This window comes from Mytilus galloprovincialis, chromosome 9 (assembly GCF_965363235.1).
Source record: "Mytilus galloprovincialis chromosome 9, xbMytGall1.hap1.1, whole genome shotgun sequence".
NCBI lineage: Eukaryota > Metazoa > Mollusca > Bivalvia > Mytilida > Mytilidae > Mytilus > Mytilus galloprovincialis.
Window position 1 is genome coordinate 91680646 of NC_134846.1, and position 288358 is coordinate 91969003.

The following is a 288358-nucleotide window of genomic DNA, read 5'->3' on the forward strand; positions in this document are numbered from 1 at the left end:
GAGCTGGTGATATTCTTTAGGACTTAAGAGTACAGATGTATCGATCCTGTGATAGTAATTATATGAAGCAGCGCATTCTCAATTTATGAGGCCATGCATAAAGTATTTAATTACTGCATCTTATTAAATATCCCGACCCATACCATGATGATATTTTTCCAAAGAAAGATCATCTGAATATAAATTCTGGCATTCAATATTGTAATATCCAACAAATTCAATTATATGTTGTTATCTATCTTACCAGTCAAATAATTTTAAATTCATATGAGGTTTACCTCTCTTGGTATTATGATATATTATCACAAAATATATTTAAGATACTACATATACAACAAGAATTCGAAATATAAAAGTGGCACCGATTTTTATTTCACTTTAATATAAAAGACTAACACCCTTAAATTACATTATGTGCAAGTAGCATGAATATGTAGATGGTCAAATGCATATTACGTACTATATATTACAAATATTAGTCCCGGATATCCGGTTTTTTAGGCCGGAAATACACATATCTTGTTAACATGGAAACAATACAAGGCATCATTTTCATTTTATCAGTGAACTCTTCGTCCTTACAAGATTCAAATTCATAAGCAACAATCCTATTGACTTGAGTAAGCATGTGAACTAGTTCCATTTTAGTCCCGTAATTTTCTATGACGATGCACAGTGCTTGTATAAACCATGAACCGTCTTGATTATTTCTCCAAGAATAGTGGCCTGAAAACAAAGAGAGAATCATATTTATGTTTTAATTTCTACCTCAAAATTCTTACTTTTACTTCATTATGAACCAACTTTTTGTCAGTGGTTTATATGTTAACTCGTCAAATGTATTTTAATTGGAGAAATCATCCATTGTTTCTGTTTAAATTATTCATTGATACGTAGTATGGTATATTTTAAAATATGAAGTATACACCTTTCAATTGTTAAAGCCTGTTCTTTTGGTATTTACAAATGTATGTCGTTGAATTATTTTTTCTTTGACGTATATCACACATGTCGTTATATTTTATTCATATCTCTTGTCAATAGGTGTTTTCGAATAAAACTGATAAGATTCAAGGTCACGTTTTATTACTTTCTAGTATAAAATCGATTTGGAAGGAAGGCGCTCGATTTTTGATTATTAGAAAGTATGATTAATATGTCAGCATACTTTGAACGTGGTCGTATGCAGTCCTTTGATAATGTATTGTTATCGATTCGTTTGATGTGTTTTGGCTTTTGAATTTGCCATTTCACTTCGAACTTTCTGTTTTGAATTTTCCTCTGAGTTCGTTATTTGTGTTATTTTACTTTTTAAACATAAAATATTTTTAAATGTACTGTTTTTTTGTCTTTTGTTATATCGATATTATAGAGTATTTTTTCCTAGACTAAATTCATTGTATTGTTTTGTTTGTCTTCAACTTTTGCTTTTACTTTGATTGATTTTTCGTTTGTTTTAGTTGTAGACACCTTGTTAGTTAAGTGTGAACAAAACGAATGTCCGGCGTACATAATCATACACTCGGTATCTTAACTCCGTTGCTTAGATTGTGTTTGAGATATGTTCGACCGAGATGAAATAGAAAGGCAGGATATAGACTGTCACTGGAAAGTGATGGTATGTTGTTTTAGAGCATACATTCTGTCTTGTAAATAGGGCACATAATAATACATCAGAGAGTCGTTGCATTTGTATTTCAATGTGCAGAGTGATACATATGCGACCCACACTAACAAAACTGCCATCGCAATATTTTGCATACATATACTGCATAAAATAATAATTTGAATTTCTAAAATTGCTAAAACAACCCTCTCCCCTTAAATGATGTTCAGAGACTCTTGTGCTGTATAATTTAAATCCTAATTTGCCACTATAACTTTTCTAGTTAAAAGCTTTATTTGAACAGTTGATATTTGCCTCTGAAACATTTTTCTATATACAGTGGAATATTGGACAATGAAACTGACCTTTTCCTAGAACAGTTGAATATTATTCATTATTATACTTCCTGTAAGAACATCCTTCTATAGAAAAATTGCTCTATTTTTGCATAGTTTTTTAAAGAAATATATAGCGTTAACTGCACTATGCGAAAATAGTATGCCTTGCTGTTGCAACGTTAACAGACTATTGATTTTCATTGTCAATTTCACGTGCAAAGGCGGAGCTTAGTTGCTTTGACAGACAAGTAGGTTGGATTTATAAGCATGGCAAATAATAAACTATTACAATTGAACAATCAGGGGGAAATAGAAGATATATTCATTTAAATTTCTCTGACATTTTAAGAGACTTTAAATTACTGTAGTTTCTGTTAGAACGTTTTTGTTCTTTGTTTACTTCTGCTTATTGCCGTTGAAGCCAAAATTGTTTGAATACTTTTAGAAGTCATTTGTTTTATGATTATTGTTTTTATACTGCAACTTAAATTAATAAAATCATAGCTTTTTTAATCGTAAAAAAACCCTTTTGTATCCCTTAATGGACCTCTGATTGTGGAGAAAGTGTTCCATGATGAAATTGACATTATACAAAATATAGCTATGTTTCTATATTTAGGAAATAAACACAACTAGTTGCAGTATAAATACTTAATGAAGGCTATTATTTATTTTGAATTTATTGAACCATAAAATTAATTTTTGACTCTTCACATTGAATAATCAAAGAAATTTAAATGAATATATCTTCTATTTCCCCCTGATTGTTCAATTGTAATAGTTTATTATTTGCCATGCTTATAAATCCAACCTACTTGTCTGTCAAAGCAACTAAGCTCCGCCTTTGCACGTGAAATTGACAATGATTGACATGAAAATCAATAGTCTGTTGCAACAGCAAGGCATACTATTTTCGCATAGTGCAGTTAACGCTATATATTTCTTTAAAAAACTATGCAAAAATAGAGCAATTTTTCTATAGAAGGACATTCTTACAGGAAGTATAATAATATATAAATGGAACCTCTTACATGCATATAATAGTGGAAATTTGACAATGACACATATAATCAAGAATAGTGGAATAGTACACAATGAAAACTCCTACCTATAATCTAGAAGAGTCGAAATTTGACAATGACACATATAATCTAGAATAGTGGAATATTACACAATGAAAACTCCTACCTATAATCTAGAAAAGTCGAAATTTGACAATGACACATTTAATCTAGAATAGTGGAATATTACACAATGAAAACTTCTACCTAGAACAGTTCAATATTTGATAATGAAAACTCCTACCTGGAACAGTTGAATATGCAAACAGGAAATCAGCTTCTACTGGCACTTTCCGTATGGACGATAGGGCTGGTTCGTACTCTTCAGAGAGCCCACTCTTGTCAGACATACTGTCAAAGGAATGATTCATAGGTGCTGTGCGACAGGCCTGAAATAACAACCGAGGTAAATATAAATCTAGATCTGTATGATCATTAACATTCCGAAAGAAGACAAATTATTTGCAAACAAAATGATAAAGCCATGCAATATATAAACTGTGGAACTGTAAAAATTAAAAGGCTTCAACATTAAAAAGAAAATATAATAACAAATGAAATTAAAAGGGAATGTTAACAAATCAAAGCTAGTGGACAAAAAAAGTACCAGACTAGTATACTTCCCGGTGGATTATCTTTAGAACGACATCCCAAAGCCAAAATTGAAGCAGTCGAATGGTATTCAACACATGGAGCTGTACACAACACCAGGGCTTACATGCAATATATATATAAATGCAATCATACTCTGTGTAACAACGACAATATGATAACACTATATTGACCACCAAGCTATAGGACAAGTGTTTGCAGAGGTCTTTTGAATGATAATCTATGTAACAACGAGAATATGATAACACTATATTGACCACCAAGCTATAGGACAAGTGTTTGCAGAGGTCTTTTGAATGATAATCTATGTAACAACGAGAATATGATAACACTATATTGACCACCAAGCTATAGGACAAGTGTTTGCAGAGGTCTTTTAATGATACTCTATGTAACAACGAGAATATGATAACACTATATTGACCACCTAGCTATAGGACAAGTGTTTGCAGAGTTCTTTTAATGATACTCTATGTAACAACGAGAATATGATAACACTATATTGACCACCTAGCTATAGGACAAGTGTTTGCAGAGTTCTTTTAATGATACTCTATGTAACAACGAGAATATGATAACACTTTATTGACCACCAAGCTATAGGACAATTGTTTGCAGAGGTCTTTTGGATGATAATCCATGTAACAACGAGAATATGATAACATGATATTGACCACCTAGCTATAGGACAAGTGTTTGCAGAGTTCTTTTAATGATACTCTATGTAACAACGAGAATATGATAACACTATATTGACCACCTAGCTATGGGACAAGTGTTTGCAGAGGCCTTTTGAATGATATTTGTTTTTAACTTTACGCTATATGATTAAATCTCATAACAGTAATATTGTAAGTATCAGTCAGGGAGAGGGAAGTCTATCGGTCTATTTTTAAGACGTAGGTACAGCATAACTAAATTACAAAATTATAACCCCCCTCCCAATATGATATGTTTTATACTTTTATCTTATAAGTGGCGTTAGAAGGATTATATTACCACACAGAATGAGATACTTATAAAGCCAACAGTAGTATAATTATACCCCTGTTCAAAATTCATAAATCGATAGAGAAAAAACAAATCCGGGTAACAAACTAAAACTGAAGGAAAAGTATCAAATATAAGAGAACAACGACACAATACCGAAACGTAACACATACAGAAACGAACTATAATCTAACAATGGCCATTTTCCTGATTTGGTACAGGGCATTTTATGAAAAAATGATTGGTTGAATCTGGTGTTGTGGCATGCCAAACCTCCCGCTTTAATGGCACTGTTAATTATAACATTAAAATGACAACATTACACGACAGGGTTACAATAAATAAATAGATAAATGGGAGAAAATATAAGACAGAGAAACAAACGAACAATGGCCATCAAAAGGTAATAGGTTAAAAAATATTTTTTATACGACAGACGCGCGCTACGTCCACACAAAACTATGCTCAGGTGTAAAAAGTTTGAAAGCCATAACAACTACAAAGTTGAAGATTGCCGAGGAACAAAAGTTCCAAAAAAGTTGTGAGGCCAGGGTTATTCAGATATAAACTTATATCTGGATATAAGTTTATTTGTAAGATAGCGTGTTTTTTTTTATAAATTCAATACAATAAACGCAATGCGTCATGTATATGCATTAGCCGAATCGCGCATGTTTTGCTAAAAATTTCTATTGTTTAACTTTTAATTACATTGGGAATACTAGATTTTAATTCGGTTTTGATGTCGACTTTGGCATCTTTGATATCAGGTGAGTTAACTGACCAAGGTGATTATCAGTATTGGAATGTCATTAGTAAATTAACCTGTAGAAATCATTGACTTTTACTGTACTAATGAATTTCCTGTCGGACTTTGACCGGCCAGATTATTGCCGGTAACAATGATAATGCCGTGATTAACTATAATCCTCAGTCTCACTACAGATTTAACATTGTATTTTTTGCTGCAGGACAATAATTTATGACACTGTAAGTTGTGATATTAATCTCGATAAATGATGGTGATATTACATTCCTGGTGTATGGAAATTTTGTCAAACAAAGATAACAACAAAAATTGATATTTTAAATGAACAGTTTGATATCAATTGTTATCTCTAACTCATTTATTTATTAATTTAAAAATTGTATGTGCCATTTTAATAAATATCAGTGCTTCAAGCATACAAGAAAAACAGTAATTGTTGGCTTGTATTTAGGAGATAACTGTATTGTATTTTAAGCTTCGACGGCATCAAATCCCCAATTGATGCCGTCGGAGCTTAAAATACAATACTGGTATCTCCATTCTAATGAAACTGACAGAAAACAACGTTAAAACATGTAATTAAAATCTGCAATATGTCGTCTGCGCTTGCGCGTACGACCCATAACATCAATTGTCAATTGATGCCATGTAAATAAGTGACTTTATCCAATCAAAATGAACGTTACAAACGTTGTTGCATTAGAATATGTGTTTTTCAAGACGAGTATAACACCGGATAAGTCGTATTCGGTGTTGTCACACTAAACTACTTTAGATTAAGATGAAACCCACTAATTGCAAAACTAATCGTTTGGTGTCTATGCAAGTCGCATCTTTTCGTTTACACTGCACGTAAAAATATCTCAAACATACTATTCTGTTGTACAAAATACATGTATAATTAGTTTTTATGTCGGAAAATATTTTGAGTAAAAAAAGCAGTCTTCTTTTAGTAATTGGAATGATCAAGCTTATGTCACTTCATATAATCTTTTTCTATCCAACTGTTTTTGTTTTTCTTACTATGATTAATAAATACATACTTGAACGAAGAATAATTTAGGTTTTCCCACTAAAGAGGAGCACCTATCTCCTCTAAATGGACCAGTAAGTACATCTAATGATAGCATCCCATCTGTTGCATATATCCGCCCTTCAATTCCATGACTTAAAATAGCACAACCAAAACAATCACATTCTGAGTGGTCATAATTCGCTGCTGAAACATACAATAACAAGGTCAAAAAGAAATATTGTTTTGGAAGAATTTTTTAATTTTTCACATTTTTGCAGTTTTCATGGTAACGGCAGCCATTTTCAAAAAATTCAGAAGTCCAACTGTTGCTATATATGATTTTACACATGATACTCTTCTTTCATATATCATTTTATTCATTAGAATACGTTTACAACTGATGTTCTAGAATAATCCATAATTTACGATCCTAAGTAATGCAAAGGAGACCCATGCACTACTGGCTGAAATGAAAAGTGTAGAACATGCATGATGATTGTTAAGGGGACAACCATTTGATTATATTCATATTCACCTTCTGATATGGATGTTTATTTCTACTTTTTGAATTTTTTGTTGCAGAATATTTATTTCATTCTGTTTTTGCGTTGAGGTTTAAACTTATTCGGATGTGTTGCATTTTGTCGGGTTATGTAATGTTTTTCGGTTGTTTCCTATAATTAGCTAATACTTCAGTTTTATCATGTACATCTTTTGTATAGTCATTTTATAAAATTTACTGTTTGCAAAAGTATAAATTATTCTAAATAATAGAGATGTGCTGGTACCTAACAGAAAACCCTGGCCGTTTTTGGCACAACTTTTTTGAACTTTTGGTCCTCGATGCTGTTTAACTTTGTACTTGTTTTGGCTTTCAAACTTTTGTATCTGAGCGTCACTAGTAAGTCTTGTGTGGACAAAATGCACGTCTGGCGTAATAAAAATGTTAAATGTGTTGCCTTTTGTTAGCTATTATGTGTGTGTTTCTTTGTCAATTGTGTTCTCCTATTTATTTATATTGTAGTCCTGTAATGTTGTGTTGTCATTTTAATGTTATAATTCACATGGCCATAAAAGAGGGCGGTTTGGCATGTAACAAAACCAGGTTCAACCCACCATTTGTTTCTTTAAAAATGTCCTGTACCAAGTCAGGAATATGGCCATTGTTATATTAAAGTTCGTTTCTGTGTGTGTTACATTTTAACGTTGTGTTTCCGTTGTGTCGTTTGTTTTCTCTTATTTTTGAGTGAATTCACATTACTATAAGACGTGTTACGGTACTTATCTATCCCAAATTCATGTATTTTGTTTTGATGTTATATTTGTTATTCTTATAGGATTTTGTCTAAATGCTTAGTCCGTTTCAGTGTGTGTGTGTGTGTGTGTGTGTGTGTGTGTGTGTGTGTGTGTGTGTGTGTGTGTGTGTGTGTGTGTGTGTTACATTTTAATGTTGTGTCGTTGTTCTCCTCTTATATTTAATGCAACCTGTAATACAAAGTTGAAATCTCACATACATAGCATGAATAAAAATAAGCAACACATTTTCGAATGAAGTAAAAAAAAACATTTTGAGAAACCCAACGTGATTAATGATTTCCATCACTTTAAGTAACACGAGATTCACGATACTTCTCCGTGATGTTTTATATTTGTAATTTCCTCCTTACTTTATAGATGTACAACATTTGTAATAACAGACATCAAATAGTTTAATTTCATTTTGCATTTTATCTTATAAAAGCTATATAGTTTGATAAATGATATGTGTTATCTTTAGAAATATAAAGCCATGTAGGTACGTATAAAGTTTATCCCACCATTATATGATGTATGATCTGTCACATACAAATATAAAATGTAAATGGAATAAATTGGTAGCTTTATATAATCATGTCAAACTGACAGAACCAATCACAAAAGATGGCCATGTGTCTCGTTATAATCTTTCTGAAAGCCGGAGCTTTAATTGCATAATTTTAACTCGTTTGACAGTGTAAATCGATACAATTCAATTAAGGTCTTTCCTTTTTCTATAAGGAAGGACCTTACTGTATTTCTTCTGATTATTATTATTATTATTATTTCCGCCAAACTATAACGACATTTCCCAAAAAAGTACGCGACATGTTAAAATGATATTAGGTATCTAGTATCGGTTGACCAAAAGCTATCTTGTTGTGAGGGCAGGACCCCATAACATTTCAATTATAGGGGTTATCTCCCCTAACACCGAAAACCTTGCTATCATTTAAATCCGTAACCATAATAGGTAAAAAAAAAATGGTAGATTTGTTCAGGAACAGACCCTGGTTCTTTGTTATATATGGATCGAAAAGATTCAACGACTCATTGGTAGGGTTATGCCCTTCGAAAATTAACTCGGTTGGCCACTAAAACTCAGAAACCGTAAGTTGTAGCAACCTAGGATCTTCACTAATGATCAGCAATTTACGTGACTATAAAGTAAATTGACCTAAGGTCAAAGGTCAAGGTCATGACCTAGATTTTGACCATAGCTTGTTATCGGATTTACTCAATAACCGTTCAGCATAATAAGATCTATAAAATTAGATCAAGGTCAGAGGTCAAAGTTCATAGCAACGACATAAAACACCTTAGCAACCATATATTTTTGAACTTAGAAGGCTATGAACAATATAAATATGAAGTTTTTGATACTGGAAATGACATTTTTGTCCCTAGCAACGACATATAAGTCCTTAGCAATCACTTTGTTTTTAACTTGAAAGACTATGAAGAGTACATATAACATTTTTAATACTGGAAGTAACATTTTTATCCTTAGGAATGATTTTTGTCCATAACAGCCATTTGTTATGTACATAAAAGTCCTTAGCAACTATATAGTTTTGAACTAAGAAGGCTATCAATAAAAGGAAAGACCTTTCAATTGTTCATTAACAATTGACTTTTTAATTCTGTCTAGTTTTGTTGATATGGGTAGAATATATTTAAAATATATCTTTAAATTATAGAGCTTGCATGCACGTTTTATAATATTTATTCATATATAACTGATAACAAGAAACAATCGACAACCACATGTTGCAGAAAAATAGACAAAACATCACAAAACAGCCAAAACTTAAGTAAGGAATCCCACGGAAATTCTGGGATCAAAAACGGGTGTTTGGTAAACAGTTCCTACTCTACTAAGGCATCCGGTGTTAATGACCATTGACAATAATGTGATTGCACTGTTCCAACTGTCGTTACGGTAGTAGTCACAACTTCGAGTGCGTGCCATATCAGTTGTCGTCAATTACACGTCAATATATGAAAATGATATAACTATTTTTATCATACATTTAGTAGTAAATACAGTAGTTTTGAATATTCGATAAATAGCCTGCTGTTTAATCCATATCGCGCAACTTTATCATACCCTTTATCACACCCTTTATCACACATCTACTAATTTATTTATTATTTTATTTTTTTTAAATTAACTCCGTTTTAGTTTATGCAAGCTTCTTCAGACCCCCCCCCCCTTCCCCCCTCAAAATGGGTTCTTAAGGGCATACGATATAGTTACAGGGAAGGTAATGTCGTTACTAACGTAAAATGTTATTTTCGCGACGTCAAACTGTGACATATCGGGATAAGATGCATTTTTCGACTGATTTTTATCATTCAAACTGATTTAATCTGAAAACGAGTGCATGGACCCCTATTTTTTAAAACGAAATTTTGTTTCATTTTATTGGGAGATTATGTGGACTAAATTTTATAAGACTGTAAATAGTTTTTTTTAATTTTGATAAATCTACAGCAAAAAATGACGTTTTTTCTCAATTCATGACCATTTGATAAATATGAGTTATTTCTGAATAAAAAATGCATAAATTTTTAGTATACTTATAAAATACAGAAATTACAAATTATTTTACAAAAAAACAATTTGTGTTTATCTTTTAAAACAAAAAAGTTATGTCTTTCTTTCGAAAGGGAAAATACGGCCACAAATCCGAATTTTGAGCAAATATACAAAATTTCGACTTCATTTAACTCAATAAGTAGCACATGAAGGTATATTTTTTTTATTACACATTTGATTCAATCAGACAAAAAATAGCCTATATGGAAATTTTCATCAAACTGTAAATATGGGATCAAAACTGTATCGTATGCCCTTAAACAGTCTTCATAAAACTTTGGTGACTTTTTTATGTCTAATGACGTTAGCTGCCTTTTGGATTGTATACATTTTTAGATTATACGTATCTGTGTTCTTGCATTTTATTTGTCAGGGAGCTTTTATAAGTCACTGGGTTTGAAAACCTATGTTCTTATATACATAGTTATTATATACAAGTTCATATACATATATATACTTTCCTTAAATTACATTGTTCGATATAGAGACACATCTATTCTCTATCACTAACTAAATTTAACTCTTCCAAATCTTAACATTCACAAACTTTTATCATTGTTAAGTCCGTCACTACTTTCATGACTTTCTCACGCATTATATCGTCATTCACTTCCAGATCACACAACTTTAGGAACAAAATATAAACAAACAGAAACATAAATTTTTGGAATGTGATGTCACAAACGTCGAATTTTTATATTTCTGACACACGAAATGCAACTATAAAAAGAACTCAATGAAATACTAGTACCATACAAAACACACAAAAAATACAATTAACAAAATATTTTTTAAACAACAACTCGCAAATTGTAAGGTAACCCAGGTGCTTCAGATGAGTAATTGAGCAGGTCTTTTAAAGCTTTTAAAACAAAACAAAAGTAAAACGGAAGTTAACCCAGGTGCTAGGGATCAGAAAGCAGTTCATATGTACTCTCCTGTTGAAATATATGATAAAGCGTATAAAACATGGCAAAATCCGTATCACATGCCGTATCACACTCGACCAATATCATCCCTCGGGCCTAAAGGCCCTCTGGCTGATATTAGTATCTCGGGATGATACGGCATATGATACGGATTTCTCCATGTATTATTCTCTATCTATATTACGTTCTACGGGATAATGCGCCATCACTGTCAACAAAATAAATATTACGTGTTCAGTAACAGAACAAAAAAATATAGCGGAACGCGAAGTTATTTAACAATGACAGCTTCTTTTCATACTACTAGTACTTGAAAAGCTCCTATATGAAGTCTACCTCATACGAAAACAACATCGGCAACAAAGGGGAGCAAAGCTGGTTCCCATAGTTTTAAATCTAACATATTGTTATTGTATTTACTTATTTACCTTCAACCATAATTTTTGTCATACTTGATGCAGTGGCGTCATCGTAACGTCTGACTTCGAATCCTAAATCTTGAAATCTTTCTTCTAGTCTCTCCGCATCTGCACCGGTACCCTCCCGACATCGCTGTCCAGTAGACGGATGGAAGTTTTTATTGTTAATTATAATGAACAAGCCTCGTTTAGGGTAATTGTAGTTGTAAGCATTAGGTTCTGAAGGCGCCCCTGGACGTAAAGATCTGCGTTCTCCACTAAAAAATAAAACAAGAGAGATAAATTTTTAAAAAATAACTGTATTAAATCTCTTACTATCATGTTGGTAGTTCTCTCACAAAGTTATACAAAGTCCACGTTATTGCTTAATGTGGCTTCCTTTACCTAATTGCTTCTTTAGTTCAAATTATTGTATTTTTTCTACACTTCCAAAGAGCTTATGTCAGTTTCACTCGACGTTGACAACAACATATGCTCACGCAAACTTTGGTAGTTCCATTTCCAAGTTGACGTAAAGATTTACTAAAACTACAGCGTAATAAATTATAAACCTGGTACCTTTTAAAAGCTATTATTTGTGTGTTTCTCTGTCCTATATCTTCTCCCATTCATTTGTATTGTAGTCTGTCATTTAATGTTGTTATTTTAATTTTATATTTAACATTGCCATAAAAGCGGGAGGTTTGGAAAAATGGCCATTGTTATATTATAGTTCGATTTTAGTGTTGTGTTTCTGTGTGTCGTAGTAATCCTCTTATATTTGATGTGTTTCCCTCAGTTTGTAACCCGGATTTGTTTTTTTTTCTCAATTAATTTATAAATTTCGAACAGCGTTATATTACTGTTGCCTTTATTTATATGTCTGCGTAACCCCGTCCAAAATTCTTATAGTAACTTTGATTAGACGATATGATGTATGTTTATCTAGAAAATGCCCGACTTTCATGTATTTATAGTTACCCGTTATCTAATATATGTTATACTAGGAAAGAAATAGTTATTCTGGTGTATAACGGTATGCGTAAAAATGAAATAAAGAGGATAAAAGGAATCACCAATAAAAATACTGCGGTTGGGTTTGACCAGTTTAAGATACAAATGTATCTTACTACCCTTAGCCTATTTTACCCTGTTTAGTTGACCAGTTTAAGATACAAATGAATCTTACTATCCTTAGCCTGTTTTACCCTGTTTAGTTGACCAGTTTAAGATACAAATGAATCTTACTATCCTTAGCCTATTTTACCCTGTTTAGTTGAAGTCGAATGCACTTACCACGTGCGGGATTTGAACTCTCAACCTCGTTGTTGATAAGCCATTGGTACGGTAGATGAATCGGCCACCAAAAGACCGAAATAGCGTGCTGAACAGATTTTCAAGTTGTTTGCGAACATAAATCTTTTAAAAGGTATCAGCTACTGAACATAATGTGAATTGGTTTTTTGGCACGTTTGCTGTGCCTTCTCGCCAAAACAATTCTGACTATATTTTACGATATCAATGTGCAATTGGATAACCTATAGATATTAACGTTACAATATGGACTTTTAAATCATGGCTTTCGTTATAGTAATCAATCGTCCTCTTTATTGTATTTTCGACTGATAAATCCAGACAATGATAATAATTCCGACTGAATATCGAATACATAGATATGCATATGTTAGGTTTGTTGGTGAAAAAATAATAAATAACATTTTTTTTTTGTCTTCCCAATGAACAGGAAGTACTCCAATACACGATCACATGACAGATATCCATTCGCCTCTTCGCGTTTCTTTCTTGTCTTGCGTCATTTCCCGAAGGAACGGAAATGCATTAACGGAAAATATTTGAAAATGATACGACTAACCAATTGTTCATGATTACTCCGTTATTCATCCAGGTTCTTAAACCAATTTGAAATATATATGCATAAATCATTCTTAAGCATACAGTTTAAAATTAATGAATCAAATACAAGGAACTCAGTCCAATTTAAAAACAAATATTGGGATTACACAACACACATGATATATGATATTTACAATAGATACTTTGCTTTTAAATGATTAGCCTACAGCAATCCACTTAAAGACAAACTACGGTAAACCCCAAAAGAAGCCGTGTGCAATATTAGCGTCGATATAGTACTAAACAATTAAATTCTATTGACAATATATCTTCATAGACGATGTGTGTCTTCTACATATATATATGCTCCAGAAGTAACGCAGTAGTTCCACCACTTTGACTAGAATTACACAGAAAAATATTATTGGCAAACAACCCTTCTGTTGGCAAGATATCTTGCTTTCTGTCAATAATAAAAACAATTATTTCATATCGGTTGAGAATAAGATTCTCTTATTGGATAACAAGGCGTCACATGACATTCATTATTCTTCAGTAATAAATTCCATCGGTCATTAACAGTTCAAAACGGACCAGGAAACCGGTCGTTAACGAACTTTTACATGATAATGACCGGTGGGGCGTGGTTTCCGTCTGATAATGACCGTTAGGGCGTGGTTTCCGTCTGATAATGACCGTTGGGTCGTGGTTTCTCTGTTAATGACCGGTGGGCGTGGTTTCTCTGTTTAGAGAGATGTACCTTTTATAAAACATGTTCCTATTTTTAATATTATATTTAAGTTATTGAATTGTTTATTATATGTTTTTGTTAATTATAAGATTAAAGAGAACTTGATTAAGTATTTAGATACTGAAAAATTGCACTAAAATGAATGGCAGTATTACTACCACTGGTCTTCACTCTTTGCCATAGAAATCGAACAACTACTCGAGTTCGCTTTAGGCATTTTGAATTTATGAGAATTTTCCAAAACATGGTTTCTCAATGAAATAAACATAATAGTTCTTGAAAAACTGGTCTTTATCGTGATACATGGACTGCCCGTAGGACAGTGGTATTGGCTGTGACAGCGATAATGACCTCGCCTTCGGCTCAGTCATTATCACTATCTTAGTCAATACCACTGTCCTGTGGGCAGTCCATATATCACGATAATGACCAGTTTTTCAAGAACTATTATATAAGTATTAATTTCACCAATCCTACAAGAGGCTAGTTTAGAGTCAGTCGTCAACACAAAATCAGTCAGAAGCCAACCTACAACCAGTTGGGGGAAGTTGTTGAACTATAAGACTTAGAACTAATTTTACTTCAAAAGTAAGTCTCGGTTATTGTATAGAAAAGTATATACTATGAAAATTAGAGCGAGGGGCTTTGCCCCAAGCTCTTATTTTCATAGTATATACCTTTCTATACAATATCCAATTTAGCACATATTTACAACTTGAGTAATCCTGTAATTAGTCTATTGATATGTTTTGGCTGACTGGATGTAGCTCATTTACGTAGTTTTGTAAATCTACTCACTATAATATCATTGTAAAAATGGGATTTCAAAGGCCCTTGACTTTAGAATGTAAAGAAGGTAGCTGCTGGTGTAAGTATGTTTATTGATATGAACGAAGCGTTGTTTTACTATACATGTACTTATTTACATGGTAAGATGACAAAATGAATTGACCAAGAGCAGACAATTCTTAAATTGCAGTGAAAGCTTTACATTCTTGAAAACATTTTTTTAATTTCACATAAAACCTAAAACTATCTTAATACAAACAGTTGGATCCCCCTCCCACATCTTTGGTTGAAACACCTTTTAGAAATGGCTGAATCTGCCCCTGGTATGTACCCATAGGTAGTCTAGTGGATAGTTTATATTCATGAAATATTTGTCACTGGACATTAGGCAACCAATTATCGACCAATTTATGACTAAATATATCAAATTGCTTTATTAATAATTTCCCTTCAAAAGATTCATGGTTGACTCTTTTTGTGTACAAAGTAATTGCATGGAAGATAAAGGATTACACATTTTAGATTGAGTTGTACTTTAATCAAGGTATAAAGCACCATTATTATTACTCTTTATTTAAATGAAAGAAACTTTTTTAATTGTCAAAACAAAATTTAGATCAAAAGATTGATTATTAGGATGTTAAAAATCTTTTTGAAAACTAATTACAAACTATTTAGTTAAATTTGGAACACATCATTTATTTCAAAATAGCCAGTAGCAATTTTTGTTCTAATATCTTGATTACAATACAATGAAATCTTACCCTTGTGGTCATTCATGCGTAGTTACTTAGTACACGGAAAAAGTATGTACTATGAAAATTAGAAGGCAAATTCAAGCAATTTGATTGGACGAGAAGTTGTAAGTATGTGCTAAACTAACATATAACATCTTTGGGCAAATTTTAGAACATACTCACCCCTTCTCGTCCAATGAAAAGTCAGTTTTTTGCCCTCTAATTTTCATAGTACATGGTTTTCCATGCACTATGAAATGCTATACATGAATAACTTTTCATTGTCAGTTAATTATGAAAGTGAACTCTTAATATCTGAACTAACGAAGTTTACAATCACCTAAGGCATTTTCCTTGGGAAAATAGCCTACTGATTATAGATGAAAGAGCAAAGATTAAAATAAAAACATTTAGAATTTTGCAAAATTTATATACCTTACAATTGAGGGATGTATTTTCTTTTTGTAGGATTTAATAATGTCCCCAATGAAAAAATGTCCACTGGACACATTTTCATAGTAAAAACTGTCCATGGACAATATTTACTTATTCAAATGTGTCCTGGACATAATTTCCTATGAAAATATGTCCTCGGGTATGAAAAAGTGTCCATGAACATGGACATGATTCACTACCATTATATTGTCCAAAGGGGGGGGGCATTTTTTCACAGGACATTGTCTCCGTTAGGGCATTTTTTTATATGATTAAAGTATTAAATGATGTCCATTGCCTTGTTAATACTGGCCGCAATTTAACTTTTAATTGTGAACTTTTAACTAATTGTTGCTTTGACATAGAGTTGTCTCATTGGCACTCATACCATCCTTATCTTCATATTTATATCTTTAAATATAATTATAAACATGTATTTATAATTCAAACTCAAATAAGTAACAGAAGCTGTACAGTATTATTTTCCTTGAAGGACACAATTTAATAACATTCACTACAAAAATTTGTTCTGTAGATGGACCATATTTCATCACTGTTGTTGTAAAATGCTGTCAACTTAGGAGACAATATTTCATGGCAATGGACATTATTTATTTGCAATTGCCTTCTTCTCTGACATAATAAATGTAGTAATTAAAGTCCTTCAGATTTAATTTTACACTTCCTTCTTATTGTTATCTTTAATTGTCATTACCATTTGCTGGAAATTTCTTAGAACTTAAATTCACTATATTTATTTCCATCCATTATTTGTTTGTTTACATTCGTATATCAATCAATTTCACATCAATCCTTCATAAAATTCAAGTATAATAAAACTTTTTAATGACCTTTGTATTACTTCCCTTGGAGGACACAATTTAATAGCAACTACAATGAGAATTTGTCCTGTGGGTGAACACTATTTCATATCTTTTGCAGTAAAAATCTGTTTATTTGAGGGACACTATTCCATGGCAATGGAAATTATTAAATACCAAAATTCTATGAAAAACTGTCCTCATGGACACTTTTTCACAGGACACTATTATGACTTACAATATAAGTATTAAAGTTTACCTGAAGCAGAAGAAAAACAATTTATCCTTCACAAACTATGTCAGTGCTATTTCATTTCATCCATTGAAATGGTCATTACCTATGTTTTATATTTAGTTCATAGTAAAAAGTTGACTTTTATTTAGGTTTGAATATAACAATGGGAAAGGATAGTTTTGTAAGGTCACTCGAAAGTGTGAATATGTTCTTAATTGGTCAGACAATTATACTTCATGTTTAATGAAGATTTAAGCCCTCGGCGTCGCCTTGGGCTTTAATCTTCATAAAACATGACCAAGTATTGTCTCACCAATAAATAAAGCATTTACCAAATTGAATCATAAATTATGTTGACTTCAGTTGCACATTAATTGTGTTATTGGCTTAAGTTTAAACACAATTTATTGTTCAAAATGACAGATGGGTCAGACACAAGTTTTACAACTTAGTAACGTGTCTCCAAGGTTATTGGGTTAAAGTCTGTCTCTGATAAATATTTCAATGTTCTTGTCTGACATTGATGACTTGGTTTGTCTTACCAAATATAAAACAACATATATGACAATATATCAACCTCAGGGAGAGACAAATGTATCGATACACATTAAATGTGTCTACAGATTTGTTATCTCAGTGGAATTCCAGAGGGATATTGTCCTCGCGTTACAGGATTAATAGAATGAATTATCTTATTGTTTTTACACGAACTATAGTAATGACTTTCTGAAACCAGAAGTGACAATTACACCTCTATATCTGAGTTATGGTCAGATAGAAAGTAACATTTCAGTAACATGCTCACCAGTAATTTTGTTGAGTTCTGATATCATTTTTATGTATCAAGTATAAACATCCTATGGCTAAAATTTGTAAAATTCTGGCTTAGAATTCGTATGATCAACGTACAAATACCATATTTAAAGGATTCTTCTTTTAAATTAAAGACCCGTATGCTCAATGTTCTATACTTATCATAATGATTTTACTTTAAGATCAACTACTAACCCGTATGCTTAATGTACTAATACTTTACTTAAGGCTTCTACATTAGGCTTAAAGACCCGTATGCTCAATGTACTATACTTAACATAATGATTTTACTTTAAGATCAACTACTAACCGTATGCTTAATGTACTAATACTTTACTTAAGGCTTCTACATTAGGCTTAAAGACCCGTAATGTTCAATGTACAAATACCTTAAATATGTCTTCTACATTAGTTAGGCTTAAAGATCTGCATGCTCAATGTACCAATACCTTATGCGAGGATTCTACATAAGACTTAAAAGATGTTCAATGCACAAATACCTAATGTATATAAGGATACTACGTTAGGCCTAATGATCCATATATTGTCAACGTATACCTATCATACACAGATATGCGTCAGGTAAGTTGCACTGTATCTACCAATCAAATGTAGCTACATGTAGGTTACGAAATGTCAGAACTCAGCAGTAAATATCTGATTAAAACTAATGACATGGTAACAAGAATGTCAAAACTGAAGTACATGAAGGAAAATCTATCCGAATAATCAGAATATGAGCAGTGCAAAAAGGGTGACTCAGACTAGATAATGATATAAACGTATAGTAAATTAACCGATCGTTAAATGAGCTGAATTGTACACTTTGGAAATTAATGCTTTGGATTGGTAATATTGAAAATAAATATTCTGCCTAACAAAAGGCACAGAACTGAACAAAACTGAAATATGTTTTCGCGAATAATTAGGCCCGTAACAGATACAGTGGACCGAAGAAAAGAATATCCCATTCGCTCCCATCCCCTCTTGCATCTGAAAATCAAATGACCGTGCTCTTGGTTGATTTGTATTTCGGATTCATTATAAAATATAAACATAAAATAACTACGGTTTGCTTCAAATTGTTTCCCTTTTTTGGTGGTTTGTGGGAGTATACTGTTTCGACAATCGAGGGTGTGATGGCGTAATTACAAATATAAAGTATAATAGTATATACATAGTACTGTTTTGGACGCTTTTATGCAAAACTATTTTGTTTCTCCATCAAAGTTGTATGTCCCAAACACCCCCTATATCTACTAACCGATTTACAATAAGCAACATCAGCATTAGTATAATTTTGGACAAGGAATATCCTGATTATAACAAAACCGTTGAATTTTGGACAATGAATATCCTGATTATAACAAACCGTTGAATGCAATCTCTTATAAATTCTTGTAACGTTTTCCACCACGTTGGATTTCCACATGTTTTTTCAAATAACGCCGTGATTATATTGGTACCAAGTCCTCTCTTACAACAAGAGATTATTAAGAAAGTTAAAGTGGCTTTTCTTGTGAAACGTGTCAATTAGGAGCTGTTTGCACTGTAATATCCGTAACGAGTTTATTATTAAATTTATGAACAGTGGAACGACCTGGTAAATTAACCCTGATCATTTTTTTTCTTCTCACAGAATTTTTAAATGTTTTCTTGACATAAATCGTAATTATGCTTACGCACACAGATTTATTGGTTGATTACTGTTTCTTACCGCCCAGATGCAGATATTGAAGTTTGTTTGGAACGATAAAGATTGGATGCATTAAAATGATGATTTTTTTCAAGTTATGATTTGAGATAAAAAATATTGTTTCTTTATAATAACTCAATATTTGGTTCGACAACTTATATGTTGTCATCACTGATATTACTTTAATAGAAAAACAGGAATAATCAAATGATGTGTTTATTTATTAGATAGATCTTATAACAGAAGAGCGATTTCGAAAATTCCCAAACCATTTTTTTCTTTTAATTTATGAAAACATTATGTATCATTACATGCCATAAAAGATAATCTAATAACACATTGTATCTTATCATAAACAAATATCGCATCATGTATTTCTCAAAACATCAAAAAGTTCCGAATGACAAATTGAACAAGCATTCTGTAAGTATTGCATGGTAATACATAGTCCCCCTACCGGTTAAAAGTTCATTGTTATGGAACGAAATTCTAACATGATCTATTACTTGTCATGGTGGTTTTTTTTACTACATAAAATAACAAACATACCAGGAAATTCTTCTGGAAAAGAAAAGGAAAAAAAATCCAAAATGTCATTTATCTAAATACAATGTCTTTTACAAATCTTTAAAAAGAAAAATTATTTCCCTTTGAACGGAAATCAAGTAATTAATAAGTATTTCATCAAAAAATTCAATTCTAGGGAAAGGGCTTGGACTGAACAAGGAGAAAAGCTAAAATCATGAAAATCGAACTTGACCTGTAACTTGTCATGATAAAACAATACACAAAATACCTAAACAAATATCTTCAAGCATGAAGAACACAAGTCTGGAAAACTGATTTGACGGACTGACGGATGGACAGACAGACAGACTGCAAACCTACAGTCCCCTTCGACTTCGTCGGTAGGGGACTAAAAAAACAAAAAGATCTAGAGTTTAGCATAGTGTTAAAAAAATATCATTTGTAACATTTCTTTTTCAAAATTTTGAAGATTTTTTCAATATATTTACACGCAAACCGTGCATATTTTTTTTTACAGAAACAAACGATAGTCTATACATCTATAGTATTTTATACTTTTAATTATGATCTTATTTTACATGATTTAAAAAAAAACAACAGTAAATACAGGTGAGCGACAAAAGCTCACCTCCTGAGAGCCTCTAATTTTGTTGTTGGTGTATCATAAAATAAAATCGGATGATATAAGGTCATTGCAATGTCTTAATTACAATATAAATTCCTAATTTCCATTATTGATTTTCAATTTTTCAAAGCAGCTAATGTCATTATGTTTAATAAGATTTCCTTATTTTTTTTTTCAAAAGTTCGACAAAAGTGAATTATACATGCATCTAATTTAAATCTGTGAACCGGTGAAATTATACCAGTGAAATTTTACTAGTAACGAATTATTGAGAAATAAAGAAATAGTTGGTATGATAATTCGATTTTGGCTTTACGGGAGTCTCAGTTAAATCAATTATTCAAAGGTGAAAACAATAGATGAACTGGCACGACGTTATACAAATCAGTGCTTAGATGGTTTCATGGCATGGAAACAATATATAAGTCAATTTGTAAACAATCCGTACTTTCGTTTCTGTTTTGTTCAGATCTCAAATTAGTTATTGAATAAGAAGAGAGCTAATTGTGAGAAATGTCTAACAGTACACAAGACATCAGACTGATAAATTACATCATGTTTGTCGTATCAATAGGTGTAATTCAGTATCACTGGAGTTTTGTTTAAAAAAATAAACTGTGGAAAAATTGATTATTGCAGGTGATTATCTGTAATACACATTGGTTTTTCAATCAGTTTGGTTTTTTCTCCGTTTTTTTTCGTCTTTTTCGCTTTTTTAAGTGTTATCTCATGCAGCCAAACCAATAAATAGTGGGCATGTCATCTAACAAGATCACATTAGTCCGATTCCGGGGAGATCACTCTTTCTATTTATTTCTAAATACTACGTATTTAGCGGAAACACAACAACCACCAATTTTCAAGTATATGGTTTGACTCGGCAGGGAATCGAACCATCGACATCGTGCACACGATGCGAGCACGTACGGTACCATGAGAGCACCGAAGACGTTATTGATAAAATAGTTATCAAAAGTACCAGGATAATAATTTAGTAGGCCAGACGCGCTTTCGTCTACATAAGACTCATCAGTGACGCTCAAATCGAAATATTTATAAAGCCAAACAAGTACAAAGTTGAAGAGCATTGAGGATCCAAAATTCTAAAAAGTTGTGCTAAATACGGCAAAGGTATGCCTGGAATAAGAAAATCCTTAGTTTTTTGAAAAATTCAAAGTTTTGTAAAACAGTGATGGTTTACACATTATAGACATATACATGTCCATTACAACCACTTAGAGGGATGTAAGTATGCAGTACATGTTTTGATATTCATTTACCTACATTTTTTGTAATTTCATGAATTAAAAGCCGATGGTATAAAATCACCCACAGAATGTGAAATAAACATTGTCGACCCCTTCGCTCGGATATGTCGGTTCCGATGAAGCGAACACACTTTAAGAGCGGAAGATCGTTGGTTCAATGCAATACTGGGCCAGTGGTACCTTGTAAGCTAGTACATTTATTATCCAATTCAGCGTTTCTGTATGTACAAGTATTAGCTTTAGTCATCTCATATCTGAGCGGCGTCAGCGACGAATATATGAGAGTAAATAAATAAATATTTTTCTCTTGTTCAAAAAAGCAATTGGTTTGATTAAACAAGAAAAGTGTCATTATCTCAAATTTTACAGATGCAGTAACACTTTCAAAAGATGTTTAAGAATATGGATTTGTAATAAAATCCTTGTTGCGTCTTTTTTTTTCTGTCATTAAATTCATTCCTTATCACTGCTTTGAATGGCAGATGCAATATGAATTGCAATATATAGATACCATACTGTCTTGTCTTTTTCTAGATTTATTGCCAATACGTTAAAACTCTTTGCTGATAGATGATACCACAACTATGTAAAGCAGGGTATGTTTATATAACTTGAGAATGTTTTCTTTTTGAACATGTATGTAATAAAGCTGCTGACGGTTAATCACCCATTAATCAATAAGGCATAAAACAAAAAGGTATGAGTTTGTGACAGTTATTGCTGAAATATTGCCAACTGTCCTATAATTAAATCTGTAGACAAATATAGAAATGTTCGATCTTCGAGAACAATCACCATACACTAAAAAAAACATTTTATATTAGTTAGTCATGAAAGGTGTGACTGATTGGATTTTAGTACAAATTCAGTGATTCACAATATAAATGACTAGTTGTTATCTCAGCAGCTTTCGAGTTTTATTGGAATTGTAGCGTGTATTTAATAAAGATAAATCAAAAATGTTTGCAGATTGAGAAACACTTAATTTAAAATCGAAGGTTAAAATCGCTTAGCAAAAAAAAAAAATAAAAATAGAAAAGCAACAATTGTCCAATGTCTGAGAGTACTGTGAAATTCTTGTTTAATAATTGTTTAATTCAGATCGTCTATGGCAGTCAAACAATAAAAGTGTACTAATGTTTCCTTGGATTAAGAACTATCAAAGAAGTAGAGCTTTAACTCCCCCTTCTTGACATATGATTAATCATTTCGTTATACAAAATATAACTTGCGAGTAAATAAATCAATTGCACCCATATTCGAAGTTTAGAAAGTTGTGTATACAACTATCAACAATGCCAAGTCGTTTAACTATTTTCAAACAAGAATATGTCCACAGTACACGGATGCCCCATCCGCACTATCACTTTCTTTGTTCAGTGGACCGTGAAATTAGGATCAAAACTGTAATTTAGCATTAAAACTAGAAAGATAATATCATAAGGAACATGTATACTAAGTTTCAAGTTGATTGGACTTACTTCATCAAACTAGAGGCTCTAAAGAACCTGTGTCGCTCACCTTGGTCTATGTGAATATTAAACAAAGGAAGCAGACGGATTCATGACAAAATTGTGTTTCGGTGATGGTGATGTGTTTGTACATCTTACTTTACTGTGCATTCTTGCTGTTTACAATTATCTCTATTTATAATGAACTTGGCCCAGTAGTTTCAGTGGAAAATGTTAGTAAAAATTTACAAATTTTATGAAAATTGTTAAAAATTGACTATAAAGGACAATAACTCCTTAGGGGGTCAATTGACCATTTCGGTCATGTTGACTTATTTGTAAATCTTACTTTGCTGAACATTATTGCTGTTTACAGTTTATCTCTATCTATAATAATATTCAAGATAATAACCAAAAACAGCAAAATTACCTTAAAATTACCAATTCAGGGGCAGCAACCCAACAACGGGTTGTCTGATTCATCTGAAAATTTCAGGGCAGATAGATTTTGACCTGATAAACAATTCTAACCCGTCAGATTTGCTCTTAATACTTTGGTTTTTGAGTTATAAGCCAAAAACTGCATTTTACCCCTATGTTCTTTTTTAAGCCATAGCGGCCATCTTGGTTGGATGGCCGGGTCACCGGACACATTTTTTAAACTAGATACCCTAATAATGATTGTGGCCAAGTTTTGATTAATTTGGCCCAGTAGTTTCAGAGGAGAAGATTTTTGTAAAGGATTACTTAGATTTACGAAAAATGGTTAAAAATTGACTATAAAGGGCAATAACTCCTAAAGGGGTCAACTGACTATTTCGGTCATGTTGACTTATTTGTAAATCTTACTTTGCTGAACATTATTGCTGTTTACAGTTTATCTCTATCTATAATAATATTCAAGATAATAACCAAAAACAGCAGAATTTCCTTAAAATAACCAATTCAGGTACAGCAACCCAACAACAGGTTGTCCGATTCATCTGAAAATTTCAGGGCTGATAGATCTTGACCTGATAAACAATTTTACTCTCTCAGATTTGCTCTAAATGCTTTGTTTTTTGAGTTATAAGCCAAAAACTGCATTTTACCCTAGGTTCTATTTTTAGCCGTGGCGGCCATCTTGGTTGGATGGCAGGGTCACGCCACACATTTTTAAAACTAGATATCCCAAAGATGATTGTGGCCAAGTTTGGATTAATTTGGCTTAGTAGTTTTAGAGGAGAAGATTTTTGTAAAGGATTACTAAGATTTACAAAAAATGGTTAAAAATTGGGCCAGGTGAGCTAAAAACTACCTCGACCAAAAAGTGTAACCTGAAGCGGAACGACACACAGGCCAGAAAACATAATGCCCATAAATGGGGCACAACAATATTTTTGGATACTTTGTTTTAATTCAAAAGGAAATTATTTGTCTACATAATGCAAATAAATACATGAAAATACCACTTAATGTCATAGTTATTATATATTTTCAAATAGTCTCGGGAAGTCACTATCCCCGGTGGAGTTGTTTTCACTGGTATACGTAATTCAAGGAATGGTGAACAAATGACTAACATTCCATTTACACCAAATTATGCGTCGCTACTTTAATATCCATTTCTTTTCCTGGATGGAACAGAACTTGTGCATTGGTTATTAGGTGAGAGAAAAGGCAAACCCAGTCGTTTAATTTCAGTTTCCATTGTGTCTAGTTTGGCCGTGCATCAGTTTTGTCAATCAGTTTCCATAGTTTTTTGTTTGGCCGTGCATCAGTTTTGTCCATCAGTTTCCACTGTGTCTAGTTTGGCCGTGCATAAGTTTTGACCGTCAGATTGCAGTTTTGTTGTTAACGATTTACACCATTCGTTCAATTTCCTCTTTGACTATTTTCTACTCGTGCCACATGTAATTATAACGTAAATTTTGTATAAAATTCCGAGACAATTACAAATCCAGTCTAGAAGACAATTCATGGAAATCACATACTATAGAATATCAATAGAGTTGAAATCAGACATTGATAACATCGTCTGCAATTTTAAATTCTTATCTAAATTCACTTTCTTTACAAAACAGAAATCAACGAGGCAACTTTTTGTTAAGAAACATGTAAAACTTCTAATTGGAAAAAAGCAAAAGTTAGAAAACTATTCAATAAGGAAAAGCAAATGCTATTCGCTGTTGTAAAATGATATATTATTGGATTTCAAAGTACACGTAGGATTCAACTTTTTCTTTTACGCTTTTCAGAATATTTTAACCTTTTCATTAAATTTATAACATATATTGATGGCATATTTTAAATCAAATAAGGTGGTAACACACTCTCAGAACACACTGGTATCATTGGGTTTTATATTTTGATAACTATCACTTACAACAAGGCAAGAAGAACAAAAACACGAGCTCCCTAGAATTTCTGAACACCTTTTTTGTTAAAGATTTTATTAATTAATGTGTCTGATATAGTAATAAGTTCCCATTTAGTACATATATAGACAGGTATTGGTATACCATATATCCTCAGAGAGCTCAAACTTTGGGGTTGTTTTAGTTGGTTTTTTTTTACTGTTTTATGGACTATTGTTTGTCTTTTCGTTTGGTTCCCTTAGAAAGCTCTATTGTCTGGTTTTAACTTTTTAACTAGAATGTTGTCTGCTTTCTTAAGACTTTAATCAAATGTGAATTCGAAATTCAACATCCGAAAATGCAAATCAAAATAAGACATATTTCAGCAATAGAGACGAAATATAAAACATTTAAACAGTTAATATAGTAGTAAATACTGATATAATAGTATTCAAAATTTGTAATTCCCGCATTATCCACCTGAAACGACCTTGTGTTATTCTAGTGAGCTAGCATAATTTTATTATAGTCGTTGCATATATTCTCAAAACTATATCTACTGCCATTTACAATAATTAATTTAGATGTTCAGAAGGGGCTTAAAGTAGTTAACTTTAAGTGCCGACCTTAAAGTATTGAAGGTTTTATCTTCCATAATAATTCAAGTTTGTAAATCAGATTTTACAGTCATTTTCATATATCGAACCTGTCTAATACAACTACTTTAGAACGATATTGTTGTTTAACCTTTCTAATACAAACACTTAAGAACAATATCGTTTTAAGATTTCAAACTATATATTTATATTAATAAAAACCACGAGAAAATCGATGAATTTCTCTCGATAATGATATAGATAAACATAGTGCTAACTTGTTCCTACTGCAGATGTTATAGAATCTGTGACCATGCTAGACTTAAATGCTCTTCCCAACACAATTAGTATCGGATAGCCACTCACCAGTATAAATCTCGACTTGCTTGTTGATGGTATAATTGACAAAGAGAGTTTTGATAAAGCAATGACCAGAAAGATTGATTTTGTGTTACAAACGCTCTATAACTACCATGTATTGATTATAATGTGCAGTTTCCTCTTGTCACTGCATTCAAGACAATTTATTCATGATTCATTCGATTACTTTATAACACGAAGAACTGGCGCCGATATATTAATGTAGTTATTATATGTTATTAAAACATGGTTATATTAAAATATCAGACAAGAAGGGATATTGTTTAATTAATAAGTCAAAAATATTTTTAAACGAGTTTTTTTTTCTGGTTTTGGCTACTCAACATGTCTGAACTTAAACGATAGGTAGACAGGAAGAAAACTAACAGACTAATTGCTTAATTGCGACAAAACGCGTAGACACAATGGGGACAAAGCTTGAAAGATTTATTAAACTATTACTCCAATAATGATCTAGATGTTTGGTTTTTTAGTTGTCTTTTCAACAAAATTGACGATGGGAACGGGTAATGTGTGAACGCAACACCAACGTTACCAGTCCACAGAGCTGAACACAGCCGCTAATTTTTGTTGGAACGAGATTTAAACCGTTTTTTTCTGACAGTTATAGGCACAAAAGCATACATGTTGTGGAACTATATAGAGAAAGTACGACAATAGTATACTGCTTGTAGTTGGCTTTTGTCTGTCATAACTGTTTCTCATTAAACTGTTTAAGCTTTCTTCAGGTCGCTGGTATTTTCGTGTGGTTATGTTTTCTCATTTCGAAGGACCTCATATAAGTTATTGGTTTATTCATTGAAAATTGCCGGGTAATCCGCTCTTAATCTTGTTAACGGATCAGTCATCAAAAACTCTAAAGACCATTCCAACAGACTAAATCAAATGGAAAGACAATGGTCGAGATGTTCCATGAAATAAGCCACTTAAAATATCCATAGATCGATATGCAAAGGATCGGTGGGTAAAAATTGGAATCTATGATGGGGAAATATTAGATTAAAATATGTTAATGACTTGCGGTTACTTCATGACGATAATTCTGTTCATGTACTTTAAAATTTACATACTAAATGTTTCTTTCAATATTGGCTAGAATGCCGTGATGGTGGCAAACATGAACTTGAACTTACTAAATATCTTGATTTATTTGTAGTTTGTGGTTGCGGTCTCATTGATTTACATGTATATATATACCACATCTCCAATACCAGCTTTCTGTTAAGTCCTTTTCAACTGATTTTTATAGTTTGTTCTGCTGTTGTTCTGTAACAACAATTCCCTATAGGTAAGGGGAGGGCTGATGCGCCTTCAAACTATGTACACCACCACCTTTGAACTGTTTAACATTTGTCTTTTCGGGGCCTTGTGTACTAGTAGCTGATTATGCAGTATAGAATTAACTCATTGATACAGATCACATACAGTTACCTATAGTTGTTGATGTCTGTGTTATTAGGTATCAAGTGGAAATATGTCTGATTGGCTGCATACCACATCTTCTTATTCTTATATTCATGTATAAATGAAGGCACCCTTTGCACTATTCTGATTCCTTGTCTGGGTTGGGTATTTTCTTTCGGTCTTCGGCTTATGAGCTCTCTAATGTTTGTATTTTGGTTTCGAGCATTGCTAACATTTATTGTCTAATGCGCATTTGGTGCAGTAAAATTGACACAGTAATTGTTACCATTTCATTTATAAAAAGGGGGAAATACCATCAATCTAATTGAAATTAAATCTTCGCACTCGCTCATTTTTTTATGCTTGGTCGTTGATTAGAAACGGCATTTTCAATACAAATATTTCTTTTACAAAGTTTCTATGTTTGATTTACCCATACATATAAAAACATTAGTCTAGACAAAAAAGGAAAGGTCAGGTGGATTTAACTTAATATTATAAAACATTTATATCGGTATATATATATTGATAACTTAAATCAGACGAATCAAATAAATCGTTCTTACCTTGCTTTGCGTAGAAGATACGGGGATTCTGGTTTGTCTACGGATGTAGGACTTAGCCGAGACAAGATGGACTCTGTCGATTGACAAAGCGTAACCATGATTAGACTGTTCTATCCAATAAGTATTAGTGTTCTTCTTTCCATCACGCAATTAAATGAAATTTATGTTTGTCATATTCCATTAAATGCTTCCAATGATGTACATTGATGACATACTTGTGTCGTTACAGAAAACACTGAGATGAATGTTATTGTTCACAGCAGCAGACGATATATTTGTCACGTGCTTTTAAAGGCTAATGAGCAAAATGTCTTTGAAGTTTCAGGTATAGCTATTGATTGCTTAGTGTATCTTTGTTGGAAATCTTCATGTGATCTTATTAACCTACTAAATCTAGCAGCTAATTAATTGGAATTAGATCGAATTATAATTTAATTTATTTTATTTTAGTATAGAAAAAATATAAGTCATTATTTTATTTTTCCAATCATGGGCCCTTGTCAGGCAAGATACAAAAACATCATAATACAATGATTATATAAACATTAGTGAAATACACAATAAGTAATACACAAATAATAAATTGATAATATGAGTAATGTAGGATATAATTATAGTAAGAGACATTGAGTGCAATGAGGCCGATTTAATATTAAAAGGATATGATATTAAGTTTATTTTAAAATACGGAAACTAAAAAATAGCAAAAAAAGAACCGGGAATATAGTATCTCAATCTGCAGTAGTTCTCCTCATAAGTAGAGTCAGGGTCAAGGATTTATACATTAAAATAGCCATTTGTTTTAAATTGATCTTATTATAGCCATAAAAGCTAAAATCATGAGCAATTAATTTTTTCTATTTTTTTTTCTAGGAAACATGAAAAATACTGCGTCCTTGAATGTTGAATCAACAAAAAACCAAAGGGTAATTTATTTTAAATGTGTTGACCTTCTCATAATCTTACGTCGCTTACACTAGAACAATAAATAAAGAAATGCTAAACCCCTTTGTCATGGAACATGTTAAAACTTCACAGGATTGTCTCCTTTGTCCACGACGGGTGCCACATATGGAGCAGAATCTGCTTACCCTTCCCCAGAGCACCTGAGATCACCCCTAGTTTTTGGTAGGGTTCGTGTTGCTTATTCTTTTGTTTTCTATGTTGTTTCATGTGTCTGTTTGTCTTTTTCATTTTTAGCCATGGCGTTGTCAGTTTATTTTCGATTTAGGAGTTTGACTGTCCCTTGAACATCTTTCTTCCCTCTTTTATAAAACAGTCACTAGAACTGAGCGCAGAAGTCGTATACTTTGTCCATGTGTTCATTTCTTTTATTTCTTTTAGAGGGCGAAATGGACGCCACACTAAACCTCGAGACAAACAAATGAACCAAAGTTTTAAAAACACAAAAATAACATAGGATGGATGTGCCTGTCTTGGGACAGGTATGGAATTGTCAATATATACAATTATAATTTAACCCCCCCCCTTTTCCTTTCTAAGTGTTTTAAATTGTTTCAGATATTACATCTTGTAAACGATTGTAACATTTAAGATTTTCCTCGCAATATTTGGAAAAGTATAACGTCTAGTTGAACTGTTTAGATGAATTGATTGATGACACACTGCCATAGATCTTCCACAGTATACAAACTGCAAGTATACTATTAAACATGTTTTAATTAATTGTATTGACTTTGCTGATATTCGTAAGAAGCATTTCAATGTCAATAATATGTATGATTTATTTTATAATGTTCCATTTACAAATATTGTTGCATTTTTAAAAGAAATTGGAATTTATTATAGAATATAAAAATGTTATTATATTTAAGTCGTTTTTAATTTTTATCACGTTATTTTACTGTTGATTTTTATTTGTTAATAATCAATTTGCTTTAGTCTAGAATTTTAGTATATTGAAAGACTTTTTGTCTTATTTTAAAAATATGCTTTAAATTGTTAAAATATTCGAATTAGTTCTCGCCGCGATATAGCCTTTTTGTGCTCATGCGGCGTAAAGCAACAAACAATCAATCAATCCATAGTATACCTGTATATCTTTTATCGTTTTTTTATATAGATTAGACCATTGGTTTTCCCGTTTGAAAGGTTTTACACTAGTAATTTTGGCGCCCTTTATAGCTTGTTCAGTGTTCGGTGTGAGTCAAGGCTCCGTGTTGAAGGTCGTACATTGACCTATAATGGTTTACTTTTTTAAATTGTTATTTGGATGGAGAGTTGTCTCATTGGCAACCACACCACATCTTCCTATATCTATATCAAGCATATTGAGACTATGGATTGTAATGGAAGTAATCATTTCCCTCCTCGTCCCTTTTCCCAACTCATTCCCTTTAAAGGTATTGCAGACATGATTTCACAATGTGAGAAAATTCCATTGTTTTTCTGTCTCTTTCATTGCCGGACAACTACTTATAGCTGACTTTTCATTTTTAAGCCCGAATCAATACTGATTTTTTCCGGGATTCTTGGAGATCGTCTTGGCAGGATTAAGTAGATTGTTAAGATGATACCACTCTACAAATTCTATTAAAAAGTGACATTTCAAATAAAGTCCTGATCGATTTTACTCTCTTTTGTAACATTTTTTCAATGCATTAGAAACTTCCTTTATTTATAGTTTCATGTGCTTTCTTAATCCATGTCAGTATAGAATTATACAGGTTAAAGAGTATTTCTGAAGTTAGAAACGGTTAAAGACAACTAATAGATTTTATTATGAATTTGTACATGAATGTATCCATTATAGTCATTGTTATTCATTCGTATAATATCACAGTCAAGTTACAAATGAAGAAGAGAAAGTAAATACGGCTTTGAAAGTATGGAGAAACAAGAGAAAATATACATCTAGGAGCAGCATTTAGTGCATGATACTAGAATGTATCATTACACGAATTAAAAACATCAGTTTTCACAATACATGTATAATTATAACGAATGATCTCTGATGAAAGAAAATGCATAGGTTTTGTAATAGATTGTTATAATGTGTACAATTGTACAATTTCTAAATTGTACATGCTCTAAATTGTACATGCAGTTTTAATTTTGTACAAGTTTTCAATTAATTGACATCAACCTTCGTTCACCGGGTAATATACATCTTCGGTAGTTTGAAACCAGCGTTATGTTTTATTTAGAAGCTTGTCTACTCCAATCTTACATTTGGAACTGTCCTCTTGGGGACAAAACTGAAGAAGGAGTACGCCAAATTGAGTTTTGTTCTAACAATATTTGTATAAGCAATAGTGAAAAGGCACTAGATTCAGAATTACGGATTTAAAAGTAACTTTTTAAACTTATTCAATTTATAAATAAATATTAAGTGTAAACGTGACATTCAGACATTATTAAAACAGAAAATTAAAAAAAATCTATTTTTTTAGACCGAACTCGGACGCTTGCTGATAAAGAAATAATATCATGTTACAATACTTGACAATAGCGAATTTCACGTCTTTTCCAACAAATTCCTTTGAATTACAGAGATCGGTGGTTTATTATAATGATACACTGTGTTGAGAAAAAAGCCTGTTTGCCTTGCTGACTGAATGTATTGTATCAAGTAAATCTTACAGTAAGTTCAAATAGCTTATATCTATGGGCTTAAACAAATAACAGAGATGTAAAGTTACAAAGTGACTGAATATTGGGCCGAGGAAAATCAATGATGGTTTATCGTTTATATGCCTTTATTGTCAAAGTGTCTGGATTCCGTTTATTTTTTTCATCCTTCAAAATACCGATATCATCTCACCTTCAATCACCAATCAGAGACTTCTCGTAATTAGGAAATATTGATTTCTATTGAAGTTTGACCTCAGAATATCATTTCTCATTCTTATTCTCTTAGCTATTTTGTCATATTACCAGTTTTGTCCTGTTTTAGTTTATTACTGCTAACGAGAGAAATCTTAAGGGAATAACCAATTTGACGTGGTTCAAATGAGTTTAATCTCCTAATACATGCATCAAAAATTCTTCTGTCGTTCACAGTATATAAATGGCAACGGTATTACATATTTGTCGACTCCTGTCCATTTATCTGCTTGTCTCTATGACTTTGCCACCTCTAGAATGACCTCTCGTCCTCCGTCTCCCGTCCTCATCATTTCCTTCATAACTTCCGCATAATGGTTTATCCACTCGAAAAAAAACTAACAAACCTCGGAAAACATTTAATGGAGCACAAAATAGTTGATTAGTGAGTTGACTTCAAATTACATGAAATCATCTTACGAAAATTGGGAATTTCTCTGGGTTTGTTATATTAGGGAGCTACCATTTGATTTGTAGGGGGGGGGGGGGGCTAGGATGAAATTTGAAAAAAAAATAGGCAGGACAGGAGTTTTGAGTAAAAAAAAAGGCAGGATGAGACAGTTACAAAAAAAAAAAGTCAGGACGACAATTTAGGTAAAAAAAAAGTCAGGATAAACTAAAAAAAAAAAAGGCGGGACCGAACAGAGTGAAAAATAAAAAGGCAGGACAGAGATTACAGCTAAAAAAAAATGCAGGACAAAATTTTTCATCCTAGCCACCCCATAAAAATCAAATGGTAGCTCCCTTAGGTTGGAAGTATTTATAGTTTCGGAGTAGTTTGATTCAAAATGCTTGTTAAAATTATTGCGTTTACAACTCTGTCACATTTTTCGCAATAATAAAAACCTCTTAATAATTTCTGAATTTACAGTACTCAACATTGACGCATGGATTGGAACTGCAGAAAATACATAAAAACTAACTATCGAATGATGCTCTTTCTATCGGTGTAAGAGGAAAGAGAATAATAAGGTGTTTGAATATATAGAAAAGGAATAATCTTATTTAAAAATAAAGAATTAATTTAAAAATACTGATTAAAGAAAGATACTATTCATGCACACTTGTTCCCTTTTGGCACGTCCGGAAAAAAAAACAGAGAAACATCATTTTTTTACATTTAAAGATATATTGAAGCTGAAAAATTAAAATATATAAGTCTAACATTCAAAATTGCTAGAAAGTTGCTGCAATTTATTTCAATGCGCAATACACTTTTTACAAGAAATATATATATATATAGGCTTCTCATATATCAACAGCCACAAAGATAACAGACGAATACATCTGATTACATAGAAGTAATAAATAAACAATATATCTTTTCTCTTATTCTGAAACGAGCACCTTGTAGAGTTTTGATCAAACAGGGAAAGTACCTATATATATCTCAGATTTTCTAGATGTAGTAACACTTTCAAATGATGTTCTGGTGTGATAGATTTGAATTTAAATCTGAAATGCTACTTTTTTTCTGTCACCAAATTGATACTTAATCACTGTTGTTATATGACAGCGTAAATCGTTACATACTATCTTGCCAAAATCTGAACTTTTTGCTGATAAATTATAATACTTGTATGTAAATATTCATATACTCTCGGTCTAGTGTGTACTGAGTGCTAATAACACCGAGTAATTGTAGTATATCCAAACACGATATGATGCGTTAAAGCATGTTTTAGATTGATATTGGAATAAAGTGGACAGATTTACCAAATATCCTTGCAGATCGAAACATTCGTTAATAATTCCATGTCGTTAATTTTTTTCCTTATTCAATGTACCAGACAGATATTAACAAGGAAAAAGACAAAAACCAGATACAATGTTTATGGAAATCACGAACAGAAAACGTTTATTGGTATTCTAATCACAGACAATATAGCAATCTAAAATATGTGTTCGTTAACCTCATCTGATTTCGCTGACAATATATGTCAACGTTACTCGTCAGGAGAAAATGGAAATTTCTTCCTTATAATGACTTTTGATTCGTGTTTCTTATTACAGAATGTTGGTAGTTCATACAGACTTGTATCTGTTATTAAAACTAAGACTTCCTACTGCGTAAAGTAAAAAAAACATATTTATCTTGTACATCTTTCAAAATCTGAAAGTTGATACTGCATGTTTCGCAAAACTTCATCAGCAATAGATATCTAATCCTTGTTTGGGATTTCTATTGTTAACGAACCAATTGTAGTTGTTATACATTCGCATGACAGAACGGTTCATTATTATAAGAAATCAATGAGCATTCTTTATCAGTGGCGGATCCAGAAATTTTCATAAGTGGGGGCCCACTGACCGACCTAAGAGGGGGCCCGCTTTAGTCATGCTTCAATGATTCCCTATATAAGCAACCAAATTTTTTCCCAAAAAGGGGAGGCCCGGGCCCCCTGGCCCCCCTCTAAATCCGCCTCTGTTTATGTTGTTATTCTGGCACTGTATTACTTTTTACATTTTATATTATCTGTCTATGTTCTTTATGACCAATTTTTAAAATTGATGTCGCAACTGATGGTCTGGACGGAGTTTTACAGAGTAAACAAAAACAATGGGCAAACCAAGTAAAGGATACACCCAGGTGGGCGCTAGCAAACCAAGTAAAGGATACACCCAAGTGGGCGCTAGCAAACCAAGTAAAGGATACACCCAAGTGGGCGCTAGCAAACCAAGTAAAGGACACACCCAAGTGGGCGCTAGCAGTTTTGCTTCTTTGATAAATCCAGGACATCATTAAAAGAAATTTGTGTGTTATTGAAGAATTACGACAATAAAAAAAAGAAGCGACAAGGATTGAGTCAAGAATACAGAATAATGGTGATAAAAACTGAAAAAAAAAACAGAAAAATGCCTAGAATAAAACTTTGCATATTAATCCAGATTCTATTGTTGAGAGATGTCTCCTTGGCAATCATACCAAATTTTTTTTTATATATCTTAACTTTATTATATGGTTAATATTCATTTGCATTACATTAAGGAGATAATAAACCTTCAATTAAATACCAATCTGATCAATTTAGAGCATGTAAAAGCGAAAAAATTTCACAGTCTTCTAATAAGTTTATAAGTTGATAGAAATAACAATTAAATTCTTTAAATGATATTCAACATGTCTCTTTGACATATTCCCCATTTCCATTCTCAAATGTGTTTCAAATGTAATACAGCTAACTGAAGTGTATCCTCCTCGTGGCCTTCTATTTATCATCTTCGTGATTTCTATACAATTGTTAAATGATCAAAATACCAACACAAAAGAAAACATTATTGAATTTTGTATGTAGGACTAAGCAGACAAATTCCTTTGAATAAAATAACGCCTTTTTAGGATAAATATCCCATGATAGGATAACTTTAATTTGAATATTTTTTTACCTGCACTGATTTAAACAAAATATTCACAACATTGCATCGTATTTAAAAGATTCATTTGTTGCCCCTACCCCATTTTGAACAAAAAATCACGCAGGAAAAAAATATCATGCATACTTTACATTCTTAGATAGTATAGTATTTGACTCTAACACCGGACTCTAACGTTCTATTTTATATGCTTGCCTTAGATCTACCTCGGATTACGACCCCAAATACAATAAATATAATATTCTTGGATATTTGTACATTTGTACCATCTTATCAAAAGTCAATATAACTAAATAATTAATAGTTTGTTTAATGTGTGTCAGTATTTCTGAACATAAAGTTGTATTACATGAGTTTCTGCGGTTTTCACAAAACCTATTTTACTGTTAATTTCCTATTTTTGCCGATAATTTATATGGTAACCAATAAATCCTGGACTGTCTGCTCTTATAACAGGTTAACCAATTGATTTTTCAATGCGATATTACAACATTCGTATGGTTTATTAAAGCACTCATAAATAGATTACATTGATAACTTATCCAAATGGATAAAATGCACTAAATTGAAAAATTGATTTGATTCCGAAACATAATCAGAATGTGTTCATCTATAAGTTATAAAAATTTTAATTACATAACTAAACTCTCGAAAGAGCATACGTAACATTGTAAAGGAGATTTTATTCTTGTCAATAAATGGTTCCAATCTTTTGATTAAAATTGAAAAGCAACTATTGCAATTTTGTCTGACAATAACAATGTAGGACTTTCTTTGAGATACTATTGTGTCTGGAAGACACAATTGATGTCCCCACAGATACAAAGTGTTAATCTAAAATATCTTATAACATTTAAACGCTTATTCCCCAAAAATGACAAAGTTCAACTATCTCACAAAAGAGCAAATATTAATAAAAAGCATGCACACCTTCAATATATGTACAAACTGATGTAGCAAAGTGAAACTTACTTGGATTCAAACTGCAGTCCTGAGGAGTTTGCGGAATAACTATATACTAGTACCCATAATAGAACAGACAAACAGAAGGACGGATGGACGGAAATACGGAAGGACATGGGTAAACATGGGTATAAAACAATTACCCCCCTACTTTTAGTTGCGGGGGCATAAAAACAATTAGGTAGATGTGGTATGCTTGCAAATGAGGCAACTATCCACCAGAGTTCAAAGGTCGACGATAAAAGCATTAATTTTCCAGATATCGGCATATACAATTTATGAAAAATAGTTCTTGGAGTAGATTCCATAACAACACATGTAGCTTCTATAGCTGTTCAAGCAGAACTCATTTGCACTAAAAAAAAATCAGCTATACATTGTGTACTCTCATGACTCTATAGTCTAGTATAACATTTATAGAAATTAATCCTAGATCAAAATAAAACATCGACGGCCTAAGTCATGTAAAACAAAAACGATAAACTTATATGATATACAGCAAGAAACGACAGCATTTTATTAAAAATGCTCGTGCCTTGGGACAAACACATACATACTGTAGGGTGTCATGTAAAACCAAACCGATAAACTAAATTAAATATGATATACAGCAAGATAAAATGTTCTTGGCTTGGGACAAACACATACATACTGGATAGTGGTGAAACAACACAACATAGAAAAAACTTCAAAAGCTGGAAATGGAATCTACTCGTCAGATAAATACTGATAAAAAAGAAACTAATATAAAGACACAAATCGCTGATCTGAGAGTTCTTGTATAGTTACTGAAAACAAGGTAAATGACAAAAAAAATCATGTATTCAGTCTGTCTATACTTTGTCTGACTGAGACAAATATGAAACGTTTTTCATTTTTATTTAAGTAATTCAGTAATATTACTGTCCGTAAATCAATCCATTTTCGTTTATCAAATTGTAAAATTTAATATTTGATGTTTGTGTTGACATAGACCGATATAAAAGGCCCATAAGTTACAAATGTAAAAACAAAATCAAAAGAGAAAACTATGTTTGTATTCCAATCAATTAAACGTATTCATCTTCTTCCAGCTTTTTCATTATTTATCTTTTACATCTGTGATTCTTCATTTTAAAGCAATTCAATTTAACATATAAACTTTTAATTAAAATGTATCTAAATGTTTCTTTATAAAAATAATAACATTGTTGTCTACTTCAATGGCCTGACAAAAACTTCAGGTAATAGAAGGATATAAGTTATTACTAAAAAAATCAAACAATTACACAATAAATCGCTTTTTATGTAGCTGATAATTGAAGTCGCTCGTGTTGTCTTTCAAAAGAAAACAAAATGCCTTCATTCACTTCAATGAACTGACAAAAACTTCAGGTACATGTAAATTAATTGAATATAAGTTATAACTTTAAAAAATCCAACAATTACACAATAAATCGTTTTTACTGTATAAAATGTCCTACCTGAATCTTCGTAAAAGGTATGGTGATGTTGATTCTGCCGAGGATGGACTGAGTCTTGGTGAAGACATTCGTCAGCTGTCATCATTGATTACATGTCATTGTAGATTGCACATTCACCACTTGTTTTTTGTTGGTATGAATTTATAATTCGATTGATAGGTTTGTTTGAGAGCGTATATATTAAAGGAATTGTCTCCGTGAGAGCTGTTACATATGGATCGTACATTGTCCTGATTGATGATAAGGGAAACATGGCCAATACATAAATCATGATTGATTGAGAATGTTTGAATATGTCCACACACGAAAGAAAACAAAACAAAATGGTTGAATGTTTGAAAATGTCCTCGTACAAAGAAAAAAACTTTATAGTTCTTCATAACAACTGCAGCATTTTGCGAAGGATCTTAATATTCAACGATTGAACATATAGTTTTTATTTATATAGAAATACTTTGTTAAAGTTAGGGATCTATGAAATAAGAATACATTAATCTGGTCAATATATGAATTTTATCAGTGCGTCAAACACTTCATTAATACATGTACTCGAAATTCATTTAAAAAAAAACAACACTTTTCTCATATACCATTTTCATAGCCTGTTTATATTGTCGTCGACGAATCATAAAAAAATTAATTTCACATTAATGTATTACTCAGTTCTATATTTCAGATAGAGTTTTGTTTCCATTAGAATCATGAAAATACTAAATTTCAATCCTGGTAACTATGATCAGTTTATTTACAATTTTTTTTAACTAAACTGATTAAAGATACCAGGATCTAATTTGGTATTTGCACCAGACGCTCGTTTCGACTACAAAAGACTCGTTAGTGACAGTTGTTGAAGTTATTTGAAGTTTTCCGCTGGGGCAGGTTTCTATGGTAGCTTTTGGCTTAACTTCCAATAATAAAAGTGAGAATGGAAATTGGGAATGTGTGAAAGAAGAAAACAACCCGACCAAAGAGCAGACCGAGGCCACCAATGGGTTTTCATCACAGCGACAAAATCCCACACCCAGAGGTGGGCTTCAGCTTATGTACTAGTTTAGTGAAAATAGCCGTCACACTAAACGCTGAAACATATAAATGCATTAAAATTAAATAAAAAAACCAACACAAGCAAATAAGGCCAAAGGCTCCTGCACGCGACTTGGGACAGGCGCAAAACATGCGGCGTAGTTTAACATGTTTTTTTTTATATCTCAACTCTTCCCCTATACCTCTAGCCAATGTATAATAAACATGCAAACACACAGAATACGAAAGTAAAACTCAGTTTAAGAGAAGTCCGAGTCCGATGTCAGGATCATAGGTAATCGTAAAAAAGCAAAATGACAGTTTATACATGAATTAACAAAGGACTACTAGCAGTTACTGACATGCCAGCTCCAGACCTCAATTAAACTGATTAAAAGATTATTCTTCATCATATGAAAATCAACCACAAACCCTCCCGTTAGGTGTTTAGTATCATATCATCATACACATATTTGATCTACTATCTGTTATTCTAGGAATGAGACTTGTCATTAATATGATAGAAAACATAGAAAAAAAGGAAGAAAAAAAAAATAGACCACAATTGTTATTCCTACTAATGAATGTCTGATCACGACACATTTGTCTCGATTCAAAAGGCATCTTTAGAGAAAATCAGTCTCCGAACAGCTCATTAAAATCTAAATTTATAAAAAAATATCTAAACTACAAAGACATTGTATAGTATTAACAATATCGTCAAAAAACGTTGTCCTATCGTCTTGATAGATGTTGCATTCATATATATATAAAATGAAACTCATCTTCAATTTTGTTTTCAATACAATGTTTACTTAATCTTTGACCCAAAGATGTATCATTACAGAGTCTGCGTTTTTCTACAGTATAGTAAGTCCTAATTCGTCTTACTATACAAATCCTTGCTTTTTCGTGGTGTAAATTATGGTTAGAAATTCATAATTTACGTAACTGTCTAATATATGTTTTCTAGATCTTCACTTTGTATAAGTCTCAGGTTTATATTCCGTTTTTAGGTTATAAAGTGTACGTAATTTGTTTTGGTCTTTACCTCAGCGACAAACATGCGAAACTGAATGTTTTCATATCTTTCTTCTTATCTTTTTTCACTGAAGATATGAGTTTTCCTTCTGACTGTTCTTTTATTATACCAGACATGGTCAAAACTGAAAAATGTGTTTGTTAAAGGTACATGATGGGAAGGCCAGTATGATTTTTGGTTGACTTATAGATGCTAATTTCGAAAATTTCACATATTGACGACCAAGTTTTGTCATACTAACCGCGCGGCAATACTAGAGGCACATTTGGTGGCACCAGAGACATATACAATATTATATTATATGGCTCTGGTCGCACCATAGACACATATACAATACTGAATTTTGACCTTTTCATGCACTGCAAAATAAAAAAGTCTTTTCTTTTAAATGACTGCATTGAAAGGGAAATTTGCTTTCGTCACATATTAGTTAAATAAACTCATCATAGATTCCAGGATTAAATTTTGTAATTACGCCAGACGCGCGTTCCGTCTACAAAAGACTCATCAGTGACGCTCGAATCCAAAAATTTAAGAAAAAGACCAAATAAAGTACGACGTGGAAGAGCATTGAGGACCAAAATTCCTAAGAGTTTTGCAAAATACAGCTAAGGTAATCTATTCCTGAGGTGGATGACACTTCGAATAGTTGGTTTATGTATGGCAACGAAATTACTTGACCAATATATATATATGATCTTATATCCATTTTTACATTTATTGAACATATGCCATCGCCAACTGTATGGAAGAACATGGTAAAACAGAAAATAAATGGCCACTGGAAGAAAAAAGTGGAACAGATGCAGCAAATAAATCAAGTTTGGTATATCTAAACCGCACTGCAACGCACGGTACTCGTCACACCATTTGGATATCTGCAGGTCCGTCTAGAAACCCAGTTTCGATCACGATGGCATGTGTCAGAACTAGAATTGCTACCGGAGTATATATACTACAGAAGAATAGGTCCAAATTCTATGGAAACAGAGAGAAACCAATTTGTCTGTTGTGTAATGATGGTGAAGAACTGAGATATATTAAACATTTTATATTAAAAGTGTAATTCATTAGAAAATACTACTTAACATTTTATAAATAGCTTTGAAAAGTTTGAAAAGTTTGTGAAGCAATTTTAGCATTACATATAGTGGCAGCTGAGGGTGAAACATTTTTTTTCTTCTCAGGATCAAAAACAAATTATATTTTTCTCCAAAAACTGGAAACAAACTTTTCCCCCCCAAAAAATCCATAATTGGATCATACGTCATATAAAGTGTAGAAGACTATTTTTACAGATGATATACATATGGTGCGCATGCCAAGAAATCCTAGCTAAAATTCCGGTGGACCTCCTACGGCATCCATTAGTAGATACAGATTTAATTTCATTCAACAAATTAATTTATGACCTTTATGTACGTCTCGCTAAGAACACGACCATATACCAAATGGTCAATATTAATCATCCATGTAATTTGCTCTATGAGATATTTGCAGAATTTCAACGGAGGCAATTCAGTCTTGGCATGAGACTGGGGTTAATCCAAGGGCTACTGACTACTAGCGCACCTCACTGAGGTGCTCTAGTAGTCGATTTACCTTTCAGTCCTTTTATCTTTTTAGTAGCCAGTTACAACTTTTTATTAAGATTAATTGGATTAAGCAGAGACATATAATACAATTATATGTCTCTGGATTCAGTAAAGAAATCCTGTGGCATTAAATTATTTTATAGAGTTTATACCATATCTTAAACCTTCGTTTTAACTGCATGACTAGATGAGTTTTAAGATAAAGATAATGTCGATCATATTGTTTGGATGATAAATAGACAGAAGCAGAGGTAATTTTATAGTGGAAGCTAACGAGACAGCTGTTATAGTCTTTCAGAGAGCAGATAGTAGTCAGTGGATGTTTCAATTCTGAATTTCACCAAAGATGTATAATTATGTGTACAATGACATCTATGTTTAATCATAATATTACTTTAAAGCTTTCTTACTAAGAGAGAAACTTCAAAGCAATGGGACCCTTAATGTGTGATGTAATTTAAAAACAGACTTCTTTAAAATTTCATAATTTGGCGCGAATATAAAACGAAAGTGAAAGTAGCACTTCAAGGGGGAGTAAGTCATGTAATTAAAACGAGGCAGCGCGCGAGATGTTATTTTGAAGTCAAAAGTTGATGATGCAGATTTAACAGAACTCATGTGAATTATTTATTTTATAATCTAATTAAGGGTTATGTCGTCCAGGTAAATAACAAGAAATGTTTGAAATATTCAATACTACAGCCAGAAAAAGAAAATGAAAATGACAGGTCACTCAAAACGACAAAAGTTTCAAGACAGTTTCGTAACTGTTACTGACGTAAGGTTGTCTGCGTTGTCACACTTCTGCACTTTGATGATGAAAGCCCTTCTATGTATGATTTGCTAAATGTCAACAAAGTGTGTCTGAGTAAAAGAGCAGGGTTCTAAGGGATCCGGGGAACAGTATCTTTAGCAAAACTATACCATTTAAAGTGTACACCCAAACCTTGCATATTGTGAGGGGGATCCCCAAAGGATCAATCCCGAAACCCCGAGCTTAAAAACACCTGATCCTGACTTCCCGAAAAAGGTCCTGCCCCTCTTCTATGGAAGACAGATCTGAAGGCTCCTACTGAATTTAGAACAGAAGAACTCCTGGTTGGGGATAACACCTTCTGAAAGCTCACACGATATTGTTCCAGGAATTCCGAAAAATAGGACACCAACTTGGACTGGGAGGAGATATAGCTGTCACCAATCCACAAAGACTAATTAAACACGAATCCGGGTCCATCTGCCCTGATTCTGGTTAGCCCTAGTTTCTGTTTGCCCTAATACCTGTTCGCCCTGATTTTATTTTTTAGTATAGTGTTGCGTTTTGTGTATATAATTGAATGTGTTGAAGTCAGTCTACAATTTGGCCGAATAATTACGATGTATGATGTTGTTTATAGCTAGCTGCTACTAGGTTACAAGTTTCTGTACATTTCAGGACTACAAGATATTGTGACTTCAAGGTATTTTAAATGTAAAACAACTGAAGACTAAATTATTTGTATGTAATTGAATATATGTTGGTTTAAATTCACCGAATATTTATTTATGATGTATATAAGTTTCTCGGAATTTCAGCACTACATTGTATTTTTAAATGTAAAACAACTGAAGACTAAGTTGTTGTCTTGCTGCTATGAGGATAAGTTTCTCGGAATTCAAAGACTACAAAGTATTTGACATAAAACAAGTCTATATTTAACTTCATTGAACTTTATTCATTTGTTATTGATACATTTTAACAATTTGAAAATATTCAGTAACAGTTATAACAAGATCAATTCTGAACAGTACTTCGCACACATTTATTTCCTAATCGAATATTAGCGTAAAGATTGAATGAGTCATCCAAATAATAACTTTGTTATAAGTATCTGTAAATACAAAATTGTAAACCAATCTCCAATAAACATGAACAATTTACATGCATCGCGATATCGGAGCTATAATCTGACATTTACTGCATGAGGCATCTTGTTCAAAGTCCCTATTGTAACCGAAATTGACAGGCTGAAGAAAGCAATTTTACTTATTTCTACTATCACATATTAGGATAGTGGTAACTGCAGTTACCAGGATTGAATTTAAGACCAGTGAAAGTGTAAGCCATAAAACATTGTAAAAGTGTCCAGAAAAAAAAAAAAGAAAAGCATATTTAGATTAGTCGAGATTACTCTTAAGTCCAACAGCTGTTTTGCCAGACAAGCTCGTCCCATATCAAAAAGTAGACAATTGACCGTCCAAAGTGGATGTGCTCCTTCGATGTTTGTGAGGCCGACGGCCTTGGATTAATATAATTCAAGCATCGAACTGTTAATTTTTAAAGGCAGTGCTTTAAGGCCTGACTTTCAAGTCATGAGGTTAATCTTTTCATACGCAATCTATGCAGGGGGTCTTTTGGCCAGAAAAAGATCCGGAAATGTTCGAATTTCTCCTCTTCTTTTTATGGTATGATATGGTTTTTGTTTCTTTCATTTACATTGGGGACTAAAGAAACGATCAGTGTGTATTGTTCGTTTTATAGAACTTGTTATTAATGTGTATTTTGCATTATAAGCAGTCAACCTGACTACAAACTATCATTATTTGTATTCCGTGTGGAAAGAGGTCGGGTCAATTTCGAGTGTTATCTGAGATCTAAAGATTTTTTAATTAGTTCAGACGTTGATATAGCAATGAAAAGTCGACTGAACATGATTAATATTGCATCTTCTATAATTCAAAGCGGAATTCAGTTTATAAACGAGAAACCGTAAAGCGTTTTCAATTTCGGTATTAGTTATGTATGTTGTCTACGTATTATCCTGGTTCCCGGTACTACGTTCCGGGTATTAGCTATTTGATATATCTGATGTGTAACATTACGATCAGGTACCAGCCAATCTACGTGTGTATGTGTACATGATTTCCCGCCAAAATGACCGACTTACAGCTATGGAAAAATAGTCCATAAACGTTCCGTATAATGATATGCAAATTCATAATTAATCGTAACTTTTTTTATCTTTATATAATAAATATAACAAAATGGATTCCACAAAATTGAAAATAGCATTATTTTACGAGGATTTCTAATATTTTTTTCACTTCCGGGCGCAGTAATACGTATGTTTTGAAGGAGCTCGAAGAAATTGACAAAGTGAATTGAGAAGGAAACGGATAGATATACGTCCTTGCTATCAGGTAAAACAATTTAAATGTACAGAAAAACACATTTACTTCACACAAATAGTAAGCATTTTATTGTCTTATACACGACTGTAGTCTAGTGTTGAAACGACGGCGGTGACCTACAAGGTACGGGTCATACTGGGTCAAGTCTAAATATGTAAACATATCCACGTGCTATTAGGTAGAAAGCATCGTAATGCAATATCTGCATTTTTTTCCTCCTTTATACATCGTTTAACCAGATATATTTCTCTTTCAAATACACTTAAACACGGGTTGTATGTACTTATCTTTTCTAGTGTTTTCTTGTCCTTTAATATTAATATTAAAGTTCATTTGTTGATGTTTAAATATTTTTGAACGACTGAACACAGGAGTGAATGAATGCAACAATGATATATACTGAAGACTTGGGCTGTACAATGATAGTGTATGTATATCATACTGATAATTATTCTAGCAGTAATTATGTTAATTTAGGATGTAATGACAGGAATTCATGAGCTATGCCTCAGGCTTTCTGAAAAAATATCAATGACAATGTAAACAGGAACAAAACATTGACACGAATGATGCTCTCTTCTATGTTATAGTTATTTAGGTATGTGTGTTGCACAAGTTTCAAAAAAACTTAAGTTATAAAACTTTTTTTTCAGGGCACAAACCCACTTTAAAGAGACTTGTCTACTGCCATACCAATCCTATTTTCATGCACCATTTGCAAGCAAGAGACTGAATGGTTTGCAAAATTAAAAATCAGGACGGTGTCCAATTAAACCAAAAGAACTAAACTGGATGAATATCTAGAGGAAAGTTTTGATTTGTGAAATTGGTTTTCCTGAAAAGTCATTCATCCTAGCCTGCAGAAAGGAACTATAACTGTCCACCACCAACTGACGAGCTAATGTTGAGCTTCACATATGGAATTACTCAAATACCATCAATGTCTATGTTTTCAGCACAGATTTCACAAGTTATGACACAGCTGTGCTTTTTTTTATACCTGTTAAAGAGTTGTATACTAAATTTTATTTTTTTAATCAATAAATATATCTTGTGTCATTTAAGAACTTGTATTTTGCCAAAAGATGCATACATGTACTAGTGAATGAAAGTGGTGCAGTTCATTTTGCTTTGGTATATAGAATTGAATTACAATTGTTCATGTTATTGGAATGCATATAAAAATAAGGAGATGTGGTACAATGTATATACATGATATTTAGTGAGTTTATCAAGCAAAAGTGAATAAGAAATAGGTATAAGCAGTTACAGGTACTACTGTACAATCTCAAACAATGAGAAAAACTCATACCGTAAAGAGAATTTCATATTTACAAGTAAGTTTTGTTTTTGCGTTGAATAATTTTCTTCTATTGTTTTAATTGCAAATATGGGAAGTGGTTAAAATGCTAATGAGACAGCTGTTATGGCCACAGAGCCTTAATTGAAAACTTCTTTTTCATTCATACCGGTAGATTTTGCCTGGAGTTAGAAACATATCTGCCAACTTTTCAAAATGCACAAAACCTTCAAGGGGGCCTTCAAATGGAAGCAGGACAAGTCGCCCCACTGGCTAATCGCCCACTTTTAAAAAAACCGCCACAAACTGATTTATCAAATCGCCCCACATGTGAAATTGGTTAAATCATGTTAAATATTACTCCTGCCAACCCGCCCTACTTATAAAAAAACGGTAATATTTAGATTAATATATATATATATAATTAAAAATAAAAACTCGCACCACTTTAATGAAAACTAATCTACACAGAATACAAACAAACCGAAAATTTATTTAATTACTATTATTGATATACTGAAATTATAATTCTAAAAAAAAAATATATTGTTGAAGAATAACTAAGTTTTGAAGCTTAGTTATTTGCATAACAATTGAAAAGAAACCTGTTAATTGTATCATAATGCAATATAAGGAATTTAACTTATATTCAACGGGAAAACATCTTTTTCCATAAGTGGGGAGAGTGGCAAGACCTTTTCAGCTTTTGGTCTTTGGTGCTGTGCGGCTTTGTGCCTTTTTCACTTTCGATCTTTTATATCTGGGCGTTATGTATTCAGGTTTAGTTTTCTGTAATTAGTTAATACTTCAGTTTCTTTATGTATATCTCTTTCATATTCATTTGATAAAATTTACTGTTTGCAATAGCATGAATTGTTCTATATAATAAGAATGTTCTTATCCCGGGCATAAAAACAATGCCGTATTTGGCGAAACCTTTTCAACTTTTTATCTCCAGTGCTGTACAACTTTGTACTTTTTTCTCTTTCGATCTTTTATATCTGGGCGTCACTTGTAAGTCCTGTGTGGACAAGGCACGTTTTTGGCGTATTGAATTTTAAACCTGATGCTTTTTGTTATCTATTAATCATGTTTTTCTTTGTCTAATATGTTCTCCTATTTATTTGTATTGTAGTCCTGTAATATGTTGTCATTTCAATGTTATATTTAACTTTGCCATTAAAGTGCGAGGTTTGGCATGCCACAAAACCAGGTTCAACCCACCACTTTTATTCCCTTTAAAAGTGTCCTGTACCAAGTCAGGAAGATGGCCATTGTTATATTATTGTTCGTTTCTGTGTGTGTTGCATTTTAACGTTGAGTCGTTTGTGTTTTCTCTTATTTTTGAGATATTGAGATCAGACGTGGCACGGTACTTGTCTATCCCTAATTCATGTATTTGGTTTTCATGTTATATTTGTTATTCTCGTGGTGTTTTGTCTGATGCTTGGTCCGTTTCTGTGTGTGTTACGTTTCGGTGTTATGTCATTGTTCTCTTATATTTAATGCGTTTCCCTCGGTTTTAGTTTGTTACCCCGATTTTGTTTTTTGTCCCTGGATTTATGAGTTTTGAACAGCGGTATACTACTGTTGCCTTTATTTGGCATTACTAAATTCATCCTGGTTAATAATATATTTATCTAGATTTCACTGATTTCCATTAGGTGGGACCAGTTGGCAGGAGTAATATTAACAGAATTTAACTTATATACAACGGGATAACATCTTTTTACATGAGTGGGGCGAGTTGGCATTAGTAAATTCTTCCTGGTTAATAATATATTTATCTAGATATTATCGTTTTCTATAAGTTGGGGCAAGTTGGCAGGAGTAATATTAAGGGATATAACACATTTCACAAGTGGGGCGATTTGGTTATCCAGGTTGGGGCAGTTTTTTTTAAAAGTGGGGCGAGTTAGTGAAAAAGTGGGGCTATTTGCTAATGGGGCGATTTGTCATGGATTCCCTTCAAATATATTCTAATGTGGTTTTTGGCTTCTTCGTGCATAAACAAGCTCATTGCCATTGTTGAATTAATTGTTTTCTTTAAAATAGTCGACAAAATTGCTCTTACAAAATTTCCATTTGGGAGCCTCGAGCTCGATGGGGGAAATACTCTGCAAATACTGACAGTTGGCAGGTATGGTCATCAAAAAAGTTGATGTGTTACTATGTACATTTACCATTACATAGATGCCAACCATTACGATTTTTCCGTAGTTTTTCCGATTTTGCGATAAAAACTACGCTATTACGGTCAAAGTCGAATAGTTACGGATTCCCAATCATCGACGTTCAATTTTGTAAAACGCGGATTTTTATCATTACTTTTCCGTCCTGGTCCAGTATTTAGGAAACGCCAATGTAATGCTTCCGTTTTCGGGAGTTATCAACCTATTGTTGGGTAACTAACTGACTTCCGAAGAGGCAAACTTGCATTTTATTAAGTAGCTTTTCCCCTTTCTCTACTTCTCCTTGACAAAACAAAAATGTTTGAGTCGAGAACATCTGAACAATCAATGAATGGAATACATACTACAGACAACATGTTAAATGACAAATTTTAGTGTACATCACTTTGCAACCACTCGTCAGTAATTTTTATTGGTAAATGCACGTTTATGAATGATTACTGAAAACTTTTCAAAAATACGGAAAATTTGATAGTTTGTTACTGATTGTGTCAAAAGGGGGTTGGCATCTATGCCATTATGTTACTTGATGTTCTTGCTATACACACAGTACAGAGTCTAGTCAATCTTTGTGAACTTCTTTTTATGGGAGTCATAGAATATGCGTATACAATCAATAATTAAAAATAGTCTATTTATATTGAAAAGGAAAAGTTCTTATATGTCTAAAGAAGAGGGACGAAAGACACATAAGGGACAGTCAAACTCATAAATTTAAAGCAAACTGACAAGGCCATGGCTAAAAATGCATTTCATGGCGAGGCACAGAAAATATACTGTAAACAGTAGACTATAGATATAGGTGAACTAGGTACAAAAGAACTCTAAATCTTAAATTCTACAAACCACCTCTGTTCTATGGAAGATAATGATATAACTGGACTAGAAATACACACAACCTGTAATTAACTGCCTTTACAGCGCTTTCGCGCTTTGATTCATTTATCTCTTCATTTATGTAAGTTTCATCTACCTGCCACCCTTTATTTTCTCATATTGACAGTTTTCATAGTGAACCAAAGATTCAGACATTTTTACTTTTATTTTCATATGGACGTCAAGTTACGAGAGACTTCACGGCCTCAAGACTGAAGTATGCAAATATGCATGCTAATTTCCGTATTCTGTATATTTCTTCACCTCCTTTATAGGAGATCAGTATTGAACATTTAGTAGCAAACAATGATAACAATGGATGTCCATAATCATGATAATAAAACATTAAAAATAATAGAAATATTAATTAAAATGTTGCTATTTATGTTATTGTCAATGTGACAATATTATCATGATTATGATATATATATGATCTACAAAATTCTAAAAAAAATAAATGATGAAACAAATAGAATATATATAAATGGACTGAAGATTTTGATAAAAAGAAAAGTATGGTTAATAAAATAACAATAATAGCCTTCGTATGAGGCCAGTACAGGATATAACCACCCAAAGACATGAAAGAAGTATATCGACCTCAGACTTTGTCCTCCATCAATATACTTCTTACCCTACAGGTCCATATAATCGACCTCATACAAACTTACAAAGGCCATATTTGTATAATATGGTCTGACTTTGTGTATATCCTTGATGTAGGTTTTGCTAAGGGCACAGGTGAGGTAGGTGTAAAGTATTGTTACAGTTATACAGGTATACCTACCTGATATTAATGAATACCTGCAGAACGGCCATACAATACACTACGCACCATCAATGCAATACCCAAACCAGTTATGATAACCAATACATAACCTTCATGTAGATTTCATATATTTTAAATGCAGAAATTATGCTTCTATAAAAGATATGCAGATTTATAAAGGTTTATTGTTATTGTTTGTGTTTTGGCTCTATCATAAAAGAAATTTTCTCTCAATTATTTTATACAACATGTACATGTTTCTTCTTTTAGGATGGGTGATATGGAAAAATCTGTCTTGGAAATGTTAGTTCCAATCTTCCCAAACTTGACACAGGAAATATTACAAGCAAGTGTACAACATCCTAGTAACCATGGAGATCCACTGACATCAGATACACTCCTACAGAGATGTATTGATGACTTGTTAGAATTAAGAACATTCACTGAAAAGACATTGGTTGCTTCTCCATACAGACAGCCAACCGAGATAGATTCTGATGGTAAGTCTCAATAAACATGATAAATAGATAAATAAATTTAACGGCTGTGGCATGCATACCTGCCAACCCTCCCGTTTAAGCAGGAGACTCCCGCTCAAATGGCGAATATCGGGAAATCTCCCGCTTGCCGGTACCCTCCCGCTTTTGGATATTTTAACCTTGAATGACAAGTCAACATTAATTACATTTTTGTGTCACTGATGAGGGTTGTTGTTACCTGTAAATCACAGACCATATGTGAAAGTTAATGGCTTCACTTGACAGCTTGTTTGTCAAACATAGTACTAATTTACAATCATTAATGACTTTTGCTTCAAGCTTAGTTTGTAATCAATTCAAAAATAATTTGGGTTACTTCCCCTGATTAATCCTGTTTTAAGTTATCCTTTTGAAAATAATGTGAATTGACAACATAAACTAAATACAAATTGAACAGGCGCACTACGTTTGCGCGCATTTGGGGATTAAAGTGTTTTATGTTTGCACGCAACTTTTGATGACATTTGCAAATGATTTGCGTGCATTCATTTTACAGGTAAACTCAAGTAAAAATATAAAAAAATATTAAATCAAATTGTAATTGACTATATATTTGTTTATTTCCATAGTAAATATGACTATCAATTTTTAATTTTGAAAATATTTCTTAATTCAAATTATATATGGTTCATATTGAATTCTAAAACCAATTATAAAGTGATCATAATAAACTCTGTTGCATAAAGGCATACATGTAACTTCATTGTGAATATTTCAGGATGAAAAGTGTTTCAACTAAAAGTGTTCATTTTTAAAATTAATAAATAATTTAAGTTAGTTTGTAAAGTTATACCAAGGTACAAACATGGAGTTTCGGCACGTACTGACATGTAAAGTAATGAATTTATCAATATTTTAACCTTTGTTAAAGATTAGCTATGTTTTAAAATTTCAACATTTTCATCTGTATATATATTTCTAGGATTTAGTGCTTGTGCATAATAAAATGGACTTGTCTTGCTCGAAATCCCACTTCCACCTCATCGTTGGTGAGCAGCTGGGGACTAAGACTAAGGGAATGAGTGCTTACACTTGTAAATAATTGAACAAATTATAAATAAATAAGTATTATTACCTGTATTTACCTGAATTTACATGTAAAAAAAAATGCGCGCAATTGTAATCAAAAGCTGCCCGCAAACGTAATGATTTTTGCGTGCAAATGTAATGGTAATGCATGCAAACGTAATGCACTAAATTCAACAAAGTATCATAAAAGGGTGGCAAAATGACTTTGTATGCCTTAAGACAAAAAAAAAAAAAATTATTGAATTCAACTACAATTAGACCTAGGATACATTGAGCGCATGGTTCAACAAATTCAGTATGAAGCAAATATTTAATTTTATAGAAGAAAACAGAGTATTTTTTTTGTGGGCGCATCTGCTATATGCTCCCCGTCAGACCTAACGCCAAATCTTTTTATTTTTATGATTTTTCATTGAATTTATTTCATGTATATATTTATTAAGTTTGTTGTAAAGAAAGATTAGTGCTTATTGTGTGAAGTCATACAAAGTATATCATTTGTATATGCTGATATGTAATTTTTTCAAACAAAAATATTTATTTCCTATCTACATGTAGACTTAAATAAAGCTATGATCATAATGATATATTGTGATGGAGGCCATTAATCCTTATTTGAAAATTTAAAGCTAAGCTAGAATTTAGAAAAAAGTAATAGAAGACTTTTATTTTTTACCTTACAGATTCTACAGACAGTGAAAGAGATACATCTAAAGACAAGACTGTAAATGATATCAGACAGGCTAAAAGTAATATAATAAGTCCATCAAATATAAGTCTATCTGATGCAACTATCACAGGTCATAACAATGACAATGATGTCCAAATAACTGGACACACCCCATCCAAAGATTGTCTCATTGTATCAGAAAAAACAGGGAGAAAGCAGGGAAAGAAAGACAAACCGATCTTAAAAGATAACAAATTTAAAGTAGCTTGTACCAGTGTGAAAGATTTGAGTGGAGCTGAGAAAAGGACATTGGCTTTAGAGACAAAGAAAGTCAAATCAACAAGTGATGATATGTATAGAGAAATAGAGTTTAGTTCAGATTCTAATTCTAGTGATTTAATACATCAAATATTTGACCAAACTGACAGTGAAGATGACTTACCAATGTTAAACAGTCCAATTAAAAACTCACCTCTAAAACCTTCTCAATTCCATGGTAAACTGGACAAGGTAATGAGTAGTCCAGACTTCTGGAACTGGAGGGACAAGGCAAACAAGTCATCATCTCCTAGTTCTGTTGTAGCAAGTGATAAAACTATAATACAAGGTCGTAATGACTTACTAGTAAGGTCAAATACAGTACCAAATATACTAACTACCACTCCGTCCAGTGTGATAGGTACTAAGAACAGCCTCCTTACCACTCCCTCGGTTAGTCCAAGTAGAGGTGTAACAGCCACTGTAAACGTTAGTCATGCATCTGATATGAACGTTAATATAACAGTTAATGTTAGTGCTCAGTCTTTAGGCAGGAATAATACAACACAAAAACAGCATGTGAAACCTAGCGCTGTTAGCAATAATAACATCACTCAAAAACAACATGTGAAACCTTGTGCTCAGTCTGCAATCAATATTATTAATAACATCACACAAAATCAACAATTGAAATCTCAGTCTGTAAGTCAGAAGCCTGCAACACACATTCCACAAGCTGGTCCATCTAGACAGGAAAAGACAATAGGACTAGACATATTACCTCCTGGTCTAGGTGCTGGTCACATGATTCAGCAAACACCATTAGGAAATCTGCCACAATTAATGACATCTGCAAATGTACCAGTACCAATGACCAATCAAACGTTAGCAGTGTCTTATCCTAATCCATCTAACCCTCTGAACATGAGGATAGGAAACCAGTCTACTATAACAGCTAATTCATCAAACATTAGTATGAACAGACCACAGTTAAATAGTAATGTTTCAAACAACGTATTAAATACAGCTGATAGTCAGTCAAATAAAGGGCTACTGCCCAAACCTTCGTTTAATCCATCGTTTAATCCAAACACTGGAATACAGAGGCCTCCATCAACTGTACACCAAATGCCTTATATGAACAGACCTCCATTTAATCCATTTTTAAACCAAAACGCTGGTGTACCAATGCCTCCATCAACTATACACCAAATGACAAACATGAATAGACCACATTTTAATCAAATGTTCAATCCAACTGCAGGCGTTCAGAGGCCTCCATCAAATGTACACCAAATGACAAACATGAATAGACCTCCATTTAATCCACTGCTCATGGGGGTTCAAAGGCCATCAAGTACCATTACTGGGCCACAAACTGCTGGACTTGCTACTGTGACGTCAACAACTCAGAATATACCTGGTCAAACAACAGTTAACCTGAAGAGACCAGCAGGAAGTCAATTCCCTACCATGAATAATCCAACCAGACATGTAGCTGGTCAGGTTCCAACAATGGACATTCCATTCAGGCCTGCAGTTAGTCAAAATCCAGCAGCAGTAAATCCTAACAGACCTGTTCCTAGTCAAGTTCCAAATGGAGGATTTCTGATTAGACCTGGTAATGCATCAGCAAACCTAAATAGACCTGCAGGTGCTACATCAGAACCAAATACTGTGCAGCCTCAACATGTTCCTCCAGTGAACAGTGTAAGGCAACCCGGCTTGGTTCCAGGACACACTAATAATGGAAATCAGTTTATTGTGCCTGTACTTGCCAAGCCTAACTTAGTTCCATCCAATAACCAACCTACCAATAAATCTGTTGCCATCAATAAAGAGGAAATTCAAGATCCTCCCATTGTCCAAAATCAAAAGTAAGTAATGATGAAAATTGAAATAGAATAACAATTTTTTTGTTAAAGAGATTTCTGTAAAAAGGTCACCAAGTTCAAGAAATAAAAGTGGACCTCACTGACAAATTAAACATCTTGAATGAAAGTTGTAAAATTTTATTTAATTTTGAAATGGAGTTCATCTGTCATGTCTTTGAATGCCAATTGTTGTAAGTCTGCAATCTTTTCAAATAAATGATCTGATGAAATATTTTTATGCGCGCTACATGAAAGCCAAAAAAAGCCATTTAAACACTAATTAAAACTGGTGAAGCTCAATGGCCAAATATGCCATTTAAACACTAATTAAAACAATGATGAAGCTCAATGGCCAAATATGCCATTTAAACACTAATTAAAACAATGGTGAAGCTCAATGGCCAAATATGCCATTTAAACACTAATTAAAACAATGGTGAAGCTCAATGGCCAAATATGCCATTTAAACACTAATTAAAACAATGGTGAAGCTCAATGGCCAAATATGCCATTTAAACACTAATTAAAACAATGGTGAAGCTCAATGGCTAAATATGCCATTTAAACACTAATTAAAACAATGGTGAAGCTCAATGGCCAAATATGCCATTTAAACACTAATTAAAACAATGGTGAAGCTCAATGGCCAAATATGCCATTTAAACACTAATTAAAACAATGGTGAAGCTCAATGGCCAAATATGCCATTTAAACACTAATTAAAACAATAGTGAAGCTCAATGGCCAAATATGCCATTTAAACACTAATTAAAACAATGGTGAAGCTCAATGGCCAAATATGCCATTTAAACATTAATTAAAACAATAGTGAAGCTCAATGGCCAAATATGCATCAATGTCTGTTAAAATGTAGTAGTCAGTTTATAACAGACAGAAACATAAATTACAATTATATTAAAGATTATTCTGAAGTCATTAGAAATAAGAAGATGTGGCATGAGTGCCAATGAGACAACTCTTCATGCAAGTTACAATGTGTAAAAGTAACATGTGTGTCTAGTATAAAAATAAAAGGTTCTTTCTGGCTACACAAAACCCATCAATTATACATCATTTTATAGATACCAGGAACTTATGTAGCTTTGTAATAAAAAGTCCTAACTTCTTGTAAGAATTTGATGATTGGACATTTATAACCGTGGCATGGTAGCATTAATTGGTTTATGGTTCCAGATTATACTCAGATTGAGTCCATACATACATTGTTATAAAAAAGGTAAACATGTATATGTGACCTTGATTCTTTTTATTTCAGTCCTCCAGTTGTCATTCCTGACGAAGAATCCACACCAGAAAGGAAGAAAGCAGAAGCAAAAAAGAAGTTAAGGCAGGAAATGGTAAGATTAGAAAGTAAAAGCTGCACTTAGTAAACATCTACATTGTATCTAGTTTGAACATATGTACATGATGTACATTGTGTAAGGCACATGCATAACAAATAATTAAAGAAAATAATATATATACCCAAAAAAAAATGATATAACTGTTCTCAAAACAGAATGAGGGCAGTTAAATTAAAACATACATGGCACCCATGCAAGAGAAGGCACTTTTAAAATGGTGTAAACAACTTACGGAGACAAAGTCAGAATTTCACTTACATTATTGCTTCTTTTGAGTGAGTTGACACCCATAGATATGAAAATATCATTTGAAAACACTTTAAAAAAACCATAGACAAACATCCTATAAACATGTAAAATAGAAGTACAAGCATGACAAAATAACATGTGAGTTTTTTAAAAAAGGAATAATTAGTTCATTTCTATGTTCTTGAAATATTTGCCACTGGACCTAAAGAAGATAACAATGAATTAAGTATGTAAACAAACATTATAGATATTATGACTGACATTTTAGTCCATATTATAAAACAAACTTTTTTTGTAGACCAACATGTTTCCAGATATTGACCCAACTTATGTTGACCAGTTGTATGACCGATTACAAGATCATAACTGGCAGATGATTATCAACAATGCCTGTATGCTAATACTGGAAAATCCACAATATCCTAAAAAGTCTGAAAATAAGCCTCAACCTCAAGTACCAAAGGTAATTTTTAGAAAATCTCCCAGTGTCCTAAAAAGTCTAAGGTAGCGCTCCACATTTAGGTGTGTAGTTTCTCATTTTTGCGCCTGTGGATTTTTCTAATATAAAAGCTAGTGAGCAATACATTTCTCTTTGGGGTGGCTGAAGATTAATTTAAAGCCTTCATAGTATTAGAAAGCCAGGAATAGAAGATGATTTGACGTTTTGATGTCTAATTTAATTTAATTTTCTAAATGGAGTGCTACCTGGAAAAAAAACCTCAACCTCAGGTACCAAAGGTAAGTTCTAGAAAATCAAAAATGTCTTTAAAAAAATTTAGGAAAAAACCTCAACCTACAGACACTAAAGAAGATTCTGGAAAAACCACAAGTACAGTTTAAAAAAATAAATATCATCCTGTGATCACAATGATAGATTCTTGAAAATCATCATTTTCCAAGAAATGAATCTCAGTCTCATCAATGTATTCTATAAATGCTCTAAAAATTTTAAAACACCAGTCTTGTGTAGCAAAATTTTTATTAATTCATTATGTTCCTTAAAAAGTGCCATTGTCGAACTGTATACAGTAAAAATAAATTGTTTCCACATTAAAGGCATGTGATTTTACTTGCAGACATTACCTAAGATTGATTATTACAAAGAATACAGTGGCCATGTTACTGGTCCCTACAGAAACCAGTGTGAGATGCTACTACAGTCAGAATTCAAATGGGTAGGTGTTTAAAAAAAATTTAAAAGATAGATTGAAAGAAGAACTATAAGGGAGATAACTGAGGAATTATTTTTACTGAATAATACTGACTTAATGTTGTAGTACCAGTGCCAAATGCAGGAATCTTGTATTGTTTTAACTAGTTATGTTTTCTATTTTTCACACAAATTTATGTGATATGATTTATAATCTATGGTGAACCATGTCTGCGGTCTCATGGTAGAGTGCTGGTCTCAATAAAATAAGTTTGATGCTTGCACAGTTCAAACCAAAGACTTGATCATTTGTATGTATTACTTCTTCATTGAACAAAGGGGTAAATTAGTGGGGTTTTTTCTGGTCAAAAACAAACTTAACCTAATCTTCATTGAACAAAGGGGTAAATTAGTGGTTGTCTTCTGGTCAAAAACAAACTTAACCTAATCTTAACTTTGTCAGAAAATTTTATTTATGTATATTGATTAAAAGACAAGTTAATATAGGATGGAACTTGCCTGTTTGGCCAGTTAGGCAATACATCTTATATCATGTATATTGTTTCCTGTTAGCACATTGTATTAACAAGAAAGACTCATCTGCCTGGTTGGTATGGAGGGGGCATATGGTTGTAGACATTCCAGTCTGTCCAATACAAAATTCAAAGTTTAGTTTACCATGAAGTTGTGGTACTTTAGTCCATATGTTCATTATGATGTTATTTTTTTTTATACATTATGTCAAGTTATGGTTTCAGCCTTTTATCACCATCACTGTTGATCCGATGGATAAAATCTGTCGTAGAGTTGTCACTGGTTCATACGTACTTATATATACCGGTATAGAGCCTAGGTGGTCGACTGTTGATCTGATGGATACAATCTGTCGTAGAGTTGTCACTGGTTCATACGTACTTATATATATAGAGCCTAGGTGGTCGACTGTTGATCCGATGGATAAAATCTGTAGTAGAGTTGTCACTGGTTCATACGTACTTATATATATAGAGCCTAGGTGGTCGACTGTTGATCCGATGGATAAAATCTGTCGTAGAGTTGTCACTGGTTCATACATACTTATATATATAGAGCCTAGGTGGTCGACTGTTGATCCGATGGATAAAATCTGTAGTAGAGTTGTCACTGGTTCATACGTACTTATATATATAGAGCCTAGGTGGTCGACTGTTGATCCGATGGATAAAATCTGTCGTAGAGTTGTCACTGGTTCATACGTACTTATATATATAGAGCCTAGGTGGTTGACTGTTGATCTGATGGATACAATCTGTCGTAGAGTTGTCACTGGTTCAGACGTACTTATATATATAGAGCCTAGGTGGTCGACTGTTGATCTGATGGATATAATCTGTCGTAGAGTTGTCACTGGTTCAGACGTACTTATATATATAGAGCCTAGGTGGTCGACTGTTGATCTGATGGATATAATCTGTCGTAGAGTTGTCACTGGTTCAGACGTACTTATATTTATATAGAGCCTAGGTGGTCGACTGTTGATCTGATGGATACAATCTGTGGTAGAGTTGTCACTGCTTCAGACGTACTTATAAATATAGAGCCTAGGTGGTCGAGTGGTCTTGTGTGTTGGGCATAGTTCAAGGTGATTGGGTGCCACGATATCTCAGTAGCATGGGTGATCTAATTAATAGATCTAATTTTGTTTGGCTGATATTTAGAAGAGATATATATTTATCGCTATTTTGTGCATTTTTCCTTTGATCTTTTTTTTGTGATAATTTTCATATCATGCTTCTCGCTTGAGATGGAAAATTATTGCTAGAAACTAAACAGGCACGTGGCGTTGCTAACAAAATTGTCATGAAATTGACAACGTTGTCATAGGTAAAATAGCGATAAACATATTATCATTGATCATCTCAACTCGATTGCCTTTCTCGCTTTCGCCGTCCCGGCTCAAGTGAGAATATCAATCTCGTTGAGATGATCAACGATAAACTATAAATATATTTATGAATTTCATTACCAAAAGTGATGTTACATTTCCAGCCAAATTTGAGTTGAAACAGTGCCATCTGATGTGATGTGCTTAGCAGGTTGTTCTGAACCATTGATGAATTATTCTGCAAGAGGTTATTGGGGCTTAGCAATTTATAATATCGTTCCATTAGCCTTTAGTTATGCAGGATTCTTGGAGAATATCAGATGTAAAGTGCAGTGGACATGCCATTTTCAGGTTTCCCATGTATAAACTAACAATTTTAAATAGTACTATTTCAACTTTGGTAGTGTGCAATTTAACATCATACAATTAATGTTAAATTACACAACAAGAACTAATCTTCAGTATCCTGAAATGTTGTTGTACAACTGAAGAAATATCTGACTATTTATATTAGAAATGCAATATTTTGTCTTTTCAGATCTCTCTTAAAGATATAAGAAACATTATGAAATGTTTTAATGGTCACTATGCTCCTTCTCATAAAGTAATGATAGCAATCATGAATAACAGGGCTCAGGAGTTCACCAAGATGAAAGGTGAGTTATTGGAAACACAAAACAAAAGGGCATAGGAATTTTTATGCTCCATTTATGGGCGTTATGTTTTCTGGTGTGTGCATCTGTTCATTCATTCGTCCGTCTGTCCCGTTTCAGTTTAAAGTTGTTGGTCGAGGTTGTTTTTGATCAACTTGAATATGTTGAAGTCCAATCAACTTGAAACTTAATACACATGTTCCTTATGATATAAATTTCTATTTTTAATGCCAAATTAGAGATTTTACACCATTTTCACAGTCCACTGAACAAAAATAATAGTGCGGATGGGGCATCCTTGTACTATGGACACATTCTTGTTTTTAGATAAATGTTGTTTTATTGAAAAAACAAAAACAGGGCTAATGGATTTGAAAAGATAAAAGGAGAGTTATAAGAATAAGATTTTGGAAAAAGTATTGTCCTTATCATCAACTTATATTAGTGGCATGATCATCTGTTACCGAGGATGAAAATATAAAACTTTCAAAATATGAAAAGTTATATCTGTGACTATTGAAACATTTATTTCAACAAGTTTTCAGTCAATTTAGCAAAGTACATGAAAAAGAATCCTTTTTTATTCTATTTAAAAAGATCCGTGTTTGTTCCTTATTACCATGATTACAAATAGCCCAAATTTTAAGGGCATGCTTTCATCATTGTTATATTTTTACAGAAAATTATTTATGGATTACGTGTAAGAGTTCCCATCTAAATGAGCTTTTATTGAAACTTCAGAAAATAATTTACAGTTCTGAAACATATTATTTCAACTGAAAAGCTTCTGAACCATACTAGTACTGAATAGACAAGTGAACAGAACTGGAAGACTGAAAGACTGAATATGACTCAATATGACTGAATATGACTCAATAATTTATTGTTCAAGCTTTTTAGGTGATGTAAAAATCAAAATGACTGTTTAAAAACTAGACTTATTGCAGTTGTGAGCCTTTTTCACTCATTGAAACCTTCCTAAATAAAAACAGTCTGTAATGGAAGAGGGGGAGGTTTTTCATATTAGTTCTGTGTCGGGCCTGGGGTTTGTAAGCTTGCTCACTCAATGTTTTTTTTTCATTTATCAGGGAAAACTGATTTTAAAAGATGAATCTAAGTTTAAACACCATTAGTTATTAAACAATAATATAATCTTTCTGATGACTATGTTTGTATATTTTCAGAAAGTAACCCATTAATGCATCCTTATTCTCAAGCCAAGGCAGAAATTAAAGTGGAGGGAGGTAAGTGTAATATATAGATTTTCTTGATAGATCTTGGAGTACATATAAAGATGAATAGTTGAGGCTTTATATAGATCTAAGAAGATATGGTATGAGTACCATTGGGGCAACTGTCTACCCAAGTCATAATGTGTAAATAAAAACCATTGTAGGTCAAAGAACGGTCTTCAACTCCAAGATTTGGCTGACACTGAACAGTTGGCCAAAAAATTGTCTAGTGTAGAACCATTTAAACATGAAAATCAAGAGTCTTATCTCTTAAAAAACAACAACAATCAAGAAACACTTCTGAACCACATCAACAAGCAACAACCACTGGTCAATAGGTTCCTGACTTAGGACAGGTGTAAACAAATGTGGCAGGAGAACAGATGTAAACAAATGTGGCAGGAGGACAGGTGTAAACAAATGTGGCAGGTTTAAACAATTTTAAAGACGCCAACCTCCACCCTAGCCTGACATAAAAGTGTAACATAACAACATATATAGAAAGACACTATCAAATATCAATTGAAATAGCTTAACTCAATCAAAAGACATATTAACAAAAAAAACTAGTTAACATACACTGAACGAATAAATTTGGCATGTTTTATCTAGCGTTGGTAATGTAATTATTTATATTTCAACATTTGAATGATACAAGAGAAATTACACACATACAAGACATATATATTTGTCAACAATTAATCTGTGGTGATATTTTCTGTCTATTTGATGTATTTTCCTTTACCTGAAATCTTTAATATTTTTTTTAATGCAACATTAAGTTGATGTTTTTTTCACCTAAGGCGTGTTTGATAAATTGGTTTGATACCATTTAAAGTATAATTTATGTTCAGTTTATGGTGAAAGAATTATCAGCCTGCAGTTTCTAAAGTGTGGTCGACCTCTGAGAAGTGAAGTTCCTGTCTGTCCAGAACTAGTTCATGAGAAAGAATTTATTAGAATTAAAACAGAGGAAGAAACAAAGGTATTGTCAAATGGAACATTGACCAATATTAACATAAGCAAACGGAAGTTTTTAGAAATATTTGTTACTATCAGGCATGTTGTTGTGTAGAACATTTTCATTTTGCACCACATGTACCTGGGCATTATTGTTATGGTGAGTCCAAGAATTATCAACCTCTTGATGCATACCAAAATTAAAGTAAGTGATAATTTTTTTACAGGTAACAATCTTACCAATGAATCACCCTGTCTAACATACTGTGGATTCATTATTATTTGATGGATACACATTTTTGTGGATTTCCTGGGTACAGTTGTACCACAAAATTAAATGTTCAACAAATTACAAATCTTCTGTAGAATTATACATACCTGTCAACCTGTGACAATGAAAATGCAGGTCATGACCTGCATTGAAGAATGAAATCTCAGGTCATAAAATGTACGAACTTTTTCGAGCTGAATTTCAGCAATTAGGGGACATTTTTCTTATAATTTAAATCAAAGTTTCCAAAACATGTTTACTTGGTTAAGTAATTTAACATTTTATCAATTATTATACCATTGCACTTTTAAAAGATATTCCTACAATGTACTTCATCTGATATGTTTCAGCCTCAGTTATCAATATTAAGATAAATTGTCTTCATTACACGAAAAGTATTTAAAATTCATGTCTGGTTATACAGCCTTTAAATTTTATTGTTGATTGTAATTAGACTATAGGAAAATAAAGATAAACAGTTAAAGAAAGTACAGATGAAAAATATATTTTCAACTTTTCTTTTATAATTAAATTAAGGTATAAAAATAATGAAAAGTTATATTTCAATATGTATATAAAGTCTATTTGTTTTAGATCTTTTTTACCCCAAAAAACGTAAATATAAGGAACAATTTTGAATGGTGACAAAAAAGGGGAAGTAACTCAAGTTGAAAAATGTTTGTAAAACAACAGTGATATTTATTTACAACCTAAAGCTTTTAAGGTAATTGGTGTTAATTTTAAAACAGTGTGTTTGACACTAAAGCTGTCAAGTGAAGCCATGCACTTAATTGGTCACATAATTTGATAGTTTACACAGCTAGCTAAACTTCCTGTTCATGGAAAAATTACAAATTTGCCGGTTTTTCAAAGGAAAATCACTTATGAAATCAACAAGGCTACGAAATCCAGGTAAAAATGGGTCATTTTCGTAATTCCTGAGTTATTCAATGACCCGACGGGTGTCTCAGGTGACCCCTCAGAATTGTGAAAATCTGGGTTCACACCCGTCAGTTGACAGGTATGCTTGTATGCATATTTAGACGAAACAATGAATTTAATATCTAGAACATGCAGGTTTTCGTTACTCCTTGATAATTGGTACCTACGAAAATAAATTAATCCACTATATATACAGTAACTCCCCCAAATGAAGTGTTGTTTGTCAAACAGCTATATACAAAAAGTTCAACCTATGGGCTACCTTAAAAAGTTGATTTACAACAATTTAATATCAAACGTCTTACAATTTTAATTAAAAGATTAGACACAACATTTTAATCTACATACTGCTTTTGTTTATATATTGAAATATTATTAGAAATTTTATAAAATAAACATTTCTGAGATCAAAAGTCTACTTCATAAATACATGTCCATGTATTAAAGATGTTAATGTTACTTTATAGGAACAGGATCATATTATGGCAGTCAGTGTTAACGAACATGAGTATGAGGAAAGTGGTCAGTTAATAGAGTGTGGTTGTTGCTATGGTGAAGTGGCATTTGAGATGATGATTCAGTGTTATGAAGGGCACCTGTTTTGCCAGGAGTGTCTTGAAAGATATGCCAAGGAGTCTGTATTTGGACATGGGAAGGTATGTAACCTTTGACTTGAAAGGTGTACATGTTTGTCTGACAGGGTTTATTTGAACTTGACCTCAATTAAGTGTATCATTGATAATGTTAATTTTATGCCCCACTTAAAGGCATTATGTTTTTCGGTCTCTGCTTCCATTTTTCGTCTGTCTGTTACGCATCAGATTAAAGTGTTAGGTAAAGTTAGTTTTTGATAGTCCAATCAACTTGAAACTTAGTACACATGTTCCCTATAATACAATCTTTCTAATTTTAATGCCAAGAGACTTGTTCCCAGATTCAGGGTCCACTGAACTTAGAAAATGGTAGTATGGGTATTTTTTTCCATGTATTTTTATTTTGACACATTCTTGTTTTATATATGTGGTACTTGTATAACCATTTTCTTTTAAAAAATTATACTTTCAACATCCATTTAATCATGATGTAGAGTACAATAGAGACATTGTGTCTTAATCTTGTTTTGAATTTTAAATTGCTGATTTTTTTTTCAATGATATATATATATAAGAAATATTACCATATACAAGAACTGACAAATATATTTCTTCTTTTGAATAGGCAGTCTCAAGTTAATAACCTTTCTGCAATAAGATTTTTTGACTTAATGAAAAAAAAGAACCTGAACTAATTAGTTGTGATACAAGGTGAAATAAAAAAAAATCCCAGATTACCTTTTAAAAAATTGACATTGTTATGCCCCTACCGTAGCGAAAAGGGCATTACATTTTACCCTTGTCTGTACATCTGTAAGTCCTAAAATTAGTTTCCATTGATAACTTCAGTTTGCCTCATCCAATAAAATCAACGGTACCAATTTTGTTGCACCAGATGCACATTTCGACAATACATGTCTCTTCAGTGATGCTCGTGGCCAAAATATTTGAAATCCAAAGCTTATATAAAAGATGAAGAGCTATAATCCAAAAGGTCCAAAAAGTATAGCCAAATTCATGAAAGGAATCAGAGCTTTGCACGAGGGAGATACATTCCTTAATTTATAATAATTTTTAATATTTTGTAACAGCAAATTTTAATAACACAAATAATCCGTATTTTCATGCCAGTACCGAAGTACTGGCTACTGGGCTGGTGATACCCTTGGGGACTAATAGTCCACCAGCAGAGGCATCGACCCAGTGGTAGTAATAACATCAACGGTATCAATTTTGTTGCACCAGATGCGCATTTCGACAATACATGTCTCTTCAGTGATGCTGGTGGCCAAAATATTTGAAATCCAAAGCTTATATAAAAGATGAAGAGCTATAATCCAAAAGGTCCAAAAAGTATAGCCAAATGTCATGAAACTTATTCACAATGCTTATTACCACAAAACACAGGTCAAGTATGAAATTTGTTGGAATCACTTTTACCATTCTAGAGTTATGCCCCTTTACAAATGAAATCATTGCTGAATTTTTAGCTCACCTGGCCCGAAGGGCCAAGTGAGCTTTTCTCATCACTTGGCGTCGTCCGTCGTCTGTCGTCGTTAACTTTTACAAAAATCTTCTCCTCTGAAACTGCTGGGCCAAAATAATCCAAACTTGGCCATAATCATCATTGGGGTATCTAGTTTTAAAAATTGTGTGGCGTGACCCCACCAACCAACCAAGATGGCCGCCACGGCTAAAAATAGAACATAGGGGTAAAATGCAGTTTTTGGCTTATAACTCAAAAACCAAAGCATTTAGAGCAAATCTGACATGGGGTAAAATTGTTCATCAGGTCAAGATTTATCTGCCCTGAAATTTTCAGATGAATCGGACAACCTGTTGTTGGGTTGCTGCCCCTGAATTGGTAATTTTAGGGAAATTTTGCTGTTTTGGTTATTATCTTGAATATTATTATAGATAGAGATAAACTGTTAACAACAATAATGTTCAGCAAAGTAAGATCTACAAATAAGTCAGCATGATCAAAGTGGTCATTTGACCCCTTTAGGAGTTATTGCCCTTTATAGTCAATTTTTAACCATTTTTCGTAAATCTTAGTAATCTTTTACAAAAATCTTCTCTGAAACTACCAGGCCAAATTTAAACAAACTTGGCCGCAATCATCATTGGGGTATCTAGTTTTAAAAATGTGTGGCGTGACCTGGCCAACCAACCAAGATGGCCGCCATGGCTAAAAATAGAACATAGGGGTAAAATGCAGTTTTTGGCTTATAACTCAAAACCCAAAGCATTTAGAGCAAATCTAATAGGGAGTAAAATTGTTTATCTGGTCAAGATCTATCTGCCATGAAATTTTCAGATGGATCGGACAAACCGCTGTTTGGTTGATGCCCCTGAATTAGTCATTTTAAGGAAATTTCGCCGTTTTTTGTTATTATCTTGAATATTGTTATAGATAGAGATAAACTGTAAAGAGCAACAATGTACAGCAAAGTAAGACTTAAAAATAAGTCAACATGACCTAAATGGTCAATTGACCTCATAAGGAGTTATTGCCCTTTAAAGTCAATTTTTAACAATTTTCATAAAATTTGTAAATTTTAACTAACATTTTCGACTGAAACTCTTAGGCCAAGTTCAATATAGATAGAATGTTTGTAAGCAGCAAGAATGTTCAGTAATGTAAGATGTACAAACACATCATCATCACCAAAACACAATTTTGTCATGAATTCAAATGCGTCCTTTGTTTAATATTCACATAGACCAAGGTGAGCGACACAGGCTCTTTGGAGCCTCTAGTTTAATTATACCCCCGCTTTTGAAAAGGGGGGTATACTGTTTTACCTCTGTCTGTCCTTCTGTCAGTCAGTCTGTCCGTCCCATGAATATTTTTCGTCGCATTTTTCTCAGGAACTACATACAAGGATTTCTGAAATTTGGTTTCAGGGTTTATCTAAGTCAGCTATACCATGTGATGCGTTTTCAGATTGATCACTTGACAACTTCCTGTTTACCGAACACTTGAATGATTTTACACATGATAGCCAAGTTGAAAATTTTCGTCACATTTGTCTCAGGAACTACAATACAAGGATTTCTGAAATTTGGTTTCAGGATTTATATAAGTCAGCTATACTGTGTGATGCGTTTTCAGATTCATCACTCGACAACTTCTTGATTACTGAACACTTGCATATTTTTACACTATTAATATTATCCACTTGTGGCGGGGGTATCATCAGTGAGCAGTAGCTCGCAGTTTCGCTTGTTTTCTTTCTCTAACTTAAGTTTGCCTCAACTAAATGTATTGAAATGTTTATTACCACAAAACTTGGATCAAGTTCAAATTTGGGTAGCATCACTTTTGCAGTTCTTGAGTTATGACCCTTCATTACATGACATGCTAGTCATGCTAGTGGGTGCATCATCTGTGTCGTATGGACACATTCCCTATGTCCTGCCTTGACAAAATCTGGGAAGTGAGTCATGCTGGTTCCACACTCCACAGCATCAACTATTGAGTTTGTAATATGTCAGTTAAAGAGGAACCACTGATAGTAGGTCAGTTATCTTTAGATAAGGATTAGTTTTATCATTGACACCTACTTGAATTGCCATGCATGGAGATATTTTTGCCTTGATCCCTCAATTTTACATAGTCCATGAAATATTAGAATTGACATTTCAATTTCAACATTTCGTGATACTGTTCAAAATATATCCCTGTGTCGACAGTTAATGAATGTGTGTTTTAGATTAACATAATTTGTATTTACAGGCTGATTTACTGTGCGTGACAGATGGTTGTGATGCTTCCTACCCCATGAGTAAGTTTACATTAATTATCACAATATTATATTTAATATATAACTCAATAATAGCTAGTTTACATTTGTCTGCGACTTTTTTGGAATCGTCACTAGCAAATCTTTCTCTTTTTTTTCGTATTTCTCATAGCTCATAAACCTTTATTGCATGAAAACTGTTAGAGGTGTGAAAATATAGTACTGAAGCTATGAATTTTAAACACCTGTGGGAAGACGTAATTATATGGTACATTATATATATACTAATGTCATGTTATTAATGTTCTTCCATCCATCTTTTCGTCGTGTATGTTTGTTTAACCAATTTTCATGTCTAACACAACATCAATAGATGATCAAGGATTGGCAGTATTGGTTATTGTTGGGATTTATTTTCGTGGGTACCAATTTTTGTGGATTGAGGAAAACTTTCTTGTTCATGGATATTTGATTTCGTGGTTTTGCCGATGTCTGCATACAAGCCATAAGACAACTGTTCCCTTGATAACCACGGAAATTGGTATCCAACTATTAATAATGAATCCACAGTAGACCTTCTGTTTTAATGATAATTCTACCATAGAAAAAATATATTATGTCAAATTGCAGGTAAATATTGAACCAATGAATATATTTCTCTACTTCTTATTCGATTTATTCCTTTCATGACCTTTTTTTATATATGTAGGTCAATTACAGAAAGCTCTGTCCAGTAATATTTTGTCCAAGTATGAAGATAGAGTCCAGGAAGAAAATATCAACTTGGCAGATTTAGCAGATCTAGTCAGGTAATATAGAAAATATCAAGTGTAGTTTGATAACATACAAAATTCTTGATTCTGATTGCTCCACAATTTTTATTTCTTTTCTGAATCTACAAATTTTTTTTTAAGGTGTTTAGGATTGATGATTTTGAAAAGAATAACTAATTTTGTCCTTAGCTGGGTGGCTACAGTCACGACAGTGGCAGATCAGTTTCTGTTCTTCTACTACATTTTCTAGCAGATAATGGCCACAATCAACAAATTAAATAATTTGCCAGTTTGATGTGCATACGGACAACTCCCCATACCCCATATTGTTAGAATTTAGTTCAGCTTTGTCACCAATGCTTTAAAAGCCTTGACTGACAGTGCTGATATTACCCCAGGAGGAAGAGTGTTCCAATCTTTGATGGTTCATGGAAAGGGGGCATATTTCTGATAATCACTAAAATGCAGCTAATTTGGAAGTTTCTGTCATGAATATTACTTGACAGTCATTTAGGTGGCATCAGACTACTTCCTCTGTCACTGCAACTTTCTTATTTTAAAACAATTTTGAAAAGCATGATAAGTCTTGCATCTTTTTGCCTTTGTTCCAGAGATCTCCATTCTAAGTGTTTTAGCATTTTACTTGCACTCAATTCTACAAGAAACCTATTTTTCTATTACAGATGTCCAAGTTGTGATTTTGCTGCCCTTATGGACCCTGAAGATAAAGTATTTAAATGTCATAACCATACATGTTTAAAGGTCAGTTTATAATGTCAGTTTAATTCATGCCTTAAAGTCTGTAATGTGATACCAATACATGCATCAAGGTCTTTTATAATGTCATACCAAAGCATGCTTCAAGGTCATTATACCCCGCTATTAAAAAGGGGGGAGGGGGGGGTAAACTGTTTTACCTTTGTCTGTCAGTCTGTCTGTCAATCCATCCCATGAAAATGTTTTCGTTGTAACTTTCTCAGGAACCACATCATAAGGTTTCTGAAATTTGGTTTCAGGATTTAAGGATTTATATAAGTTGGCTATCATCACTCAGCAGTTTCCTGATTACCTAACACTTATATATGTTTACACTATTAAAATTATCCAGTTGCAGCGGGGATATCATCAGTGAACAGTAGCTCACAGTTTCACTTGTTTATAATGTCATAACATTTTATACTATCAGGTTATTTATAGTGTTGTAACATTGTCGTACAAATTTTCCTTTTCAAAGTCACTTAAAAAGTCGTAACAATTGTGTGAAATTTACAATTTAGAAAGGATAGGAGCTTGATTCAGCCATATCTTTTCATACAAAGACCGTTTGGTTTTAACATTTCTACTGTCATACCCTCCCCTTAATAGGTAAGCTAAATGTCAAGGTCAAATTACCATTTTCAGAAAACAAGACAAGGGGATTCCTCCTTCACTATAAACTGCCATTTCAGAAAGCTAATAAAAGATGTTCCTCAAGACCAGATCGGATTCAAATTATCTGTTGTCCAAGGTCTGTGACCTTCCACTATTGCAATCCCAACTTGTTTTGGTTCCTAGCTAGGCCGTACAGACCTTTGATTTGAAAGAAGAAAAAAAAAGCCAACCTTTTTCACCATAAGTATGATCATTTCAAGGCCATATATTACTATTGACATTGTCTACCAGTACACCTCCCCACATTTTTTCAAGTATTCCACAGAGTCCAATATTCAGACCTATTTCAAATGGGACTGACGAAACTACAATGGATGCCATAAATCAGAAATTAAGACAATTACAATACATGATTAGAATACGGGGTCAGATAAGGGTTATTCAGGTTTTGCAGATCAAATACAATTAAAAAAAAAATGATTATTCCAGGCAGGTGACAAAATACATCTGTGATGATAAAATAAAAACCCTAGCATTGAAAACCAAAAGATATCAGAAAAAAAAATCAGGAAATATTTATAAGAGACTTAAAATTACTTGTAGTTCACAAATTTTCATGTCAAATTGAAAGAAGAAACTGGTAATAAACTCATAAAAAACATGTGTATCTTGAAATTTGTTTTTATTTTGAAATCAGAGGTTTTTATGTCTGATTTAAAATTGATTACAAATTTAATATCTGTACAATTGTTATACTAGTTCCTATGATAGTTAAACATTAATTAGACAGTAACCCAACAGAACAATTAAAACATGCTTTACACTTTCTTATATTTTCATTTTTAGTTAAACTTCACACAGATCAGCATCACCACTTATCAATTAAATGATTTGTGATTTGGACATTGATTAGACAGGAACCAAAGAACATACATTTTGACACTTGTCCCCATTTCCTATCACATTCAAACTTCACACCAAATATCATTACTTAGAAATATAAGTTACATAACCCAACAGCACAATAAAAACAAAGAACATACATTTATACACTTAATCCCGTTACCTCTCACATTCAAACTTCACACCAAATATCATTACTTAGAAATATAAGATTCATAACCCAACTACACAATAAAAACAAAGAACATACATTTATACACTTAATCCCATTACTTTTCACATTCAAACTTCACACCAAATATCATTACTTAGGAATATAAGATTCATAACCCAACTACACAATAAAAATTAAAGAACATACATTTATATACTTAATCCCGTTACTTTTCACATTCAAACTTCACACCAAATATCATTACTTAGAAATATAAGATTCATAACCCAACTACACAATAAAAACAAAGAACATACATTTATACACTTAATCCCGTTACTTTTCACATTCAAACTTCACACCAAATATCATTACTTAGGAATATAAGATTCATAACCCAACTACACAATAAAAACAAAGAACATACATTTATATACTTAATCCCGTTACTTTTCACATTCAAACTTCACACCAAATATCATTACTTAGGAATATAAGATTCATAACCCAACAACACAATAAAAACAAAGAACATAAAGTTGAGAATGAAAATGAGGAATGTGTCAAAGAAACAACAACCCGACCATAGATAAAAACAACAGCAGAAGGTCACCAACTGGTCTTCAATGTAGCGAGAAATTCCCACACCCGGAGGCGTCTTTCAGCTGGCCCCTAAAATATATATACTAGTTCAGTGATAATGAATGCCATACTAATTTCCAAATTGTACACAAGAAACTAAAATTAAAATGATACAAGACTAACAAAGGCCAGAGGCTCCTGACTTGGGACAGGCGCAAAAATACCTCTAGCCAATGTAGAAAAATAAACGCATAACAATACGTACATTAAAATTCAGTTCAAGAGAAGTCTGAGTCTGTTGTCGGAAGATGTAACCAAAGAAAATAAACAAAATGACAATAATACATAAATAACAACAGACTACTAGCAGTTAACTGACATGCCAGCTCCAGACTTCAATTAAACTGACTGAAAGATTATGATTTCATCATATGAACATCAGGCACAATCCTTCCCATTAAGGGTTTAGAATCATGCCATCATAACATATATGAGAAGAACATAACCCGTGTCATGCCAACAACTGGTTTTTGAATAAACGTACATTTATACACTTAATCCTGTAACCTCTCACATTCAAACTTCACACCAAATACCACAACTTAAGGATGTACACCTCTGACAAGCCAAAGATTTCTAGAATTAAAACTTTCTTAGTCTGATTTTTGTCGAGCCTTCGACTTTAGTCGAAAAAGCGAGACTAAGCGATCCTACATTCCGTCGTCGTCGGCGGCGTCAACAAATATTCACTCTGTGGTTAAAGTTTTTGAAATTTTAATAACTTTCTTAAAATATACTGGATTTCTACCAAACTTTGACAGAAGCTTGTTTATGATCATAAGATAGTAAGTATCCAGAGGTAAATTTTGTAAAAATAAAATTTTATTTTTTCCGTATTTTACTATAAATGGACTTAGTTTTTTTCTGCGGGGAAACAAAACATTCACTCTGTGGTTAAAGTTTTTAGAATTAATAACTTTCTCCAACTATCCTGGGTTTGATTATAACATTATTTAAATTCATTGATATTTAATCACATAATTTGGAAATAATTCCAGAACGAGATTTCAATGAGACTGAAATGTCAGAAGAAATTTGTCCTTATTAAAATGTAATATTATAAATCAAAACTAAAATATGTATAAGATTATAAGGATATCTGAAGTGAACATTAACAAGACAGTAAATCAAAAGCACAATACAAACAATAAAATTTACAAAAACATCTATTCACTTGTCTACATTGCCTCCCACATTCAAACCAAATATTACTAGTTATAGGAATATATGTGTAAGGTGGTGTAGACGTTAATTAGACGGTAACCCAACAACAACATAACACTTTAACATTTGCCTGTCTTTCTGATATTCAAACTTCATACCTAATGTCACAACTTGCATTATGTATATTTGTATATCACTTTCATATTTTCAAAAGGAGGTAAATATCATAAGATTTCTTTGTGTATATTTTATCTATAGGTTAAGTTAAATTTGGTCAAGTATTGACTGTTGTTATCACAAATAAAACCTGAAGACTCATTATGATTAAAACAAATATTCTTAAGATTTTTCAGTCCATACTCTTTACTAATCAGCTGTACTTTACTATTCTGTCCATCTTTTGATATTACTATTATTCTATCAGAGTAATAGTTTACTACAATAATGTTACCATAAGTATCTGTACAAAGTCCTTGTGGTCCCTCTAAATCCTGTGTGTATTGCCAGATCTGTTTACCTGATTCATCATAACAGTATACTGCTTTACCTACCGAGTCACTATAGATTACTCTGTCATTACAGTAAACAAGGTAATACAGGTATGATGCACATGGAACTTGTATTGACTTCAGTTGTTTTCCTTCCAAGTCTATAATACGGATTTCATGTCTATTCAAACCTACAGCCAGAGAATTATTGGAGAATGATAAACCCAAGCATGCTTTGTCTAATGTGATGACTTTGGTAACTTTTTCATTCTCCATATTGAAGATCTTAATGGCTTCCTCCTGAGGATAAGTTATGGCTATAGTGTTCTGATTGATCTGTGTAACACTCCAGGCTTGACCAGGTATAGGTAATTGTTTCTGTAGTTTGCCATCAGAAGTAAGTAGGTTAACTTTACCAAACCCTTCCACTACTATAACTCTTCCATCCATCAGACAGATTATGTCACTTATTGACTTCTTCATGTTGTTCTCTATCTTTGTCTCAATATTCATTGTCATGTTGTTTATGTTGGATTGTTCTTGTAATTCTACTTGTGCTTCCTTCTTCACACTAGTGTCTATATTGATGGCTACTTCTGTATTTATAATAGTAACTTCTCCTAGGGATTCTAATGATTCTAACTTGCTCAGTATCTTTTCTATTTCATCATTTTGCTTCATTTTAATGTCAACTTCTTTGGTCCTCTCATCATTTTCCAGATCTTCAACATATCTTTGACATTGATGTACTTGTTGATCAATCTGATGTACACCAAGAAATGATTGTAGTTTAGAATTATGTGTTGTGACAGTTTGTAAATGTTCTTTCATTTCCTTCAAGTTTTTCTTTTTCGCTTCAATTTCAGAAATGAAATCAGTTGCAGTTGATTTTTCCTGATCCCAAATGGTATCTGTTTCTTGGCATAACTTCTTATCCAGGTGATCTAAATGTTTATTTATTTCCTGTCTAATTCTTTTAATTGACTTTTTTATGCTAACAATCTGATTTTCTCCAGTTTTGATGTTTTTGGATTTGTTGTTGATTATTGTTTCCAACACATTTAATATAGAATGTATGTCTGTCTCTACAGTTTCCTTTGATTTTTCGATCTTTGTTTTATCCACGACACCTGCTAAACTTTTTATTCCGGTACATTTTGAATGAACGGTGGAAATACATTCATCACAGCAAGGCATTAAATGACGAGGGCAGTACAAGTTAAGCTGTTGACCGTGTTTGTCACATTCGGTTTTAATGGCTTGGATGGATGGTTTATAACTTTTGATATCAATGGTCTTATGATCACATGTTGCTCTGAATCTTTTGTGATGACTTAAACAGGTTGAGCATAATCCTTCATCACAGTTGTAACACCAGATGTCAGCTTTAGTGGTTACTTCCCCTTTGTGGCAAGGTCCACATAGTATAGGTTTACTGGACGCCATTACCTGAACATAAACAAATAAAAAAATACATAAGCTTGCTTTTCAAATTACTTATAGTTTATTCGTTACCTGTTAAAAATTGTTAAAAAATCGAAAAGTCTAAAGAAAAGTATGACCAAATTCAGACAACGAATCAGAGCTATTGCGGACTTACGGTTATGCACTACAGTTAATTTTGAGGTTATGAAGTTGCAAACATAAAATTTTATTATTTGTAATATCAAACTGCTATTTAACAGATATATAATTTTATGGAGGGTATTGGTGAAAAATACCAATCACGGGACTGTGAAATATCCCGAGCCATTAGGCAAGGTAAACTTGGTCCACAGACTGGTATTTTTCATAATACTCCTCCATAACATGATAAATCTGTCTAACATCACAGAAAAGATTTGATTATAACTCTCTGTAAGGAAATGCTTTAAACTAGTAAGTTGTAATCCATAAATATATTAATGCATAGATTGGAGGATAAGTAGAGACCATCAAAGCATTGTAGGAATATAACAAGAACTTGTATGTGTTAGCGCTGTCTTTATGTAACGCCATGTCTGAATAGTTTTGGCAGGAAACCGGAAAAAACTTGCGGGGCTAAAAAGGGAATATCCAAAATAGCAAATAACATGATGTGGAGCGGAATTTGAGGCATATTCACTGGCAGTGGTTAAAAAAACCCAGACAAATTGGTTGGAAACAAGGAAAAATATTAGAATATGCCAAAAAATACACTGGTTTCCAACCAATCAAAATCTGGTATTCTCATATAAGGTGTAATTATGGAGAAAAAAAATCATTTTTTTTACCTTATGTTTGAAAACAAGTGCATGGACACTACTTTCTAAAATATGACATTTGGCTTGATTATGTATGACATCTTTTTGTACCAATAAACAAATCACAGCTGAATTAATTTCACAGAAATAAATGCCTTTTTATGCCCCACCTACGATTGTATAGGGGCATTATGTTTTTCATGCCCCACCTACAATAGTAGAGGGGCATTATATTTTCTGGTCTGTGCGTCTGTTCGTCCGTCTGTTCAATCGTTCGTCCGTCCGTCAGTCCGTCCGTCAGTCCGTCAGTCCTGTTTCTTGTCATCGCAACTCCTCTCAAACCACACAACAGAATTTCACGAAACCTTTTCAGATAATAAGGACAAACCATGTAGTTGTGCATATCGACGGGAAATTGCATTTCAATTTTTTTTCTAGGAGTTACGCCCCTTTGAACTTATTTACTTTAATGTACTAATGCAACAGTTTGTCATCGCAACTCCTCTCAAACCACACAACAGAATTTCACGAAACCTTTTCAGATAATAAGGACAAACTATGTAGTTGTGCATATCGATGGGAAATTGCGATTCAATTTTTTTTCTAGGAGTTACGCCCCTTTGAACTTATTTACTTTAATGTACTACTGCAACAGTTTGTCATCGCAACTCCTCTCAAACCACACAACAGAATTTCACGAAACCTTTTCAGATAATAAGGACATACTATGTAGTTGTGCATATCAACGGGAAATTGCGATTCAATTTTTTTTCTAGGAGTTACACCCCTTTGAACTTATTTACTTTAATGTACTACTGCAACAGTTTGTCATCGCAACTCCTCTGAAAACACACAACAGAATTTCATGAAATTTTATAGATAATAAGGACATACTATGTATATTGACAGGAAATTATTATTCAATTTTTTTTTTAAATACAATTTTTTTTTCTTATACTTATTTAATGACAATGTGGGGACGTGGGGTATGTGAGCGTGCTCACTAAGGTTCTTTAATTATAAACTGAGATTTATCTTTGTTGTAAAAGTTTTTTTAAATGCTTTTTTCTAACATTTTTAACGTATATTTTTAGATTATTTTGGGTTTTAATCTAACTTGACCAACGTTCAAAAACTTGTCTTCTTGTAATCAGCATGGCTTAAGGGCATACGATACAGTTACAGGGGAGGTAATGACGTTGCTAACGTAAATGTTATTTTCGCGACGTCAAACTATGACATATCGGGAAAAGATGCATTTTTCGACTGATTTTTATCATTCAAACTGATTTAATTTGAAAACAAGTGCATGGACCCCTATTTTTTAAAACGGCAATTTGTTTCGTTTTGCAAGGAGATTATGTGACCCAAATTTTATAAAACTGTCATAGAGGAATTTTTTTAATTTGATAAACATGCAGCAAAAAATGACGTTTGTTCCTCTATTCATGAACATTTGATAAATATGAGTTATTTCTGAATAAAAATTGCATATTTTTTAATGATACTTATAAAATGCAGAAATTACCGATTATTTAACAAAAAACCTTTTGTGTTTATCTTTTAAAACAAAAAAGTTATGTCTTTCTTTCGAAAAAGAAAATACGGACACAAATCTGAATTTTGAGCAAATATACAAAATTTCGACCTCATTTTACTCAAAAAGTAGCACATGAAGGTATATTTTTTATTACATATTTGATTTAATCAGGTAAAAAATAGCCTATATGCAAATTTTCATCAACTTGTAAATACAAGTTCAAAACTGTATCGTATGCCCTTAATACCGGTAATTACCGGGGTATTGTAAACATGACATATTCCGGTATTCTAATGGTCGACTTCCTGACAGGCTTGTTTAATTTAATACACAATGAACAAGGTCAATGAATCACGTGCGTGATCGCGAGTGAACCAGGTGTGCTCAGGTAAAACTTGTAAAATATACCATACCAATATAAAACTGTCCGTGATATATAGCCTGTGTACAAAATCTAACAAAATTTAAGAGTGGTTATAAGAATAGGTATAGACCAAATCTCCATGTTATCTAAATTAAATTTTACTTTTATTTATATTTCAGCACCTATTCTTCCGTTTAGTATATAATTGTTGGTCCCGTTATTTTAAATCAGTTCGTACTGTTTATACCCTCACATATGTGACTTTATTTTCACTCTAGAAAACAGTGCTATATTTCAAAATGAATGCCGATTTTTATAATTGTTCATTCATCTTACAAGTGAAACAAAAATATCAATAAGGAAACTTCGGACTATACAAATGCAGAATATACTGTGCCGGTTTGCATTCGTTTAACAAGATAAGAGAAATGAAAAAAAAACTGTCATGTAAAAACAAGCATGCTCAAATCAAAATATAAAAAAATATGTGAGTAAAAATTAACTGGATCAGAAAAATTAACAACCTTTGATCTCGAGTGTATTGGTAATAAATTTATTTGTTTTTATAGTATAGCTTCTTCCGTTATCCAAATGATATCAGATAATCTATATTATTTCATAAGATTAACCCTTCCGACCTCACTAGAACCTGAGACTATGTGTTTTAGTGGTATCAGCTAAAATCTAATGCCAATTATATCGCTAGAAGTAAAAATGTAATACAGGTACACCTTTCATTTGGTCATGGCTTTCAAATGTCTAAATTTAAGTGTTCCCGTACATTTTTTGCCTAATAAAAATGCTTGTGTAAAACTAGTTTTATTTTCCCTTTTAAAAAAATATAGATAAATGATAAGAGCGTATATCATTACATTCCGACAACTAAATTTAATTTCCAGACTTTAACCGGTTCATTTCTTAGTTTAGTAAACCTCTTTGAATTCAAATAAAATAATAGCACCAAATATAATTAAATAATTCCACGGCGATTCACTTATATTTGTCAACACCTTGAAAATGTGTTTTAAATTTGTGTATTAAACTTGACCTCCTGTCGTACAACCCACTGATCCGAATAGACAGTCCCACCTGGCACGGTGTGCCCTAGAGGCCAAGCTAATTACCGATCTGCAAATAACATTTCACCTTTATACAGGTCTTTCACGAGTATTGTCGGAGAATAATACAAACATCGCATAAATAAAGTCAAAGCATAGATAGTAAAAGGTCAATAAGCGTAAACCTAATTTATTATCTTAACAGTTTAAGTTATATACTTTAATTTATTCACTTAATCAGTCTAAAAAAAAAGTATAAATTTAAGCTAAAAAAGAAATAATTATAATAATTTCGTGTGCTGTCTACAAAAATAAATCGAAATATATACGGTAAATATAGAAGTTTTTCTCATGAATGTGTACAACTGCATGACGTGCGTTTTATTTTCTTATTATCGGATGGTTATTAGATATAGCATTAGTCATCGGAACGCTTACAATAACAGTAAAATATGATTAAAGATCAAGACTTTTAATGATTGTATTTTAAATCCTGGCATGCAAAAACCAGGAGAAAACGTCCTACAGGAAGTAGTTAATATTTTTTCATTAATTATTGAATTTCTCCTTTATTACTGCACATATAGCGATAAAACTTTGTAAATATATTTATTATGTCATAATCAACATATTTAAACCATGAGTAAAAAATCACGAATTTTCCCTTTAATAAACTCTGTGGCCTGCGTGGATAGTAAAAGTTGAAAATAATAGCAGTTAGCTAATACACTTTATTCATAGTCTTTGTATGTTCAAAGTACAGAAAAACGCAAACTGGAAGTCTAGTCTGACTTTAAATTTTGACCAATGACGGAAAAATATCCGGACAGATTCTTTTTCGTTTTTCTCCCAAAATAACCCAAACTGAATAATCCTAAGAATGGATGACAAATGCGACTATACATGGTACCTATTGGACACAGAGGTATGATGATTAATTTATTGTGGAAGGAAGAAAAGCGACACACAAAATGAGGTCTTCTCGTTTAATAGTATAGATGTTCCCTATGATATGATCTTTCTAATTTTAATGCCAAATTAGAGTTTTTACTCCAATTTCACGGTCCACTGAACATAGAAAATGAAAGTGCGAGTGGGGCATTCGTGTACTGGGGACACATTCTTGTTTTTTTCTAAAGTAAGGATAATTGATATAAGATGAATTAATGTCCAAGGATTGTTTAAAACACACATTAAGAGTGTACTTATGTAAAGAAATATTTTTGATTCAAGAAACTCACTTAAATTCAACTATTGAATCAGATCATTATTGTTATCGTAGCCATGGAACAACTTCAAGCAGAAGAGTAGCTGTATTGATTTATAAAACTATGAATAAATAAATGTGCATAAAGATTCAGAAGGTAAAACAATTTCAATGAGGGGACATGAATGATGCCCTTACAAATTTAGATAGAAAAAAAATCCATTAAACCCCCCAAAAGAAACAATATACATGGAGATGTAAAAATCCAGTTCAGTCTAAAATCAAGTCCATTATAGTCGAATTGACATGTTCTTTCTAAAAAAATAATATTTTTAAACGTTCACTTGTGACATTAATCCCAATTTTATTAAAAACACCCACAATCAAGAAGTTTGCATACAATTACAATCTCTTTCAACTGAAACTAGAGGCCCCAGCTGGATATTGGAATGTTAATAACGGTATTTTCTTCATGAGCAAGAGTATGCATGCAATAAAAGCAAAATAATACAAAAACATTGTAAAAAAATTTTTTTCAGACTCTCTCAAATTAAAGATAAAGGAATATTGTATTAAGTATAGTAAAATTGGGGGGGGGGGGGGGGAGAAAAAACATGCAACACATGATTTAGAACCAAAACTGAAAACGTAATATGAAAATCTATTATTTATAAAAGAAAAATACCTACATTAGAAAAAAAATTAATAAGCCTAAAAAGCTAAAGGTCAGCACACATCAGATGAAAACAAAATTTTGTAGAAAAATAGGTAAAAAACAATGCATACTTTCCAGGTATTCAGAAAATCTTAGCAAACAGTACAAGACATGACTCAAATTGAAAAATGATAACGATGAAAGTATAACAGATGAAAATAAATATTAAAACTTGAATGAGATTTATGCTAATTTATTTGACACTAAACGAAATCCTTGTATGATAAATGTTAAAAATTTCATTAACAGTACAAAAACTCAACTTAATCAATATTTATTAGAAGGATAAAAGTAAATGTCACTTTATCGCACCCAGGGTAAATTATCATTAGTGATTGGTTAAATGCCTTAACGTGGTGACCTGTAGGGGGTTAGTAAATTTCTAAGGGGGTTCATGATGTCACGTCTACTGTTAATGGTTACATCATCTATTGCTGTTGTTGCATTTCATTGCTTATTTTTATACAAAATGCAGCAAAAAAATTACTGCCTGCCACATTAATTCGCTATACAGTTTACTACTGATCTCCAACGATCCATTGAGGTTGAATAAAATCCATAGGGGATTTAGCCTACGGCCTCACCCCTATGGATTTTACTATCCCTCTTTTGATCCGTGTAGGGTCAGTAGCGAGCGAACCATATAACATATATAAGAGGAATTAACTCTCATGACATGATGACTATTGCTCAAATAATTTGAAACAAAAGTCCAGGAATGGATGGGATGAGCATTATTTTTTTAATCTTAACTTTGAAAAGAAACAACCAAAAATTTCCAGATGACAAATGTACTTAATCTTATTCACAAGAAAATGATCCTTTTAAACTGGCAAATTACCAACAGATATCATTATGAACTAGTGGTTATAAAATACTTTCATACATTTTAACATTAAGAATAAAAACAAATTCTAAATCTAATCATTAATGCTAATAAAACAGGATACATCAAAAACAGATACATGTGATTTAATCTTATTTTTCTATGGCAAATATAAAATGTAATAGATAATGCAGATAACATAAATGGGGAGGAGGCCTTGGTGGCCGAGTTGTCTTAGTAGTTACTATACAGTAGTCACTAGCCATTCTGGCCAAAACGTAACAGAACAAAGGGAAGCATGCAGAAGAAGGAAACTCTTTTATGATAATCTAGAAGTGAAAACATATGCCTGTTGTGTTCCCCTCTAGATATTATTTGAAAATTGTGTTTCTGGTTTGTGGTCTCCTTGAGATTTACCAAACATATATTTGCTTTTATTCAATTTAAAAAAAAAAACTAAAAAGTAATAAAATACATGACAAGAAATACAAGCCTTTGTTAATAAATGAACATTAACTTTGTCAAAATAAAATAATATAGCCTTATTAACAATGATATATACCTTGTCAAAATAAAATAATATAGCCTTATCAACAATGATATATACCTTGTCAAAATAAAATAATATAGCCTTATCAACAATGATATATACCTCTTGTCTAAATAAAATAATATAGCCTTATTAACAATGATATATACCTCTTGTCTAAATAAAATAATATAGCCTTATCAACAATGATATATACCTCTTGTCTAAATAAAATAATATAGCCTTATCAACAATGATATATACCTCTTGTCTAAATAAAATAATATAGCCTTATTAACAATGATATATACCTCTTGTCTAAATAAAATAATATAGCCTTATCAACAATGATATATACCTCTTGTCTAAATAAAATAATATAGCCTTATCAACAATGATATATACCTTGTCAAAATAAAATAATATAGCCTTATCAACAATGATATATACCTCTTAATTACGGAATTTGTCATATCATATGTATGAAGGTCTCTATGTGTTCGTTTACTAAAATGTCGGTAACAAGGAAGTAAATAGGACATGTTTATACATGATCCATGTAATCAGTAAATATTTAAATGACATCTATAAATAGATAAAACCGGTTCTATTATACTAGTAACATTTAAAAGACACAATTGTGAATATAATATAATGATAATTATTGTATCTCTAAAGTTAAATTTTAAAACCTTTGGTCCTTGTTTAATCATAGTTTATAAGATTTAAATGTTTGCTAATAAATTTTAGATAAAGAATTTTGTTACAAATGTTCATGCCTAATCTGGTTCATTCTTTTTTAAAACCATTTAAAATTATTGTCTAACCTATGTTAATTTTGAAACAAAAAAAATATGTAGGGTATGATTTCAATTAGACAGCAACCCAGCAACAAATATATCTAGAGGTCAAGGTACAGTCTTCTGCAATACACAGACATCTATCTGATATGCCAGCTATAATAAACAATTTAACAGAGACAGATCTAATACAGATCTAATATTGACACTAACATGATTAAAGCCCATTGATGAGAACAAAACAATTGATGGTGCTATTACTATTTTTAGTGTGTATTTTAAACTTGTTACCATGGAATTTTTTTTTACCCTCCCCTCAGTTATGGTTTATTGACTTTGAAATTTTGCTTAGTTTGCATGTATTAGTTTGTGTTTCGGTTTGTTAAAATAGAACTACTTATAATAAGTCAATGGTATTTGGTATGCAGTTGTATAAGCATTGGCACATCTCATTTCCATGGAGATTATTATTCGACATATGCATTATCGAAATTACAAAAAAGCGAGACATATCACTGTAATAACAGTTTATTTATGCAAAGTAATTTTTAATGTAGGAAATGAAACAGTCATGTTTAATTCAGTTTAATGTAGGAAATGAAACGATCATGTTTAATTCAGTTTCATGTAGGAAATGAAACGATCATGTTTAATTCAGTTTCATGTAGGAAATGAAACGGTCATGTTTAATTCAGTTTAATGTAGGAAATGTAACGGTCATGTTTAATTCAGTTTAATGTAGGAAATGTAACGGTCATGTTTAATTCAGTTTAATGTAGGAAATGTACCAGTCATGTTTAATTCAGTTTCATGTAGGAAATGTAACAGTCATGTTTAATTCAGTTTCATGTAGGAAATGTAACAGTCATGTTTAATTCAGTTTCATGTAGGAAATGTAACGGTCATGTTTAATTCAGTTTCATGTAGGAAATGTAACAGTCATGTTTAATTCAGTTTAATGTAGGAAATGTAACAGTCATGTTTAATTCAGTTTATTAACTTTAATGTAGGAAATGTAACAGTCATGTTTAATTCAGTTTAATGTAGGAAATGTAACGGTCATGTTTAATTCAGTTTAATGTAGGAAATGTAACAGTCATGTTTAATTCAGTTTAATGGAGGAAATGTAACAGTCATGTTTAATACAGTTTAATGGAGGAAATGTAACAGTCATGATTAATTCAGTTTCATGTAGGAAATGTAACAGTCATGTTTAATTCAGTTTCATGTAGGAAATGTAACAGTCATGTTTAATTCAGTTTCATGTAGGAAATGTAACAGTCATGTTTAATTAGGGCCCCGTCTTTAGGGGGGTATCCTATAGTGATCAGTCTGTCCATCCGTCCGTCCGTAACTCCGTAACACTTTTGTGTCCGCTCCATATCTAGAGAACCATTATGATTTCATACTTTACATGTTTATTAACCACCACCAGAGGGTGTGTCATGATGTATGTGCAACTTCCTAGGTCAAAGGTCAAGGTCAAAAACTTTGGTTTCAGTTGACAACCCTGTGTCCTGTGGTGAAGATCGTGTCCGCTCTATATCTTGAGAACCGTTATGATTTCAAAGTTTATACTTGACATGTATATGAACCAACACCAGAGGGTGTGTCATAATTTATGAACGACTGCCTAGGGCAAAGTTCAAGGTCAAAAACTTTGGTTTCAGTTGACAACCCCATGTCCTATGGTAAAGATTGTGTCCGCTCTATATCTTGAGAACCGTTATCATTTTGAAGTTTATACCTGAAATGTATATAAACCAATATCAGAGGGTATGTCATAATTTTTGTACAACTTCTTAGGTCAAAGGTCAAGGTCAAAAACTTTGGTTTCAGTTGACAACCCCATGTGCTATGGTAAAGATCGTGTCCGCTCTATATCTTAAGAACGGTTATCATTTCAAAGTTTATATTTGACATGTATATAAACCAACACCAAAGGTACCGGTGTGTCATAATTTATGTGCAACTTCCTAGGTCAAAAGTCAAGGTCAAAAACTTTGGTTTCAGTTGACAACCCCATGTCCTATGGTAAAGATCGTGTCTGCTCTATATCTTGAGAACCGTTATCATTTCAAAGTTTATACTTGACATGTATATAAACCAACACCAAAGGGTGTGTCATAATTTATGTGCAACTTCCTAGGTCAAAGGTCAAGGTCAAAAACTTTGGTTTCAGTTGACAACCCCATGTCCTATGGTAAAGATCGTGTCCGCTCTATATCTTGAGAAATGTTATCATTTCAAAGTTTATACTTGACATGTTTATAAACCAACACCAAAGGGTGTGTCATAATTTATTTACAACTTCCTAGGTCAAAGGTCAAGGTCAAAAACTTTGATTTCAGTTGACAAACCCATGTCCTATGGTAAAGATACAATTTTTTAATGCACATTATTCACAGCGGGGCCCACAGAGATGGCTCCCATCTCAATGATATCTAGTTCAGTTTAATGTAGAAAATGTAACGGTCATGTTTAATTCAGTTTCATGTAGGAAATGTAACAGTCATGTTTAATTCAGTTTCATGTAGGAAATGTAACAGTCATGTTTAATTCAGTTAAATGTAGGAAATGTAACAGTCATGTTTAATTCAGTTTCATGTAGGAAATGTAATGGTCATGTTTAATTCAGTTTCATGTAGGAAATGTAACAGTCATGTTTAATTCAGTTTCATATAGGAAATGTAACGGTCATGTTTAATTCAGTTTTATGTAGGAAATGTAACGGTCATGTTTAATTCAGTTTCATGTAGGAAATGTAACGGTCATGTTTAATTCAGTTTCATGTAGGAAATGTAACGGTCATGTTTAATTCAGTTTCATGTAGGAAATGTAACGGTCATGTTTAATTCAGTTTCATGTAGGAAATGTAACAGTCATGTTTAATTCAGTTTCATGTAGGAAATGTAACAGTCATGTTTAATTTAGTTTTATGTAGGAAATGTAACGGTCATGTTTAATTCAGTTTCATGTAGGAAATGTAACAGTCATGTTTAATTCAGTTTCATGTAGGAAATGTAACAGTCTTGTTTAATTCAGTTTAATGTAGGACATGTAACAGTCATGTTTAATTCAGTTTAATGTAGGAAATGTAACAGTCATGTTTAATGTAGGAAATGTAACAGTCATGTTTAATTCAGTTTAATGTAGGAAATGTAACGGTCATGTTTAATTCAGTTTAATGTAGGAAATGTAACGGTCATGTTTAATTCAGTTTAATGTAGGAAATGTACCAGTCATGTTTAATTCAGTTTCATGTAGGAAATGTAACAGTCATGTTTAATTCAGTTTCATGTAGGAAATGTAACAGTCATGTTTAATTCAGTTTCATGTAGGAAATGTAACAGTCATGTTTAATTCAGTTAAATGTAGGAAATGTAACAGTCATGTTTAATTCAGTTTCATGTAGGAAATGTAACGGTCATGTTTAATTCAGTTTCATGTAGGAAATGTAACAGTCATGTTTAATTCAGTTTCATGTAGGAAATGTAACGGTCATGTTTAATTCAGTTTTATGTAGGAAATGTAACGGTCATGTTTAATTCAGTTTCATGTAGGAAATGTAACGGTCATGTTTAATTCAGTTTCATGTAGGAAATGTAATGGTCATGTTTAATTCAGTTTCATGTAGGAAATGTAACGGTCATGTTTAATTCAGTTTCATGTAGGAAATGTAACAGTCATGTTTAATTCAGTTTCATGTAGGAAATGTAACAGTCATGTTTAATTTAGTTTTATGTAGGAAATGTAACGGTCATGTTTAATTCAGTTTCATGTAGGAAATGTAACAGTCATGTTTAATTCAGTTTCATGTAGGAAATGTAACAGTCTTGTTTAATTCAGTTTAATGTAGGACATGTAACAGTCATGTTTAATTCAGTTTAATGTAGGAAATGTAACAGTCATGTTTAATGTAGGAAATGTAACAGTCATGTTTAATTCAGTTTAATGTAGGAAATGTAACGGTCATGTTTAATTCAGTTTAATGTAGGAAATGTAACGGTCATGTTTAATTCAGTTTAATGTAGGAAATGTACCAGTCATGTTTAATTCAGTTTCATGTAGGAAATGTAACAGTCATGTTTAATTCAGTTTCATGTAGGAAATGTAACAGTCATGTTTAATTCAGTTTCATGTAGGAAATGTAACGGTCATGTTTAATTCAGTTTCATGTAGGAAATGTAACAGTCATGTTTAATTCAGTTTAATGTAGGAAATGTAACAGTCATGTTTAATTCAGTTTATTAACTTTAATGTAGGAAATGTAACAGTCATGTTTAATTCAGTTTAATGTAGGAAATGTAACGGTCATGTTTAATTCAGTTTAATGTAGGAAATGTAACAGTCATGTTTAATTCAGTTTAATGGAGGAAATGTAACAGTCATGTTTAATACAGTTTAATGGAGGAAATGTAACAGTCATGATTAATTCAGTTTCATGTAGGAAATGTAACAGTCATGTTTAATTCAGTTTCATGTAGGAAATGTAACAGTCATGTTTAATTCAGTTTCATGTAGGAAATGTAACAGTCATGTTTAATTAGGGCCCCGTCTTTAGGGGGGTATCCTATAGTGATCAGTCTGTCCATCCGTCCGTCCGTAACTCCGTAACACTTTTGTGTCCGCTCCATATCTAGAGAACCATTATGATTTCATACTTTACATGTTTATTAACCACCACCAGAGGGTGTGTCATGATGTATGTGCAACTTCCTAGGTCAAAGGTCAAGGTCAAAAACTTTGGTTTCAGTTGACAACCCTGTGTCCTGTGGTGAAGATCGTGTCCGCTCTATATCTTGAGAACCGTTATGATTTCAAAGTTTATACTTGACATGTATATGAACCAACACCAGAGGGTGTGTCATAATTTATGAACGACTGCCTAGGGCAAAGTTCAAGGTCAAAAACTTTGGTTTCAGTTGACAACCCCATGTGCTATGGTAAAGATCGTGTCCGCTCTATATCTTGAGAACGGTTATCATTTCAAAGTTTATATTTGACATGTATATAAACCAACACCAAAGGGTGTGTCATAATTTATGTGCAACTTCCTAGGTCAAAAGTCAAGGTCAAAAACTTTGGTTTCAGTTGACAACCCCATGTCCTATGGTAAAGATCGTGTCTGCTCTATATCTTGAGAACCGTTATCATTTCAAAGTTTATACTTGACATGTATATAAACCAACACCAAAGGGTGTGTCACAATTTATGTGCAACTTCCTAGGTCAAAGGTCAAGGTCAAAAACTTTGGTTTCAGTTGACAACCCCATGTCCTATGGTAAAGATTGTGTCCGCCTTATATCTTGAGAAATGTTATCATTTCAAAGTTTATACTTGACATGTTTATAAACCAACACCAAAGGGTGTGTCATAATTTATTTACAACTTCCTAGGTCAAAGGTCAAGGTCAAAAACTTTGATTTCAGTTGACAAACCCATGTCCTATGGTAAAGATACAATTTTTTAATGCACATTATTCACAGCGGGGCCCACAGAGATGGCTCCCATCTCAATGATATCTAGTTCAGTTTAATGTAGAAAATGTAACGGTCATGATTAATTCTGTTTCATGTAGGAAATGAAACAGTCATGTTTAATTCAGTTTCATGTAGGAAATGTAACAGTCATGTTTAATTCAGTTTAATGTAGGAAATGTAACAGTCATGTTTAATTCAGTTTCATGTAGGAAATGTAACGGTCATGTTTAATTCAGTTTCATGTAGGAAATGTAACAGTCATGTTTAATTCAGTTTCATGTAGGAAATGTAACAGTCATGTTTAATTCAGTTTTATGTAGGAAATGTAACGGTCATGTTTAATTCAGTTTCATGTAGGAAATGTAACAGTCATGTTTAATTCAGTTTCATGTAGGAAATGTAACGGTCATGTTTAATTCAGTTTCATGTAGGAAATGTAACGGTCATGTTTAATTCAGTTTCATGTAGGAAATGTAACAGTCATGTTTAATTCAGTTTCATGTAGGAAATGTAACAGTCATGTTTAATTTAGTTTTATGTAGGAAATGTAACGGTCATGTTTAATTCAGTTTCATGTAGGAAATGTAACAGTCATGTTTAATTCAGTTTAATGTAGGAAATGTAACAGTCATGTTTATTAATTCAGTTTCATGTAGGAAATGTAATGGTCATGTTTAATTCAGTTTCATGTAGGAAATGTAACAGTCATGTTTAATTCAGTTTCATGTAGGAAATGTAACGGTCATGTTTAATTCAGTTTCATGTAGGAAATGTAACAGTCATGTTTAATTCAGTTTCATGTAGGAAATGTAACAGTCATGTTTAATTCAGTTTCATGTAGGAAATGTAACAGTCATGCTTAATTCAGTTTTGTGTTATTGATTGAATTTTTAGTTCAGGGAAGGACAAAAAATTTGCTTTCCCCAAATTTTCAGATGTAACATTGTTGTGCTGATAATTAATAATTTAAAACGATATCATATAAGTAAAGGAAGGTAGATCTAACGTGCTTACGTTTTGTTTAATTTGGATGAAAGACCTTATAAAGTGTGCTTTCCCTTTTAACTTTTTGGATTCGAGCGTCACTGATGAGTCTTTTGTAGGCGAAATGTGCCTCTGGCGTATATACAAAATTTAGTCCTGGTACCATGATGAGTTTATTCTTTAAGTCTTTTATATTTTTTCAATTCATTAATTTTATAGAACAGAAACACAGTAAATGTAGCAAATGTTTTTACAACTGTCGTATTCTAAATGATCACTCATATCTTGCATTCTTATGGTTGGATCTCATACATGTTGTCTGCATTTAGACTCTTCCACTAATTATACTTACAAATTGACAACTGTAATTGTTTGTTGTTAATGTTGTCTTCTCAAATTATAAATCTTAATATACATAAAATAATAATTCTCAAATATATTTTGGGGGGATTTTTCTATGCATGGGGGTATTATTTTGCAAATGTGTTGGAGTTTCTGTACTCTATAAATATTTCGTCTGGATATTAGTTTTGTTTCTATCTGTTACAGGAAACCTGTCGTTATTGTAAAGAAGATTGGACAGAACATTTTGGTAAAAGATGTGAGGAAATAGAGAAGAAAGATGAAGTTAAACTCAGGCTGCAATTGTTAGTTAAAAGTTATTTTTATGCCCCACCTACTACAGTACTAGTAGAGGGGCATTATGTTTTCTAGTCTGTGCCTCCGTTCCTTCGTTCGTCCAGTGTTCGTTCGTCCGTTCGTCCCGCTTCAGGTTAAAGTTTTTGGTCAAGGTAGTTTTTAATGAAGTTGGAGTCCAATCAACTTGAAACTTAGTACACATGTTCCTCATGATATGATTCTTCTAATTGTATTGCCAAATTGAAGTTTTTACCCTAATTTCCTGGTCCACTGAACATAGAAAATGATAGTGCGAAGTTCAGGTTAAAGTTTTGGATAAAGTGTTTGGTCAAGGTAGTTTTTGATGAAGTTGAAGTCACATCAACTTGAAACTTAGTACACATGTTCCCTATGATATGATCTTTCTATTTTTAATTCCAAATTAAAGGTTTGACCCCAATTTCACCGTCCACTGAACATGGAAAATTATAGTGCGAGTAGGGTATACGTGTACTATGGACACATTCTTGTTCATAAATGCACAAGTTGTTGACCATTGTCAAATCTTATGAAAGTTTGTATATACACGATGGAGTTCTGTTTGCATAACTCATTTAAAAATTTCATTCTAATACGTTTTTTTCTTTTCTTTTTTTGTTAATATTTGTACTTTTTCCACAGTTCTGCAAAAATTATTTGAATGTAAGTTTTTCAAAACATAACAATGTACTTATACCAATAATAACGTTGTTTGTTAAATTTATTGTCATGCTCACTCTGTAATAGGACTAAATTGTGTATGTAAACTAATGGTATTAACTCCCAATCTTCAATATTGACCAAGTAAAAAGTCCTATATTTAGATTTTTCTGTTATCTTTTTTTGCCCAAAGGTTTCATAAATGTTTATAAGCATAAGGCTTTTCTTGATTTGTAAAATTTTTTCTGTGTTTTGTAGTGAAGAGAAGATGACTGAAGCTAAGATAAGAACATGTCATAAATGTAAAGCAAAGTTCACTAAATCAGATGGCTGCAATAAAATGACATGTCGATGTGGAGCAAAAATGTGTTACATTTGTAGGAAGCCAAATGTAAGTTTACAGTACACAGCTACTTTTCCATAGGTACTATTTCTGTACTAAAAAATGCAGTACTAGAAATTCACTTTTAATAATGTATTTAGTACTATTTCTTTACTTTAAAACTATTGTAATATTTAGGTACTTGTAATTTACAGTACTTGATTTGTACTAAATTTTTATGCCCCACCTACGATAGTAGAGGGGCATTATGTTTTCTGGTCTGTGCGTCCGTTCGTTCGTCCGTCCGTCCGTCCGTCTGTCCCGCCTCAGGTTAAAGTTTTTGGTCAAGGTAGTTTTTGATGAAGTTGAAGTCCAATCGACTTCAAACTTGGTACACATGTTCCCTGTGATATGATCTTTCTAATTGTAATGCCAAATTAGAGATTTTACTCCAATTTCACGGTCCAATGAACATAGAAAATGATAGTGCGAGTGGGGCATTCGTGTACTGAGGACACATTCTTTTTTGGTACAGAAATAATACAATATTTCATGTTTGAAAATAATAACTTTTAAGAGATTTGAAATAGAAAAACTTTCAAAATGCTGAAAATGTAAGGGTAGCAACCAAAAATCTGTAGTACCTAAATTTCAAGTACAAATAAAGTACTGTAAAATACAGGTACCTAAATATTACAATAATTTTAGAGTAACAAAATAGTACTGAATTTTAAAAGTAGATTTTCAGTACTACAAATTTTTAGTACAGAAATAGTACCTATGCAAAAGTAGCTGCGTACTTGTTTTGTTAAGTCCTATCTTCATAAGTTACAGGAGTTTATTCTGATGAAGCAATATTACGCATGCTACTGCCCTTGGAAAATTGCTTGAAAACATAAGAGGTCTAAGAGAGATAAAATACATTGATTCTAAGACGTTTACCAGAGAGAAAACATTGTTTCTTCGGCATGTTCAGGGGAAGGTTTGGCGCTCAATCATAAAAATATTCTCATATTTAAGTAAATCAAAAGTTAAACATTAGATTTCCAAATCTTTGTGCATCATCTCTTTCCTTGCTCAAAATCAAATGTTTTTTATGTAATTAATTATGACATCATGCTTTGATAAAACTTTAAATGCATGTAATTGCAGCACAGTAACATAGAATAAGTTGTTGAAACAAACATTAGGAATAGCGCCTATGGAGTCATATTGTGAAGTACCATATAATATAAAAGTATAAAAGAGATGTGGTATAATTTTCAATATGACAACTATCTACCAAAGTTTAAATGAATTGCATATTTAAGAAATAATTCATGGGGGCTTGAATATGTCGTGATTTTACCACGGGTTGTCCCTTTATGACAAATATTTTACCCTGAGCGATAGCTAGATATCTAGATATATTTAAGCCCCCATGAATTATTTCAATTCTAATAGGACAAAACGGCAATTCTTTTGGATCGAAGCGCTCTAGGTGGAGGCAAATATTTGCCGTTCCCATAAATTAATTCACTTTTAGATTGGCGTAAAAGAACGGAGCAAACAGAATTAGTGACAAGCTCAAACTATTTACAATAATGTATTTAGATAGATTTGGATGAATTTTAATGATAATTTACTTGTATGTCTTCTATGTATAAAAAATGAGCTTATACCACCATTTTAGCATCGTTTGTTTACGTTTCCTTGTTGTGATCATTTTCCATATCAGAAGCGTGTATTTTCCCGTAAAAATGCTTAAATTATCACATCATCATTCTATGACGTCGGATACTTCATTCGTAAAAAAACATATGACGTGGGAGTACGATCGGAACAGCCAATGCAATATATATTCATATTTTACCAAGGGTGTGTACTCAAAGGGTTTGAAGGACGTCATGTTAGAATAGCAATTGTAGACCACTTTATATTCTATATATAGGATCATGTGAACATTAAAGTATGACAATGTTCCTAATCAAAGACAACAATATTTGTATTATCCAATTATGGTTTGACATTCACAAAATGCTCCTGCACAACTTATGATCAATTAAAAGATGATGTACTACATTTAATATCAGATATCATGATTAAATTTAAAAATTGTTCTTCGCTTTCCCTTTTCTTTTGGCAATCTGCATGTTAGGTGATTGAACAATGTCCTTCACTCTTAACATCACTGATTTTACCTGTGTATTCATTTATTTTTCGTGGGCTTCAATTATTGTGGATCGAGGAACACTTTAATTTTCGTGGATATTTAATTTTGTGGTTTTGGCAAAATCTGCATATATTCCTTTAGAAATTTGTAATTGTGTTCAGAATTGAAATTTGCGCTTCTCCTGTACCCACGAAATACACGATAATTGGTATACATGTACAACGAATATTAATGAATCCACAGTAGTCTTTCCAGGTTATAAAATATATTCACCATTTTAATAGACTTTTGTTATATATCTATATATTTGATTATTGATTTTTTCTTTCAGATTGATTATGACCATTTCTGTCGCCACTTTAGAGATCCAAACAAAGGCAAAAATTGTACTGAATGTACATCATGTTCTTTGTGGTCAAATCCTGAAGTAAGTAAATGTACATCATGTTCTTGTGGTCAAATCCTGAGGTAAGTTAATGTACATCATGTTCTTTGTGGTTAAATCCTGAAGTAAGTAAGTGTACATCATGTTCTTTGTGGTCAAATCCTGAAGTAAGTAAATGTACATCATGTTCTTTGTGGTCAAATCCTGAAGTAAGTAAATGTACATCATGTTCCTTGTGGTCAAATCCTGAGGTAAGTAAATATACATTATGTTCTTTGTGGTCAAATCCTGAAGTAAGTAAATGTACATCATGTTCTTTGTGGTCAAATCCTGAGGTATGTAAATGTACATCATGTTCCTTGTGGTCAAATCCTGAGGTAAGTAAATATACATCACGTTCTTTGTGGTCAAATCCTGAAGTAAGTAAATGTACATCATGTTCTTGCGGTCAAATCCTGAGGTAAGTTAATGTACATCATGTTCTTTGTGGTTAAATCCTGAAGTAAGTAAATGTATATCATGCTCTTTGTGGTCGAATCCTGAGGTAAGTAAATGTACATCATGCTCTTTGTGGTCAAATCCTGAAGTAAGTAAATGTACATCATGTTCTTTGTGGTCAAATCCCGAAGTAAGTTTAATGTACATCATGTTCTTTGTGGTAAAATCCTGAGGTAAGTTAATGTACATCATGTTCTTTGTGGTCAAATCCTGAGGTAAGTTAATGTACATCATGTTCTTTGTGGTTAAATCCTGAAGTAAGTAAATGTACATCATGCTCTTTGTGGTCGAATCCTGAGGTAAGTAAATGTACATCATGTTCTTTGTGGTCAAATCCTGGGGTAAGTAAATATACATCATGCTCTTTGTGGTCAAATCCTGAAGTAAGTAAATGTACATCATGTTCTTTGTGGTCAAATCCTGGGGTAAGTAAATATACATCATGCTCTATGTGGTCAAATCCTGAGGTAAGTAAATGTACATCATGTTCTTTGTTGTCAAATCCTGAGGTAAGTAAATGTACATCACGTTCTTTGTGGTCAAATCCTGAAGTAAGTAAATATACATCATGCTCTTTGTGGTCAAATCCTGAGGTAAGTAAATGTACATCATGTTCTTTGTGGTCAAATCCTGAGGTAAGTAAATGTACATCTTGTTCTTTGTGGTCAAATCCTGAAGTAAGTAAATGTACATCATGCTCTTTGTGGTCAAATCCTGAGGTAAGTAAATGTACATCATGCTCTTTGTGGTCAAATCCTGAAGTAAGTAAATGTACATCATGTTCTTTGTGGTCAAATCCTGAAGTAAGTAAATGTACATCATGTTCTTTGTGGTCAAATCCTGAAGTAAGTAAATATACATCATGCTCTTTGTGGTCAAATCCTGAAGTAAGTAAATGTACATCATGCTCTTTGTGGTCAAATCCTGAAGTAAGTAAATGTACATCATGCTCTTTGTGGTCAAATCCCGAAGTAAGTAAATGTACATCATGTTCTTTGTGGTCAAATCCTGAGGTAAGTAAATGTACATCATGTTCTATGTGGTTAAATCCTGAAGTAAGTAAATGTACATCATGCTCTTTGTGGTCGAATCCTGAGGTAAGTAAATGTACATCATGTTCTTTGTGGTCAAATCCTGAGGTAAGTCAATGTACGTCATGTTCTTTGTGGTCAAATCCTGAGGTAAGTAACCGAAGTAAGTAAATGTACATCATGTTCTTTGTGGTCAAATCCTGAGGTAAGTAAATGTACATCATGTTCTATGTGGTTAAATCCTGAAGTAAGTAAATGTACATCATGCTCTTTGTGGTCGAATCCTGAGGTAAGTAAATGTACATCATGTTCTTTGTGGTCAAATCCTGAGGTAAGTCAATGTACGTCATGTTCTTTGTGGTCAAATCCTGAGGTAAGTAAATGTACATCATGTTCTTTGTGGTCAAATCCTGAGGTAAGTCAATGTACATCATGTTCTTTGTGGTCAAATCCTGAGGTAAGTCAATGTACAACATGTTCTCTGTGGTCAAATCCTGAGGTAGGTAAATATACATCATGTTCTTTGTGGTCAAATCCTGAGGTAAGTAAATGTACATCATGTTCTTTGTGGTCAAATCCTGAAGTAAGTAAATGTACATCATGTTCTTTGTGGTCAAATCCTGAAGTAAGTAAATATACATCATGTTCTTTGTGGTCAAATCCTGAGGTAAGTCAATATACATCATGCTCTTTGTGGTCAAATCCCGAAGTAAGTAAATGTACATCATGTTCTTTGTGGTCAAATCCTGAGGTAAGTAAATATACATCATGTTCTTTGTGGTCAAATCCTGAAGTAAGTAAATGTACATCATGTTCTTGTGGTCAAATCCTGAAGTAAGTAAATATACATCACGTTCTTTGTGGTCAAATCCTGAGGTAAGTAAATGTACATCATGGTCTTTGTGGTCAAATCCTGAGGTAAGTAAATGTACATCATGTTCTTTGTGGTCGAATCCTGAGGTAAGTAAATGTACATCATGTTCTTTGTGGTCGAATCCTGAGGTAAGTAAATGTACATCATGTTCTTTGTGGTCAAATCCTGAAGTAAGTAAATGTACATCATGTTCTTGTGGTCAAATCCTGAGGTAAGTAAATGTTCATCATGTTGTTTGTGGTCAAATCCTGAGGTAAGTTAATGTACATCATGTTCTTTGTGGTTAAATCCTGAGGTAAGTAAATGTACATCATGGTCTTTGTGGTCAAATCCTGAGGTAAGTTAATGTACATCATGTTCTTGTGGTCAAATCCTGAGGTAAGTAAATATACATCATGTTCTTTGTGGTCAAATCCCGAAGTAAGTAAATGTACATCATGTTCTTTGTGGTCAAATCCCGAAGTAAGTAAATCTACATCATGTTCTTTGTGGTCAAATCCTGAGGTAAGTAAATGTACATCATGTTCTTTGTGGTCAAATCCTGAGGTAAGTAAATGTACATCATGTTCTTTGTGGTCAAATCCTGAGGTAAGTAAATGTACATCATGTTCTTTGTGGTCAAATCCCGAAGTAAGTAAATGTACATCATCTTCTTTGTGGTCAAATCCCCAAGTAAGTAAATGTACATCATGTTCTATGTGGTCAAATCCTGAGGTAAGTAAATATACATCATGCTCTTTGTGGTCGAATCCTGAGGTAAGTAAATGTACATCATGTTCTCTGTGGTCAAATCCTAAGGTAAGTAAATGTACATCATGTTCTTTGTGGTCAAATCCTGAGGTAAGTAAATATACATCACGTTCTTTGTGGTCAAATCCTGAAGTAAGTAAATGTACATCATGTTCTTTGTGGTCAAATCCTGAGGTAAGTAAATATACATCATGTTCTTTTGGTCAAATCCTGAGGTAAGTAAATGTACATCATGTTCTTTGTGGTCAAATCCTGGGGTAAGTTAATGTACATCATGTTCTTTGTGGTCAAATCCCGAATTAAGTAAATGTACATCATGCTCTTTGTGGTCAAATCCTGAGGTAAGTAAATGTACATCATGTTCTTTGTGGTCAAATCCTGAGGTAAGTAAATATACATCATGTTCTTTGTGGTCAAATCCTGAGGTAAGTAAATGTACATCATGTTCTTTGGGGTCAAATCCTGAGGTAAGTAAATGTACATCATGCTCTTTGTGGTCAAATCCTGAAGTAAGTAAATGTACATCATGTTCTTTGTGGTCAAATCCTGAGGTAAGTAAATGTACATCATGTTCTTGGGGTCAAATCCCGAAGTAAGTAAATGTACATCATGCTCTTTGTGGTCAAATCCTGAGGTAAGTAAATGTACATCATGTTCTTTGTGGTCAAATCCTGAGGTAAGTAAATATACATCATGCTCTTTGTGGTCAAATCCCGAAGTAAGTAAATGTACATCATGTTCTTTGGGGTCAAATCCTGAGGTAAGTAAATGTACATCATGCTCTTTGTGGTCAAATCCTGAAGTAAGTAAATGTACATCATGTTCTTTGTGGTCAAATCCTGAGGTAAGTAAATGTACATCATGTTCTTTGTGGTCAAATCCCGAAGTAAGTAAATGTACATCATGCTCTTTGTGGTCAAATCCTGAGGTAAGTAAATGTACATCATGTTCTTTGTGGTCAAATCCTGAGGTAAGTAAATGTACATCATGCTCTTTGTGGTCAAATCCTGAAGTAAGTAAATGTACATCATGTTCTTTGTGGTCAAATCCTGAGGTAAGTAAATGTACATCATGTTCTTTGTGGTCAAATCCTGAGGTAAGTAAATATACATCATGCTCTTTGTGGTCAAATCCCGAAGTAAGTAAATGTACATCATGTTCCTTGTGGTCAAATCCTGAGGTAAGTAAATATACATCATGCTCTTTGTGGTCAAATCCTGAAGTAAGTAAATGTACATCATGTTCTTTGTGGTCAAATCCTGAGGTAAGTAAATGTACATTATGTTCTTTGTGGTCAAATCCTGAGGTAAGTAAATGTACATCATGTTCTTTGTGGTCAAATCCTGAGGTAAGTAAATGTACATCATGTTCTTTGTGGTCAAATCCTGAGGTAAGTAAATATACATCATGCTCTTTGTGGTCAAATCCCGAAGTAAGTAAATGTACATCATGTTCCTTGTGGTCAAATCCTGAGGTAAGTAAATATACATTATGCTCTTTGTGGTCAAATCCTGAGGTAAGTAAATATACATCATGTTCTTTGTGGTCAAATCCCGAAGTAAGTAAATGTACATCATGTTCCTTGTGGTCAAATCCTGAGGTAAGTAAATGTACATCATGTTCCTTGTGGTCAAATCCTGAGGTAAGTTAATGTACATCATGTTCTATGTGGTTAAATCCTGAAGTAAGTAAATGTACATCATGTTCCTTGTGGTCAAATCCTGAGTTAAGTAAATGTACATCATGCTCTTTCTGGTCGATCCTGAGGTAAGTAAATGTACATCATGTTCTTTGTGGTCAAATCCTGAGGTATGTAAATGTACATCACGTTCTTTGTGGTCAAATCCTGAGGTAAGTAAATGTACATCATGCTCCTTGTGGTCAAATCCTGAGGTAAGTAAATGTACATCATGCTCTTTGTGGTCAAATCCTGAGGTAAGTAAATGTACATCATGTTCTTTGTGGTCAAATCCCGAAGTAAGTAAATATACATCATGCTCTTTGTGGTCAAATCCCGAAGTAAGTAAATGTACATCATGTTCCTTGTGGTCAAATCCTGAGGTAAGTAAATATACATCACGTTCTTTGTGGTCAAATCCTGAGGTAAGTAAATGTACATCATGTTCCTTGTGGTCAAATCCTGAGGTAAGTTAATGTACATCATGTTCTATGTGGTTAAATCCTGAAGTAAGTAAATGTACATCATGGTCTTTGTGGTCAAATCCTGAAGTAAGTAAATGTACATCATGTTCTTTGTGGTCAAATCCTGAGGTAAGTAAATGTACATCATGCTCTTTGTGGTAAAATCCTGAAGTAAGTAAATGTACATCACGTTCTTTGTGGTCGAATCCTGAGGTAAGTAAATGTACATCATGTTCTTTGTGGTCAAATCCTGAAGTAAGTCAATGTACATCAAGTTCTTTGTGGTCAAATCCTGAGGTAAGTAAATATACATCACGTTCTTTGTGGTCAAATCCTGAAGTAAGTAAATGTACATCATGTTCCTTGTGGTCAAATCCTGAAGTAAGTAAATGTACATCATGTTCTTTGTGGTCAAATCCTGAGGTAAGTAAATGTACATCATGTTCTTTGTGGTCGAATCCTGAGGTAAGTAAATGTACATCATGCTCTTTGTGGTCAAATCCTGAAGTAAGTAAGTGTACATCATGTTCTTTGTGGTAAAATCCTGAAGTAAGTAAGTGTACATCATGTTCTTTGTGGTAAAATCCTGAAGTAAGTAAGTGTACATCATGTTCTTTGTGGTAAAATCCTGAAGTAAGTAAATGTACATCATGTTCTTTGTGGTCAAATCCTGAGGTAAGTAAATGTACATCATGTTCTTTGTGGTCAAATCCTGAGGTAAGTAAATATACATCATGTTCTTTGTGGTCAAATCCCGAAGTAAGTAAATGTACATCATGCTCTTTGTGGTCAAATCCTGAGGTAAGTAAATGTACATCATGCTCTTTGTGGTCAAATCCTGAGGTAAGTAAATGTACATCATGCTCTTTGTGGTCAAATCCTGAGGTAAGTAAATGTATATCATGTTCTTTGTGGTCGAATCCTGAGGTAAGTAAATGTACATCATGCTCTTTGTGGTCAAATCCTGAGGTAAGTAAATGTACATCATGCTCTTTGTGGTCAAATCCTGAGGTAAGTAAATGTATATCATGTTCTTTGTGGTCGAATCCTGAGGTAAGTTAATGTACATCATGTTCTTTGTGGTCAAATCCTGAAGTAAGTAAATATACATCATGCTCTTTGTGGTCAAATCCTGAGGTAAGTAAATATACATCATGCTCTTTGTGGTCAAATCCTGAGGTAAGTCAATGTTATTTGTGGTCAAATCCAGAGGTAAGTACATTGTTCTTTGTAATCAAATCCTGAAGTAAGTCATTGTACATCATGTTCTGCATGATCAAATCCTTAATTTGGTGTTAAGTTAAACTAGTAGGTTCAGAAGTTATAATGCACACGAATACTTCGTTCTTTTCATATAGTGGAACCTGTACTCAAAGACCACCGGTATATATTTATAGACCACTTTTGCCTTCTCATTTGAGTGGTGTCTTAACACAGGTTTGACTGTAATTGTCATTATCTCAGTATTAGGTATTTGTATATTGGAATGCAGGAAATGTATTAAAGTCAGATATTTATTTTTGCTGTTATTGAGATGAATGTGCTTTTTATGCCCCACCCACAATAGTAGAGGGGCATTATGTTTCCTGGTTTGTGCGTCTGTTCGTTCGTTCGTCTGTCTGTCCCGGTCAGGTTTAAAAATTCTTCATCTTTGGTAGTCGAATGAAAATTTTACAGTAAGACTATGGAAATGAAGATAACAAAATGATACCATAATTGAAAGAACAAATTTATGGTCAGAAAAATGCCAGACCCTAACTCATATAAGAGGGACAAAAGATACCAAAGGGACAGTCAAACTCATAAATCGAAAATAAACTGACAACGCCATGGCTAAAAATGAAAAAGACAAACAGACAAACAGTAGTACACATGACACAACATAGAAAACTATATTCACTATATATTACCATTGTCAATCTCTTATTTTGTGTTTTGCTTGGTCATTTAATTCCATTTGTACTGTGAAAGTAGTGAGATGTATTATTTTGAAATGTCTTGCAGTTCTTCTCTCAGTGGATGATTGTTTTTTTTTTTGTTTTTTTTTTTAGCAAGATGACGAAAGAGCTGTATCGGAAATAAGAAAAGAAGCTGAAGAAGTCAGGAAAACTATGGGTAAGTTGTTACTTAAATGATCCAACCTCTGTTCAATGCTTCCTCTGATTTTCTATAAACTTAAATGGAAACTTTTGTTGGAAGAAAAATCATTATTTTCCATGGACACATTTCTGTGAAAGTGTAGTGAATTAACTAATATGTTGAGTTTTTTGTCATTTTAGCGTTTCTCAATGAAAATATTTGTTTGAAGTCTCAATAATGTGTGGAATATTCTGAAAATCTCTAGATTATTTTGTGAAATAATTTTATTTTGATATTAATTAGTGCAGGAGAGAATTATTGCCGAATTCCATGTGAGTTTTTGTCATCACTTGGCGTCCGTCTTCGTCTGTAAACTTACACAAATCTTCTCTTCTGAACTACTGAAACAAATTTAACCAAAATTGGCCATAATCATCATTAGGGTATGTAGTTGTAAAAATGTGTCTGATGACCTCACCTGCCAACCAACATGGACGACATGGCCAACAATCAAACAATTGGGTGAAATACAAGTGTTGTCTATTGTCTTGGCAAAATTAAACCAAACTTTGTCTCAATCAATATTGGGTTATCTTATACTATTTATTATTATTTAAACCTTATTTTACATAATTTCAAACCACAGTAGATACAGTTGAGCGACACAGGCTCTTGAGAGCCTCTAGTTTTCTTTAAAAAAAAATTCTTTCATTTTAAATAAGAATATTGCCTGAAAATTCACTGTTCATTTAAATGCAACCATCTATATCATTAAACTTTATAAGTAACACAGCCAAGATTTACTTCCCAATATAAGGTCTAAGCTACAAAAATAACCATAGATAAGATATTTCACATAAGAAGTTAGTTTTGTCACTGCATCCAATGCTATAAAGTACAATATATTAATTCTGTAAGATATACTTATACCTGTTTTTCTATTTTGTAGGATATAATGATGACAAGTTGATCGGTGCTCCAGATGAACCTCCAAGTAAAAAACCCAGAATGGTGCCTCCTGGAAACCCTCATGCTCAAGTTGTGTAATCTTGGATATAAACCCAGAATAATGCCTCCTGGCCACCCTTGAGCTCAAGTTGTGCAATATTGAATAAAGACATAGAAAAGTGCCACATGGGCACCCTTGGGCTCTAGTGGTGTAATATTGGATAAAATCCCAGAATAGTGCCTCCTGGGCACCTTTGTGCTCAAGTTGTGTTATATTGGATAAGAAAACAAAATCCAGAGTTCTTGGCACCCTTCAGGCTCGTATTGTGTAATATTGGATGTTCCATTCTACCAATTATCAGGACAAGTTATGCAAAGCGCCTTATTGTTTATGATCAATTCAATGAGTGATTGTTTTAAAGGAAAGAAGAGTTGGAAAAGAAATTGGAAACAAAGAGGATTGTTGCTGTTTCTTGGATAAAACATTTTTTAAAGTTATGATACATGTATCAGTGAAAACCTTGTTTGACTTGTGTGACATTTTATAGTGTAAAATTTATCCCAAGCTGCTTGCAATTGTGGCAGGCAAACAACATCTTTTCTCGTAAGGCAATATTAATATAGGGATGGGATATGAAGATGTTTTATTTCCAATAGTGCTCTATTTTTACTGTTTATTATATTATGTATAGCTATGGTTTAATATGGTGACTGATAAAAATTAACCATAAAAACTGAAAAAGATAAACAAAAGTTAATATTATATATGACATGTATGAATTCATTCTTTTTGATTTCAAAAATATTTTCAGATTAGAATTAAACACTTTTGTGCGAATTAGTTGGTATTAGTAAATGATAAGGAAAATTTGGAACTTATGTTAAAGTGCAAGATTAACTTTTTAACAGGGACTATTTTATATATGATTTGATCACAGGTTACTATAGTAGAATACTGAGTGAGACATCTTTTAGGAGAGAACTCTTTTTAAATAATATATTAATCAGTTTCTATATTAAAATCTGCATGTATACCATGTTATTTGTAATGATTTTATAACTGTATTTTGTTTGATTTGAAACACAAGACACAGCAAAATTGAGATCATATTTTAGTGCTTAAACAAAACAGAAAGCTATTTAGTGCTAATAGTCATGATAGTTGTACACAAGTCATGTTTGTTGTGTGTTATTTTATTGATTAAATGCTAAAAAACAATGAAGTTATGAAACAGTTTTTGAAAGTATTGCAAATTTAAAGAACTATGTTCATATGTTGTTATGTTGCATATAGTGGTATAGACTTATTCTTAGAATGGAATGTTTTATTGTTAATCTAGGTACATTCAGAATTATTTCTCTTTTTTATTTGGTTTCTAATTAGCCTATAATGTAAAAATAATAGCAAAATTGAAATGAGTTAAGACCAGATTTTTAATTAAATGTTGTGTTATCATAAAGTCAGATGTATCAACTTCAACACAAATTTATACAATTCATTCAATGTAAAATGAATCAACATAAAATAATAATAAAATTCACATACAATGATATCTTAAAATTAAATTAGTCAATAACCAGCAAGAATTTAAAGAGACGTTATTTTTAAGTAATACACCTTATTTTCAACTGAGAAGGGATAGTTCTGTAAATGTAACAGTGAATTGTGTGGTAGTTAAATTTGTCTGCCACACTTTTTCAGTAGGTAATCAAGTACTGTGAAAGTACTTTTATTCGTGGGGTACCAATTTTCGTGGTTTTCGTGGATGACTTTATCCACGAATTTAAGTGTCCAACGAGATAAAACAACCATTGTCCAAATCAAGACAGGGAAAGATCCCCATCGGTAGGTTTGACCACTAATATGATCTAGAGAATATATTGAATAACGCCAAATCTGAGAATACTTTAATAGCAGTCACAGAACTACAACAGCATGCAGGATTATACCCATTTAATCTTTAATCACCTAAACTGTACAACTTTTGATCCTTTAATTCTCATAAAAAATATTTTATATCGATGAAAGTCAGATTTCCGGTATTGATATGCTAGTATGATAAAGTGTTCATTTTATATCCTCATAATTCTCGTACATATGAAAAATAATAAATTTGATAAGAATTATTTGACAATTCAAGATACGTTTATAGCATTTGTTTATGTTACTATTTTCTATAGGTGACATATTTATGGCCTAATTAACACCTTTGATGGTCTTTAATCTGTTGATCACTTTATTATGGGTTAATAAGTGTTATCACTACGATTTGCACCGTGACGGGTCAATTTTTACTTTGCATTTTCCTTCAATCCAGACTATTTGTAACCTTCGTTTCTAAAGGCTTTATTTTTTTTTAGAAAACTAAAATCCACGAATTTAAAAACCCACGAACATGTAAATATTGCTCAATCCACGAAAATTGATACCCACGAATTAAAGTACTTTCACAGTATGTGACTTTAGATTTATTAGGAATGTAAGTCCCTGGATTATTTTTCCTAGGAAATAAGTCCATAGCTAGAAAAGTTTGTCAGGCACTTATTTTCCAAAGAAAAGTCTTATATTTATAAAGTTATACATCCATATTGTAATTGTTTTCTATGAAAAAGGCCTCTTTAAATGTTATTTCCCAAGGCATTCTTAAAATTTAATTTATACTAAAAGTATCATTTGTAATTATGTGCATCATTTAAGTCCATAATATCAAAAAAATAGTTTGTTTTAAAATTAAAAAACCCAGCCCTTTTGTAATAACAAATATAGTGAAATATGAATGCACAAATGTTTAACATTGTAAAAATATATAATAATTAAAAGTTCTGTTGTTCACAAGTTAAGGGTTTCCTTCATTACAATATTTCCTATAAGAAAAAGGACATGGACTTTTTTACCTAGGAATATTAATGCCCTTGACATTAATGTCAAAGTAAATAAGTCGTGGCTAGTTTTAACGAAAGATTGATGCACAAACCATATCACAACCATGACAACAAGATTTGAATGATTTCTTTTATTACACATTTTCCTAGACAAATGTAAAGGACATTGATGTCATATAGGAATCTTAATGAACTGTAGATGAATTCCTGGGAAAATGTAACCAGGCATATAAATTTAAATAAAAAGGGATGAACAACTGTTAAACAACATTATGACAAAAGAATTAAATGTCCATTGTTTTCATGTAATTATTTTTAGCGTAATTTTTTTTAGCGAACATTTACTGGTCAAATAAAGGTTATGTACATTTTTACCTAGGAATATTGATAACATGGACATACATTCCTAGGAAAATTATTCAGTGGGACATAAATTACTGTCATCAGGCTTAATAACTAGTAAATTCTGCAACCATGGACTTCTTATACTACATGTAGTTATATAGTCCGCTGGACAATTCTTACCAGGACTCATTTATCTATTACATAAGCAGGATCAAATGTTTGTGCCAAATTATTGATTTGTTGAGGGAATACTTGTGAAATATTTTATGTTGAAATTAAAAACCAATATTATTTGCATACCTTTTGTTTTAATATAACTAATGAACCGGAAACATATTTTATTTGCAGATGAATCAAAAAGATTCATGTGTCTGTCTCAAAACAGGATCATCATTGATTTTTGTTTAATTATACTGTACACTGGAAAAAATAATGCACATCATCCTGTCATGAAATGTTGTAAATTTAGTGTTATTAACCGGATTTTTGTGACAAAAATGTCGGTTATTGATTTGGGGATGTACGGCGGGCGGGCGGGCGGGCGGGTGGGCGGGCGGCAATCAAATGTTGTCCGTGCCTTAACTCATGAACCGTTCAACCAAAGCTTTTAAAATTTTAATATGTTATTACTGACAACTATACGAAGGTCAAGTTCAATAATGGCGATTTTGACTTTTACCGTTCAGGAGTTATGGTTCTTGAAAGATTGAAAAATGGAGTTGTCCGTGCATTTACGCATGAACTGTTCTACCAAAGCTTCCCAAATTTTAATATGTTGTTACTAATGAAAGAATGGAGGTCAAGTTCAATAATGACGAATTTGACTTTTACCGTTCAGGAGTTATGGTTCTTGAAAGATTGAAAAATGGAGTTTCCAGTCGTGTCCGTGCATTTATGCATGAACTGTTCTACCAAAGCTTCCGAAATTTTAATATGCTGTTACTGATGACAAAATGGAGGTCAAGTTCAATAATGACGATTTTGACTTTTACCGTTCAGGAGTTATGGTTCTTGAAAGATTGAAAAATGGTTTTTCCCGTCGTGTCCGTGCATTTTCTCATGAACCATTCAACCAAAGCTTTTGAAATTTTAATATGTTGTTACTGATGACAAAATAGAGGTCAAGTTCAATAATGACGATTTTGACTTTTACCGTTCAGGAGTTATGGTTCTTGAAAGATTGTAAAATGGCGTTTCCATTCAGGTTGTTGCATTTACTCATGAACCATTCAATCTAAGCTTTTCAAATTTTAATATGTTGATACTGATGACAAAATGGAGGTCAAATTTGATATTGACGATTTTCACTTTCACCATTCATCAGTAATGGTTCTTGTGATATTGCCAGGACACAAATAAATGTTAATAAATCCGGTTTGCTGTCGTTGTGACAGCCTCTTGTATTTAACATTGCAAGAAAAGCTTGAGGTTTGGCTAGCCGCAAAACCAGGTTCAACCCACCATTTTTGATTAAAATTTCCTGTACCAAGTCAATGGCAGTTGTTATATTATAGTTTTTGTCAAGCCTGCAACTTTTGTTGCAGAAAGCTCGACATAGGGATAGTGATACAGCGGCGGCGGCGTTAGCTAACTTTTTAAAAGCTTTATATTTTAGAAGGTAGAAGACCTGGATGCTTCATACTTTGTATATAGATGCCTCATGATACGAAGTTACCATCAGTCACATGTCAAATGTCCTTGACCTCATTTTCATGGTTCAGTGAGCACTTGAAAAAAAAGTTCAGATTTTTTGTAATGTTGAATTCTCTCTTATTATAAGTAATAGGATAATTATATTTGGTATGTGCGTACCTTGCAAGGTCCTCATGCCCGTCAGACAGTTTTCACTTGACCTCGACCTCATTTCATGGATCAGTGAACAAGGTTAAGTTTTGGTGGTCAAGTCCATATCTCAGATACTATAAGCAATAGGTCTAGTATATTCGTGTATGGAAGGACTGTAAGGTGTACATGTCCAACTGGCAGGTGTCATCTGACCTTGACCTCATTTTCATGGTTCAGTGGTTATAGCTAAGTTTTTGTGTTTTGGTCTGTTTTTTCTCATACTTTATGCAATAGATCTACTATATTTGTTGTATGGAATGATTGTAAGGTGTACATGTCTAGCGGGCAGATGTCATCTGACCGTGACCTCATTTTCATGGTTGAAGGGTCAAAGTTAAGTTTTTGAATTTTTGGTCTTTTTATCTAATACTATATGCCATAGGTCAACTATATTTGGTGTATGGAAATATTTTATGATCTATATGTCAGTCGCGCAGGTTTTATTTGACCTCGACCTCATTTTCACGGTTCATTGCTCAGTGTTAATTTTTTGTGTTTTGGTCTATTTATCTTAAACTATAAGAAATAGGTCAACTATATTTGTTGTATGGAAGCATTGTTAGCTGTACATGTCTGCCTGGCATGGTTCATCTGACCTTGACCTCATTTTCATGGTTCATTGGTCTTTTTTTAGTTATCTTGGTTAATGTTAAGTTTATGTGACAATTTTTAATAAAGCTTTATACTTAGGACTATCAACATAATATCAATGATTAGTAAAGAAGGCGAGACATTTCAGTGTGTGCACTCTTGTTTTCTATTTGTGTTGTATTGTTGTTTGTTTTTGGAAAGTTTGCTATAGCTTGCTATTGCTACTTTCCATAGCCATCGGCCTCAAACTTATGGTGACAGATTATCGCCATTTATTCTGATCCGAGATAATTTAGTACTAGTACTAGTGTTTGAATTCTGATTCTTGGAAGGTTCTTTTAAAATTTTGAGTAACTTCTCATTCGTGACAGCTTTAATAAAAAAGAATGTTCACCGACGATTCAGATGAATTTAACTTCATTTTGAAAATGAGTATCTCAAACACTACATCGCGGATCTGCCATACGCTGAAGAGAAAATCACAAGAAATCTACGCCAGATTACGTCAGTTTCATTCATGAAAATTTCATGAATGAACATTTTCCGCTCTACTTTTACCTGTTTACTATGTAGGTACGTAAACGTGGTAAAAGCCCGAGAGTATCGAAAAAATCGGGAATGAGGTGCAAGCCGTCGGATAATTGACAAGTGATAATGGTTTGACTTGTTATAACAAAACACAGGTGATAGAATATAAAATACTCGATAATTATATGTCTAATGTCTAATGTCTCAGTAATGGACGAGTACAGGTAAATACGGTACCGGCTTTCATAAAAAAGAATAATTTTAAAATGCATTGTTTTTGTCTAAACATCGATCGAAATGTTTTGATGCCAAAAATCATTTGAAAACTTTTAATTCTGTTATTTAAATACATTCCAATGTGGATATAAGGGCCTTCACTCGTTCAGCATGCTCAAGTGGATCAAACTGACAGCAGAAAAACATTGGCCCAACGTCAATTCTTCTTCAGTCTTCTTCCAATAATTTACATCGTACCACCTCTGGTGTATTATCGCAAATTCGTATAATATAGCATCCATATTAAAAGCAACCAGCCTACGGTCAGCATCTACTTCTTGAATAACATAGCTCAGGGTATGAAGACAAGTGCTGTAGAAATGATTAAGGTTCATGAAATTATGATGATGTGTACCCTTTGGCTAATTAAATGGCTGCATTTCACCTCAAAATTTATATAGATTACAGACAAACATGTGCATAGCATGCCCTATTTAAATAGAAATCCAATTGCTTTGTCATACAAACATAGAGGCAATGATTACCATAATATATCAAACGAATGGCTTACAACAACAAAATTATGAATCTAACGTATATAAACCTTTTATTCATGTGGTCATACTGCTGTTATTATGCTCCCACCGTATTGAGTTTTATCCTTGTTCTTCTGTAAGTATGTACATTCTTCCCTTACTTATAAGTACCTCCGTATGTGCTCCGTATATATCCCAAAATTCGTTTCTGTCCTCTTACTTTAGTTTGCCTGAACCAAATTGTATGAAACTGATATGCAATGCTTATAACCACAATTCACAAGTCAAGTTTGATTTTTTGTTGCGTAACTTGTACCATTCTAGCGTTTAATGCTACTTAACAAAAAGAAAAGTTGCTGGAAATTTAAGTTTAGTTTGGCTTAACCAAATGTTATGAAACTTATACACAATTCTCATTACCACAAACACTGATCAAGTTTGAATTTGTGGATTTATTTTTACTGCTCTAGGGTTGTGCTTTGTTACAAATGAAACCAGATGCTCTGCAGGGCACAGCTTTATACGACCGCAGAAGTCGAACCCTGAACAGTTGGGACAAGTATGGACACAACATTCAAGCTTGATACAGCTCTGAATTTGGATTGCGATCAAATTGTTGACATAACATATTGGTTTCTGACACAAAACAAATGTCAAGATCTTACAATTCTATTGCACAATACTGTATAATTAGAATGAATACACAATGTTTATTAACCCACAATTCAGATCAAGTAAAAATTTTGGTAGTGTCACATTTACAGTTCATGAGTTTATAACGTTAATGCTAGCGAGGGCATCATTTGAGTCCCATGGACATGTTCCCTATTTTTGATAAAAGCCTTTAATATAAATTCACTTTCTTTACAGTTGTATTGATTTAAGTTACTCTAACTGTCTTATTTATAAGTAAGGATGCAGTATTTTTTGCAAAGAACTAATGCTATCCAAAAGAGTTCAAAGAATGAAAATGTATTAATAACTATAGGCCACAATGAAGGTCGTCAATAATGAGAAATGTTTGTACCATATACATGTAGAAAGCTTTAACAGGCCCCGACAGAAACATGTGGAACAATTTAAACAAACAAAAACTTACGTGTTAACTTAATTTACTTTAAACAAATATGAAGGCCCTTGAAGTTGACATGGCATGGGTACTTAAAGAAATTAACAGAGCTTTCTGCATGTATATTTCATTATTTTAGATCTACAGTCATGACAGTTTAAGGTTGCAATCATGAGAAAAATATCAAAACTTTTTATGACAAACATAAAAAAGTGATTTTTTTATGATTACTGAGGAGACAATGGTTTAGTTTAGAACATCAAAGCTGTGATGAAATATATATTTAAAATAATACACGTCTATAACCTTTTTGAAATAATACACAGCTAAAGTTGCAAACTTTCCAGAGGTGCTATCCAGCACTTTGATTTTGTTACACCTCAGTGTTTCTGTTGTTTCGTTGTCTACCTCAGTTTTAGTTTGTAACTCAGATTTGTTTTTTGTCAATGAATTTATGAATTTCGAACAGCGGTAAATAACAGTTGCTATTATTTAAAGTGGCATATTTATGATAGTTTGTGGTGATTTAAAATCTTAATTTTTAAAAGTCTCAACAAACATGAGCATAACAATTGTCACATGGCTGATAACCTCTGCTCTAATACAGTAAAAAAAACTCAGTAAGATGATATAAGCCAAAGAAAAACAAAAAAGTCTTGACAGAGATAAATAACAAAAAAGGCAAAAGCAGGAAGTATGTCCAGAAGTAAAGTAATTACATTTGAAAAAAGACTGAAGAAAAGGTCACCGAAAACATAAAGTTAACTTTAAATATATAAAAAAAATGCCTACATGCCAAAAAATGCAGCACTTTCTATGAATGGATATAAGAAATGCCTTGACATCATATTTAACATCAAGAACACATATGATCAATCACATAATATCATCTTATGTGGGCATCTAAATGGGTCATTAATACCAACAAGAAACCAGAAGCATGAAATTAGTCTCAAACGATGTATTTCTGAAAGCCAACACAAGATATCCAATCCAAACCTACATATTTTCCTACAGATGGACAAGCTACTTCTCAAATTGACTATATCCTGTCCAACATCGACGTTTTACCATCATCCAATATATACAGTCAAGATCACACCTCAAGCCATGTACCAGTAAAATGGGGCCGGATCGACTTGGGGCCGGATCGACGTGGGACGGATCGACTTGGGCCGGATCGACTTGGGGCCGGATTGACTTGGGGCCGGATCGGTTTGGGGCCGGAACGACCGGATACCATCTAGAAATAAAGAAGACCAGTAAATCGAAAACAAATTCAGTAGTATATAAATTAATAAAGGAAGAAATATATAAAGATATATATGTAAGTAAGATTAATAAACATTTTCAATACCGTCCATTCCATGAAACTTTCGCTGACGACGGTTTTTGGTGGAAGAAGACTTCAAGTCTTCTGAAGGCCAATGGTGCCGACTTTAAAATCATTAAAATTCTCCGTATGCCGCATTCGTTTCTGTGTATTACAATTTCATAATAACTTCTGATTCCTGACACCGATTTTTACACATTTTTAAGCATCTGAATCATTTTACAATTTAATAAATTGTAAATAAGGATTGAAAAACAATCACTATCGTACATATATACCCTTTTATTTATGTAAATTATTAGATTTCATCTCATCTACATGAACGTTATTTGTTTACTTGTAACCGGATGTTTTTACTGTAGATATTTGAAGTACGCATGCGTGAATTTGGTATCGGGACGACTCGCCCTGTTTACATGTTCGCCCTTGAAGTCACGAATTTGCAGACAAGAAGATTTTGTTTTTAATTAATAGATAGGATCTTTTTCTTATTAAATTGTTGTATTTATTCATTGTTTTCCTTTGTCATGTGAATTAGATGCCCTTCTACTTCAAATGGTTTGAATCTATTTATAAAATTATTCAAGACTCAGTTGACAAGAGCAGTACCTTGCTGTTGGGAGAATTTTGATTACACTCTAAATGCTCATAGAATAAGAAATATAATCTAAACTGAATGTACCTCCTTCTGAATAATTTATTGCAATATAAATATAAATCCTTTTTGACAAGAGAAATCTGACTTTTGTCAGAAATATTTGTTTCACATGTGCAAAGGTAATTACGTGTGGCGGCCATATTGGTTTGTTTACAAATATGTGAAGAAGCCTCTAGAACCATGACCTAAACATAAATAGTTTTCTGAAAACGTAAACTTTATGCAATACTATTTTATCAATCATGATTATTTTCATAAATTTATATTTAATTATTTAAAGAAATAAAATTATAACAATTTCGATTTTAGATTAGAGATTCTACACAGACATGCTTTGATCTAGTTATAGCCAAATTAGTTTACCTGTGTGAAAATGTAAACAATGGTCTAAATGGATATTAATTTGTTTACTAACAAGTAAAGACAAACTATGGATGGAAGATGATAATTCATATAAATATTTCAGGACATTTGCTTTATTTTAATAAATATAGGATTTAAAAACTGCAAGTGCAAACAAATTTCTTCTTCTTCTTCTTTTTCTTCTTTGCTTAAAACTTTACACACTCAGTGGCGTATCCAGAACTTTGCCTAAGGGGGGGGGGGGGGGGGGCGCTGACTGACCTAAAGAGGGGGGGCGCTCCAATCATGCTTCAGTGATTCCCTATATAATCAACCAAATTTTTCCCACGAAAGGGGGAGCCCGGGCCCCCCAGGCCCCCCTGGATCCTCCTATGACACTTCTTTGTTATATTAATCTAAACATCTGTATACTTTTTGGTGATGATTCAAAATTTATTTTTCAGTTATTTAGTATTTTGTAAAAAAGGGGGAGTGTTTTTTACATGTCGTGCCGTATCTCAAAAACAATTTATGAGTATCGCTTAAAACTTTACACACTTCTTTGTTATATTCATCTAAAGATCTGTATACTTTTTGCTTTTGATTCAAAATTTTATTTTAGTGATATTTAGTTTTTTTTTTTTTTTTAAAGAGGGGGATGGTTCATATGTCCCTCCGTATCTCAAAAACAATAAATTGAACAAAGCAGCCTGGGTTATTCACCTTCTTCCACCTCAGAGCTATCAGCTCTTTGATTAATGGAGTTCTTGTTGTTTCTTATTTATTATTTCAAACTGTTGATGTAAATGTCCCTTGGTTTTTTGGGTCTTTGTTTTCTCCTTGTTTTGATTGTTATTATCTGAAACCTGTTATGGACAAAGCTACCAACTAGCAGTACCTTAAAGAATTATAAAAAAGAAAATCTTTTCCTGATGTTTAAAACAACTGATTGGAATTAACAAAAACAAACAACGGATTGTTCAAGTTCGTTCTTATGTTGTACTGTTACACCACTAACTAGGTAAGGGGAGGGGTGTCATCCCGGTTTATCCCTGCCACATTCTCTATGTATGAGCCTGTCCTAGTTCAGGCGCCAGTAATTCAGTGGTTTTTGATTGTTTATATGTTTCATATTTGTTTTTCGTTCATTTTTTGTACATAAATGAGACTTAATTTTCTCGTTTAAATTGTTTTACATTGTCATTTCAGGACCTTTTATAACTGACTATTCGATATGGGCTTTGCTCATTGTTGAAGGCCGTACGGTGACCTAAAGTTGTTGATTTCTGTGTCATTTTGGTCTCTTGTGGAGATTTGTCTCATTGGCAATCACACAGGCACTTGTCTCAGAAAAAAATTCCTATATACCTTTATATAACACAAGGTACTTAACTTGCATTTTCGAAAAATGTCAGACGGTGACGAAATTCCGTTGTATGCCACTTTCTAGGCTGTCAACCCCACTAAAACTTGTTATAACGTAAATCTAAATTGATTTATCTTTACAATGGTGTATAACATGCCTACATTTGTTGTCGGAATCATCCGTAGCAATCCTACCCAAGTATGTCAATCGTAATAATTTTGCCAACTGAACCGCTGATGATTTGGCAATAAACGCGTCACGTCTACTTTTATATCTCGGTTTCCGATTGGTCAATTTTATGGGGAAGTCGAAATGATTCTCGGAGTTATCTAATCTTGTTTCATTTTTATATGTAAAGTCAAGAGAGAGTCTGAATGACATTGGCGTCATGGGAAAATTTGAATCTAAAAAAGGAAACTCGTAACTTATTAGACATACCACAAATAAGACTTGTTTTTTTCACGGTATCTTATACAATTTTACTAACTGGGTGATAAGTTCTATTCAGAATTAAAATAACAGATTTTTCTGATACAGTTTTTATAATTAATCATTTACTGCGAGACGTTTTTTGCCAAATTTTCAGCGTTTGGACAAATTATTACGATTGACATTCTTGGGTAGGATTGCTACGGATGATTCCGACAACAAATGTTGGCCTGTTATACACCATTGTAAAGATAAATCAATTTAAATTTACGATATTAAAATTTTTGGTGGGGTTGACAGCCTAGAAAGCGGCATATAACGGAATGTCGTCACCGCCTGACATTTTTCGAAAATGCAAGTTAATTACCTTGTGTTATATTAAGGTATATAGGAAAAAAAATTCTGAGACAAGTGCCTGTGAGCAATCATACCCCATCTTGTTTTTATATAGACTCTGGAATCATGCAGGATGACCACCCTCTTTTTAAGGAAGCTTAAAGAAATCTCAGAAAACAGCAGAGAAAAGAAACTGCAAAATAAAAATGGAAAGGAAGAAGCTATATATTAAAAAAAATAACAATGTGAACTACCAGCGACATACTGTGAAGGTTTGGCCAAACCAAAAGCCAACGTTAATTTCAACAACGAAAAACTTCTGAACTGTGAAAAAAGTTTCTAAATCATTAAAAAAAATTGCAGACTCCATCCAACTCAGAACAAGGGAAGACATCTGGAAAGCTATAAACCAACTTAAAGCTACCTTTCTTTCTTGAATTATTTGAAAAGAAGTATTCAAAAAAAGAATGGAAAAGAATGACAAAATCCGCAATAAACGAACCTTGGACTTACAAACTACGCTGAGAATGTAAAGAAAATTAAACTCTACAAAATTTAACAGTTTCAAACTCAGAAATAGGTGTCACACATTCTATAAGAGCTAGTTTCATCAGTCTGTAAAGTAATTAAAAAGGCCGCATGTAAACGGGAACTTATCTATTACAAGCTCAAAGACATAGATTTAACAAGGCAGAAGTTGTCCCGATATGTCCAAGTTGTAGAACCCAAACGTAAGAGCTATATCATGTGCTAACAACTTTTCCACTGTATTTGAACATCAGGATAGCATTATATACTCCCACCAAACACTTTATGTTGAGTATTATATCGGAAACAAAATAGACAACTCACTTCAGTAACCGTGATGTAGTATGTACACTTATAATAGACTGTCAGAACTTTGCAAATCTTGGCATTATATCGAACAACCCAGAAATACTTGGAAAGATTGAAAACCTGTCCAGGATACTGTTATGAAATTCACAAAAAAGAGATAATCCACCGGGATATAACACTTCCCTGGTCTCACAGCTACCTATTAAGACACCAATGATAATATTTACCACCATGTGTCTATGTGATAAATATATTATCAATAGTAGAACATTTGTAGTACATTTAGTAGCCGTTTTTGGAAAATGACGCAGTCATTGTTCCATAACTGCCGACCTGATTTCTCTGCCTACCGCGCTTGGTTTCGTATTTACTAATTTCAATACAAACTGGAATGTGCTTGTGTTCCTTATCATTATGCATGAGCATTGTGTAGTAATCAGCCAGGAACCAGTTTACAAACTAACTGGTTTCTGTTTGTATTCCACTACAGTCGAACAAAGTGTTGTAGTTTGACAGGAACCAGTCCAGAATTTTGTAAACTACAAAACGTAATCGGTTATTATCATTCCGTTTTGGTGTTTCATACCGACTTATATGGTTTGAATAAGCTTAAGACCCTTCAAACATTAATGTGATAGGTATATTAAAGACTGTTTTACAAAAGGATGAAACTGTTTTGCTTTAAAAGTCGTACTATAGTGATATATGTTATGTACGGATTTCCACTCTCACCGGTTAATTTCTTCTTTTACACGTGCTTTTGAAACTTCCTGTTTAAACAGAATACAGAATTAAACATCGCAAGTTTTAAAATTGTTTTTTGAGTGAATTAAACTTATTTTAACAATCACGAAGCGTTCGGGAATCATTTCAAGCAGTTTCTTCTTCTCTTTGATGATGGAAAATAGGTTTTCTCAAGAAAATACCGCAAACGATCGCAGAGGAATTGAAACGTACAAGTCAAGTCGGCACCTGGTTAAATTGGCATCTAGTCAAATCGGCACCTATTTGACGTCAATTCGGCTTCCAATAATATTTATTATAATATTTTCTATTCAATTAATTAATAACTGTTACCAAGTACATAGTGAATATTAGTTAAACAACGAAACCAAAGTGAATATGTTGTTGTGTATAAAAGTAAACAACGAAGCTATTGTTTTAACCATTAGACAATTATTAAAATTAAATGGAAAACTATGAGTCCCTTTCAATAAATCAAACTTTCATGCCAAATAATTAGCAAATTTAAGGTGGTTTTTTTTTTCAGTAATGTTTAAACAGCATTAAACAAACAATCCTGTAAAAGACTCAACTGGTTAAATAATGCATAAAAATATCCAATATCTCATGTATTAGTCCAAATAATAATGACGTCTGACAAGGCTATTTTATTTTTTTCTGGGACGCCTTCCTAAGACGTTCGTAGGAAGGCTTCCTAAGAAGGCGTCCCAGAAAAAAATTAACATAGCCTTGTGGTCATAGGAAGGTGTCCCAGAATAAAATTTAAAAAGCCTTGCCAGACGTAATAATTATTTTGACTACTCATATATATCATTAAAAATACACCAAAAAATTCATGTAGTTGAGAAAAATAAATACATACAAAATGTACATGAACATCCAAAAAAGTGAAAGTTAGTATTAACTCTTTTTGCTTTAAAAATTTACAACTGCATTTAAGTATTGAATGCTTTTTTTTTGTAAATTCATTGAGGTGTAAAAGCGTTGACCGAAGTACTTTTTGTATGAAGCGCGTAAGCGTAAGCGCTTCATTCTAAAAATGTGCAAACGGTCAATGCTTTTGCAACCCTATGAGGTTACAAAAAGAAACATTCAATACTTATAATTACTTTTTTTAGCTAGGATCATGAAAACACGAATTTTATAACTTTTTTATTCAATTCATCTGTGCACTTTATTGTGGGACCACGTGTTATCATGAATGAAAAGTTTTATTGAGTGATGCAATTGCTTGAGGAATAACATGTAATGTGCAGTTAGCCAATCAGAATAAAGTATTATAATGAAACATATTAAATGTAATTATAACAAAATACATTACGTTGTAAGAGTTATCTCCCCAAACACTGTTTTTCTTGTGGCCACCTCTCCTTCGTAACCGTAAAAGATTTTATTTTACCAAATTGCTCGTTACATATTAAGGATAAGAATATTTGTTTGAACCATAGCTCTATGGGGACTCCATATGAGAGTTATTCCCCCTTTTTCATTTGATTCAAGCGATATGCATTTTCAACTGGTAAACCATAACTGATAGAGACCTAGGGTCTTCATGAGGTCATTGGTACTTAAAATGAAAATGAGGTCAATGTCAAAGGTCAAGGTCATATTATAAATTTTGATTTTGGCTTATTTTCACTTCTTTTCAAATACCGTATTTTGACAAATAATTTTACATGTCCTTACTTGTATATTTTGGTTGAAAGGCTGCGCATACAATAAAAGGGAGTTTTTGTCCATCTTACATTTAAAATTACGCGTCAAGTGGTAGTACTCATTAACCAAACATATTAAAGACCTAGGATATTTTGATTCAAGGTCCATGGTTTGTGACCTTGAAATTGAGGTCAAGGTCATAGGTTAATAGGACGTCTTAAAGCCATAAGAAACTAACATTTTAAACTGATTTTTCATATTTCAATATAAAAATAGATCTTTTCTAGTGGAAAGACTTCAATTGTTCTCTGAACAATTTGTTTTTAATTTACTTCATATTTTGTGGGAGAAGGGAGTTCAGACTATGTGGTATCAGGTCTGTTTGCGCCCAATACACTTTCGCACCTCGCACGTTCACACCCAAGGTCCGTTCGCACTCTACTCATTCGCGCCCAATTTTAATTCAAATTCAAGTTGAATAATTGGAAAATCATGATTGTTGTTTTAAATTGCTTTGGTGTAAATACTGAATGTATTTATAGCTTGGTATGAGTAAAACATTGAAGATTTTAAAGGAAAACACAAAAGATAATTGTTTTTAAGCCCTTTGATCTGAAACAATAAAATATAGGAACCAAAATATAGCAATCCACTATTATAACCAAAACATGATAAAATTAAACACACAGAAAAAAAATTAGTCAGAATCTCACTTCATTATGAAAGAGGTCAATGAAACAAAGTATAGCAATACACTGACCAAAACATGATTAAGAGTTATTCAACGCTAAATAAAACATTGACAAAATACCACTTTATTTAGAAAGGATTATTATTATCTTTAACAATACGCTATCCAAAACATGATTAAGATTTATTCAACACAAAAAAAAAATGCTGTCTCACTTTATTTTGAGACAATGACAACAATTATACTTATAAGAAAACACTTGCTTACAGAGTTATTAAACACAAAACCAATTAAGATTAGTTACGAACATGTAGGGTGTGAAAGTGAAAGGGGGCGAACATGAGTTGGCGCAAACGTGAATGGGCGCGAACGGACCCGGATTCAGCCTATGTACCAGTGAGAAATATAGAAGCCTTTCTACGGTATTTATTTGTACAACTCAGGTAGTCTTGACCTATTCATTTGTCTTAAAAAAAACCCAGCCAGTTGGCACCTTCACTTCACACACACACATATACGAATATCAATTATATGCTTACGAGACATGTTGCATTGTTAAACTAATTACGGTATGTGAAAATCAAGACTTGCATAAAAACTATCCCAATATTAGAGACAGTGGCGTCATTTTTCTTCAGAGCTTTCAGCTCTTTGATTGAATTTTAGTGTGAACTAAAAGCTTAACTATCTGAGCATTAATATCTGCTTGCTTAACAACAGATATAAGCCTGAATGTGCAAATAACTAGACTTTTTGACAGAGAGGTCAACATGAGCTAGACAATATCCATCTTTGACATCTCCGGAATGCAGATTCTTTGGACTTACTCTACTGGGCTTTAATTTGAAAGATGTCTTTTAACACACAAACTCTATCCAGTTTCTTCAATAGCCAAACTAGTGCCGATCGTTCATAGATAATCCATTAAGCTAGTCATTTACTTTTATGATCGAATCTACAGCCAGGCAAGCGTATGAGTTCTTCGTGTACATAATATGTACATTTCTTTAAATAAATTTTGTGCATGTGCAACGTTCCAGTGGAGGATTTCTTTTCAAAATTTTAAATTTGAAATAACTTTATGTGAATACGTTAAAATTTTTTAAAACTAATCCGTTAGGAGAATACAGCTAGTTATGTCTGCTCCATCGCTGATCGAAATAAAAAAGAAGTGGAAAGGCAAAAGTAATGTACTGCTGTTCAAAAGTCACAAATCGATTTAAGTGAAAGAAATCCGGGTCACAAACTAAAACCGACAGGGAAATCAACTATATAAACCTGAAAAAATGTGGGAGTGGGTCTGGGTAGATAAACAATGGAAACTATTAGTTGTTCAGGGTAGAAGAAAAAAGTAAAAACTGAGAATGGGTTAATGTAAATTAACAGGTAAATATATAAATTGTTCAGGGTAAAAAATAAACAGTAAAAACTGAGAATGGGTTAATGTAAATTAACAGGTAAATATATAAATAGTTCAGGGTAAAAAATAAAGCAGTAAAAACTGAGAATGGGTTAATGTAGATTAACATGGAAAACCATAAAGGTTCAGGGTAAAAGGAAACAAGAAAAACTGAGCATGAGGTAACGAAGATATAACATGGAAATATATTAATAGTTCAGAATTAAAAAGTAGCGGTATATCAACATGAAAAGAATGCGAGTGGATAAAGAGAAGATAAACATGTGAAAAGGTGTTAATGAGTCATGGTAGATAAACACACAAAACGAAGAAGGATGAATCAGGCTTGAAAAAACATGTAAAACATTGAGAATGAGTCAGTGTAGATAAACATACAAAACGAAGGAGGATGAGTCAGGCTTAAACACACATGTAAAACATTGAGAATGAGTCAGTGTAGATAAACATACAAAAACTAGGGAGGATGAGTCAGGCTTAATAGATATGGAAAAGTGAGTGTCAATCACAATTTATAAATTTGAAAAAATCGGTGAAGCAATGTTGATAAACCTTGGAAAACTTCAGTGGGTCTGTGTACAATAACATGGGAAAATGCGAGAGAGCCTAGGTGTATACATATACAAAACAATAGTCCATGTAGATCAGGGAAGAGCAACATCGAAAAAGTTGAGGCAGGTATACAAACAAGTAATAGTTTTTAACGATATAACGGGTTAAATATGTTCAGAATAACACGATTTGCTTCTTGTCATTTTTAAAAATGTTTGTCGATTTTGTTTCAGCTTTTTCACATTTGTATGTTATTTTTCAATTTGTAAAATAAAGAAATTTTTCAGTACCATACTACAGAAGTTATTACTTTCAATGACATTTTTAACGAATAGTTTGAGTCGTTGTCTACTATCTTGAAAACTATGAGATTTTTTTAATCTATCTTTGCATTTTTGGCAAATGATATTTGAACGCATCTATCTATCACTTCAAATTGAAGATAACAACATATAGTAAAGTATGCCTCATATCTTGACCTAACTCGAGAAATTTTCAATGAGGGTCGGTTGAAAACAAAACGAACTGTAAACATCAAATTCAATTGGATTAATTTTATAAATCGGTACGAAACACAAATATTTCCAACTTCTCTACAGATCAATATACATAAAACACCAATAGATTTCATTTCAGATTAAAATTTCATACCATAAGCATGTAATAGCATACTGTTCATCACTGGGTATGCTATCCATGCGATAGATTAAATTTGGCCAAGTATCTACCATTGTCATCACAAATAAAACCTGAATATTCATTATGATTAAAACAAATACACTTAGGATCCGTCAGTCTATCCTCTTCACTCATCAGCACTTTACTATTCTGTCCATCTTTTGATATTACTATTATTCTAGTAGACTCAAAGTCTGCTACAATAATGTTACCAGAAGTATCCGTACGAAGTCCCCAAGGTCCTGATAAATCCTGTTTATATTGCCAGATCTGTTTACCAGATCCATCATAACAACATACTGCTTTACCCATATAGTCACTATATATTACTCTGTCATTACAGTAAACAAGATTATACACGTTTGATTTACTCTCAACTTGTATTGACTTCAGTTGTTTTCCTTCCAAGTCTATAATACGGATTTCATCTTTATACAGTCCAACAGCAAGATAATTATCAGAGAATGATAAACCGTAGCATAGTTTGAGTATTGAGATAGTTTTAGTAACTTTTTCTTTCTCCAGATTGAATATCTTAATGGCTTTCTCATGAGGATACGTTATGGCAATAGTGTTCATGTTAATCTGTGTGACACACCAGGCAACACCATGTTTTGATAGACGTTTCTGCAGTTTACCATCAGAAGTAAGTAGGTTAACGTTACCTTGTAGTTCCACTACTATAACTCTTCCATCCATCAGACAAATCATGTCACTGATACTCTTTTCCATGTTGATTTCTATCTTTGTCTTAATATTCATTATCATATTAATGTTGGTTTGTTTTCGTGATTCTACTTGTGCTTCCCTGATCATCCTTGTTTCTCTATTCGTGACTTCTATCGTAACAACCATTACTTCACCCAAGGAATTGAGCGATCTTAAATTGCAAATTACCTTTTCTATTTCATAATTTTTCTTAATTTTGATGTAAACTTCTTTGGCTCTCGTGTCATGTTCCATATCCTCAATATATTGCTGACATTGATGTACATTTTGTTCAATTTGATGTACAAATAGAAATGATTGAAGTTTTGTTGGAATAATACATTCTGTAACTGATTGTAAATCTTCCTTCATTTTGTTTAAGAGTTCAATTGTCCCTTCAATTTCAGAAATGAAATCAGTTGCTTTTGATTTTTCCTGATTCCATGTTTTATCTGTTTCTATGCAAAACTGCTCCTCCAGATGGTCTAAATGTTTATTTATTCCACTTCGAATTTCGTTTATAGCTTCCTTGATGCTTACACACTGGTTTTCACCAGTCTTAATGTTATTTATTTTGTTGGTGACTAGTTTTTCCGATAAAGTTAAAATTGATTTTATATCTGTCTCTATAGATTCTTTTGATTTTTCAATCTTGGTTTTATCCACGACTATAGCCAAACTTGTTACTCCAGTACAATTTGAGTGACTAGTGACGATACATTCATCACAACAAGGCATTAAATGACTAAGACAATACAAGTTGAGTTGTTGACCATGTTTGTCACATTCTGTTTTAATAGTTCTGGTAGTATTTTTATAACGTTTAATATCAATGGTGTTATGATCATATGATCTTTTGTGATAATTTAAACATGTTGAGCATAGTCCTGCGTCACAGTTATAACACCAGATGTCAGCTTCGGTGTTTATCTTTTCTGTGTAACATGGTTCACATTGTATAGGTTTACTGGATGCCATGACCTGAACATACAGAAACAAAACAAATAAGATTGGTTCAAAATTTCTTATAGTTTAGTCATGACCTAAACATGTACAAAAAAGTGCATTTCATGATAAACCAAATAGGACCAAAAGTGACATCAAATTTCAAACAGAATATGTGCATCACTGGTACTGGTACCCTCAAGAATCAGTTCATCAGTTGATGTATCCACCAAGTAGTAGTAATAACACACATTGTACGAATGTTACTTCACAGAATACAGAATGCACATGCTATGTTTTTATAAGCAATTAATGCTGGATTCCAAAATATTTAAAATTCTAAAATGTAAAAAACTAGAAAAATTCAAAACGAAAAGTCCCTTATTAAATGGCACAATAAAAAGATGAAACACATCAAAGGAATGGAAAACAACTGCCATATTCCTGACTTGGTATTAGTGGAGCGGCGAATGTTGAAAAAGTCGCTTAGTTAACGAGTTTAAATTACCTAAATACCTCATGGAATTTTAATGTCTTAAATTGTCTATCGATTATACAGCTTCAGAAAAATGTTTGTCGTAAATAACAAATCTGGTACAAATTAAGGATATTTTTAACGTCATTTGTAACAGATTTGATATTTACGACAAACATTTTTCTGAAGCTGAAAAATTGATAGACAATTTAAGACATTAAAATTCCATGAGGTAGTTTAAATATCTAAAATTGTTCTCTCCGCCGCTCCACTATATAGGCATTTCCTTCTGTAGAAACTTGGATTAAACCTGGTTTTATCGAGTTGGCGGTTTTCTGAAGAGTTCTAGCTAAACTGCAAAAAATGCTGTTGTTAAAAAAACAATTGTAAGAAAGTATGAGGGTCGGCAGTAGGGTTGTAAAATACATCGAATGCATTATAAGCTCACCGGGCCCGAAAGGCCACGTGCACCTTTAGTAATATTATAGAAAGATATTTATCTTTTAAAACATTCCTCTTCAGCTTCATATTTTTTTTTATAAAAAAATCAATAAATGATCCTAAGTTGAGTTAGAAAAAATAGTTTATTTATGTTCGAACAAAGAATAACTCCCAAAAGCAACCATTTCACGTTAAAATAGGGAGTATTGTAATATCCACTGAATAAAAAATGATTATACTTCGAAACGTAATGTAATAGTAATGATTGATATCAAGGTTTTCACTTAAATGTGCATGAGAATATTATTTAAAATTAGACACACAACTCTTCCAATCTTTCTATCACTAATTTCGTTTACTTTGATTGTCAGACGTACTTTAGAGAAAAATACATTTTTTTTGTGAAAACGTGATTTTAGAAGGGAAAACAAATCTAATAAGTTTTGATTAACATTATTCATTTGAACAGCGGTATACTACTGTGGCCTTCATACATTAAAGTAATAACGGTATACTACTGTGGCCTTCATACATTAAAGTAATAACGGTATACTACTGTGGCCTTCATACATTAAAGTAATAACGGTACACTACTGTGGCCTTCATACATTAAAGTAATAACGGTATACTACTGTGGCCTTCATACATTAAAGTAATAACGGTATACTACTGTGGCCTTCATACATTAAAGTAATAACGGTATACTACTGTGGCCTTTATACATTAAAGTAATAACGGTATACTACTGTGGCCTTTATACATTAAAGTAATAACGGTATACTTCTGTGGCCTTCATACATTAAAGTAATAACGGTATACTACTGTGGCCTTTATACATTAAAGTAATAACGGTATACTACTGTGGCCTTTATACATTAAAGTAATAACGGTATACTACTGTGGCCTTCATACATTAAAGTAATAACGGTATACTACTGTGGCCTTCATACATTAAAGTAATAACGGTATACTACTGTGGCCTTCATACATTAAAGTAATAACGGTATACTACTGTGGCCTTCATACATTAAAGTAACAACGGTATACTACTGTGGCCTTCATACATTAAAGTAACAACGGTATACTACTGTGGCCTTCATACATTAAAGTAATAACGGTATACTACTGTGGCCTTCATACATTAAAGTAATAACGGTATACTACTGTGGCCTTCATACATTTAAGTAATAACGGTATACTACTGTGGCCTTCATACATTAAAGTAATAACGGTATACTACTGTGGCCTTTATACATTAAAGTAATAACGGTATACTTCTGTGGCCTTCATACATTAAAGTAATAACGGTATACTACTGTGGCCTTCATACATTAAAGTAATAACGGTATACTACTGTGGCCTTCATACATTAAAGTAATAACGGTATACTACTGTGGCCTTCATACATTAAAGTAATAACGGTATACTACTGTGGCCTTCATACATTAAAGTAATAACGGTATACTACTGTGGCCTTTATACATTAAAGTAATAACGGTATACTACTGTGGCCTTCATACATTAAAGTAATAACGGTATACTACTGTGGCCTTCATACATCAAAGTAATAACGGTATACTACTGTGGCCTTCATACATTAAAGTAATAACGGTATACTACTGTGGCCTTCATACATTAAAGTAACAACGGTATACTACTGTGGCCTTCATACATTAAAGTAACAACGGTATACTACTGTGGCCTTCATACATTAAAGTAACAACGGTATACTACTGTGGCCTTCATACATTAAAGTAATAACGGTATACTACTGTGGCCTTCATACATTAAAGTAATAACGGTATACTACTGCGGCCTTTATACATTAAAGTAATAACGGTATACTACTGTGGCCTTTATACATTAAAGTAATAACGGTATACTACTGTGGCCTTCATACATTAAAGTAACAACGGTATACTACTGTGGCCTTTATACATTAAAGTAATAACGGTATACTACTGTGGCCTTTATACATTAAAGTAATAACGATATACTATTGTGGCCTTCATACATTAAAGTAATAACGGTATACTACTGTGGCCTTTATACATTAAAGTAATAACGAAGACGACGTTCCATGTTTCAATCCTTGTGTTGTCTGTTTGTATAAATTTAAATCAAATATCGCCTAAACTTTGAACTATTCGTTATGGATCATGAAATAAAGATCATTGATATTTACCTTACATACTCTTTTATTCATATTAAAAGATAAACAGAAAAAAAAATGAAAAGACTATCCCTCTATATATATATCAAAACATATATAAGTGTTTGTGTTTACAATGACATACCTCCTCATTTAGGGAACTGTCACGATATCTGTATGTATACGTTTCTTTTCCTTTTTTCCAAAATGTCGGATACAAGAAAAAAATTAAAACATTATAATACCTTACCTGTAAATAAATAAATATTTAAACGGAATCTATATATATAGATCATACACGTTCCAGATAATCAATAAACATTTAAATGGTATTGGTTTAAATAGTTCATTGAATATTTGGGGCTTTTTAAATTTAATTATTTGCTATAAAACACGGTAGGTATAGTGTTTTTCGAGTGAATCGGTATACTTTTTCGAGTGTAGATCGGTATTTTGTTTAGTAATAAAACATGCAATAAGGTAAATTTACTGCTATTTAGTAATTATGATAGTTTTATTCACGACTACCCATCTTATTTGAAATACAATAATGTTTGACCAACAAAGAAGCACAATTTCCTTGTATTTAACCTCAAAAATTCAGTGATTAATATTGACCGGGTTTTTTTACAAATAGTCCGGTTTTTATTTAAAGGAAATTTGAATAAGAAATATGTATTCTTGACTTTAAGAAATAACTTTTTCTAGTTTACAACTGTAATAAAGGAAGAAAAACATCATATATTCCCAATCATTCACCAAAACATTACTACGTTGTTAGAAATTAAACTTTTTTAATTTAATGCAAATCTTCTGTTCGTAAAACGTTTTACTTTCCAGGGTTAAATTACTGGACCCTTTACAAAACATACTGCAGTGGACTCACAATCTTTTCAACTTGTTCATGCTAATTTTGTTTTTTTTCAGTTATTAATATTTTTGTGGTGAACCACGGAATTTTTTTTTTCAAAAAGGAGACAGCAGTAAAGAATTAGAAAAATGCTATATAATAAAAAAAATATTCTTCTAAAAGAAACCTGTCTGACCCCTCAAAAAATGAAAAAAAAAACAATTAGATACATGAAAAACACACACACATACTTAATCCACTTCATCTGTATTCCCATTGACACTAACATTTGGTTTACATTTCTTACTCAATTAACAATGAAATGAATAGTTCATCAGTTTAACACATTATATGTTTGTATGTCTCAATCCAAATTGTCTATACTTTCATTAGATTGTTGACATCACGAATATATACTGTACATGTCATTTATAAGATGTTGTAAACAAGAGTATATTCAAATGAACACTACTTGTTTATAAAATGTAAGTGTTAGTACACCTTTATCAAACTGGTGAATGCATTGGTTTCGTGCATTGGGAAGTACTTAATTTGAACTTCTTTTTTTTTATTGTTTTTAAAAGTAAATACACTGACACATAACATTTTAAGCTAAAGGAAATTTGTATAATTACTCGATAAAACCCGGACATTTAGAAAAGAATTTAGTCTCAAAATGTCGTTTTAAATGCAGTAACAAGAATATTTGTAAAGTGTCTGTAAATATAAGGATATATAGATCCTATGATTTCTTTCGACCTTTGCATTGGTATGTGTATAAAAATGGCTTTTATTTGTATTTTGGAATAAAAGCATTGTAAGACAAAATTTATTTTTTTGTGACGAAAAATAATGTCGGATTGATAATATCTTTTTATCTCAAATACCAACATACCTTGTATAACCTTATATATTAAACTTAAGCTTCTAAATCACGTATTGTCAGAATAGAATTAAATAGAATTCGAAATATCTAAAGAAACGGAAATGAATAAAACTATAAGGTGCAACTTTATAACACGTGATTTTCATTTTTGCAACAACGATACCTTTGATGGTGAACTATCAACCTTCCTTGTAAGATATATCCAGGAAAGCGCTTCAAACACTTACGTTATATGTTTTGTCTTTTGTACTATTATTTCAGTGTTTGCCTTTTTTTAGCCATGGCATTGTCAGTTTATTTTCTATCTTTGAGTTTGAATGTCCCTCTGGTATCTATCGTCCCTCTTTTGTACTATTATTTGTATGTTTGCCTTTTTCTTTGTTAGCCATGGCATTGTCAGTTTTTTTTTTTTTTTATCTATGAATTTGAATGTCCCTCTGGTATCTATCGTCCCTCTTTTGTACTTTTATTTGTCTGTTGGCCTTTTTCTTTGTTAGCCATGGCATTGTCAGTTTTTTTTTCGATCTATGAGTTTGAATGTCCCTCTGGTATCTTTTGTCCCTGTTTTGTACTATTATTTGTCTGTTGGCCTTTTTCTTTGTTAGCCATGGCATTGTCAGTTTTTTTTTTTCGATCTATGAGTTTGAATGTCCCTCTGGTATCTATCGTCCCTTTTTTGTACTTTTATTTGTCTGTTGGCCTTTTTCTTTGTTAGCCATGGCATTGTCAGTTGTTTTTTTTTTCGATCTATGAGTTTGAATGTCCCTCTGGTATCTATCGTCCCTCTTTTGTACTTTTATTTGTCTGTTGGCCTTTTTCTTTGTTAGCCATGGCATTGTCAGTTTTTTTTTTTTCGATCTATGAGTTTGAATGTCCCTCTGGTATCTTTTGTCCCTGTTTTGTACTATTATTTGTCTGTTGGCCTTTTTCTTTGTTAGCCATGGCATTGTCAGTTGTTTTTTTTCGATCTATGAGTTTGAATGTCCCTCTGGTATCTATCGTCCCTCTTTTGTACTTTTATTTGTCTGTTGGCCTTTTTCTTTGTTAGCCATGACATTGTCAGTTGTTTTTTTTTTCGATCTATGAGTTTGAATGTCCCTCTGGTATCTATCGTCCCTCTTTTGTACTTTTATTTGTCTGTTGGCCTTTTTCTTTGTTAGCCATGGCATTGTCAGTTTTTTTTTTCGATCTATGAGTTTGAATGTCCCTCTGGTATCTTTTGTCCCTGTTTTGTACTATTATTTGTCTGTTTACCTATTTCAAAGTGGCAAAATATATACTTTGTAAAAATGTTGACAAGTTCTATTGATATTATTATTGTCTTTATGATTATAAAGATATAACAGTTCATAGTTTACGAATCATGAAATTATCTGTTATATCTGTAATATCAACATGTATGTTATTTTCTCTAATAACGTATTTAAGTTATACCCTTGGCTGATATAACAAATATGTAACACATCAACAAACGACAACCTCGGAATTACAGGCTCCTGACTTATGACACACACAAAGATACAAAACGTGGCAGGGTTAAACATGTAAGCGGGATCCCGATCCTCCCTAGCCTGGGACAGTGAAGAAACAGTACAACATAAGAACGCCATGTTTTTCGAGACCAAAGTATCAAATCCTACACTTCAAATAAATTTAATGTTAAGTCGTGATAAACAATCTGAAAAAAGTATGGTGATGAATTATGACAAATTTCAATCAGTTGTAATAAAGATGAGTTGCAAGACCAAAATGGGTGCATCCCTAATAAACCAGCATTCTTTTTTGGTCAGAAATAGAGCATGAAGACTAAATGCAAGTAATGATCTAATATTTTGCAATTGATTTTTATCATGATACTAAGGGTAAAATGTACAGATTGTAACGAACTATCCACTTTAACATCTTCTAAAACTCTTTTGACCTGAAATGACTATCTTTAATTTTTGTGTTGCCTGTGTCAACTATATTTGGTGTGTGAATTGATTGTAATGGCAATGTCAGATTGGAAGCCTTCATCTGACCGCAATTTTATTTTATTTTTTTTTTCAATGTAGAGTTTTTTTTTCTATTCCTCATCACATACTATAGAGCAACTTTTCATCTGAATTTGGTTAAAGGAATAATTGATGGTAAGGTTTACATGTCTGTCTTGTAGGTTTTATCTGACCATGAGCTTTATGTTCATTAAATAATGTTGACTTTTTCTGGTTTGGTCTATTTCTCAGATACTATCAGCAATATGGTCAATATATTTTTGTAATGGAATGATAGTAAGGTGTACAAACATTTAGTTTGAGGGTGGAGGGGGTGATATTTTTCATGGTTATAAGATATAAGAAAATGTGGTATGACTGCCAATGAGACAACTCTCCATCCAAGTCATAAATTATAAAAGTAAACCATTATTATACCCCCTCTTTAAGAAAAGTGAGGGTGTACTGCTTTACCTCTGTCAGTCCGCCCGTCCCATGATTGTTATTCGTCAAGTCTTTCTAAGGAACTATATTACAATGATTTTTAAATTTGTTTTCAGGTTTTACAAGGACTGGCACTTAAGGTATAAAGAAATTGCTCCTGAAGATGTCTAATTAGATACAAAGATTTATTTTTTAAAAATAAAAATGTTTTGAAAACTTAAGAATAATAATTCAAATAAGACAATATGCAATGTTTATAAATTACAAACATAAAAACGCAAAAATAACACATCCACCCGGCTAAATGTTTTACATCCAGGGATTTAAAAAAGTAATATTGAACTATTAGGCAATTTAAATTAGACATAAACTTTCATGATTATAAACAATGAGATATATGTCTTTATATTAAAAATGAAAACAAAATAGTAATTTAATTTTTTTCAATGCACTATTTTTGCTAGATTTGTAAAAGGGAAATAAGTATTTATACCCCAAGCAACAAAGTTGCGGAGGGTTTGATGTTTTGGATCCATCTGTCTCTCAGTCCATCAGTCCTGTTCTTGTCTTTGTAACTCCCCTGAAACCACACAACAGACTTTTATGAAACTTTGTAGATAGTAAGGACATACTATGTAGATGTGCATATATCGACAAGAAATTACAATTTTTTTCTAGGAGTTATGCGATTTGAACTTAGAATTTTGGCCTAAATATACTATTGCAACAGTTTGTCATCGCAACTCCTCTCAAACGAAACAACAGAATTTAATGAAACTGTGTAGTTAATGGGAGAATAATATGCAAATGTTTATATCCACATTTTTTTTATCGGTTGACTTTCGTAGAGTTATGAGTCTTTGAACTTAGGAATCTGGTGAGATTTTGTTTGTCCAGTGACAAAATGGGGGCGGGGGTATGTGAACATGCTCACAAAAGGTTCTTTAATTATGGTTGCTAAAATTGATTTATTTGTTAAAAAGTAAAGAATATTGTATAAAAAGAATATCTTAGCAAAAATATGTGTGGACAAAGGGTTAATTTTCAGGAAACTGTCATAAAGGAGTAAGTTCGGTAAGGGCCATATTTGGCCCCAATTATAAAGTTCATAATTACAAGCCAATAAAGGTTTTAAGTTGCATTAAATACATGCGAGAAAGTTAAACAGAACTGTGTTTGTCAAAGTTTAAGTCTAAGACGTTGATTTTTACATCCCAAAAAGGTCAAGATAAAGGATTTTGGTGAAATTTGACAAAATGAGCTGGATTTTAATCAAATTAAGGACCAGGAAACATAGAGCGCAGGCGTCGACAAACTTAATATTCAAATAAGACATGTGAAATGTCTTCACAAACATTATTTTAAAAGATCTTTGTTGTCGACGTATGCGCTCTATGTTTCCTGTCCAATAATCTATGAAAATTTACCTATTTTCATTGATTTTTTCGTGAAAAATCAATATCAGTGCAACTTGTGACGTCATAATGTAACGTAGAAACGTAACATTTTCAACAAAATAGTTTATTTCCTATCTAGTCACTACATTAGCTTTAATTTATTGTGATATTGGTCAATAAATCCGAATTTGAAATTTACGCTAAAAAGGGGGCCATTTTAGGACCTTACTGAACATACTCCTTTAGCAGAATTCTGCAAGAAATAAGAATTTTATAAAATTTATCTGCATTATGACAACTATACATCACTATTGAAGCAATTGATGAAAATCTTTTTAAGTTACTAAACTATTGCACATTTTAGCATATGCTTTCATCAAATTTTCACAAAATTTTTGCAGTGATTTTTTTTTTTTTTCAGTGCAAAAACTATGAGTTAGTGGATAAATTCCTTTGTTCATATTTACAAAATAATTATATATCTATACAATTGTCATACTAGTTAATATCGTCAATGATAAATGAACATTATTTAGACAGTAACCCAACAAAACAAAAACAAAACATTCATATATACACTTGCTAACATTTTCTCTTGCATTCAAAAACTTACCACAAAACATCACAACTTAGGAATTGTAATTTTGGACATTAATTAGACAAAGAACATCCATATATACACTTGCCTACATTTCCTCCCACATTCAAACCAAATATCACCACTGAAGAATATAAGGGTATGTGATGTGTACATTGATTAGATAGAAACCAAACAATACAATAAAAACAAACCACACATTTATACAGTTGTCCATCTTTCCTCTCGCATTCAAACTTCACACCAAATATCACCACTTAAAAGAGGGACGAAAGATACCAAAGGGACAGTCAAACTCATAAATCTAAAACAAACTGACAACGCCATGGCTAAAAATGAAAAAGACAAACAAACAACAGCACACACGACACAACATAGAAAACTTAAGAATAAACAACACGAACCTTAAAATATAGGAATATAAGGATATGTGATGTGAACATAAATTAGACAGTAAATCAACAACACAATAAAAACAAATAACAAATGTCTATGAACTTAATCACCACTCAGGAATATAAGGGTATGTGATATGTACATTATTTAGACAGTAAGCTATCAACAATATTACACTTTAACATATGTACAATTGTCTATCTTTACTTTGACATTCAAACCAAATATCCCCACTTAGGATTATAAGTGTTTGTGATGTGAATATTAATAAGACAGTAAACCAACAACAACATTACACTTTATCATATGCACACTTGTCCATCTTTACTTTGACATTCTAACCAAATACCACCACTTAGGAATATACAGGTTTATAATGTGTACATTAAATATACAGTAACCCAAAAACAGCATTACACTTTAACATCTGTACACTTGTCTATCTTTCTTTTGACAATCAAACCAAATACCACCATTTAGGAATATACAAGTATGTGATATGTACATTAATTATACAGTAACCCAAAAACAACATTACACTTGTCTATCTTTCCTTTGACATTCAAAATTTACACCAAGTTTCACCACTTGTATTAAATATATATCTGTATATTGCTTTCATATTTTCATCAGATTACTTTATGTGTATTTTATCTATAAGATAAATTGAATTTTGCCAAGTATGTGCCATGGTGGTTACAAATGAAACATGAAGACTCGTTATGTTCAAAACAAATACACTTAGGATCCTTCAGTCCATCGTCTTTAGTAATCAATACTTTACTCTTCTGTCCATCTTTAGATATTACTATTATTCTATCCGAGAGATAGCCTGCTAGAATAATGTTACCATAAGTATCTGTACAAAGTCCTTGTGATCCTTTTGAATCCTGTGTATGTTGCCAGATCTGTTTACCTGATCCATCATAACAGTATACTGCATTAACTACACCCTCACTATAAATTACTCTGTCATTGCAGTAAACAAGGTGATTCAGACGTGATTCACTCTTAACTTGTATTGACTTCAGTGTATTTCCTTTCAAGTCTATAATACGGATTTCACTACCACTCAAACCTACAGCCAGACACTCATTGGAGAATGATAAACCGCTGCATTGTTTGTCTAATGTGATAACTTTTGTAACTGTTTCATGCTCCATATTGAAGATCTTAATGGCTCTCTCATAAAGATAAGTTATGGCTACAGTATTCTGGTTAATCTGTGCGACAAAGCAGGCTTGACCAGGAATAGGTAATTGTTTCTGTAGTTTGCCATCAGAAGTAAGTAGGTTAACTTGACCAAACTGTTCCACTAGTAGAAATCTTCCATCCATTAGACAAATCAAGTCAATAATAAACTTCTCTATGTTGATCTCCATCTTTGTCTCTATTTTCATTGTCATGTTGTTTATGTTGGATTGTTTTTGGGATTTAACTTGTGCTCCCTTCTTCACACTTATTCCTGGCTACTTCTGTCTTTACAACAATTACTTCTCCTATGGATTCTAGTGATTCGAATTTGTTCATTATCTTTTCTATTTCGTCATTTTGCTTCATTTTGATGTCAACTTCTTTGGTCCTCTCACCATCATCCAGATCTTGGACATATCTTTGACATTGGTGTACTTGTTGTTAAATCTGATGTAAACCAAGAAATGATTGTAGTTTAGAAGTCTTTGTTGTGCCAGTTTGTAAATAGACTTTCATTTCCTTCAAGCTTTTCGTTTGTGCTTCAATTTCAGAAATGAAATCAATTGCCTTAGATTTTTCCTGATTCCAAATGGTATCTGTTTCTTGGCATAACTTCTTCCCCAGGTGATCTAAACGTTTGTTTATTTCCTGTCTAATTCCTTCAATTGATTTCTTTATGCTCAAACACTGATTTTTTCCAGTTTTGATGTTTTTTGATTTGTTGTTAATTATTGTTTCAAATGAATTTAATATAGAATTTATTTTTGTCTTTTCAGATTCCTTTGATTTTTCAGTTTTTGTTTTCTCCACAACATCTGCTAATCTTTTTCCCGTACATTTTGAATGACTGGTTGATATACATTCATCACAGCAAGGCATTAAATGACCGGGGCAGTACAAAATTAGTTCTTGACCATGTTTGTCACATTCTGTTTTAAATGCTTGGATGGATGGTTTATAACTTTTGGTATCAATGGTCTTATGATCACATGTTCTTTTGGATCTTTTGTGATGCCTTAAACAGGTTGAGCATAATCCTTCATCACAGTTGTAACACCAGATGTCAGCTTTAGTGTTTTCTTCTCCTTTGTGGCATGGTCCACATAGTATAGGTTTATTGAATGCCATGACCTAAACACCAACAAATAAAAATGTAATTTAACTAACTTGCTTAACAAATTCCTTATAGTTTAGTCATAACCTAAACATGTTGAAAGCTGTTAAAAATCGAAAAGGCTGAAGAAAAGTATGACCAAATAAAGGCAACAGTAGTATACCGCTGTTCAAAACTCATAAATCCATGGACAAAAAACTAAATCGGGGTAACAAACTAAAACTGAGGGAAATGCATTAAATATAAGAGGAGAACAACGACACAACATCAAAATGTAACACACACAGAAACGAAGTAAGCATTAGACAAAATCCCATGAGAATAACAAATATAACATCAAAACCAAATACATGAATTTGGCATAGATAAGTACCGTGACACGTCTTATAGTAATGTGAATTCACACTCAAAAATAAGAGAAAACAAACGACACAACGGAAACACAACGTTAAAATGTAACACACACAGAAACGAACTATAATATAACAATGGCCATATTCCTGACTTGGTAAAGCACATTTTTATAAGAAAAAAAGGTGACCAAATTCAGACAACAAATCAAGAGCTATGCTTGCGGACTGACGTGTATGCATTACAGTTAATTTTGAGGTTATGAAGTTGCTAATGTAAATTTTCTTTTTTTTTATTATCAAATTGCTATTTTTAACAGATATATCATTTTATGGAGGAGTATTTGTGAGGCATTTTCACCGGCAGTTATGAAATACAGACAATTCAGTTGGAAATGTAAAAAAATATTAGAATATTAAAAAAAATACACTGGCTTCTAATTAACAAAATCCGGCATTCTCATATTTAAATAAAGTATAATATTTTTAACTCATTTTAACCTCATGCTTGAAAACAAGTGCATGGATACTACTTTCTAAAAAAATTACATTTGGCTTGATTATGTATGACATCTATTTGTACCAATATTATAAACAAATCACAGCTGAATTCATTTGATAGAAATAAATGCCTTTTTTTTCTAAAATAATGATAACTGATATAAGATGAATTATTGTCTAAGGATTGTTACACACATTAAGAGTGTACTTATGAAAAGAAATGTCTTTTATTCAAGAAACTCACTTCAATTCAACTATTGAATCAGATCATTCTTGTTATCATAGCCATGGAACAACTTGAAGTAGAAGGGTTGCTATGAGAATTTATAAAAACTATGAATTAATAAATGTGCTGAAAGATTCAGAAGGTAAAATAATCATGATAAATATCGAATTTGAGTATACAATCTATTATATGCTATCCATATATGCTCCTTATACACGTATATAATCCGAACAAAATATTAATTTTAAAAAACTAAATGATTTTATAAACAACAATTTCAAGAGAAGACATGAATGATGCCCTTAAAAATGCAGAGAGAAAATAAAATAAAATGCATAAATAGATGTAGATAATACATTCCTCAAAAGAAACAATATACATGGAGATGAACAAATCCTGTCCAGTCTAATCAAATGACATGTTCTTTATAAAAAAAAAAAAAGGATTTCTTTTTAAACGTTCACATGTGTAACATTTACCCCAATTTTATTAAAAGCGCCCACCATCAAGCAGTTTGCATACAATTACAATGTGTCGCAATTGTAACTAGAGGCCCTAGATATTGGAAAGTTAATAACAGTATTCTTAATGAGCAAGAGTATGAATGCAATAAAAAGCATAAAACAAAAAAACATAGTAAAAAAATAGAAAAAAAATGAAATAGATTCAAGACATTTTCGGGACTCTCTCAAATTAGAAATAAAGGAATATAGTATTAAGTATAGTAAAATTGAGAACAAAATTGAAAAAACATGCAACACATGATTTAAAACCAAAACTGAAAACGTATGCATATGCATCAATGCATATTTCCCAGGTATTCGGAAAATCTTAGCAAACAGTACAAGACATGACTCAAATAAAATAATGATAACGATGAAAGTATAACAGATGAAAATAAAATATTAAAACTTGAATGAGATTTACGCTAATTTATTTGACACTAAACGAAATCATTGTATGATAAATGTTAAAAAATTCATTTACAGTACGTACAAGAACTCAACTTAAGGGAGCTCGCAGATATAAATCAATTTTTTTTAAATGCAGTCGAACCTCGTTGTGTCGAAGTCGAAGGAACCAGACCAGATTATTCGACTCATCCGAGGTTCGACTCATCCGAGGTCGAGTGTGTCGTCATAAATTTTGAATGCATGAAATACGGTATGAGATTTGTGTAAACTAGATACAATTAACAGTGTGCATATTTTTTTTATTCTCGATAAGACACTGTATGATTGTGTATTCAATCTCCATTTTTGGTCCTTCGTAATAATTAAAAAAACAAGCACAGATACAAATCAAGCACAAATAAAATCAAATAGTCTACACAAATATTAACAAAGGTCAGTCGCTATAAATTATGAAATCACTCGCGGCACGAAATAAGTTCTGAACGGTCTCTGATGAGGTCGTCTGCTCAACATTAAATTATCATGAATTTATTATAATTGTCCTAATCCTTTTATCTATGGTAATTAACGAGTTTTAAATCTAACGATTCATTTTATCTCGATTATGTCAATTAAATTCAATCGTTTTATCTCAGGTGAAAATTTTTCAACACACTAACATTCCTCTTGAACGACCAACAAAGGTGTTAATTATCGGTCACCAAAACATGTCATTTTAACTGTTATACAAACAAGTATGTTTACTCAGCTTTAATCTCTTTTGAAAATGATTAGTTGACATAAGAAATACATCCGATTTGAATTTTTATGATTAGGTCTGCATCTTTCGAAAATTCTTACTTTCGAAGTTCGAGACATGGGGGTCAATTTACATTACTTTACTTCGACGGGACTATAAAATTTACTCGACTTAACCGAGTATTCGAATCAACCGAGTTCGACTCATCAGAGGTAATTATGCATTGATCAAACGGGAATTTTACCGGGACCGAGAAATTACTTCGACTCGTCCTAGTTTTCGACACAACCGAGTTCGACACAACGAGGTTCGACTGTATAGGTTTTTGCTATATTTTTTTTATAAATGAACTTTATCATATACTTGGTAAAAAAAAGAAATACAAAAATGGGGTCACCGTTCATTTAAGCTCACAATCAGCCTCCAAAAGAAGCATACATTTTTGTTTATGTCCTTTTTTTTTGTTGAACTAATAAGAGAAAAAAGGTAATATCGAAATAAGAAAATAACCTAATTACAGAAATCGCTTAAATTTTACAATTATTTAGTTTATGTACGGCTTATTTGAAAACAATAATAAAAAAAATATAGGTCACCAATGTGTTAAAAAAGATATTTCAGTTTTAATGAGAATTTCAGGTTACAAGTTTGATACTATCAAGGACTACAACCATCTTTTATTGGCGATGCGAGAATTGGAACATCAACAGAAGGAATATACTAAAGAGAACACACCTCCAGTTGAAAAGAAACCAACACCAGCTAAGAGAGCAAATGTACCAAGGAAAAAGGATAAGAACGAACTGGAGACCGTAGTCAAGCAATTGATGTCACAGATTGAACTTTTAGAAAAACGACAAGAGCAATTGATCAACAACAGTAAGCATAACAGGACAGATCTGATACATCAAACACCTGATGAAACTATAGAATATAGACCATTGGATATGAATAAGAGAAAAGAGAAACATCAGAAAACATGTTGGAGATGCGGACAACTTGGCCATATTGCCATTGGATGTAAAGTAAGACTGGATAACTCTAGGAAATTTGATCGAGCTATGAATTGTCAACTAGTCATGAATGATTATCAACCAACACCAACTACATACAATAAAGAAGATAGATTATGCGGACCGGCAAATGAAGTTTCCATCAGGATAAATGGAATAGATACAAAAGCATTGCTGGATACAGGATCATCGGTTTCAACAATCAGTGAGTCATTTTACATTTAACAGACAAATGAGATCTACACCGATTGAATCACTTACCCGCGGCCGTATATTGAAGATAGAATGTGCAGACGGACTATCGATGCCTTATCTTGGTTACATCGAAGCAGACCTTCAACTACATGGAATATCTTCTATGAGATCATCATATCCAGGCATATTTCTAGTAAAACCGGACAGCGAATACAACACAACCGTACCATTATTGATAGGAACAAACATCATGTCAGTTGTAATGCAGGAGGTATAACAGAACACTGGACCAAGGTATTTACAAGAAGCTAATATACACACTCCATGGTATTTGGCATTCCGATGCATGAATCTGAGAAACAAGGAATTGGAAAGATGTCATAACCGATTAGCAGTTGTGAAATCCGCTGAAACACACTCGATTACAATACCAGCCAACTCTCAAGTTGTAATCAATGGATATTTGGACAAACAGCTTCAACAACAACAAATGTGTGCTATACTACAACCAACTTTTAATTCAGCTTTACCAGAAGATTTAGATATCATGCCAACAGTAATTAGTTACGATTGTCAACAACGAGGAACTATACCCATACACATATCAAATGTCACAACAAGAACCGTTACACTACAACCACGAGCTCTCATTTGCGAAATTCAACCAGTTGACATTGAAGATATTGTTACACCGGAGGAAAAAGAATTTAAAGATATTATGAAGGACATTAAATTACCGATGGATGATTTAACTGATGATGACTATGACAAAGGAAAAGAGATCATACACAGATACCAAGATATATTTTCTAAAGGAGACGATGATATTGGACACACTTCAGCAGTACGTCACCGTATCGACTTGATAGACAATGTTCCCTTCAAGCAGCGTCACAGACGAATACCACCATCTATGCTAGAAGAAGTCCGTAACCATTTGCAACAACTGTTATCAGCAGGAGTGATAAGAAGATCTCATTCACCCTGGTCATCGAATGTAGTATTAGTACGTAAGAAGGACGGAAAGCTTAGAATGTGTGTAGACTACCGTCAGCTTAACCTAAAGACCATAAAAGACTCATATGCACTTCCCCGCATTGAAGAGATTCTGGATTCTTTAGGAGGCAACACATATTTTACAGTGCTAGATATGAAGAGCGGGTACCATCAAGTGGAGATCGAGGAGGAACATAAACAACGCACCGCCTTCACCGTTGGACCGTTAGGATTTTTCGAATTTAACAGATTTCCATTTGGACTATCCAACGCACCAGCTACGTACCAAAGACTCATGGAAGAATGCTTAGGTGATTTGCACACACGTATATTTTACATCTACCTAGGCGATCATATTATCTTCTCGAAGTCCATAGATGAACACCTTGTACGCCTAGAAAGAATTTTCCAGCGACTCCGTGATGTAGGATTAAAGCTATCACCTAAGAAATGTTCATTCCTACAGAGAAGAGTAAAGTACATCGGACACATTGTTTCTGCTGATGGTGTAGAGCCAGATCCTGAGAAAGTGGAAAAAGTAGCCAACTGGCGAAGACCAAAGACCCCAGAGGAAGTACGCCAGTTCCTGGGATTTGTTGGCTATTACAGGAAATTTATCAGGGATTTTTCAAAGATTGCACGACCATTAACAGATTTGATGCCAACGACTTGTAAGAAGAAAACCCGAGGAAAGAAGAAACCAATAGAATCAACATCTTGACACTGGAACAAAGAACAGAATGAAGCTTTTGAGACATTGAAGTCGCACTTGTCATCACCGCCGATTCTTGGTTTTCCTGACTACAAGAAGCCTTTCGAAATGCACACAGATAATGTCAAACAGGACTTGGAGCCGTTTTATACCAGCAACAGGGAGAACACAAGAGAGTTATAGCCTATGTCAGCCGAGGTCTCTCAAAGACAGAACGGAATTACCCAGTCAATAAACAGGAATTTCTAGCACTAAAGTGGGCAGTTACAGAGAAGTTTGGAGATTATCTGCAGGGAAACAAATTCACCGTCTACACAGATAATAATCCATTGACATACGTATTGACGTCTGCGAAGCTTGATGCGACAGGTCAAAGATGGATTGCTGCTTTAGCTGCCTTTGATTTTAACATCATATACAGACCAGGCCGTAACAACGCCGACGCTGATGGATTATCAAGATTACCGGCTATTATCAGTCAACAAGATTGCATACAAGATGTCCAAGAGCGTATTAAAGATTCAACAAACATCTCAACGGAAAGTGTCAAAGCTATTTGTAGTTCGATACAACGACAACCATATGTAGAATACCTTGCAGTAACTACAAATGATCTTGCTAGTAAAGTTGATACAGCATCAACCAAAAAGATCGACATCAGAGAAGAGCAACTACGTGATCCAGTGATAAGAACTTGGATAAATTATCTATCGCATGGACAGAAACAACGAAAGGAAGATATACCGTCTTCACCTGCGCATAATTAGCTATTCGCCAACTTTGACAAACTGGTTATACAGAATGGAAGCCTTTACCGTAGAACAACTGTTAATGGAGTCAAAAAAAGATCAGCTTGTCTTACCAAACTCACAGATACCATCTATACTCCGTTCACTTCACAACGACATGGGTCATCAAGGTCGTGATAGAACAACATCTTTAGTTAAGGACAGATTTTATTGGCATGGAATGACAAAAGATATAGATGAATGGATTCAGAAATGCCCAAGATGTTTAAAAAGAAAACAGCTACCCAACCAAAGAGCTCCATTGACGAACATCCGAACAACACAACCAATGGAAATAGTTTGTATGGATTTCCTTACACTAGAACTTTCGAAAGGTGGTTTCCAGCACATCTTGGTAATAACCGACCATTTTACAAGATACGCACAGGCGATACCAACTAGGAACATGAGGTGCAAGAACAACAGCAGAAGCGTTCTTTAATAACTACGTGATACACTATGGTCTTCCAGAACGCATAACACTCGGACCAAGGAGGAAACTTTGAAAGTCGTTTGATGAAAGAACTTTGCAGTATAACTGGTGTCAAGAAGTCAAGAACAACACCATATCATCCCATGGGTAATGGCCAATGTGAACGTTTCAATCGCACATTATTGAATATGCTTGGCACATTACAGAATCACCAGAAAGCCGATTGGAAAGCGTCCAATTGTTCACGCATACAACAGCACAAAACAGGAAACGACAGGATTTTCACCATTTGCTCTGATGTTTGGCAGAGAACCACGCCTGCCTATAGATCTTGCACTAGGAATAGAAACAACGAAAGAACAGAAGACAAATACGAAGTATGTTGAGAATGTAAAAGAAAGACTGAAGAAATCGTATGAGTTAGCTACGAATTCATCAAAGATAGCTCAAGGACGACAGAAGAAACATTATGACAACAAAGTGCGTGGAGCCATATTACATCCAGGCGATCGAGTACTTGTAAAGATTCTGAGTTTCGATGGAAAGCACAAGCTATCTGATAAATGGGAGAATGACAGCTACGTCATATTAGATCAGCCTAACTCCACTATCCCAGTCTTTACAGTGCGGAAGGAAAGCGGACATTGAAGAAAGAGAACCTTACATAGGAACCTTCTGTTGCCTATTGGTTCAGTTTCCATCGATGAAAATGATAAAAAGGAGAAGCCTAAACCTACTCCTGCACCACGATTAAGACCCATGAAGAATAGAGAAATAGATCCACAACCAACGCCAAGTCTTCATGATAGCACTCTGACAAGTTTTGATGAAGAAAGTGATGACGATTATTTGGTTTATGTGGTTACAAAACCTGACGTTGAAGACTTAAGTGCTCCACACAGTGCTATTGATGAGTTAGAAACTCAGGATGATGAGGATACCGTTCAGGACGAGGATGATGACGATCAGGAACACGTTGCTGAACAGCAAGATACTGGAATTGAGGGTGACGACCTTCCATCTGAAGAGAGTGATACAGTTGATCCAGTACTTGAGCCTGATGAAGTGTCAGAGACCGATCAACAAGTAGCTGACTCTTCATTATCTGATGATACAGAGGAACCTGGGCAAGACGCCACGGTGGATGAAACAGTAGATAATGTCCCTCAACCGGACATCGAAGCACCATGGATAGAACCAAGAAGATCTGTACGTGCCAGAACATCGACAGCTACCACGAAGTATAAGGATTTTATAGTATCAAAAAAGAGTCATTCACAACCTGACTGGAAGAGTAGAGTCGATTATCTGAAGGATATTGCGTCTAGCGGTACTTTCAAAGGCATGGAGGATCAGATTCTAGCAAGCCTTTTGAAGATTGCCTCTGAGAAGTGATGATATATTTTACAGACGATCAGTATTGATTACGAGGACGTCATATTTTTTTCTCAGGAGGAGGAGAGATATTTGTGATGTCATGGAAGACATTCTCCAACAGAGGGGAGGATGTGGTAGTGTGGATTTTTATCATATTAATCATTTATATATTTTATATGTTTTATAGGTTAGTCCGAGACACCATTAATTATATTCTATCATTTGCAGAGTAGTTTACTTAAGTTTACCTTTATTCTATTGATTGCCTATTGATTATTCATTGATCCATAAAATCTAACTGTTTACCTTGTAGCATTTACTTATTATTGATTTTACTATCAGTACCCACTGTTCACTAGAGTGTATAGGTTTTTTGTATTCTGATTGGTTAATTAAGCCTTGCCCCCAGTTTCGGTGGTAGTTTTGAAAACAGTAATGGAGGATTGATGTCTTTGTTGTGATCCTGATATATTTGTATGTTTTGATGCACTTTGTGCTCATAGACTTAATATTGTGTTTGATTATTAGTTCCATAAGTTCTATGGCTTAGTATAGTGATGGAATTCATTCTGGAACAGGACATCATGACTTTATATTGAAGTTACATTTTGTACTCTTTGAGGTGTCTTGGATGAACTGGATCCTTAACTTTAGAAAGAATGTGTATTACATTCATTTTGGTAAGATTCCCAGCCTTATGAAAGAGTGTGCTTTGAGTATTGTTTGAATCTGATTTATTTGAGAGATTTTAGTATAAATGTTAGAAAGAGAGATTTAATCTATTTTTATGAATGACCTTGACCTTTTGTCATGTAGTCATGAAATGACATCGGTATATCCAATGTGATGTATTGCCAATGTCATTTCAACTGATCGGGCGGAGCTTACGTTTTAATTTGTATAAGGACAGTCTATTTGAAGATGTGTGTGATTAGGATGATTGCCATTATAATAATTACTGATTTCTAATCACCTATCAGTGCCATCAAAGGAATTAACAAAAGAATAACTGGACACTTCATTGATGAGTTTATCCTAAAACACCTATCTATAGATGGAATAGTTTATTATGCGCGAAATGGTTAAACTCCGCCCAGTCAAGTGAAATAAATTGAGTAATAATTAACAGTACAATTGTACTTGTACTTAATGTTTTTAGTATTGAAATAAGATTACTTATTTGTAATTGTAAATTCGAGATGAAAGATAAAGATTAGTATAGTTTATTATGAATTGTATAATGCCTTTAAGATATTAAAGTCAGATTACTTATTATTGAATAGCAAATTTACCTGACCATATCGGGAAATAGGTATTTAGTCGGATCTTAACACGTACTTGTGATTTGTTAAAACCGGTTTTTGATAAAAATAAACGAAGAAATGTCGAAATGTTCAGGACTTCATTAAATGCGTATTTCGGTAAGATGGTGGAAGCATACGGTTTTTATTGCGTCTTACATTTAGAGAAGCGAATAATCGTTAACTATTTTATTCAAATATTGTGTAAAAACGTTAATTATGAGCTATGAAAGTCAAGTGGCTCGAGCATTTTTCTGAGGAAGTTTTAAAAAATTGCAAAGAAATATTTTTACAGTGGGTTAGCTTTCAATAGTCTTCACTATCTATAGATTAACAACTTTTGGTTATATTTATAATTTAGAATCATCATTGAAGGTGGAGTACGCTTGTGCAGTTAATTAATTATATTAATGTGCCATTTGTATGCAAGAGTGACATTCCGTTGTATTATGTGCCAATTCGAAAAAGTGATGCAAGTATTGTCTCCCTTCAACAGGTTCATTATTTTATAATTAAGTTTAGGTTTCTGATATAATTTTGAATAATTAAAAAATGTATCAATTCAATATATTTCAGTTTGTGCTATTGTTGTATCAAAAACATTGATTTACGAATATAATTTTATAAATTTGAAACGTTTAAAATGATTACATACCAATATAAAGAACCGTTCATCATTTTGGAAAAAGACTATGAATGAAAATCGTATCATTTATCTTCCTTGATGATAGATTGATTGGGAAAATGAACCAGAGTTATCTAATGGTAATCACAGAGAGGGACTAGCAAGCAATTTTTAATTGAAGCTTATTCAACGTTAAAACAATTTCCCACTATAAACGAATGTTACTTTATACAAATATAACGACTTCGTGACCTAAATCTACAATTTTTTTCAGATATTATAATTTTTTATTACAATAGATTAATATGCTATAAATTATTGTCATACATTGTTTACAGAACCATATTTGATGTGAACCTCTGTTACCATTACTGTAGAAGTATGAAGATCGTTACTGTTAGTATTAGTTAGACTGTCGATGTTAGTTATTAAACTCAGTTCTACAAACTGGTGAGTTTATGTATACTTGAAATAACATAATATATAGTGTTCATGTAAGACAGTGAAGAACATTTGATATAATATAGAGTTATTTACCGTTGATATATATATATGCTATGGTTATTTGTAGAATATGAATTTACATATATCTATTTGGTTAATTGAAATAGTGTTATATGATCTTGACATTATAGTAGTATGTTTAATTGTCAAAGCTGATGATTTTATATGAACGATGAGTGAATATTTGCAAGTGTTAATTATCATCAGGCATGTCATGTCACCTTGTGTATAGATATTGTATAAGAACTATATAGTTATCAGAGGTACCAGGATTATAATTTAGTACGCCAGACGCGCGTTTCGTCTACATAAGACTCATCAGTGACGCTCATATCAAAATATTTATACAGCCAAACAAGTACAAAGTTGAACAATAATTCAATGTTCTGATTAAATGTTGATCTGCAGTAATGTTATAATAACTGTAACACAGTATGATATAGTATTTTTAGATTAATGTGTTTAATATGTATCTTGTTATATATTGTAGGGTTTATAATTATATGATTACATCATTGTTGAATAAAGAACCCTAGACTAAGATGAAATGGACTTGTTATTATTTGACCGTCCAGAAATCACCTTTTACATTTAGAGCAAATCAGACAAGGGTAAATTTGTTTATCAGGTCAAGATCTATCTGCGCTGAAATTTTCAGATGAATCAGACAACCCGTTGTTAGGTTGCTGCCCCTGAATTTGAAATTTTAAGGAAATTTTGCTGTTTTTGGTTATTATCTTCAATATTATTATAGATAGAGATAAACTGTAAACAGCAAAAATGTTCAGCAAAGTAAGATTTACAAAAAAGTTAACAAAAAAAAATGGTCAGTTGACCCCTTTAGGAGTAATTGCCCATTATAGTCAATGTTTAACCTTTTTTCGTAAATCTTAGTTATCTTTAACAAAAATCATCTCCTCTGAAACTACTGGCCCAAATTAAACCAAACTTGGTCACAATCATCATTGGGGTATCTAGTTTAAAAATGTGTCCGGTGATTCTGCCAACCAACTAAGATAGCTGCAATGGCTAAACATTGAGCATAGGGGTAAATGCAGTTTTTGGCTTATAACTTAAAAAACAAAGCATTAAGAGCAAATCTGACAGGGTATAACATTGTTTATCAGGTAAACATCTATCTCCTCTAAAATTTTCAGATGAATTTGACAACTGGTTGTTAGGTTGGTGCCCATGAATTGGTAATTTTAAGGAAATTTTGCCATTTTTTGTTATTATCTTGAATATTATTATAGATAGAGATAAACTGTAAACAGCAATAATGTTCAGCAAAGTAAGACCTAAAAATAAGTCAACATGACCAAAATGGTCAATTGACCCCCTAAGGGGTTATTGTCCTTTATAGTCAATTTTTAAAAATTTTCCACTGAAACTACTGGCCAATCATTATAGATAGAGATAATTGTAAGCAGCAAGAATGTTCAGTAAAGTAAGATCTACAAACACATTACCATCACCAAAATACAATTTTGTCATGAATCCATCTGTGTCCTTTGTTGAATATTCACATAGACTAAGGTGAGCGACACATGCTCTTTAGAGCCTCTAGTTTAAAACCATTTAAAATTATTGTCTAACCTATGTTAATTTTAAACAAAAAGATTATGTAGGGTATCATTTCAATTAGACAGCAACCCAGCAACAAATATATCTAGCGGTCAAGGTATAGTCTTCTGCAAATCATCTATCCGATATGCAAGCTGGGAGTTATAACAAGTTATAATGAATTATTTAACAGCGACTGAGAGAAGAATAAAGATATAATATTCACATTATAGTCCATTGAGAACAAATCATTTTATGTTGCTAGAATGAGCTGTTTCTTGGGTGGATATTTTGAACTTGTTTGATTGGTAAAAGTTGGTTGTAACATGTCTGTTGAAAATTCTGTTTTAAATAATTTAAAGAAATAGAGAAGAAAGATGAAGTTTATATCAGGCTGCCATTGTAAGTTAAAAGTTATTTTTTACAAATGCAAAAGTTGTTGACTTTGTCAATTTAATGAAGTGTTGTATATACAAGATGGTGTTCTGTTTGCACAACTCATTTAAAAATTTCATTCTAATACGTTTTTTCTTTTCTTTTTTTGTTAATATTCGTACTTTTCCACAGTTCTGCAAAAATTATTTGTATGTACATTTTTCCTAACTTAACGATATATGACTAAATTGTGTATGTAAAACTAATGGTATTAACTCCCAATCTTCAATATTGACTTAGGAATTTCGTGTAAACTTACTAGTAGGTTCAACAGTTACTATGCACATGAATGCTTCCTTCTATTCATATTGTCGAATCTGTACTCAAAGACCTACTGTTTCAGAGACCATTTTTGCCGTCTCCCTTGAGTGGTCTCTTATTATATGTTTGACTGTAATTAGTATTATCTAAGTAGTAGGTATTGTATATTTGAATGCAAGAAATGTATTAAAGTTAGATATTTATTTTTGCATTTTTATGTCTCTTTCTGAAAATTATCAGGACAATTATATTAATATTCATATAAAATATGTTCTACACATTTGAAGATTTCGCTTAACATTCTTGTCAGAATGAGTGAGTTTTAAATAATTCTAATGAAAAAGATGTAGAATAGTCTGACAATTGTCTTCAATTAAAATACCAAAATAATTTGTGTCAATGTTTCAAAATTATTCATCTTGGTAGTCGAATGGAAATTTTCGGTGAGACTATGGAAATAAAGATAACAAAATAATAATAGAAAGAACAAAGGAGAAGGTCCAGTAAGACCCCTTTTTTGGCCCCGAAATATAGCAGTTTTACAAAATTGTTAAAATGTAAACTTTAAGTTATTTATTGAACAATAAAATACTTCTGCTACACAAATATGTGCTGTTTTTGACAATACAATGCACATATATCGGGTACAAGCACCAATAAGTCATGCTAAATTACTGAAATCTTCACAATTCTAGCATTTTAGTTAAATTTTAGACGGTTTCCGAGTAAAACGAAAGTGGCCGCATTCGTGTTCATCCTTAATATTGACATGTTAGTTGTATTTGATGATAATGGATAACTTATATAAAGGTTGAGGATCAACACGGATGCGGCCACTTTCATTTTAGACAAAAACCATCTGAAAAGTGACATTTTCCGGCATATTTGGTAGATTTTTCATATTTGAGCTTGAATCGGATCGTTTTTAATGACTTAATTAGTTAAAATCTTTCACATAAACTAATTGAATCAAATGAAATAGACACTTAAGTGTTTAAAAAGTGTTTAAAATCTTTCGTCAGATGAACCTGAAATTTGAGGCCAAAATCTGTCCTTACCGGACCTACTCCTTAATGGTCAGAAAAATGACAGATTATCTACCTACTCCTTAACTCCTTTAATGAAAATTTCTAATATTTACTTTACTTTACCTTTATAAATCTCTTGTTTTGTGTTTTGCTTGGTCCTTTATATCTTTTTGTACTGTTAAAGTAGTGGAATGTATCATTATGGATCTTTTTAGCAGTTCTTATTTCAGTGGATGATAATTATAATATTTTTCCAGCAAGATGACGAAAGAGCTGTATCACAAATAAGAAAAGAAGCTGAAGAAGTCAGGAAAACTATGGGTAAGTTGTTATTTCAATTGAAATTTAATGATCCATTCTCCATTGAACTCTTTGTCTGATTCTTCAATGGAAACTTTTGTTGAAGAGTAATTATATTTTTCCATGGACACATTTCTGTGAAAGTTTAGTTAATTAATAAATGTGTTGAACTTCTGGCATTTCAGTGTTACTCAACGATTTTTTTTATTGACTGTCCCTTTGGTATCTTTCGTCCCTCTTTCTTAAAGAATGATAAATATTGTTTCTGTCAAGAAGAAATACCATCAAAAATGTGGTGCACACTGAATAACCCCCTTATTTTCTATGTTATTTAGAATAGATAGATAGTTATTTCTTTAAATTCTAAATTCCATTTTAAACCGGAGTAAACAATGAACATCCTTAATAATGTCACAGTCACATGAATAAATTATGTCTAGTAGCTGATAAACAAAACACAGTCAGCCAATCAGAAGACGCGTTATATCCACAATTAAATTATTCAATAATGTGTGGAAAATTCTGAGATTTTTTTGTTATTTTGTGAAATATTTTTATTTTGATATTAATTAGTGCATGAAAGAAGTATTGATGAATTTCAATGATCAAATAAGTTATTTCAGTAATTAATTCATTTTCTTAAAAAATCAACTAAGTAGGAACTGTATATTAATCTAGTCTCACTTTAATTTGAAAATTCTTTTCTACTTGCATTGTTGTATGCAGTCGATGTACCATATGTCTGCTATCGGTTATCTAAAAATACTACCATCGCTAACACATTGTAACATTTTTAACAATAAAAATCGTGGTTTCCCTTCTATCGATAAGTGTCATGCCAAAAAATTACTTACATGTCCCCGTCTTTCCATCAACAATACGGTAAGGTCCACGTTTAATTTTCTTTAAATTGTGAAACTGATATAACTTGAAAAACAAACAGTATTATTTATTTACTCACATGAAACAAACCGGGATGTGGTATTCAGTACGTAGGTGAAACTGGACTATAGTTATCTAAACGCACTCAAGAACATCTGTATCGTTTTAAAAGACCCAATAAATTCAAAAGTATCATTTATCAACACCTTAAGAAGCACAATCATCCTATTAAATATTTAGCAGTTCAACCTTTAGAAGTAGTAAATAAGCAGCCTGTTGAATACCATTCAAAGTTTGTACGATCACGGAAAATAATTGAATTAAATTGGATTTAAGTTAACATTTTGGATATAGTTTCTAAACCTGTTCGTAAAAATCGTTCTCACGGTCGTAGAAAATTTCGGACCAATCATACCAATATTTTGGACTTAATTTCTATTTCAAAAAACAACGGCAGACATTATCTGTTAACAAAGCATTTCATTACCGGTTACTAGGTTAAATACAATTTTGGAGGATTGCAACACAATTTCATATAATAAGTATGAAATAGTTCAAATTATTATGGCATATTGTTATTTAAGGAATGACTGGAATATTTTTTCTGTCTATGAAGAAATAACATAAACAAAATTGGTGCACACTGAATAACGCGAGTAGCGGGTTATTTAACAGTGTGCACCATATTTTGTATGTTATTTCGAATAGACAGAAAAAATATTACAGTCATTTCTTATAATTTAATTCTAAAATCCATTTCAAACCGTAGAAAACCATGAAAAAAAGTTGATGCCGTCACGGTCACATGACTAAATTGTGTCTATGGGCTCACAACAAAATAAGGTCAGCCAATCAGAAGACGCGTTATATCCAAAATTAAATTTTTCTAAAATATTTCCCAAAATTCATCGCCCTGAAGATCATAAAAAACATTTTATTAAAATAAAGTATGTCAATAAAGGTTTTGATTTTGTAAATATTGCCGGTATATTTAACGACAATTCTGTTAAAGAACAAATTTCCGGGATATTTTGACAATACTGAGCTCCCTCTTATTTGTTATATTTACAAGAAATCTACCCGGACATTTGTGTTTAATTCTAACCAATTGTGTAAAGATATTAATATCAGTGAAAATACACCTACTTCATGTAATTGTAGTAATTCCAAATACATTTATGGAACCATTTCCCATGTTATAACAGGAGATCTTAACATCGTTCAAGACCGAGAGTTGAAATCATTCCTCAGTAAAGGACCTAAATATCGTCCCCCTTCAACTATTAATTGGAATGAATGTCGTAATATCATCCACGACTCACTCCGTACTTACTGTATGAAATGGATAAAACGGGAAAAAGCTGACAAAAAATCTTTGGGACTCCTTTTTTTAATTCAGTAATGAACAAATTTGATATACATATTCAACATTTTAAAGAACATTTTACTATTAACAAGAACCATAATAAGGCTTAAATTAAAATATTGTTTGTTTGCTCGTTACCGACCGACCCTATAAATTCGTTCCGCCTGAAAATCTTGTATTTGTGTTTACCAGCAAGATTTTATTTTATTTTTTGTTCCTACCAAAAATCTTATATTTGTATTTCCCGCTCAAAACTTTTTTTTATCGGAATTCTCTGGTTTTATCTTTCCAGTATAAGGTCTGGTCCATTTGGTATCACGTGAGCGTTTGACATGAATGAACACTTGCATTTGGAGTTTTAAAGCATTTGTTTGAAATCGATGTTGAATGCTTTGAAATCATGATTTAACGAACGTTACTCTGTGTCTTTATACTTGAAGAGCAGGGTTCATTCAACAAAAGTTCGTCCAATACTAAATTGTCAACGTGTGTACAAAATATTTTGTTAACAGACTTTATATCCTATGTAGGGATGGCCTTTGGTGGTCCGTAGATTAGGATGATTATGTTAACGATGCCTTCGACCAGCATTGATATATTCTGATTTATATCTGACATGAACCAAAGGTCTGTAAAGGGGAAATATTTGGCAGTAAAATCGCCAAGTTTTTCCATACATATCATTTATAATAGTTATCAAAGGTACCAGGATTATAATTTTATAAATGCGATGTAAAATATGTGACAATTGAGTTTCAAGTCTTGTAGCATTTTTATTGGAAACACAGGCACACACGAAAATTTAAACAATCTAGGGACTTTTTCTACTAGTAATGTACAATGTATTTCTGCCCGGACATATTTTACCAGGACAAAGTTATCTCTTACAGAAAAACTTTAGGTCTAGGTAAGCGTACAAGGTACATAGTACAGAATATTAGAGCAAGTTAAAATTCTTAAAAATTCCAGGTATGTAAACGTTTAAAATATACCGCACAGCCCTATATTTTGATATTTGAAAAAAAATTGTAGTGCATATGAATTAACTTTGAATTTTACATGATATAATGTTTTCAAAACTTGGGACTATTATACTAAGTCCTAAAAACCTATAAGCAACAGCATACTTAAACAAAAGCAATACAGACAACAATTACATCATGCAGATTTTGTATTTATAAAATAAAATATTATACCTACCTACCTATCTATGACAAAAAATGTACCGAGCTAAGTTATTTTTTGGGAAAGAAAAATTAAATAATTTACCTACATATATAGCTATAAAAGGGCAAACAAACACTATTTTAATTTAAGCCTAAACATATGTCTCGTATCAAACATAAACTGAAAGAACTAGCCAAGGAATTTGTTGTTGTCCCGGCCGATAAAACTGCTAATAATATTATTATTGTTTGACGCAAATTTTACATTGAGGTTCTGAAAAAGAAATTACCAATTCACCAACATTCCAACTGACTCCATTATCAGAAAACGACATCTGTAACAAACATAAACTTTTAGAAAATAAACTCATCATAGATACCAGGATTAAAATGTTTTATAATTACGCCAGGCGCGCGTCTCGTCTCAAAAAGACTCATCAGTGACGCTCACCGCTTTAGAAGCAGAACCAAATACAATGAAAGTCCCAACTATGTATTGTCTTCCGAAGCTACACAAAACACCTTACAGATATAGATTTATTTCGTCTTCAAGCCATTGTTCCACTACTAAATTGTCTATTCTTCTTACCAGTACACTTGGTACAATCTAATACCTGATAATAAATTGTTCAAATAAGGCCTTCGAAAATAGTGGAATTAATTACTTTTGGAATGTCAAGAACTCGTTGGGAGTACTTGATAATTTTTTTCTACTCTATATACCACATTGCCTCACATTCTCATTAAGTAAAAATTCACACACCTAATTAAATGGGCATTTAAAAAGTCAGAATGTGGTCATTTTTTAGTAGCAAAACACAAAAAACTATGTTAATTGGACATGCTTTGATACTATATATGCCCTTGAATTTTTACTAGATAACATTTTTGTTCGCTTTGGAGATTCCATATATCGTCAGTTTATCGGAATTCCAACGGGGACTAACTGTGCACCACTTATTGCGGACCTGTTTTTGTATTGCTATGAGTTACAATTTATGACAAAAATCAGCAAAGACCCATCCAAACAACATCTCATAAACAAATTTAATAATACTTTTAGATATGTGGATGATATTTTGGCTCTCAATAATAACGACTTCAGTATGTATACTTAAAAAAAAAATATTCTGTTAAACTTACTTTGAATAAAGCTAATACTAACAATGACCACTGCCCTTTCCTCGATCTTGATATGTATATATATATATATCACTAACGGAAAGCTTAATACTAAAATTTATGATAAAAGAGATGATTTTTCATTTCCTATCGTTAATTATCCATTTTTAGATGGTGACGTTCCCTTAAGCTTGTCACCATCTTTCGGTGTTTATATATCTCAACGATTCGCTCATTTATGTAGCAATGTTTTAGATTTTAACGAGAGAAATTTATGTATTACTGAAAAATTATTACACCAGGGTTTTCGATATCACAAACTAGTTAAAACATTTACTGAATTTTATAATCATCGGTATAAGGACATTATTCGTAAATATAGCTCGTCATGCAGACTTCTAATACGTTCAGGTATTTCACATCCAATTTTTTATGGAAATATTCTTTATAAAGCACAAAAATGTCAGTATTCACCTCAGAAACTAACAAAACCTTTAAATAGACTTTAAGGGATATAGTTACGATACTGTTGTCAGGTCATTAAAGATTGCATATTTTGGCGTTAATATTGATTCACTTATAGGGTCTTTGCATCGGAACTAAACACATTTATTCAAAAACCAGTTGTTGGCATGACACGCGTTATGTTCTTCTCATATATGTTATGATGGTATGATAAGGGGAAGGATTGTGCCTGATATTCATGTGATAAAAACATAATCTTTCAATCAGTTTAATTGAAGTTTGAGCTGGCATGTCAGTTAACTGCTAGTAGTCTGTTGTTATTTATGTATTATTGTCATTTTGTTTATTTTCTTTGGTTACATCTTCTGACATCAGACTCGGACTTCTCTTGAACTGAATTTTAAATGTGTGTATTGTTATGCGTTTACTTTTCTACATTGGCTAGAGGTATAGGGGGAGGGTTAGGATCTCATCACATGTTTTACCCCGCCGCATTTTTGCGCCTGTCCAAAGTCAGGAGCCTCTTGCCTTTGTTAGTCTTGTATTATCTTAATTTTAGTTTCTTGTGTACAATTTGGAAATTAGTATGGCGTTCATTATCACTGAACTAGTATATATTTGTTTAGGGGCCAGCTGAAGGACGCCTCCGGGTGCGGGAATTTCTCGCTACATTGAAGACCTGTTGGTGACCTTCTGTTGTTGTTTTTTCTATGGTCGGGTTTTTGTCTCTTTGACACATTATCCATTTCCATTTTCAATTTTAATAACCAAACTTGACCATAATTATCATTATGGTATGTAGTTGTAACAATGTGTCTGATGACCTCACCTGCCAACCAACCTGGCCGACATGGCTAACTATTTACAAAGGGGTAAAATTCAAGTGTTGTCTATTATCTTGGTCAAATTAAACCAAACTCATTATTGGGTTATCTTATACTATTTATAATTATTTTACCTAATTTTCAAATTTATAGTAAGTACAGGTGAGCGACAAAGGCTCTTGTAAATCTTTTTCTATGATTTTAAATAAGAAGATTGCCTGAATATTCACTGTTCATTTACATGCAACCATTTAGATCATTAAACTTTTGTAATTAATACGATAAGAATTACTGCCCAATATAAGGTATAAGCTGCAAAAATAACCAGATATAAGTTTTTCACTGCATCCAATGTTATAAGATACAAACTATAAAACCAGTAAGATAAACTTATACCTGTTTTTTTTATTATGTAGGATATAATGATGACAAGTTGATCGGTGCTCCAGATGAACCTCCAAGTAAAAAACACAGAATCGTGCCTCCTGGAAACCTTCGTCCTCAATTTGTGTAATCTTCGATGAAAACCCAGAATAGTGCCTCCTGGATACTCTTGGGCTCAAGTTGTGTAGTATTGGGTAAAAAAAACATACTAGTGCCTCATGGTCACCCTTGGGCTAAAGTTGTGTTATCTTGGATAAATAAAACTCTGAATAGTGCCTCCTGTGCAAAATTGGGCTCAAGTTGTGAAATCGTGGATAAAAACCCAGAATAGTGACTCCTGGGCTGACTTGGGCTGAAGTTGTGCAATATTAGATAAATAAAAAAAAACAGAAAAGTGCCTTCTGGGCACCCTCAGATTCAAGTTGTGTAAAATTGCATAAAAACCGAAAATAGTGTTCTGGGCATCATCATGCACAAGTTGTGTAATATTTGATAAAATCACAAAATAGTGCCTCCTGGGCACCTTTGTGCTCCATCTGTGTAATGTTGGATAGATAAACCCAATATCGAGACTTCTGAGTAACCCTGTGCTGAAGCTGTATAATAATGGATGTTCCATTGTACAAAATTCTCAGGACAAGTTATGTATAGCACCTTATCAATGAGTGATTGTTTTAAAGAAAAGAAAAGTTAGGCAAGAAATTGGAAACAAAAAGAGGATTGTTGCTGTTTCTTGGATTGATCACTTTTTAATGTCATGATATCAGTGAAAATATTGTTTGACTTGTGTGACATTTTATAGTGTAAAATTTTATCACAAGCTGCTTGTGGCATGCATCCATCATATCATCTTTTCTTATAAGGCAATGTTGAGGTAGGGATGAGATATGAAGCTGTTTTTTTTACCAAAGGTGCTCTATTTTTAGCGTTTATTATATTATGTACAGCTATATGGTTTAATGTGATGACTTATAAAAATTGACTATAAAAACTGGAAAAGATAAACAAAGGTTAATATTATATATGACATGTATGAATTCATTCTCTTTGATTTCTAAAAAATATTATCAAATAAGAAATAGACACTTTCGTGTAAATTAGTTGGTTTTGTTCTAAATGATAAGGAAAATTTGAAACTTGTGTTAAAAATCCAACGGTAAATTGCAACAGTGACTAATTATATATGATTTGATCACAGGTCACTATAGTAGAAGACATCTTTTAGGAGAGAATTCTTGTTTGATAATATGGTAAAACATCAGTTTCTATGTGAAAATCTGTATATAAACCATGTTATCTGTAATGTTTTTATAACTACGTTTTGTTTGATTTGATATGCAAGACACAGTAAAATTGAGATCCCGTTTTAGTGCTTAAACAGAAATGCTAATAGTTGTTCACAAGTCATGTTTGTTGTGTGTTATTTTATTGATTAAATGCTAAAAGACAATGCAGTTATGAAACAGTTTGTCAGTCTTTTTAATGTATTTCAAATTTAAAGAAACATGTTGTAATGTTGCATATAGTGGTATGAACTTATTTTTGGAATGAAATGTTTTATTGTTAATTTAAGGAACATTCAGAATTATTTCTCTTTTTTATTTGGTTTCTAATTAGTCTGTAATGTAAAAATAATAGCAACATTAAAATGAGTTAAGACCAGATTTGTAATGAAATGTTGTGTTATCATAAGGTCAGATGTATTACTTTGAGTTTAACCGTTTAGCTCATAATAAACCAGTCCATCTATATATAGGTGTTTTAGGATAAACTCATCAATGAAGTGTCCAGACATTGTTTTGTAAATTCCTTTAATGACACTGATAGGTGATGAGAAATCAGTACTAATTATAACGGCAATCATCCTTATCACACACATCTTCAAATAGACTGTCCTATGCAAATTAAAGCGTAAGCTCCGCCCGATCAGTTGAAATAACATTGGTAATATCAACCTCAATGCAAATTTATACAATTCATTCAATTCAATTTAAAAAAAACAAATTAGTCATAACCATCAAGAAATTTAAAGAGATGTTATTTTTAAGTAATATATATATATAACATTAATTTGTAGGATCCTTTACTATAGATAATTTAGCTGATCTGTAACAATAACATCTTCATGCCTTATATATCATGTACTGTAGTACGCCGCTAGATTAAAACTGACGTGGAAAGGTAACACATGCCCACCGAAAGCTCTTTTTTTGAGAGCCCAGGTGGTCGTGTGGTCTAGCGGGACGGCTGCAGTGCAGGCGATTTGGTGTCACGATATCACAGTAGCATGGGTTCGAATCCCGGCGAGGGAAGAACCAAAAATTTGCGAAAGCAAATTTACAGATCTAACATTGTTGGGTTGATGTTTAGACGAGTTGTATACATCAGTGGTGGTTGTTCATTGGTACTGTAGTCCTCTCATGTAATGTTGTCATTTAAGTGTTATATTTAACATAACCATAAAAGCGCCAGGTTTTGCTACCGTAAAACCAGGTTCAAACAACCATTTATGCTTAAAATGTTCTGTACCAAGTCAGGAAAATGGCAGTTGTTATCTTATAAATCCTTTCATGAATGTGAACAACCGAATTAGACTATTCATCGGATTTGTAATCACATAAGCAACACGACATGTGGAGCAGGATCTGCTTACCCTTCCGGAGCACCTGAGATCACCCCTAGTTTTTGGTGGGGTTCGTGTTGTTTATTCTTTAGTTTTCTATGTTGTGTCATGTGTACTCTTGTTTTTCTGTTTGTCTTTTTCATTTTTAGCCATGGCTTTGTCAGTTTGTTTTAGATTTATGAGTTTGACTGTCCCTTTGGTATCTTTCGTCCCTCTTTTGTTTCTGTGTGTCGTTTTGGCTTTTTGTTACACTTCAGTGTTTCTGTTTTGTTGTGTTCATCTTATAGTTGATGTGTTCACCTAAGTTTTAGTTTGTAACCCGGATTTGTTTTCTCTCAATCAAATTTTAACTTTTGAACAGCGGTATACTTTTGTTGCCTTTACTTGAAAAATAAAATGGCTTATTTCAGATAGTTTTGTGTTGATTTAAAATCTCAATTTTTAAAGTCTCGACAAATATGAGCATGATCAATTGTCACATGGTTGATAACTTCTGCTCTAATACAGTAAAAAATAGTGAAGGAACTCATCAAGAAAATATAAGCCAAAGAAAAATGAAAAAGTCTCGACAGAGATAAATGACACAAAGGGGAACTAGTATTAAACAAAAAGTAAAAGGTGAAAGCAGGAAGTATGTCCAGAAATGATGATAGCAATTAACTTTGAATAAAGGCTGAAGAAAAGGTAACCTAAACAAAGTTAACTTTGGATATATAAAGAAATGTCAACATGCCAAAAAAAGCAGCACATTATATGGATGAATATAAGGAATGCCTTGACATCATATTTAATATAAAAAACAAATATGATCCTATATGGGGATCTAAATAGGTCATTAATACCAGGGTTGGCAAAGTATTACCCGCCTGGGAAAACCCAGTTCTGGTTTTTCCCGGTCTGGGGCAATACTCCCTGAATCGGGTAATACTGGGCAATAAGATTTGTTAAGCTTATATCAACTTAAAGTAGTTAAGACTTTTTGCAGTTTTATGTACTACATGTATAGCTAAATATATGCATTTTATGCATATAACCATTGAGAGTCATATCTAAATGGTTGAAAATTCAAGTTCAATCGCTTTTCCAATAATTCTGAGTAGGCAGAATACAAGATTTGCACATTTTAGGTTTTTGTTAATTTACAAGCATTGTTTAAAAAATAAAAATAAAAATCATTTTATTGCAGTGTTTAATGATCTTAAATTCAATTGTAAATTTAAATTGATATGCAATCATATGGCTAAATAAACACCCTACAGGGTCATGTCATTAACATTTATAGAAATGAAAAGGCTGATTATTATATAAACATGTCTGTGTTTTAATCTAAATAATTACTTATTAATTAGTGATGTACTTGTACAAATAAACCATTTAAAGTAATTTTTCTTACATTCTTACATGTGATGGTTAATTCTTAACATTAAATATATTTGAAAAAAAAATGAAGTTTTTGGCTTAATGTTAACAGTTTGACCAATCGAGACAGAAGGGTGATTTAAAGAGAATTATTGAGAAAGGCTTTTTCCATTAATATCTGTTTAATGTGTCTTCATGTACTTTTGTCTCAGAGTTGCTAGAATAACACTTTCTGAAATCTATACACTTGTATTATAAAACTCTCAAACAAGTTAACTTATTCATAAATCAAAATATGTTGATATATATCTAACATGTATTGCATTTGTGTTTTATCACTGGATCCTCTTTAAAATTAAGGCCAGTATATTATATTACCCGGCATTGCCCTGTAATACCCAGTAAAACCTTGTAAACCCCGGGTTTATCCAGTATTTCCCACTGGGCTTGGCAATACTCATAAAACCCGGGTTTTGCCAACCCTGATTAATACCAACAAGAAACAACAAGCATGACATTAGTCTCAAAGGATTTATTTCTTATAATGGAGTCAACACAAGATATCCATCCAAACCTACATTTTTTCATACAGATGGACAAGCTTCTTCTCAAATTGACAATATTCTGTCCAACATCGACGTTTTACTATCAGCCAATATATACAGTCAAGATCCAGTTAACATCTCAACCCATGTAATAGTAAAATCATGTACAAATCGTTAGCTAGAAATAAAGAAGAACAGTAGATCTAAAACAAATACAGTAGCTTATAAATTCATATAGGAAGAAAAAGATAAAGATATATACATAAATGAAATTGATAAACATCTTTAATACCGTCCATTTCATGAAACTTTCGCTGACAGTAAGCTGAAATGTGTTCTGGGATTCTGCACAAAGCTACCAAACTAGCAGTACCTACAAAAATTACCAAACTTAATGGACCCAAAGGAAAAGCTTCCACTGAAGTCAAAAGACTGATTTGAATTCGCAAAAACAAACATAGACTCTGGAATGATGCAGGATGACCACCCTTTCTTTAAAGAAATTAAAAAGGAAGCTAAAAGAAATCTCAGAAAACAACAAAAAAAAAGAATAAGAATAATTCATTTAAAAACTTGAAGAAAATTCGAATGAATAAATTTTCCAGTAAACTATCCGAAGAAATAGGTCATAAACTTCAAAATCGGACACTGATTTTCTAAAACAAGAAAGGAAGAAGCAATATTAAAAAAATAACAATATGTAGCGAAAACTTAAATGGATTGGCCCAACCAAAAGCCAACGTTATTTTCAACAACGAAAAACTTCTGAACTGTAAAAAAAGATTTTAAATCATAAAACAAATTGCAAAGACTCCATCCACTCAGAACAAGGGAAGACATCCTGAAAGCTATATACTAACTCAAAGCTAAGAAAGCAGCAGATGAAGATGATTCAGCCGATGAACATTTGAAACTTTCTGGGGAAAGCGTACTAGAAATACTACAAGAAACATTCAATCAAATTCAATAAGAGGGAAGCGTATTATCAAAGGTTTAAAACATGTGCATCAGTATACCGACTTCTGGGAGCTTTTCTGTTGAATGCTGAAATTCACAAAAGATAACTTAGCCTCTTATTCAGTGTTCTCAACAGAAACAATTAAAGATCACTAGCTATGCGTCAATATCCGTCCGGCAGATCAAGAAGTTTCTTTACCAGAACAGCAGAAATTTTAGAGATGTACAACCTACCTTTCTTTCTTGAATTATTTGAAAAGAAGTATACAAAAATATAACGGAAAAGAATGACAAAATCAGCAATAAACGAACATTGGGCTTAGAATGTAAAGAAAATTAAACTCTACAAAATTTAGCAATTTCAAACTTAGGAATAGGTGTCACAAATCCTTCTAGAGCTACAGTTACCTCATCAGTCTGAAAAGCAATTAAAAAAAGCTGCATGTAAACGGGAACCTATCTATTACAAGCTCAAAGACATAAATTTAACAAGTCAGAAATAGACCCGATTTGTCCAAGTTGTAGAACCGAAATGTAAGACCTATATCATGTGGTAACAACTTTCTACTGTATATGAACATCAGGATAGCATTATATACTTCCATCAAATACTTGATGTTGAGTATTATATCTGAAACAAGATAGACAACTCACTTCAGTAACCGTTATGCAATATGTACACTTATAATAGACTGTCAGAACTTTGCAAATCTTGGCATTATACCGAACAACCCAGAAATACTTTGAAAGATTTAAACATGTCCACAATATACTGTTATGAAATTCACAAAAAAGAGATTATCCACCGGGATATAATACTTTCCTGGGTCTAACAGCTCCCAATAAAGACACCAATGACAATATGTTCCATCATGTGTCTATATAATATATATATATTATCATAGGTAAATTACTTGTGGAAGTAGCAGTTTTGAATTTTAGTGGGAACTATACATGTATACTTAACTATCTGCAGAAAAAATATCTGCTTGCTTATCTCTCATATACAACATATATAAGCCTGAATGTGCGTATAGTTAGACTTTTTGACAGAGAGGTTAATATGAGCTAGAAATTATCCATCTTTAACATCTCTTTAATGCAGATTGTTTAGACTTACTCTACTGGGCTTTAATTTGAATGATGTCTTTAAACACATAAACTCTATCCAGTTTCTTCAATATTCAAACTACATACTAGTGCTGACCGTTCATAGATAATTCATTAGACTAGACATTGCTATTATGATCGAAACTACATCCAGGCAAACGTATGAGTTTCTTGTTCATAAAATGCACATTTCCGTAAAAAAAAGTTCCAGTGGAGGATTTCTTTTTAACATTTTAAATTTCCAATGACTTTTTGTGAATACGTTAATATTTTTAAAAACTAATCCGTTAAGAAAATACAGCTAGATGTGTGTGCTCCACCACTCGAAGGATCTAAATAATGAAAAAGAAGAAAGGCAAAAGTAGTGTTCCGCTATTCAATAGTCACAAATCGATTTATCTGAAAAAAATCCGGGTAACAAACCAAAACCGAGGGGAAAAACTTTATAACCCTGGGAACATGTGGGGGTGGGTCAGTGTAGATAAACAATGGAAACTATTAGTTGTTCTGGGTAGAAGAAAAAAGTAAAAACTCAGAATGGGTTAACGTAAATTAAAATGTAAATATATAAACAGTTCAGGGTAAAAAAAAATCTGGTAGACGGAAAAAAGTAAAAACTGAGAATGGGTTAATATAGATTAACATAGAAAACTATAAAAGTTCATGGTAAAAAGAAAACATAAAAAAGGAAGAATGGGTTTATGTAGATTAACATGGAAACATAAAAATAGTTCATAACTTTAAAAAAAAAAAATCATGGAAACAATGAAAATCGGTAGCGGTTTATCAACATGGAAAAAGTGAGAGTGGGCCAAGAGAGGATAAACATGTGAAAAAGTGTTAATGAGTCATGGTAGATAAACATACGACATGAAGAAATGCTATTTGAACGCATCTATCTAACACTTCAAAGTTGAAGATAGCAATATGAAGTAAAGTATGCCTCATATCTTGACCTAACTCGATAAATTATCAATGAGGGTCGGTTGAAAACAAAAGGAACTGTAAAAATCAAATTCAATTGGAATAATTTAAACAATCGATACAAAACACAAATATTTCATCTTCTCTAGAGATCGATATACATAAAACACCGATTTCTTTTCCTCTCAGATTAAAATTTCATAGCATAAGCATGTAATGGCATACTATTCATCACTGTGTATGCTATTCATGCGATAAATCAAAGTTGGCCAAGTATCTACCATTATCATCACAAATCAAACCTGAATATTCATTATTATTAAAACAAATACACTTAGGATCCGTCAGTCTATCCTCTTCACTCATCAGCACTTTACTATTCTTTCCATCTTTTGATACTACTATTATTCTAGTAGACTCAAAGTCTGCTACAATAATGGTACCAGAAGTATCCGTACGAAGTCCCCAAGGTCCTGATAAATATTGTTTACATTGCCAGATCTGTTTACCAGATCCCTCATAACAACATACTGATTTACCAATATAGTCACTATATATTACTCTGTCATTACAATAAACAAGATTATACAGGTTTGATTTACTCTCAACATGAATAGACTTCAGTTGTTTTCCTTCCAAGTCTATAATACGGATTTCATCTTTATACAGTCCAACAGCAAGAGAACTATCAGAGAATGATAAACCGTAGCATAGTTTGAGCATAGAGATAGTTTTAGTAACTTTTTCTTTCTCCAGATTGAATATCTTAATGGATTTCTCATTAGGATACGTTATGGCAGTAGTGTTCTGGTTAATCTGTGTGACACACCAGGCAACACCATGTATTGATAGCCGTTTCTGAAGTTTCCCATCAAAAGTAAGTAGGTTTACTTTACCTTGTAGTTCCACTACTATAACTCTTCCATCCATCAGACAAATCATGTCACTGATACTCTTTTCCATGTTGATTTCTATCTTTGTCTTAATATTCATTATCATATTAATGTTGGGTTGTTTTCGTGATTCTACTTCTCTGAACATCCTTGTTTCTCTATTCGTGACTTCTTCTGCCGTAACAACAATTACTTCACCCAAGGAAATAAACGATTTTAACTTGCTAAGTACCTTTTCTATTTCATCATTTTTTTTCATTTTGATATAAACTTTTTTCACTCTCCTATCAATTTCCATGTCCTCAATATAATGCTGACATTGATGTACATGTTGTTCAATTTGATGTACAAATAGAAAGGATTGGAGTTTTGTTGAAGTTATACACTCTGTTACTGATTGTAAATCTTCTTTCATTTTGTTCAAAAGTTCAATTTTCCCTTCTATTTCAGAAATGAGATCAGTTGCTTTTAATTTTTCCTGATTTCATTTTTATCTGTTTCTAGGCAAAACTGCTCCTCTATGTGGTCCAAATGTTTATTTATTCCCCTTCGAATTTCGCTTATAGATTCCTTTATGCTTACACACTGGTTTTCACCAGTCTTGAGGTTTTTTAATTTTTTGGTGACTAATTTTTCCGATAAAGTTAAAATTGATTTTATATCTGTCTCTATAGATTCCTTTGATTTTTCAATTTTGGTTTTCTCGACCACACTTGCCAGATGTGTTACTCCAGAACATTTTGAATGACTAGTGGAAATACATTCATCACAGCAAGGCATCAAATGACTAAGACAATACAAGTTGAGTTGTTGACCATGTTTGTCACATTCTGTTTTGATAGCTCTGGTAGATTTTTCATAACGTATAATATCAATGGTGTTATGATCATGTGTTTCATAGGATCTTTTGTGATAACTTAAACATGTTGAGCATAGTCCTGCGACACAGTTATAACACCAGATGTCAGCTTCGGTGTTTATCTTTCCTGTGTAACATGGTTCACATTGTATAGGTTTACTGGATGCCATGACCTGAACATACAGAAACAAAACAAATTAGCTTGACTCAAAATTTCTTATAGTTTAGTCATGATCTAAACATGTACAAAAAAGTGCATTTCATGTTGAACCAAATAGGACCAAAAGTGACAGCAAATTTCACACAGAATATGTGCATCACTGGTACTGGTACCCTCAAGAATAACAGTTCATCAGTTGGTGTATCTACCCAGTAGTAGTAATAACACACATTGTACGAATGTTACTGCACAGGATGCACATGTTATGTTTTTATAAGCAATTAATGCTGGATTCCAAAAAATTTAAAATTCTAAAATGTAAAAAAAGAACTAGAAAAATTCAAAACGAAAAGTCCCTTATAAAATGGCACAATAAAAAGATGAAACACATCAAAGGAATGGAAAACAACTGCCATATTCCTGACTTGGTATTAGTGGAGCGGCGAAGGTTGAAAAAGTCGCTTAATTAACGAGTTTAAATTATTTAAATACCTCATGGAATTTAAATGTCTTAAATTGTCTATCGATTTTACAGCTTCAGAAAAATGTTTGTCGTAAATAACAAATCTGGTACAAATGACGTTAAAAATAGCCTTAATTGACGTTATCCAACTTACAAAGATTACCCCACTGCTGATTCAGTAGACAAATCTCATAACTTACCCCTTCTAAAAATAATTTGTGAACGAAATTGATAAATACAGTTACTCTTGAACTTCATAAACTCTTAGGGCATTTTTAAAGATGTCTCATATGTAAAGTACAATGCATCTAAAAATTGTTAAAATAACACTGCAAAATCATCGTTTTTAACCTGACATTATTTGCACGTGCAGCATTTGCGTTTTTTTTTAAAGTAACAACAGTATAGCCACAGTATAATACCTCAATCGACCCGATTTACTAAATATTTGGGTAAATATCGGCTTTTTATCCAGATTAAAAGTCCGGATATTTGTCACACATTAACCGAAACTGATGTGGTTTCTAGTTATATGCCTTAATTAGGCGATTTAGCGAAGATCATTTGTAGTCATTGTCAAGCTTATTTCTTGTTCATTTTAAAATTTCTGAAGCCTAATGATTTCTTTAAGTTATATGGTATTAAAGTTTATTCGTTTATTTTTAATTTAACCTGGACAGTCAATATCATTGTAGGATTCGCTTGGTTGTCAGGTGTGTTTGATTTGTTTTGTATTCTAGTAAATGGACAATTTCTCTCTCTCTTTAAAACTGGATCAGTGCGATGTCAAGAAAAGGCGAGTTAAAGTTGGTGTTGACATATTAATTATCTGCAATTCTGCTATTGATGAAATTTTAATTATATCAACCAAATCTGGACCATGTCTGAAAAATACTGTAGCAAACTGGCAGGGACGTGATGATCTTTTTTTATGAATTATTTGATGATACAGAAACTGAATCAACCGTATTAATGTATCATAGGTTGTGTTATATAAACTACAAAAGTAAGCAGAATTTTAAATAAGTAGCACGTTCTTTGGCTGAAAGGGAATAACCAGATATGAAGACCAATTTATCTAATTCGTTGCTGTCTGAAAAAGTTGTGAATCCTCTTAGTACATCAAAGTGTAATATTTTCAAAAAGTTCATAAAAATGCATTACATACCATTTAGTCTACAGGAAGGTTGGCAATTCTAAAAGATGCTACTGCTAGAGCATGCGACGTTGAAATGATTTTTCAAATAAGATAATTTGCTCAATAATGAAGTTTGTAATGTGGCATTTTTGACCACATACTTTACATATAGAACAAAATTCAATGATAAATCTGCGTACAATTTGGCGTTCGAAAGAACAGTTTTAAACTATAGACAGGGACTTTCGTAGTGACAAAAACACTCTTGTAATGTCATCAACTTTGACAATGTACCAGTCTCTTTTTCGAGATAAAACTAGTCAAACCTTATGGAATAACTCTAGCCTTACTTCTAAACTTGAAAAGCATTACAGAACTGTCATTGTATTCCTTGCCCAACAAGGACCAGGTTTATCTAGCGTTGTATTTGCAAGCGATATTTTTATTGCAGACGTTGTTAAGGCCACGAATAACGTCAATGCAGAATTAGAATTGGCAGCTTGAGGGATAACAGACGATTTATACCAGTTCACGCCATTGTTTCTTTTCTTGACCCAGTTTCTGTCACCAGTATTTTGCCTTATGTTCATGCCTAGTGGGTTCCACTTATTTGTTTTTTTGAATCGGTAAAAGTCAGTATTAAAACCTCTCCATGTACATTTGGATGGGAAATTGTGCAAGATGACAAGTTAGTCTAGTTTTCTTTTAGGGACAATCGCATTATACTTTCTACACTGGCAATATCTTATTTGATTGTGTAAGGGGGGAAAGGGCATGTGTCGGTTTGCAAGGACTAGGCACAGGCACTTTTATTTTGAAACAAGTGCCTGTGGAACTAGGGTCATCCCTGAACTGATGTGTATTTTTGTCAAAATGTAGGTAGTTGCAACAATGTCCAGGCCGTATCAGCCGACATAGCAGATGACACAGATGAAATATCATAAAATGTTTTTTGAAATATTTTGTAACTTTATTTTGATTTTTTCAACGTTTTATTTGTATGGTAACGGTCATGTCACACTTTTTATATTTGTTATATAACACGCTTGCAATCATTGCAGTCATGTCGAATGACCATTAAAAGAAGTATAACTCAAAATAAAGAAATCATAAGCCTTCGGATATTCTAAAAATAAACAAAGGATAAGCTTGATAATGACTACAAATGATCGTCGCAAAATCTTCTAATACAATGATAAGGGCATGTAACTAGAAATCACATCAGTTTCGGTTAATGTGTGACAAAATCCGGACTTGAAATCTGGATTAAAAGCAGATATTTACCCAAATATGTATCTTCTTAAGAATTAACTTCAAAAAGTAAATCGGGTTAATTGAAGTATTACACTTCGGCTTTACTGTTGTAACTTTAAAATACACATCATACAAAAATGATAATACTTCGAAACGTAATGTAATAGCAATGACTGATATCAAGGTTTTCACTCAACACTCAGGAGAATATTATTTAAAATTAGACACACAACTCTTCCAATCTTTCTATCACTAATTTCGATTACTTTGATTGTCAGACGTACTTCAGAAAAAATGCATTTTTTTCGTGACAAACGTGATTTCAGAAGGGAAAACAAATCTAATAAGTTTTGATTAACATTATTCAATTGAACAGCGGTATACTACTGTGGCCTTTATACATTAAAGTAATAACGAAGACAACATTCTATGTTTCAATCATTGTGTTGTCTCTTTGTATAAATTTAAATCAAATATCGCCTAAACTTTGAACTCTTCGTTATGGATCATGAAATACAGATCATTGATATTTACCTTACATACTCTTTTATTCATATTAAAAGATAAACAAAAAAAATGAAAAGAATATCCCTCTATATACATAATACATATAGCAAAACATATATAAGTGTTTGTGTTTACAATGACATACCTCCTCATTTAGGGAACTGTCACGATATCTGTATGTATACGCTTCTTTTCCCTTTTTCCAAATGTCGGATACAAGAAAAAAAATTACAACATTTTAATACCTTACCGGTAAATATATATATTTAAACGAAATCTATTTATATATCATACACGTACCAGATAATCAATTAACATTTAAATGATATTGGTTTAAATACGCTGGTTCATTGATTTTTTAGGGCTTTTTAAATTTAATCATTTGCTATCAAACACGGCAGGTGTAGAGTCCGGCTAGGACTACTTTACATGTTTTAAACAAACAAAGAAGCACAATTTCCTTGTATTTAACCCAGAAAAGTCAGTGATTAATATTGACCAGTTTTTTTTTAAATAGTCCGGTTTTTATTTAAAGGAAATTTGAATAAGAAACAGGTTTTCTTGACTTAAAGAAATTACTTTTTCTAGTTAACATTTGTAATAAAGGAAGGAAAATATAATACATTTCCAATAATTTACCAATAATTCACAAATAATTCACCAATAATTCACCAATAATTCATCATAACATTACTACGTTGAGAGAAATTAACCTTTTTTAATTTAATGCAAATCTTCTTTTCGTAAAACGTTTTACTTTCCAGTGTTAAATTACTGGATCCTTTACAAAAATACTACAATCGACTCACAATCTTTTCAACTTAATTTGCATGCTACTTTTGTTTCCTCAGTTATTAATATTTTTATGGTGAACCACGAAGCAGTTTTTTCAAAAAGGAGACAGCAATTAAGAATCAGCTCTATAATAAAACAATCATCTTCTAACAGAAACCTGTCTGCCCCCACAAAAAATTAAAAAAAATCAATTGGATACATGAAAAACACACACACTTAATCCACTTCATTTTTATTCCCATCGACAATAACATTTGATTTAAATTATTTACTAAATTAACAATGAAATGAAAAGTGCATCAGCTTAACACATTATATGTTTGTATTTGTCAATCCAAATTGTCTATACTTAGATTGTTGACATCACGAATATATACTGTACATGTCATTTATAAAATGTTGCAAACAACAGTATATTCAAATAAACAATACTAGTTTATAGAATGTAAGTGTTAGTACACCTTTATCAAACTGATGAATGCATTGATTTCGTGCATTGGGAAGTACTTACCTTGAATTTTTTTTTTATTGTTTTTAAAAGTAAATACACCGACACATACAATTTTAAGCTAAATGAAATTTGTATAATCACTCGATAAAACCCGGATATAAATAGAAATAAATTTAGTCTCGAAATGTCGTTTTAAATGCAGTAACAAGAATATTTGTAAAGTGTTTATTCTGTAGACTTATGTTTTGAATTTATTTACAATAGAACCAATTAATACAAAAGTAAAAAAATACGTAAAATCATTAGGTTATAAAAAATAAATTATAAATTATTTTAACACATTCAGTCGAGTTAGATAGACGAAACATCGAAAGCTAAATAGAATTCTAAATATCTAAAGAAACGGAAAATGAATGAAACTATAAGGTGCAACTTTATAACACGTGATTTTCATTTTTGCAACAACGATACCTCTGATGGTGAACTATCAACCTGCTTGGTAAGATATATCCAGGAAAGCGCTTTAAACACTTACATTATAGGTTTCGTTGTTTGTACTATTATTTCAGTGTTTGCCTTGTTTTAATCCACCATTTGCTACATTTGAAAATGCCTGTACCAAGTTAGGAATATGACAGTTCTTGTCCATTCGTTTTTGATACGTTTTGTTATTTGATTTTGCCATGTGATTATGGACTTTCCGAATTGATTTTCCTCTAAGTTCAGTATTTTTGTGATTTTACTTTTTAGCCATGGCATTGTCAGTTTATTTTGGATCTATGGATTTGACCGTTCCTCTGGTAACTTTCGTCCATCTTTTGTACTATTATTTGTATGTTTGCCATTTCCTTTGTTAGCCATGGCGTTGTCAGTTTATTTTCTATCTATGAGTTTGAATGTCCCTCTGGTATCGTTCCTCCCTCTTTTGTACTGTTATTTGTCTGTTTACCTTTTTCAAGTGTCAAAATTTGACTGTGTTTAAATGTTTACAAGTTCTTTTGATATTATTATTGTCTTTATGTTTAGAAAGATATAACAGTTCATAGTTTACGAATCATGAAATTATCTGTAATAACAACATGTATGTTATTTTCTCTAATAACGTATTTAAGTTATACCCTTGACTGATATAAATTGTCGCTTCAGAAAGCAGGCATATACAAAATATCAAAAAAAAAGAAGATGTGGTAGGGTTGCCAATGAGACAACTCTCAACAAGAGACAAAATGACACAAATATTAACAACTATAGTTCACTGTACGGCCCTCAACAATGAGCAATGCCCATCATATTGCATAGTCAGCCTTGAAACGACAAATGTAAAACAATTCAAACGTGAAAACTGACAGCCTAATGTATGTACAAAAAAAATGAACAAAAGAACAAATATGTAACACATAAACAAACGACAACCACTGAATAACTGGCTCCTGACTTATGATAAACACAAAGATAAAAAACGTGGCAGGGTTAAACATGTAAGCGGGATCCCAATCCTCACCTAACCTGGGACAGTGGTGAAACAGTAAAACATAAGAACGTCATGTTTTTCGAGACCAAAGTATCAAATCCTACACTTCAAACAGATTAACTGTTAAGTCGTGATAAACAATCTGAAAAAAGTATGGCGATTAATTATGACAAATTTCAGTCATTTATAATACGGATGAGTTGCAAGACCAAACTTGGTGCATCCCTAAAAAACCAGCATTCTTTTTAGGTCAGAAATAGAGCATGAAGTTAAAATGCAAGTAATTATCTAATATTTTGCAATTGATATATCATGATACTAAGGGAAAATACCTGACAAAAAATGTACAGATTGTAACGAACTACCTACCGACTTTAACATCTTCTAAAACTATCAGAATGATGACTCTTTTGACCTGATGTGACTATCTCTTATTTTTGTATTGCCTGTGTCAACTATATCTGGTGTGTGAATTGATTGTAAGGTGTCAATGTCAGATTAGCAAGCTTCATCTGAACCCAACCTCATTTTAATAGGGATTTTTCAAGGTAAAGTTTTTTGTCTATTCTTCAGATACTATAAGCAATAATTCAGCTGAATTTTGTTTAATGAATGACTAATTGTAAGGTTTACATGTCTGTCTGGTAGGTTTCAACTCACCATGTCTTATATGTCCATTGAATGATGTTGACTTTTTCTAGTTTGGTCTATTTTTCAGATACTTATGATCAGCAATATTGTCACTACATTTTCATAATGGAATGATAGTAAGGTGTACACATCTAGGGGTTAGGATAACGGGGGATTTTTTCATGGTTATTAGATAAGATGTGGTCTGAGTGTTAATGAGACAACTCGCCATCAAAGTCATTTTTATAAAAAAAAAATTGACCATTATAGGTCAAAGTATGGTCTTCAACACGGAGCCTTAGCTCACACCAAACAGTAAACTATAACGGGCCTCAAAATATTACATGTGTAAAGCCATTCAAACGGGAAAACAAACGGTCTAATCTATATAAAATGCGAGAAATCTATGTATGTTTCTTACAAGCCATAAATTCATCTATATTTGGTGTGTGGAATGATTGTAAGGTGTACATGTTAAACTGGCAAGTTTTATGTTTTTTACCTCATTAATTATAAATCCCCTCTGTAAAAAGGGGGGTATTATTAGTTACATAGTGTGCTAGTGACCTAATAAGGTATATATGGAGTCAGTAAATTCCATATGGGATTCCATATGGGGTGAGAGCGAAGCTCGAGTCCCCATATGGAATTTACAAACCCCATATATACCGTATTACGTCACTAGCACACTATGTAACGAATTTATCTTACCGACTATCTTTACGTGTAAAATTAAGACTAGTGACCTATCAAAATGAGCAAGTATTTAATACAGTTAGCATTACCATGATTAAGAAACTTCGTCCTTCGATCCTACAAAAACAGACGCCACAGATGACAACTTGTTAGATTTAAATGTGTTTTATGAATTTATTTCACTTTATCATCACTTTCTTTGTCTGTTGAAACTTTTAAAAAATTTTCTCAGTACTGTTTTGTTTTTCTAAAGGAACGTAACACCACTACTAACCGTGAATGAAATAAGCCCCGCCTCCTAATTACCTTATATGGAATATAAAGGGACGTAACTCCCTAACTAATATTAAATATACACGGTTTCCACGAGGACGCTTTTAACCAATCATATTTCTAGAAATGTATAGGAGGTAGGATAAACTGTTTTACCTCTGTCAATTCGTCCGTCCCATGCTCATTATTCGTCAAGTCTTTCTCCGTAACTTCATTACTATGATTTGAAATTTCATCGCAGGGTTTATATTAGTCAGCTATACCGTGTGATGCAAGTTCAGATGCATCACTCAACAGTTTCATGTTTGCTGAACACTTTAAATACTTCATTTTACACATGACATCCAAGTAGTAATTTTTGTCACATTTTTTCCCAGGAAAGACACAACAAGGATTTCTGAAATTAGGTTTAAGGGTTAATGTTAGTCTTCTATATCTTGTGATCCTATTTCAGATTCATCACTCAATACCTTCTTGTGTATCATCAAGTATTTAGATGGGGTGTCATCAGTGAATAGTAGCTTGATGTTGCACTAGTTTTCATTGGTCAATGTTCAGTTTTTGCTGTTTGATCTGATTCTCAGGTATTATAAGCAATATGTCAGCTGTATTAGATTAAAGTAATTCTTACAAGTTGTTTATGTCTGACTAGCGGGTTTCTTCTAACATATTTTTTGTAAAACAAAACAATGCAACACGACCAAGAACATACATTGCCATAATATATAACCTCTTTCATAAAACAAGATGTGTTCAGTATTTACAAATTTATTTACCAATTAATAATTCTAGTTAAACCTACCAGGGTCGACCTCATCAGCTAAAATTATAAGTCATCCAGAATATTTACATACCTCATTAATATGGAATACCCATTTATATATGTAAATAGTTCACACGTTTAGTTCAATAACTTGGTTGAATAAAAAAAACTCTGAACCTTAACTTGGAGCCCTTTTCCTGAAAGACTGGAAACTCAAACCAAAAAGTTAGAAAGGCCAAGAAAGTTCACACACCTGAATAGATGAGGAGCTATATAAAAAAATGGACTTAAGAAATTAATCTAGTTTTGTAGAATCTATATTTTTATGAAGTAAACATAATGGTGCATGAATATAAATCATTTGTTTCCTGTTCATGTTCTAGTAATTCAATATAACTTGTTTGAAATGCATAAAAAAATTTCAATTAAGAGGAGACAGTTCCATTATTTGATATAGTAAAAAGCCAAAGTTAACTAGTTTTTTATTAATTACAATTTACCAGACATGCTGAAACAAAAGACCTATCATTTCTTACTCAGTTTGATGGGACCTTCAAAATAGGGTGGTTAGGTCAGTATTAGTTTTTCTACCATGTTTTGCCTGATTCTTATAAGTACTGGCACTTAAGGTATGAAGAAATTGTTTATGAAGATGTCTAATTGGATACAAATATTTTTTTTTTTTAAATAAAAATTAATGATTTGAAAACTTAGGTATAATAATTCAAATAAGACAATTTTAATGTTTATAAATTACAAACATAAAAAAGCAAAAATAACACATCCACCCAGCCAAACTTTTACACCTAGAGATTAAAAATGTAATATTAAACTATTATTTAAATGAAACATAAATTGTCATGATTATAAACACTGATATATATTTGTCTTTATATTAAAAATGTTCGCAAAAAAGTAATTCATTTTTTTTCAATGCACTATTTTAGCTAGATTTGTAAAGGGGAAATGACTATTTATACCCCAAGCAACACAGTTGCGGTGTTATGATGTTGTTTGATCCATCTGTCTCACTGTCCGTCAGTCCGTCAGTTCTGTTTTTGCCATTGCAACTCCTCTGAAACCATACAACAGAATTTCATGAAACGTTGTAGATAGTAAGGACATATTATGTAGATGTGCATATCGATAGGAAATTACAATTGAATTTTTTTCAGGAGTGATACCCTTTGAACTTAGAATTTTGGCCTAAATATGCGATTGCAACATTTGGTCATCGCAACTCCTTATAAACCACACAACAGAATTTAATGAAACTTTGTAGTTAATGAGGACAAAAAAAAGTAAATGTGTATATCCACAAATGTTTTTATCGGTTAACTTTTGTAATGTTATTTGTCGTTGAACATAGGAATCTGGTGAGATTTTGTTGATCCATTGACAATACGGGGGCATGGGGTATGTGAGCGTGCTCACAAAAGGTTCTTTAATTATGTTTGCTAACATTGATTTTTTGGTTAAAATGGAAAGAATATATATTATAAAAAGAGTATTTTAGCAAAAATATGTTGGGCTAAGGGTGGCGCCACTGTTTCAGGAAATTCATAAATTTTGCAGAATTCTGCACAAAAATCAGGATTTTATAAAATTAATCTACATTATGACAACTTTACATCTCAATGATGCAATTGGTAAAAATCTTTTTAGCTGCTAAACTATTGCACATTTTAGCATCTGCGTTTATGCATCTAGCGTAAATACAAAATTTGGTCCTGGTATCTATGATGAGTTTCATCAAATTTTCACCACATTTTTGCAGTGACAAAAATCTGATTTTTTTTGGCAAAAATTATGAGTTAGTGACTCCTTTGTGCATATTTGCACAATAATTATATATCTATACAATTTTAATTCATTATTACAAGTTAATATCGTCAATAATAGATAATCATTAGTAAGACAGTATCTCAACAAAATAAAAACAAAACATACATCTATACACTTGCTAACATTTCTTTTGCATTTAAAGGGGTACTAGCTACGAGATATATAAAAAAAAATTAAGTTTGATTTTTTTCTGTTCAATCAATAATGAAAGTGAAATAGTGAAATAACAATTTGCTTTTTGCAGCCTAAAAGGTTCAATTTTGTGAAATTATCCTAAGAAACATTGATAATTAGTAATTCACTTGCAAGTGAATGAGTCGACCTCTTCAAATCTGTATTCGTGTGAACTTCAATTTAACCCCTAGCTAGAGATTGACAATGCATGCATTGTACGTGTACTGGTTATTTAGAGAAAAAGAATGTCAACAATGAAAGTGAAACTACGGTAAATCATTTGATTACTAATTCGATGCACATAAAATCATTCTCATACGGTTAAAAATAAAGAGAAACATCCATTTTTAATCTATAAAATAAAATCAAACAGACCTATAAAAATCCACGTGTTGAATTAATCTATTTATATCTTTATGTTTAAACCGCTTATATGGTCATATGAGGTCAAATCGAAAGGTAATTAGATGGCGTCTGGACTAAAATACACACGAAACGAACCTATATATTATCTACCCCATGCTCTGTAAACTGTTTATTTTAGAATTTTGATAGTTTGGATAAATGTTTTACATTGTTATAAATCAAATATGAGAATTTGAGTCAAATCGGTGACCATGAATTTGATAGCTAGTGCCCCTTTAAACTTCCCACCAATTATCACAACTAGGAATATAAGGCTTTGTGATTTGGACATTAACTAGACAAACAACAAACATCTATGCACTTCCCTACACTGCCTCACACATTTAAACTTCACACTAAATATAACCAGTTTATATTGATTTAAAATCAAATTAAAATATAGGAATATAAGAATATGTGATGTGTACATTGATAAGACAGAAACCCAACATCACAATAAAAGCAAACCACACATTTATACAATTACCCACGTTTCCTCTCACATTAAAGGAGGCTCGCGGGTACAAAAATTTCAGTGAAAAAATAAACATTTGTTTTTTCATTACACAATATATTTATCACACTATTGTTATTACTTAATGAAATGGTACAAAAAACAACCAAAAAAATCGATTCGGTTTGGCTCCTGATGACTTAAAAAATGTTTATATCATTGAAAAAACTATAGATTGTCTCACTTTGGTACAAAAATGACATGTTTTGGTTTTAAAATTAAAATATCCTTTTTAACTCATCGGTGACCTGCATTTTTATGCCCCATTTATTATGCCCCATTTATGGGCATTATGTTTTCTGGTCTTTGCTTCCTTCCATTCGTTCGTTCGTCCCGTTTCAGGTTAAAGTTTTGGTTAAACTTTTCGGTCAAGGTAGTTTTTGATGAATTTGAAGTCAGATCAACTTGAAAACTAGTAAACATGTTCCCGATGATATGATATTTCTTATTTTAATGCCAAATTAGAGATTTTATTCCATTTCACGATCAACTGTACATTGAAAATGATGATGCGGATGGGGCATCCGTGTACTTGGGACACATTCTTGTTTGTTATTGTTTTCAAATAAGCTGTACATAAATTAAATAATTGCTGTAATTTAGTTCTTTTTTATTTCGATATTACCTCTATTTCTCCTATTAGTTTTACAGAAAAAAAGGACATTAACAAAAATGTATGCTTTGTTTTAAGGCAGATTGTGAGCTTAAATGAACGGTGACCCTATTTTTTATTTCTTCTTTCTATTCAGTATACGATAGAGTTGATTTATAAAAAAATATAGCAAAATCCTAAAAAAAATAATATGATTTATACCCGCGAACCCCTTAAACTTCACACCAAATCTCATCAATTAATATGAATTAAAATTCAAACTAAACTAAAGGAATATAAGAGTATGTGAGATCAACATTAATTAGACTGGAACCCAACAACACAATAAAAACAAATAACAAACATCTATTCATTTGCCTACATTTCTTCCAACATTCAAACCACATATCACCACTGAAGAACATATGGGTATGTGAACATTAATTAGTAACCCAACACTAACAATACACTTAAAACATCTGTACACTTGTCTATCTTTCCTTTAACATAGATCTGTACACTTGCTTAGTTTAACTCTGCCATTCAAACTTCACTTCAAATTCCACAACATGTATTATGTGTATTACAATTACTTGATGTGTAATTTATCTGTGATATAAATTAAATTTTGCCAAGTATGTACAAAGGTGATCACAAATAAAACCTGATGACTCATTGGGATTAAAACAAATACACATAGGATTCTCAAGTCCATCCTCTTCACTAATCAGTACTTTACCATTCTGTCCATCTTTTGATATTACTATTATTTTATTATTCCATATGTCTGCTACAATAATGTTACCATAATTATCTATACAAAGTCCTTCTGGTCCCTTTAAATCCTGTGTATATTGCCAGATCTGTTTACCTGAGCCATCATAACAGCATACTGCTTCACCAACACCATCACTATAGATTACTCTGTCATTACAATAAACAAGCTGAGTCAGGCGTGATTTACTCTTAACCTGTATTGAATTTAGTGTATTACCTTCAAAGTCTATAATACGAATTTCACCATCATCAAAACCTACAGACAGAGAATTATTAGAGAATGATAGTCCCAAACATTCTTTTTCTAATGTGATAAACTCGATAACTGTATCATTCTCCGTATTGATAATCTTAATGACTTTCTCATGAGGATAAGTCATGGCAACAGTGTTCTGGTTGATCTGTGTGACACTCCTCGGTACACCAGGTATAGGTAACTGTTTTTGAAGTTTGCCATCAGAACTAAGTAGGTAAACTCGACCGCCCCCTTTCACTATTATAAATCTTCCATCCATCAGACAAATCATATCACATATTGGACTCCTCCAGTTGATCTCTATCTTTGTCTCAATATTCATTTCCATGTTGTTTATGTTGGATTGTTCTTGTGATTTAACTTGTGCTCCCCTCTTCACACTCTTGTCTATATTCATGACTATGTCTGTTTTTATAACAATGACTTCTCCTAAGGATTCTAATGATTCTAATTTGTTCAGTATATTTTCTATTTCATCATTTTGCTTCAAATTCATGTCAAATTCTTTGGTCCTCTCATCATTTTCAAGATCTTCAACATATCGTTGACATTGATGTACTTGTTGTTCAATCTTATGTTCACCAAGAAATGATTGTAGTTTAGAAGTATTCGTTGTGACTGTTTGTAAATTCCTTTTTATTTTCTTCAAGTTTTCCTTTTTCCATTCAATTTCAGAAAGGAAATTAGTTGCTTCTGATTTTTCCTGATTTAAAATAGTATCTATTTCTTGGGACAATTTTTTCTCAAGGTGGTCTAAATGTTTATTAATTTCCTTACGAATTTCTTTTATTGACTTTTTTATACTTTCACACTGATTTTCACCTCTTTTAATGTTTTTGGATTTGGTTTTAATTAATGTTTCCAATACATTTAAGATATCATTTATGTTTGTCTCTACAGATTTCTTTGATTTTTCAATTTTCGTTTTTTCCACGACACCTGCTAAACTTTTTATTCCAGTACATCTTGAATGACTGGTTGAAATACATTCATCACAGCAAGGCATTAAATGACCAGGACAGTACAAAATAAGGTCTTGACCATGTTTGTCACATTCTGTTTTAATGGCTTGGAAGGATGGTTTATAACTTTTGATATCGATGGTCTTATGATCACATGATCCTTTGAATCTTTTATGATGACCAGAACATATTGAACATAATCCTTCATCACAGTTGTAACACCAGACTTCAGCTTTAGTGTTTTCTTCTCCTTTGTGACAAGGTCCACATGGTATAGAATTGATATTGAATTCCATGACCTAACCATTAACAAATAAAAATGTACGTTAACTAACTTGCTTAACAAATTCCTTATAGTTTAGTCATAACTTTTCTGAAACATGTTGAAAGCTGTTAAAAATCAAAAAGGCTCAAAAGTATATCCATATCCAGACAAGTAGTCAAGAGTTCAACTCAGGGGTGTAAAAGCAGTTACAGGGGAGGTTAGTTCAACTCAAGGACATAAAAGCAGTTACAGGGGAGGTTAGTTCAACTCAAGGACATAAAAGCAGTTACAGGGGAGGTTAGTTCAACTCAAGGACATAAAAGCAGTTACAGGGGAGGTTAGTTCAACTCAAGGACATAAAAGCAGTTACAGAGGAGGTTAGTTCAACTCAGGGATGTTCAACTCAAGGACATAAAAGCAGTTACAGGGGAGGTTAGTTCAACTCAGTGATGTAAAAGCAGTAACAGGGGAAGTTAGTTCAACTCAGGGATGTAAAAGCAGTTACAGGGGAGGTTAGTTCAACTCAAGGACATAAAAGCAGTTACAGGGGAGGTTAGTTCAACTCAGGGATGTAAAAGCAGTTACAGGGGAGGTTAGTTCAACTCAAGGACATAAAAGCAGTTACAGGGGAGGTTAGTTCAACTCAAGGACATAAAAGCAGTTACAGGGGAGGTTAGTTCAACTCAGGGATGTAAAAGCAGTTACAGGGGAGATTAGTTCAACTCAAGGACATAAAAGCAGTTACAGGGGAGGTTAGTTCAACTCAGGGATATAAAAAGCAGTAACAGGGGAAGTTAGTTCAACTCAGGGATGTAAAAGCAGTTACAGGGGAGGTTAGTTCAACTCAAGGACATAAAAGCAGTTACAGGGGAGGTTAGTTCAACTCAGGGATGTAAAAGCAGTTACAGGGGAGGTTAGTTCAACTCAAGGACATAAAAGCAGTTACAGGGGATGTTAGTTCAACTCAGGGATGTAAAAGCAGTAACAGGGGAGGTTAGTTAAACTCAGGGATGTAAAAGCAGTTACAGGGGAGTTTAGTTCAACTCAAGGATGTAAAAGCAGTTACAGGGGAGGTTAGTTCAACTCAGGGATGTAAAAGCAGTTACAGGGGAGGTTAGTTCAACTCAAGGACATAAAAGCAGTTACAGGGGAGGTTAGTTCAACTCAAGGACATAAAAGCAGTTACAGGGTAGGTTAGTTCAACTCAGGGATGTAAAAGCAGTAACAGGGGAGGTTAGTTCAACTCAAGGACATAAAAGCAGTTACAGGGGAGGTTAGTTCAACTCAGGGATGTAAAAGCAGTAACAGGGGAGGTTAGTTCAACTCAGGGATGTAAAAGCAGTTACAGGGGAGGTTAGTTCAACTCAAGGACATAAAAGCAGTTACAGGAGAAGTTAGTTCAACTCAGGGATGTAAAAGCAGTAACAGGGGAGCTTAGTTCAACTCAGGGATGTAAAAGCAGTTACAGGGGAGGTAAGTTCAACTTAAGGACATAAAAACAGTTACAGGGGAGGTTAGTTCAACTCAGGGATGTAAAAGCAGTAACAGGGGAGGTTAGTTCAACTCAGGGATGTAAAAGCAGTTACAGGGGAGGTTAGTTCAACTCAAGGACATAAAAGCAGTTACAGGGGAGGTTAGTTCAACTCAGGGATGTAAAAGAAGTAACAGGGGAGGTTAGTTCAACTCAGGGATGTAAAAGCAGTAACAGGGGAGATTAGTTCAACTCAGGGATGTAAAAGCAGTAACAGGGGAGGTTAGTTCAACTCAGGGATGTAAAAGCAGTAACAGGGGAGGTTAGTTCAACTCAGGGATGTAAAAGCAGTAACAGGGGAGGTTAGTTCAACTCAGGGATGTAAAAGCAGTAACAGGGGAGGTTAGTTCAACTCAGGGATGTAAAAGCAGTAACAGGGGAGGTTAATTCAACTCAGGGATGTAAAAGCAGTAACAGGGGAGGTTAGTTCAACTCAGGGATGTAAAAGCAGTAACAGGGGAGGTTAGTTCAACTCAGGGATGTAAAAGCAGTAACAGGGGAGGTTAGTTCAACTCAGGGATGTAAAAGCAGTTACAGGGGAGGTTAGTTCAACCCAAGGACATAAAAGCAGTAACAGGGGAGGTTAGTTCAACTCAGGGATGTAAAAGCAGTTACAGGGGAGGTTAGTTCAACTCAAGGACATAAAAGCAGTAACAGGGGATGTTAGTTCAACTCAGGGATGTAAAAGCAGTTACAGGGGAGGTTAGTTCAACTCAAGGACATAAAAGCAGTTACAGGGGAGGTCAGTTCAACTCAGGGATGTAAAAGCAGTTACAGGGGAGGTTAGTTCAACTCAGGGATGTAAAAGCAGTAACAGGGGAGGTTAGTTCAACTCAGGGATGTAAAAGCAGTAACATGGGAGGTTAGTTCAACTCAGGGATGTAAAAGAAGTAACAGGGGAGGTTAGTTCAACTCAGGGATGTAAAAGCAGTAACAGGGGAGGTTAGTTCAACTCAGGGATGTAAAAGCAGTAACAGAGGAGGTTAGTTCAACTCAGGGATGTAAAAGCTGTAACAGGGGAGGTTAGTTCAACTCAGGGATGTAAAAGCAGTAACAGGGGAGGTTAGTTCAACTCAGGGATGTAAAAGCAGTTACAGGGGAGGTTAGTTCAACTCAGGGATGTAAAAGCAGTATCAGGGGAGGTTAGTTCAACTCAGGGATGTAAAAGCAGTAACAGGGGAGGTTAGTTCAACTCAGGGATGTAAAAGCAGTAACAGGGGAGGTTAGTTCAACTCAGGGATGTAAAAGCAGTAACAGGGGAGGTTAGTTCAACTCAGGGATGTAAAAGCAGTTACAGGGGAGGTTAGTTCAGCCCAAGGACATAAAAGCAGTAACAGAGCAGGTTAGGTCAACTCAGGGATGTAAAAGCAGTTACAGGGGAGGTTAGTTCAACTCAAGGACATAAAAGCAGTAACAGGGGAGGTAAGTTCAACTCAGGGTTGTAAAAGCAGTTACAGGGGAGGTTAGTTCAACTCAAGGACATACAAGCAGTAACAGGGGAGGTTAGTTCAACTCAAGGAAATAAAAGCAGTAACAGGGGAGGTTAATTCAACTCAAGGACATAAAAGCAGTTACAGGGGAGGTTAGTTCAAATCAGGGATGTAAAAGCAGTAACAGGGGAGGTTAGTTCAACTCAAGGTCATAAAAGCAGTAACAGGGGAGGTTAGTTCAATTCAAGGAGATAAAAGCAGTTACAGGGGATGTTAGTTCAACTCAGGGATGTAAAAGCAGTTACAGGGGAGGTTAGTTCAACTCAAGGACATAAAAGCAGTAACAGGGGAGGTTAGTTCAATTCAAGGAAATAAAAGCAGTTACAGGGGAGGTTAGTTCAACTCAGGGATGTAAAAGCAGTTACAGGGGAGGTTAGTTCAACTCAAGAAAATAAAAGCAGTTACAGGGGAGGTTAGTTCAACTCAGGGATGTAAAAGCAGTTACAGGGGAGGTTAGTTCAACTCAAGGAAATAAAAGAAGTTACAGGGGAGGTTAGTTCAACTCAGGGATGTAAAAGCAGTTACAGGGGAGGTTAGTTCAACTCAAGGAAATAAAAGCAGTTACAGGGGAGGTTAGTTCAACTCAGGGATGTAAAAGCAGTAACAGGGGAGGTTAGTTCAACTCAGGGATGTAAAAGCAGTAACAGGGGAGGTTAATTCAACTCAGGGATGTAAAAGCAGTAACAGGGGAGGTTAGTTCAACTCAGGGATGTAAAAGCAGTAACAGGGGAGGTTAGTTCAACTCAGGGATGTAAAAGCAGTCACAGGGGAGGTTAGTTCAACTCAGGGAAATAAAAGCAGTAACAGGGGAGGTTATTCAACTCAGGGATGTAAAAGCAGTAACAGGGGAGGTTAGTTCAACTCAGGGATGTAAAAGCAGTAACAGGGGAGGTTAGTTCAACTCAAGGAAATAAAAGCAGTTACAGGGGAGGTTAGTTCAACTCAGGGATGTAAAAGCAGTTACAGGGGAGGTTAGTTCAACTCAAGAAAATAAAAGCAGTTACAGGGGAGGTTAGGTCAACTCAGGGATGTAAAAGCAGTTACAGGGGAGGTTAGTTCAACTCAAGGAAATAAAAGCAGTTACAGGGGAGGTTAGTTCAACTCAGGGACATAAAAGCAGTAACAGGGGAGGTAAGTTCAACTCAAGGATCTAAAAGCAGATACAGGGGAGATAAGTTCAACTCAGGGACATAGAAGCAGTTACAGGGGAGGTAAGTTCAATTCAAGGACATAAAAGTAGTTACAAGGGAGGTTAGGTCAACTCAAGGACATAGAAACAGTTACAGGGGAGGTTAGTTTAACTCAAGGACATAAAGCAGTTACAGGGGATGTAAGTTCAACTCAAGGATATAGAAGCAGTAAAAGGGGAGGTAAGTTCAACTCAAGGACATAAAAGCAGTTACAGAGGAGGTTAGTTTAACTCAAGGAAATAAAAGCAGTTACAGGGGAGGTTAGATCAACTCAGGGATCTTAAAGCAGTTACAGGGGAGGTTAGTTCAATTCAAGGACATAAAAGCAGTTACAGGGGGGGGTTAGTTGAACTCAAGGACAAAACGCAGTTACAGGGGAGGTAAGTTCAACTCAAGGAGATAGAAGCAGTTACAGGGGAGGTTAGTTCAATTTAAGGACAAAAAAGCAGTTACAGGGGAGGTAAGTACAACTCAAGGAGATAGAAACAGTTACAGGGGAGTTTAGTTCAACTCAAGGAAATAAAAGCAGTTACAGGGGAGGTTAGGTCAACTGAAGGACATAAAAGCAGTTACAGGGGATGTAAGTTCAACTCAAGGACATAGAAGCAGTTACATGGGAGGTTAGTTCAATTTAAGGACATAAAAGCAGTAACAGGGGAGGTAAGTTTAATTCAAGGACATAAAAGCAGTTACAGGGGAGATTAGTTCAACTCAAGGATGTAAAAGCAGTTACAGAGGAGGTTAGTTCAACTCAAGGATGTAACAGCAGTTACAGGGGAGGTTAGTTCAACTCAAGGAAATAAAAGCAGTTACAGGGGAGGTTAGTTCAACGCAAGGAAATAAAAGCAGTTACAGAGGAGGTTAGTTCAACTCAATGATGTAAAAGCAGTTACAGGGGAGGTTAGTTCAACTCAAGGAAATAAAAGCAGTTACAGGGGAGGTTAGTTCAACTCAAGGAAATAAAAGCAGTTACAGGGGAGGTTAGTTAAACTCAAAGAAATAAAAGCAGTTACAGGGGAGGTTAGTTAAACTCAAGGAAATAAAAGCAGTTACAGAGGAGGTAAGTTCAACTCAAGGAAATAAAAGCAGTTACAGGGAAGGTTAGTTCAACTCAAGGACATAAAAGCAGTTTCAGGGGAGTTTAGTTCAACTCAAGGATGTAAAAGCAGTTACAGAGGAGGTTAGTTCAACTAAAGGACATAAAAGCAGTTACAGAGGAGGTTAGTTCAACTCAAGGAAATAAAAGCAGTTACAGGGGAGGTTAGTTCAACTCAAGGACAAAAAGCAGTTATAGGGGAGGTTAGTTCAATTCAAGGAGATAGAAGCAGTTACATGGGAGGTCAGTTCAACTCAAGGATGTAAAAGCAGTTACAGGGTAGGTTAGTTCAACTCAAGGACATAAAAGCAGTTACAGAGGAGGTTAGTTCAACTCAAGGAAATAAAAGCAGTTACAGGGGAGGTTAGTTCAACTCAAGGACAAAAAGCAGTTATAGGGGAGGTAAGTTCAATTCAAGGAGATAGAAGCAGTTACATGGGAGGTCAGTTCAATTCAAGGACATAAAAGCAGTTATAGGGGAGGTAAGTTCAATTCAAGGAGATAAAGCAGTTACAGGGGAGGTTAGTTCAACTCAAGGAGATAGAAGCAGTTACAGGGGAGGTTAGTTCAATTCAAGGACATAAAAGCAGTTACAGGGGAGGTTAGTTCAACTCAAGGACATAAAAACAGTTACAGGGGAGGTTATGATGGTGATTACGTGAAATGTTATTTTTGCCATGTCATACTGTGATATATTTTTTAATTGAGTTTAACCTCACGCTCTTGAAAACTAGAGCATGGACATGTTATATTAAAGTGTGATGTTTTTAAAGCATAAACATATTGCTGCAATTTTGAAGGGGTATTTTTTTCTTAATTTTGAAAAGTCATTCAAAGTAGCTGGAAGTTTCTTACTTTATTTTCGCAAATATTGCAACTATATAATATAATACCTGAATGTAAGAAAATCATATGATATATAGGTGGTGTCCTTTAAGACATTCTACCCCCTCCTGTTTGAAAACATTGAAACGGATGAGATCCCCACCTCTCAACTATATATCGCTCGTGTATGTAATAATGTTTTAGATCTTTACGAGAGAAATATATGTATAACTGAAAAATTATTACACCAGGATTTTCGATATCACAAACTAGTCAAAACATTTACTAAATTTTATCACCGGTATAAGGACATCATTTGTAAATATAGCTCAACATGCAGACTTCTTATTCTTTCAGGTATTTCACATCCAATGTTTTATGGAAATATTCTTTATAAAGCCAAAAAATGTCAGTATTCACCTCAGTAGCTAACAAAACCTTTAAATAGACTTATTAAGAAGGGATAAAGTTACGATACTGTTGTCAGGTAAATAAAGATTGCATATTTTGGCGTTAATATTGATTCAATTATAGGGTCTATGCATCGGAACTAAACACATTTTTTTTAAAACCAGTTGTTGGCATGACACGGGTCATGCTCTTCTCATATATGTTATGATGGTATGATACTAAACCCATCACGGGAAGGATTGTGCCTGATATTCATATGATGAAGACATAATCTTTCAGTCAGTTTAATTGAAGTCTGGAGCTGGTATGTCAGTTAACTACTAGTAGTCTGATGTTATTTATGTATTATTGTCATTTTGTTTATTTTCTTTGGTTAAATCTTCTGACATCAGACTCGGACTTCTCTTGAACTGAATTTTAATGTGCGTTTTGTAATGCGTTTACTTTTCTGCATTGGCTAGAGGTATAGGGGGAGGGTTGAGATCTCATAAACATGTTTAACCCCGCCGCATTTTTGCGCCTGTCCCAAGTCAGGAGCCTCTGGCCTTTGTTAGTCTTGTATTATTTTAACTTTTACTTTCGTGTGTACAATTTGGATTTAGTATGGCGTTCATTATCACTGAACTAGTATATATATTTGTTAAGGGGCCTGCTGAAGGACGCCTCCGGGTGTGGGAATTTCTCGCTGCATTGAAGACCTGTTGGTGACCTGCTGCTGTTGTCTGCTCTATGGTCGAGTCGTTGTCGTCACATTCCCCATTTCCATTCTCAATTTTAAATTGTACATTCATGTATGGGACTATAAAACTGATCAAATGAAATGTAAGGGAGTTCCTGGGGTCAACCCACTCCCTCCTGTTTTGGAACTGTGAAACAGTTGGGATTCCCACCTCTAAACTATATATATATAATCAAGTATAGGACAATATAACTAATCAAATGAAATATAGGGGGAGTCCCTGGGGACAACCCACCACTCCTTTTTGGGAACTTTGAAACGGACGAGATCCCCACCCCTAAACCATATATTCAAGTATGGTTTTGTCTAATGCTAATTTCGTTTCTGTGTCTATTACATTTTAATATTGTGTCATCATTCGTCTCTTAAATTTAATGCGTTTCCCTCCGTTTTGGTTTGTGACCCGGAGTTGGTTTTTCTATGGATTTATGAGTTTTTAACATCGGTATACTACTGTTGCCTTTATTTATGGGACAATATATTATAAATCAAATAAAACATATTGGGAGTCCCTGTGGTCACTGTACTCCCTCTTCGAAATGGTCGAGATCCCCACCATTAAACCATATATACTCATGTTTTGTACTATATGACAAATAAAATTAAATATAGGGGGAGTTCCTATGGTCACCCTGCCCCCTCCTGTTTTATAACTTAGAAACTGATGAGATCCCAACCCCTTAACCATTCATACTCATGACTGGGACAATTTAACTAATCAAATGAAATATAGGGGGACTCCCTTGGGTCAACCCACCCCTCCTGTTTGTGAAATTTGAAACGTGAAAGATCCCCACCCCTAAGCCATATATACTCATGTTTTGTACTATATGTCAAATAAAATGAAATATACGGTGAGTCCCTGTGGTCACCCTACCCCTCCTGTTTGATAACTTGTCCCCTCCTGTTTGAGAACTTGGAAACGGTCGAGATCCCCACCCCTCAATCATATATATTCATATTTCATATTAAATAAACATAATTATTATACCATACATATATTTTTAACAATTCTATTGGGTAAAACGTTATCACGTGACATGGAATAATTCAGATGTTTTTCATTCAATTGCAAGGAAGGACGAATAACCCTAAAAATTTCCACCAGCGGTGAATAACCCTATTTTTCACCTGCGAATAACCTTATGAGTTTGCTGTTTTGTACTTGAGTTATCTCCCATAAAATTGATGACACAGACGTAAATAAACAAAATAGCAGTGTTCACGTTACCCTGGAAGCTAACCGAGAGACGAGGAAATACGGCATTAGACATGAATAGAGTGCCAGCTGATGATGTCTCTTGTAAAGTAACGGTTCTTTTCAGGGCCATCAATATTTTCATAAAAAGATTCTACCATTGTTGTACATTTTAGAAATTCTAGAATACAAATGTATTTTCAAACGTCAGCTTGTGTTTGTTATGTAAAGTTTAAAGAATATAGAAAGTGTTCGAAAGGCCTTTCCACTGTTAGGTCGGTATAATAAAACAATTGTGGCTCCTTAGAATCGATGAATATCCAAAATCTTCAACCCTTAAAAGTTGTTTCACTTCGGAATGCGCCCTCATTGAAAAAAACCTTCTCGTAATGACAATTTTGGATATTCACCTTTTCATTGGGCCATAATTGTATAATGTACAATATATTACAAGCTCTTACAAAGTCAACTTGTACTACTAACAGTCAACTAATACCAACGTTAACAACCAACAAGAACAACTGCAATCATTGCAAACTTGTACCACTGCAGCACACCATTACAATTATACATTGATATATGCGTTACTTTTGAAAACCTTGATAACATATACATTATTTGCCTTAATAGTTAATTGATTAGATAAACATAAATGTACGATATATGAATGTTTAATGTATGTTCTTTTAAATTTATAAAAACAGAATTGAATCAACATTGACAGAGATTTCATAATTACATTTGCCTTGGTTTTTGGTTAACTGCCTTCAGCGTTTACAGCGCTTTGATTTGAATTAGATACATTGACAGCAAAAAGTGCCCTTTTGTCTATAGGTTGCACCTTGTAAAAACAGCTGTTTCTAAAAACACGCCTCTTTTGGGGACATCTTGAATATTTATAGAAAATAAATTTTGTTTACATACTGGTTCCCAGTTATGCTTTCTGTGTTCCATCTCACAGAGACATAACTTGGGAATGTTACCAGTAAATAAAGATGTGCATATTGTTTACATTGAAACCTGTGGTAACCTTTCATTCGAGGTAGGGGTAGTTAGAAAATTAGTGTAAGTTTAAACTCTGAGAAGTTCAGGGCATATAAACGTTGAAAATATGCCGCACAGCCCTATATTTTGACCTTTGACAAAAAATTGTGGTGCATATGAACTTTCAATTCTAGGATATGATTGTTTTCAATACTTCATAGTAAAAGTGGTACAGTTTTAGCCGTAAAAGGAGTTCCTATGGGAAATTGCATTGTCAATATTTACAGAAATGCAGCCTATAATCATGATAATTGATAGAAAATGGGTTATTTTCCCAAAAAATTCCCGGCATTTAGAGCATATTTATGTAAAGAAATATCTTTAAATAAAAAAATCACTTCAATCCATCTTTAGAGAGTGTTTTGAATTAATAGATGAGCATAAAGATTCAAAAGGTCAAATAATCATTATAAATATTAATTTGAGAGTTTAATCTATTCACTTATAAACATATACGCTCCGAATATAGAGTCCGAACAAACTATCTTTTTCCAAAAAATTAATTTATAAACAAAATGCAAAAAGGAACAATTATTTCAAAGGAGACATCAATGATGCCCTTGAAAGTTTAGATAGAATCTCTTTAAACGTTCAGTCGTGTGACTTTTCATGAATTCTTATTTAAAGCACCCCCCATCAAGAATTTTGCATACAATCACAATCTGTCTAAACTGCAACTAGAGGCTAGCGATATTGGATAATTATAGCCGTATTCTTGATAAGCAAGGGTATGAATGCAATTTAAGCAAAACAATAAAAATAATGTGTCCATTCATATCCTTGCTGTTACTCATGAACCATGTAACTAAAGCTTTTCAAGTTAAGGCATGTTGTAACTGATGACAAAATGGAGATCAAGTTCTATATTGACAGTTTTCACTTTCACCGTGCAGAATTTGTGGTTCTTGAAAGATTGAAAAACGGTCTTTCTAGTCATGTCCATGCTTTGACTCATGAACAGTTACTGTTCAACTCAATTTTTTTTAATTTTAATATGGTGTTACTGTAACTGATAACAAAATGGAGGCTAACCACTGATCGTGTTTATTATCAAAATACGCAAAAGAACCGGCTACTTCAGGTTGCAAGTCAAGTTAAAGTTCAAAAATTGGAAACTATCTGAATTTTGGAGCAAATGACCTTCTTGAGACAGATGTACCCATATCAGTTTCACTCTGAACAATGAAATAAAGCTTCTATCTATCAGTCACCAAATTACACATTATGAGAGTACAAGGGGAGAGGATGTGGATTTTCTATAAACATATGTTAAGCCTTGAATCAAAACAAGGGTACATAATCCTTAACAAGATTTATATTCCAGCCTATACACTTTATATATAATGTATGTCTAATAACATATAAGTGATAGCATACCGATGAACTGCTAAATCTTCAGGCCTGGAGCTCAATTTTTTTTAAATTTTTAGTTAGATTCTGTTTGCCTGTAGATATGATTTTTACAGGCTCGAGGGCAATTTTTCAAGCCTCGGCTGCCTTGGCTGCCACTCAGCGTGAAGACTGAATTATACCGTATGTCTGTTGTGGCCCTCCAGATGTCATTTGAATATTTTTGTTTCTAGTTTGCTGTCTCCATGAGGTTTACCCAACTTGTTGTTTTATTCTATTTAAAAAAAAAATGACACGAACTATCAACTATAAGCCTTGTTACTTCATGGCCTTTAACTTTGTCAAAATAGAATGATAAAATGGTTTTTACAATAATATATACCTCTTTATTTAGGAATTGTCCACATCATCTGTATATAGGTTTCTATGTCTTCATTTTCTAAAAAGTCGGTTATAAGGAAGTTAATTAGGACATGTTATTACATGATCCATGTTATAAATAAATATTTAAAGGACATTTATTTATAGAGCATACACATTCCAGTTAACCAGTAACATTTAAAAGACACAATTTTGAATACAATATAATGATTATTATCTTACCTCTAAAGTTCAAATTAAAAAAGCTTTGGTTGAGAAATCCTTGTTTGATCATAGTTTTTATACGCCCGTTTATGGCACGTATTATGGTATTCCGCTGTCTGTCTATCCGTCGTCCACATGTCGTACAATAACTCACAAAAGCTTAATCCAGTTTGTATGAAACTTTGGTTGATTGAATATATATCTATTGACGTGAGCTCCCTTTTGATTTTTATAAATTTAAGATTTTAGGTTTCTGAGTTTTGGGGTTTTATTCTTTAAAAAAAAGGGGGGGATTTTCCATTTTTTTTGTACAATAATTCAAAAATGTTTTGAGCTGTTCCCATGAAACTTTGTAGAATTGTTTATATTTATTGACTAAAGCTCCCTTTCGATTTTTAAAAATTTTAGATTTTACGTTTCCGAGTTATGAGATTTTATTCATAAAAAACAGGGGATATTCCAGTTTTCGGACAATAAGTCAAAAGTGCTTTGAGCAGATTTCATGAAACTTAGTCTAATTGTTTATTTTAATTGACTTTAAGCTCCCTTTTGATTTTAATAAATTTTAGATTTTACGTTTACGAGTTATGAGATTTTATTCATTAAAAAGGGGTTATTTTTCACTTTTCGGACAATAACTCAAAATTGCCTCAGGCATAGATTACCTTAGCTGTTTTTGGCAAAACTGTTAGAAATTTTGGTCCTCAATGCTCTTCAACTTCGTACCTTATTTTGCCTTTTTAACTCTTTTGGGTTCGAGCGTCACTGGTGAGTCTTTTGTAGACGAAACGCGCGTCTGGCGTATATACAAAGTTTAGTCCTGGTATCTATGATGTTTTTATTTATTGAGCATATTTCATGAAACTTTGGTGACTTAGTCTGGTTTATATCTATAAAAATAACCTCCCTTTATCATTTTTTTTATAGATTTCTGATATAACATATTGAGGAGTAATAGAACTCTATTCGTTGAAAAAAGCGACGGGCGTATCATGCGCTCATGGCGCAGCTCTTTATTAAGAATTTACAATTGTATAATGCTTTTTAAAAGATTTTAGATAAAGATATTCTGTCACAAATGTCCTCATGCTGAATCTGTTTTCATTCTTTTTTAAAACCATTCAAGCTTATTTTCTAACCTATGTTTATTCTATAAAACAGACTATATACTGCATGCTTTCAATGAGACAGCAACCTAGCAAAAAAAATATATTGAGATTAATGATCAGTGTTCCAAATTTTTTACATCAGATAATTTACAGCAAGGACTAAAGATGGCTCAAATCTCAATGATGTCTAGTTGATCATGTGAAACCTGAAGGAAAACCTTCGTCTCAGTGCTTGCAATTCAAAGTCACATTGAATTTATAAAGCAAATGTGTATTTTTTGGATAATACAAAAATTGATTAAAGAATACTAATACCACACTCTCCTAAATACCACATCAACCATCATTCAGTGACACGTTTGCAGCTTACTACATAGAGGCATATTTTGTGGTCAGAATAAACCAGTTTTTCTTGAACACAAACCTTTCTCTTTGCCGATAGTAGCATGAACTAAAATAATGTTGATCAACAGATATACTGTTTTAAAAGATAATAATTTCAATTCTCCTGTTTGGTGTATCTTTATATCATCACAACTATATGTTGATGTCACTTTAAGATCTCTAAAATTGTTGATTTAAGTTCATTTTGTCAGCCATTAGTTATGCGTATTTTAAATTTTAGATGTGGGATATGTAAAATGTTGTATTCAGTATACGTATAATTGAATTAATTAAATTGGCCAAGTGGTCTAGATTGTTTGACACAGCGAAGGTAGTGTTGTCTTGATATCCAAAAAAGTAAAATCACAAAAATATTGAACTATGAGGAAAATTCAAAACGGAAGTCCATAACCAAATGACAAAATCAAATGGTAAAAGACGTCAAATGAATGGACAACAACTGTTATATTCCTGACTTGGTGCAGGCATTTTCAAATGTGTAAATTGGTAGATTGAACTTGGTTTTATAGCACTAAACCTTTCACTTGTATGACAGTCGCATCAAGTTCTATTATAATTACAACGATGCCTGAACAAAACAGATTTGATAGGTAAAATTGTGAAAATAGTGGTACAGCAGTCATCACCGTGTTACAATCTCAATCTGAACAAAAACAAACATATATTTAACAAAGAAGCACATATAAAAAAAGCAATTATAAAATTTAACAACCACATTCATTGCTTACTTATATATATGTTTTTTTTTTAAATCAACCCATAAATGATTGAAATATTTGGTGTCCTGTGACTTAATAGCAAGGTTTACATCAACTCTAGTGTAGAGTCACGTGTTTGAGTTCGAACCTGTTGAGAGAATAATTCGATTTAAAGGGCTTGACCGTTAAATCACGTTATCAAAGGAAGACAAGACTTGCTACAGTTCATGCACAGGTCAATGTAACGCGCATGTCTTAATTCGATTACACGGCATATCAATTTTACCAGCTAAAGCACTCCTCACAATATTTTGAATGCACGGTCTGCTAGGAAGTAACTATATATATCTAAGGTCAGATTGTTGAGTTTATTTTACGCATAATTATTGTAAATACTTATCTTAATAATTTTTCAATTTCAACTGATTGTTGATTAATTAATTTCAAATCGGTCACATTCAATTTGATAATTTATAAATTATTGGACAATTTACTAAAGCAAGGATTTATATATAGTATACAAATCTTTGTCTAAAGTTATTATAATACGAGCGAATTTATTTTAATTTATTTTTATGATTGTATAATAAATTTTTGATTCGCATAATTTTTAATTCCAGTTATATTGATATTTTTGTATCTTTTTATCGAGGTATTAAAATATGAAAACTAGGTTCCAGGTATTTCTATTCAATTTACATTTCGTAATGCAGATTAAATGGTAATGTTACATTATCAGGTATGTTTAACTATTATTTAATAATGAGGTTGTCTTGTGAGACATTAACACCATCAAATGCAATAATTAATTTATGGTACCATTTACTGTTCTTTAGCGTGTTTAGGACAGCAGTAAATCGTAAATTATATTTCAAAGTTGAGCATCCGTTTAAAAGAAACTAGTTGATAAAATTTGATACGGCAGCTAATAATGTCTTTATAACCGATTGTTTTTCAGTCAGCCAAATTGCGTTGCACATATACAGCGACATATAATACAATATGTCTCTGATATTTATATTTAATAATTTTATTTCAAATAATATTCATTCATATTTTGAAGTAATGTCTTTATAACCGATTGTTTTTTCGGTTATCCAAATTTCATTGCACACATTTTGATATTTATTTAGTGTATTGAAATTAAGGATTTGTATAGTTGTATATTGTTTTAATTATATTTGTTCATATTGACATGTATTGTAAGGTTTATGATGCCTGAGAAGTAAAGGCGTTAAAAGAGGTGTTATAATTGGGGTAAAGAAAACGGCTTTAGCCACCTGTGAGGTCAAAATAGCTACGCATCGGAAACAGAAACTGAAAATTTGTTATCTAGGATTATTTCATTCATCAGCAGGACCTTTTATATGTATGTCAGTCAGAGAAGTGGCAGTATGCCTTATCTAAATACATCAATAAAAAAGGTACTTCTTTTATTCTTTAATTTTAATGTAACTAATTCAGTACATGACATTTTTAGCTTTAGCATTGATTTGAGTAGTAACATTTCGAGCATAATAAGAAAACGATTCTAAATGGCGGATACTATATTGATCCGGATTGCTTTTTACTATGAGAGACCATACCACGAATAAGAATAAGATTGATTTAGTAAATTGGTTTCTTATCTATATATCTCACCCCGATTAGAAAACATTTCAACATTGATTTATTTTATAATTACACTGAGAAGGTATAGTCCCGCAAGTCATTTTATATTCAGTGCATATTTTTAGTATGTGTATATATCACGAAGGAATTTTTACATTTTTCTCATTGTATCACTCTGACCACAAGTATACCTAAATTTGATTTATTTCACGCATCTTTATAAAAGAGAGAACCATTTCACTAATTTCAGAAACTAAATCTGCACTACTTGTGCGAAATATAAAAATAAATGGTATTTCGCAGCTATATAAAAATTCATCAACAAAATATCAATGATGATGCATTTTATATCAGATATTTATTTGACAACCAATTTGAATTAGGCAAGAGAGCAAAGAAGACTTGGAGCTAGCAGGGTTCAGGTCATAAGTTGGAAACGAGCTGTTTCGGTTAAGGAAAGCAATTTCACAGTCTTGTAATTGGGGACCAGTTGATTTAGATCTATGGATATTATTCATGTACCATGATCACAACAAATCATTCATGCCCTGTCTGTATTATGTATAAATAATGTGATCAAAACTAAGGTCTTGCACAAGGGTAAACCGTCATGACTCACAAAGCTTTTTTGCGCACGTTTTAATCGTGCCCAGAAAAATAAAATGCTACAGGTAATGGACAAGATAATCAATTGTTGATTTTCCAATATTTACATAAGCTGAAAATAGTATTGCCATGTGTTTGACGTTCAAGTCACGAATCTTTATTGTTTTTTTCGGGGTTTGTTTAAACTAGCTTTATTGGATTTTTCATATGAGTGAAACTAGTAGCTATTAATCCGGGATCCACTTGGTCATTTTTAACTTTAAAGTTTCCATTAGCCTCAAATTTTAGAAAATTGATCAGCAAGGCAAGATATTTTTACTACTATACTTGGAAAAAGGCTTCGTTGGTTTATGTCTGTCATATTTGTTTTTCGTAAACTGCTTTGTTATAAATTAGGTCGTTAGTTTTCTCGATTGAAATGTTTTATATTTTCCATGTCGGGACCTCTAATAGCAGACTATACGGTATGGGTTTTTATACGACCGCAAAATTTGAAAAAATTTTCGTCGTATATTGCTATCACGTTGGCGTCGTCGTCTGCGTCGTCGTCGTCGTCGTCGTCCGAATACTTTTAGTTTTCGCACTCTAACTTTAGTAAAAGTGAATAGAAATCTATGAAATTTTAAAACAAGGTTTATGACCACAAAAGGAAGGTTGGTATTGATTTTGGGAGTTTTGGTCCCAACATTGTAGGAATTAGGGGCCAAAAGGGGCCCAAATAAGCATTTTCTTGGTTTTCGCACTATAACTTTAGTTTAAGTTAATAGAAATCTATGAAATTTTGACACAAGGTTTATGACCACAAAAGAAAGGTTGGGATTGATTTTGGGAGTTTTGTTTTCAACAGTTTAGGAATTAGGGGCCAAAAAAGGGCCCAAATAAGCATTATTCTTTGTTTTCGCACAATAACTTTAGTTTAAGTAAATAGAAATCTATGAAATTTAAACACAAGGTTTATGACAATAAAAGGAAGGTTGGTATTGATTTTGGGAGTTTTGGTCCCAACAGTTTAGGAATAAGGGGCCCAAAGGGTCCAAAATTAAACTTTGTTTGATTTCATCTAAATTGAATAATTCGGGTTCTTTGATATGCCGAATCTAACTGTGTATGTAGATTCTTAACTTTTGGTCCCGTTTTCAAATTGGTCTACATTAAGGTCCAAAGGGTCCAAAATAAAACTTAGTTTGATTTTGACAAAAAATGAATCGGTTGGGTTCTTTGATATGCTGAATCTAAAAATGTACTAAGTTTCTTGATTATTGGCCCAGTTTTCAAGTTGGTCCAAATCGGGGTCCAAAATTAAACTTTGTTTGATTTCATCAAAAATTGAATAAATGGGGTTCTTTGATACGCCAAATCTAACTGTGTATGAAGATTCTGCATTATTTTTGGTCCTGTTTTCAAATTGGTCTACATTAAAGTCCAAAGGGTCCAAAATTAAACTTAGTTTGATTTTAACAAAAAATGAAATCTTGGGGTTCTTTGATATGCTGAGTCCAAACATGTACTTAGATTTTTTATTATGGGCCCAGTTTTCAAGTTGGTCCAAATCAGGATCTAAAATTATTATATTAAGTATTGTGCAATGGCAAGTCTTTTCAATTGCACAGTATTGCGCAATGGCAAGAAATATCTAATTGCACAATATTGTGAAATAACAAAAAAAAAATTTAATTAGAGTTATCTTTCTTTGTCCAGAATAGTAAGCAAGAAATATCTAATTGCACAATATTGTGTAATAGCAAGATTTTTTTTTAATTGGAGTTATCTTTCTTTGTCTAGAATCAACTTAAATCTTTGTTATATGCAATATACAATGTATATTCACTTTTTACTACCAACTGATAAATTAAAATAATCTTTACCATTCAGTGATAACAAGCAGTTTTTTTACATCTTAATATTTTATGATGTATTTAAATGAGTAGTTATTGTTGCAAACTCCATAAGAAATTTTAATTGAGATTAGTTTTGGAATAAGGGAAAGGGGGATGTGATTAGAAAAATTGGGTTCAATTTTTCTCATTTGAAATTTCATAAATAAAAAGAAAATTTCTTCAAACATTTTTTTGAGAGGATTAATATTCAACAGCATAGTGAATTGCTCTAAGAGAAAACAAAAATTTTAAGTTCATTAGAACACATTCATTCTGTGTCAGAAACCTATGCTGTGTCAACTATTTAATCACAATCCAAATTTAGAGCTGAATCAAGCTTGAATGTTGTGTCCATACTTGCCCCAACCGTTCAGGGTTCAACCTCTGCGGTCGTATAAAGCTACGCCCTGCGGAGCATCTGGTTCTAATTGTTGAAAGCCGTAAGGTTGACTATATTTGCTTACATTTACTTCATTTGTACTTTCAAGTGGATAGTTATCTCACTGGCAATTATAATCTTTTAATTAACACTAATAACGATTAGAGCAAAAATAGTATACACTTCTGCAAGTTACGTTTACAAACTTTATTACCAGATGCGTAGATCTCTGATAAAATTATCGTCTGAAAATTGTTGATATAAATTTACAACTTAAGCGAGTTTTTGTCTGGGTTAATGGTTTTCTTTAATCTTATGTATATCATTACAGAGGTCAAGAAAAGTCCAAATTAGTTAGGTGATGAATTGAATTTATTGCTTTTGTAGTTTAGATATTAAAGTTGTGTATATCTCAGACTATAAAATTGCTAATTAGTACGATTTTGTTATCTGAAAGAGAAACAACGTAATTGGGTTAAATACTGTGAACAGTTATACATGGAATTTTATGTATATACGTTTATTAGAGAATACTAGTTTTTGTAAGCAGTCATAAATGATTTGGCATAATAATTGTTGTCGAACGCCATACTCATGATATGCAATAAAACAAAAACAAAACAAAACAAAAACAAACAAAACAAAAACAAAACAAAAAACAAAAACAAAATTAAACAAACAAACAAAACAAAATATTACACGATACCAGTTTTAATGCCGTATTGACGAGCGCCCCTAAGACGGCTAATATTCCATCGGCTATTTTTAGAGTCAAATTTTGGGGGGTCTTAACTGCACCTCAGTTTTAAAAGTTTTTGTACATGGCAACACGATTCATTAACTGGTTTGAATTGACTTTGAACATGCTTTCAGTAACTGCGAGTACTCTTAGGTGGGTACTTGATGTCTTTAGTCTATTTGTTAGTTGTGTATTGTGTTTTATGTCGATCTAATGAGTCAAACCTACCTCAACTTTGTTTACTTTGTGTTGTTAACCGATGTCCCCGGTTACGGTAGGGATAAATTCTCACAAACTTGTTGTGTGTCGCAGTCTTTTATACTTGTTGTACGTTTAAATTGATTTATACTTAAATATGGGTTTGTTTTCTTGTTTGCCGGGACCCTTTGTTGCTATTATACTGTATGGACTATGTTTATTGGTGAATGCTGTACGGTGGTATATAGCTGTTTACGACCACGCTATTAAGTTTAAAAATAGTTCATGTCAGATCTTCTAGTTTATATATTTTCTGATAGTAAAAGTAGAATTCAGCCAATGGTAATATAAAAAGTATCAACCATATATCTGATTACAAGCATACATATAACAGTTGGCAAGTCAAATATTTTTTATCTGTTATCATATCAATTTTATTTATTTTTCTATATTGTAAATTACGAATCTAGAGCTGATTATTGATTGATTGTCAATTTAAGATATTTCATGTTTCCAAAAGCGTGCTTGGAAAGTGGGGTTTTCAATCACCAAAACTCCGTTGTTGCTCGGAAGTTTGTAGTTACTTATGGTTGTGTTCTCTTATACATTTTCGTATCACAATTTTTTAGCAAGGTCAAAGTGTTATGGGGCACTTTAAGTAAAGAGATAAACTAATCGTATGCTCATTTTTGAAGGGCCCTGCAATATTAAGTAATCCACTAAAATGAACATGACATCGGACAACCGTTCTATACGATAGGTCCTAACTTATAAGCGATTTGATTTTCTCCAAGATTTGTTACCTTAGTCAAATTTGCTTTGTTCAAATGTTACCACGATTGCAATACAAGCACAAGATTCCAAATAAGTGATTGAACCAAACTACAGTGAGAAGGAATATGTTATTTGTCAGATTTGAAAGCTATCTAATTTTATACAAGTTACAATTTTAATTTATGCTATTATCTATTTTCATCTATTTATTGTCTATCAAACGGCGAAGTAGGTTATTGGCTTCGGGAATCTGTTAGCTAGTAGTTACTGCGGTCAGATTCTTGTTATTACACAATATAACAATCAGAGTTATCTGTTATATCGACTCTCAATGTATGGTACTGGTTGGCGGTAACAAGTTCCAAAACATTCTTTGTGAAATGAGTGTTTTTGAACTTGTTTAGTGGCGGACTTTATAGGCTGCACCAGTACCGATGAACTTGATTTATCACTGTATTATTATTTCATTTAGGACATTAATCCATGTTATCTTTATTTTCACCTCAAACGAAATTTCTCATGTTAATTTTGGACATCTGTTGCCAGGGTTCAATTCAGCACCCCATTATATCAAAATTTTCATTTCATTTTAGTTTTTATTTGAATTTTAAATTTTATTTATCTATTTTATTTGCATTTTATTTACGGTTGCCCAAAGACCCTTTGTTTGTGGGTTGGTAACCGACAGAAGCCATGATCTTACTTCGCCAATAAAATATATTTTGACTTTAATAACGTCTTCTCTCTTATAATTCGATTTAAAAGGCTTGACCGTTAAATCACGTAATCAGAGGAAGACAAGACTTGCTACAGTCCATGCACAGGTCAATGTAACGCGCATGTCTTAATTCGATTACACGGCATATCAATTTTACCAGCTAAAGCACTCCTCACAATATTTTGAATGCACGGTCTGCTAGGAAGTAACTATATATATCTAAGGTCAGATTGTTGAGTTTATTTTACGCATAATTATTGTAAACCCACCCATCCCTCCTCTTATAATTTTTCGATATTGCTGTTTTATGTCTTATTTTACAGATTTCTGCTTGTTTTTAACCTTAACATAGAACTCCTGTCACGGCTTCTGGATTTACAACTCTTCGCCAGTCTATAAACACAATTAACCACAGTATGCCGTCCATCTGACGAGTGATAACGGATTAACAGTCATAGTGTACCGATAAATAATGTTATGACAGTCTTTTAGAAGAGTTCATCACTAGGGCGGACTTTATAGGCTGCACCAGTACCGATGAACTTGATTTATCACTGTATTATTATTTCATTTAGAACATTAATCCATGTTATCTTTATTTTCACCTCAAACGAAATTTCTCATGTTGATTTTGGACATCTGTTGCCAGGGTTCAATTCAGCACCCCATTATTTCAAAATTTTTATTTCATTTTAGTTTTTATTTGAATTTTGAATTTTATTTATCTATTTTATATGCATTTTATTTACGGTTGCCCAAAGACCCTTTGTTTGTGGGTTGGTAACCGACAGAAGCCATGATCTTACTTCGCCAATAAAATATATTTTGACTTTAATAACGTCTTCTCTCTTATAACAAACATTTGCATCTGCAATTTATCAGATGTAACATATTTGTGTTGAAATTTAGAGAATTGATGAATATGATGCTTTATTATATTAGTAAGGGGATACAAATCTAACTTGCTTAAGTAGATCCTTTTAGGTTTGGCTGAAAGACCTTTGTAAATATAAAAAAGAAGATGTTGTATGATTGCTGATGATTTATTCCAGTCAAGGTCGTTAAACACGTCCAGCATCATTGCCAATGAGACAAATCTCCACAAAAGACCAAATGAAACAGAAGTTCTGTTTCCTTGCCAGTCTTTTATATTTATTTATAGATTCATTTATTTTTTAGAACAGAAATACATTAAAATTTCCCACTAGTACTGAAAGATTCTAAATGTTTTGCTCAAATCTTGTATTTGTATGGATGAATATTGTATAAGTTGTCTGTAAATACAGACTCTCTCACAAATTATTTTAACAAACTGTAATTATTTTTTGTTAATGAGGTCTTTGCAAATTACAAATTTTGATATACATATAATACTCATTCTTCTTAATAATTTGGAGGAAATCTCTATGCATGGAGTGTTATTTTACAAATTTGTAGGAGTTTATCTACCTTTATATTAGTTTTGTTTCTATCTGTTACAGGAAACGTGCCGTTATTGTAATGAGGATTGGACAGAACATTTTGGTAAAAGATGTGAGGAAATAGAGAAGAAAGATGAAATTAAACTCAGGCTGCAATTGTAAGTTAAAAGTTATTTTTCATAAATGCACAAGTTGTTGACATTTGTCAATTCTTATGAAGTTTTGTATAAACAAAATGGTAATAACATGGGTTGTGAAATAAATGTTCTCGTTTCCTTTGTTAAGAGACTAAAACTGTGTTTGTTAACTCCCAATCTTCAATGTAACCTTTGTAAAAAGGCCTTTAAAATATTGAGATTTATCTGTAAACTTTTTTGAACCAAAGAGTATAAGGCTTTTTTTTCTCTAAATTTCTAAATTTCTTTTCCGTTTTGTAGTGAGGAGAAGATGACTGAAGCCAAGATAAGAACATGTCATAAATGTAAAGTAAAGTTCACTAAATCAGATGGCTGCAATAAAATGACATGTCGATGTGGAGCAAAAATGTGTTATATTTGTAGGAAGCCGAACGTAGGTTTACCGTATCACAAAACATTTGTTATATATATTTTTGGCCTTCCAAATACCGTTTCGATCCCTAACATCACTGAAGAGACATTTATTGTCGAAATCCGGATATGGTGTACTAAAGAAATATTGACACCGAATGTTTGTGGCACAACATCCTGTCCACAAGTTAACACATTTTTTTTTTCTGTGACGTATTAAATTTATATTAAGATCCATTTTGTTACAACTTGTGATCAATTTTATTTGGCAATCGCCAATGGCAGTCAGCAGGGTTAAAGAACATCAGTTGTTCGACCTGTTAGTCAAATGCGTTTTGTTTAAATATACTTTTTCACTCTTTTGGTCTTTTGGAAAATGTTGTTTGTGCTGTTTTTAGACCCTTCTACAACGAAATTTGTTTGACATGCACACGTATAAAAATTGCGGTTTTTATCCAACGCAGTCATAGGTTTGAACGTAGTTTTCAATTTAGACTCGTTTATATATATATATATATATATATAGCCCAGGTGGTCGTGTGGTCTAGCGGGACGGCTGCAGTGCAGGCGATTTGGTGTCACGATATCACAGTAGCATGGGTTCGAATCCCGGCGAGGGAAGAACCAAAAATTTGCGAAAGCAAATTTACAGATCTAACATTGTTGGGTTGATGTTTAGACGAGTTGTATATATATATAAATATATATATATATATATATATATGTAGGACTCAAATCTATGGTGGGTTCCAAATCTATGGCAGATTCCTAATCTATGGTAAATGTGACGCCATGCCATCCCAAATCTATGGCAAGTTTTGTAATTTCCTAATCTATGGCGGATTTATGTTGTTTCCAAATTTATGGCAAGTTTTGTGCAAATGAAAAACAATGCAGTACATTGTTTACCAATGACTTGTCATAAGCAAGTGGAAAAAATACGACAACGGGAGCATGTCTATAAATGTTTGTGAAATAAACATTTCATAATGGTCAACCAAAAAAAAAATCATAAATGATAAAAGCATATGCCTTAATACAGACTTCAAGATTAAAATGATGTGCTCTGTAAAAAATAAACATTCTTTAATCTGTGCATGGTACCTGTTTAACGAATTCATTAAACAAACTAATAAAACAAAGTCAGAATAATAACAAACCAGGAGGCCGCTAATTATAAAAAAAATAAATAAAAAAGTAACGGCCAAGAAAAATAACCAGTTTGAATTTTTCAAATAATATTATTTCAGCGATATCTTTAATACATCTTTTTTTTTATTTGCTGACGATTTAAATCAAATTTGTATCCGGTAATTTTATATATCATAGAAACTTTGCCAGCCGTAGACAGTAAACTACTACAAACTAAATATAGGAAGATGTGGTATGAGTGCCAATGAGACAACTGTCCATGCAAGTTACAATTTATAAGTAAACCAGTATAGGTCAAGGTACGGCCTTCAACACGCAGCCTTTGCTCACACTGAACAGCAAACTATAAAGGGCTCTAAAAATCCTTTTTCTAAAATATGCGTTACTCAAAATAGCGGCGCCATAATTCATCGCGGGACTCGGCAAGTACAGCGCATTTGGTCCATCTTCGGGATAATATGTTATATCTTCCTTTAAACCACCCGCAAATTGTTGCCAGGGTAATATCTTTATCTTGAATGGTGTTCAAATCAATGGGTTCCGCCATCGTTATCTGCGGCGAAGATGTAATATGGCGTTATATTCAATTGTGACAGTATACGGTACCCTTTCCACAAGATCTGCCATAGATTTGGAGTAAACAAAAATCTGCCATAGATTTGAGTTGTTTGGCGTTTGTAACGTCACATTTGCCATAGATTAGGAATCTGCCACAGATTTGGAACCCACCATAGATTTGAGTCCTACATATATATATAGCGGGACGGCTACAGTGCAGGCGATTTGATGTCACGATATCACAATAGCATGGGTTCGAATCCCGGCGAGGGAAGAACAAAAAATTTGCGAAAAAATGACTCTTCCTTAAAAGAAATTTTCCCATCACCTCCTGTTATTGCCTATCGCAGACCCAAGAATCTCAAAGACATACTTGTGACATTTAAAGTAAAGAAACATGAAACTTCTAAATTTGGGTGTTACAAACAATGCGGTAGACGCAACTGTAAGTGCTGTAAAGCCGCCAACACTGACCAGTCTTTCAGCAGCACAGTAACAAAGCAGCGATACAACATCTATGTTACATCTAATTGCAAAACGGAAAATAGTATTTACATTCTTACTTGTGGAACTTGCAAGCTGCAGTATGTTGGGGAAACAGAAACCACATTCAACATCAGACTAAACAACCATCGGTCGTTCTATACTATAGGAAGAAACTGTCCAATTACGAGACACCTCTTAAGAACAGGACATACTTTTGAAAATATCACCTTTCAAATAATTGAGGTAAACCAAAATTGGGACTCCGAAATGAGAAAAAAGAGAGAAAGGTTCTGGATGCATCGGCTACGTACTCTTGAACCTGATGGACTTAATGAGAGGGATGAAAAACAGTTCTACCCGAAACCAAAGGAATAAATCATCAATTTTACTTCTACTTAACTAAAACAACTATTTGTTTTAATTTTTGAAAAAAATATTTATGTACAATAAACGGCAAAAATTTGTTTTATACAGATCATCAATCAATATGTTAAACTTTTGTGTAGCTCAAGCTACAAAGATATTTTTTGTCATGCATCCGATTTCACCTAGATAGATGCACACGCCCGATGAAGCTAATTTGTTTAGCGAAATATTGCGTGAATAATATATAAAATATAACACCTAATTTTATAACACTCATTAGTGTGTTAAAGTTACATTCTTAGACACTTATATATATATATATATATATATAAAACGTCTGAATAATAGTCAACGATTTTTCCCACGAGGGCGCTGGATCGTTACAAGTAACGATACATGTACACAATAAAATAAATTATATAAACGCCTAAAAAGTGTACATAACAACACCAATAACACAAAAAGGAACTATAAATGTAATTATTTATAAATATTTCGGATAACAGATATCCTTCGTCAGTCAGATTATGATGTTAAATGAATCATCTTTAAGTCTTCTTAGATTAAACTTTTACTAAATCTTGAAATTTATACAATAAAAAAGGCAAACCGAACATCAGTTAAGACGCTTGCACCATTCCAAAAATATGTTGAATATGAAATAGGTTATATGACTAATTACATCAAAGAGTTCAAATAAATGTTTTAAATAAAAATAATAATGTGCGATATGAACTAGCACAATTCTAAAGCTTTAACAGTGTCGATAATTATGATGTTACAAGAAAGATTGCGTCAATAAGAATTCAAAATAAACAGCATTGAACGGTATATATATATATACAACTCGTCTAAACATCAACCCAACAATGTTAGATCTGTAAATTTGCTTTCGCAATTTTTTGGTTCTTCCCTCGCCGGGATTCGAACCCATGCTACTGTGATATCGTGACACCAAATCGCCTGCACTGCAGCCGTCCCGCTAGACCACACGACCACCTGGGCTCTCAAAAAAGAGCTTTCGGTGGCCATATGTTACCTTTCCACGTCAGTTTTAATCTAGCGGCGTACTACAGTACATGATATATAAGGCATGAAGATGTTATTGTTACAGATCAGCTAAATTATCTATAGTAAAGGATCCTACAAATTAATGTCTCTTCAGTGATGTTAGGGATCGAAACGGTATTTGGAAGGCCATATAAAAAGTACCCTCATTTTTAGATTAACTCTTGAATTTTAAGAGTCAATATATATATATATATATATATATATATACAACTCGTCTAAACATCAACCCAACAATGTTAGATCTGTAAATTTGCTTTCGCAAATTTTTGGTTCTTCCCTCGCAGGGATATATATATATATATATGTAAGACTCTAAAGTGCGATGGTACTCTAAAGTGCGATGGTCACGCTAAAGTGCGATGGTATACGCTAAAGTACGATGAGGTCTCACGCTAAAGTGCGATGGTATAACACGCAGCGGCTAACGTAAGAGGCTAAAGTACAATGAATTAAAACGAAAGGTACAGTGTTTGACCAAAACACTGTGGTGGTCACATTACAGAAGTTAGTTTGCTAGTGGGGTATAGCACAGTTATGTTTGAAACAGATGTTTTTAAATTGAAGTTTTTCTACTATACTGACTTTATTTATGCAAGTAAATGACATGAGTTTTGAAATATGAAAAAGAGTTTCCAAATCGAATTCGAGCGTAGTAAATAAAGTGCATGGATAACTGATGTATCTTGCCGTTCACGCAGCTTTCTAACAGTGAACACCTTCCTTTAACAATCTTCAATTTCAGTCTTAATTAATTACATTTTGTGTACATAAAGAAATATACAATATTTGTACATTGTCTGTCGGGAATATAACTATGATTTGTACTTTGAGAAACTGTTTCGTAGCGAGTAGGGGGCCTACACATAATTTTTATAATTTACGAATACTGTTTTAGTATGAAAGTATGAAAGTCCGGATTATAGAGAAAATATATCATCCAACAAATGACCCCATATTGAGTACACCATATCGTTTACAAAGAGAAGACTTTTGGATAAGAGAGTTGGGAACAGCCATTCCCTATGGATGCAATGACAAAATTGATGGTGTAGGTATTTTGTCTAGTCCCAGGTGTAGTACTGTCAATACATTACAATTGTTTAATACTTCTGCTCGACGAAATAGAAGTCATGGTCACAGAAAATATATACCACCTGCTGTACACACCGTGACAATTGATAGTCTATTAACGTCTGTTCAAAAACCTTTAGGAATTCATCATATTAGAACTAAATTATACTCCATTCCATTGTCAAAACTTTCTTTACTATTTCAAGATGCCCAAAATACTTCCGTTACTGATTCTCGTTCTGTTTTGTATAGATTAGTTGCAATTATCATGGACATTGCTAACCATAGACTATTCAAACCCGTATCGACTACATCCAATAGTGAGGAAAAACGTTATTTTTTTAAGGTAGAATTCGCCAATAAAGGTTTAGATGCTATAAATATAAGCAATATTTTCCATCAAAAATCTGTACAAAAAACTATACCTGATTACTTCAAAAATAAAGCTACACCTGTTATTTCTTATACTTACACCAAGTCTATTGCATCCAAGATTTTCAACCACAAGAGAGTTTTAGAGGCTTTTAACCTCAAAGATACAAAATCCAAGCCTCCGGATTGCTCATGTGCATCGTCACAATACAATTACAGTCCAGCTGGTCATATTATTACTGGAGACCTTGGCATCGTTACCAATGAACAACTAAGAGAGTTGTTAGCCAAGGGACCAAAATATAGAATCCCCCAGCCCATCAACTGGAAAAAGAATTTCAAGTTACTGATGGATGCAGTTGAGGACTATGCAAGAAAATGGGTAAAGCGCGAACCAGACGAACCAGAACTGGATACTTTGTCTGAATGGATCAAAGCTATTCGATCATGCATTCAGAGGCGCATACAAAAACTACGATGTAATATGAGTACTAAAGTTTCTAACCCTTTCAAGAATCCGGAGGTTGTGGATGCTTTATCCTCTTTGCATGACAAATATGTCGTTGTTCCAGCAGATAAAGCCTCCAATAATATTGTCTTCATATGTAAAAAACATTATTTGCAATGTCTCACTACAGAGCTTGGAATTGATAAAACTACTGGTAATCCTACATATTCTTTAACATCATTTACCAAGGACGAAATTTTACAAAATCATAAATCTGTCCTTCTTTCTTTTGGTATCAACATCAAAGAAAACGAAGAAAACTTGCCTTCATTATACTGGATACCCAAATTACACAAAACTCCATATAAAGAACGATACATAGCTGGGTCTTCAAAATGTTCAACCAAACATCTTTCTAAAGTACTGACTACTATTCTTTCGACAGTTAAAGATGGGCTTCAAAAATATTGTGAGGAGATATATTCTACCAGTGGTGTTAACCAGATGTGGATTCTCAAAAATTCGAAAGATCTACTGCTTAACCTTCAATCACAATCTTTGCAATTTTGCAGCAACATAAAAACTTTTGATTTTTCTACGCTATATACTACTATTCCCCATGCTCAGTTGAAAGATCGACTACACCATCTCATAAAACAGAGCTTTTTCTATAAAAATGGAAATCGTAGATACAAATTTCTTGTTTTGGGTTACAATAATTCATATTTTGTGAAAAATCACACTGAATCTCCCAGAAAATATACAGAAGATGATATTATCAAAATGCTGGACTTTTTGATCGACAATATATTTGTTGAGTTTGGAGGATTTATATTTCAACAGACAGTCGGTATTCCAATGGGTACTAATTGTGCACCCCTGCTGGCTGATTTGTTTTTGTACTCGTATGAAGCAGAATTCATTCAGAACCTTCTAAAAGACAAAAAGAAAAAGCACCTTGCGAAATTCTTTAATTTTACTTTCCGATATATTGATGATGTTCTATCATTGAATAACCCATATTTCAGCCAATACTTACATCTCATATATCCAAGTGAACTTGAAATTAAGGATACCACTGATACTAGAAGGACTGCTTCATACCTTGATCTTTTCCTCAATATTGACGTAGATGGACGACTTCACACGAAAATCTATGATAAACGGGACGATTTCAACTTCCCAATTATCAATTTCCCATTTCTCAGCAGTAACTTTGCCATTAAAGTGCGAGGTTTGGCATGCCATAAAACCAGGTTCAACCCACCACTTTTATTCCCCTTTAAAAGTGTCCTGTACCAAGTCAGGAAGATGGCCATTGTTATAATATTGTTCGTTTCTGTGTGTGTTGCATTTTAACGTTGAGTCGTTTGTGTTTTCTCTTATTTTTTAGATAAGACGTGGCACGGTACTTATCTAGCCCAAATTCTTGTATTTGGTTTTGATGTTATATTTGTTATTCTCGTGGTGTTTTGTGTGTTGCTTTTCGGTGTTGTGTCGTTGTTCTCCTCTTATATTTAATGCGTTTCCCTCGGTTTTAGTTTGTTACCCCGATTTTGTTTTTTGTCCATGGATTTATGAGTTTTGAACAGCGGTATACTACTGTTGCCTTTATTTATACCCTCTGCCCCTTCGTATGGTGTTTACATATCACAATTGATACGTTATTCACGTGCTTGTTCACACTATACGGACTTCATATACAGGAGTGTGCTCCTTACGCAGAAACTGCTCCAACAAAGTTATGAGGAGGACAGATTAAAATTGACACTCCGTAAATTTTATGGACACCATCACGATTTAGTGGATCCATACGATGTTTCGTTGACCAAACTAGCTAAGGACATTTTTACCACATGGTAGATTGTGTTTTGTCATAATGTCGTCTAATCTTTTAATTACCAAACGTGACTTATTCCCGATTGTGACTGTTTTGCCGAGTGTGAACTCGCATTACTATAAGACGTGGTACGGTACTTATACATCCCAAATTCATGTATTTAGTTTAAATGTTTACTGTTATATTTGTAATTCTCATCGGATTTTGTCAAATGTGTTGACGTCTTTTCTATTATATTTATGTGTTATGGTAAAGAAAATTAATCACCGCCTTCATTTATCAGATTTGATTTCGTTCAAAGTAATCAGTACGATATTTTACGTTTGAAGTTAGATTCATAACAAACCTGACATAGTTTTATAATATAGTTAATTGCTACCTCAGTTTTATATTAATAAGAATTAAAATGTGCTTTGTTATTAAATGCAATATCAGTATTTAGTTCAAATATATAATCTTAAATTAATCCTAATTCTAATGACGTCATTTTTTCGTCATTTTTCATTTTTTGATGCTCTGTTTTACTAATTCTAATGACGTCATTTTTTCGTCATTTTTCAGTTTCAAATAGGACGTCACTTGGCGTAGAGGTTTAAACGTATTCGGATGTGTCTACTTTTGTGTTTCAAATGTCTGGTTATGTAAATGTATTTCAGTTGTTTCCTGTAATTAGTTAATACTTCAGCTTTATCATGTACATCTTTTGAATATTCATTTTATTAAATTTACTGTTTGCAAAAGTATAAATTACTCTAAATTATAGGGATTTTCTGGTAACTTAACGGAAAACCCTTGCCGTTTTTGGCACAACCTTTTTGATCTTTTGGTCCTCGATGCTGTTCAACTTTGTACTCGTTTCGGCTTTCAAACTTTTGTATCTGTGCGTCACACATAGGTCTTGTGTGGACAAAATACACTTCTGGCGTATTAAAATTTTGAACTTGTTGCCTTTTGTTGGCTGTTGTTCGTGTGATTCTTTGTCAATTGTGTTCTCCAATTTATTTATATTGTAGTCCTGTGTTGTCATTTTGATGTTATATTTCACATGGCCATAAAAGTGCGAGGTTTGGCATGCCACAAAACCAGGTTCAACCCACCATTTTTTCCTTTAAAAATGCCCTGTACCAAGTCAGGAATATGGTCATTGTTATATTATAGTTCGTTTCTGTGTGTATTACATTATAACGTTGTGTCGTTTGTTTTCTCTTATTTTTGAGTGTAAATTCACATTGCGATAAGACGTGTCACGGTACTTGTCTATCCCAAATTCATGTATTTGGTTTTGATGTTATATATATATGTTATATTTGTTATTCTCGTGGGATTTTGTCTATATGTGTTACATTTTAGTGTTATGTCGTTGTTCTCCTCTTATATTTAATGCGTTTCCCTCGGTTTTAGTTTGTTATCCCGATTTTGTTTTTTGTCCATGGATTTATGAGTTTTGAACAGCGGTATACTACTGTTGCCTTTATTTAGGCTACAATTTTAAATTTTATTCGCTTTGAACGTATGTTTTTTTTTTTACTGACGATAATTTTCAATGATATCAACATAATTTAAACGATGAACGACTTTAACAGTATTGTATATATATATAAATGTACCCAATAGCCATCAACAGAAACAGGACACAAAAAGACTAGTATTTAGGCATATGCATACTATATATATGGGGTGTGGATAGGGTTTACATAATAGAGAATAATTGGCCAAAATATTAAAGAATAGAGATTAATTAGTGAGATGCTAAAATAAAAAGAATACAGAATAATTGCCAAAATGTATAAAGACTAGAGAAAAGTGTCTGAAATAATAAAGAAAACAGAGTTGAATGACCACCTATCAAGACTCTATACTATTCTTCACCTTTACTGTTTCATTGATGGCGATCCGATGGATACATCTGCTGTAGGGTTGTCACTGACTCAGACGTACTTATGAATATAATTATTTTCTGTGACTGTATCTTACATTAATTTGTAGGATCCTTTACTATAGATAATTTAGCTGATCTGTAACAATAACATCTTCATGCCTTATATATCATGTACTGTAGTACGCCGCTAGATTAAAACTGACGTGGAAAGGTAACACATGGCCAGCGAAAGCTCTTTTTTGAGAGCCCAGGTGGTCGTGTGGTCTAGCGGGACGGCTGCAGTGCAGGCGATTTGGTGTCACGATATCACAGTAGCATGGGTTCGAATCCCGGCGAGGGAAGAACCCACAATTTGCGAAAGCAAATTTACAGATCTAACATTGTTGGGTTGATGTTTAGACGAGTGTTATATACATTATGTACACAGCCATGTATCACCATCATTGATGCCGATCCGATGGATACATTTGTTGTAGGGTTCTCACTGACTCAGACTTAGTGTGTGCATCTCTCAAGGTGAAATCGGATGCATGACAAAAAATATTTTTGTAGCTTAATCTATACAAGAGTTGAAGGAGAGTGTAACATATTGATTTATGTTGCATAAAATATGTTTGTGGCTACAACTACGTGAAGTTGGAATAAAAATTTAACACATTTTTAGATGTTTGATTAATTGTATGAATTTCTATAAATTAATTTGTATTATTTTAAGATAATTATGGTTTTGGTTTGCTTTTAAATCTTTTTTCGTCTCTCTCATTGAGTCCATCAGGTTCAAGAGTTCGTAACTGGTGCATCCAAAATCTCTCTCTTTTTTGTCTTCCTTGTGTATCCCAATTTTGATTTTTCTCAATGATTTGAAATGTGACGTTTTCAAAATCATGTCCAGCTCTTAAAAGGTGTCTTGTAATTGGGCAGTTCCTTTCTTTTGTATAAAATGACCGATGGTTATTTAGTCGGATGTTAAATGGTGTTTCTGTTTCACCAACATATTGTAATCTGCAAGTTCCACACGTTAGAACATAAATGCAATTTTGCGTTTTGCAATTTGATGTTATAAATATGTTGTAATTTTTCTTTGTGACTGTGCTGAAGAACTGGGTTTCGATGTTGGCGACTTTGCAACACTTACAATTGCCCCTTCCGCATTGTTTATAACCTCCGATTGTTGATATTTCCTGTTTAGATACTTTGGATGTTACTAGAATATCTTTGAGGTTTTTGGGTCTGCGGTAAGCCATAACGGGAGGTGATGGAAAAATCTCTTTCAAGGAAGGGTCATTTTCAATAAGACGCCAGTGTTTGTGGACAATTGATGAAAGATTTGTCAGGTGAGGATGAAAGCTAACAACAAACGGGATTTTATTTGTCTGGGCCGTCTTTTCTTTGTATTCAAGTAGGTTTGTTCGGTCTTTTTCTTTTGCTTTACCGAAAGCTTCTGAAATACTTTTGTTCTTATAACCTCTTGATTTGAGTTGCTGTCTGAGTTGCCCTAAACGATGGTTTAATTTAGATTAAACTGATACGTTAAGAGCTGTATGAACAAAAGGGATATAGACAGAACAGCCAAAGTATTATTAAATCAACTTTGCCAGAGGGCTGTGAACCATAGTTTTTTTTTCTAATTTCTTAATTTATCCAAAAGTAAAATAATAAAAATACATAACTCCAAACAAAATTAAAAACGGATAGTCCTCAAACAAATGGCAAAATCAACAGCTCAAACACATCAAATGAATGGAAAACAACTGCAATTTTCCTGTCTTAGAACAGGCATTTCCTTTTGTGGAATATGGTTAATTGAACCTGGTTTAAATGCAAGCTAAACCTTTAACTTGTATGACAATCGCCTAACATTCCATTATATTGACAATAGTGTATGAGTAAAACAAACAATTTTGACATATGTTGGCTTTTATATTCAATATTGCCAATATAATGTTTTGAAAAGTATAATAGATATATTCATGAACGTTAAGAAGCAAATACGATCAGCAATCAAATATCATGCAGTATATCTATATAGGTAAACATGTCAAAAAAATGTGGTACAGCAGTCAACATTGTGTTTTAATATGAATAACTTTTTTTAAAAAAACCAAGGGATATAGACAGAACAGCTAAAGTTTTATTAAAACACATTTTTGTACATAAATAAGGCCGTTACTTTTCTCGTTTGAATTGTTTTACATTGTCTTATCGGGGCCTATTATAGCCGACTATGCGGTATGGGCTTTGCTCATTGTTGAAGGCCGTACGGTGACCTATAGTTGTTAATGTCTGTGTCATTTTGGTCTTTTGTGGATAGTTGTCTCATTGACAATTATACCACATCTTCTTTTTTATAAGTAAGTCAACAAAGAAAAAACAAATTGGCATTTAGACACTCTATAGACAAAGCACATAAGCAAAAATGAAAGACATAAATAAAAAATTTGACCCTAATACAATTACACAATGGCGTGATGTATGAATATCGAGAAACGCCAAAATGATATTACCATGCAAACACAGTTATGTTTAAATAAATATTGACAAATAACGTGAATGTGTCCAAAGTACACGAATGCCCCATCCGTATTATTATTTTCTATGTTCAGTGGACCGTGAAAATGGGATAAAATCTCTAATATAATTAAAACTAGAAAGATCATATCATATGGAACATGTTTACTAAGTTTCAAGTTGATTGGACTTCAACTTCATCAAAAACTATCTCGACCAAAAACTTTAACCTGCAGCGGGACAGACGGACAAACGGACGGATGGACGAACGAACGGACGCACAAACCAGAAAACATAATGCCCATAAATAAGGGCACAAAAAAACAACAATAACACGTTGTTAAGATGATTAACAAAGTAAGTACATAGACTCTATACTTCAAGGCCATAATGTATTATTTGTAAAGTTGATACAAAATATTTATCAACAATGTCTTGGTATCCTTAGATGACGGACGAGACTTGTTTGACCTAACCGTGGTTGATTTTCACACTTATGACGTTTTATAAGGTCTATAGTTCTAATAGTAATAAACTAGAGGCTCTTAATAGGCTTTGTGATCACCTGATTCTATGTGCATATTCAACAATGGACACTCTCCAACATTGTACACAAGAATATAATTCATGACAAAATCTGTTTTGTTGATCTTGTTTTGCTGATCATGTGCTTTTTAGATTCCTTCTATCTTGTTTAGTTTTGCTCAAAACACAAAAGAGGATTAAAAAAATCCTCATTTAAGGGCAATTACTTCTATAAAGATTCACAGTCTACTTAACTTTGTCGACAACATTTGACTTGTTAGAAGACCTTGACTTGATGATCATTTTTGTGATTTAAAGTGTATCTTAATCTATTGTTATTTTCTATAATATATGACAAAACTACAATATACTTAGGTGAAAATCTTTTTTAAGGTGGTATGGAAGTTAAGATTAAAAATGATAGAATTTGCTAAAAACGTAGTATATATTGTGAAATAATCAAAAAATTAATATACATGATAGGTCACCGAGCATTTTGCGCAAACTACAGGTTGTGACAAAATGACACAATTTGTATGACCGCGCTGAAGTACGTCCACTATTCATTTTCCATTATTCAAAATTCAATAATGAATAATGAAATAGTTCATTATTCACTATTCAACGTAAAGTGATGAATAATGAATAATGAAATAGTTTATATTTCAGTATTCAAGTTAAAAAGTGAATAATGAAAGAGAATACTATTTTTTGACTGTGACAATATCCCGTATTACTGAATTCGTAATTTTGAGGTTATCTTAAGAAATATTCAAATAAATAAAAGACAAAAAAATCAAAACACTCTTTGAAATTTTTACCTTTGATTATTAATCTAGTTTCGGAGGAAAAACTAGAGGGTTTCCCTAACTTTTTTAACATAAATTTCTTGGTTTAATGTATGGACGACATGCATACCATAAATATATCAAAATTCAAATACTTTACGTTGTCTTTTATTATTTTAACTAGACCTTTACTATTCCTCATCCCTTAATTATAAATACAATACAATACAATACAATATTGTTATTGTCAATCAAGGACGCCCTAAGAGAGCAGTATAATTACAAACAATTTATTATAATGATTATTATTAATTCTTAATGATATACTATGACAAAATATAGAATAGAGAAAATAAACACAAAAGCAAACTTACTTAAACCGCAGATATTTATATATATTCAACATATAAAAATGTAACTGTTTATGGATACCATTAGTGCCATAAAATTTGAATTTTGTCCATGAATGATTCACTGGGTCAGCAAATTGGCATCATTTACATTTTTATCAAATTATCCCTCTCAGTCCAGAGACTGATTATTAAATTACATAGGTGTTTTAGAACTTCTAGATTCTCACAACCCATTAGCCATATAAACATATTTTCATTGTTACATTTCTTTAGATTAGGATAAGAAATACAAAGTTCTTTTATAAATTTTATTCTGTATGTTTTGTTTTTTTTTTGCATCGTAGGAGAAAGTGGATCTCATCTTCCACTTCCTCCTCACAAAGTTTACAAATACGCTCATGAGCTGGGTTGTTTTTGTGCCTTCCTGTTTCAATTGAAAATTGATGGTTCCCAATTCTTAGTTTTGCTAATCCCTGTCTTTGTTTAGAGTTTAGCAGGTTTAAATAGGGATCAAAATTGAAATTTGTTTTGAATAAACGAAATGTACGAAGTTTATTTTTTTGGTTATTACATTATTAAAAATGTTAATTTTCCATTCTTTTATATATAATCCTTTAAGTTTTCACATGACAATTTTTTTAATACAATATTTACTCTTATGTAGTAAACTGTTGGGAGTGAGATCCAGAAGCTCCAAAACTTGAATAATATAACTATACCATGAAGTGTGACCTTTTTCATGTAGGCTTTTAGATAGTGCCAGGGCTTCTATTAGTAAAATGTCTTCCGATTTTTCTAAAGTTATCCAATATTTAAGGATGCTTAATAAAATAGACAATTGTATTGGTAAATGTCCCACTTCTGCCATGACAGAATTATTTGTGCTCTAATGACATGCCAATTGTTCAGCAATGACCATTAGAGGGTTTACGAAGGACCAAAATGCCAAAATACGCCTGAAAATTAATAGATAATTTTGAATAATAAAATGGATAATTTGGATAATGGAATGGACGGCTGATGTGGCCCTTTAACCCATATTTACACTTATACCTTATACCTTATACCTCATTATTACCTAAGCTTTTTTATAGAGGAGCAAAAGGTATTTAGTCAGTATGTTCCGCACCTCCTATTAGAGGAGAAACGAAGGACACAAATATCGAAATACATGTGACTATTAAGACATAGCTTATTTTAAAGAATGGAATGGACTGCTGCGACCGGTCAGCCTCTAACTAAAGAAACCTTAATACACCATTTGAAAGCTTATTGGTAGAGTAACAAATTTGTTTTTAACAATGTGTATTTTGGCACCTCTAATGGTCATTGTGGGACAAATTGTTTTCAACCATTTTATTCCTCTTTGTATAGCTATACCTCTTGTTTCTCTGTTGGTACGCGTTTGAATGACGTATAAGGTAGCAATACAATAAGCTTTCGAATGAGTCATAAGGTATATCTGTTATAAGGGCTGAAGGGTCACAGCAGACTATTCCATTATTCAAAATATCTATTTCTTTATTCAAAATTGGCTATTACTTAATTTTCACACGTATTTTGCGTTTTAGTCCCCCGTTACCCCTCTAATGATCATTGCGACACAATCGACATGTTATATCTATAATCAGAGGATTAAGAATAGCAAAGATCTTGTGAAAATAAAAAAAAAGACAATGTTATTAGTATTCTAATTTTTATATATGTTTTGGTGTTCAGGTCGTCCATGCATTAAACCAAGGAATTTCTGTTAAAAATAGTTAGGAAAACCCACTGGCTTATCCTCCGAAACTAAATAAATAAATTAAGATCATTATTTCACATAGTGTTTTGATTTTGTTCTTACAAAATTGTATATTGATTTGAAAATTTGTTAGATTATACGAAAATGACGAATTATGAAATACGGGATTTAGTGTCACAGTCCAAAAATATTATTCAAATTCACTTTTCAACTTGAATACTGAAATATAAACTATTTCATTATTCATTATTCATCACTTAACGTTCAATAGTGAATAATGAACTATTTCATTATTCATTATTGAATTTTGAATAACGAAAAATGAATAATGGACGTACTTCAGCGCGGTATTTGTATGCATTATAATGGGGGAAACAGCTTTATGTGATCAGAAGCTAATCTAAATTATAGAATTGAAAACAAAATGCGAGAAGATAGCTTTAAGAAAATGCTTTGAGAATATCAATAGATACAATAGGGTCATCATGCGCTTTTTCCTGCTAAAAATTTAAGATAGCAAAAGTGTAGATTATTTTAGAAAATGCACTATCTCCCCTAAAAGTGCCAATTTAAAAACATTAAAAATCAAACAAATAAAATCTACGCTTGTAAAAATATTAACATTTATCAGTTCAATGCTTATAATAGTTATCAAAGGTACCAGGATTATAATTTAGTATAAATTGTTCTTTTAAATTAAAATTCACATTAGATATCTGCATTTCTGCATCAAATTTTGCTACAATGATTAAAAATTATACCTTTTAAAACATATATAAATAACCAAAAATAATCTACACTTGTAAAAATATGAATATTTATGAGTTATTTTCTTATAAATTGGTTCTTTTAAATGACAGATTTCACAATTGGTAGAGCTCAACATCCTGCTGTTGCTAGATTTTCTCTCTTTTTAATGGTTTTCAAAATAATAGACAAAACTTTTAATTTTACCCCGTATGTTCTATTTCAGTCATGTTGGCAATCCTGTTGGTAGGTGAGGTAATCAGACATTTTTTTTGTTAACTAAGATACTCTAATGATGATTTTTCGAAGTTCAAAATAAAACCTACAAAAATATACACGTTTTTATATCGGTCATTAAGCAAAATCAGAGGACAAAAAGCAAAACGGACCAAAAGCAACTGACAAAAAGCAAAAGTGTCGGACGAAAAGCAAAATGTATTGGACAAAAAACAAAACGGACAAAAAGCTACGGACAAAAAGCAAAATTATCGGACAAAAAGCAAAATTATCCGACAAAAAGCAAAATTATCGTACAAAAAGCAAAACGGACAAAAAGCAACGGACAAAAAGCAAAAGTGGACAAAAAGCAAAAGCGTACAAAAAGCAACGGACAAAAAACGACGGACAAAAAACAAATTCAGTGGACAAAAATCAAAACGGACCAAAAGCAACGGACAAAAAGTAGAAGAGTCGGACGAAAAGCAAAATAATTGGACAAAAAGCAAAACGGACAAAAAGCCACGGACAAAAAGCAAAATTATCGGACAAAAAGCAAAATTTTCGTACAAAAAGCTAAATTTTCGGACAAAAAGCAACGGACAAAAAGCAAAACGGACAAAAAGCAACGGACAAAAAGCAAAATTATCGGAAAAAAGCAAAAGCGAAAGAAAACCTTCGTATCAAGAGACTGTCAAATCAAACCGGATTTTTGATGATTTATTTATGGTCTGGCATTTTTCAATATCACAAGGACCACAACTCTCGAACTTGACCTCCATTTTGTCACCAGAATAACATTTCAAAATTTTAAAAGCTTTAGTTCAATGGTCCATGATATAAAGCACGGACACGACTAGAAAACACTATTTTCAATCTTTCAAGAGCCATAACTCCTGAATGGTGAAAGTGAAAATCGTCAATATCGAACTTGACGTCCATTTTGTCACCATTAAAGGAGAGAGAGATACCAGAGGGACAGTCAAACTCATATATCGAAAATAAACTGATAACGCCATGGCTAAAAAAGACAAAGACAAACAGACAAATAAATGTACACAAGACACAACATAGAAAACTTAAGACTAAGCAACACGAACCCAGCCAAAAACTACATACAGTAACAGTAACAATATAATAACAATATATTAAAATTTGAAAGTCTTTAGTTAGATGGTTCATGATTTACAGCTTGGACACAAATGTAAACACCATTTGTCAATCTTTCAAGAACCAATACCCCTGAAAGATGAAAGTTAAAGTCGTCAGTATTGAACTTGGCCTCCATTTTGTCATTAATAACAACATATTAAAAAATGAAAAGCTTTGATTGAACGGTTCATGAGTAAATGCACGGACACTGTTTGGCAGCTCGAATGCCTGCCCGGATGTCCGCCCGCCCGCTATGCATCCCCAGATCAATAACCTATTTATACTGCGGAAATGTAATTCGAAAACTCAATTAAAACATATATCAATACAGTTGTCTACATTATTTTCCCCCTTCAAACTTCTCATCAAATACATATCCCTACTTCAGAACATAAGGATTTAAGATGCGAAAATTAATAATAAAAAAAAATTAACTCAACAACACAATTAAACATGCATGTTTAAACGATTGGTTGATTGATTGATGTTTAAAGCCACTTTTTTGGCATTCTTGGCTATTTTTGTGGTGGTACCCTTTTATTGGTGGAGGAATCTGGAATGCCCGGAGTGAACAACCGCCTTCTTCAGGAAAACTGACAATCTTAGTCAATTAAAATTGGAATCGACAGAACCTACCATTGGGCGGGGTCCGAACTATAACGATAACGGTATATAATGCAGTTATCAAACAACATAGTATATAGCCATATATATACTTGCCTATATTTCCCATTTCAATTCAAATTCACAACTTATATCACCAATATATAATGAGAACTTTCAGTACGCAACAACATAATTTTAAAAATACACATCTATATAATATCATAAAATGTCTCTGACATTCAAACTTCACACCTAATACCATACTTTTGATAGGATATATGGATTTTTCATGGGAACTTATCTTACACAGTTATATCACATTACAACTAAAATATACATTATATATATTTAATGTATACACTTGTCTACATTTCCTCTCACATTTAAACTTCACACCAAAATACAACCACTGATGAATATCAGGATTTGAGATGTGAACATAAGTTAGACAGTAATCCAACAGCATAATTAAACATATATATATATATTTGCCTAGATTTCCACTCACATTCACACTTCACACCAAATATACTCACTTAGAAAATCGGTTTGCACGATAATAAATGAATCCCCAGTATGTTATCCACTAGATAAATTAAATTTGATTAATTTTTTGCCATGATAATGACAAATATAACCTGAAGACCCATTCTGTTTCAAACGAATAAGATTAGGTAAAAGAAATCGAGAATGTCCATCAATCAGTTCTTTACTACTCTGTCCGTCTTTTGATATTACTGTTATTGTTTCATCTCCGATATCATCTCCGATGTCTGTTACAAAAATATTACCATAAGTATCTGTAGAAAGTCCTCTTGGTCCTGATAAATCCCCTTTATATTGCCAGATCTGTTTACCTGATCCATCCACACAGTATACTGCACGACAAATTTTGGCATTAAAGCATGTGTAGATTACTGTGTCATTACTGAAAACAAGGTCTGTCAGGTCTGATTGACTCTCATTTATCTCTATTGAATTCAGGATTGTTCCTTCTAAGTCGACAAAACAAATTTCATCTTTACTCAAACCTACAACAAGAGATTCTTTTGAGAATGATAAACCATAGCATTCTTTGTGTAATGGTATAACTTTGGTAACTTTTTCTCTCTCCATATTGACGATCTTAATAGCTTTCTCTTTAGGATATGTAACAGCAATAGTGTCCTGACTGATCTGTGTCACGTTGTAGGCATCACCAGGTTTAGGTAACTCTTTCTGAAGCTCGCCATCCGCAAAGAGTAGATTAACTTTACCATGCTTTTCAACTATTATAAGTCTGTCATCCATCAGACAAATTAAGTCACTTTTTTTACCCTCTTTAATATCTATTCTTGTCTCGATGCTCATTTTCATATTCTGAATGTTATATTGTGCTTGGGATTGAACTTGCTGATCCCTTCTCTCACTTGTTTTCTTGTTCAAATCTAATGTCGTAAAAACCATCACTTCTCCTAATGAATTTAACGATCCTAACGTGCTTAGAATCTTTTCTATTTCATCATTTTGCTTCATTTCCATGACCAATTCTTTGGTTCTCTCATCTTTTTCCAGATCTTCAACATAACGTTGATATTGGTTTACTTGTTGCTCAATTTGATGTACACCTAGAAATGATTGAAGTTTTGAAGTGTAATCTTCTGTGACTGTTTGTAAATTTTCTTTCATTTCGTTCAAGTTTTGGATTTTTCCTTCAAGTTCAGAAATGAAATCAGCTGCTTTGGATTTTTCCTGGTTCCATATTGTATCCGTTTCTTGGCATGACTTCTTATCCAATTCGTCTAAATGTTTATTTATTTCTTGTCGAATTCCTTTAATTGATTTGTTTATGCTTACGCATTGATTTTCTCCTGTCTTTATGTTTTTTGTTTTGTTGGTCACAAATTTATCCAAAAGTAATAAGGTAGAACTTATGCTTGTCTCCACATTTTTCTTTGAGTTTTCAATTGATGTTTTCTCCACGATACTGGCTAAATTGGTTATTTGGGTACATTTAGAATGCTTAGTAGAAACACACCCATTGCAGCAAGGCATTAAATGATTAGGACAGTACAAGTTGAGGTCTTGATTATGTTCGTCACATTCTGTTTTGATAGTTGGAATAGATGGTTTATAATTTTTGATATCAATGGTCTTATGATCACATGTTGATTTGGATTCTTGGTGATGACTTAAACAGGTTGAACATAATCCTTTATCACAGTTATAACACCAGATGTCAGATGGAATGTTTATGTTTTCTATGTGACAAGGTCCACAAGATATTGGTTTACTGGATGCCATGACCTGATGATATACAAATAAAAGAAGTTGTTAAGTTTACTAAACACAGTCCTTATAGTTAAGTCTTGACCTTAACATGTACAGATAAAAGAAGTTGTTAAGCTTACTAAACACAGTCCATATAGTTTAGTCTTGACCTTAACATGTACAGATACATCATTGATTGATTGATTGATTGATTGTTGGTTGCTTAACATCCAGTGGCAAATATTTCATACCTATTAAGGACAAGAAAAAGTTAATAATAAGGACAACAGGTAGGTCTTGTAAAAGAGGCCATTCGGGATAATGATCAGGGGGAATTTGGATTGCCACTGGGAAATGAGGGTATATTGGATAAGAATAGAAATTTTGCGTTGCAACAGGCCACCTACATTTTTTACAATTTTTTTTTTTTATTTTTACAAAAATCTTTCTTCTGTAACTAGAGACAAATTTAACAAAAGTTAGTCACAATCATTATTTGGGTATCTAGTTTTAAAAATGTGTCCGATGATCCCGCAAGCCAACCAACATGGCCGACATGGCTAAAAATAGAATATAGGGGTTAACTGCAGTTTTTGGCTTATATCTCTGAAACTAAATCATTTAGAGCAATTTTGACAATGCGTTAAACATTTTTATCAGATTAAGATCTATCAGACAAGCCGTTATTGTGTTGTTGCCCCCGAATTCGTAATTTGAAGGAAATTACTATTATAGATAGAGATAAACTGTAAACAGCACTAATATTCAGCAAAGTAAGATCTAAAAATGTCAATTGACCCCATAAGGAGTTATTGCCCTTTAAAGTCAAATTAAACAATTTTTCGTAAATTTTTTAAATCTTTTACTAAAGTCTTTTCCTGAAACAAATGAGACAAATTTAATCAACTTGGGCAGAATCACCAATAGGATATATCAGGTGCGCGAAATAGGCTCCTTGCAGCCTCAAGTTTTATGATGTCCCGAGGTACTTGATCTGGTGGTACCTTCAGGACTATTTAACAGTTCATTAGCAGAGGTATCAAACAAGTAGTGTAATAACATTATTTGTAGCAATAAGGCTACATCAGTGGCACATTTCAACAGTTATAAGCATGTCAGCGAAATATTTGAAAATAAATCTTAATCCAATTCAGGACAAGGCATCAAAGAAGGACGTTCATTATTACACAAAATTTTTGTAACTGCAAATTTCAATGTAGGTATCCACATTTTATATAGCATGTATGAAATTACTGGATGTTAGGCTGGCGATTCATAGGCGGAGCCACCCCCCCCCCCCCCTTTCGTGGGAAAAATTTGGTTGATTATATAGGGAATCACTGAAGCATGACTGGAGCGGCCCCCCCCCCCCTTAGGCAAAGTTCTGGACCTAGGGACTCTCTTTTGAACATTAATAAATATAGCATGATGTGCAGGGTCCGATTCGATGAAATGATCTGAGAGTAATAACAGTTTTAAATATATCTATGTTAATTCATATTTAAAGATAAACAAAAACTTGGATAGACAAACACACGACACCAAATACAAACCTTGTCGATACATGGCCTCTAATATTGTCAAAATAGAATAATAAAGAGTTTGATCCTTACCTTTTTGATTGAGAATAATGTTACTTTTGCTGTATTTACGTTGCTATCATTTTTTCTAAAATGTCGGATGTCAATGTAATTAATTAGGACGTTTATTCATGAACCACTAGTAAGTAAATATTTAAAAGAGATCTATATATATAGACCATACATGTTCCAATTAAAGCGATAGACATTATTTAATTGAACAAAACATCTATATTAAATGGCTATTGCATGATTACTTACACACAATAAAACAGACAATTGTATAGTTATATAGGAGTGACTGACTTTGATATAAGATCTTTAAATGCTAGGAAAACAATAACTGACTACGTATATTAGTGTATTCTTGAATAATCATGACCCAACAGTGAATGTAATATTATAATGATTGTCTTATCTTTAAGATGAATTCAAAAGTTTTGGTAAATAAAATCAGTTTTGCCATGTATAATGAAAGTGGAATATTTTAATTCTGAATTTATTCTTACTTTAAAAATTTTGTTAAAGGTATTTTTTTTTAAACTAAATCCTTTATAATATGTATTTCTTTTTTGAGGATCATGCACCCAAGGGCTTCATTTGCATGAAAAAAGGAGCAAGGTATAATTTCAATGATACAGCTTAAACAAATATATCTTAGAGGTGTAAATATCTATAAAACACAGAAAGCTTTACAATATGCAGACTGTTAATCATTACATTTTCTTGTAAGTTCTTGTAAACCGTAAATGTTTCTTTGTTTGAGTAGTATTGTAGTTTTAACACTTAGGGATGACAAGAGCTCACATTACCAAAAAAAAGCATTGGGACAAGTTAACTGAAAGTGATACTACGGTAGATAAACATGGAGACAGATGTATTGATAAAGGGGAAAAATGTGAATAAACAAAAAAGCTTCACATTTTGTTGAACAGCTGATATTTTACTAGGTAAAAAACCCCATATAATATATTATATTATACTATTTCTTGTTTTTCCCCTTGAACATTTCTAAACTAGGGTGTCCTAACAAAAGTAATCTTGAAATGTCATCTCTCATATTTTGCTATGTACTAACACATTTATAAGTTGTTGATAATTTCTGTTCCATGAAGTCATATAAGCACAGTGAGGTATGACAACAAATTTATAGATGACAAAAGAAGACAAAAATGAAACAAGAGACAAAACCTGTACCACTCATCTTGTGAAAACAATCAGTCTGCTCAGGAGGACCTAAGATACACATATTACTGCAGTTCATTTATTTTTTCGTGGATTGAGGTAAATTTGCATTTTTGTGTATATTTGATTTAAATTCATGGTTTTTCAAAAGTCTGCATAAATTGCTATACAAACTTTGTAATTCGTTGGACATGTGAATTTGTAGTCCCTGGGTTACCATGAAATCCACGAAAATTGGTAACCAATGAATAATAGTGAATCCACAGTAGTTATGCGTCATGCTGCTGATTGTGTTTGAAATTAAAATAATAAGCCTGGTATCTCTTGTTTTTAGATTTCAAGCTGGAAAGAATCTTTATTGCTCACCTGTCAATTTTGCATAAATTGATATGATGCAGATATGTCAAATAGTTTCAGGAAATAAAGTTAAAACATGTAATATCATCCTTCAAGGCCAGTAACTCTTATAAAATAGTCAATTAACAATTCTTTCATTTCATAATTTATTTGGCCTTTCAAACTTTTTTATTAGAGCGTCACTGATGAGTCTTTTGTAGATGAAACTCACGTCCAGCGTGCAAAATTTATGTCCTGCTATCTATGACGAGTTTATATATATATGAACGCTTATTGATTTCTCAAAGTAATACAGAACAAAATTTATAAATCTCATTTTAATGAACACTTTCTACTATCCTTTTTACACAAATCTATTCAATTAACGATGAAAGTCCACTATTTCTAGCATTTTCAATGATGTCCTTTAATTTGTGTTTTTTAGGAAAAAAGTAAACATTCATCCATTCGTCAGTAGCTGCGTCATAGAATACTTCTGATAGAGATGACTGCAGTCGTGCTTTCAAGATACGAAAACTCTCCAACAACCTAAAAAAAAAGAGTAAAGCTTATTCAAACCAGGGAGGGTATATTTATAGGTTGTATTTCTGAAAATATGCAATGCACGTTCCAAGAGGAACCACTTATACATCTAAAACTGTGCTACCTTTCTGTAAAGCTGAGTTTTTTTAATTGTATCCTCAGATATAAAAATTAATTTAAACACTTCTTTTTTTCATTGCTAAAGACAAAACAAAGTATTATGTCACATTTAAATGACTCACAGTTAAGCTCATACTAAAACTCTTTACTACCACTACTTTTACTTTGACATGTCCTGAGCAATTGGTACAATTTTAAGTTTGACCCATTGTATATAGAGTTTTATAGACAGTAATGATAACATTTACCAATTTTCCTGCACCAGATGCGCATTTCGACAATATATGTCAGTGATGCTTGAGGCCAAAATAATTGAAATCCAAAGCTTATATAAAAGATGAAGAGCTATAATCCAAAAGGTCCAAACAGTATAGCCAAATCTGTAAAAGTAATCAGAGCTTTGCATGAGGGAGATACATTCCCTAACTTATAATAATTTCTAACATTTTGCAACAGCAAATTTTAATAACACAAAAAATCTGTATTTCCATGCCAGTGACGAAGTACTGACTACTGGGCTGGTGATACCTTTGGGACTAACAGTCCACCAGCAGAGGCATCGACCCAGTGGTAGTAATAACATTAACGGTACTAATTTTCCTGCACCAGATGCACATTTCAACAATACATGTCTCTTCCGTGATGCAATTTAAAACATTTCAAATTTAACATATGCATATATATTTCTGAATTTCATATTAACTGAAATCAATAATAATGAACTTACTTTGCTACAGCATTTAGTAATGGTCCTACATGGACAGGGTTGACAAAGTTTCTTTTTATTTGATATTCGTTCATCCAAGTAAATATGCTATAAATAGAAAAGAGTTCATATTTTATATAATGCTTTACTGATGAACACATATGAAATTAACAACCATCATGCATGTTTCTTCTCTAAATCAATTCAAAATTCAGTATGAATATCCTTAATTAAAAAATTAAAATGACAATTTTCTTGATTTGAATGATATAAAGTTCATTTACAAAGGTGGATAATGAAATCCTGACAAGTTGTATACTTTGTTTATTAGGTTACTGGGCTAATACAGGAGATTTAGTTAGTTTTCTATCAAAATAATCCTGTACAAATCTGAATAGAAAATACATGTGTTAAAATGTAAATGATCAAGAGTCAATCTATAACAGCATGAAAGAATTTCCAGAACCTGGCATAGTGTTTAAAACTGAATAAAATGAATTTTATGCAACAGCAATTTAAATCTATTATTAGCACTTTTCATATGTTTCCAGTCACTAGAACAGGACTCAATACTTTGTGTAGGATTTGGATATCTACAAATCCTTAAATATGATTTGTTGATATGTTTTTCTTTTGTTAAGATTTTGATAGACCCTATTGTCTTAACTAGTTGTTTAAAATTTGTTAACCCTATGTCAACTTAACTGTGATATACATGTGCCCTTTACACATGAATGGAATTATAGGGTTCCATGAAAGTTGAAATTATAAGAATAACCATAAACATGTTTGAGTTGAGAAATAAAAAGTTTAAACACATATTCTCCTGGTATAAACAACCCATCAATATAGACATAAAACCAATACTTGTACCAAATGTCCAAATATATAAAAACACTCTGAATATACACGCCATATATAGGCTATAATAAATTCTAAAGACTTTGTAAAGTGGATTGTCGCACGACAACGCAGATGCTCTATATTTAATATGAAATAAACATGATTCAAAATCATACATATATATATACACATATAACATGTATAATATATAATTCAAACATCAGTATCAAACAAAAAACTCTCAAACAGCTGAATAAACTTTTAACAAGAAAATTCAACTGTTCAGATTGACAGTGTCGTGCTGAATGATTACATGGGCAATAAAATACCATGAAAATAATTTTGAAGGGGGACAACCTAATGCCCTTTATGCTACATTGATGAAAACACCACAGGAGAAACTAATTTCACTCTAATGAACTGCCCGTTTAAACGAATGAAATTACAACTATTCAGCGTTTATTTGTGTGGGCTGAATATCTCAAACTGAATAATCTTTATCGTCCCACATTATAGCTGTCAACTTACCCAGTAATACAGGTAGTTCTGTGTGTCAGAGCATGTCGTCCCACATTATAGCTGTCAACTTACCCAGTAATACAGGTACTTGTGTATGTCGGAGCATGTCGTCCCACATTAAAGTTGTCAACTTATCAAGTAATACCGGTTGTTCTGTGTGTCTAAGCATGTCGTCCCAGATTACAGCTGTCAACTTACCAAGTAATACAGGTAGTTCTGTATGTCTCAGCATGTCGTCTCACATTATAGCTGTCAACTTATCAAGTAATACAGGTAGTTCTGTGTGTCTGAGTATGTCGTCCCACATTACAGCTGTCAACTTACCAAGTAATACAGGTAGTTCTGTATGTCTAAGCATGTCGTCCCACATTATAGCTGTCAACTTATCAAGTAATACAGGTAGTTCTGTGTGTCTCAGCATGTCGTCCCACATTATAACTGTCAACTTACCCAGTAATACAGGTAGTTCTGTGTGTCTCAGCATGTCCTCCCACATTATAGATGTCAACTTACCAAGCAATACAGGTAGTTCTGTGTGTCGGAGCATGTCGTCCCCCATTATAGCTGTCAACTTACCCAGTAATACAGGTAGTTCTGTGAGTCTGAGTATGTCGTCCCACATTATAGCTGTCAACTTACCCAATAATACAGGTAGTTCTGTGTGTCTGAGCATGTCGTCCCATATTATAGCTGTCAACTTACCCAGTAATACAGGTAGTTCTGTGTGTCGAAGCATGTCGTCCCACATTACAGCTGTCAACCTACCAAGTAATACATGTAGTTCTGTGTGTCTGAGCATGTCGTCCCACATTATAGCTGTCAACTTACCCAGTAATACAGGTAGTTCTGTGTGTCGGAGCATGTCGTCCCACATTACAGCTGTCAACCTACCAAGTAATACAGGTAGTTTTGTGTGTCTGAGCATGTCGTCTCACATTATAGCTGACGACTTACAAAGTAATACAGGTAGTTATGTGCATCGGAGCATGTGGTCCAGCATTACAGCTGTCAACTTACCCAGTAATACCGGTAGTTCTGTGTGTCTGAGCAGGTCGTCCCACATTATAGCTGTCAACTTATCAAGTAATACATGTAGTTCTGTGTGTCTCAGCATGTCGTCCCACATTATAGCTGTCAACTTACCCAGTAATACAGGTAGTTCTGTTTGTCGGAGCATGTCTTCCCACATTAGAACTGTCAACTTACCAAGTAATACAGGTAGTTCTGTGTGTCTGATCATGTCGTCCCACATTATAGCACATTAAACAACTGTTGATACCATCACAAAAACCAGATGCTCCGCAGGGCGCAGCTTTATACGACCGCAGAGGTTGAACCCTGAACGGTTGGGGCAAGTATGGACACAACATTCAAGCTGGATTCAGCTCTAAATTTGGATTGTGATTAAATAGTTGACACAGCATACGTTTCTGACACAGAATGAATGTGGTCTAATGAACTTTAAAAATATTTTTTGCCTTTGAGCAATTCACTATGCTGTTGAATATTAATCCTCTCAAAAAAATTTTGAAGAATTTTTCTTTTTATTTATGACATCTGAAATGAGAAAAATTTAACCTCTCCCCCCTTTTTTTCCACATCCCCCTTTCCCTTTTTCCAAAACTGATCTCAATTCAAATTTCTAATGGAGTTTGCAACAATAACTACTCATTTAAATACATCATAAAATATTAAAATGTAAAATAAAGTGCTTGTTATCACTGAATGGTAAAGATTGTTTTAATTTATCAGTTGGTAGTAAAAGTGAATATATACATTGTATATTGTATAAAACAATGATTTAAGTTGATTCAACTACTATTCTGGACAAAAAAAGATAACTCCAATTGAACATTTCTTGCTATTGCACAATATTGTGCAATTAGATATTTCTTGCTATTGCGCAATACTGTGCAATTGAAAATATTTGCTATTGCACAAAACTGTGCAATTGAGGATTTCTTGCTATTGTGCAATACTGTGCAAATGAAAATTTCTTGCTATTGCACAATACTGTGCAATTGAAGATTTCTTGCTATTGCTAAATACTGTGCAATTGAAAATTTCTTGCTATTGCACAATACTTAATATAATAATTTTGGATCCTGATTTGAACCCACTTGAAAACTGGGCCCATAATCAAAAATCTAAGTACATGTTTAGATTCAGCATATCAAAAAAGCCCAAGAATTCAATTTTTGTTAAAATCAAACTTAGTTTAATTTTGGACCCTTTGGACTTTAATGTAGACCAATTTGAAAAATGGACCAAAAATTAAGAATCTACATACACAGTTAGATTTGGCATATCAAAGAACCCCAATTATTCAATTTTTGATGAAATCAAACAAAGTTTAATTTTGGACCCCGATTTGGACCAACTTGAAAACTGGGCCAATAAACAAAAATCTAAGTACATTTTTAGATTCAGCTTTTCAAAGAACCCCAAGGATTCAATTTTTGTTAAAATTAAACTAAGTTTAATTTTGGACCCTTTGGACCTTAGTGAAGACCAATTTGAAAACGGGACCAAAAATTAAGAATCTACATACACAGTTAGATTCGGCATATCAAAGAACCCCAATTATTCAATTCAAAGTTCAATTTTGGACCCTTTTGGCCCCTTATTCCTAAACTGTTGGAACCAAAACTCCCAAAATCAAACACAACCTTCCTTTTATGGTCATAAACCTTGTGTTTAAATTTCATTGATTTCTATTAACTTATACTAAAGTTATTGTGCGAAAACCAAGATTAATGCTTATTTGGGCCCTTTTTTGGCACCTAATTCCTAAACTGTTTGAACCAAAACTCCCAAAATCAATCCCAACCTTCCTTTTGTGGTCATAACCCTTGTGTTAAAATTTCATAGAGTTCTATTTACGTAAACTAAAGTTCTAGTGCGAAAACCAAGAAAATGCTTATTTGGGCCCTTTTTGGCCCCTAATTCCTAAAAATGTTGGGACCAAAACTCCCAAAATCAATCCCAACCTTCCTTTTGAGGTCATAAACCTTGTGTTAAAATTTCATAGATTTCTATTCACTTTTACCAAAGTTAGAGTGCGAAAACTAAAAGTATTCGGACGACGACGCCAACGTGATACCAATATACAACCAAAACATTTTCAATTTTTGCGGTCGTATAAAAAGTAACATTTATCTTTCAATGTTCCTTTATTTTTTTACTTCTATCTTTTTATTTTGTGATATTATAGAATAGGATAGTATGATAGGTACTTTGAACTCCAATCAGAAGCAGTTCTGCTGTCACCATTTTTGCATAAAGTTTTGTATGTGTTGTTGACTTTTAATTTATTATAGAGTGAAGTGTTTTTTCTTAAAACGCTGAACTTGTCATGCATGAACTATTTGCCACTGGACATTTATCAAACAATAGTCAATCAACACATTTTTCTGAATCCATTTTTACTGTATGTTTATCAATGCATGCCATGCACCTAATTGTGTTTTCCTGATCAAGAATTCTGTTTTCCAGTAGAAAAGTTTTATAAGACCCTTGCCTGTTGGTGAAGAACATAGACTATTTAGATATCATTTTTTTTGTCACTGGAAGCTGTCACATTGATGTATATTCAACATCTTCTATTATAATTGTTCATTTATTGTTTTTTACTATTACCTATCTAGATTAATAATAATAATAATAATAATCTTTATTTCAAGAGTGTATGCTCAATTAGTACAAACACTATTCTCCCTTGAGGCTCTCACACTCCACTCACAATGCATCACACAATTTCTTCATAACAAAGATAAACATAAGAAAATATAAATCAAAATTGATACATAGTCATTTAAATAAATCCTGGATTTTCAAGTAAAACTTAAAGCAGTTTGTTTTAAAAGTATTTATGTTTAACATATGTCTTAGTGCTTCTGGTAGTTTATTCCATAAAGTTGGGCCAGAAAATGAATGTTTCTAAATGTGTTTGTTCTTGCCTTTGGTATATTAAGTAATTGGGTAGTATTTGATCTAAGTTGCATTCTATTTTTATTTGTAACATAGGAGATTTTGTTAGACAAATATTCTGGGACAGATCCATATAAGCATCTATGAACATATAAGGCCTTGTGGTAAATTACACGATCAGTAAATCGAAGCCATCATAACTTTTTAAACATTGTATTAGATGGGGTATCATAAGGAAGTTCAAGAATAATTCTAGCTGCTCGTTTTTGAAGTTTATCTAATCTATTTGTATTTTGGTCACTGGTGTTTCCCCAAATTGTACAACAGTAATCCAAAATAGGGAGAATATAACCATTAAAGTATAACTTTCGTGTTTCTAGGGGGAGGGGTTTCTTTATCCTAGACAAAAGATTTAGTCTGGTACTGATTTTTGTGCACAAAGTGTCAATTTGGGCTGTCCACTCAAGATTTTCATCAATAATTAAAGAACCTTAGTGAGCACGCTCACATACCCCATGTCCCCACATTGTCATTGGAGAAATTAAATAAGTATAAGAAAAAAAATTGTATAAGAAAAAATATTGAATAATAATTTCCTGTCAATATACATAGTATGTCCTTATTATCTACAAAATTTCATGAAATTCTGTTGTGTGTTTTCAGAGGAGTTGAGATGACAAACTGTTGCAGAAGTACATTGAAGCAAATAAGTTCAAAGGGGCATAACTCCTAGAAAAAAAATTGAACCGTAATTTCCTGTCGATATGCACAACTACATAGTATGTCCTTATTATCTGAAAAGGTTTCGTGTAATTCTGTTGTGTGGTTTGAGAGGAGTTGCGATGACAAACTGTTGCAGTAGTACATTAAAGTAAATAAGTTCAAAGGGGCGTAACTCCTAGAAAAAAAATTGAATCACAATTTCCCGTCGATATGCACAACTACATAGTATGTCCTTATTATCTGAAAAGGTTTCGTGAAATTCTGTTGTGTGGTTTGAGAGGGGTTGCGATGACAAACTGTTGCAGTAGTACATTAAAGTAAATAAGTTGAAAGAGGCGTAACTCCTAGAAAAAAAATTGAATCGCAATTTCCCGTCGATATGCACAACTACATAGTATGTCCTTATTATCTGAAAAGGTTTCGTGAAATTCTGTTGTGTGGTTTGAGAGGAGTTGCGATGACAAACTGTTGCAGTAGTACATTAAAGTAAATAAGTTCAAAGGGGCGTAACTCCTAGAAAAAAAATTGAATCGCAATTTCCCGTCGATATGCACAACTACATAGTATGTCCTTATCATCTGAAAAGGTTTTGTGAAATTCTGTTGTGTGGTTTGAGAGGAGTAGCGATGACAAACTGTTGCAGTAGTACATTAAAGTAAATAAGTTCAAAGGGGCGTAACTCCTAGAAAAAAAATTGAATCGCAATTTCCTGTCGATATGCACAACTACAGTGTATGTCCTTATTATCTGAAAAGGTTTCATGAAATTCTGTTGTGTGGTTTGAGAGGAGTTGCGATGACAAGAAACAGGACTGACGGACTGACGGACGGACTGACGGACGGACGGACGGACGGACGGTTCAAAAACATTATACCCTCCGCAACTTCGTTGCATGGGGTATAAAAACCCCAAGGAGCTTTTCGCAATTAACATATCTAATGTGTGAGTTACCATCAGTCAAATTAAGAACATGGTCTGTTTTTGCTAGTTTCTGTCTAGAACCAATAACCATAGATGTAGTTTTTGTTGGATTTATATACATCTTATTTCCCTTGCACCATTCTTCAATTCTTTCTAAATCAATTGTAATGCTGTCCTGGATGGTATTGAGACTACGACCTGTGCAGTGAATGATAGTATCATCTGCATAGAGGTCTGTTTGAGATGAGGTTATATGAAGGGGCAAATCATTAATGAACAATAAAAATAAAAGGGGGCCTAATATGGAGCCCTGAGGTACTCCAGCTTTTATTTCTAGTGCCCTTGACTTAATTGTCCCATTTTCCACTTGTTGGAATCTATGAGATAGATATGATTTAAACCAGTTACATGATAAATTTGAAATTTTGTAGCACTGCAGTTTTTGAAGAAGGATAATGTGATCTACCAGATCAAATGCTTTTTTAAAATCTAGGAAGATAATACCTATAATTTCTCCATCATCCATGGCTTTCAACCACTGATCAATAAGTTTTAGTAAAGCAGTATGACAAGAGTGGTGGCTTCTAAATCCAGACTGACTTGCATGAAGGAGCTTATATTTTAATAGATATCGGTATAGGTGTTTGCAGACATGTTTTCAAAAATCTATGAAAGAGTAGGCAAAATAGATATTGGTCTATAGTTGTCGACAGTATCTTTAGGACCCTTTTTATGGCTTGGCATGACACGTGCATTTTTAAGCTCTGAAGGAAATATACCAGCAGTGATACTCCTATTTATAATATAAGCTATTAACGGTGAAATAACTTCTGATGATAATTTAGGTATGCAGGGACTGATCTGATCCATGCCTGTAGCTTTTGCAACATTTAAATTGCTAAGGCAGTCGTCCTTAACTTCTGCAACTGTAAACAAGGGGATGTAAAACCAAGTATCTTGAGGTACTTTTGCTGCTACCTCCTCATAAATCTTATTACTATCAAATTTGTATGATTGAGATGTCGATAGGTTATCTTTTGGGGCAATATTTATAAAATGTTTGTTAAAAGCATCAACTATATGCTGAGTTTCTGTGATAACACCATTGTGTGTCTTAAGTTGGGATGGAAAAGGAAAACCTTTAGTTTGGTTGAGCCCCTTGACATATTTCCATAATTCTTTTGGATTTTTAGCCTGTTCAATAGATGTTTTATAAAATTTGTTTTTTGCATCATCTATAAGTGATGTGCTTTTGTTCCTCCAGAACCTGTATCTTTCTAGATCATGCTTTTTATGGTAATAATCCCTGTTTTGTCTGGCAGTTAATATTTGAGGGATTAACCATTCTGGTCTTTGAACATTTTTATTGGAGCATGCTTATTTAACACATTATTGAAAAGAGAATACCAGATCTTTAAAGCTTTGTCTGTGTCATGTTCTTCTATCACATTATTAAAAGGTTTACATTGAAGTTCTTTTATAAAATTATCTTCATTAAACTTTTTAAAACACATATAAGTTATGATCTGGTGGCTAGAATCTGGTATTTCTTTAACATTTGTTTTTCTTGTAAGGCACAATGGGTAATGGTCACTTAATGCCAAGTAAGGTACATATGTTTCAATTATATTATCGGACTTATTTGTATATATATGGTCAATGATCTTTTTACTTTTATCTGTTACTCTTGTTGGATTATCAATAAGTTGTGTAAGACCATAGCACTGTATCATATGGGACCATTTGTTGTTACTACATCCTTGAGCATAGTCAATATTTATATCACCCATAATAATAATTTCTAAATCTAAGCTTGATGCTTTACTTATTTCTAATTCAAAAGCATCTATCCAGTCTACTTTCATAGCTGGTGGTCTGTAAACTGAACACAAAAGAATAGGTTTTGTGGATGGAAAATTGATCTGAAGCCAAATTGATTCAACATTACCAATCTCTAAGTCTTCTCTCCTTTCATATGCCATTAAGTTGTTTATATAATTTAATACCCCACCCCCTGTTTTGTCTTGGGTTTCATGTCTATCTCTTCTTATTATGTCATAACCATTTACTTCAATTAAATTATCACCTAATTCTGGATTCTGGTCACTGGTTATGACGTACTTATATATATAGAGCCTAGGTGGTCGACTGTTGATCTGATGGATAAAATCTGTCTGTCTGTCACTGGTTCAGACGTACTTATATATAGAGAGCCTAGGTGGTCGACTGTTGATCTGATGGATAAAATTTGTCTGTCTGTCACTGGTTCAGACGTACTTATATATATAGAGCTTAGGTGGTCGAGTTGTCTTGTGTGTTTGGCATAGTTCAAGGTCGTAGAGTTGTCACTGGTTCAGACGTACTTATATATATAGAGCCTAGGTGGTCGAGTGGTCTTGTGTGTTGGGCATAGTTCAAGGTCGTAGAGTTGTCACTGGTTCAGACGTACTTATATATATAGAGCCTAGGTGGTCGAGTGGTCTTGTGTGTTGGGCATAGTTCAAGGTCGTAGAGTTGTCACTGGTTATGACGTACTTATATATATAGAGCCTAGGTGGTCGACTGTTGATCTGATGGATGAAATCTGTCTGTCTGTCACTGGTTCAGACGTACTTATATATATAGAGCCTAGGTGGTCGAGTGGTCTTGTGTGTTAGGCATAGTTCAAGGTGATTTGATGCCAGGATATCTCAGTAGCATGGGTTACACTAATTAACAAAAAGGGAGACTCGTCTCTGCCATCAAATTATAGACCGATATCCTTAATTAGTTGTGTAGGAAAAGTTATGGAAAGAGTTGTGTTTAAGCACTTATACAATCATTTAAAAGCTAATAAATTAATTTATGAGTATTAATCAGGATTTCTCCCTAAAAATTCAACTGTTCATCAACTCGTAGAAATATATAATTGCATATTAAACTCCTTGGAAAAAAAAGATATAAACTGTTTTGTATTCTGTGACTTCTCAAAAGCTTTCGACAAAGTTTGGCATAGGGGTCTTATATGTAAAATGAAAGCGTATGGTGTTGACGGAAATGTATTGAATTGGTTTCAGGATTATCTACACGACAGAAAACAGAGAGTAGTATTAAATAACTCGTCTTCTTCCTTTTGTAATGTCTCAGCTGGTGTTCCCCAGGGATCAGTTCTGGGCCCTCTTCTCTTTGTCGTATATAAATTAATGATATTGCTGATAAGCTTACTTCACTGTGTCGGCTATTTGCTGACGACACATCATTCAATTATTCTGGTAACGACGGAGAACAGATTAAATCTGTTATCGATCGCGACTTGAAAGAGCTGGATGTTTGGTCTTCTAAATGGCTTATGTCATTTAACCCAGATAAAACCGAAATTATGATATTTTCAAATATTGAGACTCCAGACCTTAGCTTTTCCTTAAATGGTAAAAATATACCTTTAAGTACATCTCATAAGCACCTGGGAGTTAATTTCAGTAGTGACGCAAAATGGAACAATCATATTGAAAGTATAATTACAAGTGTAAAGAAACACTTAAATGTTCTACGTAAACTTAAATACCGATTATCTCGAAATAATTTAGAAAAACTATACTTAGTTTTTATTCGACCCATTTTTGAATATGCCACGGAAGTGTGGGATAATTGTGGAATAAACTACTCACATAAATTAGAAAATTTGCAATCAGAGGCCGCAAGAATAGTAACAGGTCTACCAATATTTACAAAAACTGAAATTTTATATTCTGAGGTTGGCTGGGAATCTCTTTTTGAAAGAAGAAGGAGAAGAAAATTACAGATGTTTTATAACATGAACCAAAAGCATGCACCAGAATATTTATGTAATCTTGTACCTCCTTGTGTACAAAGTACAACCAACTACCCGTTGCGAAATGGTCATGATATTATTGTTCCATTTTGTAGACTTTCCCTTACTACTGAATCGTTTATTCCCTCTACTAAACGTGAATGGAATAAACTTGATACAAAAATTCGCAGTGTCGACTCTATTTCTAAATTTAAGAAAGAATTAAAAAACGATAGTCAATTATGTAAAATTGAAACGTTTTATTTGTACGGCCCAAGGAAATTAAATATAATCTTAACGCAATTGCGATGTTCCGCTTCATTCTTAAACAATGACCTATTTAGAGCTAATATTATAGATGATCCTTCTTGCCATTGTGGGTCCGATATTGAAGATGTCTACCATTACTTCTTCGTTTGCCCAAAATACACATTATGTAGAAAAACCTTATTCCATAACCTTAACTGGCTATCAGATACAAAACTATTAATTTGCGGACACTTGGAACTTTCGAACGAAAATTTTCAAACATGTTCAAAATTTCATAAAAAGGTCAAACAGATTTCTTATACCTTGATAGAGCGTTATTATTACTGACACGGAACGTCATCATTGTCATCAATTCACAAGTCATCGTCACAGAATTATACGACTTTTCAAACTTTCTTTTTCTCTTTTTACTTTCTATCCTCTTTGTTCACCTATCAAAGCTAGTATTATATTGCATAAATTGTCTGTTTTATATGCATGTCCATTATATTATACTATTATTGTAACTTTATATTGTATTATGGAGAAGACTTCATAAGTATGATTTACTTGTGTCTAATCCATTTTGCTTTAATTCAGCAAATAAAATATGTTTAAACTAAACTAATTAACAGATCTAATTTTGTTTGGCTGATATTTAGAAGAGTTATATATATATGAATTTCATTACCAAAAGTGATATTACATTTCCAGCCTAATTTGAGTTGAAACAGTGCCATCTGATGTGATGTGCTAAGCAGGTTGTTCTGAACCATTGATGAATTATTCTGCAAGGGGTTATTGGGGCTTAGCAATTTATAATATCTTTCTATTAGTCTTTAGTTATGCAGAATTCATGGAGAATATATAGTTTACTAATAAAATGTAAAGGGAAAAAAGGACATGCTATTTTCAGGTTTCCCATGTATAAACTAACAATTCCAAATAGTGTTATTTCAACTTTGGTAGTGTGCAATTTAACATCATACAATAAATGTTAAATTACGCAACAAGAACTAATCTTCAGTATCCTGAAATTTTGTTGTACAACTGAAGAAATATCTGACTATTTATGTTAGAAATGCAATATTTTGTCTTTTCAGATCTCTCTTAAAGATATAAGAAACATTATGAAATGTTTTAATGGTCACTATGCTCCTTCTCATAAAGTAATGACAGCTATCATGAATAACAGGGCTCAGGAGTTCACCAAGATGAAATGTGAGTTATTGGAAACACAAAACAACAGGGCTTGGGAATTTTTATGCTCCATTTATGGGCATTAGGTTTTCTGGTGTGTGCATCTGTTCGTTCATTCGTCCGTCTGTCCCGTTTCAGTTTAAAGTTTTTGGTAGAGGTAGTTTTTGATGAACTTGAACATGTTGAAGTCCAATCAACTTGAAACTTAATACACATGTTCCTTATGATTTACATTTCTATTTTTAATGCCAAATTAGAGATTTTACCCCATTTTCATAGTCCACTGAAAAAAAATGATAGTGCTGATGGGGCATCCGTGTACTATGGACACATTCTTGTTTTTAGATAAACGCTGTTTTATTGAAAAGACAAAAACAGGGCTAATGGATTTGAAAAGTAAAAGGAGAGTTATAAGAATAAGATTTTAGAAAAAGAAAAAAAATTGTCCTTATCATCAACTTATATTAATGGCATGATCATCTGTTACCCAAGATGAAAATATAAAACTTTCAAAATATGAATAGTTATATCTGTGACTATTGAAACATTTATTTAAGTTTTCGATCAATTTAGCAAGAATCATTTTTTATTCTATTTAAAAAGATCCGTGTTTGTTCCTTATTACCATGATTACAAATTACCATGGTTACAAATAGCCCAAATTTTAAGGGCATGCTTTCATCATTGTTATATTTTTAATGAAAATTATTTATGGATTACGTGTAAGAGTTCCCATCTAAATGAGCTTTTATTGAAATTTAAGAGAATTATTTACAGTTCTGAAGATTAACATATTATTTCAACTGAAAAGCTTTTGAACCATACTAGTACTGAATAGACTACAAGTGAACAGAACTGAAAGACTGAAAGACTGACTGACTCAATAATTTATTGTTCAAGCTTTTTAGGTGATGTAAAAATCAAAATGACTGTTTTAAAACTAGACTTAATGCAGTTGTGAGCCTTTTTCACTCATTCAAACCTTCCTAAATTAAATCAGTCTGAAATGGAAGAGGGGGAGGTTTTTCATTTTAGTTTTGTGTGGGGCCTGGGGTTTGTAAGCTTGCTCACTCAATGTTTTTTTTCCTTCATCAGGGACAACTAACTGATTTTAACAGATGAATATAATTTTAAACACCATTAGTTATTAAAAAATAGTATATTCCTTCTAATGACTAAGTTTGTATATTTTCAGAAAGTAACCCATTAATGCATCCTTATTCTCAAGCCAAGGCAGAAATTAAAGTGGACGGAGGTAAGTGTAAAATATAGATTTTCTTGATAGATCTCGGAGTAAATATAAAGACGAATAGTGGAGGCTTTATATAGATATAAGAAGATGTGGTATGAGTGCCATTGAGGCAACTGTGTACCTAAGTCATAATGTGTAAAAGAAAAACCATTATAGGTCAAAGAATTGCTTCCATTCCAAGATTTGGCGGACACTGAACAGTTAGCCAAAAAAATGTACAGTATAAAACCATTTTAACATGAAAATCAAGAGTCTTATCTCTTAAAAAAAACCAATCAAGATCTAGAAACACTTATGAAGCACATCAACAAGCGACAACCACTGGTCAATAGGTTCCTGACAGGTGTAAACAAATGTTGCAGGTTTAAAATAAGTTTAAAGACGCCAACCTCCACCCTAGCCTGAAATAAAAGTGTAACATAACAACATATATAGAAAGACACTATCAAATATCAATTGAAATGGCTTAACTCAATCAAAAGACATATTAACTAAAAAAACTGTAAACATACACTGAACAAATAAATTAGGCATGTTTTATCTAGCGTTGTTAATGTTATTATTTATATTTCAACATTTGAATGATACAAGAGAAATTACACACAGGCAAGACATATATATTTGTCAACAATTAATCTGTAATATATTTTCTGTCTATTTGATGTATTTTCCTTTACCTGAAATCTTTTAATATTTTTTTTAATGCAACATTAAGTTGATGTTTTTTTCACCTAAGGCGTGTTTGATAAATTGGTTTGATAATATTTTAAAGTATAATTTATATTCAGTTTATGGTGAAAGAATTATCAGCATGCAGTTTCTAAAGTGTGGTCGACCTCTGAGAAGTGAAGTTCCTGTCTGTCCAGAACTAGTTCACGAGAAAGAATTTATTAGAATTAAAACAGAGGAAGAAACAAAGGTATTGTCAAATGGAACATTGACCAATATTAACATAAGCAAATGAAAGTTTATAGAAATATTTGTTGGAACATTGACCAATATTAACATAAGCAAATGAAAGTTTATAGAAATATTTGTTACTATCAGGCATGTTGTGTAGAAAATTTTCATTTTGCCCCACATGTACTGGAGCATTATTGTAATGATGAATTTAAGAATTATCAACCCTCTCCCTCTTGATGCATACTAAAATTAAAGTTAGTGATCATTTTTTTACAGGTAACAATCTTACCAATGAATCACCCTGTCTAACATACTGTGGATTCATTATTATTTGATGGATACACATTTTTGTGGATTTCCTGGGTACAGTTGTACCATGAAATTAAATGTTCAACAAATTACAAATCTTCTGTAGAATTGTACATACCTGTCAACCTGTTATGATGAAAATGAAGGTCATGACCTGCGTTGAAGAATGAAATCTCAGGTCATAACATGTACAAACTTTTTCGAACTGAATTTCAGCAATTAGGGGACATTTTTCTTATAATTTAAATCAAAGTTTCCAAAACATGTTCACTTGGTTAAGTAATTTAGAATTTTATCAATTATTATACCATTGCACTTTTAAAAGATATTCCTACAATGTACTTCATCTGATATGTTTCAGCCTCAGTTATCAATATTAAGATAAACTGATTGTTGATTGTAATTAGACTATAACAAAATAAAGATAAACAGTTAAAGAAAGTACAGATGAAAAAAAATATTTTCAATTTTTCTTTTATAATTAAATTAAGGTATAAAAATAATGAAAAGTTATATTTCAATATGTATATATAAAGTCTATTTGTTTTAGAACTTTTTTTTACCCCAAAAAATGTAAATATAAGAAACAATTTTGAATGGTGACAAAAAAGGGGAAGTAACTCAAGTTGAATAATGTTTGTAAAACAACAGTGAAATTTATTTACAACCTAAAGCTAAGGTAATTAGTGTTAATTTTAAAACAGTGTGTTTGACACCAAAGCTGTCATTTGAAGCCATGTACTTAATGGGTCACATAATTTGATAGTTTACACAGCTAGCTGAACTTCCTGTTCATGGAAAAATTACAAAATTTGCTTGTTTTTCAAAGGAAAAACACTTATGAAATCAACAAGGCTAAGAAATCCAGGTAAAAACGGATCATTTTGGTAATTCCTGAGTTACAGGTGATCCTTTAGAATTGTGAAAATCTCGGGTCACACCTGTCAGTTGACAGGTATGCTTGTATACATATTTAGACGAAACAACGAATTTAATATCTAGAACATGCAGGTTTTCGTTACTCCTTGAAAATTGTTACCTACGAAAATAAATTAAATCACTATACATACAGTAACTCCCCCAAAAGAAGTGTTGTTTGCGAAACAGCTGTATACACAAAGTTCAACCTATGGGCTACCTTAACAAGTTGATTTACAACAATTTAATATCAAATGTCTTACAATTTTGAATGAAAAGATTAGAAACATAATTTTAATCTACATACTGTTTTTTGTTTAAATATTGAAATATTATATATTAGAAATTTGATAAAATGAACATTTCTGAGATCAAAAATCTACTTCATACATACATGTAAATGTATTAAAGATGTTAATGTTATTTTATAGGAACAGGATCATATAATGGCAGTCAGTGTTAACGAACATGAGTATGAGGAAAGTGGTCAGTTGATAGAGTGTGGTTGTTGCTATGGTGAAGTGGCATTTGAGATGATGATTCAGTGTTATGAGGGGCACCTGTTTTGCCAGGAGTGTCTTGAAAGATATGCCAAAGAGTCTGTATTTGGACATGGGAAGGTATGTAACTGTAAGCTTGAAAGGTGTACATATCTGTCTGAAAGGGTTAATCTGAACTTGACCACATTTTATAACAGCATCATTGATTATGTAACTATTATGCCCCACTTAAGAGCATTATGTTTTTCGGTCTAAATGTCACGATTCAGATAAAAGTTATTGGTCAAGGTAGTTTTTTATAAAGTCCAATCAACTTGAAACTTAGTACATTAGATTTATTGTCCACTAAACATAGAAAATGGTAGAGTGTGTTGTGCATCCATGTACAATGGACATTTCCTTATAATATGTGATACTTGTATAATCTTTTTCTTTAAAAAAAATAAATCAATCATGATTATCACTTAAACAGTAGAAGTATTGTGTCTTAACCTTGTTTTGAATTCTAAATTGATTATTTTCTTTTGAATATATATATATATATACATATTGTTTAATGATATAATAAGATCTGACAAATATATTTCTTTATTATACCCCGCTTTGAAAAAGGAGGGGGGTATTCTGTTTTACCTCTGTTTGTCCATCAGTCCGTCAGTCTGTCTGTCTCATGAATATTTTTCGTCACGTTTTTCTCAGTAACTACAATAAGACTCATCAGTGATGTGAGGCTCGTATCAAAATATTTATAAAGTTAAACAAATACAAAGTTGAAGAACATTGAGGATCCAAAATTCCAAAAAGTTGTGCCAAATACGGGCAAGTAAGTCTGCTAAACTGTGTGATGGGTTTTCAGATTCATCACTCATCAACTTCATGTTTACCGAACACTTGTATGATTTTACACATGATAGTCAAGTTGAAAATTTTTCTCAGGAACTACAATACAAGGATTTGTGAAATTTGGTGTCAGGGTTTATATAAGTCTGCTATACCGTGTGATGTGTTTTCAGATTCATTACTCAACAACTTCATGTTTACCGAACATTTGTATGATTTTACACATGATAGTCAAGTTGAAAATTTTTCTCAGGAACTACAATACAAGGATTTGTGAAATTTGGTGTCAGGGTTTATATAAGTCTGCTATACCGTGTGATGTGTTTTCAGATTCATTACTCAACAACTTCCTGTTTACCGAACATTTGTATGATTTTACACATGATAGTCAAGTTGAAAATTTTTCTCAGGAACTACAATACAAGGATTTGTGAAATTTGGTGTCAGGGTTTATATAAGTCTGCTATACCGTGTGATGTGTTTTCAGATTCATTACTCATTGCTGCTGCTGCATTTTTTTTGTGTTCATTCAATAGAACAGTATATTCCTTTTCAGACTTTTCATCTTTTTTATTATAAGAGATACAGAGAAAGTTATTGCATGAAAAATGCTGAGGAGAGTATGAACTGTAATGTTAGGCAGTTATTTCAGTAAAATTTTTATCAGGTTACCTGCATTTTTAACCAGATTTTTGTGACAAAAATGTCGGTTATTGATTTGGGGATGTACGGCGGGCGGGCGGGCGGCAACCAAATGTTGTCCGTGCATTTACTCATGAACTGTTCAACCAAAGCTTTTCAAATTTTAATATGTTTTTACTGATGATAAAATGGAGGTCAAGTTCAATAATGACATTTTGACTTTTACCGTTCAGGAGTTATGGTTCTTGAAAGATTGAAAAATGGCATTTCCAGTCCTGTCCATGCATTTACCCATGAACTGTTCAACCAAAGCTTCCCAAATTTTAATATGTTGTTACTGATGACAAAATGGAGGTCAAGTTCAATAATGACGATTTTGACTTTTACCGTTCAGGAGTTATGGTTCTTGAAAGATTGAAAAATGGCTTTTCCAGTTGTGTCCGTGCATTTACTCATGAACCATTCAACCTAAGCTTTTCAAACTTTAATATGTTGATACTGATGACAAAATGCAGGTCAAATTTGATATTGACGATTTTCACTTTCACCGTTCATCAGTTATGGTTCTTGTGATATTGGCAGGATACAAATAAATGTTAATAAATCCGGTTTGCTGTCGTGTGACAGCCTCTTGTATTGATTTTTAACCGGATTTTGGCGACAAAAAATGTCGGTTATTGATTTGGGGATGTACGGCGGGCAGTCAGGCGGTCGGTCGGGCAGTCGGTCACTAAATGTTGTCTGTGCATTTACTCATGAACCGTTCATCCAAAGCTTTTCAAATTTTAATATGTTGTTACTGACAACAAATTGAAGGTCAAGTTTAAGAATGACGATTTTGCCCATTGCCGTTCAGGAGTAATGGTTCTTGAAAGATTGAAAAATGGCGTTTCAAGTCGTGTCCGTGCATTTATGCATGAATTGTTCGATCAAATCTTCCCAAATTTTAATATGTTGTTACTAATGACAAAATGGAGGTCAAGTTCAAGAATGATGATTTTGACTTTTACCGTTCAGGAGTTATGGTTCTTGAAAGATAAAAAAAATGGTGTTTCCATTCATGTTGTTGCGTTTACTCATGAACCATTCAACCTAAGCTCTTTCAAATTTTAATATGTTGATACTGATGACAAAATGCAGGTCAAATTTGATATTGACGATTTTCACTTTCACCGTTCATCAGTTATGGTTCTTGTGATATTGCCAGAACACAAATAAATGTTAATAAATCCGGTTTGCTGTCGTTGTGACAGCCTCTTGTTTTTATTTTCCTTTGAATTTTCGTTCTACTGCATGATTTTACAATAAAAATTGCCAGGATTTCAAGCGCAAATGAGACCTTGCATATCCTCGATTTATACAAGGAAAAATTAAAGAGGACCCGAATGAAAACCGAATGGTTTAAGAGTCCTAATGAAAAATCAGTTGTCATTGCCGCATATGCCGCGAATAGCAGTGGCGGATGGTGTATGTCATCGTGGCATATGCCGTGTATAGCGTTGAAAGGGTTAAGATTTAAACTTGAAAATCTTCTGTTGCAATTACTTCAAGGTTAGGGTCAAATTTATGCTAGATTGACTGGACTATTGAAAGTTGTTATGCCCCTATCGTAGCGGACAGGGCATTATATTTTACCATTGTCTGTACATCTGTATGTCCCAAAATTAGTTTCAACTGATGAACTTTTGTTTGCCTCAACCAAATATTGTGAAATTTATTCACAATGCTTTTTACCACAAAAAAACTGGTCAGATATGAAATTTGTGGGCATCACTTTTACCATCTAGAGTTACGCCCCTTTACAAATAAAAACATTGCTGAATTTTTCGTTTTCTTTCTCTAACTTAAGTTTGCCTCAACTAAATGTGTTGAAATGTTTATTACCACAAAACTCGGATCAAGTTCAAAGGAGTAGGTCTGGTAAGGACCGATTTTGGCCTCAAATTTCAGGTTCATCTGACGAAAGATTTTGACCACTTTTTAAACACTTAAGTGTCTATTTCATTTGATTCAATTAGTTAATGTGAAAGATTTTAACTGATTTAGTCATTAAAATCGATCCGAGTCAAGCTCAAATATGAAAATTCTACCAAATATGCCGAAAAATGTCACTTTTCAGACGGTTTTTGTCAAAATTGAAAGTGGCCGCATCCGTGTTCATCCTCAACCTTTATATATGTTATGTATTATCATAAAATACAACTTGCATTTCAATATTAAGGATGAACACGAATGCGGCCACTTCCGTTTTACACGAAAACCGTCTAAAATTTAACTAAAATGCTAGAATTGTGAAGATTTCAGTAATTTAGCATGACTTAGTGGTGCTAGAACCCGGTATATGTGCATTGTATTGTCAAAAACAGCCCATATTTATGTAGCAGAGTCATTCTACTGTCCAATTAATAACTAAAAGTTTACATATTAACAGTTTTGTAAAACTGCTATATTTTGGGGCCAAAAATGGGTCTTACTGAACCTACTCCTTTGGTTAGCGTCACCTTAACAGTTCTTGAGTTGTGACCCTTCATTACATGAAATGATAGCGGGTGCATCATCTGTGTCGTATGGACACATTCCCTATTTATTTTCCAAATATATCCCTTTGTTGACAGTTAATGAATGTGTGTTTTTAATTACCATAATTTGTATTTACAGGCAGATTTACTGTGTATGACAGATGGTTGTGATGCTTCCTACCCCATGAGTAAGTTACATTAATTATTAGAATATAGTATTTGATATATAAATCAACAATAGCTAGTTTACATTTGTCTTTGACTTTTTTGAATCATCAATCTTTCTCTTTTTTCGTATTTCTCATACTCACCGGCTGACTGACTTCATGGTAAAGTCAAATCGCTATCAAAATCGTAAAAAAGGGAGACAACTTGAATTTTACAAGTTTCACAGGTAACAAAAATGGCAGCTACAAGGAAAATCAAAAAAGGACGTTTAAATGAAATAAATACAACGGCAAGTTTGAGCATCTTTGGATTTAACATTAAAAACTATTAAAGAGAGAAACAGAGCGTCTGTTTGAGTTTTCATTTTACAATGATTTTCATCCTTAATAAATCACTCAGCTGATTTGTTTTCTTTTTCTTTTTAATTTATTACGAGACGATCAATTTTACTATTCAGTAGGTCAAGGGTGGGAATGAACGGAAGATTTTTAACATTCTTTCATCAAAAATTGAAATTTAAAAGGTAGAAAGACAGCTAATGACTAAGTTGACTGCAAATGTACAACAAAAGGCCAGCTTAATTCATAATTGTGACCAATTTGTTAATTTGGGCTCATAAATAAGGGAGATATCTTTTATAACAAAATGATAAAAATGAGCTCTTAATTATCAACTGATTAAAATGTGATTGATAAATATTTGTATAAGTATATATAGGCTTATATTCTGTCAGTAGATTCTCAACTTACAGCTGACACGATGTCCTGGGCAGTCAAAATTATTTTAAATTATGATGTAATGATACTCATAAAATTGCCCAGTCATTAAAAAGTCATGACATAAACTGGGAGTCATATTTTTCTTTCTTAAACAGATGCACATGGTATTAATGTATGATAATATTACTAGGTAAACAACAGACTTAATTTCAAGTTGACAGCATAAAAGGTTGAATGAATAAATAACCACTAAATTGTCTAAACCTTTTTATTAAGAATTTCCAATTCATACATTTAATATATTATAATCATATAAAACACAGTCATGTATAAATAACCAATTTTATTTTACATTTATTTCTAAATGCACTAGAATGGTATATTTTGACAAGGATATTCAAATGGCTATTTGTAATTCTTCTCATATTAAAAAGATCATATAGGATTAAATGCTTTTTTAAAGGAATTTATTGGTGTATAAACACGATTAATTCACTCACAATCACTTTAAGGATATGTTTGCGAGTGACTTGGTCCAGTTTATACGCCAATAAATTCCTTCAAAATGGCTTTTAATTCTTATAATTCTTTAAAATAAGGGATAAGGAATTTAATTTCCCCGCTCCAAACCTTTATCACAGGTAAATTGTTGAATTGGCCTGGTGCATGAATTTATTTTCTGGTTATGGCAACAAAAAATGTACTGTATCAGTATGAAAATAGCAATGTGATAAAAAAAAAAAAAAATTCAAAAATGTCTTATAATCATTCAAATGAATTTATTTGTTAACTGTTGAATTTCACATTTTAACGATGAACACACAGAAAAAAAATTATTTCAAAGTTGCTGTCATCTTGTCCACAATGGTTACAAAAAGTAGTTCCGTCAATGTCGTCTATAGAAAAACAAATGTCAAGAACAACTACTGGAAGACCTCTCAACCAATTATATCAACATGATCCCTAATATGCAAATCATATTATTATTATACCCCACACAACGAAGTTGCGGAGGGTATAATGTTTTTGACCCGTCCGTCCGTCCGTCAGTCCGTCCGTCAGTCCGTCAGTCCTGTTTCTTGTCATCGCAACTCCTCCCAAACCACACAACAGAATTTCACGAAACCTTTTCAGATGAAAAGGACATACTATGTAGTTGTGCATATCGACAGGAAATTGCGATTCAATTTTTTTTGTCAAGAGTTACGCCCCTTTCAACTTATTTGCTTATAGTGCCTAACAAGATTTTGTGAGGTAGACGAAATTGACTTTAAAACGATCGTATTGACTTTTGATGTGCAGAAATAGGCAGATCGGACATATTTTGACTTTAGTTACTTACTTCTTAAGTTTGGGATTAATTGTTATCAACATATTCCAATGAGACTGAAAAATGCTTTTTTTTATTATGATAAATAATAATTTTACCTGCCGTAGTCGTGCGTAAAATATATTTCGGTATTTCTCTTACGAAAATGACTTGTTTAATGGAACAAAACGTATTATTTGTAAACTTTCTCTTTACTCTTCACAATAGGCTTTTAAAAAATAACCTTTCCAACTGTATATTCCGAAAATTTTGTGAAAATCGAATAAGTGGCAATTCTTGCCTTTCATACCTTAACTTTCATTGATAAAACATAATATTGACTCGTCCAGTGTCCAGTTTGAAGGTCATTTTAGTTACCGGTCACATTCATGCACGTTCTAATTAATCAATAGTCATGTATGAAAAGCATAAACAAGTTTGAAGGTAAACTAATAACAACTTAATCCAATCAAATTGCCTACGATTCAATAACAATGACCAGTCCACATCATAAAAATGTATAGGGGTAAACTGGGTAGGGAGAAAATGTCAGATATATTAAGTTCATTATTTTGCAATAACGAGTAAAAATTTGTTAACCAATAGATTTGTTATAATTTCATAATCATGTCGTTATGTATTGGTATAGTTTTTGGATCTTTCATTAGCGTATTTAAGGCTGTAGAAAGTTTGGCCTTCAAAAGTCAACATAATCATTGACTTTATAAAGAAAATTCGCCTTTTTAAAACATTGAATGTTTCACAAATAATACGCGACAACAAAGCAAAATCATTTCTTAAAACACTGCAAAAAAAATAATTCTGATTGATGCAGTGGTATTGTCATAAATTGCACTGGAGTGAACAGTGGTACATCAAACGTTGAATTCCCTCACACAATGTTATCACACACTATAATGTACTACTGCAACAGTTTGTCATCGCAACTCCTCTGAAACTACACAACAGAATTTCACGAAACCTTTTTAGATAATAAGGACATACTATGTAGATGTGCATATCGACAGGAAATTACGATTCAATTTTTTTTCTAGGAGTTACCCCCCTTTGAACTTATTTACTTTATTGTACTACTGCAACAGTTTGTCATCGCAACTCCTCTGAAACTACACAACAGAATTTCATGAAACCTTTTAAGATGATAAGGACATACTATGTAGATGTGCATATCGACAGGAAATTACGATTCAATTTTTTTTCTAGGAGTTACATCTCTTTGAACTTATTTGCTTTAAGGTACTACTTCAACAGTTTGTCATCTCAACTCCTCTGAAACCACACAACAGAATTTCATGAACATTTGTAGATAATAAGGACATACTATGTAGATGTGCATATCGACAGGAAATTACGATTCAATTTTTTTTTCTAGGAGTTACGCCCCTTTGAACTTATTTGCTTCAATGTACTTCTGCAACAGTTTGTCATCTCAACTCCTCTGATACCACACAACAGAATTTCATGAAATTTTGTAGATAATAAGGACATACTATGTTGATGTGCATATTGACAGGAAATTATTATTCAATATTTTTTCTTATACAATTTTTTTTTCTTACACTTATTTAATTTCTCCAATGACAATGTGGGGACGTGGGGTATGTGAGCGTGCTCACTAAGGTTCTTTAATTATTATTATTATTATTACAATTTTTCTATAGCGCTAAATCTAAAACAATATTACTCAAAGCGCTTTACATCACATGTTAAACGAAATATACACACAGACAGTGATAAAAATATAAAACATGAACCCACAAAATAAATATTTAAGTGTTAAAACTTTTCTAGATAAAAGGATTAATAATGTTGAAATTTTTACAAAAAAGTGGAATATATATATCAATGAATCAAAATTAAAAAAATTAAAAATTAGAAAATTAAAAAATTAAAAAATATAAGAATTATTTTGAAATAGACCTTCTGTTTTAATGATAATTCTACCATAGACAAAATATATGGTGTCAGATTGCAGGTAAATATTGAACCAATGAATATATTTCTCTAATTCTTACTTGATTTATTCCTTTCATGACCTTATTGTATATATGTAGGTCAATTACAGAAAGCTCTTTCCAGTAACATTCTGTCCAAGTATGAAGATAGAGTCCAGGAAGAAAATATCAACTTAGCAGATTTAACAGATCTAGTCAGGTAACATAGAAAATATCAACTTGGCAGATTTAACAGATCTAGTCAGGTAACATAGAAAATATCAACTTAGCAGATTTAACAGATCTAGTCAGGTAACATAGAAAATATCAACTTAGCAGATTTAGCAGATCTAGTCAGGTAACATAGAAAATATCAACTTAGCAGATTTAACAGATCTAGTCAGGTAACATAGAAAATATCAACTTAGCAGATTTAGCAGATCTAGTCAGGTAACATAGAAAATATCAACTTGGCAGATTTAGCAGATCTAGTCAGGTAACATAGAAAATATCAACTTGGCAGATTTAACAGATCTATTCAGGTAACATAGAAAATATCAACTTGGCAGATTTAGCAGATCTAGTCAGGTAACAGAAAATATCAAGTTTAGTGAGGTAACATACAAAATTCTTGATTCTGATTGGTCAAGGGTTTTTATTTCTTCTCAGAATCTTCAAATCTTTTCAAAGTGCATAGAAAAAATACTAATGACCAATGGTCAAGTTGCTGGAGTGTTCTTCAACAATAAAAGAATCATTAATACCAAGATGGTCCCTAGTGTCGACTTAAGCAGTACAAGTACTTAAAGTATAATACTGCAATGTCACTAAATTTAAATCTAGTCATAAAAAAAATCACCAAAGTCTAAGCACAATACAAGACGAGAACAGACAGTCGACATACAGATTCGGTATTAATGATTATGAGAATTACTATTTTTCCTTTTTTCTACATATCGGTCTTTTAATGTTGTCCATAAAATGTAAAAGTCTTAAATTATGATGAATCTATGTTTTTGCCGTTTGAGACCAGAATTTTGTGGAGAAAAAATAGCTAAAACTTAATTGCGTTTCAATGTCAGAAAGCGTCCTGGAAACGCGCAGAATGCACGATTTTGCGTTATTTTTCTCAGAGCTTCTGGGGGCCTTGAGCCTTGAGCGGCCCTCAGACCCTTCGCCAAAAAAAATTCCCCTCGCTCCGTTGGTGAAAATATTTTGCCTCACGATTAGAAGAGGCTAGTTACGGCCCTGCCCCATATTGTTAGAATTTAGTTCAGCTTTGTCACAGAGGCTTTAAAAGCCTTGACTGACGATGCTGATACATCACCAGGAGGGAGAGTGTTCCAATTTTTTATGGTTCATGGAAAGAAGGCATAATTCCAGTAATAATTTCAAGGCTTCTGTCATGCATTTTACTTGACAGTTGTTTAGGGGCATCAGATGACCTTTCTTTGTCACTGCAACTTTCTCATTTCAAAACAATTTTGAAAAGCATTGTGAGTCTTACATCTTTTTGCCTTTGTTCTAGAGATCTCCATTCTAAGCGTTTTAGCATTTTACTTACACTTGTTACAGTCAGAAATCACCTTTTAATTGTAGCCAACAAAAGACACATATCAATAATCAAATTTAACAAGATTTATTATACAAAAGTTTACAAGAATTATTACACAAATATTACTGTCAACTCAACTGTCAAAATCCAATCTTTTATCTTTATCTGTATGCGGAAAATACAATCAGAATATTACGTCCACTACTAAGATCACAATCTAGTATGATGATGTACAATGTAAAATAAAAGTGTCAATCCAAATACTGTGAATACTAATGTCTATCGATGTCTATGTCTTAGCCTGAAAGTTTAACCTTAGTCTCTGTATATAATATAGTTGTCACGGAAATCTCTAGAACACTCTAGGAATAGAATGCCCTAGAAAACTAGAACAGAAGATTCTAGAAACTTGTAGAAGTTTGAATAACGCATCTTTTATTAGGATCATTCTGGAATCATTATGCATGTTATGTAAGTTAAATGAAAAGTTCCAATTATTCCATCAGTATTTGTGATTGTTCCAGTGATTTCTAAACTGCACAGTTATAAGATTATTTGTAAACAACTATCAGGCCATACAACACAAATAAGGCCAACATAAATAAATATAATAATTACAATATCATAACACACTCAATTTTACAAGAATATTATTATCAAAGTCTTATTTTGAAACCTATTTTTCTTTTACAGATGTCCAAGTTGTGATTTTGCTGCCCTTATGGACCCTGAAGATAAAGTATTTAAATGTCATAACCATACATGTTTGAAGGTCAGTTTATAATAGTATAACAATAGTTGTGATTTTGCTGCCCTTATGGACCCTGAAGATAAAGTATTTAAATGTCATAACCATAAATGTTTGAAGGTCAGTTTATAATAGTATAACAATAGTTGTGATTTTGCTGCCCTCATGGACCCTGAAGATAAAGTATTTAAATGTCATAACCATACATGATTGAAGGTCAGTTTATAATGTCAGTATAATTCATGCCTCAAAGTCTGTAATGTGACACCAATGCATGCCCCAAGGTCATTTATATGTCATACCAATGCGAGTTTCAAGGTCATACTCCGCTATAAAAAGGTGGGGGTTAACTGTTTTACCTTTGTTTGTCAGTCTGTCAATCCATCCCATGAATATTTTTGTTGCATCTTTCTCAGGAACCACATCATTAGGGTTTCTGAAATTAAGTTTCAGGATTTATATTATAAGTCAGCTTTCATCACTCAGCAATTTCCTGTTTACCTAACACTTATATATTTTTACACTATTAGAATTATCCAGTTGCAGCGGGGGTATCATCAGTGAGCAGTAGCTCACAGTTTCACTTCTTTATAATGTCATAACAATTTATACTTTTAGGTCATTTATAGTGTTGTAACAAGGTCATCCCAATTTTCCTTTTCAAAGTCACTTAAAAGTCGTAACAATCGTGCTTGAAATTAACAATTTAGAAAGGAAAGGAGCTTGATTCAGCCATATAGACCTTTTGGTTTTAGTATTTCTTCTGTCATACCTCCCCTAATAGGTGAGCTAAATGTCAAGGTCAAATTACCATTTACAGATAGAAAAACATGTATGAATCAAATGTGTCGGGTGTGATTTTCAGAAAACAGGACAAGGGGGATTCCTCTTTCACTATAAACTGCCACTTCAGAAAGCTGATTAAAGATGTTCCTTAAGACCAACAGGGATTCAATTAGCTGTGGTCCAAGATCCTCGACCTTCCACTATTGCAATCCCAACTTGTTTTGGTTGCTAGCTACGCCAGACGGACTTTTGATTTGAAAGAAGAAGAAAAAAAATGCCAACCTTTTTTCACCATCAGTATGATCATTTCAAGGCCATATATTACTATTGACATAGGCTGCCGGTACAACTCCCCACATATTTATGCCCCACCTACGATAGTAGAGGGGCATTATGTTTTCTGGTCTGTGCTCTGTTTGTTCGTCCGTCCGTTTGTCTGTGCGTCAGTTCAGGTTAAAGTTTTTGGTCAAGGTAGTTTTTGATGAAGCTGAAGTCCAATCAACTTGAAACTTAGTACACTTGTTGCTTATGATATGATCTTTCTAATTTTAAAGCCAAATTAGACTTTTGACCCCAATTTCAAGGTCCACTGAACATAGAAAATGAAAGTGGGAGTTTCAGGAAAAAGTTTTTGGTCAAGGTAGTTTTGATGAAGCTGAAGTTCAATCAGCTTGAAACTTAGTACACTTGTTGCTTATGATATGATCTTTCTAATTTTAAAGCCAAATTAGACTTTTGACCCAAATTTCACGGTCCACTGAACATAGAAAATGAAAGTGGGAGTTTCAGGTTAAAGTTTTTGGTCAAGGTAGTTTTTGATGAAATTGAAGTCCAATCAACTTGAAACTTAGTACATATGTTCTCTATAGTATAATCTTTCTAATTTCAATGCCAAATAAGATTATTACCCAATTTCACGGTCCATTGAACACGGAAAAGGATAGTGCCAGTGGGGCATCTGTGTACTTTGGACACATTCTTGTTTCAAGTATTCCACAGAGTCCAATATTCAGACCCATTTCAAATGGGACTGACAAAACTACAATGGGTGCCATGAATCAGAAATGAAGACGATTACAATACTTGATCAGATTCCCAGGTGGATAAGGGTTATTCAGGTTTTGCCGATCAAATACAATAGAAAAAAAATGACACAGCTGTTTTGGGGTTATTATCCTGAAAAAAAATCACAGTTATTAATTAACTTTTTGTAATACTTTCAATGAAGATGAAGGGGACCAATCTGAATAAATTTATATTAAAAAAATTTTAGGTAGGTTTTAATATAAGAAAGTTTTATCATATTTTGATGTTATTTTGTGTCAAATTTACCATGCTATCAATTTTGTAAATTTTCTCTGATTTATCAACAAAATGCATATTTTTTAACTTCTTTGTTATTAATAATTGAAACAATACATATCTAAGAAAAAAAGGAAATACACAGCTACTTTTGCATAGGTACTATTTCTGTACTTAAAATCTGTAGTACTGGAAATTTACTTTTAATATTTAGTACTGTTTCTTTACTTTAGAATTATTGTAATTTTTAGGTACCTGTACTTAACAGTACTTGTTTTGTACTTAAAAAATTGGTACAAAATAAAAATAACAACAACGATCACAGTATTCCATGTTTGAATGTCATTATTTTAAAATATTTAAAAGAGAAAAACTTTCAAAATGCTGAAAATGTAACCATGCAACCAAAAATATGTGGTACTTAAATTTCAAGTACAAACCAAGTACGGTAAAATACAGGTACCTAAATATTACAATAATTTTAAAGTAGCAAAATAGTACTGAATATTAAAAGTAAATTTCCAGTACTACAGATTTTTGGTACATAAAATATAGTACCTGTGCAAAAGTAGCTGTGTATGGGATTTACATGTTTCTGGTAAAATCATTTTTTGTGTCCCTCACACATTTTCTCAAAATGTTTGCTAAAAAGACTGACTTGATTAGTAACAAAATTTCAAAAATCAATAACTTAAAAACTACTCATTGTAAATACACAATTTTTTTCACAAAGTGAAGTTTGATTATAAAAAAATTAAATTCATTGATATTTTCCACTTGGAAATTATTACAGAATCAGATTTAATTGAGACTCAAACCTCAGAAGAATACATCCCATATATAAATTAAAATTAAATTATAAGAATATAAGGATTTGTGACGTGAACATGAATTAGACAGTAAACCAACAGCACAATAAAAACTAACAAAAACATCTATTCACTTGTCTACATTTCCTCCCACATTCAAACCAAATATCTCTAGTTAGGAATACATGAATAACCAAGGGGGGGGGGGTCGTTGGACTCATGAATTCGACTTTAACAGTCATAATTTGAACAAAACGTTGACTTTAATAGTGCTTATTTGATTTCGGGGGGGGGGGGGGGTTGGTTGTCTGAACCCCCCTGGCTACGGGTATGATAAGGTAATGTGATGTGAATGTTAATTAGACAGTAACCAAACAACAACATAACACTTTAACATATGTACACTTGCCTTTTTTTTCTTTGACATTCAAACTTCACACCTAATTTCACAACTTGTATTATGTATATTTGTATATTACTTTTTAATATTTTCAAACCCAGGTACACAAATGTAAATATCATAAGATTACTTAATGTGCATTTTATCTATAGGTTAAGTTAAATTTTGTCAAGTAGTTACTGCTGTCATCACAAATAAAACCTGTATACTGCTTTATCTTTATAGTCACTTAATAGATTACTCTGTCATTACAATAAACAAGGTGATAAATTAAATTTTGCCAAGTATGTACTTCTGGAATCACAAATAAAACCTGAACACTCATTATGTTTAAAACAAATACACTTTGCATTCTTCAGTCCATCCTCTTTACTAATCAGTACTTTACTCTCCTGTCCATCTTTTGATATTACTATTCTATCAGAGTAATTGTCTGCTACAATAATGTTACCATAACTATCTGTACAAAGTCCCCATGGTTCCTTTAAATCCTGTGTATATTGCCAGATCTGTTTACCTGATTCATCATAACAATATACTGCTTTACCATAATTGTCACTATAGATTACTCTGTCATTACAGTAAACAAGGTTAAACAGGTTATCTCTACTCTCAACCTGTATTGACTTCAGTGTAGTTCCTTCCAAGTCTATAATATGGATTTCATCATTACTCAAACCTACAGCCAGGGAATTATTGGAGAATGATAAACCCAAGCATACTTTGTCTAATGTGATAACTTTGGTAACTGTTTCATTCTCCATATTAAAGATCTTAATGGCTTTCTCATAAGGATAAGTTATGGCTATAGTGTTCTCATTGATCTGTGTAACACTGCAGGCTCCACCAGGTATAGGTAATTGTTTCTGTAGTTTGCCATCAGAAGTAAGTAGGTTAACTTTACCCCACTGTTCCACTACTATAACTCTCCCATCCATCAGACAAATCAGGTCACTAATACCCATCTTTATGTTGATGTCTATCTTTGTCTCTATATTCATTGTCATGTTGTTTATGTTGGATTGTTCTTGTAATTCTACTTGTGGTTCTGTTCCCACACTTATTTCTATGTTCATGGCTACTTCTGTCTTTATAACAATGACTTCTCCTAAGGATTCTAATGATTCTAACTTGCTCAGTATCTTTTCTATTACATCATTTTGCTTCATTTTGATGTCAACTTCTTTGGTCCTCTCATCATCATCCAGATCTTCAACATATCTTTGACATTGATGTACTTGTTGATCAATCTGATGTACACCAAGAAATGATTGTAGTTTAGAAGTATGTGTTGTGACAGTTTGTAAATGTTCTTTCATTTCCTTCAAGTTTTTCTTTTTCGCTTCAATTTCAGAAATGAAATCAGTTGCAGTTGATTTTTCCTGATTCCAAATGGTATCTGTTTCTTGGCATAACTTCATCTCCAGGTGATCTAAATGTTTATTTATTTCCTGTCTAATTCTTTTAATTGACTTTTTTATGCTAACAATCTGATTTTCTCCAGTTTTGATGTTTTTGGATTTGTTGTTGATTATTGTTTCCAATACATTTAATATAGAATGTATGTCTGTCTCTACAGTTTCCTTTGATTTTTCAATCTTTGTTTTATCCACGACACCTGCTAAACTTTTTATTCCGGTACATTTTGAATGAACGGTGGAAATACATTGATCACAGCAAGGCATTAAATGACTGGGGCAGTACAAGTTGAGTTGTTGACCATGTTTGTCACATTCTGTTTTAATGGCTTGGATGGATGGTTTATAAATTTTGATATCAATGGTCTTATGATCACATGTTGCTCTGAATCTTTTGTGATGACTTAAACATGTCGAGCATAATCCTTCATCACAGTTGTAACACCAGATGTCAGCTTTAGTGGTTACTTCCCCTTTGTGGCAAGGTCCACATAGTATAGGTTTACTGGATGCCATTACCTGAACATATACAAATAAAAAAATACATAAGCTTGCTTTTCAAATTCCTAACAGTTTATTCGTTACCTGTTAAAAATTGTTTAAAAGTAGAAAAGGCTAAAGAAAAGTATGACCAAATTCAGACAACGAATCAGAGCTATTGCGGACTCACGGTTATGCACTACAGTTAATTTTGAGGTTATGAAGTTGCAAACGTAAAATTTTATTATTTGTAATATCAAACTGCTATTTTTAACAGATATATAATTTTATGGTGGGGTATTTGTGAAAAATACCAATCACGGGACTGTGAAACTTCCCGAGCCATTAGGTGAGGTAAACTCGGTCCACAGATTGGTATTTTTCATAATACCCCTCTATAACATGATATATCTGTTTAATATCACAGAAGAGATTTGATTATAACTCTCTGTAAGGAAATGCTTTAAACTAGTAAGTTGTAATCCATAAATATATTAATGCATAGATTGGAGGATAAGTAGGGACTATCAAAGCATTGTAATGCATAGATTGGAGGATAAGTAGAGACTATCAAAGCATTGTAGGAATATAACAAGAACTTGTATGTGCTAGCGCTGTCTTTATGTAACGCCATGTCTGAATAGTTTTGGCAGGAAACCGGAAAAAACTTGCGGGGCTAAAAAGGGAATATCCAAAATAGCAAATAACATGATGTGGAGCGGAATTTGAGGCATATTCTCTGGCAGTGGTTAAAAAAAACCAGACAAATTGGTTGGAAACAAGGAAAAATATTAGAATATGCCAAAAAATACACTGGTTTCCAACCAATCAAAATCCGGTATTCTCATATAAGGTGTAATTATGGAGAGAAAAAAAATCATTTTTTAACTGAGTTTAACCTTATGTTTGAAAACAAGTGCATGTACTTTCTAAAATATGACATTTGGCTTGATTAGGCCTAAATTAAAATATTGTTTGTTTGCCCTTTTCAGACCCTATGTTTTGAAACAGGGTAGGAAAGTAGGTAAAATATTTTATTTTTTTCCCCGAAAAAAATAATTTGGCTCGGTATATTTTTTTTCATGGGTAGGCAGGTAGGTATAATATTTTATTTTATAGATACAAAATCTGCATTATGTCATTTTTGACTGTTTTGCTTTTGCTAATAAGTTTCCGGGACTACGTTTCGAAAAAAAATATCATGTCGAATGTGAAGTTAATTCATATGCACTACTATTTTGTTTTCAAATATCAAAATATAGAGCTGTGCCGCATATTTTCAACGTTTATATATGCCTGGAACTTTGAAGAGTTTTAACTTGCACTAATATTCTGTACTACGACTACGTACCTTGTACGCTTACCTCTACCTAAAGGTTTTCTCTAAGAGATAACTTTGTCCTGGTAAAATATGTCCGGGCAGACATACATTACTAGTAGAAAAGTCCCTAGAGTGTTTAAATTTCCGTGTGTGCCTATGTTTTCAATAAAAATGCTACAAGACTTAAACTCAATTGTCACATATTTGACATCGCATTTATAAATGATCTGTATGGAAAACTTGGGCGATTTTACTGCCAAATATTCTCAACTTCACAGGCTTTTGTCACCTTTGGTTCATGTAAGATATAAATAATATAGCAGTGTTCATGTCAAACGCTCACGTGATACCAAACGGACTAGACCTTTCACGATAAAGATAAAACCCGAGGATTCCGGTAAAAAAGTTTTGAGTGGGAAATACAAATAAAAGATTTTTGGTAGGAACGAAAAAATTAAATAATATAAAATCTTGCTGATAAATACAAATAAAAGATTTTCAGTCGGAACGAATTTATAGGGTCAGTCGGTTAAGGGCAAACAAACAATATTTTAATTTAAGCCTTATGTATGACATCTATTTGTACCAATAAACAAATCACAGCTGAATTAATTTCACAGAAATAAATGCCTTTTTATGCCCCACCTACGATTGTATAGGGGCATTATGTTTTTCATGCCCCACCTACAATAGTAGAGGGGCATTATATTTTCTGGTCTGTGCGTCTGTTCGTCCGTCTGTTCAATTGTTTGTCCGTCCGTCTGTCCCACTTCAGGTTAAAGTTTTTGGTCAAAGTAGTTTTTGATGAAATTGAAGTCCAATCGACTTCAAACTTAATATACACTGGAACACACCCGCGCAATTGCGGGTAAATAGAGCATATATTTACTGTAAAAAAAAAAATAACTGGAGAATTTCAGGAGAGGTGTCAAAAGTCAAAGGTACTTGGGGACTGGGCACATTTTTTTGGCCTCCCCTTTTTTCCAAATTCCGATTTTCATTCCTTCTGTTATTCTGTATACTATGAACATATATCTATAATACTAAAATTACGAGGTCCAATTTGTCAGCCGTCATCACGTAAAAACAATGAATCAAAGAATTCAACTTTATATATAACTAAATATAGTACAATGGTGTTGATTAAAAATTACACCACTCCAGGCCCATTAGTTTCCACGTAATTAATATTGCCAATATTTAAGAAGTTCCGGGTCGAGTCCGACACCGATACCAATAGTATATTCACCTGTTACCTACTACCTTATCTGTACGTTCCGCATCTGACAAGCGCACTACCAAACAGTGTATTTAGAATTTTGCTTAATACTGTTGAGTAAAAAATACTCCAATCAAGGCCCTTTTGTTTTCCAAATAATTAATATTACCAATAATTGATGGGTTCCAGGTCGACGGGTTCAAACAGAAAGATTTTGAAAGCAGAGAAAAATGTGCATTTTATAATAGATGACAATACCAATACTAAAATAAGGCATACGCATAGTTATATACTTTAATTCAGTCACGGACCCACGATATCACGGGTGTGTTCTAGTATATACTATAATTACCATAAACTGTCACTGACATATTATATAAAATTTATCAGTGACTGCTGTAAATAGTAAAGAACCCCCTCCCCATCCACCCACCCAGTAAACCATTTGAATTTATAGTAAATCATAGCAAATACAATTTATTCATAGTATATGTATGTAGTAGTATGTAGTATACAGAAATATATCAGTGACTGCCAAGGGATAGTAAACTATTGATAAATTTTTGTAAAAGATTTTATGAATGGAGAATTTCAGAAAAGGTATCAACAGTCATAGGTACTTTGGGACATGACAATTGTTATTTTAAGCCTGCTCCTCATTTTTTGGCTCCTTTTTGTTGTCTATTAATTTCAATTATTTTAGCGTTTATCTGTATATTATTAACATTCATTATAAATAGAGTGTCCCAGGTTAAGGGGAGGGTTGGGATCCCGCTAACATGTTTAACCCCGCCACTATGTATGTATGTGCCTGTCCCAAGTCAGGAGCCTGTAATTCAGTAGTTGTTGTTTGTTTAGAAACTTACAAAACCTTTGAATAGACTTATTAAGAAGGGATATAATTACGATACTGTTGTCAAGTCATTAAAGATTGCATATTTTGGCGTTAATATTGAGTCACTGATAAGGTCTTTGCATCGGAACTAAACACATTTATTCTAAAAACAGTTGTTGGCATGACACGGGTTATGTTCTTTTCATATATGTTATGATGGTATGATACTAAACCCCTAATCATAATCTTTCAGTCAGTTTAATTGAAGTCTGGAGCTGGCATGTCAGTTAACTGCTAGTAGTCTGTTGTTATTTATGTATTATTGTCATTTTGTTTATTTTCTTTGGTTACATCTTCTGACATCAGACTCGGATTTCTCTTGAACTGAATTTTAATGTGCGTTTTGTTATGCGTTTACTTTACTACATTGGTTAGAGGTATAGGGGGAGGGTTGAGATCTCACAAACATGTTTAACCCCGCCGCATTTATGCGCCTGTCCCAAATGATATCAGATAATCTATATTATTTCATAACATTAACCCTTCCGACCTTACTAGAATCTGAGACAATGTGTTATAGTGGTATCAGCTAAAATCTAATGCCAAACGCTAGAAGTAAAAATGAAATACAGGTACACCTTTCATTTGGTCATGGCTTTCAAATGTCTAAATTTAAGTGTTCCTGACATTTTTTGCCTATTTAGGACAATTAAAATGCTTGTGTAAAACTAGTTTTATTTTACCTTTTAAAAAAATATAGATAAATGATAAGAGTGTATATCATTACATTCCGACAACTAAATTTAATTTCCAGACTTTAACCGGTTCATTTCTTAGTTTAGTTAACTTCTTTGAATTGAAATAAAATAATAGCACCAAATATAATTAAATAATTCCACCGCGATTCACTTATATTTGTCAACACCTTGAAAATGTATTTTAAATTTGTGTATTAAACTTGACCTCCTGTCGTATAACCCACTGATCTGAATAGACAGTCCCACCTGGCAGGGTGTGCCCTAGAGGCCAAGCTCATTACCGCAAATAACATTTCACCTTTATACAGGTCTTTCACGAGTATTGTCGGAGAATAATACAAACATCGCATAAATAAAGTCATATAGCACAGATAGTAAAAGGTCAATAAGCGTAAACCTAATATATTATCTTAACAGTTTAAGTTATATATACTTTAATTTATTCACTTTATCATTCTCAAAAAATAGTATAAATTTAAGCTAAAAAAAAAATTATAATAATTTCTTGTGCTGCCTACAAAAATAAATCGAAATATATATACGGTAAATATAGAATTTTTCTCATGAATGTGTACAACTGCACGACGTGCGTTTTATTTTCTTATTATCGGATGATTATTAGATATAGCATTAGTCATCGTAACGCTTACGATAACGGTAAAATATGATTAAAGATCAAGACTTTTAATGATTGTATTTTAAATCCAGGCATGCAAAAACCAGGAGAAAACGACCTACAGGAAGTTGTTAATATTTTTTCATTGATTATTGAATTTCTCCTTTATTACTGCACATATAGTGATAAAACTTTGTGAATATATATATTATGTCATAATGAACGCAAACTGGAAGTCTAGTCTGACTTTAAATTTCGCCCAATGACGGAAAAATATCCGGACAGATTCTTTTTCATTTTTCTCCCAAAATAACCCAAACTGAATAATCCTAAGAATGGATGACAAATGCGACTATACATGGTACCTATTGGACACAGAGGTATGATGATTAATTTATTGTGGAAGGAAGAAAAGCGACACACAAAATGAGGTCTTCTCGTTTAATAGTATAGATGTTCCCTATATCAATGATATGATCTTTCTAATTTTAATGCCAAATTAGAGATTTTAGTGACTTTTTACCCCAATTTCACGGTCCACTGAACATAGAAAATGAAAGTGCAAGTGGGGCATTCGTGTACTGGGGACACATTCTTTTTTTTAGCTCACCTGGCCCGAAGGGCCAAGTGAGCTTTTCTCATCACTTGGCGTCCCTCGTCCTGCGTCCGTCGTCGTTAACTTTTACAAAAATCTTCTCCTCTGAAACTGCTGGGCCAAATTTAACCAAACATGGCCAAAATCATTATTAGGGTATCTAGTTTAAAAATTGTGTCCGGTGACACGTCCCAACCAACCAAGATGGCCGCCATGGCTAAAAATAGAACATAGGGGTAAAATGCAGTTTTTGGCTTATAACTCAAAAACCAAAGCATTTAGAGCAAATCTGACATGGGGTTAAAATTGTTTATCAGGTCAAGATCTATCTGCCCTGAAATTTTCAGATGAATCGAACAACCCGTTGATAGGTTGCTGCCCCTGAATTGGTAATTTTGAGAAAATTTTGCTGTTTTTGGTTATTATCTTGAATATTATTATAGATAGAGATAAACTGTAAACAGCAAAAATTTTCAGCAAAGTAAGATCTACAAATAAGTCAACATGACCAAAATGGTCTGTTGACCCCTTTAGAAGTTATTGCCCTTTATAGTCAATTTTTAACCATTTTTCGTAAATCTTAATTATCGTTTACAAAAATCTTCTCCTCTGAAACTACTGGACCAAACTGAACCAAACTTGGCCACAATCATCATTCGGGTATATAGTTTAAAAATTGTGTCCGGTGATCCGGCCAACCAACCAAGATGGCCGCCATGGCTAAAAATAGAACATAGGGGTAAAATGCAGTTTTTGGCTTATCACTCAAAAACCAAAGCATTTAGAGCAAATCTGACATGTAGTAAAATTGTTTATCAGGTCAAGATATATCTGCCCTGAAATTTTGAGATGTATTGGACAACTCGTTGATAGGTTGCTGCCCCTGAATTGGTAATTTTAAGGAAATTTTGCTGTTTTTGGTTATTATCTTGAATATTATTATAGATAGAGATAAACTGTAAACAGCAAAAATGTTCAGCTTAGTATGATCTACAAATAAGTCAACATGACCAAAATGGTCTGTTGACCCCTTTAGGAGTTATTGCCCTTTATAGTCAATTTTTAACCATTTTTCGTAAATCTTAGTTATCTTTTACAAAAATCTTCTTCTCTGAAACTACTGGACCAGATTTAACCAAACATGGCCAAAATCATTATTAGGGTATCTAGTTTAAAAATTGTGTCCGGTGACCCGGCCAACCAACCAAGATGGCCGCCATGGCTAAAAATAGAACATAGGGGTAAAATGCAGTTTTTGGCTTATCACTCAAAAACCAAAGCATTTAGAGCAAATCTGACATGTGGTTAATTTGTTTATCAGGTCAAGATCTATCTGCAACAACAAAAGAAAGAGAGTTTTTAACGACCTCAGCTGGCTATACAACCGTTGCACAATCAACTGAATTTTGCAGAAATCATTTATAGGATAGATTGCCCATATATGATAATTTTTTATTACCTTTTTGTTTTTTTTGGCAAAGAGATGGGGGGTTGCGCAACAACAAAACTACTTCACAACTTTCTCATTACTTTGCATTTCTTGTTAGATAAATTTTACAAAAATTCTCCCCTGAAACAACTGTCGAATTTAAACAAACTTGGTTTAAATCACCACTAGGATATCCAGGGACCACTGTGTATGATGACCCTGCCTGCCCACATGGCTGAAATAAAACATAGGTTTCAAATGCACTTTTTAGTATTATATCTCTGAAACTAAACAACAGTACAACAGTTGCATTTATCATGCAACAATTGTAAATAAAAATATCAGGTGAGCGACACAGGGTCCTTGGACCCTCTAGTTTCTAAAGTAAGGATAATTGATATAAGATGAATTAATGTCCAAGGATTGTTTAAGAGTGTACTTATGTAAAGAAATATCTTTGATTCAAGAAACTCACTTAAATTCAACTGATCATTATTGTTATAGTAGCCATGGAACAACTTCAAGCAGAAGGGTAGCTATATTAATTTATAAAACTATGAATTAATAAATGTGCATAAAGATTCAGAAGGTAAAACAATTTCAATGAGGGGACATGAATGATGCCCTTACAAATTTAGATAGAAAAAAAATCCATTAAAACCCCCAAAAGAAACAATATACATGGAGATGTAAAACTCCAGTTCAGTCTAAAATCAAAGATTTGGGGGAAAGAAAAAACATGCAACACATGATCATGATGATTTAGAACCAAAACTGAAAATGTAATATGAAAATCTATTATTTATAAAAGAAAAATACCTACATTAGAAAAAAATTAATAAGCCTAAAAAGCTAAAGGAGCACACATCAGATAAAAACAAAATTTTATAGAAAAAACAATGCATACTCTCCAGGAATTCAGAAAATCTTAGCAAACAGTACAAGACATGACTTAAATTGAAAAATGATAACGATGAAAGTATAACAGATGAAAATAAATATTAAAACTTGAATGAGATTTATGCTAATTTATTTGACACTAAACGAAATCCTTGTATGATAAATGTTAAAAATTTCATTAACAGTACTAAAACTCAACTTTATCAATAATTATTAGAAGGATAAAAGTAAATGTCACTTTATCGCACCCAGGGTAAATTATCATTTGTGATTGGTTAAACGCCTTAACGTGGTGACCCGTAGGGGGTTAGTAAATTTCTTAGGGGGTTCATGATGTCACGTCTACTGTTAATGGTTACCATCATCTATTGCTGTTGTTGCATTTCATTTTTATTAGCTCACCTGGCCCAAAGGGCCAAGTGAGCTTTTCTCATCACTTTGCGTCCGTCGTCCGTCGTCCGTCGTCGTCCGGCGTTAGCTTTTACAAAAATCTTCTCCTCTGAAACTACTGGGCCAAATCAAACCAAACTTGGCCACAATCATCATTGGGGTATCTAGTTTAAAAAATGTGTGGCGTGACCCGGTCAACCAACCAAGATGGCCGCCACGGCTAAAAATAGAACATAGGGGTAAAATGCAGTTTTTGGCTTATAACTCAAAAACCAAAGCATTTAGAGCAAATCTGACATGGGGTAAAAATGTTTATCAGGTCAAGATCTATCTGCCCTGAAATTTTCAGATGAATCGGTCAATCGGTTGTTGGGTTGCTGCCCCGGAATTGGTAATTTTGAGGAAATTTTGCTGTTTTTGGTTATTATCTTGAATATTATTATAGATAGAGATAAACTGTAAACAGCAATAATGTTCAGCAAAGTAAGATCTACAAATAAGTCAACATGACCAAAATGGTCAGTTGACCCGTTTAGGAGTTATTGCCCTTTATAGTCAATTTTTAACCATTTTTCGTTAATTAAAGTAATCTTTTACAAAAATCTTCTCCTCTGAAACTACTGGGCCAAATTAATCCAAACTTGGCCACAATCATCTTTGGGGTATCTAGTTTAAAAAATGTGTGGCATGACCTGGTCAACCAACCAAGATGGCCGCCATGGCTAAAAATAGAACAAAGGGGTAAAATGCAGTTTTTGGCTTATAACTCAAAAACCAAAGCATTTTGAGGAAATCTGACATGGGATAAAAATGTTTATCAGGTCAAGATCTATCTGCCCTGAAATTTTCAGATGAATCGGTCAATCGGTTGTTGGGTTGCTGCCCCTGAATTGGTAATTTTGAGGAAATTTTGCTGTTTTTGGTTATTATCTTGAATATTATTATAGATAGAGATAAACTGTAAACAGCAATAATGTTCAGCAAAGTAAGATCTACAAATAAGTCAACATGACCAAAATGGTCAGTTGACCCGTTTAGGAGTTATTGCCCTTTATAGTCAATTTTTAACCATTTTTCGTAAATTAAAGTAATCTTTTACAAAAATCTTCTCCTCTGAAACTACTGGGCCAAATTAATCCAAACTTGGCCACAATCATCTTTGGGGTATCTAGTTTAAAAAATGTGTGGCGTGACCTGGTCAACCAACCAAGATGGCCGCCACCGCTAAAAATAGAACATAGGTAAAATGCAGTTTTTGGCTTATAACTCAAAAACCAAAGCATTTTGAGGAAATCTGACATGGGATAAAAATGTTTATAAGGTCAAGATCTATCTGCCCTGAAATTTTCAGATGAATCGGTCAATTGGTTGTTGGGTTGCTGCCCCTGAGTTGGTAATTTTGAGGAAATTTTGCTGTTTTTGGTTATTATCTTGAATATTATTATAGATAGAGATAAATTGTAAACAGCAATAATGTTCAGCAAAGTAAGATCTACAAATAAGTCAACATGACCAAAATGGTCAGTTGACCCCTTTAGGAGTTATTGCCCTTTATAGTCAATCTTTAACCATTTTTCATAAATCTAAGTAATCTTTTACAAAATCTCCACTGAAACTACTAGGCCACAATCATCTTTGGGGTATCTAGTTTGAAAAATGTGTCCGATGACCTGGCCATTCAACCAAGATGGCCGCCACGGCTAAAAATAGAACATAGGGGTAAAATGCAGTTTTTGGCTTATAACTATGAAACCAAAGCATCTAGAGCAAATCTGACAAGAAGTTAAATTGTTAATCAAGTCAATATCTATCTGCCCTGAATTTTTCAGATGAATTGGACAACTGGTTGTTGGGTTGCTGCCCTCCAATTGGTAATTTTTAAAGAAATTTTGCCGTTTTTGGTTATCTTGAATACTATTATAGATAGCGATAAACTGTAAACAGCAATAATGTTCAGCAAAGTAAGATCTACAAATAAGTCAACATGACCTAAATGGTCAATTGACCCCTTAAGTAGTTATTGCCCTTTATAGTCAATTTTTAACAATTTTCATTAATTTGGTAAATTTATGTAAATTTTTACCAAATATAGTTCTCTGTTACTAATGGGCAAAGTTCATTATAGATATAATTGTAAGAAGCAAAATCGTTCAGTAAAGTAAGAACTTCAAACACATCACCATCACCAAAATACAATTTTGTCATGAATCCATTTGTGTCCTTTGTTTAATATGCACATAGACCAAGGTGAGCGACACAGGCTCTTTAGAGCCTCTAGTTTTTTTTTATACAAAATGCAGCAAAAAAATTACTGCCTGCCATATTAATTCGCTTTACAGTTTACTACTGATCCCAAACGGTCCATTGAGGTTGAATAAAATCCATAGGGGATTTAGCCTACGGCCTCACCCCTATGGATTTTACTATCCCTCTTTTGATCCATGTAGGGTCAGTAGCGAGGGAACCATATAACATATATAAGAGGAATTAACTCTCATGACCATGACTATTGCTCAAATAATTTGAAACAAAAGTCCAGGAATGGATGGGATGAGCGTTATTTTTTTAATCTTAACTTTGAAAAGACACAACCAAAATTTCCAGATGACAAGTGTACTTAATCTTATTCACAAGAAAATTATCCTTTTAAACTGGCAAATTACCAACAGATATCAGTATGAACTAGTGGTTATAAAATACTTTCATACATTTTAACATTAAGAATAAAAACAAATTCTAAATCTAATCATTAATGCTAATAAAACAGGATACATCAAAAACAGATACATGTGATTTAATCTTATTTTTCTATGGCAAATATAAAATGTAATAGATCATGCAGATAACATAAATGGGAAGGAGGCCTTGGTGGCCGAGTTGTCTTAGTAGTTACTATACAGTAGTCACTAGCCATTCCGGCCAAAACGTAACAGAACAAAGGGAAGCATGCAGAAGAAGGAAACTGTTTTATGATGATCTAGAAGTGAAAACATATGCCTGTTGTGTTCCCCTCTAGATATTATTTGAAAATTGTGTTTCTGGTTTGTGGTCTCCTTGAGATTTACCAAACATATTGTTTTTATTCAATTTAAAAAAAAAAACTAAAAAGTAATAAAATACATGACAAGAAATACAAGCCTTTGTTAATAAATGACCTTTAACTTTGTCAAAATAAAATAATATAGCCTTATCAACAATGATATATACCTCTTAATTAAGGAATTTGACATATCATATGTATGAAGGTCTCTATGTGTTCGTTTACTAAAATGTCGGTAACAAGGAAGTAAATAGGACATGTTTATACATGATCCATATATTATAAATCAGTAAATATTTAAATGACATCTTTAAATAGATAAAACCGGTTCTATTATACTAGTAACATTTAGAAGACACAATTGTGAATATAATATAATGATAATTATTGTATCTCTAAAGTTAAATTTTAAAACCTTTGGTCCTTGTTTAATCATACTTTTTAAGATTTAAATGTTTGCTAATAAATTTTAGATAAAGAATTTTGTTACAAATGTTCATGCCTAATCTGGTTCATTCTTTTTTAAAACCATTTAAAATTATTGTCTAACCTATGGTAATTTTGAAACAAAAAAAATATGTAGGGTATGATTTCAATTAGACAGCAACCCAGCAACAAATATATCTAGAGGTCAAGGTACAGTCTTCTGCAATACACAGACATCTATCTGATATGCCAGCTATAATAAACAATTTAACAGAGACAAAGATAATACAGATCTAATATTGACACTAACATGATGAGAATAAAACAATTGATGGTGCTAGATTACTATTTTTAGTGTGTATTTTAAACTTGTTACCATGGAATTTTTTTACCCTCCCCCTCGGTTATGGTTTATTGACTTTGAAATTTTGCTTAGTTTACATGTATTAGTTTGTGTTTCGGTTTGTTTAAATAGAACTACTTATGATAAGTCAATGGTATTTGGTATGCAGTTGTATTAGCATTGGCACATCTCATTTCCATGGAGATTATCATGATTATAATTCGACATATGCATTATCGAAATTACAAAAAAGCGAGACATATCACTGTAATAACAGTTTATTTATGCAAATTAATTTTTAATGTAGGAAATGTAACAGTCATGTTTAATTCAGTTTAATGTAGGAAATGTAACAGTCATGTTTAATTCAGTTTAGTGTAGGAAATGTAACAGTCATGTTTAATTCAAATTCATGTAGGAAATGTAACAGTCATGTTTAATTCAGTTTCATGTAGGAAATGTAACGGTCATGTTTAATTCAGTTTCATGTAGGAAATGTAACAGTCATGTTTAATTCAGTTTCATGTAGGAAATGTAACAGTCATGTTTAATTCAGTTTCATGTTATTGATTGAGTTTTTAGTTTTGCTTTCCCCAAATTTTCAGATGTAACATTGTTGTACTGATAATTAATAATTTAAAACGATATCATATAAGTAAAGGAAGGTAAATCTAACGTGCTTACGTTTTGTTTAATTTGGATGAAAGACCTTATAAAGTGTGCTTTCCCTTTTAACTTTTTGGATTCGAGCGTCACTGATGAGTCTTTTGTAGGCGAAATGTACATCTGGCGTATATACAAAATTTAGTCCTGGTACCATGATGAGTTTATTCTTTACCAGTCTTTTATATTTTTTCAATTCACTAATTTTATAGAACAGAAACACGGTAAATGTAGCAAATGTTTTTACAACTGTCGTGTTCTAAATGATCACTCATATCTTGCATTCTTATGGTTGGATCTCATATATGTTGTCTGCATTTAGACTCTTTCACTAATTATACTTACAAACTGACAACTGTAATTGTTTGTTGTTAATGTTGTCTTCTCAAATTATAAATCTTAATATACATAAAACAATCATTCTCAAATATATTTTGGGGGGATTTTTCTATGCATGGGGGTATTATTTTGCAAATGTGTTGGAGTTTCTCTACTCTATAAATATTTCGTCTAGATATTAGTTTTGTTTCTATCTGTTACAGGAAACCTGTCGTTATTGTAAAGAAGATTGGACAGAACATTTTGGTAAAAGATGTGAGGAAATAGAGAAGAAAGATGAAGTTAAACTCAGGCTGCAATTGTTAGTTAAAAGTTATTTTTATGCCCCACCTACGATAGTAGAGGGGCATTATGTTTTCTAGTCTGTGCCTCCGTTCCTTCGTCCGTCCGGTGTTCGTTCGTCCGTTCGTCCCGCTTCAGGTTAAAGTTTTTGGTCAAGGTAGTTTTTAATGAAGTTGGAGTCCAATCAACTTGAAACTTAGTACACATGTTCCTCATGATATAATTCTTCTAATTTTATTGCCAAATTGCAGTTTTGACCCTAATTTCCTGGTCCACTGAACATAGAAAATGATAGTGTGAAGTTCAGGTTAAAGTTTTTGGTCAAGGTAGTTTTTGATGAAGTTGAAGTCACATCAACTTGAAACTTAGTACACATGTTCCCTATGATATGATCTTTCTATTTTTAATTCCAAATTAAAAGTTTGACCCCAATTTCACCGTCCTCTGAACATAAAAAAATTATAGTGCGAGTGGGGCATCCGTGTACTATGGACACATTCTTGTTCATAAATGCACAAGTTGTTGACCTTTGTCAAATCTTATGAAAGTTTGTATATACACGATGGTGTTCTGTTTGCATAACTCTGTTATGTTACCATTGTCAGAGGCCAATTGAGTTAATCCATATAATTAATACATGTTTATTATAAGACTACATGATATAGAACTGCATGTTATAAAACCCCAGTGTGTTATATATAGATAAAGTCAATGAACTTTAAGCACGTGTAACTATTATAATGTCACTCAAGATAAGATAGGCGGAGTCTCTATAAACGTAAACATTGACCAGATGATATAGCAATATCATTACAACCCCCCTCTTGAGACAAGCAATTAATTTAACACAGTTCATTAAGTCACATTGAAAGTCTAGCCAGTTTGTGTTGTATGTTGAATCTAATTAACTACGATAAATATTTACAGACAGCATGCAATTTAACGATCATACGAAATTACTTTAGAAAATCACATGTTGATCAATAAAGAAAATAGAGAAAACATTTTCTAGAATAAGTAGTAAACGTATACTGAATTAAATAATTTTGATGAACAAATTTGAAGAAATTGTGATTATCTATTTAAAATAATTTCATACAAACGTAAGGTCAGGATAGACTCTCCTGCCTTTTCCTACTCGATAAATCTGAGCAAGGGCATTATTCTGTCCCTTACGGCACTACTCAGATTTCCTTAAGAATTTAACATTCCTCTATTAGTCGAGTAGGTTTTTTGACAGATCTTTCACTTCTTCTAACAGACGATGGTTCTGTAGATTGTTCATCGGTTATATTGTCGTTGTGATTGTTTTCATTTGCTTTTTTTAAAGATGTTTGTTCGATTTTGTCTTCTTTTGTTTTCATTAAATGTTTTCTGTTTCTTTTGAAAATTTGTCCTTCTGGTGTTTCAATCACATATGAGTTCGGAGTGTTATTATTTTTCACAACAGTTCCTTGGTCCCATTTTCCTTTTGGCTTGTGCTGGAATCGAATAGTGTCATTCGGTTGTAATTCAGGTAATGGTTTTGAACTTTTATCGTAATATTGTTTTTGGTTCATTTTTGTCGAGCCTTCGACTTTAGTCGAAAAAGCGAGACTAAGCGATCCTACATTCCGTCGGCGTCGTCGTCGTCGTCGTCGGCGGCGTCCACAAATATTCACTCTGTGGTTAAAGTTTTTGAAATTTTAATAACTTTCTTAAACTATACTGAATTTCCACCAAACTTGGACAGAAGCTTGTTTATGATCATAAGAAAGTATCCAGAAGTAAATTTTGTAAAAATAAAATTCCATTTTTTCCGTATTTTACTTATAAATGGACTTAGTTTTTCTGCGAGGAAACATTACATTCACTCTGTGGTTAAAGTTTTTAAAATTTTAATAACTTTCATAAACTATCCTTGATATGTACCAAACTAGGACAGAAGCTTGTTTATGATCATAAGATAGTATCAAGAAGAAAAAGTTGTGAAAATAAATTTCCTCTTTTCCGTATTTTACTTATAAATGGACTTAGTTTTTCTGCGAGGAAACATTACATTCACTCTGTGGTTAAAGTTTTTAAAATTTTAATAACTTTCATAAACTATCCTTGATATGTACCAAACTAGGACAGAAGCTTGTTTATGATCATAAGATAGTATCAAGAAGAAAATGTTGTGAAAATAAATTTCCTCTTTTCCGTATTTTACTTATAAATGGACTCAGTTTTTCTGCAAGGAAACATTACATTCACTCTGTGGTTAAAGTTTTTAAAATTTTAATAACTTTGATAAACTATCCTTGATTTGTACCAAACTTGGACAGAAGCTTGTTTATGATCATAAGATAGTATCTGACAAGAAGAAAATTTTGTAAAAATAAATTTTCACTTTTCCGTATTTTACTTATAAATGGACTTAGTTTTTTTGCCAGAAACAAAACATTCACTCTGTGGTTTAAGTTTTTAAAATTTTTATAATGTTCTTAAACTATCCTGGATTTCTACCAAACTTGGACAGAAGCTTGTTTATGATCATAAGATAGTATCAAGAAGAAAATTTTGTAAAAATAAATTTTCACTTTTCCGTATTTTACTTATAAATGGACTTAGTTTTTTTGCCAGAAACAAAACATTCACTCTGTGGTTTAAGTTTTTAAAATTTTTATAATGTTCTTAAACTATCCTGGATTTCTACCAAACTTAGACAAAAAGTTATTTCTGATCATAAGATATTATTCAGAAGTAAATTTTGTAAAAAAAAATTCACTTTTTCCGTATTTTACTTATAAATGGACTTAGTTTTTCTTCCAGTTAACATTACATACAGTCTGCAGTTAAAGTTTATAAAACATTTATTAGATTCATAAACTATCCTGGATTTTTTTACCAAACTTGGAAGCTTCTTTCAATCAAAAGACAGTATCGTGAGGGAAACTTTTATTGATGTTTTTCCTCATTTTTGTTGAGTCTGCGATTAACAGAAAAAGTAGGCGAGACACCGGGTTCCGTGGAACCCTTACGAATTTTTTGTTGTTTCATTTTGGTTTGCGTGTTCTTCAAATTACCGCATTTTGGTTTCAAACGGTTCTTTATTGTCGGAATAGTTGTCCTCAGTCTTCTATTCATTAAAAGTTGAGCTGGTGAGTCAAGATTTTCCAACGGCGTATTTCTGTATTTTAACATGGCAATATACGGATCTTTTCCGTCCTGTTTAGATTTGCTTAACATTTTCTTGACGCTTTGAACGAATCTCTCGGCTAATCCATTGGACTGTTGATAGTGTGGACTAGACACTGTGTGTGTGAATCCCCATGATTCTGCAAATTGTCGAAATTCAGCTGATACGTATTGAGATCCTGAATCACTTCGGACTTTTGTCGGTATGCCGTGTCTCGCAAAAACGGATTTCATGTGTGTTATAACGCATGACGCACGTATGTTCTCTAATTTCGCAATTTCAAAATATCTTGAGTAGTAATCTACAATGATCAAGTAATTGTTATTGTTCCAATAAAAAATATCGGTACCAACTGTCATCCACGGTAGATCCGGACATTCACTTTCTGACATCGGCTCTTTTGAGTTTGATCTTCTGCTTTCTAAGCACACACTGCATTTCGAAATAAAATCAGTAATCTGTGCATTAATTCCTGGCCAAAAGATAGAGTCTCTTGCTAATTTTCGGGTTTTTTCTATTCCCAAATGTCCTGCGTGTAGTTTGTTGAGAATATTCTTTCTCATACTCGCTGGTATAACTACCTTTTCTCCTTTTAGAATAATTCCATTTACGTTTGATAATTCATCCCGGAAATTCCAATATTCAAAAACCTCCTTGGGAACCTCATTTTTCTCATCTGGCCAGCCGTCTATTATTAGCCTGGTCTGTGTTTGTAAGGTACCATCCTTTGAAGTTTCTTCCGTTATTTGTTCAAGATTTCTATCAGACATTGATGTATTTCTTATGACCATGTTCACGAAACACTCTATATCATTTTCCACTTCATTATTTGTGTTGATCTTTATCGGCGCTCGCGATAACATGTCTGGAACTATTAAATCCTTCCCTGGTATGTACTTCAGTGAGAAGTCATATTTTTGTAACCTCAGTAACATCCTCTGTAGTCGTGGCGGAGCACACCCTAGAGATTTTCTCACGATCATCTCTAACGGTTTGTGGTCAGATTCAACATTTATGTGTTTACCATACGTGTAATCATTAAATCTTTCCAATCCAAATAGCACACCAAGTAATTCTCTTTCTATGTTGGCATATCTGCTTTCGGCATCTGTCAATGATCTTGATGCATATGCAACAGGTTTATTGTCCTGTATCAACATTGCCCCTAGACCGCATTGGGATGCATCACAACTTACAGTAACTGGTTTTGACACATCGTAGAAACTTAATACTGGATTCCTAGTTATAATGTCTTTTAGTTTCTCAAATGCTTGTTGCTGTTCATGTGTCCAAATGAATTCATTTTCTTCTTTTAACAGCTTTCTGATAGGCTCTGTAACTGCTGACATATTCGGAACAAACTTTGCTAAATAATTAATTGTCCCTAGTAGTCGTTGTATTCCTTTTTTGTCTGTTGGAGCCGGCATTTCTTTGATAGCCCGTATTTTTTCCTGATCGGGTCTTACTCCATCTGCGCTTAGGGTATGTCCTATGTACGTCACCTCTTTTACTCGAAACTTGCATTTTTCGGCATTTAACGTAAGTCCAACCTCTTGACATCTGTTAAGAACTGAGCGAAGTCTATCATCGTGTTCCTTTCGCGTTGTTCCCCACACTAGAATATCGTCGATATCAGTTTCAACTCCTTTTAAGTTTTCAAACAATTGTGACACTCGTTTTTGAAATACTTCTTGTGCCGATTTAATTCCAAAAGGCATTCGTAAGAAGCAATACCTCCCAAATGGAGAGTTAAACGTAGTAAGGAGCTGGCTCTCTTTATCCATGCGTAACTGCCAATATCCACTATTACAGTCTAGTTTACTTAGATATTTAGCACCTGTCAGTCGTGTGGTTATGTCCTCTATTGTTGGTAGCGCAAAATGTTCTCTTTTTATCGCTTTATTCAAATTTCTTGGATCTAAACAAATCCTCAACTTTCCTGTTTTCGGCTTTTCTACAACAACCAACGAATTCACCCAGTCTGTCGGTTCGTCGACCTTTCGGATTACTTCTTTGTCTTCCATTTCTTTTAATGTACCTTTGAGCTTTTCTCGAAGCGCGGCGGGTATCTTTCTCGGCGGGTTTATTACAGGATTGACGCTTGAGTCTATTTTGATATGGTACGGTTTTTCTAGACATCCTAAGCCTGTAAAGACTTTCGGAAACGATTTGACAGGATCGTCAACGTCTGCTTGTACCGTCATAATAACATGAATAAGACCTAACTCATTTGACGCCTTGAATCCTAATAGCGGAGATTGATTTGTGTCCGTCACAAAGAATTCACAGTTTTTGTCTTTTAAATACAACGAACATTTTCCTATAACTTTGAGTTTATCTCCTGAATAGCTAGTAAGAGAAGTGGAAGTTTTGCTTAATTTGACGTTTGACAATTTCTTGTAAATTGAAAGCGGTAAGATGTTGACTTGAGCACCAGTATCGATTTTAAATTGTACTGTCTTACCTTGCAATTTGAATGATGTAAAGCAAGCATTTTCTTTGATTTCCGTTTTTCTATTTACTGCTCCTACGAAGTAATTTTCACCGTCCGATTCGCATGAAGAATATTCATCTAATCCGTGAACACTTTTCGAAAACTTTGATTTACAGAACTTCTGATAGTGATTCGTTTTTTTGCATTTATGGCACTTTTTACCGTATGCAGGACAGTTTCTTTTCTCGTGAGTTGTTCCGCACTTTCCACAACTGAAACTCGACCCTCGCTTCTCGTGATCTCGTCTGCTCGGACCTATCTTTGAGTAGCCTTCATTGCGGTTATTTCTTTGGTTTTGAGTTTTCCTCCTCAAAGCGTGTACTTGTTCTTCCTCATTCAACGTTTTCATCTGTTTTCGAGATTCTTCGTCGGCGCGACAAATACCAACAGCTTTGTCCAGTGTCAACCCATCCTCTCGAAGTAAACGTTCTTTTACTCTGGAAGAGTTCGTACCACAAGCTATTCTATCACGAATGAGTCCATCTTTTAAGTGTTCAAATTCGCAGTTTTTTGCAATTAACTTCAGGTCTGTTAAATACTGATCAATACTTTCGCTCGAATTTTGAACGCGTGTATTAAAACGATGTCTAATTACCGTTACATTCTTCTTCGGGATGCAATAGTCCTCGAATTTTTTCAACAGTACTGGAAGTTTGTCAGCCTCATGTTCACCGAAATTGAAAGTATTATAAATTTCTCGGCCGTCTAATCCGATAACATATAAAACAGCTCTGCACTGTTCCTTTTCCGTTTTTTCACTCATAGCTACTTCTAGGTATAAGCTCATTGTTTGTTTCCACCTTTTCCATTTCTCGGATAGGTTGTCTTCATGAGAAAAATCCATTTCTGGTGGTTGCTTAAAATGACCATCCATTTTTTCTTTTATCTTTTCCCCACCAAACAAGCATTTGCTATTCTAACTTTTGTAAAGTCGTTTTCACATCCGACACCATGTTATGTTACCATTGTCAGAGGCCAATTGAGTTAATCCATATAATTAATACATGTTTATTATAAGACTACATGATATAGAACTGCATGTTATAAAACCCCAGTGTCTTATATATAGATAAAGTCAATGAACTTTAAGCACGTGTAACTATTATAATGTCACTCAAGATAAGATAGGCGGAGTCTCTATAAACGTAAACATTGACCAGATGATATAGCAATATCATTACAAACTCATTTAAAAATTTCATTCTAATACGTTTTTTTCTTTCTTTTTTTGTTAATATTTGTACTTTTTCCACAGTTCTGCAAAAATTATTTGAATGTAAGTTTTTCAAAACATAACAATGTACTTATACCAATAATAACCATGTTTGTTAAATTTATTTTCATGCTCACTCTGTAATAGGACTAAATTATGTATGTAAACTAATGGTATTAACTCCTTATCTTCAATATTGACTAAGTAAAAAGTCCTTTTATATTTAGATTTTTCTGTTATCTTTTTTTGACCAAAGGTTTCATAAATGTTTATAAGCATAAGGCTTTTCTTGATTTGTAAATTTTTTTCTGTGTTTTGTAGTGAAGAGAAGATGACTGAAGCTAAGATAAGAACATGTCATAAATGTAAAGCAAAGTTCACTAAATCAGATGGCTGCAATAAAATGACATGTCGATGTGGAGCAAAAATGTGTTATATTTGTTAAATTTATTTTCATGCTCACTCTGTAATAGGACTAAATTATGTATGTAAACTAATGGTATTAACTCCTTATCTTCAATATTGACTAAGTAAAAAGTCCTTTTATATTTAGATTTTTCTGTTATCTTTTTTTGACCAAAGGTTTCATAAATGTTTATAAGCATAAGGCTTTTCTTGATTTGTAAATTTTTTTCTGTGTTTTGTAGTGAAGAGAAGATGACTGAAGCTAAGATAAGAACATGTCATAAATGTAAAGCAAAGTTCACTAAATCAGATGGCTGCAATAAAATGACATGTCGATGTGGAGCAAAAATGTGTTATATTTGTAGGAAGCCAAATGTAAGTTTACAGTACACAGCTACTTTTCCATAGGTACTATTTCTGTACTAAAAAAATGTAGTACTAGAAATTTACTTTTAATATTTAGTACTATTTCTTTACTTTAAAACTATTGTAATATTTAGGTACTTGTAATTTACAGTACTTGATTTGTACTAAATTTTTTGGTACAGAAATAATACAATATTTAATGTTTGAAAATAATAACTGTAAGAGATTGGAAATAGAAAAACTTTCAAAATGCTGAAAATGTAACGGTAGCAACCAAAAATTGGTAGTACCTAAATTTCAAGTACAAATAAAGTACTGTAAAATACTGGTACCTAAATATTACAATAACTTTAGAGTAACAAAATAGTACTGAATTTTAAAAGTAAATTTCCAGTACTACAAATTTTTAGTACAGAAATAGTACCTATGCAAAAGTAGCTGTGTACTTGTTTTGTTAAGTCCTATCTTCTTAAGTTACAGGAGTTTTATTCTGATGAAGCAATATTACGCATGCTACTGCCCTTGGAAAACATAAGACGTCTAAGAGAGATAAAATACCTTGATTCTTCGAAGTTTACCAGAGAGGAAACATTGTTTCTTCGGCATGTTCAAGGGAAGGTTTGGCGCTCAATCATAGAAATATTCTCATATTTAAGTAAATCAAAAGTTAAACATTAGATTTCCAAATACTTGTGCATCATCTCTCTTTCCTTGCTCAAAATCAAATGTTTGTTATGTAATTAATTATGGCATCATGCTTTGATCAAACTTTAAATGCATGTAATTGCAGCACAGTAACATAGAATAAGTTGTTGAAACAAACATTAGGAATAGCGCCTATGGAGTCATATTGTGTAGTACCATATAATAATAATATAAAAGTATTAAAGGAGATGTGGTATGATTTCCAATATGACAACTATCTACCAAAGTTTAAATGAATTGCATATTTAAGAAATAATTCATGGGGGCTTGAACATATCGTGATTTTACCATGGGTTGTCCCTTTATGACAAATATTTTACCCTGAGCGATAGCTAGATATCTAGATATATTCAAGCCCCCATGAATTATTTCGATTTTAGATCGAAGCGCTCTAGGTGGAGGCAAATATTTGCTGTTCCCATAAATTAACGCACTTTTAGATTGGCGTAAAGGAACGGAGCAAACAGAATTAGTGACAAGCTCAAACTATTTACAATAATGTATTTAGATAGATTTGGATGAATTTTAATGATAATTTACTTATATGTCTTCTATGTATAAAAAATGGGCTTATACCACCATTTTAGCATCATTTGTTTACGTTTCCTTGTTGTGATCATTTTCGATATCAGAAGCGTGTATTTTCCCGTAAAAATGCTTAAATTATCACGTCATCATTCTATGACGTCGGGTACTTCATTCATAAAAAAACATATGACATGGGAGTACGATCGGAACAGCCAATGCAATATATTCATATTTTACCAAGGGTGTGTACTCAAAGGGTTTGAAGGACGTCATGTTAGAATAGCAATTATAGACTACTTTATATTGTATATATAGGATCATGTGAACATTAAAGTATGACAATGTTCCTAATCAAAGACAACAATATTTGTATTATCCAATTATGGTTTGACATTCACAAAATGCTCCTGCACAACTTATGATCAATTAAAAGATGATGTACTACATTTTATATCAGATGATTAAATTTAAAAATTGTTCTTCTCTTTTGGCAATCTGCATGTTGGGTGATTGAACAATGTCCTTCACTCTTAACATCACTGATTTTACCTGTGTATTCATTTATTTTTAGTGGGAATCAATTATTGTGTATCGAGGAAAACTTTAATTTTCGTGGATATTGAATTTTGTGGTTTTGGCAAAATCTGCATATATTCCTTTAGAAATTTGTAATTGTGTTCAGAATTTACATTTGCGCTTCTCCTGTACAAACGAAATACACAATAATTGGTATACATGTACAAAGAATATTAATGAATCCACAGTAGTCTTTCAGATTATAAAATATGTTCACCATTTTAATAGACTTTTCGTTATATATCTATGTATATGATTATTGATATTTTCTTTCAGATTGATTATGACCATTTCTGTCGCCACTTTAGAGATCCAAACAAAGGCAAAAATTGTACTGAATGTACATCTTGCTCTTTGTGGTCAAATCCCGAAGTAAGTAATTTTACATCATGTTCTTTGTGGTCAAATCCTGAGGTAAGTAAATGTACATCATGTTCCTTGTGGTCAAATCCTGAGGTAAGTAAATATACATCATGCTCTTTGTGGTCGAATCCTGTGGTAAGTAAATGTACATCATGTTCTTTGTGGTCAAATCCAGAGGTAGTTCAATGTATAACATGTTATTTGTGGTCAAATCCTGAAGTAAGTAATGTACATCATGTTCCTTGTGGTCAAATCCTGAGGTAAGTAAATATACATCATGCTCTTTGTGGTCAAATCCTGTGGTAAGTAAATGTACATCATGTTCTTTGTGGTCAAATCCAGAGGTAGTTCAATGTATAACATGTTATTTGTGGTCAAATCCTGAGGTAAGTCAATGTACACCATGTTCTTTGTGGTCAAATCCTGAGGTAGGTCAAGGTACATCATGTTCTCTGTGGTCAAATCCTGAGGTAAGTCAAGGTACATCATGTTCTTTGTGGTCAAATCCTGTGGTAAGTAAATGTACATCATGTTCTTTGTGGTCAAATCCCGAAGTAAGTCAAGGTACATCATGTTCTTTGTGGTCAAATCCTGTGGTAAGTAAATGTACATCATGTTCTTTGTGGTCAAATCCCGAGGTAAGTAAATGTACATCATGATCTTTGTGGTCAAATCCTGTGGTAAGTAAATGTACATCATGTTCTTTGTGGTCAAATCCTGAGATAAGTCAATGTACATCATGTTCTTTGTGGTCAAATCCTGTGGTAAGTAAATGTACATCATGTTCTTTGTGGTCAAATCCTGAGGTAAGTCAATGTACATCATGTTCTTTGTGGTCAAATCCTGAGATAAGTCAATGTACATCATGTTCTTTGTGGTCAAATCCTGTGGTAAGTCAATGTACATCAAGTTCTTTGTGGTCAAATCCTGAGGTAGGTCAAGGTACATCATGTTCTCTGTGGTCAAATCCTGAGGTAAGTCAAGGTACATCATGTTCTTTGTGGTCAAATCCTGTGGTAAGTAAATGTACATCATGTTCTTTGTGGTCAAATCCCGAAGTAAGTCAAGGTACATCATGTTCTTTGTGGTCAAATCCTGAGGTAGGTCAAGGTACATCATGTTCTCTGTGGTCAAATCCTGAGGTAAGTAAATGTACATCATGTTCTTTGTGGTCAAATCCTGTGGTAAGTAAATGTACATCATGTTCTTTGTGGTCAAATCCCGAAGTAAGTCAAGGTACATCATGTTCTTTGTGGTCAAATCCTGTGGTAAGTAAATGTACATCATGTTCTTTGTGGTCAAATCCCGAGGTAAGTAAATGTACATCATGTTCTTTGTGGTCAAATCCTGAGGTAAGTCAATGTACATCATGTTCTTTGTGGTCAAATCCTGAGATAAGTCAATGTACATCATGTTCTTTGTGGTCAAATCCTGAGGTAAGTCAATGTACATCAAGTTCTTTGTGGTCAAATCCTGAGATAAGTCAATGTACATCATGTTCTTTGTGGTCAAATCCTGTGGTAAGTAAATGTACATCATGTTCTTTGTGGTCAAATCCTGAGGTAAGTAAATGTACATCATGTTCTTTGTGGTCAAATCCTGAGGTAAGTAAATGTACATGATTCATCATGTTCTTTATGGTCAAATCCTGAGGTAGGTCAATGTACATCACTTTCTGTATAATCAAATCCTTAATTTTGTGTATACTCAAATCCTTAATTTTGTGTATACTCAAAACTATTATTATAATGCACATGAATACTTCCCTCATTTCATTTCATTTCATTTCATATTGAGGAACCTGTATTCAGAGACCACCTGTATTTAGAGACCACTTTTGCCTTCTCCTTTGAGTGGTTTCTCAATACAGGTTTGACTGTAATTGTCATTATCTCAGTATTAGGTATTTTTGTATATTGGAATGCAGGAAATGTATTAAAGTTAGATATTTATTTTAGCTGTTATTGAGATAAATGTGCTTTTTATGCCCCACCTACAATAGTAGAGGGGCATTATGTTTTCTGGTCTGTGCGTCCGTTTGTTCGTTCGTTCGTCCTTCTGTCCCACTTCAGGTTTAATCTTTAGGTCAAGGTAGTTTTTGATGAAGCTGAAGTCCAATCAACATGAAACTAAGTATACTTGTTGCTTATGATAGAATCTTTCTAATTTTAAAGCCAAATTAGACTTTTGACGCCAATTTCACGGTCAACTGAACATAGAAAATGAACATGGGAGTTTCAGGTTAAAGTTTTTGGTCAAGGTAGTTTTTGATGAAGTTGAAGTCCAGTCAACTTGAAACTTAGTACACATGTTCCCTATGGTATGACCTTTATAATTTTAATGCCAAATTAGATTTTTTACCCAATTTCACGGTCCATTGAACATGGAAAATGATAGTGCGAGTGGGGCATCTGTGTACTTTGGACACATTCTTGTTTATGTCTCTTTCTGGAAATTATCAGCACAATTATTATTAATATTCATATAAAATATGTGCTACACATTTGAAGATTACCCTTAACATTCTTGCCAGAATGAGTGAGTTTCTAATAAAAAAAATATGTAGACTAGTCTGACAACTGTCTTCAATTAAAATATCAAAATAATTTGTGTTAATATTTCAAAATTCTTCATCTTTGGTAGTCAAATGGAAATTTTACAGTGAGACTATGGAAATGAAGATAACAAAATGATACCATAATTGAAAGAACAAATTTATGGTCAGAAAAATGCCAGACCCCAACTCATATAAGAGGGACGAAAGATACCAAAGGGAGAGTCAAACTCATAAATCGAAAACAAACTGACAACACCATGGCTAAAAATGAAAAAGACAAACAGACAAACAGTAGTACACATGACACAACATAGAAAACTATATTTACTATATATTACCATTGTCAATGTCTTAGTTTGTGTTTTGCTTGGTCATTTAATTCCATTTGTACTGTGAAAGAAGTGGGATGTATTATTTTGAAATGTCTTTCAGTTCTTCTCTCAGTGGATGATTGTTTTTTTTTGTGTTTTTTTTTTAGCAAGATGACGAAAGAGCTGTATCGGAAATAAGAAAAGAAGCTGAAGAAGTCAGGAAAACTATGGGTAAGTTGTTACTTAAATGATCCAACCTCTATTCAATGCTTCCTCTGATTTTCTATAAACTTAAATGGAAACTTTTGTTGGAAGAGTAATCATTATTATCCATGGACACATTTCTGTGAAAGTACAGTGAATTAACTAATATGTTGAGTTTTTTGTCATTTTAGTGTTTCTCAATGAAAATATTTGTTTGAAGTCTCAATAATGTGTGGAATATTCTGAAAATTTCTTGGATTATTTTGTGAAATAGTTTTATTTTGATATTAATTTGTGCAGGAGAGAATTATTGCTGAATTCCTTGTGAGTTTTTGTCATCACTTGGCGTCTGTCTTCGTCTGTAAACTTACACAAATCTTCTCCTCTGAACTACTGAAACAAATTTAACCAAACTTGGCAATAATCATCATTAGGGTATGTAGTTGTAAAAATGTGTCTGATGACCTCACCTGCCAACCAACATGGACGACATGGCTAACAATTGAACAATTTGGTGAAATATAAGTGTTGTCTATTGTCTTGGCCAAATTAAACCAAACTTTGTCTCAATCAATATTCGGTTATCTTATACTATTTATTATTATTTAAACCTTATTTTACATAATTTCAACCCACAGTAGATACAGGTGAGCGACACAGGCTCTTGAGAGCCTCTAGTTTTCTTTAAATCTTTTTCTTTCATTTTAAATAAGAATATTGCCTGAAAATTCACTGTTCATTTAAATGCAACCATCTAGATCATTAAACTTTATAAGTAACACAGCCAAGATTTACTGCCCAATATAAGGTCTAGCTACAAAAATAACCAGATATAAGATATTTCACGTAAGAAGTTAGTTTTGTCACTGCATCCAATGCTATAAAGTACAATATATAAATTCTGTAAGATATACTTATACTTGTTTTTCTATTATGTAGGATATAATGATGACAAGTTGATTGGTGCTCCAGATGAACCTCCAAGTAAAAAACCCAGAATAGTGCCTCCTGGAAACCCTCGTGCTCAAGTTGTGTAATCTTGGATATAAACCCAGAATAATGCCTCCTGGGCACCGTTGAGCTCAAGTTGTGCAATATTGAATAAAGACCTAGAAAAGTGCCACATGGGCACCCTTGGACTCCAGTGGTGTAATATTGGATAAAATCCCAGAATATTGCCTCCTGGGCACCTTTGTGCTCAAGTTGTGTAATATTGGATAAGAAACCAAAATCCAGACTTCTTGGCACCCTTCAGGCTCGTATTGTGTAATATTGGATGTTCATTCTACCAATTATCAGGACAAGTTATGCAAAGCGCCTTATTATTTATGATCAATTCAATGAGTGATTGTTTTAAAGGAAAAAAGAGTTGGACAAGAAATTCGAAACAAAGAGGATTGTTGCTGTTTCTTGGATAAAACATTTTTTAAAGTTATGATACATGTATCAGTGAAAACCTTGTTTGACTTGTGTGACATTTTATAGTGTAAAATTTATCGCAAGCTGCTTGCAATTTTGGCATGCAAACAACATCTTTTCTTGTAAGGCAATATTAATATACGGATGGGATATGAAGATGTTTTATTTCCAATAGTGCGCTATTTTTACTGTTTATTATATTATGTATAGCTATGGTTTAATATGGTGACTGATAAAAATTAACCATAAAAACTGAAAAAGATAAACAAAAGTTAATATTATATATGACATGTATGAATTCATTCTTTTTGATTTCAAAAATATTTTCAGATTAAAATTAAACCCTTTTGTACGAATTAGTTGGTACATGTATTAGTAAATGATAAGGAAAATTTGGAACTTATGTTAAAGTGCAAGGGTAACTTTTCAACAGGGACTATTTTATATATGATTTGGTCACAGGTTACTATAGTAGAATACTGAGTGAGACATCTTTTAGGAGAGAACTCTTTTTAAATAATATATTAATCAGTTTCTATATTAAAATCTGCATGTATACCATGTTATTTGTAATGATTTTATAACTGCATTTTGTTTGATGTGAAACGCAAGACGCAGCAAAATTTTAGTGCTTAAACAAAACAGAAAGCTATTTAGTGCTAATAGTCATGATAGTTGTACACAAGTCATGTTTGTTGTGTGTTATTTTATTCCTTTAATGCTAAATGTCTTTGTTAAAAATTGTAACATGTCTCCAACATAATAATTTAAACCTATAGTGTCGTAGTAAATAACCCCCCTAGCTGTTGTAATAGTATCGTTCATGTAATCTATTTTTTTCTGTTTGTGGTCTTCTTGTACAGGTCTAAGATTATACTCGAAAGAAGGTCCCGTTTGGTATAATAGAATGTTTGTATGGCTCGTTTTTTTGGCCAAATTTACTCGTTTGTGTAATATCCCACTCGATGTCAAGTTATTAATATAAGTAATAAATTTTTTGTAATTAACGATTACATGCCTGGAGAATGACTTCAACTCTGCAATTATGGTAGAATTATATATTGTGGGATTCTTAATAGCCCAATCGATAGTATACTGCCATATTGCCATGAATTCATCGTGAAGCTGACCGTCACACAATTCGGAAGATTCTAATAAAACTGATCCGTCGTTATTTTCCTCGAATGAAAATATCATTTTTCTGGTATTTAATTTTTCCTTGGCTAATAGGTGATCTCTCAAATGTTTCTCTGTGTTTATTTGCAAGTTAACTAATTTGGATTGTAACAAGGCGTTATCTATGCAATCTCTCTTTTCTTCTTCTTCGCTACTACTGCTACTATCCTCATTACCATCATCTTCACTACTACTACTACTACTACTACTGCTACTGCCACCACTACTTCTTCTATTCCTTCTCCTTTTAGATTTCCGTTTAGATCTCTTTTTCGGTTTTTTCTTCTTCTTTTTCTTCTTTTTATTGCCACCGCCGTTTTGTATAAATTCGTCTAGTGTTGTCAACATTTCCGTTACTTTGGTTGTTAATGCACTAACTTCTGTATCATCGACATTATTACCACCACCACCACTGTTGATACCCTGACTCACTAGATTAGTAATCGTTTCGGCATGGTCTGTGATTTTTTTTTCTATTGTATCAAAGAATGTCGCGTCGTCAGGTCTTGCGTCAAGTTTGTCTTCTATTTTTTTAATAGCTTTAGAGAATGGTAAACACGTTTTATTTTTTTCAAATTCTCTCTCTAATCTAGTTAACATTTCTTCACATTTGCTGACATCGGTTACGTTCTTTATATCCGAGATTTTACGTTCTAAACTAGTTAATATTTCTGCACATTTATCTGCGTCGTAATCTCTCTTTATATCCGAGATTTTACTTTCCACACTAGTTAAGATTTCTTCACATCTACTGGTATCGTAATCGCTCCTTATATCCGATATTTTACTTTCCACACTAGTTAAGATTTCGGCACATCTGTTGGTATCGTAATCCCCCTTTATATCTGATATTTTACGGTCCAGATTAGTTAAGATTTCTTCACATTTTGTAGAATTTTTTTTGGAAGTTTCTTTACCCGTCTTGTTTTCGGAAACAAGTTTAGCCAGTTTAGTTTCAAAGCGTGCTACGATCTTTTCACATTTCTTTTCATTATTGGTTTCTACAAATTTAGCTTCCAATTGACTTATCAATTCTTTGCAGTTTCCATTATTTCTGATTTTCACGAGTTCTTGCTCGAATCGATTTACTATCGTTTCACATTTTTTATTTCCATCATTATCGACTATCTTCGCCTCAAATCGTTTTATCAGATCGTCGCAGTTTACCTTTTCAGTGGTATTATCGACGATGTTTGTAAGTTTACTATTAAATTCTTTAAAAACTTCTTTTAAATTTTCAGAAACTTGAAATGCTGTTTCTTTGTTGCGCTCCTTTTGTTGAGTGATGCTAAAATACGTATCTAAAGTTTTTTTCCATTCTTCTATATTTATATTTTTCTGTTCTGATAGGAGGATCATTCGATCCAATTTTTGTTTAATAGTGTTTGGATCATCATCAGCAGCATTTGCTTCCGTTCCCGGCGGAGGACCAATTCTGGAAACATCCCCACCATTGTTAAGCATGTTGTCTAATTTTTTTTTAAACTCAGCTAAGTGTTTATCTAGTTTTTTCTGGTAATCGGTTATATCGGGGATGCTTGAGATTAGTTTATCCATTTTTTCCTTAATTTTGTCTATTGAATCTAAAAGCGTTGCAACTGACAATTTTTTGTTAATCGCAGCGATTGCTTTGTCAAAGTCTGTAATTTTGGTCATAACGGCAGCCTGAGCGTTATTTACAACTTTTGTGACACTGGCTTGACAATCCGTCGCAACTTTTTTTAAGGTGTTCGCAATAGTTTGCGAACCGTCGTTCATACCAGTCTTGATTTTAGCGACTTGAGCCGTGAAATCGGTAACGGCGTCTACTGTTGATTTTCCCATATCATCTATTTTTCCCGAAACAGCGTTATACTGATCGTGTAAGTTTCCCACTGCCACCTGTGCTGTATTCGTTATCGATACAGCATTTTCAATTGCTTTTATGATAGTAGATTCTGCATCGTTAGTAAACTTCTGAACCAACATCATTTGGTTCTGGTTAAACTTGTCAATTTCGCCCACCATTTCCTTTGATCTAACAGCACCGGCCCAGTATAGTTCCATCATGTTATTAAATTTTTTGGTGACATCTTCAGAAATGGCCATCTGCGATGCGGTATGTAAATTATAGACCGTTTGTCTAATGGAAACCAGCTCGGTGTCAAATTTTTTAACCATTTCTGTCGTAAGGGCAGAAGTCATCTGATCCACATTAGCTGGAATGAACAACGTGTCGTTAAAAATTTGTCTGACCGCTTCATACTGCTTAATTTCGGTTTCATGCGAGGTTACCATGGTTGCCAACTTTCCGTTTATCAATTTTATTTCTTCAGTTATCGTTTCGTTAACTTTGACCGCTTGTACGGTTTCTATTCCGCGCAGATATTGTTGGATTTTAATCAGCTCACTTTCTCTCTCGTGCAGTACAGTATTCAATTCGATGATTTTTGAGTTATCGCACTGAGGTTCAATTAAAGCCACCTCCTGAGGTCGACGTAAAACCA

At 32.8% G+C, this 288358-nt stretch overlaps 7 protein-coding genes and 2 long non-coding RNA genes across 12 annotated transcripts; 2 read left to right on the plus strand and 7 right to left on the minus strand.

Annotated features, from left to right (window-relative positions):
- Positions 1–350: 350 nt before the first annotated feature.
- Positions 351–38738, minus strand: LOC143046354 (caspase-3-like). Of its 3 annotated transcripts, none has more exons than XM_076219485.1 (5): positions 38550–38738; positions 11647–11894; positions 6420–6595; positions 3250–3394; positions 351–726 (listed from the first exon to the last, which is right to left on the minus strand). In XM_076219485.1, the coding sequence occupies exons 1-5, from the start codon at positions 38615–38617 to the stop codon at positions 476–478; spliced, it is 888 nt and encodes a 295-aa protein (XP_076075600.1). In that variant the 5' UTR covers positions 38618–38738; the 3' UTR covers positions 351–475. The 3 variants fall into 3 exon arrangements, with proteins under 3 accessions (XP_076075600.1, XP_076075599.1, XP_076075598.1); XM_076219484.1 differs by lacking the exon at positions 38550–38738 and adding an exon at positions 28903–29151 and having other exon boundaries at positions 6420–6592; XM_076219483.1 differs by lacking the exon at positions 38550–38738 and adding an exon at positions 28903–29149.
- A 4017-nt stretch (positions 38739–42755) lies between these two features.
- On the plus strand, positions 42756–105157 carry LOC143046364 (uncharacterized). Its single transcript, XM_076219490.1, has 18 exons — positions 42756–42872; positions 50785–51014; positions 52766–54887; positions 56161–56242; positions 56796–56960; positions 57574–57672; positions 60050–60167; positions 61349–61408; positions 62251–62381; positions 64037–64225; positions 67905–67953; positions 68621–68720; positions 69368–69446; positions 89684–89781; positions 90710–90842; positions 93257–93352; positions 100657–100720; positions 101634–105157. Exons 1-18 carry the CDS (start codon positions 42862–42864, stop codon positions 101729–101731), a joined length of 3924 nt encoding a protein of 1307 aa, XP_076075605.1. The 5' UTR covers positions 42756–42861; the 3' UTR covers positions 101732–105157.
- LOC143046365 (uncharacterized) lies at positions 70805–82396 on the minus strand. Its single transcript, XM_076219491.1, has 2 exons — positions 82318–82396; positions 70805–74855 (listed from the first exon to the last, which is right to left on the minus strand). The coding sequence occupies exon 2, from the start codon at positions 74850–74852 to the stop codon at positions 73167–73169; it is 1686 nt and encodes a 561-aa protein (XP_076075606.1). The 5' UTR covers positions 74853–74855; positions 82318–82396; the 3' UTR covers positions 70805–73166.
- A 15388-nt stretch (positions 105158–120545) lies between the features above and the next one.
- LOC143047109 (uncharacterized) lies at positions 120546–125631 on the minus strand. Its single transcript, XR_012969412.1, has 2 exons — positions 125551–125631; positions 120546–122373 (listed from the first exon to the last, which is right to left on the minus strand). It is a non-coding gene; the product is annotated as an uncharacterized LOC143047109 (long non-coding RNA).
- Positions 125632–176733: 51102 nt separating this feature from the next.
- LOC143046877 (uncharacterized) lies at positions 176734–178419 on the minus strand. Its single transcript, XM_076219937.1, has one exon. The coding sequence runs from the start codon at positions 178417–178419 to the stop codon at positions 176734–176736; it is 1686 nt and encodes a 561-aa protein (XP_076076052.1).
- Positions 178420–219193: 40774 nt separating this feature from the next.
- On the minus strand, positions 219194–222801 carry LOC143047110 (uncharacterized). Its single transcript, XM_076220065.1, has 2 exons — positions 222676–222801; positions 219194–221098 (listed from the first exon to the last, which is right to left on the minus strand). The coding sequence occupies exon 2, from the start codon at positions 221093–221095 to the stop codon at positions 219392–219394; it is 1704 nt and encodes a 567-aa protein (XP_076076180.1). The 5' UTR covers positions 221096–221098; positions 222676–222801; the 3' UTR covers positions 219194–219391.
- A 1685-nt stretch (positions 222802–224486) lies between these two features.
- On the minus strand, positions 224487–225670 carry LOC143046366 (uncharacterized). The gene is made up of 2 exons (XR_012969147.1): positions 225554–225670; positions 224487–224712 (listed from the first exon to the last, which is right to left on the minus strand). It is a non-coding gene; the product is annotated as an uncharacterized LOC143046366 (long non-coding RNA).
- Positions 225671–237609: 11939 nt separating this feature from the next.
- Positions 237610–284432, plus strand: LOC143046368 (E3 ubiquitin-protein ligase RNF216-like). The gene is made up of 12 exons (XM_076219495.1): positions 237610–237728; positions 238903–238962; positions 239748–239878; positions 241521–241709; positions 245730–245778; positions 249862–249961; positions 251990–252068; positions 270317–270414; positions 277910–278042; positions 280119–280214; positions 283241–283304; positions 284217–284432. Exons 2-12 carry the CDS (start codon positions 238917–238919, stop codon positions 284312–284314), a joined length of 1083 nt encoding a protein of 360 aa, XP_076075610.1. The 5' UTR covers positions 237610–237728; positions 238903–238916; the 3' UTR covers positions 284315–284432.
- Positions 255337–268615, minus strand: LOC143046367 (uncharacterized). 2 transcript variants are annotated; one of them, XM_076219493.1, is made up of 3 exons: positions 268510–268615; positions 255655–257278; positions 255337–255542 (listed from the first exon to the last, which is right to left on the minus strand). In XM_076219493.1, the coding sequence occupies exons 2-3, from the start codon at positions 257273–257275 to the stop codon at positions 255484–255486; spliced, it is 1680 nt and encodes a 559-aa protein (XP_076075608.1). In that variant the 5' UTR covers positions 257276–257278; positions 268510–268615; the 3' UTR covers positions 255337–255483. The 2 variants fall into 2 exon arrangements, with proteins under 2 accessions (XP_076075608.1, XP_076075607.1); XM_076219492.1 differs by lacking the exon at positions 255337–255542 and having other exon boundaries at positions 255551–257278.
- Positions 284433–288358: the final 3926 nt, after the last annotated feature.

Bases quoted from the DNA above. Each gene is read 5' to 3' on its own strand.
- LOC143046354 (XM_076219483.1), bottom strand. From the start codon at position 29,000: ATGGTTACGCTTTGTCAATCGACAGAGTCCATCTTGTCTCGGCTAAGT. The intron at 6,596-11,646 runs GTAAATAAGTAA...TGTATGTTTCAG, and splicing joins GACAAAAATTATGGTTGAAG to CAGCGAATTATGACCACTCA. The intron at 3,395-6,419 runs GTATGTATTTAT...TTGTTATTTCAG, and splicing joins CTAAATTATTCTTCGTTCAA to GCCTGTCGCACAGCACCTAT.
- LOC143046367 (XM_076219492.1), bottom strand. From the start codon at position 257,275: ATGGCATCCAGTAAACCTATACTATGTGGACCTTGCCACAAAGGGGAA.
- LOC143046364 (XM_076219490.1), top strand. The intron at 64,226-67,904 runs GTATGTAACCTT...TTGTATTTACAG, and splicing joins CTGTATTTGGACATGGGAAG to GCTGATTTACTGTGCGTGAC. The intron at 89,782-90,709 runs GTTAGTTAAAAG...TGTGTTTTGTAG, and splicing joins GTTAAACTCAGGCTGCAATT to TGAAGAGAAGATGACTGAAG.
- LOC143046877 (XM_076219937.1), bottom strand. From the start codon at position 178,419: ATGGAATTCAATATCAATTCTATACCATGTGGACCTTGTCACAAAGGA.
- LOC143046368 (XM_076219495.1), top strand. From the start codon at position 238,917: ATGCATCCTTATTCTCAAGCCAAGGCAGAAATTAAAGTGGACGGAG. The intron at 238,963-239,747 runs GTAAGTGTAAAA...ATTTATATTCAG, and splicing joins AGAAATTAAAGTGGACGGAG to TTTATGGTGAAAGAATTATC. The intron at 278,043-280,118 runs GTAAGTTTACAG...ATTTTCTTTCAG, and splicing joins ATATTTGTAGGAAGCCAAAT to ATTGATTATGACCATTTCTG.
- LOC143046365 (XM_076219491.1), bottom strand. From the start codon at position 74,852: ATGGCGTCCAGTAAACCTATACTATGTGGACCTTGCCACAAAGGGGAA.
- LOC143047110 (XM_076220065.1), bottom strand. From the start codon at position 221,095: ATGGCATCCAGTAAACCAATATCTTGTGGACCTTGTCACATAGAAAAC.